The 244,493-nt window shown below is 39.0% G+C and overlaps 9 protein-coding genes and 1 pseudogene across 17 annotated transcripts; 2 read left to right on the forward strand and 8 right to left on the reverse strand.

Annotated features, from left to right (window-relative positions):
• Positions 1–4,443: 4,443 nt before the first annotated feature.
• On the forward strand, positions 4,444–5,305 carry LOC129725155 (uncharacterized). Of its 2 annotated transcripts, XM_055680645.1 has the most exons (4): positions 4,444–4,515; positions 4,585–4,737; positions 4,808–4,962; positions 5,051–5,305. In XM_055680645.1, exons 1-4 carry the CDS (start codon positions 4,452–4,454, stop codon positions 5,168–5,170), a joined length of 492 nt encoding a protein of 163 aa, XP_055536620.1. In that variant the 5' UTR covers positions 4,444–4,451; the 3' UTR covers positions 5,171–5,305. The 2 variants fall into 2 exon arrangements, with proteins under 2 accessions (XP_055536620.1, XP_055536619.1); XM_055680644.1 differs by having other exon boundaries at positions 4,808–5,195.
• Positions 5,306–15,154: 9,849 nt separating this feature from the next.
• Positions 15,155–21,616, reverse strand: LOC129719705 (mucin-2-like; the record flags this gene model as incomplete). Its single annotated transcript, XM_055671101.1, has 5 exons — positions 15,155–15,175; positions 15,224–17,959; positions 18,138–18,808; positions 20,932–21,196; positions 21,563–21,616. Coding segments are annotated over 5 exons (3,747 nt in total), but the record flags the coding sequence as incomplete, so codon positions are not given.
• Positions 21,617–21,662: 46 nt separating this feature from the next.
• On the reverse strand, positions 21,663–25,832 carry LOC129719706 (mucin-2-like; annotated as a pseudogene).
• A 96-nt stretch (positions 25,833–25,928) lies between these two features.
• On the reverse strand, positions 25,929–35,283 carry LOC129719707 (mucin-2-like). The gene is made up of 17 exons (XM_055671102.1): positions 35,211–35,283; positions 34,527–34,814; positions 34,083–34,208; positions 33,835–34,010; positions 33,467–33,518; positions 32,177–32,398; positions 31,973–32,104; positions 30,867–31,124; positions 30,183–30,356; positions 29,568–29,816; positions 28,447–28,764; positions 28,030–28,185; positions 27,680–27,705; positions 27,242–27,563; positions 26,594–26,731; positions 26,390–26,521; positions 25,929–25,981 (listed from the first exon to the last, which is right to left on the reverse strand). The coding sequence occupies exons 1-17, from the start codon at positions 35,281–35,283 to the stop codon at positions 25,929–25,931; spliced, it is 2,895 nt and encodes a 964-aa protein (XP_055527077.1).
• A 676-nt stretch (positions 35,284–35,959) lies between these two features.
• On the reverse strand, positions 35,960–52,777 carry LOC129719708 (mucin-2-like). The gene is made up of 9 exons (XM_055671103.1): positions 52,537–52,777; positions 47,071–47,256; positions 45,628–45,927; positions 43,163–43,534; positions 42,554–42,811; positions 40,185–40,442; positions 37,983–38,240; positions 36,788–37,065; positions 35,960–36,139 (listed from the first exon to the last, which is right to left on the reverse strand). The coding sequence occupies exons 1-9, from the start codon at positions 52,775–52,777 to the stop codon at positions 35,960–35,962; spliced, it is 2,331 nt and encodes a 776-aa protein (XP_055527078.1).
• Positions 52,778–53,151: 374 nt separating this feature from the next.
• On the reverse strand, positions 53,152–54,022 carry LOC129723107 (uncharacterized). The gene is made up of 2 exons (XM_055677078.1): positions 53,794–54,022; positions 53,152–53,735 (listed from the first exon to the last, which is right to left on the reverse strand). Exons 1-2 carry the CDS (start codon positions 54,005–54,007, stop codon positions 53,476–53,478), a joined length of 474 nt encoding a protein of 157 aa, XP_055533053.1. The 5' UTR covers positions 54,008–54,022; the 3' UTR covers positions 53,152–53,475.
• A 269-nt stretch (positions 54,023–54,291) lies between these two features.
• On the forward strand, positions 54,292–54,965 carry LOC129725570 (uncharacterized). The gene is made up of 2 exons (XM_055681563.1): positions 54,292–54,533; positions 54,595–54,965. Exons 1-2 carry the CDS (start codon positions 54,308–54,310, stop codon positions 54,840–54,842), a joined length of 474 nt encoding a protein of 157 aa, XP_055537538.1. The 5' UTR covers positions 54,292–54,307; the 3' UTR covers positions 54,843–54,965.
• A 15,922-nt stretch (positions 54,966–70,887) lies between these two features.
• LOC129724739 (uncharacterized) lies at positions 70,888–73,391 on the reverse strand. Of its 3 annotated transcripts, none has more exons than XM_055679873.1 (4): positions 73,082–73,378; positions 72,750–73,021; positions 71,806–72,687; positions 70,888–71,678 (listed from the first exon to the last, which is right to left on the reverse strand). In XM_055679873.1, exons 1-4 carry the CDS (start codon positions 73,305–73,307, stop codon positions 71,610–71,612), a joined length of 1,449 nt encoding a protein of 482 aa, XP_055535848.1. In that variant the 5' UTR covers positions 73,308–73,378; the 3' UTR covers positions 70,888–71,609. The 3 variants fall into 3 exon arrangements, with proteins under 3 accessions (XP_055535848.1, XP_055535849.1, XP_055535847.1); XM_055679874.1 differs by having other exon boundaries at positions 70,888–71,744; XM_055679872.1 differs by having other exon boundaries at positions 70,888–72,687; positions 73,082–73,391.
• Positions 73,392–84,576: 11,185 nt separating this feature from the next.
• On the reverse strand, positions 84,577–217,559 carry LOC129722951 (probable chitinase 10). Of its 6 annotated transcripts, XM_055676834.1 has the most exons (9): positions 217,395–217,543; positions 216,303–216,563; positions 95,296–95,377; positions 88,756–89,021; positions 87,518–88,690; positions 87,349–87,460; positions 86,318–87,288; positions 86,050–86,251; positions 84,577–85,990 (listed from the first exon to the last, which is right to left on the reverse strand). In XM_055676834.1, exons 2-9 carry the CDS (start codon positions 216,318–216,320, stop codon positions 85,788–85,790), a joined length of 3,027 nt encoding a protein of 1,008 aa, XP_055532809.1. In that variant the 5' UTR covers positions 216,321–216,563; positions 217,395–217,543; the 3' UTR covers positions 84,577–85,787. The 6 variants fall into 6 exon arrangements, with proteins under 6 accessions (XP_055532809.1, XP_055532804.1, XP_055532808.1 ...); XM_055676829.1 differs by having other exon boundaries at positions 86,318–87,460; positions 217,395–217,559; XM_055676833.1 differs by having other exon boundaries at positions 86,318–87,460; positions 216,303–216,498.
• LOC129722953 (uncharacterized) lies at positions 124,172–125,014 on the reverse strand. The gene is made up of 2 exons (XM_055676835.1): positions 124,877–125,014; positions 124,172–124,786 (listed from the first exon to the last, which is right to left on the reverse strand). Exons 1-2 carry the CDS (start codon positions 124,928–124,930, stop codon positions 124,502–124,504), a joined length of 339 nt encoding a protein of 112 aa, XP_055532810.1. The 5' UTR covers positions 124,931–125,014; the 3' UTR covers positions 124,172–124,501.
• Positions 217,560–244,493: the final 26,934 nt, after the last annotated feature.

The raw sequence follows: 244,493 nt of genomic DNA on the forward strand, positions 1-244,493 counted from the left end.
CAAGTATTAATACTCGTGTTGATATTTTGATCGTCAAAATAGAAAATCATTTCCAAATAGTGAGAATTGAAACTGCATCAATTTATACTGTACCGTAAGGTATACATCGCAGGAACAGGCTTTCACTATTGGGATTAATGATCACCGAAACTTCTCTGAATATCATTTCGAGGCCTTTGATATTTTTCCCACAGTTCTGTCATTGAATACACTATAAAAAATCGACACGTTACTGCCAAGTGGATTCCACTTACGTCTGTGTTAATAGATGAAACATTTCATATCTAAGTAGAATACACTTGCGTTTCACTTCACATCACAAAATCAAGTGTCTTAGGAGCCATCCACATAGCACGTGGACAGATTTTTACCGATTTTGACCCCCCCCCCCCCGTGGACAAATGCCCATATATATTCTTTTTTTTTTGTAGGGACCGTGGACATTACACAACCGACACCCCCCCCCCCCCCCCCCCCCAAGCTATCCACGTGGTATGTGGATCAGAAAAAAAAGTGCCGACACTGAGAAAAAATCAATTCGTCTACCCGTGAATAAACATCGATAATCTGCTCTGAGAGGTAAATTCCCTGTAGGCAGAGTAGAGCGAGTAAAAAAAACAACAGCAACAACAACAAACCGGTTATAAAATCATATCGTTTGCATACTTTAGCATCGGGTGTGCTGGAGAAGAATGTTCTGATAGGTCGAAACATGCGTTCAACAAGGTCACACATTTTTCAATAGTACAGTAGTTAGTATCATACAATCACAATTTTCCGCATTTTTTTGTAAGCGCATAGCTAATTTTCTAATCGGTTGCTGTAAGAATGCAGGAAATTCGTTGGAAAATGACTGAGTTTGAAACATTTTCGTGACGTTAGCGAAGTTTACTGTTTTGACGTGGGACCACGTCTTTGTTTTTTATACAGTGCTTTTTCGCTTTCATCAACAGTCGTTTTATCACTACTCGCCAAATTCACGCTCGACTTTCTCACGTTTTTTTTTCGTTTTCATCACACTTTAAAAACAAAACTATAAATCAAGAATAATGAACTTCCAGTTACAGAAAATGTATTCGAAACATCATTTTCACTTGTGCCTTGTGTCCTTGCATGTGTATAGTATTATGAACTCAATTTATTTGATCAATTTTCTGAGGCAACCATGTGTCATATCTGTTACAAATGAATTGTGTCATAATTTTGAGAAAAATGAATCGTGAAATACGTACTTCATTGACTATGAAGCAAAAATTACGTATTATTCGAATAGTTGAGAAAGAAGATCTGTTAACAACTCAAATAGCCCTACAGTTTGGTCTTCATGGAGCGTGGATTTAAAAATTATAAAATCTAGCGGTTCCACAATTGCACATAAACAAGCATTAGACTCTGTTAGCTATGCTAAAGATTAAGCAGTACAAATCATATTGATATTGCATGTATAATAGTCGTGAGAAAGCCCGCGAAAATTCGCAATGGAGAAAAATATCATTAACTAACATTTTCTTGTTTATTCATTCGTATCTTGAACTATTCTATTCCATTCCATTCAACTATAAAAGTGCATCATTTTACTCAAAATTTCATAAATTTCAATTGAATCCAACACAAAAAATTTAATTCGTATCGTTTCGCTAAATTTACGGTAAAATTTTTTTGACCGTGATAAAATCGAAAAAGTTCTGTACTGGAATGCATTCTGTGAAATTGTAAATGAAATTGGTTAATGTTCGGTCAGATTTTAAACGATAATAACAGCATAGCCACATGATGGATAGCAATAGACAATATGTTGTTGGAAAGATAAAATGTTGAGATTTCTATTTTAAATTCCTAAAAATAAAAATTTAAAGAAGAGTAAGAGCCGGCGAATGCTTGTGATTTTTTGTCTATTTACTAAGATTTAATCAGAATTATTTTTACATCTGAACATTGCTAGATGATATTTTTTGACGTAGGACTACGTCTTTGTTTTCTATACTAGAGTACATTTTGTAAAATTGAAAATGAAACTGGCAAACGTTGCGTCAGATTTCAAACGATTATAGCAAGCGAACGACTTAATGCAACTTGGTCAACTATATGTTAATGGATAGATAAAATGTGTGACAATTGTTTGATATAACATTCACAATGTTGCTTAACTGCTTAATGATGAAAATAGGTGAAAAGTGCCAAGTCGAGTTTTCCTATACACTTTCCTCTCTCTTGCCTTGCTTACCGAGCACGGATAACGATAACATGGACGGAATAAATTCCACTGCCTACATATTTTGACTCAGCAAAGTGATTCGTTTCTCATTCTCGAGTCTGCGTCGCTCCGCCTACATTGCAAAAATCTACGCTCAATTCGAAACAAAAGACTGCGTGTAGAAAATTCAACTTTATTCCTGTTAGTCACACGGTAGCGAGTGGGGCCTACAATATAGCTGTTAGAGGTACGCGACATTAGGAAAAAAGAGCGGCTTACGAGTCAACTATCAAGCGTTATTGGTCGATAACGCAAATTAGTTAATCTCAGAACAAGTATAATTTTCGCATCAGGAGAGCACTAATATTCTTTTGTTGCTCATAGTCATGGAAATCACTAGAGTATTGAAGGTGTTTTTTTATATCATTTTTGAATCTGCGTCGCCCCACCTACATTGCAAAAATCTATGCTCAATTCGATACAGAGGACTGCGTGAAGAAAATTCAACTACATTCTTGTTCTTAACACGATAGCAAGTGGAGCCCTTTTTCCTGTTGGAGATACACCATTTATAACAGGCGGGGTGAAATATGTTAAACAAGAGTTAAAATCAATATATATGCATTTGTCCCACGTCACCATTCCATACAACCTCTAGGGCTGTATACCTTGTAGTATTTATTTTTAACTTAACAAATATAACAAATAACACAGTAAACTTGTCAAGCAGAAAACAAAAATGGATCTTTTTAAACTTCAACTGTAATTGTTGATTGCCAAGATTTTTTGCTGGAGTTTGTTGAAAATTTTTATAATTCTTGGTGCTTCTTCAACAACAACGATAAGCTTGTGCCTTGTCATATATATATATGTTGTTTGCACAGAAAAAAACTATACAACTATACAATATCGCCAAGTATAAACGAAATTCTTCCGAGTGTTGTTAAATATATTTCGAAAAAAAAAAATTCAAGGAGATACCGAGAATAAAAATACGTTAGTCACTGAACAAACTGCTGACCTAACAAGCCAGTTGTCGTAGGTTTCGGTTTTATGATTGCGAGGGCCCAGGCCCCGAGTCTTGTGTGAGGGCCCCAAAATTAAACAAAACAATTTTTTTTTAAACATCTCTTTACAAGGTTCCTTGCAGCCTTTCTTTCTCCATAGTCCAACCTATTTTCATTCAGATTTATCTTCGATAAAGACCAATCGCGTTCGAAATCATTAGAATCAAAAAAAAAAATACGCTTTACAACAGAATAAAAACAAACAAATTTTTTATCTTAATTTTTGGAGGCTTTCAAAATGTGAGGGCCCAGCTTCCTCTCATAAATCCAGATCTGAATTTGTGCGTCAACTGCGTTTAATTAACGGAGCCTTTCGAAGAAGCTCATTAAAAACTATTTGAGGTCGGTAAAGGTGCAATCCCGCCTGAATTAGTTACCGATCTTGTGAAAATGAGCTAACAAAGGCATTCGATTTTGAAGGAACTATCAATAATTTTGCTCGAAGAATAAATTTCAGATATGTTGAGTTTATTAAGTGTAATTCTTTTATTCGTACAATTTGAAAACGTTTGTAAAGAAGAAGGAATCTTGAATTTTTTTCCACATCTTTGAATGGTCGCAGAACTAGAAAATGACGTGTTCATAATTTTCTCCAAAAACATAAATTGTAGTGATAGTTCTCCACTGGTATCTTTTACCATTCAAAAAGAAATAAAACTGCAAATATGCTTGTGTAATTTTAACATTATTACTATTAAAATTATTTACTGTTTGTATGGTTTCAAATAAAAAGGCATTTAACACACATGTGTATCATTATTTAATAGCCATCACTGTCAAAGTAAGTTTTTTTTATTCAGTGGACGATCAAAAATTGAAAAAAAAATTCATCAAATGTTTTTCTCACATTCATACCGTAACGGAATTCTTCGTGTTCAAACTTAACCCTAGTAATCTATCTCACGTTCCATTAATGAGCAGTTCGTAGAACTCAAAGTTTAACAAACAAACCAACTAGAATTCCAAACCGTGTTTCATTGCCTGTGTTTACCCTTGCAAAAGGTTAGTGCGAATTGGAGTTACCTCCTCGTTGCCTCAAGAACGTAAACACGTCCGTAAACGTGAACTACGGTCAAACGAATGCTAACCTTGGGCTGAGAAAACGGGACTTAGTATCGGTGTGAACGGCAGTCAGCTGTTTTGGGCTTAAGTTCACGTTGGAATCATTTTACGCCTGGCAGTCATCCGCGATGCAGCTTTTCCTAATACGTCTGACCGTAGCGGTCCTTTTGAGTGTAGCGATTTTCGTTCAATGTAGGTAACACGCTGTTGCGGTGGAAAACATTTTATCGATTTAAGTTAAAGGAGAATTTTGAATTTCAGTTACGGAATCTGCAGCGCTTTTCGATCAAGACAGTGCTCACTTTAAGGCACAGCAAAAATCTTGCAGTGATCTGTGCGGTTTTTGTCCGTCCTGTAATGGGTTCTACTGTGGCGAGGAGTGCATATGCGAGTGCCGCCAGGATGCGAACGATCGTGAGTTATTTTTTCGTCGAGTGAAAGTTGAGATTTAATCCTAAAAGTGGTATGGTTTAATCTCTATCAGATGTTCAATGCATCAGCAAGATTAAGGAAAACAGTGATAAAATGGGCCTGTTGTACGATGTGCTAATTCAGCTGCCGAAGAGTAAGTCTCGCCAGGTACGAAGCGCGTCACCCAGCAAGAAGATAACAATCGACGACGAAGCCACTTTTCGGAAGGTATTGTTCTCAAACTTTGGTCCAGCGCGGCTCATATCATCGCCGGATGGTATCACCACTAAATCCGCTCCCGATGCTCATTTGACAGGTGTTGGAGCTGATCCAGTTACCGATGCATCTCACAAAGACGCCACTCCAGCGCTGGACGGGAAGAGGCAAACGGCGTAACCCGGGAGCGAGACGAATCTCGCTGGAGTTGAACCACTGAGGCTCGGGCCAATGGAGTCGACTAGATAGAATTACAGCAATATTCTCTTGAAGACCTATTACTGTTTAGACTGATTGTACAAGTTATTGTTTTCAAACTGGTTTACAAATGTGTATTTTTCAAGATTCTAAATAGAAGAGAAATCAATATGAAAATCTGTTCCGTTTTATTGAGCACTGTGTTAGTGTGTTTTAACGTCTTTCCAGGTCTATAGAAATTCGTCAGAATAGAAATCCAAACTCAAACTTGTCAGAAATCCGTTGGGAAAATTCGGAAACTGAAGTTAAAATTAACTTCAAAAATATACTTCCATTCCATCAAATAGGTTTCATTCTCTTCGGCTTCTTTTCGGTAGGAATGCTTCGCTTCTCGCATGATTCAATTTTTATTAGACTGTAATTTGATTTCGAAATTATTACTTAATAGATTCCAAAACAACAAATTTTTTGTCGCTTAGTCTAGTAAAACCAACTGCTATGTATATTTTTTATTCTATATTCAAGACTCAGGGTGAAAAACCAAAAAAAAAATGAGAAGTCTTGTGTTGATATTTTTTTTTTTTTGAAAATAAGAATATTTGTTTGACTTTATAGCAGGAATAGGTTGTTCATTCACTAAATCGCTGGTAAACTAGTGTTAATATAGTAATTTAAACTATTATTACTTACCAAATATATAGGTTTGTTCGCAGGTGAGCCCATTATTCTGGAATATTTCTGTTATAGACTACCTTAACATTCATCTTAAGTATGTTTATAATATATTTACACAACATACATGTTTGTAACGAACTTAAATTAGGAATTGATGGAACCTATTACTAGCTTTGAAAAAACACTATTTCATTGCACGGATTTTACTGGATTTTTTCTTTTCCTTCGCGATATACGTCTCCTTCGTGGCCTTACCGACACCGCTTTCGGTGGCTTCGGCCCGTTTCCACGAGGCACACCTTCTTCAGCCCTTCGGCCCGATCTTTGACGCATCGGAATGCGATTTTCGATTCGCTGGTTTGCCATATTGCTAATCCATTGCCGAACGAGTCCTCTGCCCTGCAGAACCGATAGCAAACGGCCCAGTCCTGTCCGGGATGACGGAGGAAGTTGCTTTACTCGCTGCTCCAGAACTATGACGTTTCCGTTTGGTCCATCCATGGTAACCTGGTAGCTTAGCTCTTTGTTTTGGCAATCGGCCAGGTTGTGTATGAAATTGCAATCATTTTGTTCTGTAACAACATTGCTTAAGTTGCTAAAGGGATGCTTATAATCACAGAAATGTATAATTACGGCAAAAAACAACTGCAGGCAGTAGAATCCAAATTACGTGAAGGGTTTTGTGAAGAACTGACATGCTTTGTGGCCTTTTCTGATTACCACCTAGTGGATACTATTTCGATATCAGATTCTACTAGCTCGCAAAAGCTTCATTGGTCATAGAAATGGTCTCATGGGTTGAGACACTGATATCATCGCATTGTTTTGGAAGCTAACAGTTTCCGTTAACTCGGACCGTGTGCGGAACTCTTACCTGAGTAACCAAGAGATGTGATGTAAACATCGAGATCTCTTTGTTTGTCTCATGATGTTGTCTTATTCTTTGAAATTATTCGTGATAGTTAATACAAACATCCTCTTTTGGTTTGTTTAGCTCAATTAAGTTTTGTCAACTTTTGCTGCTTGCATGAGATGCATAAATGGTCGGCGTGCGACCAGACCGAACCAAGCGCCATTTTTTGAAAATTGAGTTTTTAACACCACTGGATGTGAAAATTAATAATCTATGTATTATGAACAAATTAAATCATTTGAACAGTTCATAATAACATTATAACAAAAATTTCCTGCAGTAGCTTGCCGAAAACATACGGGGTGGTAAAACTTTCAACGCAGATTACACGAAATAATGTTTTTGGCGCTTGGTTCGGTCTGGTCGCACGCCTACCAAATATGAGTATTTTTACACAGTTAAAAATCACCTTGATGGAAACTCTTTAAAAATTATTTATGTGAAAACTCGTAGTATTTTCAGGAAACTTCCATCGTGAAACATCTTATTCAGCTAATCTGCTTCAAAATGACGAGAAACATAAATAAATTCCGATTTATATCAAGAAAAATTGAGTTAATCTGACTTAAGAAGTGGTCCATCCTAGCCAGTTTTACACTAGTTAAGTTTTCGTTGATCAATTGGCTGAAGAAGTTTCTTATAGGAGGTTTTTATAGAGCAAAAGAGGGAACAGAGCGGGTGAGATGGACCGTTGCTCATTTTAATATAAAACTATTGTTACTTTAATAAATTGGTTGGTAAATGACTGGACATGTATAACTTGAATTCCTAATGTGGTCTTTCACCTCTTTCCAGCAACTCCTATCCCAACTTACACGGGGTGCCGACCGGAATACGAGTAATCTTAGCCGAGATCGGGTAATCAACCCCCGGTGCCAAAGTTCCGTATGCTAACTGGGAAGAGGGGGGTCGTTCGCGGCTGTGTCACCATGTTAGAGGCGGTGTACAACAGCGTCTGACCCGGAGCCGGAGGCTGAATCATGAAATGCCGTATCCCACCAGCTACACCTAAGAAGGCAGCCCCATCTGGTAAGGTAGCATACCGATACCTCTCCTAACCACGAACAACGAAATTAGAAATACGGGACGAATCTATCGACAAAGACTTGAGCTACGAACACGAAAACAGAAAACGGCAAACGATTGGAACTTGGGTACTTGGAACATTTGATCTCTAAATGAAGGGCAGGGTAGCAGGGAGTCGAAATCGCAGCGATGTTATTTCCGTGTATTGCACGCAGTTATTTCAAGTACCTACTACAGTAACGGCAAAGCAGCGGATCGGGGCTTTGGTTTCGTAGAGCTGGGAGGCCCCTAGATGACCGTATATGTGTGTTGAGGTTTAAGGGCAAATTCTTCGAATGCAGTTCAATCAACACCTACGCACCGACAAACGAAAAATCGGACGACGTCAACGATGAGTTCTTTGAAAAGCCTGAGTCAATTTATGACGAGTATCCAAAACACGACATAAAAGTCGTCATGGGAGATGCAAACCCACAGTTAGGGAGAGAGGAATTCTTCTGTGCGGTCATTGGAAAGCATAGTCGTCACTCGTCAACCAATGAAAACGGCCTAAGGCTGACAAACTATGTCGCGGCCCGAGAAATTGCCATAGGTAGGTACTATTTTCCACGTTTGAATGTTCGGAATTTAGAAGCCTACTCCCAGATCGACCACATACAGTCGGCGCTTTTTGTATGTTACTGGTGTTCAGTCTTTTCGGGAACTAAACATTGGTTGTCGATGGTACTGAAATCTCGCACAGAGAGGACGATGCGTTTCAACATAAAGCGGTGGACGTGGCAGAAGAATACGCCAGAGAGCTGGATCTACGGATCGCAGAACAGCAGGAGAAACGAGTGGAAGACATTAATGGGCTGTGGAGTAGTATTCACAGTGCTGTTAAAATAACTGCAAGAGAGGTGATAGGTCATCACGTGCAAGACAGTGTAACGGCTGGTTTGAAGCTGAGGGCCAAAGATCGATGGAGGAGAAGAACCATGTCAGAAGCCGCAAGCTTACTGCGACTACGCTTCAAAACAGAAAGATAGAGATACAAAGAGGCAAGAGCTGCCGAAAATAGAGTCCACCATCGCATGAAGTGCGAGCACGAGAAACAGGTGCTCGCCAGCGCAAAAGACAATGTTGCTGTAAACGGCGTGCGGAGCTTCTATAGAACAGTCAACAGAGTCCGAATCTTCTCTGTTGTCGATGATGTGTAATGACAAGGACGTAACCTACTTACGAGTAAACCGAGGTTTGCAGCTTGGTGGAGCACTTTTAGGCGTCATTGAGTGGAGTAAGATGAGCAAGACAAAAACAGGATGAGGATTATAAGCGACGAGCAAGCTGTGCAGCCATCAAGGCAGGAGAAGTTAAAAAAAGCGATTAGTGAGCTGAAAAACGTCAAGGCCGCTGGAAAGTATCCCGGTCGAACTTCTAAAAGCGGGAAGAGAGTCAGATCACACTGACGTTCTGGGCGGATGAACAAATGCCGTACGACTAATCTCAAGTAACAATCTAAGTCGTATTGCATTCTTTTAGCGGTTTTCATGACCAATTTCGCAAAACTGCTGTTAAAACTAGAAATACTATCAGAACCTTCTGATAACCGCTGTAAGTTTGCTTTACAGCCAGGTGGCCCACCCTTGCCAAGCTTATTGAAGCAATTATAAGAATGGCAATAAAACTGCTTTAAAACCACATGGAAAGAGTACCGCATACTATAAGCAGCTGGCATTACCTCTTTAAGAGCGCAATAAGTTTGGTTGCATTATTGCGCTCTGCTACTTGCCACAATAAGTCCAATTGTACTTTTCATTGCTTGACAGCAACCGTAATAAGTTGATTTGTTGTGCCGTTCCTGCACACACACACCAGAACATCACGTCACTTTTTTTAATAAGGAAATATCTCGTCGCGGGAGAAATGTTTCACCTGTGTTGGTAATCATCGTGCAATCGATTTCAGTTGGTGGTGATATTGTGAAAAGATAAGAAATAAAAAGGGGTTTTTGGTAGGTTTTGTAGCACTCAAGCATATGCGCATGAAAATTTGTCGTGCATTTTGAGAACATAGGCGCTTAAAATTTATGCGCCATCAAAATAGTACGGGCTTACAAAAATGATCTCATTGTTAGCAAAAATGAATTGGATTGTTTTAGCTCAGGTTTTCAGAAAAAAAATCTAGCCGTGTTCTTCAATACAGAGATAGATCAAAATCAACTTTGGATGTTCAATTTACTTGTTAGTCAGACGACGATTCGATTTTCGTTTCAAGATCATAAAAAGTTTCAAAAGATCAATATGGCGCGGTTGGTAATTAGTTGGTATCAATCGTTACCGCAATAAGCCTAGTTCAATGATATATATGTTGTAAGGTGCGGCAAAGGTTGGATGCCTGTATTATTAGAGAAAAATATGGTAAATCCCTGGGGCCTAGACAACTTTATTTTTATGAAAAATCTGACATCACACCGACGATAATGAGGAATCAACGAGCTTTGATATAAATAGAGAGGTGCACGAAAAATGCAACGATACATATTTAGTTTAATTGAATATTGAATATATTTCGATATATATCAATAGTGTCTTGCCCCTACCTTATTTTTAAGGACGCATAATTTAACGACATAGGAAATTATTTTCAACCGAAACAAGACAAACTGGCGATAAAATTTAAAAAATACTACCGAACAGTACTAAGTTTGCCCTGTTACTTTATTAGATTTTTGGAGTTCTACGTCATCAATGTTCACAAATGCGCTGCAAAATGCTCTAAAGCATTTTACACTCATTTTACGGAGACTGCGACAGAATCCTGCATCACACTAAACCGAATAAGCCGGTTTGGTCTCACCTGTATGTATATCATTGCCTGCATATATTTGTTTACAAGTTTGACAGGTTAGAACTGGGCACTTATTACAATTTTATGAGATATTTTTCATAGCCAACTAGTAGTTTTTTAGATTTTGAACGACCGCAATAAAACTGGTTTCTATGTTATATGACAGTAAGCTGGAGTGGTTTTATGAGGCAATAGATAGTAATAATAAAACCAATAATAAAGCAAAATCGCATTGTCTCTTGCCGGTTTTATTGTAAGTTTTATGAGAGTTTTATTGACAGCTATCAGTGTTCATTACGACTTGCTATTTTTGGCAACGGGTTTAACCGCCATAAAACCGTTGGTAATATTTATTGCTGTAATAAAACCGTTAGAAAACCAAGTAGCTATAGAATTGTTACTTGGGATTGGAAGGTCTAAAATACCCAATCTACTTCGGGTCATAGAATGGATTGCTGCAACTATCAAGGTATTACGTTACTCAACACCGCATGCAAAGTGCTCTTCCGTATTTTGTTCTTCAGATTGAGACGGAATTCTTCGGCGGCGAATACCAGGCTGGTTTCCAACAGGGGCGTTCCACGACGGATGAAATGTTCACCTTGTCACAGATCCTCGATAACTTTAGGGAGTATAACTTAAAAACTCATTAATTGTTTGTAGATTTTATGACGGCATACGACTCAGTGAAAAGAAACGAGCTGTGGCAAATAATGCTAGAAAACGGTTTTCTGACGAAACTATCTGAACTGAGTCAGACGTCAGTCGTGTTTGTAACGTTAGATGGACTAAAACAGGGGAATGCGTTCAACATCACACTTAAAGGTGCAGTACGAAGAGCAAACAGGCAAAGGAACAGTACGATCATCACGAAATCTCAAATGCTCATTGCTTTTGCCGACGACATTGATATCATCGGTATCGACCGTGGGGCCGTGAAGGATCCCTTCAGGTTTTTTAAGATGGATGCGGCTGGATTGGGAACAATATTTAACTCTGCCGAAACAAATTACGTGGTAGTAGGTAGATAACTAGGGAGTTCCGGTGGTGTTGGTGCTGAAGTGGAGTTTGATGGGAAACGATTTGAAATGCTTGATGAATTCGTTTATCTTGGTACACTTGTGACATGTGACCACGACTTGAGCCGCGAAGTGAAACGACGACTTGCGCCTGCGAATATGGCCTTTTACGGACTACGTAACCAGCTAAGGTACCACAGTTTGCAAACTCACACCAGTGTACAGGACGCTGATCCTCCCGGTTGCCCTTTACGGGCATGAAACATGGACGCTGAAGGAAACTGTTCGACGAGTGCTCGGAGTTTTTTGAGTATAAAGTGGCGCGGGCGCATGAATGGTTGTACCAGGTATACAAACATGTCGATATAGTGGCGTTATAAGAGGATAATGAAGCAGGTTTCAGGGGGTAGAAATGTAGTCAGAATATCTGACTAGAGAGCCGCTAAAAGGAAGAGACAGTCGGCTCCGTGGTAAGCCTCGCACTTGATGGATGTGCGCAGTTGAAGTAGATGCAAATGGTGGCGAACCAATCTGTGGCTGATAGCCACTATAATAAAGCAATAAAAAAAGTAGATGCACAATCTGCTGGTGTACATATTTTCCTGGAAGTATTGCTGCTGGATGATATTTATCATTCAACGTACAATGAATGCAAATAATTAGGCCTATATTTAAATAATAAAAATCTGTTATTCAAAATTGGTCATTCGAAAAAGCTTGTCACTGTCAAATTTTTCTTCCTGTGTCTGCTTCTGTTAGGTATTAAAGTCCTCAGTCGAAACCTTCTGTTACAAAGACTGGTTTGTTAGACTGACTGGGAGACTCAACTATAGTAATATTTACTATAGTCGTTTACCACTGAAGTCTATTGGGTAAGTTGAAAAAAAAGCTGGAAATCTCTAATCCGTTCGGCCCTGGAGTAATTTTAATAAATTAACAATGTCAGGCCTGTGTCAAAAGAATTCTAAGAATTTTGAGGTATTATTATATTGGTCGAAACAGTTGGTCGAAACATATTCAAGAAATGATTGAAATGATTTACTCCTCATCAGCGCAGCAATCTGATGTAAAGTGTTCAAAATATGATGAGTGGTGTTCGAGATTTCTTTAGAACCAAATCGTAATATTTGATTCACCATTTAAAAATAACCTACATTTTGGGTTCTCAACATTTTTGTTTCATTAACGTGGTTCTAAGATAGATCCGTTTGCTCATATCCAGATATGAAATAACTGAAGTTTTAGGGCAAAATTATGTTTCATCATTGATTATTTAAAACGCTCTGACTTTTCCAGATAAAATCGAATTCCCTGACACAATGACATGGCATATTTAAGTGATAATTGTTCAACATTTGAATTAACTTTTAATTATATCGTAAAGGAAAAAAGTAGCTTAGTTCTATACTTCTACAGTTTCGATTTGACGGGTTCCAATATTAAATACGGTAGAGCAAAGCTTAACATTTACAGTAGATAAAAAAACAAAAGTCTACATAATCAAAACATGTAATTCGTATAATTTCGTGTGTGCATAAGTAATGACAGGTTCATGACAGATCTACTTCTATAATACGTATGCGATTGGGTCTGAAGGTAGTGGTGACTGGTTCGGTAGTGGCCACTGTGGTTGGTTTTATTCGGCGGTTAATACGTCCTGTACAGCTTTTCGTTCGAGGAGTACCATGCACACGGGATCGTAAGGACGCACGATTTTCTGTACAACGGTCAACCCGATTATCTGGGCGGCTTCGCCTTTTGCGGGTCCATCGTTTTCCATCGACGTTTCGTTTCAGGTTGATTTTTTTCGCGGAGATAATGCTGCTTTTATTCTGGTTGAAATTATAGGTTTGGGTGCTGTTCGGCAGCCCTGGAGTATCTACGGAAGAATGATGCATAAATGTTGACGATTGAAATAAATACGGCACTGGCCCCTATTACAGAAGACGAGACGAGCGGCGAGTTACTCGTCTGACCAATTTTGGTATTGCAGATGGTGTGTCGGCTGGAGACGTCACTCAACTATCACCAGCCAAGTTTCACTCGCGTTTCCCAATACAATATTTCACTCGCCTCGTCAATGACTGCTGGCAAGGCGAGTGGCTCTCCTCGTCTTCTATAATAGGAGCCACTATCGTATTTTTTATATTACTATATACCCGCATGATTTGGACAAGCACTCACTTTTAACTACAGACCGTGTAGTCAATTCTATTTTGGAGCTATCGACTAGTTCCGTTTTTTGAATTACCGCGACCAGCGCTACGAGGGCAGCTAGTCGTGTTAACGTTCTGAGGTTTCGTTCCATCCTGGAACCACAAAAATCAAATCCACGTGTTGGGCTAATGGCACTTCTTATAACGATGATCCGATTGCAGTAGACACGTACTTTTTAAGTTGTTTCGTCAATTTGGGTAGTTATGTTATGATGGCTGGTTGCTGTGAAGCACGCATTGTGTGCTGGTTAGGCATCAATTGGTTTTTTGTTTGGTCTACTAACCTTTCTGTTATTATATGTTGTCAACTGTGATACTAAATATTTTAATAAAAGGTTGTACAGGTACAGCATTTCTCAACTCTCTCAATTGACTTTAGTGGTAAACGATTATAGTGGACTTTACTATAATTAAGTCCTTCAGCTAGTCTAACAAACCAGTCGTCGTTACAGAATGATTCAATTGAGAAATTTAGCACCTACTAGGAACAGGAACAAAAAAAAAGATTTTCCATTCGAAGTTTTTTTTACCAACGGTTTTTGAATAACAGATTTTTATTATTTAAATACAAGCCTTTGCCTATTTCCATTCATTGTACGCTGGATAGTAAATATCATGCAGCAGCATATAACAATGATAACAAAATCGGGAGCTGGTTTCCATAGTTCAGTTCAGTTTAGTTTAGACATCAATTTTCAAAGGGGCGCAGCGTCTGCGGCAAATCCACAGACAGACGTCCAAGCTGAGCTCCAAACATGTGTAAAGTTTTATAGTACTAGCAATATGTACGTAACTAGATAATACTACCAGCCAATGGGGTATACATAGGCTAGGAAGAAGAAGACTTTTGTCTGTATTAGTAGCGAAAAATTGGCAAAAATCATGTGCTTTTGGTTTGTGACGTAGATCTCCAAAATCTAGCAAATGCCATTTGAAATTGTATTCCGCATTGATTATTGGCCCAGGATGGCTTTTTCAGCCGTCAACTGTCATAACTTGTGAAAAATTCTTGAAAAAATGTACCGACCATTGATTTTGGACTTCTACATCATCAGTGTTAAAAAATAAGGGCCCTTTAAACCTGAGTCTCAAACCATCTCCGTACCTTTCTACATTCCATTGGCTACCAGTAACGTCAGTCTCGTACACTTGTTATTGCAGCTATGAGGTCGCAATGCGGCGCTAGTGTACAAGTGATTTAGTATTTAGTAGTATTTCTCTTTGAAAACTTACACGAGATTTTTGATCGATGTTACTCTTGCTTGAACGTCTGTCTGCGGTAAATCTTTATTAGATTAGTTGCCAAAGAAGATTGTATCGAAACATTTTCAAAGCGTAATACCGTACAACTTGAAACGAGGTAATTTTATTGATTTCCTGGAGTAAAAACCCCTTACTGGGTAGAAATAAAAGAAGCAAACATTAAAGTTAGTAGACGTTGTTTTCTCCGTCGTCGAGAAAACATCTTCGGCAGAAAAAGTTGTCGCTTCCGTTGTCGAGGTTGTTACTTCTGCCGTTGATGTGGTCTTATCTGTATTAGACTCTTTCAATTCTGCGGTTGATATAGTTTTCCCAGCAGTAGTCGTCTCTTCTGTTATTGTTGAGCTGATTTCTTCAGTAGATAAAGTAGTCTCTTCAGTAGTTGATATGATTTCTTCGGTAGTGGAAGTTGTCCATGTCGTCCAAATTGTGTCTTTTGTAGTAGATGTGATGTGTTCTGCCTTAGAAGTTATAACATCTGTCGTTGGAGTATTTTCCTCAGCCGTAGAAGTTATTTCTTCTGTCGGTGATGTCGTTGACTCAGTAGTAGAGGTTGTTTCTCCGCTTTTGAGTAGTAGAAACGGTCTTCTGTTGCCTTCAGTCGTTGCAATGGTTTCTTCGGTAGTTAAAGTTGTCTCTTCCATTGTCGACATTGTGTCATCTGTCGTTGAAGTAGTTTCTTCAGTAGTTGAAGTTGTTTCTTCTCTAGTCGATGTGGTTTGTTCTGTACCAGGAGCTATTTCTATAGTTGTTGATGTAGTTTCCGCAATACTAGACGTTATCTGTTTTACTGTTAATGTAGTAACTTCAGTAGGAGAAGTTATCTCTTCGGTCGTTAATGTAGTTTCTTGTGTAGTAGAAGTCTTTTCCGTAGCCGAATATATTTCTTCTATCGTTGATGTGGTTTGTTCTGAAGTAGAGATAGTTCCTTCTTTTGTTGATGTAATATCTTCAGATGTATAGGGCGTCTCTTCTGTTGTTGAAGTTATTTCTTCTGTCGTTGAAGTATTTTCCTCAGCAGTAGAAGTTATCTCTTCTGTCGATAATATGGTTGACTCAGTAGTAGAGGTTGTTTCTTGTCTTCTGAGTAGTAGAAACTGTCTTCTGTTTCCTACTGTCTTTGAATTGGTTTCTTCAGTAGTAAAAGTTGTCTCTTCCATTGTCGACATTGTGTCATCTGTCGTTGGAGTTGTTTCTTCTCTAGTTGATGTGGTTTGTTCTGTACTAGGAGTTGTCTCCTCTATTGTTGATGTAGTTTCTTCAGTAGTACAATTTTTTTCCGCAGTTGAAGATATTTTTTCTATCGTTGATGTGGTTTGTTCTGTAGTAGAAGTTATCTCTTTTGGCGTTAATGTGGGATTCTCGGTAATATATGTCTCTTGGGTTGGTTCTGTCGTTGATGAAGTTTCTCGAGTAGTAGCAGTCTTCTCCGTAGTCGAAGGTATCTCTTCTATCGTTGATGTGGTTATTCCGGTAGAAGTTATTTCGTCTGTTATTGATGTAGTTTTCTCAGTAGTAGATGTCTTTTCTATTATCGAAGTTGACTCTTCTGTCGTTGATGAAGTCTCTTCAGTAGTAGAAGATTTCTTCTCTGTCGTTAATGTAGTTTTCTCAGTAGTGGAAGTTATCTCTTCTATTGTTGTTGTAGTTTCCTCAGTAGGAGGTGTCTCTTCTGTTGATGAAGTTTCTGCAGTAGAAGAAGTGATCTCATCTGTGGTTGATGTAGTTTCCTCAGTAGAAGATGTCTCTTCTGTTGTGCAAGTTGTCCTTTCTGTCGTTGATGAAGTCTCTCCTGTAGTAGGAGTTATTTTCTCTGTCGTTAATGTAGTTTCCTCAGTAGTGGAAGTTCTCTCTTCTATTGTTGACATAGTTTCCTCGGTAGGAGATGTCTCTTCTGTTGTCGAAGTTGTCTTTTCTGTCGTTGATGAAGGTTCCTCAATAGTAGAAGTTACCTCTTCTGTTGTTGATGTAGTCTCCTCAGTAGTAGATGTCTCTTCTGTTGTGCAAGTTGTCCTTTCTGTCGTTGATGAAATCTCTTCGGTAGTAAGAGTTATCTTCTCTGTCGTTAATGTGGTTTCATCAGAAGTAGTCATGTCTGTAGTCGACGATATTTCTTCTATCGTTAATGTGGTTTGTTCTGTAGAAGCATTCATCTCTTCTGTTGTTGATGTAGCTTCCTCAGTAGTAAATGTCGTTTTTTCCGTTGTTGATATAGTTGCTTCAGTACTAGATGGTATCTCTTCCGTCGTTGATGAAGTTTCCTCAGTAGTGGTTGTCTTTTCTGTTGTTGAAGATATTTCTTCTATCGTTGATGTGGTTTCTTCTGTGGTAGTTTTTGTTGTTTCTTCTGCGGTTGATGTAGTTTTCTCTACAGTATAGGTAGTGTTTTCTGTTGTCGAAGTTGTTTTTGCTGTTGATGAAGTTTCTCCAGCAGTAGAAGTTATCTCTTCTGTCGTTAAAGTTGTGTCTTCAGTAGTAAAAGTCTTTTCTGTAGTCGAAGATATTTCTTCTATCGTTGACGAGGTTTGCTTTGTACTAGATGGAAACTCCTCTGTTGTTGATGTAATATCCTCAGCAGTAGGTATCGTCCTTTCTGTTGTTGATGTAGTTTCCTCAGTAGCAGATGTTTCTCCTACGTTTGAGGTTGTCTTTTGCATCGTTGATGTAGTTCCTGCAGTAATAGAAGTTATCTCTTCTATTGTTGATGTAGTTTCCTCAGTAGGAGATGTCTCTTCCGTTGTCGAAGTTGTCTTTTCTGCCGTTGATGAAGTTTTTTCAGTAGTAAAAGTTATTTTTTCTGTTGTTGATGTAGTTTCCTCAGTAGTGGATGTCTCTTCTGTTGCTGAAGTTATCTTTCCGTTGTTGATGTAGTTCTGCAGGAGTAGAAGTCTCTTTTGTTGTTAATGTAGTTTCCTCAATAGTAGAAGTTGTCTCTTTTCTTGTCAGTAGTAGAAAATGTCTTCTTCTGCAATCTGTCGTTGAATTGATTTCTTCAGTAGTTAAAGTTGTATCTTCGGTTATAGCTGAACTTGTTTTAGAATGTGTTTTAACCTCAGTGCTATAAGTTGTTATATCAGTTATTGTTGATTCCTCTGTCGTTGAAATTGTTTCTCCAGTGGTAGAAGTGGTTTCGTTGGTTGTGAATGTTGTTTCTTTTGTAGTTGTTATTATTTCTGGAGTACTAGAATCCGTTTCATCAGTTGTTGTTGAGGTTTCTGTCGTTGATGTGTTATTTTCAGTAGTAGAAGTTGTCTCATCTGTTATAGAAGTTGTTACTTCAGTTGTGGTTGATTCATCTGTCATAGATGTGGTTTGTTCAGCAGTTGAAGTTGTCTCTTTCTGATTTAATGTAGTAGACATTAACTCTTCCGATGTTGTTTGTGCTGTAGTTGATTGCGTCGACTGGCCTGTTTTGGGTAATCCATTTGACGTTACTATGGTTGTTTCTGGAGTTGTTATGTTGAAAATCGTCGCATCAGTCGTTGTAGTGGAAGCAGCAGCGGTAGTTGGTGTTGGAAGATTTTCGAAAAATTTGCGACGTCTTTGTTTACGAGCACATTCAGCTTGCTTTCTGAGTTGTGCACAACGTTCGAAAAATGTTTGTCTTCTTGCGCGGGTATGATTTTTATCTGTCAGATCCGACGTTTGAGGGTCATTTTTAATGGCGATTTCGTATACGCTGGGACTCGCTTTTAGTATTAAACTGCGAATACATGTTGAACCTGCAATATTGTTATACAGTTTGGTAAATTAGAAGTTACGCATTGATCACTTCATGAATGTAATCATTGAAATCGTAAGCTGGTTTCAAAGAGGCTTTCACGTGCCGCTCAATAGAAACAGAAACAGAGAGAAGATAAATCAAAATGAAAATAATATTTTCCAACAGGCTTTTAGGAACAGAACATGCTTTTTCGGTAGTAAAAGACGGGTCGTTTTTCATTAAAATATGAGCCTGTATTAGCAGTACATAAACAATAGAAAGTGACATTTCATTTTTATATTACTAAAGAGTGTATTTCAATTATTTAAAACGTGACATATCCATCGGATTATTCTCTTCTTCCTCTGTAGAAAACGTTGTCTCTACTGTCGTTGTCCCATGATAAGTAAAGGTAGTTGGTTATGTGGTTGAGGTAGCTTGTTCGGTAGTAGATGTTGCTCCCTCTGTTGTAGTTGATGTCGTCGTTTCAGTAGTAGAAGTTGTTGAAGTAGTTCCTACTGTAGTTTAGGTTGTCTCTTCTGTCGTTGAAGAAGCTCCTTCAGAAGAAGACGTTAAAGTTGATCCTGTTGTCGTTGCTGTTGTCGATTCAGTATTAGTAGATGTTGTACTTTCTGTCATAGTTGATCCTGTTGTCGTTTCTGTCGTCGACTCAGTAGACGATGTTGTCTGCTCTGTTGTAGTAGCTGTTGTCGATTCAGTAGTAGATGTTAACGTTGTTGTTGCTGCTGTTGTAGTTGATCCTGTTGTTGTTGCAGTTGTCGATTCAGTAGTAGATGTTGAACCTTCTGTTGTAGTTGATCCTGTTGTCGTTGCAGTCGTCGATTCAGTAGTAGATGTTGTAGATGATCCTGTTGTCGATTCAGTAGTAGAACCTTCTGTTGTAGTTTATCCTGTTGTCGTTGCTGTCGTCGATTCAGTAGTCGATGTTGTAGATGATCCTGTTGTCGATTCAGTAGTAGAACCTTCTGTTGTAGTTGATCCTGTTGTCGTTGCTGTCGTTGATTCAGTAGTAGAACCTTCCGTTGTAGTTGATCCTGTTGTCGTTGCAGTCGTCGATTCAGTAGTAAATGTTGAACCTTCTTCTGTAGTTGATCCTGTTGTCGTTGCAGTCGTCGATTCAGTAGTAGATGTGAACCTTCTGTTGTAGTTGACCCTGTTGTCGTTTCTGTTGTTGATTCAGTTGTCGATGTTGTAGAGGACCCTGTTGTCGATTCAGTAGTAGAACCTTCTGTTGTAGTTGATCCTGTTGTTGTTGCAGTCGTCGATTCAGTAGTCGATGTTGTAGATGATCCTGTTGTCGATTCAGTAGTAGAACCTTCTGTTGTAGTTTATCCTGTTGTCGTTGCTGTCGTCGATTCAGTAGTCGATGTTGTAGATGATCCTGTTGTCGATTCAGTAGTAGAACTTTCTGTTGTAGTTGATCCTGTTGTCGTTGATTCAGTAGTAAAACCTTCCGTTGTAGTTAATCCTGTTGTCGTTGCAGTCGTCGATTCAGTAGTAGATGTTGAACCTTCTGTTGTAGTTGATCCAGTTGTCGTTTCTGTTGTTGATTCAGTTGTCGATGTTGTAGAGGATCCTGTTGTCGATTCAGTAGTAGAACCTTCTGTTGTAATTGATCCTGTTGTCGTTGCTGTTGTCGATTCAGTAGTAGAACCTGCTGTTGTAGTTGATCCTGTTGTCGTTGCAGTCGTCGATTCAGTAGTAGATGTGAACCTTCTGTTGTAGTTGACCCTGTTGTCGTTTCTGTTGTTGATTCAGTTGTCGATGTTGTAGAGGATCCTGTTGTCGATTCAGTAGTAGAACCTTCTGTTGTAGTTGATCCTGTTGTTGTTGCAGTCGTCGATTCAGTAGTCGATGTTGTAGATGATCCTGTTGTCGATTCTGTAGTAGAACCTTCTGTTGTAGCTGCTGTTGTCGATTCAGTAGAAGAACCTTCCGTTGTAGTTGATCCTGTTGTTGTTGCAGTCGTCGATTCAGTAGTCGATGTTGTAGATGATCCTGTTGTCGATTCTGTAGTAGAACCTTCTGTTGTAGCTGCTGTTGTCGATTCAGTAGAAGAACCTTCTGTTGTAGTTGATCCTGTTGTCGTTGCAGTCGTCGATCCAGTAGTAGATGTTGAACCTTCTGTTGTAGTTGATTCTGTTGTCGTTTCTGTTGTTGATTCAGTTGTTGATGTTGTAGAGGATCCTGTTGTCGATTCAGTAGTAGAACCTTCTGTTGTAGTTGATCCTGTTGTCGTTTCTGTTGTTGATTTAGTTGTCGATGTTGTAGAGGATCCTGTTGCCGATTCAGTAGTAGAACCTTCTGTTGTAGTTGATCCTGTTGTCGTTTCTGTTGTTGATTTAGTTGTCGATGTTGTAGAGGATCCTGTTGTCGATTCAGTAGAAGAACCTTCTGTTGTAGTTGATCCTGTAGTCGTTGGTGTCGTCGTTGGCGTCGTCGTTGGTGTCGACGTTGGTGTCGTCGATTCAGTAGTCGATGTTGTGGATGATCCTGTTGTCGATTCTGTAGTAGAACCTTCTGTTGTAGTCGATCCTGTTGTCGCTGCTGTCGTTGATTCAGTAGAAGAACCTTCCGTTGTAGTTGATCCTGTTGTTGTTGCAGTCGTCGATTCAGTAGTGGATGTTGAACCTTCTGTTGTAGTTGATCCTGTTGTCGTTGCAGTCGTCGATTCAGTAGTAGATGTTGTAGATGATACTGTTGTCGATTTAGTAGTAGAACCTTCTGTTGTAGTTTATCCTGTTGTCGTTGCTGTCGCCGATTCAGTAGTCGATGTTGTAGATGATCCTGTTGTCGATTCAGTAGTAGAACCTTCTGTTGTAGTTGATCCTGTTGTCGTTGCTGTCGTTGATTCAGTAGTAGAACCTTCCGTTGTAGTTGATTCTGTTGTCGTTGCAGTCGTCGATTCAGTAGTAAATGTTGAACCTTTTTCTGTAGTTGATCATGTTGTCGTTGCAGTCGTCGATTCAGTAGTAGATGTTGTAGATGATCCTGTTGTCGATTCAGTCGTAGAACCTTCTGTTGTAGTTGATCCTGTAGTCGTTGGTGTCGTCGTTGGTGTCGTCGTTGGTGTCGACGTTGGTGTCGTAGATTCAGTAGTCGATGTTGTAGATGATCCTGTTGTCGATTCTGTAGTAGAACTTTCTGTTGTAGTTGCTCCTGTTGTCGTTGCTGTCGTTGATTCAGTAGAAGAGCCTTCCGTTGTAGTTGATCCTGTTGTTGTTGCAGTCGTCGATTCAATAGTGGATGTTGAACCTTCTGTTGTAGTTGATCCTGTTGTCGTTGCAGTCGTCGATTCAGTAGTAGATGTTGTAGATGATCCTGTTGTCGATTCAGTTCTGTTGTAGTTGATCCAGTTGTCGTTTCTGTTGTTGATTCAGTTGTCGATGTTGTGGAGGATCCTGTTGTCGATTCAGTAGTAGAACCTTCTGTTGTAATTGATCCTGTTGTCGTTGCTGTTGTCGATTCAGTAGTAGAACCTGCTGTTGTAGTTGATCCTGTTGTCGTTGCAGTCGTCGATTCAGTAGTAGATGTAGAACCTTCTGTTGTAGTTGACCCTGTTGTCGTTTCTGTTGTTGATTCAGTTTTCGATGTTGTAGAGGATCCTGTAGTCGATTCAGTAGTAGAACCTTCTGTTGTAGTTGATCCTGTTGTTGTTGCAGTCGTCGATTCAGTAGTGGATGTTGAACCTTCTGTTGTAGTTGATCCTGTTGTCGTTTCTGTTGTTGATTCAGTTGTCGATGTTGTAGAGGATCCTGTTGTCGATTCAGTAGTAGAACCTTCTGTTGTAGTTGATCCTGTAGTCGTTGGTGTCGTCGTTGGTCTCGACGTTGGTGTCGTCGTTGGTGTCGTCGAGTCAGTAGTCGATGTTGTAGATGATCCTGTTGTCGATTCTGTAGTAGAACCTTCTGTTGTAGTCGATCCTGTTGTCGTTGCTGTCGTTGATTCAGTAGAAGAACCTTCCGTTGTAGTTGATCCTGTTGTTGTTGCAGTCGTCGATTCAGTAGTCGATGTTGTAGAGGATCCTGTTGTCGATTTTGTAGTAGAACCTTCTGTTGTAGCTGCTGTTGTCGATTCAGTAGAAGAACCTTCTGTTGTAGTTGATCCTGTTGTCGTCGCAGTCGTCGATTCAGTAGTAGATGTTGAACCTTCTGTTGTAGTTGATTCTGTTGTCGTTTCTGTTGTTGATTCAGTTGTTGATGTTGTAGAGGATCCTGTTGTCGATTCAGTAGTAGAACCTTCTGTTGTAGTTGATCCTGTTGTCGTTTCTGTTGTTGATTTAGTTGTCGATGTTGTAGAGGATCCTGTTGTCGATTCAGTAGTAGAACCTTCTGTTGTAGTTGATCCTGTAGTCGTTGGTGTCGTCGTTGGTGTCCTCGTTGGTGTCGTCGTTGGTGTCCTCGTTGGTGTCGTCGTTGGTGTCGTCGTTGGTGTCGACGTTGGTGTCGTAGATTCAGTAGTCGATGTTGTAGATGATCCTGTTGTCGATTCTGTAGTAGAACTTTCTGTTGTAGTTGCTCCTGTTGTCGTTGCTGTCGTTGATTCAGTAGAAGAACCTTCCGTTGTAGTTGATCCTGTTGTTGTTGCAGTCGTCGATTCAGTAGTGGATGTTGAACCTTCTGTTGTAGTTGATCCTGTTGTCGTTGCAGTCGTCGATTCAGTAGTAGATGTTGTAGATGATCCTGTTGTCGGTTCAGTAGTAGAACCTTCTGTTGTAGTTGATCCTGTTGTCGTTGCTGTCTTTGATTCAGTAGTAGAACCTTCCGTTATAGTTGATTCTGTTGTCGTTGCAGTCGTCGATTCAGTAGTAAATGTTGTACCTTCTTCTGTAGTTGATCCTGTTGTCGTTGCAGTCGTCGATTCAGTAGTAGATGTTGTAGATGATCCTGTTGTCGATTCAGTAGTAGAACCTTCTGTTGTAGTTGATCCTGTAGTCGTTGGTGTCGTCGTTGGTGTCGTCGTTGGTGTCATCGTTGGTGTCGACGTTGGTGTCGTCGATTCAGTAGTCGATGTTGTGGATGATCCTGTTGTCGATTCTGTAGTAGAACCTTCTGTTGTAGTTGATCCTGTTGTCGTTGCTGTCGTTGTTTCAGTAGAAGAACCTTCCGTTGTAGTTGATCCTGTTGTTGTTGCAGTCGTCGATTCAGTAGTGGATGTTGAACCTTCTGTTGTAGTTGATCCTGTTGTCGTTGCAGTCGTCGATTCAGTAGTAGATGTTGTAGATGATACTGTTGTCGATTCAGTAGTAGAACCTTCTGTTGTAGTTTATCCTGTTGTCGTTGCTGTCGTCGATTCAGTAGTCGATGTTGTAGATGATCCTGTTGTCGATTCAGTAGTAGAACCTTCTGTTGTAGTTGATCCTGTTGTCGTTGCTGTCGTTGATTCAGTAGTAGAACCTTCCGTTGTAGTTGATTCTGTTGTCGTTGCAGTCGTCGATTCAGTAGTAAATGTTGAACCTTCTCCTGTAGTTGATCCTGTTGTCGTTGCAGTCGTCGATTCAGTAGTAGATGTTGTAGATGATCCTGTTGTCGATTCAGTAGTAGAACCTTCTGTTGTAGTTGATCCTGTAGTCGTTGGTGTCGTCGTTGGTGTCGTCGTTGGTGTCGTCGTTGGTGTCGACGTTGGTGTCGTAGATTCAGTATTCGATGTTGTAGATGATCCTGTTGTCGATTCTGTAGTAGAACTTTCTGTTGTAGTTGCTCCTGTTGTCGTTGCTGTCGTTGATTCAGTAGAAGAGCCTTCCGTTGTAGTTGATCCTGTTGTCGTTGCAGTCGTCGATTCAGTAGTAGATGTTGTATATGATCCTGTTGTCGATTCAGTTCTGTTGTAGAGGATCCAGTTGTCGTTTCTGTTGTTGATTCAGTAGTCGATGTTGTAGAGGATCCTGTTGTCGATTCAGTAGTAGAACCTTCTGTTGTAATTGATCCTGTTGTCGTTGCTGTTGTCGTTTCAGTAGTAGAACCTGCTGTTGTAGTTGATCCTGTTGTCGTTGCAGTCGTCGATTCAGTAGTAGATGTAAAACCTTCTGTTGTAGTTGACCCTGTTGTCGTTTCTGTTGTTGATTCAGTTGTCGATGTTGTAGAGGATCCTGTTGTCAATTCAGTAGTAGAACCTTCTGTTGTAGTTGATCCTGTTGTTGTTGCAGTCGTCGATTCAGTAGTGGATGTTGAACCTTCTGTTGTAGTTGATCCTGTTGTCGTTTCTGTTGTTGATTCAGTTGTCGATGTTGTGGAGGATCCTGTTGTCGATTCAGTAGTAGAACCTTCTGTTGTAGTTGATCCTGTAGTCGTTGGTGTCGTCGTTGGTCTCGACGATGGTGTCGTCGTTGGTGTCGTCGAGTCAGTAGTCGATGTTGTAGATGATCCTGTTGTCGATTCTGTAGTAGAACCTTCTGTTGTAATCGATCCTGTTGTCGTTGCTGTCGTTGATTCAGTAGAAGAACCTTCCGTTGTAGTTGATCCTGTTGTTGTTGCAGTCGTCGATTCAGTAGTCGATGTTGTAGATGATCCTGTTGTCGATTCTGTAGTAGAACCTTCTGTTGTAGCTGCTGTTGTCGATTCAGTAGAAGAACCTTCTGTTGTAGTTGATCCTGTTTTCGTTGCAGTCGTCGATTCAGTAGTAGATGTTGAACCTTCTGTTGTAGTTGATTCTGTTGTCGTTTCTGTTGTTGATTCATTTGTTGATGTTGTAGAGGATCCTGTTGTCGATTCAGTAGTAGAACCTTCTGTTGTAGTTGATCCTGTTGTCGTTTCTGTTGTTGATTTAGTTGTCGATGTTGTAGAGGATCCTGTTGTCGATTCAGTAGTAGCACCTTCTGTTGTAGTTGATCCTGTAGTCGTTGGTGTCGTCGTTGGTGTCCTTGTTGGTGTCGTCGTTGGTGTCGTCGTTGGTGTCGACGTTGGTGTCGTTGTTTCAGTAGTCGATGTTGTGGATGATCCTGTTGTTGATTCTGTAGTAGAACCTTCTGTTGTAGTCGATCCTGTTGTCGTTGCTGTCGTTGATTCAGTAGAAGAACCTTCCATTGTAGTTGATCCAGTTGTTGTTGCAGTCGTCGATTCAGTAGTCGATGTTGTAGATGATCCTGTTGTCGATTCAGTAGTAGAACCTTCTGTTGTAGTTTATCCTGTTGTCGTTGCTGTCGTCAATTCAGTAGTCGATGTTGTAGATGATCCTGTTGTCGATTCAGTAGTAGAACCTTCTGTTGTAGTTTATCCTGTTGTCGTTGCTGTCGTCGATTCAGTAGTCGATGTTGTAGATGATCCTGTTGTCGATTCAGTAGTAGAACCTTCTGTTGTAGTTGATCCTGTTGTCGTTGCTGTCTTTGATTCAGTAGTAGAACCTTCCGTTGTAGTTGATTCTGTTGTCGTTGCAGTCGTCGATTCAGTAGTAAATGTTGTACCTTCTTCTGTAGTTGATCCTGTTGTCGTTGCAGTCGTCGATTCAGTAGTAGATGTTGTAGATGATCCTGTTGTCGATTCAGTAGTAGAACCTTCTGTTGTAGTTTATCCTGTTGTCGTTGCTGTCGTCGATTCAGTAGTCGATGTTGTAGATGATCCTGTTGTCGATTCAGTAGTAGAACCTTCTGTTGTAGTTGATCTTGTTGTCGTTGCTGTCTTTGATTCAGTAGTAGAACCTTCCGTTGTAGTCGATCCTGTTGTCGTTGCAGTCGTCGATTCAGTAGTAAATGTTGTACCTTCTTCTGTAGTTGATCCTGTTGTCGTTGCAGTCGTCGATTCAGTAGTAGATGTTGTTGATGATCCTGTTGTCGATTCAGTAGTAGAACCTTCTGTTGTAGTTGATCCTGTAGTCGTTGGTGTCGTCGTTGGTGTCGTCGTTGGTGTCGTCGTTGGTGTCATCGTTGGTGTCGACGTTGGTGTCGTCGATTCAGTAGTCGATGTTGTGGATGATCCTGTTGTCGATTCTGTAGTAGAACCTTCTGTTGTAGTCGATCCTGTTGTCGTTGCTGTCGTTGATTCAGTAGAAGAACCTTCCGTTGTAGTTGATCCTGTTGGTGTTGCAGTCGTCGATTCAGTAGTGGATGTTGAACCTTCTGTTGTATTTGATCCTGTTGTCGTTGCAGTCGTCGATTCAGTAGTAGATGTTGTAGATGATACTGTTGTCGATTCAGTAGTAGAACCTTCTGTTGTAGTTTATCCTGTTGTCGTTGCTGTCGTCGATTCAGTAGTCGATGTTGTAGATGATCCTGTTGTCGATTCAGTAGTAGAACCTTCTGTTGTAGTTGATCCTGTTGTCGTTGCTGTCGTTGATTCAGTAGTAGAACCTTCCGTTGTAGTTGATTCTGTTGTCGTTGCAGTCGTCGATTCAGTAGTAAATGTTGAACCTTTTTCTGTAGTTGATCCTGTTGTCGTTGCAGTCGTCGATTCAGTAGTAGATGTTGTAGATGATCCTGTTGTCGATTCAGTAGTAGAACCTTCTGTTGTAGTTGATCCTGTAGTCGTTGGTGTCGTCGTTGGTGTCGTTGTTGGTGTCGTCGTTGGTGTCGTCGTTGGTGTCGCCGTTGGTGTCGTAGATTCAGTAGTCGATGTTGTAGATGATCCTGTTGTCGATTCTGTAGTAAAACTTTCTGTTGTAGTTGCTCCTGTTGTCGTTGCTGTCGTTGATTCAGTAGAAGAGCCTTCCGTTGTAGTTGATCCTGTTGTTGTTGCAGTCGTCGATTCAATAGTGGATGATGAACCTTCTGTTGTAGTTGATCCTGTTGTCGTTGCAGTCGTCGATTCAGTAGTAGATGTTGTAGATGATCCTGTTGTCGATTCAGTTCTGTTGTAGTTGATCCAGTTGTCGTTTCTGTTGTTGATTCAGTTGTCGATGTTGTAGAGGATCCTGTTGTCGATTCAGTAGTAGAACCTACTGTTGTAATTGATCCTGTTGTCGTTGCTGTTGTCGATTCAGTAGTAGAACCTGCTGTTGTAGTTGATCCTGTTGTCGTTGCAGTCGTCGATTCAGTAGTAGATGTAGAACCTTCTGTTGTAGTTGACCCTGTTGTCGTTCCTGTTGTTGATTCAGTTGTCGATGTTGTAGAGGATCCTGTTGTCGATTCAGTAGTAGAACCTTCTGTTGTAGTTGATCCTGTTGTTGGTGCAGTCGTCGATTCAGTAGTGGATGTTGAACCTTCTGTTGTAGTTGATCCTGTTGTCGTTTCTGTTGTTGATTCAGTTGTCGATGTTGTAGAGGATCCTGTTGTCGATTCAGTAGCAGAACCTTCTGTTGTAGTTGATCCTGTAGTCGTTGGTGTCGTCGTTGGTCTCGACGTTGGTGTCGTCGTTGGTGTCGTCGTTGGTGTCGTCGAGTCAGTAGTCGATGTTGTAGATGATCCTGTTGTCGATTCTGTAGTAGAACCTTCTGTTGTAGTCGATCCTGTTGTTGTTGCAGTCGTCGATTCAGTAGTCGATGTTGTAGATGATCCTGTTGTCGCTTCTGTAGTAGAACCTTCTGTTGTAGCTGCTGTTGTCGATTCAGTAGAAGAACCTTCTGTTGTAGTTGATCCTGTTGTCGTCGCAGTCGTCGATTCAGTAGTAGATGTTGAACCTTCTGTTGTAGTTGATTCTGTTGTCGTTTCTGTTGTTGATTCAGTTGTTGATGTTGTAGAGGATCCTGTTGTCGATTCAGTAGTAGAACCTTCTGTTGTAGTTGATCCTGTAGTCGTTGGTGTCGTCGTTGGTGTCGTTGTTGGTGTCGTCGTTGGTGTCGACGTTGGTGTCGTAGATTCAGTAGTCGTTGTTGTAGATGATCCTGTTGTCGATTCTGTAGTAGAACTTTCTGTTGTAGTTGCTCCTGTTGTCGTTGCTGTCGTTGATTCAGTAGAAGAGCCTTCCGTTGTAGTTGATCCTGTTGTTGTTGCAGTCGTCGATTCAATAGTGGATGTTGAACCTTCTGTTGTAGTTGATCCTGTTGTCGTTGCAGTCGTCAATTCAGTAGTAGATGTTGTAGATGATCCTGTTGTCGATTCAGTTCTGTTGTAGTTGATCCAGTTGTCGTTTCAGTTGTTGATTCAGTTGTCGATGTTGTAGAGGATCCTGTTGTCGATTCAGTAGTAGATCCTTCTGTTGTAGTTGATCCTGTTGTTGGTGCAGTCGTCGATTCAGTAGTTGATGTTGAACCTTCTGTTGTAGTTGATCCTCTTGTCGTTTCTGTTGTTGATTCAGTTGTCGATGTTGTAGAGGATCCTGTTGTCGATTCAGTAGTAGAACCTTCTGTTGTAGTTGATCCTGTAGTCGTTGGTGTCGTCGTTGGTCTCGACGTTGGTGTCGTCGTTGGTGTCGTCGAGTCAGTAGTCGATGTTGTAGATGATCCTGTTGTCGATTCTGTAGTAGAACCTTCTGTTGTAGTCGATCCTGTTGTCGTTGCTGTCGTTGATTCAGTAGAAGAACCTTTCGTTGTAGTTGATCCTGTTGTTGTTGCAGTCGTCGATTCAGTAGTCGATGTTGTAGATGATCCTGTTGTCGATTCTGTAGTAGAACCTTCTGTTGTAGCTGCTGTTGTCGATTCAGTAGAAGAACCTTCTGTTGTAGTTGATCCTGTTGTCGTCGCAGTCGTCGATTCAGTAGTAGATGTTGAACCTTCTGTTGTAGTTGATTCTGTTGTCGTTTCTGTTGTTGATTCAGTTGTTGATGTTGTAGAGGATCCTGTTGTCGATTCAGTAGTAGAACCTTCTGTTGTAGTTGATCCTGTTGTCGTTTCTGTTGTTGATTTAGTTGTCGATGTTGTAGAGGATCCTGTTGTCGATTCAGTAGTAGAACGTTTTGTTGTAGTTGATCCTGTAGTCGTTGGTGTCGTCGTTGGTGTCCTCGTTGGTGTCGTCGTTGGTGTCGTCGTTGGTGTCGTCGTTGGTGTCGACGTTGGTGTCGTCGATTCAGTAGTCGATGTTGTGGATGATCCTGTTGTCGATTCTGTAGTAGAACCTTCTGTTGTAGTCGATCCTGTTGTAGTCGATCCTGTTGTCGTTGCTGTCGTTGATTCAGTAGAAGAACCTTCCGTTGTAGTTGATCCTGTTGTTGTTGCAGTCGTCGATTCAGTAGTGGATGTTGTAGATGATCCTGTTGTCGATTCAGTAGTAGAACCTTCTGTTGTAGTTTATCCTGTTGTCGTTGCTGTCGTCGATTCAGTAGTCGATGTTGTAGATGATCCTGTTGTCGATTCAGTAGTAAAACCTTCTGTTGTAGTTGATCCTGTTGTCGTTGCTGTCTTTGATTCAGTAGTAGAACCTTCCGTTGTAGTTGATTCTGTTGTCGTTGCAGTCGTCGATTCAGTAGTAAATGTTGTACCTTCTTCTGTAGTTGATCCTGTTGTCGTTGCAGTCGTCGATTCAGTAGTAGATGTTGTAGATGATCCTGTTGTCGATTCAGTAGTAGAACCTTCTGTTGTAGTTGATCCTGTAGTCGTTGGTGTCGTCGTTGGTGTCGTCGTTGGTGTCGTCGTTGGTGTCGTCGTTGGTGTCGTCGTTGGTGTCGTCGTTGGTGTCATCGTTGGTGTCGACGTTGGTGTCGTCGATTCAGTAGTCGATGTTGTGGATGATCCTGTTGTCGATTCTGTAGTAGAACCTTCTGTTGTAGTTGATCCTGTTGTCGTTGCTGTCGTTGATTCAGTAGAAGAACCTTCCGTTGTAGTTGATCCTGTTGTCGTTGCAGTCGTCGATTCAGTAGTGGATGTTGAACCTTCTGTTGTAGTTGATCCTGTTGTCGTTGCAGTCGTCGATTCAGTAGTAGATGTTGTAGATGATACTGTTGTCGATTCAGTAGTAGAACCTTCTGTTGTTGTTTATCCTGTTGTCGTTGCTGTCGTCGATTCAGTAGTCGATGTTGTAGATGATCCTGTTGTCGATTCAGTAGTAGAACTTTCTGTTGTAGTTGATCCTGTTGTCGTTGCTGTCGTTGATTCAGTAGTAGAACCTTCTGTTGTAGTTGATTCTGTTGTCGTTGCAGTCGTCGATTCAGTAGTAAATGTTGAACCTTCTTCTGTAGTTGATCCTGTTGTCGTTGCAGTCGTCGATTCAGTAGTAGATGTTGTAGATGATCCTGTTGTCGATTCAGTAGTAGAACCTTCTGCTGTAGTTGATCCTGTAGTCGTTGGTGTCGTCGTTGGTGTCGTCGTTGGTGTCGACGTTGGTGTCGCAGATTCAGTAGTCGATGTTGTAGATGATCCTGTTGTCGATTCTGTAGTAGAACTTTCTGTTGTAGTTGCTCCTGTTGTCGTTGCTGTCGTTGACTCAGTAGAAGAGCCTTCCGTTGTAGTTGATCCTGTTGTTGTTGCAGTCGTCGATTCAATAGTGGATGTTGAACCTTCTGTTGTAGTTGATCCTGTTGTCGTTGCAGTCGTCGATTCAGTAGTAGATGTTGTATATGATCCTGTTGTCGATTCAGTTCTGTTGTAGTTGATCCAGTTGTCGTTTCTGTTGTTGATTCAGTTGTCGATGTTGTAGAGGATCCTGTTGTCGATTCAGTAGTAGAACCTTCTGTTGTAATTGATCCTGTTGTCGTTGCTGTAAACGATTCAGTAGTAGAACCTGCTGTTGTAGTTGATCCTGTTGTCGTTTCTGTTGTTGATTTAGTTGTCGATGTTGTAGAGGATCCTGTTGTCGATTCTGTAGTAGAACCTTCTGTTATAGTTGATCCTGTTGTCGTTTCTGTTGTTGATTTAGTTGTCGATGTTGTAGAGGATCCTGTTGTCGATTCAGTAGTAGAACCTTCTGTTGTAGTTGATCCTGTAGTCGTTGGTGTCGTCGTTGGTGTCGACGTTGGTGTCGTCGATGCAGTAGTCGATGTTGTGGATGATCCTGTTGTCGATTCTGTAGTAGAACCTTCTGTTGTAGTCGATCCTGTTGTCGTTGCTGTCGTTGATTCAGTAGAAGAACCTTCCGTTGTAGTTGATCCTGTTGTTGTTGCAGTCGTCGATTCAGTAGTGGATGTTGAACCTTCTGTTGTAGTTGATCCTGTTGTCGTTGCAGTCGTCGATTCAGTAGTAGATGTTGTAGATGATCCTGTTGTCGATTCAGTAGTAGAACCTTCTGTTGTAGTTTATCCTGTTGTCGTTGCTGTCGTCGATTCAGTAGTCGATGTTGTAGATGATCCTGTTGTCGATTCAGTAGTAGAACCTTCTGTTGTAGTTGATCCTGTTGTCGTTGCTGTCTTTGATTCAGTAGTAGAACCTTCCGTTGTAGTTGATTCTGTTGTCGTTGCTGTCGTTGATTCAGTAGTAGAACCTTCCGTTGTAGTTGATTCTGTTGTCGTTGCAGTCGTCGATTCAGTAGTAAATGTTGTACCTTCTTCTGTAGTTGATCCTGTTGTCGTTGCAGTCGTCGATTCAGTAGTAGATGTTGTAGATGATCCTGTTGTCGATTCAGTAGTAGAACCTTCTGTTGTAGTTGATCCTGTAGTCGTTGGTGTCGTCGTTGGTGTCGTCGTTGGTGTCGTCGTTGGTGTCATCGTTGGTGTCGACGTCGGTGTCGTCGATTCAGTAGTCGATGTTGTGGATGATCCAGTTGTCGATTCTGAAGTAGAACCTTCTATTGTAGTCGATCCTGTTGTCGTTGCTGTCGTTGATTCAGTCGAAGAACCTTCCGTTGTAGTTGATCCTGTTGTTGTTGCAGTCGTCGATTCAGTAGTAGATGTTGTATATGATCCTGTTGTCGATTCAGTTCTGTTGTAGTTGATCCAGTTGTCGTTTCTGTTGTTGATTCAGTTGTCGATGTTGTAGAGGATCCTGTTGTCGATTCAGTAGTAGAACCTTCTGTTGTAATTGATCCTGTTGTCGTTGCTGTAAACGATTCAGTAGTAGAACCTGCTGTTGTAGTTGATCCTGTTGTCGTTTCTGTTGTTGATTTAGTTGTCGATGTTGTAGAGGATCCTGTTGTCGATTCTGTAGTAGAACCTTCTGTTATAGTTGATCCTGTTGTCGTTTCTGTTGTTGATTTAGTTGTCGATGTTGTAGAGGATCCTGTTGTCGATTCAGTAGTAGAACCTTCTGTTGTAGTTGATCCTGTAGTCGTTGGTGTCGTCGTTGGTGTCGACGTTGGTGTCGTCGATGCAGTAGTCGATGTTGTGGATGATCCTGTTGTCGATTCTGTAGTAGAACCTTCTGTTGTAGTCGATCCTGTTGTCGTTGCTGTCGTTGATTCAGTAGAAGAACCTTCCGTTGTAGTTGATCCTGTTGTTGTTGCAGTCGTCGATTCAGTAGTGGATGTTGAACCTTCTGTTGTAGTTGATCCTGTTGTCGTTGCAGTCGTCGATTCAGTAGTAGATGTTGTATATGATCCTGTTGTCGATTCAGTTCTGTTGTAGTTGATCCAGTTGTCGTTTCTGTTGTTGATTCAGTTGTCGATGTTGTAGAGGATCCTGTTGTCGATTCAGTAGTAGAACCTTCTGTTGTAATTGATCCTGTTGTCGTTGCTGTAAACGATTCAGTAGTAGAACCTGCTGTTGTAGTTGATCCTGTTGTCGTTTCTGTTGTTGATTTAGTTGTCGATGTTGTAGAGGATCCTGTTGTCGATTCTGTAGTAGAACCTTCTGTTATAGTTGATCCTGTTGTCGTTTCTGTTGTTGATTTAGTTGTCGATGTTGTAGAGGATCCTGTTGTCGATTCAGTAGTAGAACCTTCTGTTGTAGTTGATCCTGTAGTCGTTGGTGTCGTCGTTGGTGTCGACGTTGGTGTCGTCGATGCAGTAGTCGATGTTGTGGATGATCCTGTTGTCGATTCTGTAGTAGAACCTTCTGTTGTAGTCGATCCTGTTGTCGTTGCTGTCGTTGATTCAGTAGAAGAACCTTCCGTTGTAGTTGATCCTGTTGTTGTTGCAGTCGTCGATTCAGTAGTGGATGTTGAACCTTCTGTTGTAGTTGATCCTGTTGTCGTTGCAGTCGTCGATTCAGTAGTAGATGTTGTAGATGATCCTGTTGTCGATTCAGTAGTAGAACCTTCTGTTGTAGTTTATCCTGTTGTCGTTGCTGTCGTCGATTCAGTAGTCGATGTTGTAGATGATCCTGTTGTCGATTCAGTAGTAGAACCTTCTGTTGTAGTTGATCCTGTTGTCGTTGCTGTCTTTGATTCAGTAGTAGAACCTTCCGTTGTAGTTGATTCTGTTGTCGTTGCTGTCGTTGATTCAGTAGTAGAACCTTCCGTTGTAGTTGATTCTGTTGTCGTTGCAGTCGTCGATTCAGTAGTAAATGTTGTACCTTCTTCTGTAGTTGATCCTGTTGTCGTTGCAGTCGTCGATTCAGTAGTAGATGTTGTAGATGATCCTGTTGTCGATTCAGTAGTAGAACCTTCTGTTGTAGTTGATCCTGTAGTCGTTGGTGTCGTCGTTGGTGTCGTCGTTGGTGTAGTCGTTGGTGTCGTCGTTGGTGTCGACGTTGGTGTCGTCGATTCAGTAGTCGATGTTGTGGATGATCCTGTTGTCGATTCAGTAGTAGAACCTTCTGTTGTAGTTTATCCTGTTGTCGTTGCTGTCGTCGATTCAGTAGTCGATGTTGTAGATGATCCTGTTGTCGATTCAGTAGTAGAACCTTCTGTTGTAGTTGATCCTGTTGTCGTTGCTGTCTTTGATTCAGTAGTAGAACCTTCCGTTGTAGTTGATTCTGTTGTCGTTGCAGTCGTCGATTCAGTAGTAAATGTTGTACCTTCTTCTGTAGTTGATCCTGTTGTCGTTGCAGTCGTCGATTCAGTAGTAGATGTTGTAGATGATCCTGTTGTCGATTCAGTAGTAGAACCTTCTGTTGTAGTTGATCCTGTAGTCGTTGGTGTCGTCGTTGGTGTCGTCGTTGGTGTCGTCGTTGGTGTCATCGTTGGTGTCGACGTCGGTGTCGTCGATTCAGTAGTCGATGTTGTGGATGATCCAGTTGTCGATTCTGTAGTAGAACCTTCTATTGTAGTCGATCCTGTTGTCGTCGCTGTCGTCGTTGGTGTCGTCGTTGGTGTAGTCGTTGGTGTCGTCGTTGGTGTCGACGTTGGTGTCGTCGATTCAGTAGTCGATGTTGTGGATGATCCTGTTGTCGATTCTGTAGTAGAACCTTCTGTTGTAGTCGATCCTGTTGTCGTTGCTGTCGTTGATTCAGTCGAAGAACCTTCCGTTGTAGTTGATCCTGTTGTTGTTGCAGTCGTCGATTCAGTAGTGGTTGTTGAACCTTCTGTTGTAGTTTATCCTGTTGTCGTTGCAGTCGTCGATTCAGTAGTAGATGTTGTAGATGATCCTGTTGTCGATTCAGTAGTAGAACCTTCTGTTGTAGTTTATCCTGTTGTCGTTGCTGTCGTCGATTCAGTAGTCGATGTTGTAGATGATCCTGTTGTCGATTCAGTAGTAGAACCTTCTTCTGTAGTTGATCCTGTTGTCGTTGCAGTCGTCGATTCAGTAGTAGATGTTGTTGATGATCCTGTTGTCGATTCAGTAGTAGAACCTTCTGTTGTAGTTGATCCTGTAGTCGTTGGTGTCGTCGTTGGTGTCGTCGTTGGTGTCGTCGTTGGTGTCATCGTTGGTGTCGACGTCGGTGTCGTCGATTCAGTAGTCGATGTTGTGGATGATCCTGTTGTCGATTCTGTAGTAGAACCTTCTGTTGTAGTCGATCCTGTTGTCGTTGCTGTCGTTGATTCAGTAGAAGAACCTTCCGTTGTAGTTGATCCTGTTGGTGTTGCAGTCGTCGATTCAGTAGTGGATGTTGAACCTTCTGTTGTATTTGATCCTGTTGTCGTTGCAGTCGTCGATTCAGTAGTAGATGTTGTAGATGATACTGTTGTCGATTCAGTAGTAGAACCTTCTGTTGTAGTTTATCCTGTTGTCGTTGCTGTCGTCGATTCAGTAGTCGATGTTGTAGATGATCCTGTTGTCGATTCAGTAGTAGTACCTTCTGTTGTAGTTGATCCTGTTGTCGTTGCTGTCGTTGATTCAGTAGTAGAACCTTCCGTTGTAGTTGATTCTGTTGTCGTTGCAGTCGTCGATTCAGTAGTAAATGTTGAACCTTCTTCTGTAGTTGATCCTGTTGTCGTTGCAGTCGTCGATTCAGTAGTAGATGTTGTAGATGATCCTGTTGTCGATTCAGTAGTAGAACCTTCTGTTGTAGTTGATCCTGTAGTCGTTGGTGTCGTCGTTGGTGTCGTTGTTGGTGTCGTCGTTGGTGTCGTCGTTGGTGTCGCCGTTGGTGTCGTAGATTCAGTAGTCGATGTTGTAGATGATCCTGTTGTCGATTCTGTAGTGAACCTTCTGTTGTAATTGCTCCTGTTGTCGTTGCTGTCGTTGATTCAGTAGAAGAGCCTTCCGTTGTAGTTGATCCTGTTGTTGTTGCAGTCGTCGATTCAATAGTGGATGTTGAACCTTCTGTTGTAGTTGATCCTGTTGTCGTTGCAGTCGTCGATTCAGTAGTAGATGTTGTAGATGATCCTGTTGTCGATTCAGTTCTGTTGTAGTTGATCCAGTTGTCGTTTCTGTTGTTGATTCAGTTGTCGATGTTGTAGAGGATCCTGTTGTCGATTCAGTAGTAGAACCTACTGTTGTAATTGATCCTGTTGTCGTTGCTGTTGTCGATTCAGTAGTAGAACCTGCTGTTGTAGTTGATCCTGTTGTCGTTGCAGTCGTCGATTCAGTAGTAGATGTAGAACCTTCTGTTGTAGTTGACCCTGTTGTCGTTTCTGTTGTTGATTCAGTTGTCGATGTTGTCGATTCAGTAGTAGAACCTTCTGTTGTAGTTGATCCTGTTGTTGGTGCAGTCGTCGATTCAGTAGTGGATGTTGAACCTTCTGTTGTAGTTGATCCTGTTGTCGTTTCTGTTGTTGATTCAGTTGTCGATGTTGTAGAGGATCCTGTTGTCGATTCAGTAGCAGAACCTTCTGTTGTAGTTGATCCTGTAGTCGTTGGTGTCGTCGTTGGTCTCGACGTTGGTGTCGTCGTTGGTGTCGTCGAGTCAGTAGTCGATGTTGTAGATGATCCTGTTGTCGATTCTGTAGTAGAACCTTCTGTTGTAGTCGATCCTGTTGTCGTTGCTGTCGTTGATTCAGTAGAAGAACCTTTCGTTGTAGTTGATCCTGTTGTTGTTGCAGTCGTCGATTCAGTAGTCGATGTTGTAGATGATCCTGTTGTCGCTTCTGTAGTAGAACTATCTGTTGTAGCTGCTGTTGTCGATTTAGTAGAAGAACCTTCTGTTGTAGTTGATCCTGTTGTCGTCGCAGTCGTCGATTCAGTAGTAGATGTTGAACCTTCTGTTGTAGTTGATTCTGTTGTCGTTTCTGTTGTTGATTCAGTTGTTGATGTTGTAGAGGATCCTGTTGTCGATTCAGTAGTAGAACCTTCTGTTGTAGTTGATCCTGTAGTCGTTGGTGTCGTCGTTGGTGTCGTTGTTGGTGTCGTCGTTGGTGTCGTCGTTGGTGTCGACGTTGGTGTCGTAGATTCAGTAGTCGTTGTTGTAGATGATCCTGTTGTCGATTCTGTAGTAGAACTTTCTGTTGTAGTTGCTCCTGTTGTCGTTGCTGTCGTTGATTCAGTAGAAGAGCCTTCCGTTGTAGTTGATCCTGTTGTTGTTGCAGTCGTCGATTCAATAGTGGATGTTGAACCTTCTGTTGTAGTTGATCCTGTTGTCGTTGCAGTCGTCGATTCAGTAGTAGATGTTGTAGATGATCCTGTTGTCGATTCAGTTCTGTTGTAGTTGATCCAGTTGTCGTTTCTGTTGTTGATTCAGTTGTCGATGTTGTAGAGGATCCTGTTGTCGATTCAGTAGTAGAACCTTCTGTTGTAGTTGATCCTGTTGTTGGTGCAGTCGTCGATTCAGTAGTGGATGTTGAACCTTCTGTTGTAGTTGATCCTCTTGTCGTTTCTGTTGTTGATTCAGTTGTCGATGTTGTAGAGGATCCTGTTGTCGATTCAGTAGTAGAACCTTCTGTTGTAGTTGATCCTGTAGTCTTTGGTGTCGTCGTTGGTCTCGCCGTTGGTGTCGTCGTTGGTGTCGTCGAGTCAGTAGTCGATGTTGTAGATGATCCTGTTGTCGATTCTGTAGTAGAACCTTCTGTTGTAGTCGATCCTGTTGTCGTTGCTGTCGTTGATTCAGTAGAAGAACCTTTCGTTGTAGTTGATCCTGTTGTTGTTGCAGTCGTCGATTCAGTAGTCGATGTTGTAGATGATCCTGTTGTCGATTCTGTAGTAGAACCTTCTGTTGTAGCTGCTGTTGTCGATTCAGTAGAAGAACCTTCTGTTGTAGTTGATCCTGTTGTCGTCGCAGTCGTCGATTCAGTAGTAGATGTTGAACCTTCTGTTGTAGTTGATTCTGTTGTCGTTTCTGTTGTTGATTCAGTTGTTGATGTTGTGGAGGATCCTGTTGTCGATTCAGTAGTAGAACCTTCTGTTGTAGTTGATCCTGTTGTCGTTTCTGTTGTTGATTTAGTTGTCGATGTTGTAGAGGATCCTGTTGTCGATTCAGTAGTAGAACGTTCTGTTGTAGTTGATCCTGTAGTCGTTGGTGTCGTCGTTGGTGTCCTCGTTGGTGTCGTCGTTGGTGTCGTCGTTGGTGTCGTCGTTGGTGTCGACGTTGGTGTCGTCGATTCAGTAGTCGATGTTGTGGATGATCCTGTTGTCGATTCTGTAGTAGAACCTTCTGTTGTAGTCGATCCTGTTGTCGTTGCTGTCGTTGATTCAGTAGAAGAACCTTCCGTTGTAGTTGATCCTGTTGTTGTTGCAGTCGTCGATTCAGTAGTGGATGTTGAACCTTCTGTTGTAGTTGATCCTGTTGTCGTTGCAGTCGTCGATTCAGTAGTAGATGTTGTAGATGATCCTGTTGTCGATTCAGTAGTAGAACCTTCTGTTGTAGTTTATCCTGTTGTCGTTTCTGTTGTTGATTTAGTTGTCGATGTTGTAGAGGATCCTGTTGTCGATTCAGTAGTAGAACGTTCTGTTGTAGTTGATCCTGTAGTCGTTGGTGTCGTCGTTGGTGTCGTCGTTGGTGTCGACGTTGGTGTCGTCGATTCAGTAGTCGATGTTGTGGATGATCCTGTTGTCGATTCTGTAGTAGAACCTTCTGTTGTAGTCGATCCTGTTGTCGTTGCTGTCGTTGATTCAGTAGAAGAACCTTCCGTTGTAGTTGATCCTGTTGTTGTTGCAGTCGTCGATTCAGTAGTGGATGTTGAACCTTCTGTTGTAGTTGATCCTGTTGTCGTTGCAGTCGTCGATTCAGTAGTAGATGTTGTAGATGATCCTGTTGTCGATTCAGTAGTAGAACCTTCTGTTGTAGTTGATCCTGTTGTCGTTTCTGTTGTTGATTTAGTTGTCGATGTTGTAGAGGATCCTGTTGTCGATTCAGTAGTAGAACGTTCTGTTGTAGTTGATCCTGTAGTCGTTGGTGTCGTCGTTGGTGTCCTCGTTGGTGTCGTCGTTGGTGTCGTCGTTGGTGTCGTCGTTGGTGTCGACGTTGGTGTCGTCGATTCAGTAGTCGATGTTGTGGATGATCCTGTTGTCGATTCAGTAGTAAAACCTTCTGTTGTAGTTGATCCTGTTGTCGTTGCTGTCTTTGATTCAGTAGTAGAACCTTCCGTTGTAGTTGATTCTGTTGTCGTTGCAGTCGTCGATTCAGTAGTAAATGTTGTACCTTCTTCTGTAGTTGATCCTGTTGTCGTTGCAGTCGTCGATTCAGTAGTAGATGTTGTAGATGATCCTGTTGTCGATTCAGTAGTAGAACCTTCTGTTGTAGTTGATCCTGTAGTCGTTGGTGTCGTCGTTGGTGTCGTCGTTGGTTTCGTCGTTGGTGTCGTCGTTGGTGTCATCGTTGGTGTCGACGTCGGTGTCGTCGATTCAGTAGTCGATGTTATGGATGATCCAGTTGTCGATTCTGTAGTAGAACCTTCTGTTGTAGTCGATCCTGTTGTCGTCGCTGTCGTCGTTGGTGTCGTCGTTGGTGTAGTCGTTGGTGTCGTCGTTGGTGTCGACGTTGGTGTCGTCGATTCAGTAGTCGATGTTGTGGATGATCCTGTTGTCGATTCTGTAGTAGAACCTTCTGTTGTAGTCGATCCTGTTGTCGTTGCTGTCGTTGATTCAGTCGAAGAACCTTCCGTTGTAGTTGATCCTGTTGTTGTTGCAGTCGTCGATTCAGTAGTGGTTGTTGAACCTTCTGTTGTAGTTGATCCTGTTGTCGTTGCAGTCGTCGATTCAGTAGTAGATGTTGTAGATGATCCCGTTGTCGATTCAGTAGTAGAACCTTCTTTTGTAGTTTATCCTGTTGTCGTTTCTGTTGTTGATTCAGTTGTCGATGCTGTAGAGGATCCTGTTGTCGATTCAGTAGTAGAACCTTCTGTTGTAATTGATCCTGTTGTCGTTGCTGTTGTCGATTCAGTAGTAGAACCTGCTGTTGTAGTTGATCCTGTTGTCGTTGCAGTCGTCGATTCAGTCGTAGATGTAGAACCTTCTGTTGTAGTTGACCCTGTTGTCGTTTCTGTTGTTGATTCAGTTGTCGATGTTGTAGAGGATCCTTTTGTCGATTCAGTAGTAGAACCTTCTGTTGTAGTTGATCCTGTTGTTGTTGCAGTCGTCGATTCAGTAGTGGATGTTGAACCTTCTGTTGTAGTTGATCCTGTTGTCGTTTCTGTTGTTGATTCAGTTGTCGATGTTGTAGAGGATCCTGTTGTCGATTCAGTAGTAGAACCTTCTGTTGTAGTTGATCCTGTAGTCGTTGGTGTCCTCGTTGGTGTCCTCGTTGGTGTCGTCGTTGGTGTCGTCGTTGGTGTCGACGTTGGTGTCGTCGATTCAGTAGTCGATGTTGTAGATGATCCTGTTGTCGATTCTGTAGTAGAACCTTCTGTTGTAGTCGATCCTGTTGTCGTTGCTGTCGTTGATTCAGTAGAAGAACCTTCCGTTGTAGTTGATCCTGTTGTTGTTGCAGTCGTCGATTCAGTAGTGGATGTTGAACCTTCTGTTGTAGTTGATCCTGTTGTCGTTGCAGTCGTCGATTCAGTAGTAGATGTTGTAGATGATCCTGTTGTCGATTCAGTAGTAGAACCTTCTGTTGTAGCTGCTGTTGTCGATTCAGTAGAAGAACCTTCTTTTGTAGTTGATCCTGTTGTCGTTGCAGTCGTCGATTCAGTAGTAGATGTTGAACCTTCTGTTGTAGTTGATCCTGTTTTCGATTTAGTAGTAGAACCTTCTGTTGTAGTTGACCCTTTAGTCGTTGCTGTCGTTGATTCAGTAGTGGAACCTTCTGTTGTAGTGGATTCTGTAGTCGTTGCTGTCGTTGATTCAGTAGTAGAACCTTCCGTTGTAGTTGATCCTGTTGTCGTTGCAGTCGTCGGTTCAGTAGTAGATGTTGAACCTTCTGTTGTAGTTGATCCTGTTGTCGTTTCTGTTGTTGATGCAGTTGTCGATGTTGTAGAGGATCCTGTTGTCGATTCAGTAGTAGAACCTTCTGTTGTAGTTGATCCTGTTGTCGTTGCTGTCGTCGATTCAGTAGTCGATGTTGTAGATGATCCTGTTGTCGATTCAGTAGTAGAACCTTCTTCTGTAGTTGATCCTGTTGTCGTTGCAGTCGTCGATTCAGTAGTAGATGTTGTTGATGATCCTGTTGTCGATTCAGTAGTAGAACCTTCTGTTGTAGTTGATCCTGTAGTCGTTGGTGTCGTCGTTGGTGTCGTCGTTGGTGTCGTCGTTGGTGTCATCGTTGGTGTCGACGTCGGTGTCGTCGATTCAGTAGTCGATGTTGTGGATGATCCTGTTGTCGATTCTGTAGTAGAACCTTCTGTTGTAGTCGATCCTGTTGTCGTTGCTGTCGTTGATTCAGTAGAAGAACCTTCCGTTGTAGTTGATCCTGTTGGTGTTGCAGTCGTCGATTCAGTAGTGGATGTTGAACCTTCTGTTGTATTTGATCCTGTTGTCGTTGCAGTCGTCGATTCAGTAGTAGATGTTGTAGATGATACTGTTGTCGATTCAGTAGTAGAACCTTCTGTTGTAGTTTATCCTGTTGTCGTTGCTGTCGTCGATTCAGTAGTCGATGTTGTAGATGATCCTGTTGTCGATTCAGTAGTAGAACCTTCTGTTGTAGTTGATCCTGTTGTCGTTGCTGTCGTTGATTCAGTAGTAGAACCTTCCGTTGTAGTTGATTCTGTTGTCGTTGCAGTCGTCGATTCAGTAGTAAATGTTGAACCTTCTTCTGTAGTTGATCCTGTTGTCGTTGCAGTCGTCGATTCAGTAGTAGATGTTGTAGATGATCCTGTTGTCGATTCAGTAGTAGAATCTTCTGTTGTAGTTGATCCTGTAGTCGTTGGTGTCGTCGTTGGTGTCGTTGTTGGTGTCGTCGTTGGTGTCGTCGTTGGTGTCGCCGTTGGTGTCGTAGATTCAGTAGTCGATGTTGTAGATGATCCTGTTGTCGATTCTGTAGTAAAACTTTCTGTTGTAATTGCTCCTGTTGTCGTTGCTGTCGTTGATTCAGTAGAAGAGCCTTCCGTTGTAGTTGATCCTGTTGTTGTTGCAGTCGTCGATTCAATAGTGGATGTTGAACCTTCTGTTGTAGTTGATCCTGTTGTCGTTGCAGTCGTCGATTCAGTAGTAGATGTTGTAGATGATCCTGTTGTCGATTCAGTTCTGTTGTAGTTGATCCAGTTGTCGTTTCTGTTGTTGATTCAGTTGTCGATGTTGTAGAGGATCCTGTTGTCGATTCAGTAGTAGAACCTACTGTTGTAATTGATCCTGTTGTCGTTGCTGTTGTCGATTCAGTAGTAGAACCTGCTGTTGTAGTTGATCCTGTTGTCGTTGCAGTCGTCGATTCAGTAGTAGATGTAGAACCTTCTGTTGTAGTTGACCCTGTTGTCGTTTCTGTTGTTGATTCAGTTGTCGATGTTGTAGAGGATCCTGTTGTCGATTCAGTAGTAGAACCTTCTGTTGTAGTTGATCCTGTTGTTGGTGCAGTCGTCGATTCAGTAGTGGATGTTGAACCTTCTGTTGTAGTTGATCCTGTTGTCGTTTCTGTTGTTGATTCAGTTGTCGATGTTGTAGAGGATCCTGTTGTCGATTCAGTAGCAGAACCTTCTGTTGTAGTTGATCCTGTAGTCGTTGGTGTCGTCGTTGGTCTCGACGTTGGTGTCGTCGTTGGTGTCGTCGAGTCAGTAGTCGATGTTGTAGATGATCCTGTTGTCGATTCTGTAGTAGAACCTTCTGTTGTAGTCGATCCTGTTGTCGTTGCTGTCGTTGATTCAGTAGAAGAACCTTTCGTTGTAGTTGATCCTGTTGTTGTTGCAGTCGTCGATTCAGTAGTCGATGTTGTAGATGATCCTGTTGTCGCTTCTGTAGTAGAACTATCTGTTGTAGCTGCTGTTGTCGATTTAGTAGAAGAACCTTCTGTTGTAGTTGATCCTGTTGTCGTCGCAGTCGTAGATTCAGTAGTAGATGTTGAACCTTCTGTTGTAGTTGATTCTGTTGTCGTTTCTGTTGTTGATTCAGTTGTTGATGTTGTAGAGGATCCTGTTGTCGATTCAGTAGTAGAACCTTCTGTTGTAGTTGATCCTGTAGTCGTTGGTGTCGTCGTTGGTGTCGTTGTTGGTGTCGTCGTTGGTGTCGTCGTTGGTGTCGACGTTGGTGTCGTAGATTCAGTAGTCGTTGTTGTAGATGATCCTGTTGTCGATTCTGTAGTAGAACTTTCTGTTGTAGTTGCTCCTGTTGTCGTTGCTGTCGTTGATTCAGTAGAAGAGCCTTCCGTTGTAGTTGATCCTGTTGTTGTTGCAGTCGTCGATTCAATAGTGGATGTTGAACCTTCTGTTGTAGTTGATCCTGTTGTCGTTGCAGTCGTCGATTCAGTAGTAGATGTTGTAGATGATCCTGTTGTCGATTCAGTTCTGTTGTAGTTGATCCAGTTGTCGTTTCTGTTGTTGATTCAGTTGTCGATGTTGTAGAGGATCCTGTTGTCGATTCAGTAGTAGAACCTTCTGTTGTAGTTGATCCTGTTGTTGGTGCAGTCGTCGATTCAGTAGTGGATGTTGAACCTTCTGTTGTAGTTGATCCTCTTGTCGTTTCTGTTGTTGATTCAGTTGTCGATGTTGTAGAGGATCCTGTTGTCGATTCAGTAGTAGAACCTTCTGTTGTAGTTGATCCTGTAGTCTTTGGTGTCGTCGTTGGTCTCGACGTTGGTGTCGTCCTTGGTGTCGTCGAGTCAGTAGTCGATGTTGTAGATGATCCTGTTGTCGATTCTGTAGTAGAACCTTCTGTTGTAGTCGATCCTGTTGTCGTTGCTGTCGTTGATTCAGTAGAAGAACCTTTCGTTGTAGTTGATCCTGTTGTTGTTGTAGTCGTCGATTCAGTAGTCGATGTTGTAGATGATCCTGTTGTCGATTCTGTAGTAGAACCTTCTGTTGTAGCTGCTGTTGTCGATTCAGTAGAAGAACCTTCTGTTGTAGTTGATCCTGTTGTCGTCGCAGTCGTCGATTCAGTAGTAGATGTTGAACCTTCTGTTGTAGTTGATTCTGTTGTCGTTTCTGTTGTTGATTTAGTTGTTGATGTTGTGGAGGATCCTGTTGTCGATTCAGTAGTAGAACCTTCTGTTGTAGTTGATCCTGTTGTCGTTTCTGTTGTTGATTTAGTTGTCGATGTTGTAGAGGATCCTGTTGTCGATTCAGTAGTAGAACGTTCTGTTGTAGTTGATCCTGTAGTCGTTGGTGTCGTCGTTGGTGTCCTCGTTGGTGTCGTCGTTGGTGTCGTCGTTGGTGTCGTCGTTGGTGTCGACGTTGGTGTCGTCGATTCAGTAGTCGATGTTGTGGATGATCCTGTTGTCGATTCTGTAGTAGAACCTTCTGTTGTAGTCGATCCTGTTGTCGTTGCTGTCGTTGATTCAGTAGAAGAACCTTCCGTTGTAGTTGATCCTGTTGTTGTTGCAGTCGTCGATTCAGTAGTGGATGTTGAACCTTCTGTTGTAGTTGATCCTGTTGTCGTTGCAGTCGTCGATTCAGTAGTAGATGTTGTAGATGATCCTGTTGTCGATTCAGTAGTAGAACCTTCTGTTGTAGTTTATCCTGTTGTCGTTGCTGTTGTTGATTTAGTTGTCGATGTTGTAGAGGATCCTTTTGTCGATTCAGTAGTAGAACGTTCTGTTGTAGTTGATCCTGTAGTCGTTGGTGTCGTCGTTGGTGTCGTCGTTGGTGTCGACGTTGGTGTCGTCGATTCAGTAGTCGATGTTGTGGATGATCCTGTTGTCGATTCTGTAGTAGAACCTTCTGTTGTAGTCGATCCTGTTGTCGTTGCTGTCGTTGATTCAGTAGAAGAACCTTCCGTTGTAGTTGATCCTGTTGTTGTTGCAGTCGTCGATTCAGTAGTGGATGTTGAACCTTCTGTTGTAGTTGATCCTGTTGTCGTTGCAGTCGTTGATTCAGTAGTAGATGTTGTAGATGATCCTGTTGTCGATTCAGTAGTAGAACCTTCTGTTGTAGTTGATCCTGTTGTCGTTTCTGTTGTTGATTTAGTTGTCGATGTTGTAGAGGATCCTGTTGTCGATTCAGTAGTAGAACGTTCTGTTGTAGTTGATCCTGTAGTCGTTGGTGTCGTCGTTGGTGTCCTCGTTGGTGTCGTCGTTGGTGTCGTCGTTGGTGTCGTCGTTGGTGTCGACGTTGGTGTCGTCGATTCAGTAGTCGATGTTGTGGATGATCCTGTTGTCGATTCAGTAGTAAAACCTTCTGTTGTAGTTGATCCTGTTGTCGTTGCTGTCTTTGATTCAGTAGTAGAACCTTCCGTTGTAGTTGATTCTGTTGTCGTTGCAGTCGTCGATTCAGTAGTAAATGTTGTACCTTCTTCTGTAGTTGATCCTGTTGTCGTTGCAGTCGTCGATTCAGTAGTAGATGTTGTAGATGATCCTGTTGTCGATTCAGTAGTAGAACCTTCTGTTGTAGTTGATCCTGTAGTCGTTGGTGTCGTCGTTGGTGTCGTCGTTGGTTTCGTCGTTGGTGTCGTCGTTGGTGTCATCGTTGGTGTCGACGTCGGTGTCGTCGATTCAGTAGTCGATGTTATGGATGATCCAGTTGTCGATTCTGTAGTAGAACCTTCTGTTGTAGTCGATCCTGTTGTCGTCGCTGTCGTCGTTGGTGTCGTCGTTGGTGTAGTCGTTGGTGTCGTCGTTGGTGTCGACGTTGGTGTCGTCGATTCAGTAGTCGATGTTGTGGATGATCCTGTTGTCGATTCTGTAGTAGAACCTTCTGTTGTAGTCGATCCTGTTGTCGTTGCTGTCGTTGATTCAGTCGAAGAACCTTCCGTTGTAGTTGATCCTGTTGTTGTTGCAGTCGTCGATTCAGTAGTGGTTGTTGAACCTTCTGTTGTAGTTGATCCTGTTGTCGTTGCAGTCGTCGATTCAGTAGTAGATGTTGTAGATGATCCTGTTGTCGATTCAGTAGTAGAACCTTCTTTTGTAGTTTATCCTGTTGTCGTTTCTGTTGTTGATTCAGTTGTCGATGCTGTAGAGGATCCTGTTGTCGATTCAGTAGTAGAACCTTCTGTTGTAATTGATCCTGTTGTCGTTGCTGTTGTCGATTCAGTAGTAGAACCTGCTGTTGTAGTTGATCCTGTTGTCGTTGCAGTCGTCGATTCAGTCGTAGATGTAGAACCTTCTGTTGTAGTTGACCCTGTTGTCGTTTCTGTTGTTGATTCAGTTGTCGTTGTTGTAGAGGATCCTTTTGTCGATTCAGTAGTAGAACCTTCTGTTGTAGTTGATCCTGTTGTTGTTGCAGTCGTCGATTCAGTAGTGGATGTTGAACCTTCTGTTGTAGTTGATCCTGTTGTCGTTTCTGTTGTTGATTCAGTTGTCGATGTTGTAGAGGATCCTGTTGTCGATTCAGTAGTAGAACCTTCTGTTGTAGTTGATCCTGTAGTCGTTGGTGTCCTCGTTGGTGTCGTCGTTGGTGTCGTCGTTGGTGTCGACGTTGGTGTCGTCGATTCAGTAGTCGATGTTGTAGATGATCCTGTTGTCGATTCTGTAGTAGAACCTTCTGTTGTAGTCGATCCTGTTGTCGTTGCTGTCGTTGATTCAGTAGAAGAACCTTCCGTTGTAGTTGATCCTGTTGTTGTTGCAGTCGTCGATTCAGTAGTGGATGTTGAACCTTCTGTTGTAGTTGATCCTGTTGTCGTTGCAGTCGTCGATTCAGTAGTAGATGTTGTAGATGATCCTGTTGTCGATTCAGTAGTAGAACCTTCTGTTGTAGCTGCTGTTGTCGATTCAGTAGAAGAACCTTCTTTTGTAGTTGATCCTGTTGTCGTTGCAGTCGTCGATTCAGTAGTAGATGTTGAACCTTCTGTTGTAGTTGATCCTGTTTTCGATTCAGTAGTAGAACCTTCTGTTGTAGTTGACCCTTTAGTCGTTGCTGTCGTTGATTCAGTAGTGGAACCTTCTGTTGTAGTGGATTCTGTAGTCGTTGCTGTCGTTGATTCAGTAGTAGAACCTTCCGTTGTAGTTGATCCTGTTGTCGTTGCAGTCGTCGGTTCAGTAGTAGATGTTGAACCTTCTGTTGTAGTTGATCCTGTTGTCGTTTCTGTTGTTGATGCAGTTGTCGATGTTGTAGAGGATCCTGTTGTCGATTCAGTAGTAGAACCTTCTGTTGTAGTTGATCCTGTTGTCGTTGCAGTCGTCGATTCAGTAGAAGAACCTTCTGTTGTAGTTGATCCGGTAGTCATTGGTGTCGTTGATTGAGTAGTTGATGTTGTAGATGATCCTGTTGTCGATTCAGTAGAAGAACCTTCTGTTGTAGTTGATCCGGTAGTCATTGGTGTCGTTGATTCAGTAGTCGATGTTGTAGATGATCCTGTTGTCGATTCAGTTGTAGAACCTTGTGTTGTAGTTGATCCTGTTGTCGTTGCTGTTGTCGATTCAGTAGTCGATGTTGTAGATGATCCTGTTGTCGCTGCAGTAGTATATGTTGTCTGCTCTGTTGTAGTTGATGGTGTTGGTGTCGTCGACTCAGTAGTAGTTGTAGATGATCCAGTTGTCGGTGGTGCCGTTGGAAGTCGCAATTTTAGAATTCAAAATGGTGGTTGAGGTCGATTTATGACTTCAGTGCATCATTACGATTCCGGAAATATCTGTATTGGGTGGTATAAGGTTTCTTTCAACAGTTTTTCAGAAACCGGAAATCACCATCTTTTTAAAATGTCATTTGGAGATAATATTCGGCCTCTGGGCGTAATTCTGGTTTTGGAAACGCCCATATTGGGTGGTATTCGGTAATATTCGGCTGTTTTCTAGAAACCGGAAGCATCCATCTTAAATTTAAAAATAGCGTCTGGGGTCGATTTTTGGTTCCGGGCATCATCCCGAACATTTAAGACTGTTTTCGGAAAAACTGGTTGAAATATCTGTTTAATGTGTTTGGGAGACTGCCCAAAGATAAGAGTCCTTCCTACCAGAAAAGAGAGGGGTGTAAAACCACCATGAAATTTTTGTTTGCTCCACATGCCAAATTTGGTTCCGTTCACTTGATTAGTTTTTGAGTTGTGCAGAAATTTGTGTTTCGTTTGTATGGGAGCCCTCTTTTCCAGAAGGGAGAGGGGTGTCGAATCACCATGAAATATTTTCTTGCCCTCAAAAACCTCTTCATGTCAAATTTGGTTGCCTTTACTTGATTATTTCTCGAGATGTGCAAAGTTTGTATTTAATTTGTATAGGACCCCTCTCTTATGGAAAAAGGGGGGTCGTCGAACTATTATGGACATATTTGTTACTCCCAAAAACATTCACCTGCCAAGTTTGGTTGTATTTGCTTGAATGATGCTCGATTTGTGTTTTGCCTTTCTTCTAGAAAGGTATAGCAATCACTGCAAAAACCAAAGGTATAAAAGTGCTCCGAAGGGTCGAATCTCGTATATCAATCGACTTAGTTTGACGAGCTGAGCATTTTCTGTATATGTGTGTGTGTGTATAACGCTCTCCCAATCTCACTCGATTTTCTCAGAGATGGCTGGACCGATCTTCATGAAATTAATTGCAAATGAGAGGTTCAGTTGCCCCGTAAGACCCTATCGAATTTCATTGCAATCGGACTGTAACTTCGTCTGTCAAAATGTGAAAACCACGAAATTTCATTATCTCAGAAACTACACAACCGATTTGAACAATATTGATATCAGATGAACGGACTAATTAAGGGTTAACTGATGAATTATATTAATTGAGCACGTGTTTCAAAAGTTGTGAAAAGAAAGTTATATTTGAAATAAAAAAATCGTACTATTAATAATCGAATCTAAAATTATATTTAATCGAATGATATAGAATCGAGTCTAAATATAATCGAGTCTAACCTAAATATGAGTACAGTGATATTCGATTATACCACGATCAAAAAAAAATCCGCGTCATCTCTTTAAAACATATTGATTCCATGTTATTTGCATGTGTATGTGTTCATATGTGTGTGAATGTTATGTTTTAAATGTTCGGTATAGTTTCACTGATCCAGCAAATATTATCAAGGTGTATTTTTTTCTGAAAATTGAAGTGTTCGTGTAAATCTTTTTTGACAAATAATAAGTTGGAATGAGAAAGGCTGGGTCTGGCCGCTAGGTGGATTATTTTGGGTTTATGATTAATGTTTATTTATTTGTTATATATTTTGGTAAATTTTTCAAATAAATTGTTCAATTTTAATTTTTTTAAATTTTATGAATCAATAAAGGAACGTTTAATTTTCGACACCCTCTTCTTTTGTATAGATCCTCAATTTTCCCGCATAGGTTGCAACGCTTTGTCAATTAGACCCCTTTCTTCTCCTCGAGCGTTACGGAATTTGGTGGACGTTTTCTTACGACACTTCAGTTTTGGATGAGTCAAATTTGAAGTAGAAAAAAAATCCTGATTAAAATCGAGTCTAAAATTAAATAGTCCGACCTGTAATACACATTTATTGCTACACACAGATTGCATAGTTACAGGTAGATGTGCTTGTTGCCAAATTTTATATGAACCAAATCAAGTTTAGTTAGGTGTCTTACACAAATTACGTTACGCTAAAAATCTAGATTTAAGACCCCCTCCCCCCATATGTAACGATGGGTAACGTTCGATATGACTCCTCCTCCTTAAAATTTTGTAACGCTGAACAGCCGGACCCACCTCCGAAATTTTCAATTTCTAGCAAACATCACAGTAACGTAACTGTCTCTACTACATACGTAACAATATATAACGCAGACTCAACCCTCCTCCCCTCCCTCCCTTCATGGTTACGTAATTTGGCATGTTTTAAATTTTGGGGGATTTATTGACGAAGTTCTTCGTAAATCATAGCAATTTGATCCATACCGCATTCAGAAAACGAAAACTAGTTCAGTTATTCGTTTGTATATTGCGCACTTCCCACCAAAATGGACTGCACAGTTTGAAAGTGCAACAGCAGGGGAGCTGCGTAGCCGCAAGGTTACAGAGTCCGCTTTGTCAAGCAAATGGTCGTGGGTTCGAATCATTATAGAATCTGGCCATTCGATCTCAAAGCTGGACTTTTAAGTATGGGTTCATTCTTAGGCTCCCCACCACTTACCCTTCCTTCACGGTGAAATCTATAACACCTTTGCGTAACTTCCTCTAACCAAAAAACATTAGTCCCTCTTATTAATAAAACTGGCCAGAAGGACGCACAACGAAACTTCTCCAGGGAATTATAATTGGTGATATTTGGTAAGAAAAACGAGCATCGGTATAGTAGAACAGTAAGCGTGTGAAAGGAAGAGTATCACATTACCCACAAGCACTGATAAACAATAATAATAAGCATGCCACTTCTCAATAGCGGTATTGCTAATGATAGAAGTGCGGGATACAGCAGACACCCGGGCATATCTCACAATAGATCTACGATTCTGGTCGCAGTGAGGAAGTCCATACAGGAAAAAAAGTGCAACAGCAAAAAAATGTGCATCAAAGTGCTCATTAACACTTATGAATTCGTTTTCGCGACGGTACTACACCGTTCCCGGATTTACAAGGAAAAACGTGTAACACGAGTGCAGCTACACCACAAAAACAAATTTACCATCACCCAACATACTTTTTGACAGCTTGAATGAAAGCATGTGCGACAGTGCTGCCAAAATACATTATTATAAAAAAAATATTAAAAATATTGGAAATTTGAAAAAATCTCGTTTGTGGTTGTAGAAATTTATTCATGTACGGACATCTAATAAGTGTTACGCAATACATTCAATAAATTCCACTCTTGATTGAACATTTAAAAAAAAATTGTTAGAGTTTGAATCAATCAGGTTCCGAAGGAAGTATATTAGTGTTGCTCAATCATTTCTGGCAACAACAATGCATAGATTCAAACTGTGGTGAAGAAGTGAGCTGAAAATCCAGTAGTCAAAGCAAATAGCAATACATATGAGATTGGATTTGCCTCAGTTTACGTGGTTTTTGGACACCCTCTTATCACCGCAACACTTTTCTCATAACAAAATCATCTACAGTAAATTAATTTTGGCCGTCAATCTTAATTTTCCGACTATTGTGCAATGCGTAGAATCCAAAAGTTGGATAAATGAGTTCAAGTAGCACTTCTAGGTAGATATCGGAGCGAAACCACGACATATGATCTGAAAGTACGCAAAAATTTTATCGATCATTTTTAATTTGAACAAAATTTTGCACACGAGTCTGACTCAGCAAATTGAGTATATTCGCAAATTAAAATTTGTTTTGAGATTTAAAAGTTATTTTTGAAAAAGGCGTATGTATTTTGGCACTGATTTTGTTCGAAACATTGTAGTTCAGAAATTTGAAATTGTACAAAAAACTGTGTGAGTATGAATTGTAGGGAATGGATGCAGCCTTCTTGAAAAACATTTCTTTATCCTGGACTTTTTAACAAAAATTTTGTTCAAGTTTCGCTTAAGAAGTTCTACTCTTATTTTTGTAAATTGAAATTTAGTGTTTATATAGAATTTTTGCGTAGCCAAAAAATTGTTTTACGGTATGAATTTCATTTGGGTTGTTTAGCTATTCACGGATTGCTGAATTTTATATATCAGCTAGAAGAGTGTAATTTGCTGAACAAAACGTGATTTTTTTTTTAATTTTATATCATTGTCCTTCGATGTTTAAAAGAAGAATAAAAATTGCTCTAAATCGCCACAATGACAGTTGTTACATGGGCGAACTGTCATTGTAGCGATTTCGAGCAGTTTTATTTCGTGATTGAATTGAAATTGAAATTGAAAGTGAAAATTGAAGAACAATGATAGAGAAAATCGCGTTTTGCTTAGAAAATGCAGCTCTTTCAGATGATATGAAAAACTTATATAGCTAAACAACCCAATTGGGCAGCATCCATTCTCTACAAATCATTTTCAGATAAATTTTCTGCACAATCGAAGGTTCTGAACTACAATGCTTTGAATAAGATGAAATGCTTTGAATAAGGTGCCAAAAAACATACGTCCTTTTAGAAAATTTACGTGTGCGTAGTTTCAATTAAATTTAAAATGGTCGATATTCGACTATAGGTCATTTGGCGTGGCTTTGCTCACCTGTTTTAGATATCGCGCTGTTACCCAACACTTGTTCGTCCATAATTATAATAATTAGCACTTTTCAGAATTGAAATAATTTTTTTGCATTGCCATGTTTTATTAGGGTTTTTTAACTTTTAGGCTAAATGGGCTTCAATTTTTTGTCTTTTCGATAGAGAAATATATCAATCACTGTTTCCACAAGCTGATGCCTCGCTTCTACACATATTACGTTAGCACTTTCGCAACATTTTAAACCATCAATCACCATTGTTTATAATCAGTGGAACAGTACAAACCTAGATCACTATTGGCGGCTTCGTCACAGTTGCAAACACACTGGTTGGATTCCGGCGAGTAATTTCCCACACACCCACAGTTGTCACAGATCGAACGACAGGATAAAGTACTGTGTCGTCTCCTGAGTGACGGGCTTTGTTCCAACTTGTAGCCATCGACAAGGATCCGTTCTAAAAAGCAGCTGTAGACGAAGATTGCTGTCAGTATGACTCCGGCCATTCTGGTCTTCCGTTCGGCCATGTTTCCCGTAGGGCACTGACACCGGAGCGTGCTCCAGACGCATCATTTAGTCATACAGGTGCAGTTTTTGCCCATTTTCGGTTCCGCAATTGAGCGGTATTCATATTCCTGGTTAATCACGTAATAATCAGCAGCATGTCGGAGTTTTTTTCGCAGTGTTACCCATTAATTCGATGGAGCAAAAAACGTTGAGCGTTTGGATGAGAAAAAAAAACGAGCACGATAAGCCGAGAAACTTTCAACTAGAAGATTTCGTTTTTAAGTGTTTAACGAATCGTCGCTGTTGGATATTATTCATAGTTTATAATGAAGCAGGATAGTCAGAATTCAGTACCCGAGCGACTCGAAAAGGATTTTTTTATGCTATTATGTTATTTTATTTATTGATTCTAGCAGCCTATGAGAAACAGTAGTACACAGTATCATGGTTTTCTCATGAGTTGAATGAGTTGGGATGAATGCCTTCTAGAAGGCAGCTCTGACTGTAATATGAGACAAACGAATGAAATCACTGACTGCGGATGATGGCGAAGCTTCTACTCTTTTTCAGATTTGTTTTTATCACTAGCTATTTTGATTTTTCGGTAGTAATTTTGAATTTTATTCATCCTAAATTGCGCTGGGTAAGATAATTTAGACGTATCACGATATTTTTTTCCAAAATATTTTGTTTAAAATAGAGGCTGTAATCAACAGTTCTAAGTCGCCGGTGGTATAACAGTTGTGATTGTAGTGCGTCGACGATTATTTCGTCTATTCGGACGAGGCGAGATTGTGGGCCGCGGTCTGCGACGATTGTTGGGTCTTTGCTGTCGACGATTTCGCGCCCGTCCTATAACTTGCCTTCGTACTCTGGAGAGTGCAACGGTCTGGCTCCGTTCCGCATGCTTCACCTCTAATGTATAGTTCAGACCGATCATTCGTTTGGTTTCCAGCACTTCGGCGATACATTCGTCATCTAAAAACGAGAAGTTAAATTAGGCTTTGCACATCACTAATATAAACTGGGCCTCTACCTCCAGCTCCTTCCGGGCAGTTGCAGGTGCACTTATCTTTCTCCTGATTAAATTTGCCTAGGCATTCACAGTGGTCGCAGTAAGATACACAAGTCAGATTTTTCAGCTGATTTTCCATCACCGAATCCAATTCCAATGTATAACTACCGGCGGTGACGTGCAACCAACCGGCCGCCGTGACTGCCACTACGATTAGCGGCAGTAGTTTATTCATAGTCCTTTGCGTACGGTAGCTTTGAATGAACTGCGATCATCACGGTGCGCTATATAACATAGACGGTTGTTCTTTAGACGCATCATCAGCACTAGGTTCATGTTTGCAAACATAGTGTTGCATGCGTGCGTTAGCATTTTTTATAGTTTGACTACTAACTTGACCTCCGTCAAGGATGACCTTTCCAACTGCAAGACACTGTCGAATCAGCGAAATTTTGGTTACTTTACCTAGGTATAAACTGATCGGCTTTGGCTTTAGATGTTCGACATTCTGAACAAAGATTCAAACGGAGACAGGATGAAACTTCTTGTGTCTGCTTTGGGTGCTGCGCTGTTGGTGATAGGTTATACCGATTCGCAAGGAAGTACGCTTCAGGAATCGATACTTAAACAGCTGGATGAAATTGAAACTAATGATCTGCGGAAAAATGAATCCTGCTTGCTGCTTTGTGACTACTGTGGTTGCGATGGTATCTTCGCCGGAGAAGACTGCATTTGTGATTGTGCAGCAGATGATGATAAACGTAAATTTAAATTGGAAAAAAAATCAGTCATAAGTATTAATTCAGACATTTACTTATTTAGATATACAATGCTTGGAAGAGCTGCGATCGACGGGACAACACATAGAGTTGGAGGAGTTCGAAGTCACCACTCGAGAAGCGATTTTGTCACGGTTTAAACGGGACGTAGAGAATGCAACAGGTCAATCCCCGATGGGTTCCAGCTGGAAAAATGTTCGAAAGAATAAACGAAAAAAGTTCATCCGTAGACATCGGGGACGGCGGTTTCTGCAGCCCCAGCATCAAGCTTCCAGTGATAGAGATATGTAATAAATTAGTTGACAATTTTAAAATTATTTAGTACTCACATGCGCTTTAACTTTGTTTGAACGCAAACTTAAATTTGTGTTATTAACATGTCTGTTAGCCGATTACGATTTCTGAAGAAAGAAAACTATTCCACCAACAAGCAAGCATATGTTAATATGTATGCGTTCTTCGAGTGGTCATCCAACTTCTAGTTCCGTTTCACTCTCAAATATCTAGATGAATTTCAATTTACGATTATTACGACTTCTTTCGTACGATTCACAATACCATATGTCTTTTTAATGTCTGTTCTGAGCAAATTCACAAAATACTGCAAGGTATACACTGCCGTGAGATGACATTGTGACGTAGATCCAAGTGATCAGTTTTTCAGTACGGCCCAAAAACGAAAGAATTCTTCGTCACTTTTGTATGGAAATGTGTGCCAACGTCACTTTGTTTTTTTTTTGATTTTATGCAACGTACGAATAAGTAACAACGAAAAGGAAGATACCAAAAGATAGGTCTTCGAATAATGAACAAATTGGCATGAAAAACTCATATTCGAAAAAGTGGCACTTACGTCACTTTGTCATCTCACGGCAGTAACAGCCCTAGGGATTGTATGAAATGGTGACGAGGGACTGAACATTGTAATTAGCGGGATTTTTAAATACAAAGGGTACAGAGTAATCCATTCGTTTCTTCAAAGGCTTGCGTATTTCTATTATTAGCCTTCCCTTAAAATCTTTTTTTTTACTCGGAATATGCGCACCTCGCAAGAAATCTGCATAAAGTAAACCACCGAAAAAAGATTTATAAAAAAACCTTAATTAATCCACCTAGCGGTCAGACTCAGTCTTTCTCATTCAAACTTATTATTAGTAAAAAAAAATTTACGTGAATGCTGAAATCCATATATTCACTCTTTGGGTTTTAAAATATTGATGATGTAATTGAAGTATAAAATATGAAATTTGACGTAATGTTAGTGTTTAGGAAATAGCGAAATGAAAGAAATGACTCCTAATTTCGAACAATTTAATCACGAGCGATACCAGGAACGTTCAAATTGTACGATACCACGTTTAAATCATGTTGAGGCCATATATATTGATCAAAGCAGGTATAGTTTTGAATAGTTGAAATTCTTTTCTTTCCAAAACTTTTGAACCACATATCAAATTGTTATGGAGTTTGATATTTGTAAGTTTGAGAGATGACTCGTTTGTATGACACTAGTTATGTTCAAATAAGTCATGTAATACTTGAGATAATAGACTTTCGTTGTTTTAAGAATTTAATACATAACGGTTACATAACGGGCTTAAGTTCGATTATAATCAAATGAAATGGGACCGTATAGGGCAGCCAAACTTTGAAACCACGTGTTCAATCATAATTCATCAGTTAACCCTTAACTAGCCCGTTCATCTGATATCAATATTGTTAAAATCGGTTGTGAAGTTTCTAAGATAATGAAGTTTCGTGATTTTCACATTTCGATACATTACAGACGAAGTTACAGTTCGATTACAGCAAAATTCAATAGGATGTTATGAGGCAGCTAGACCTTTCATTTGACACTAATTTTGTAGAAATCGGTTCAACCATCTCTGAGAAAAGTGAGTGAGTCCAAGTAGTCTTCGGAATATGTTACTTTTCATAGCTGGATTTCACATTTTTAAACATAACAGGCAAAGTAATAATCCGTTTGCAAAAAAATCAATAGGGTCTTATGGGGCAACTAGACCTTCCTTATGACACTGATTTTATGAAAATCGGTCCAGCCATCTCTGAGAAACATGAGTGAGATTAAATAGTCTCCAGAACACGTTTCTATCCATAACTTCTGAACAACAAGTCTAACCTTCATAAAATTCAAAAGTTAAGGGTTTTTTAGGTAGCTCGTTCATTTCAAATTAATTTTGTTCAAATCGGTTTTCTAGTTTTGAGATATTGATGTTTCGTGATTTTTACATTTTGATACATAACCTCTAAACTATAAATCCGATTACAATAAAATTTGATAGGGTCTTACAGGGCAACTAGACTTTTCATTTGCAATTAATTAATTTTGAAATCGGTTCAGCCATCTCTGAGAAAATCGAGTGAGATTGGGAGAGCGTTACACACACACATACACACACACACACATACACACACACATACACACACACACATACACACACACACATACAGAAAATGCTCAGCTCGTCGAACTGAGTCGAGTGATATACGACATTCGTCCTTTTTGAGCTCTTTTATACCTTTAGTTTTTGCAGTGATTGCTATACCTTTCTAGGAGAAAGGCAAAACCCGAGACGCTCTACGATCAGTATTTAAAATTGTTCTATTTTATGGTTATTCCGGATCCTTCGGAGGGCAGAGGTTTTTTTTGGCTAAGTCTTTCACTCAATAAATACTTTGACATTTTTGGTTCCCAACCCGCGTAAGATTTTTGAATTAACACCGTATCGCTTGAATTTAAAAATCCGTGGAAAAAACGATTTAATTTTAAAATCCACGTGAAAAATTAACAAAAAACCTAAATTTATCCACCTAGCGGTCAGACCCAGCCTTTCTCATTCAATTTTTTATTTGTAAAAATAGATTTACATGAACGCTTCAATCCAATAAATGTATATTCACTCTTTAGGTTTTAAAATATTGATGTTGTAATCACAGACTAACAGACGTAACACTGGAACCTGGCTCCATCGCCACAAAAAACGTTCATTTCAAATTTTCAATCGAATAACAGTCATCGCGCGAAAACGTCGTCTGGGGCGCTGTCATGCAATCTCATACATATTTTGTAGTTCCCCATTTGACACATGCAGTAACGCTGGCGCTGATGTCGAAATACATGACGCAGCGCGAACACAACAGCAGATGGTGCTAGTGTTACTAACGTAAAGTACTGGAATCATCCAAACGATGATTTTATTGAAAATTTGTTCGAAGTGTTATGTCTGTTAGTCTGTGTTGTAATCTTTACATATAAAAATGCAGTCAAGTCTGTCTGTCCGCTGATCCATATAGGCCCGAAAACTACCGAACCGATCGACGTGAAAATTTGTATGTAGGGGTTTTTGGTGCCGATAAAGGTTACTATGATAGTTTGAGACCCCTCCCTCTTCTGGAAGGGAGGGGTCCAATACAAATGAAACATAAATTTCTGCACAACTCAAGAACAAACCAAGCAAATGAAACCGAATTTGGCATGTGGATGTTTTAAGGGGTAACTAATATGTCCATAATAGTTGGATGAAACACAAATTTGTGCACATCTCGAGAACTAATCAACCAAATGGAACAAAATTTGGCAGGTAAATGTTTTTAGTGGTAATACATGTACAAATATGTACATAATGGTTTGAAACCCGACTCCCTCTTCTATAAGGGAGGGATCCCATGAAAATGAAACACAAATTTCACACAGCTCAAGAACCAATCAAAAAAATACAACCAAATTTGGTATGTGAATGTTTTTAGAGGTATCAAATATGTCCATAATGGTTTGACGCCCCTCCCTCTTCTGGAAGTACATGTTTCTTCACAAATTTTTGCACATCTCGCGAACTAATCAACTAAATGGAACCATATTGGCAGGTGAATGTTTTTAGTGGTAACAAATATGTTCCATAATCGACCTCAGACAACATTTTGGATTGTAAGATGGCAACTTCCGGTTTCTGGAAAACAGCCGAAAATGGCCGATTTCCACCCAATATAATAATATCCGGATCTAGAATAATACACAGGAGCTAAAAGCGACCACAGATAGCATTTTAATTTTAAAGATGGCGACTTCCGGTTTCTGAAAACAGCAGAAAATGACCAAATACCACTCAATATGAGTTTTTCTTTAACCAGTATGCCGTTCAAAATCCAGAAATTGTCTCCAAATGCCATTATGAAATCCAAAATGGCGACTTCCGGTGTCAGAAAAACAGCGGCAAATGACCAAATACCACCCAATATGGGTATTTCCGGAACCGTAATGATGCACTGGAGCCACAAATCGACTTCAGACAACATTTTGAATTGTAAGATGGCAACTTCCGGTTTCTGGAAAACAGCCTGAAATGGACGATTCCCATTAAATATGAGTATTTATGGAACCAGAAAGATGCACAGAAGCTAAAAATTGATCACAGACACAATCTTGAATTTTAAGATGGTGACTTTCGGTGTCTGGCAAACATCCGGAAATGACCAAATACCATTCAATATGAATGTTTTCGGAACCATAATTACGCCCAGATGACAGAAATTGATTTCATAAGCAATTTTAAAGTCCAAAATGACGACTTTCGGCTTCTGAAAAACCAGTATCTAATTACCATTTTGAAATCCAATATGGCGACTACCGGTTTGTGAAAAACAGCCTAAAATAAACAAATACTATCCAATATAAGTATCTCTGGAACCAGAATGATGCAAGGAGCTAACAATTGACCTCAGGCACCATTTTGAATTGCTAAATGGCAACTTATAGGCAACAGTCGGAAATGACTGAATAATACTCAATATGGATATTTCCGTAAACGTGATGATGCATAGAAACCAAACATTGACCCTGGACACTATTTTGAATTTGAAGACGACCACTTTTAGTTTCTGGAAAACAACCAAAAATACCTCCTAATATGGGTATTTCCGGTGTCAGATTGATGCCAGAAAGTCTGCTGATAATGACAGAATACCACCCAATATGAATATATATTCAGAATTAAGGCGATGCACAAGGCGTTGAATGTAGGGTAAGACGGGACAAAAATCAAAACTACACAATTTTGTCGATAAAACATGTTAATGTAACAAGAAAAGTTGTTCGTTACTTTCAGAGCTACTAAATGCATAAAAGTCTTATGTTATTCACTAAATCACAAAACTGTCCCAAACGCCAACGCACTCATCCTATACCAGAAACCATTAATCTCTTTGTAAAAGTTGTACATTGTAACGAAAACTGCGGTTTCTATGTTTTACTTACTTTTACATAATTACAAAAGTGACTTATGCGCAATTATAACGATAAAAAAATTTTTTTAGGTATTTTTTTACGTATAATTTTTATTATTTTTTGTATATTTAATTACCAGAGTAACAAACAATTTAAAATTCTTCATGATGCATATTATATTATCTAGTCAAGTTTTGGGTCATCTTTAGACGAATTGGAATAGTTGTTCGAAACGGTAGAAGCAAATACTAATTCTTTTGGGGAGTTATTTTCAACGAGCTCTGCAACTCGCCGTTTTTTAATTCTGGTTGAGCAGCTTTCAAGAAGTTTCTGAGGACGCTCACGAGAAGAAATGTGGTTGTATTCATAATTATTCTCACCGAATCGAGGAAGAGCAAGCGGTGACTCCAACAAAATTTCATGCTCTTTCATAAAATACTTTTTTATTCAATTGCATTACTCCCATTTCGAGTTTAATTTCGGACAATATACAGCAGAAAACTTGTGCAAATTTTCATAAACATGCTCAACTGTGTCTTCTGGTAGAGACAATATTGAAATGAACATGATGTTCTTTTGCTTGCATTGCAGTTAAACCAGTTTTCTTAAAACGCTAACGAAAGTTTGAGTTCGCGTTTTTTTAAGGATTAATACCTTCACCAACTCATCATACCGATTAATCATACACGCAATCGAAACCAAGTCTCTCTATCAATGAAATATATTGCACTTACCTTGATTGTTATTTTCCATTTCATGTTATTGGAATACACGAAGTAATTAAGTTTTACCAACGTTTAGAAAACGCGCGACAATTTAGCACGAAATGTGAAACTTTTGATTGCTCTGGACGCTAACGCTTGCTATGCCTGTATTAGTATTTGTGATGCTTCCCAAAGCTCACCAATACTTGTTCACAACCCAAGAGATATCTGTGAACACTTCTGGGTACTTGGTGCATCCAAATAAAAAGAAAGAAAAACGATTTTTGTCTATGGCTCAACGCACTGTGCGATGTACAGAAGCCAAAAGACGAGGATGTTGTCATTTCGATAAAACCAATCATTTCAAACGATTTGTTATTTGACTTTGATCATATCCTATGGCCGATTCGTCGTGCATTTGCAGACTTCAAACAAACCGCAAGGAATCAATGAACTTGGAACGTTCAAATAGTACGACACCACATTTAAATTATGTTGAGGCCACATATATCGATCAAAGCAGATATAGTTTTAAATAGTCTTTGAATTTCTCTTCTTCCCATAACTTTTGAACCGCATATTAAATTGTTATGAAGTTTGTTATTTGTAAGTTTGAGAGATGACTCGTTCGTATGACACTAGTTATGTTCAAATAAGTCATGTAATCTTTGAGATAATACACTATCGTTGTTTTATTGAAAATTTAATACATAACGGTTGCTTAAGTTCGATTATAATCAAATGAAATGGGAACGTGTAGGGCAGCCAAACTTTGAAACCACGTGTTCAATCATAATTCATCAGTTAACCCTTAGCTAGCCCGCTTATCTGATAATAATAATCAAATCGGTTGTGTAGTTTCTGAGATAATGAAGTTTCGTGATTTTTACAAGTCGGCACATTACAAATGAAGTTACAGTTCGATTACAGTAAAATTCAATAGGGTGTTATGAGGCAGCTAGACCTTTCAATTGACACTAATTTTGTGGAAATCGGGTCAGCCATCTCTGAGAAAAGTGAGTGAGTTCAAGTAGTCTTCGAAATATGTTCCTTTTCAAAGCTAGATTTCACATTTTTAAACATAACAGGCAAAGTAATAATCCGATTGCAAAACAAATCAATAGGGTCTTATGGGGCAACAAGACCTTCCATTTGACACTGATTTTATGAATATCGGTCCAGCCATCTCTGAGAAACATGAGTGAGATTAAGTAGTCTTCAAAACACGTTTCTTGTCATAACTTTTGAATCACAAGTTCAATCTTTATGAAATTCAAAACTTAAGGGTTTTCTATGTAGCCAGTTTTTTTAAGACAGATTTTGTTAAAATCGGTTGTGTAGTTTCTGAGATATTGATGTTTCATGATTTTCACATTTTTAAACATTACCTCTAAATTAAAAATCCGATTACAATGAAATTCAATAGGGTCTTATGGGGCAACAAGACCTTTCATTTGCAATTACTTTCATGAAAATTGGTCCAGCCATCTCTGAGAAAAGTGAGTGAGAATTAAAAATGCACATACACACACACATACACACACACACACATACACACACACACACATACAGAAAATGCTCAGCTCGTCGAGCTGAGTCGTGTGATATATGTCATTCGGCCCTTTGGAACACTTTTATACTTTCGGTTTTGCAAGTGATTGCTATACCCTTCTAGGAGAAAGGCAAAACGCGGAAATGAAAAACGCGTAAAAAAACTGACTGTATATTTAACAACACTCGAAAGAATTCGTTTACACTAGGCGATATTGTGCCTGTAATATTTTTGTTTGTTCAAGTAACTTTTATTTGACACCCCACAAGCGTATTGTTGTTGTTGAATAAGCATCAAGAATTTGTCGTCATGCGTCTAAATCAGAATTAATTCTTTTTTCTTAAAAACCAAAGCCTAACAAAAGCTTTCAAACAATACTTACGTTATCATTATGAATAGTTTTGTATTATTTAACTCTGATTAAATCAAATTCATTATACGATTCTTGCTCTGACAATAAATTCGAAGCCGTTACATAGGCTCATCAATAGGGAAACATTAGAAGATATGTCAAACCAAATTATCAACAAGTTCCAGAAAAATAGTAGCAATCAACAATTACAACGAAGTCGAAGTTTAAAATGATTCATATCTTGCTTGACATTTCATTCGGTAATAATTACATTGACTGTATTACGAAGACCGCTAATATATGTATATCATTTTGATAAGTTAAAAATAAGAAAATATCATCTAACTACGTTGAAATGTAAAGAAAGATTTTGAATAAATCTTAGTAAACGGACAAAAAGTTCTCAAACATCAACATTACTCTGCTATAAATTTGTATTTTCAGGATTTTGCTCTTTCGATATTATACCGGTTACGATTATTTAATGAAAGAAATAAAAATAACTTATTACTTATAATCGTTGCAAAAATTATCAATTCTTTTTGAGTAATTCAAGTTTCTAATGTTTCTAACTAGTTCATGAGATAAACTGTTGATCATCATCAGCAGAGGTGCAGTTTTTCGTTGATTGCACACGAATAGGAATCGTGTACCGCGGCAATGATAGACCAACGGTGCTCTGCTCCACCAGTACTGCATTGCCTTTACCAGCATGTTTTCTTCCAAGACATTAGTTTGTATTAGGTGTTAACAACAGGTTAACAAATTGTTTGAGAAAGTAGGCTATTTCCAACTTTTAGAAAAACCTTTACTTTCGAGACATCAACATCACTTTGGTTTGTTTAAAGTTTTTGTCAATTTAATTGTTTATCTTAAAAATTATTTGAGAAAAATCTGAGATGTCTGATCACTTTCTGGTTTTATATAATTTATTTTTGGTTCCAGATCTCAAATTCAATTTTTTTTCATATTTGTTTATAGAAGTTCAGACTCGTTTCTAAAACTCATCCTCAAAATATGCGCAGTTGATTGGGGTCTAGGCCCACACATTCAAAAAGTTTCATTGGATTCTGAGAGGGTACTGCCAACATCTGGGCGAGTAGGCGCGGAATCTTCATTGTAAGAGGACTTTATGTCGTATCGCATGTAAAGAATTGCCTCCATCGCTTATGATAGAAATTCTATAATATTCCATGCAATTTTGAATGATATTGCACATAATTTTCTAATAAAATCGTGGTTTACGCCAGAAGCAACTAAAATTTAAATGAGAAAATATTTTACGTGACGTGTAATATTCAGTTTTTTTTATTTTTATGTGTGGCGATCAAACCAATCTTTTGGCCCTGAATTTTTTTCTATCATTAATAGGTATTCGGCTCAACAAGTTTCATTACTCTAGGAGTTTTTTCTGAGTCAAGTGCCTATTAATGATAAAAATATTTTTATAGCTGTTTTTGCTGAACAGAAAACTTTACCGGAGAAAATGTACCAATCAAACAAACTGTTCTAGTTTTAAATTTTTTGTTCTTTTTTGACGTGCAGTTACGTCAATTTAAAAACAACGAGAATAGAGTGAAACGGCAGCATGAAAGATTTCAAATGCTTACTTTGTTGAACACTGAACAAATTTTAGTCATTGATATTTCGTTGATTAGAGAACAACATATTCTAGTTTATGAAATGATTTTTTGGAACAGTTTTTTGTATTGTAAAGTGGGTAAAATTCATAGCCAACTTGATTATAATTCGACCCCTCGCGTGCCCGCAATGATGCAATCCAAGCACACCCTAAGCCTGAGGCTAAGTTACACCTTCTGTCCTTGTTCATTTTTTGCATCCTTGTGAAAATTACATACATTGCCTATTTTACTAAAGAGCAGTTCCACGAAAAATGCTCCAGTTTTAATCTTTTTTTGATTGTCATTTTTGATTTGGTTGAAACTTTTCATAGATGTTTCTATACCCGATCAAACGATTAAAACAAACGGGTAACACAAATATATCAGAACTTGTTAAGAATAACAAAGCCTGTAATATTCTTGATATGACAGAATGATAATTTTTGCCTTTCTCCTAGAAAGGTATAGCAATCACTGGGAAAATCAAAGATATAAAAGTGCTCCAGAGGGTCGAATCTCGTATATCAATCGACTTAGTTCGACGAGCTGAGCATTTTCTGTATGTGTGTTTGTGTATGTGTGTGTGTATGTGTGTGTGTGTGTGTGTATGTATGTAACGGTCTCCCAATCTCACTCGATTTTCTCAGAGATGGCTGGACCGATTTTCATGAAAGTAATTGCAAATGAAAGGTCCAGTTGCCCCATAGAACCCTATTGAATTTTATCGTAATCGGATTTTTAGTTTCGAGGTTATGTATCAAAATGTGAAAATCACAAAACTTCAATATTTCAGTAACTACACAACCGATTTGAACAAAATTGGTATCAGAAGAACGGGCTTGTTTTTTGACCCATTTGTAAATTTTCAGTGTTTGAACATGTAGTTCAAATGTTATGCAATGAAACGTGTTTCGAAAGCTGTTTAATCTCTTTCACTTTTCTCAGAGATGGCAAGACCGATTTTCACAAAATTAGTGTTATATGGAAGGTCTAGTTGCCCCATAAGACCCTATTGAGTTTTTTTGTAATTGGTCTTTAACTTTGTTCGTTATGTATAAAAATGTGAAATCAAGCTATGAAAAGAAACATTATCCTGAGACTACTTGAACTCACCCACTTTTATCAGAGATGGCTGGATCGATTTTTACGAAATAAGTTGCAAATGAAAGGTCTAGTTGTCTCATAATACCCTATTAAATATTATTGTAATCGGACTGTAACGTTGTCTTTTATGTAACGAAAAGTTAAAATCACGAAACTTCATTATCTCAGAAACTACACAACCGATTGGAACAAAACAGGTATCAAATGAACATGCTGTCTTCAAAACCATCGATGATTTTAACAAAGAATAAACATGTGGTCCAAAAGTTATAAATATAAATGTTTACCGATGAGTTTATATCATTCACTAGTTCTTGCCTTTCTTCAAGAAAGGTATAACTATCACTGGCAAAACCGAAGGTATAAAAGTGCTCCAAACGGTCGAATGGCATGTATCACTCGACTCAATTCCATGGGCTGAGCATTTGCTGCATGTGTGTGTATGTGCAAATTTTCAGCCTCACTCGATTTTCTCAGATATGACTGGACCGATTTTCAAAAAAAATATTTTCAAATGAAAGGTCTAGTTGCCCCATAAGACCCAATTAAATTATATTGTAATCGGATTTTTAGTTTATATGTTATGTATCAAAATGTGGAAATAACGAAAGCTCATTATCTCAGAAACTACACAACCGATTTTAACAAAATTGGTTCCAAATTAACTAGCTACCAAGAAAACCCCTTAACATTCGAATTTTATGTGGTTTACAAGTTATGGTAAGAAATGTGTTATGGAGACTATTTAGTCTTACTCATATTTCTCAGAGACATTTGAACAAAATTGGTTTTAAATATACGGGCTACCCAAAAAACCCTTAACTTTTGAATTTTATAAAGGTTAGACTTGTTGTTCAGAAGCTTTGGACAGAAGCGTTGGAGACTATTGAATCTCACTCATGTTTCTCAGAGATGGCCAGACCGATTTTCATAAAATCATTGTCATATGGAAGGTACAGTTGCCCCATGATACCCTATTGATTTTTTCTGCAATCGGACATTTACTTTGCCTGTTGTGTTTGAAAATGTGAAATCCAGCTATGAAAAGAAAAAAATATTCCGAAGACTACTCAAACTCACTCACTTTTCTCAGAGAATGTTGAACCGATTTTCACAGAATTAGTGTCAAATGAAAGGTCTAGCTGCCTCATAACACCCTATTGAATTTTACTGTAATTGGACTTTAACTTGGTCTGTAATAAATCAAAATGTGAAAATCACGAAACTTCATTATCTAAGAAACTACACAACCGATTTGAACAATACTGATTTCAGATGAACGGGCTACTTAAGGGTTAACTAACGAATTATTATGATTGTACACGTGATTCAAAAGTTATGAAAAGCAAGTCATATTCGATATAGAAAATAAATCTTACTATAAACAATTGATTCAAAAATTATATTTTAACGAATGATATATCGAGTCTATATATTTATAATCGAGTCCAACCTATATATGAGTACAGTGACGTTCCGATTATACCACGATCAAAAAAAAATTTCGCGTCATATATTTGAAACATATTTATTTTATGTTATTCGCATGTGTTAATGTATATTCATATATGTTTGAAGATTATGTTTTAAATGCTCGGTATGGTTTCACTGCTACCAATGATTTGTTATTTTAGAGTGATAAATAAATCCAGCAAATATTATCAATGAGTATTTTTTTTAAAATGAAGTGTTCGTGTAAATCTATTTTAACAAATAATAAGTACGAATGAGAAAGGCTTTGTCTGACCGCTAGGTGGATTAATTTAGGTTTTTATGTGATAATTTTATGAGTTCACCCGAATTAATTACAATTTTTTTCTCGATAGAAATTGAATAATTATGTCGTTTTCATCCGAGTACAGAAGTTTGTGAAGTACTTAAGTGAAAATAATACACAAAATATGAAAAAAATACATAATTTCGTGAAGTAGATATCTCAGCGGGTAGCAAGTATAAGCAAACCATGATTTTTTCTAAAAATTGTTCATCAAAAAATATTTATTTTCTGAAAATTTGAAAAAAGTGTTTTTGGTGTTTTTGTGATATTTCAGTTTGAATATAACCATAGGTTTCATATAAAAATACAATTGCTATGTATTTATTGCATGAAATACACGGTCCAGCACTTTGATACTCTATCCAACCTATGTGCAGTCTTCAGCAAAGTTTCTCAGTGTAATAAGAACTTCAACTTGACGCTCAGTTTAGTTCGCGATTTGGCCGCAGAGATGGCGCTTCGACACCAACTTTTTATTCGTACACACTAGAGCTCTGCAGTTTTTGACAATGTTTTAGATTAGAAAATTTTATGTAACTTTGTAGAAGAAACAAAATTTCTGTCTCTTAAATTTTTTTGGAAATTTACGAGTTTTTGAAGAATTTGTTTGAGTTTCACGTTTTTTGTAATAGTTTTGTGATTCGGAACATTAAAATCAACAAAGAATATGCATTTTTCTGAATCAGCATACGTTTTCGGTTTAAGTATGCATCGAGTTTTGGTTAGTAAAGCTAGGCTTATTGAGAGAGCGTTCACGTTTCTCGCATACGTCGTTGCTATTGGATTTGGCTACGAAACAAACAAAGTAACATTTGATTCAATAGCAACGGATCTACTCTCAATAAGCCTAGCTACCCGCTGAGATATCTACTTCACAAAATTATGTATTTTTTTCAAATTGTGTGTAATGTTTTCAGTTAAGTACTTCCAAAACTTCAGTACTCGGAAGAAAACGACGTAATTATTCGATTTGTATCGAGAAAAAATTTGTAAGAAATTAATCAGAGTGAACTTATAAAATTATCACATAAAAAAGGTGGAATTCTGACAAATTTGACAAAAACTTATAGATCTCTGAAACTTGAAGAGTTAGAAATTTGTATATTCTGTAAAGTTTCATGGAATTTAGAGATCTACAACTTTGTCGAATACCGCAAAGCTCTAGCGTGCAAGGGAAAGAAGTTGGCTTCGCAACGCCACCTGTGCGGCTAAATTCCGAACCAATTCGAGCATCCAAAATGACGCCCTAACTATACCAAAAAACTTTGTTGAAGATCGGAAACCGATTGGTCAAACCCTAAGAGCGCTATTAATTTCGTTCCGCTAGGTTCCGTTTCTGGCCCAGTGTGCACTGAATTGCAGCTAATTCTGCGACGTAAACAGAGGCAGGATTATCGAGCTTATGGGAGACGGTTAAATTGTTACTGAAGACTGGCTTCGGTAGTGGACCCATCGAGAAGTGATCCGTCAGTGTAGAACATATTGTCGCAGTTGATGTTCCGATATTTATTGGAAAAAATTTTGAGGATCTGCTGCATGCGTAAATGATCCGGGATTCCACGAGTTTCTTCTATCGTGGGTGTATCGAAAAACACAGTAGAATCAGAAGTATTTAATAAGTTGTCACGATTTGGAATATTCGGAGAAGGGTTAATATTTAGTGACATGTGATTGAAATACAATGTCATAAAACGGGTTTGAGGATTGAGTTCGATTAACCTTTCAAAATTTTCAATCACAGGACGGTTCAAGACCTCACATTTGATAAGAATACGAGAAGACAGGCTCCAGAAGCGGTTTTTCAATGGTAGATCTCCAGCTAAGACGATACGCAAACAACGATTCGCTCCAGTTTGATCAAATGTGTGTTTGCTGCGGAGCGGAAGCAGAAACACCCGTATTCAATTACAGACAATATCGTTGTTTGGTAAAGCCTTATAAGGTCTCCTGGGTGGGCTCCCCACCATGGTCCAGTTATTGTAAGAAAATTCACTCTTCGTTGGCTTTTATTCATCAGATACCTAATGTGACAACCCCAGGTGCCTTTAGAGTTGAACCATACACCAAGATACGAACCAAGATACGAACCATACACCAAGATACTTGTGTACCAAAACCTGAGAAATCGTTTTACCCATTAATTGTGGCTGGAGCTGAGCAGCTGCATGCTTCCTAGAAAAAACTACTATCTCAGTCTTCTCCGGAGAGAATTTGATACCTAACTGTTCAAAAATTGTTCAAAATTGGAGAAAATCCTTGTCAGTGAAGTTTGCCCGAAAGAATGTCAATAGAAACGGAATCAAAAGCCCCCTTAAGGTGAAACGGGATTGTGGCCTTTTCCTATACAATTTTGAGGTTAGAGTTCTTTTTACTTCTGTATTTTGATCGTAAAAAAATTGGCTTCAACTAAATAAACAGCACTCAAATTGCTACTTCAGGCATGCAACAGTTGTGAAAACAATTGATCAAAGTTTCATGTACGTAGTCTTCATAATTCAAGAAAAAATTAGATTGCAAAATTCGAGTTGATCGCGACCACGTCCCGTTTCACCCTAATGTCCAAGAACGCAGACGCCATTTGTTCTTTGCGAGCATACGCCAGCTGAATATCTGTTGAAAGCAACGCTAGACAATCATTCGTCCCTTTGGCACGGCGGAATCCAAACTCTGATAGTAGACCATTTGATTCGACCCAGTGGTCTAAGCGACGTAGTATCATTCCGGATACAGGATAGCATTGCAATCGGCCTATAAGAGTTGTGATCAGAAGCTGGTTTACCTGGTTTTTGGATGGCGATCACCTTCACTTGCCTCCAATCCTGCGGTACAATGTTTTGCTCCAGGAACTTATTGAACAAGTTCAACAAGCGCCTCTTGGCATTGCCGGGTAGATTCTTCAACAAGTTGAACTTGATTCTATCTATACCCAGGCGCGTTATTGTTACGGGACAGGAGGGCAACTGAAAATTCTGCAATCGTAAAAGGTGATTCTATCGCGTCGTGGCCCGGAGACGCATCGCGAACAATGTTTTGCTCAGGAACAGAGTCCGGACATACTTTCCTGGCAAAATCAAATATCCACCTACTTGAAGACTTCTCGCTTTCGTTGACCGTTACGCGAATCCGCATTCTTTGGGCTGTGTTCCGAAGAGTGCTAATCGATGTCTCCCTCGACGTCTCGTTCACGAACCGACGCTAATATCCGCGTTTTTTTTGCTTTAGCCAAGCTTTTAAGCTTGGTATCAAACTCTGAATGCCGTATATAGTCGCCAGGTATAATTCATGGAATTTTCGATAGAAAATTTTTTTTATGTAAAATGTCTTAGAAATGTATTAAACGCCAAGATATAGTATTATTCAAGAAAATAAAAATATACATATATAAAAAATCGACTTTGTGGGACTTGTTGAGATGAGTTAGCTCTGTCCTTTTAATTATTCAACCCATGAAAAAAATTTTCGTGAATGTAAACATACCCAAAACTTTGGAATTGTTCATCCATTTATGCCTAAATATTATGAATTGTGTTATATTTAAATAGCAATGAATCTATGCTTGTTACAAAAAGCGCATTTTCAATAAAAACCTTAAATTTTACAAACCTAATTTTAAAATATCTCAAAAACGGATGCATTGTGTAATGTGTCGTTCACAAATTACGTAACGCTAAAAAATGAATTTTAGACTCCCTCTCTCCCTTTGTAACAATAAGTATCGTTCAATATGACTATTTTAATTAAGTCGCATTATATAGTATGGCTACTTAACATATACAAATAATATAATATGATAGAATATCCAATCAACAATCGATGCATTAGGTTATAAAATGCTTGCATGGACCTAGGATATTTATTTTTAATTAAAGGCACAGATTCTCCTGTATATCTATATCTAATTCTATCTAATTCATATCTTAATCTCAATAGGATAAGTAATTTAGTTTCATAACGTTGAAAACTGATGTTTCTTTCGCGTGGTGAGAAGCTAATCGAAAAGACTTATTTTCCTATTTCGTATGGTATTTCGAACATGAACTATTACGCTTATGATATATAGCCGTAGCTGGTTGCCCTATGTATGCCCTATTTTATTCAAAAACTGAGTTCAAAGTTTGTTTACCGATGTTTTTCGATGACACAAACCATCGAGATGCTGTATTCAAATATCTGCCAACTCTTCATAGTTGCAGATAACTAGTTGAAGTATTGAAAATAAATACCTTCTTCATAAAGGTTTTACTAGAAGAAATTATCTACTCAAATCTAATCAATCGATTTCGGCAATCTTGTTAGAACAATGCAAATAAAATATTTCAGAATATGTACATTTATTTTCGCTTATCAAATTTAGCTGCCTATTTGGCAAAAGGCACGACTGGTAGTTGCTCGGTTCTTAATTTGGATTGTTTGCGGTAACGGGGTTTTATCGGATTCCCCCACTCGTCCTGTAATGAAAGATAGTGCATCGGGGGTGGCGGCGTCGTAGGTTCTTTTGGTATTAGTTCGTAGCTTTGTGGGCCACCGTCATAACTTTCGAAGGGCATAATCTGCGCAACTGGTTCAACTCTCAGTCCCGGTTCCGGGGTGACGGGCAGACGGTTCTCGTCTTTCTGCTTCTCTGGTTCACAGCAGGGATGAAAATAGAAGTCTGGCTGCGAATTCGTATCGAAGGCGTTTGGAGCAGTATCTTCTGCTGGTGGTTCTAGTTGATCTCATAGAGGTCGCTTCGTCGGTTGAAATGGCGGTGTGCTGTACAATTCACGTTTCCATTCTTCGAAAAGAATCCGAGACACGAGTTGATTATAAATGGTGCGATTTACCGGGTGCAGCACGGAATCTGAACGATCGAGAACTTTATCGATGGGAAGAGGTGTCAGATTTACTGCACGCATACTGACCTTATGAACTTCTGGGACTGGATGACTGCAATAGCCACCGTGGCTACCATGGTGCCCGGAACTGTAGCCATGATGGTTGCCATGGCCACCACCAGCGCCACAGCAGTACATGCAACACTGACCGTGGCCGCTGGTATGTCCGCTATAAACACCGTGACCACTGTAGTCAGCGCCGTGACTACTACTCTCGTAAACCGGATGAACATCACTGTAACCGTAACTGTGCATGCTCCTGAAGCCTGGTGAACTTGGAGCTAGCTGAGAGTTTGGCGTTGGGGGAGATGCTGGAGGAAAAGGTAAGGATTGAGGAATTTTATTCGGAACGGGTTGAACCGGTGGTGCTTGTGAAGGCAGATGAATATGAATTGGCTGAACGGGAACCTGAGCAGGAACTGTTGGAGCTGGTTCAACTGGCTTAGCAGGAGATGGTGGTGGTTCTGCGTCATCGGTAGCTGCACGGTAACCTCCTCCTGAATGGCTACCACATGATTTACATGATCCCTTTTCTTGGTAACCTCCTCCTGAATGGCTGGAATACGGTATATAAGACTCTTTTCCTTGATATCCCCCTCCGGAGGGCATAGATGGCCCTTGATCATGCGATTGTAGATAGCAGTTGTCACAATGAAATTGATTGTATGGTGCACAACATTCAGCAGGTTTTTCTTCTGGCGGTGGTGGTGGCGGCGGCGGTGGTGCTGGTTCAGGATATGCTGGTTCTGGATATGCCGGCTCTGGTGGTGGTGGCGGAGGTGGCGGTGGCGGTGGAGGTGGTTCGTAAGATGGCTCTGGATGTTCTTCATGGACTTCCTTAGCCGGTGCGTGGCAACATGGGTCGTGATGAAACTGGTTGAAATAGCAACAATCCGGTAATTTTCCTTTCTGAAATTATAAACCCAATTAGTTTCTTTCAATCAACGGTTCTCCGATTACTAATTACTCACAATTTTTAGTTTGATTTTTCGACCTTTTTTGCCTTTTTTGCAGCATTTATGCTTTTTACATTTCTTCTTTTTACAACAGAACATTTTCTTGCCAGAATCGTGGCAATCGTCATGGCAATGATCGCAACAGTCATCATGCTCTTCGTGGCACTCCATACAGCAATGTTTTCTACGCTCTCTGACTCGTTCGCCGACTTCCGGAAGTTCCGGAAACTCACAATCCACATTTGATGCGTCACACATTTCCATCATCCCCAGAGTACAGTTCGTATCTAGGGACACGACGACTATTAGAAAACATCTCGCTAACTATCAAACACTGTTATACTCACAAGCAGGATCGTAATCCACAGATCCGCAAACGCACTGACATACATCCTCTGCCACAAACATCCCCACACATCCGCACTGGCTGCATAATTGTTCGCACAGATTCGCAGGACTTAGAACATTTTGAAAATCGTACGTCGGCTGATAGTAAAGTACATTGGCCGTACCTACTGAAAGGGTGGCCGCGAAGGTGGCCACCACCAGCAGCAACCAATTGCGATCTTTCATCGCAACTTTGCACCACTTGCCGGATTTCGTAACACTTCACTCGCTGGAAACGTATCCGCGTCTTTCCGTGATCTGCACTGATATGCAAAGCGCTATTCGGGTGTAACGTTTTATATCAAAAGAAATAAACTGTCGGACTAAACCCGGAGCACGTTGCCACAGTGCGAAATGTTCACTCGCATGTTTGCACCCTCAGCATCGACTGAAGGTTTTCGGCTCGGCATAGTGCAACCCAGACTTGCAGAATCGTTCGAGCCGCAACGATTTTTGGGGCTATGCTTGTTGTTTGTTGATACTTGTCATTTGCAGTGGCAGCTTTAACAAAACAGTTGCACATTTTTGGGGTCACCGTTTCGTGGTTCTAGGAATTGCCGATATGTGCAGAATGCTGACCGTTTAGGGTACTAGTATGAAACTGCAGTTTCATTCCATTGTGTTTGTCTTTGTATATTTTATTCGGGCATGTGTACTCTACGGAATCTAGAATGGGAACTGGAGTGATGATTAGGTTCCAAAGCTTTTGTCCAACTTCATGCAATTATGGCGAGAAACAAATATCCGGTTAATATTTTGTGCAGTAAAGCAAGATTAAATTCTCTTTGCAGAACAATGTTTTATAATTTGACTAGCTGATACCCGGCCCGCGTTGCTACGCCTCTTAGTATGTGACGCAGTAAAATAACGCATAGATTTACAATTGTTCACATGCACATAGAAAGAACATTGAAAATCAAATCATTATATAATAGAAACTATTATGTATTTTCAATTGTAAATTTTTCGGGAACTCTGGCTTTTTTTTTGGGCCAGGGATAGATTTAGCATTGTCTTAATCTTTAATCAAGCAACACGTGAAAAAGGACTAAGGTGCCGAATGTAAACAAACAGCAATCGTTTTTTTTTTTGATTCAAGATAACACTGGTGCACTCCAAAAGCTCAAACCGAAAGATTATAGCTATTCAACGATTCCTGTGAATTTTGATGTCCCTAGCCATTACCGTTTTTTCAGAGGCTTAGATGAGTTTTCTCGTAAACATAACGTTAAAGCGACGAACGCGGCGAGCAATTTCTATACTACACTCTCACGTAAGTTGAAGCGTTTTGGCAATGGCCAGGAGCACCAAAATTCATAGGAATGGTTGAATAGCTATAATCTTTCATTTTTTTCAGTTTGAGCTTTTAGAATGCACTTTTTTTTATTTTGTCGAATAACGTACTTTGGGAAGTGTTTTTGTTTTTATAAATAAAAAGGGTATCCATTTATTTTGATAACTACCTACACCTGTTAATGTTGGGTGGTGAACAACTATTTCTATCATTATGAAATAAACTTTAAAAGGCCCAGTAATAAAAATGTTGGGGCCTATATTTCAGATTCAGCAAAATTAATAGTATCCGTAAAAGTCATTTAGTTTAATTTGAATGAGGTTATTATCTCGTAATGTTGTTTGAAAGCCACGACGGTGAATTTGACGTGGAACTACATAGGGCTGTTGGTACGATCGCTACCACTGAAAGTCAACGGCCGGCTTCGATCAGCTGTGCCGCAACGTTCTGTGGTGCTGCACAGCGTTTGGAAACTCACATTCAAAACAATTGCAAGGATAAAAAGGTAAACAAATGAAAAGGAATTTATCTGAACTTTACATTCGGCAGACTGAACAGAATATACCACATCGTTTGGGATATGTACAGGAACGTTAATAGATGATGAGGTTTCACAATCGTCGGAACTTGTAAGTTTTCGTTTTTCCGATTTATCTTATTGGTTGCTCCACGGATTTTCATATGTCCATGCCAAGGGATCAACAAGATTTCTCTTCATTTTTTTGCGTTTGCGTTTGCTGCCAACACGGGCGCACAGTTTGACAGGTGCAAACGAGTTGAAAATAGAATAAAGCAAAAACGGTAATTTCGCGATGTTCTACACTTTAAAGGCAAGTTTTAGCCCATTTCGGTCGAGTTTTTGTGGAAATTAGATACGATCTCGATGATCATAAGTGTAAAGAGAAAAGTATACGTAGTTTGAGTGATTACGCGACTCGTACGTGCCGGTATTCGTGGAAAACATTCTAGTGGCTACCGGCGTGAGAATATAAACAAAACCGGAAGAGAAAAAACAGCGGAGTGAAAAAAGCAAGATTAGAACGTTTTAAGGGTTTCACGCTAAAACCAAATGTGCAAATTTATTGAACTAGGTGCTCCGGTGCTGGGTTAGCATTTCGACAATAAACAATTGCAGGTTAGTCGTATAATTTATGATATTTATTGAGGCACTCTCGAAATGCATTAGTATGCAGGAGGAAGCCATCGCTCCTCCCATGCTTGGATTCGGTCCCGATTCACCTTAAGTTGCCACTTTGGATTGAAAATTGTCGTCAGGGGCTGATTTCTGGCATATGTTCATCATACCGGGCAGGGTCTTAGCTAGCAATGGGCGATATTGTATCAGTATCGGAAATATCGATACTTTCAGCACGATATCTCGATTTTTTGGATCGATACACAAGCGTCTGATACTCGACCGTATCGATACTGAAAACCGCGATATTTGTATCGATATTCTTTTATGCATACGGACCAGCTAGCTGACATCGCGCCATGTTACAAGGGCTAACATCTCAATGTGTACACAAGATCACGCCACTTTTCATACGCTATGTTATGCTGTCTGTCAGTGTCAGTGGAGCCCACACATCGTAGAACCGCTGCGATGTTAGCTGCGATAAAGCGAAGCAAATCGGATAGAGATGCCAGCTAGTTGATACGAGCTGGAACCACTAAAATGCTGCCACTGTCAGTATAAATATCGCACAAGTCTATTTGCACTAGCAAAACTTAGATGGAGAAATAGATAGAGAATGTTGTGAGCCAAACGAACTGTCAAAATCTGAGCCAAACGCAGCATAGGGCCAAATTCGAAATTTGTTTTACTTAAGCCACACATTTAAAGCCAAAAAGGAGTGCTCAATAATAACGTGTTCTCGAATACTTTCAAAAATAGGCATAGCTCTACGTTGCATTATTAAGCCACAAAACTTATATTGTTTCTCTGACAATTGATTAAAATATTGTTTGTTTACATTTATACTCAGCTTCATTTGTTTTTATTTGAATTAATACTACTTTCTGCGTTAAAATACATCCACAAACCCCTCAAACGAAATTCAACGTTATCAGAAATGATGTTTGGCTTCGATTTAGTTGGGTTATAACCCAACGAGCGGGAGCCCAACTAAAACGTAGCCCAACTAAACATCGAGCGAAATTTGACTGTATTTTAAAAACAAATATAAGTTTTCTGGTTACACTGTTCAGATCGAATATTGGCAAGCGGAAACTAACTCATGCTTTCCGTCGACACAAGTTAGAGTACAAGTGAAAAATGAAATGGCAATATTCATTAGTTAGAAAAATTCAGCGGTAGACTTCACTATCTTATTTTCGCTGACATATCTAACTTTTTTATGTCATCAACTTCCTCATCATTTAATATGGAAGTGTGTCAATAATTCATACAAATAAGACAGGAGCTTCACAGCCCATTGGGCCAGTGAATACAAATCTTGAAGGTATAAGTTGTTTAATTCATTTGTTTGCCAAAGCTCAGAATTTCTGCATTACCTGTTTGTATTTGTTTGTAAAGTCATTTGATTCATGCTGCTCTAGAGAATGCGGATAGATACCAGAAAAACAACAAAAAGTCGGCACATCAAATTTTCATTGCTGGAAACCACCAAAATTTTGCTAATTTTTGGTGTGCTGTGCTTCCAGCAATCTGTTCAGCAAAATGATATTCGCTAATTATTCAGTAATGCTCGATTGCATAAAAGTGACAGGTCGTTTGCTGCATGTTCAGTAAAACAAAATACAACTTGCTGGTTGTCAGCTATGACAATTTGCTGTTCATTTAGCAAAGCATAAATCAATTTGCTGGTTAACCAGTTAGTTCAAGGGAACCATGTTTCCGTCAGGCACCAGATTCCATCCGCCCATCGGATCATAGGCAAATTACTGTTGAACTAGAGATGTATGATTATCATTTCAACTTTTAAGTTCATCTAGCCCAACAAGGACTTAGCTATGGTCCCATGTTCGCTCTCAGGAGCTTAGCGATGATCCCGTACCAGCCGCACAGTGATTTGGCGCGTTTTACTAATGACAGCTTGACGGAAATTTTTTGACATATCAATTCTTTTGCTGGATTCCAGCAAACATTCATTTACTGTTTTCTGTTCAGCAAATAGTTTTGCTGTATTTTCGCGAATCACTGAATCGATTACTGGTTTTCAGTAAATGTATTATTGTTTCAGTTGAAAACCGAAATAATGACTCGCGACTTTCGATTATTTTAACCTTATACACAATGCCCAACAAAAGCGCTGTATAGCGCATCTTACGCGCAATACAGCGCACTAGATGCACATCCCTGTCACGAACGTCATCCCCATGCATTTTCATTGAAGCCGTTTTTCTCTGGCTCTCTGGCTCGATTGTCCGTCAAAAGGCTGTCAGTGCTTGCGAAACAGCCGAATAAGCTCCGTCCATGCGAGATCAACTGTTGCTGCAAGTGGTGTGTAGGAATGCAAAAAGCGAAGAACGACTGTTTTGTTTTGAACGTTCTATGCATTTTGTGCGGGACACAAATGGTCATGTTCAAACATGTTTCAACACGTTCTGGATAGCCCTAAATTCAATATAGTTAGAAGCACGAAAAAAATCCGTACAGTAACACATGCGGCACAGTGAACGGAGTTTATGATCATATTTTCAACACTAGCGTCATCATCATCGGCGGCGGCTTCAGGAAACAGTTGCCATGACATCGGTCTGACTAGATGCGACACTATGCGCATTGTGCATAAGGTAAAAAAATTGAAAGTCGCGAGTCGATATTTCGATTTTCAACTGGAACAATAACATCAAAAATTCAAAAAAATGAGGCGAACTGACTGAAAACCTCAAAAATACAGACAAAAAAAAATTCAAAAAATGATCTCAGCTATGGTATCGATACTTCTGGTATCGATACTTTTTGACCGATATTTTGGACATCTCGATACTTTGGTTTTTTGGGTATCGATACTGTAGTATCGATACTCTCCGTCGTATCGCCCAATGCTAGTCTTAGCTTCAAAATCGTTTGAAATCTGTCGGTGGTATGTGGATGGCCCCTAACTACAAACCCGCCTAAATTTTGTAGATATGTGGATATAGTATTAGCCACATGCAGCACATAAGTTCTAAAATATTAGTCGAGCTACGCAAGAAATTAACCAGCTAATTGGATTTTCCTTCTATCATCTGTTGGAATCACTTTTTTTTCTACTTTCATCGAATTGATTGTCATTGGATGGTGATAGCATTCCTCTAAAACACATTGCATATTAGGCCAGCAGTAAAATCTAACAGGAAAAAAAATATTCGTGCTCTCAGAGTTCTTCTAATCGGTTTCCGGTCTTTTGTGAGGTTTCTGAATACTAAGTAAACTAATTTTTTCCTACGTCAAGGAGTTGTCGCCATGTTGTTCGGTTCAGGGCTGTGCATCGCCAGTTTCGCCTTTATTTTTTGTCCCGGTAGGGTTGCTGGAAAAAGCAGTTTCAAAGGTCTCTCATCAGGCCATCTCATGCGGTCCGTCTGAAAACACCAAAGGCGTTCAGGTTCTCCGCGAGAAATGTTGTTGTCTCAATTCCTTAGAACGCCGATCTGGTTCTGTATAGCGCAAATTTCGTGTGCCATCACACCTGTTCGATCAATGCTATTGCCAACATGGAAAGAGGCCTTTATTTTAGCCTGGATGCGTCTCTCTTTGGATCTCTTTGATGATGCAAATGTCGGTGGTCATCAGTGACCCCAAATACACGAGCTCGTTGACCACCTCAAGCTCAAAACCGTTTACAGAGACTTGAGGTTGGAAGGCTTAAGCTATTCTTTTTGAAGCCTCTAGTTTTCGACGCATTTACTGCGATCCTATTCGTCTGGCTGCGGTGTAGATTTCTTCAGTTATCGCGAGTCATCCACGAAACCCAGAAAGTGAACCGATCTTGTGGAAATCGTGCCCCTCGTGACGATGCCCGCCCTCCGGGTCACTTGCGCCATGGTGGCCTTGATCAATCGCATTAGTTTATCGCGTGCATAATTTGCCATAGCTGTTTTCTAGTGAGAGCTTGTTAGGTTCGTGATATTTCTGTAAGATCTGTCGGATTGAACCGATGTGATCCGTGATGGCGCGGGCTCCTAAAAAACCCACTTGGTACTACTGCACAATCCTTCTGAAAAAAGGCGATAACTAGATGATAGATGTTAAGCGAGATGCTGCAGTAGTTACGGCAGTCTAACTTGTCGTCCTTTTGTAAATGTGACTTCCTCCATCCACTGGACTTTCAGCTTTTCCTAAATCCTATAAACGGCCCATTGCAGCGGCCTAGCCAGCACTTTTCTACCATACTTGAAGAACTCGCTGGGCAATACGTCTTTCTTGGCGGCTTTGTTGTTCATCAGCATCCCGATCTCGAACTTCAGAGACTGGTGCTCGGTCATCTGCTGCTGGTACTCCTCGGTCAGTTCCTGTTCCGCATCTGTCGCAAACCTATCCCCGCGAGGGAAATCAGTTTTACATCGAAAAATGACATTCAGACTCTTATTACTTAGCAACCGCATGCATAATGGGACACCCGAAAAAGTACTACAAGGTATACAGCCCTAGGGTTGTATGAAATGGTGACGTGGGACTAAACACTGTAATTAGGGATTTTATTTTTTATTTTTTTTCAGCCTCCCCTGGATATCAATTTTTGAAATATATTCAACAACCCTCGAAAGAATACCGTTTATATCTGACGATATTATGCCTGTAGTATTTTTTTGTGCAAACAACATGTATTTGATAAGGCACAAGCATATCGTGCTTGTTGAAGTAGCACCAAGAATTTCTCGTAATGCGTCAAAGTCAGAATTAACTCTATATCCTCGAAAACAAATCCAATAATACTTACATTGTCATAATGAATGGTTTTGTCTTATTTAACTCTGACTAAATCAAATCTATAATAAGAATTTTACTTTCAATATAATATGGAATCCCTAAGAAAGCTTCATAAATTGGCAAACATAAGAAGATATTTCAAACAAAATTATTAACAAGTTCCAGCAAAAAATCGTTGCAACCCACGATTAAATTTTTGTTTTTTGCTTGACAATTTTTTCCATTTGCCTACAACTACATTCACTGTATTACGAAGACAGCTAATATGGTAAAGCTTAGAATAATAATATATCAACTAACAATTTTGAAATGTAAAAAGAGATTTTGAATGAATCTTAGTAAATAAACAAAAAATTCACAAGCATTCGCAGGCTCTTACTCTTATATAAATTTGTATATTTAGAAATTTACTCTTTCGATATTATCCGGTCACGATTATTTAGGGAAAATCGAAATAAAATTAAAAAAATCCGTTGCAAAAATTTACAATTCTTATTGAGTAATTTATGGTAATAATTTTTCGAGATAAACTTTCAACTACCATCAACAGCAGCATTGCAGTTTTTCCTCGATTGCACACGTATAGAAATGTACGAACAAAAGTGTACCACTGCAATACGAACAGTACGGATAGAAGTGCTGAAATGTACGAATAGAAGAGTACCGCTGCAATCATACACGAGAGACCTGCGGTTCTTTACTCCACTGGTACTGTTGCGTACAGCGGCATATTTTCTTTCAAGACATAAGTTTTTATTACGTTCTGAAAGCAAAAATTAAGAAATTGTTCAAGAATGGGGATTGTTTCAAACTTTTTGGAAAACTTTTACCTTCGAGACATCATATTAGTCTAAGCTCATGGAAGCAAAATAAATTGACCTATTGGGACGGGGAGACTCTGTCAATTTTTATTTCGATATTGATACAGAGAATATCACAGGAAACGAATGGTGTCCATTCACGTCGTCTGTGCTAGGAATGGTCGCATGTAATTGGTTCATTATTCGCGTAAATTTGTTATTGAAACTTTTTATTAATTTTACCGCTTAGCAATGAAATTAGAGTGATAACTAGCATATTAAAAAATTGTTGTACATTTTATCTATCCAACAACATGTTGGTTATTGTTATCCATCATGTGGTTATGCTGTTATTAACGTTTGAAATCTGACGCAACATTTGCCGGTTTCATTTCAAATTTTACAGAATGCATCCCAGTATAGTAAACAAAGACGTAGTCCCACGTCAAAAGTTCAATCCTAAGAGATGGCGCTATAGTGATAGTGGTAGTAAAATCGAAATATCCTCGAGCATTTTGCTTAATGAGCGGAAAATTGCTATTAGTTACCCTGTTTTTATATTATTTCTCTAGTACTTATTTTTACTATATGCAATCTGTTTTTATCAGCAAACTTGATTTTTCTATACCCATTGACTAGGAATACCATCCGTCCTGATTTAGCAGGACATGTCCTGATTTTGAGATATGTTTGGAGTGTCCTGATTTATTTTTCATATTTTAGCATTTGTCCTGATTTTTCTGGATGTTGCCGGATGTTCAGAAATGTTGTAGATTGTTCAGTACTTTTACTTTGACTTCGGAACGGAACGGACTCATTTTGAACGATTTTTTTTCTTTGGTTGAATTTTGTCGAAAGAAATTGTCTAGTTCATGCAACCCTCAACTATCTAACTTTTGGGTCCTAAAGCTATCCAGCTTTTTTCGCACCATAATGGCGGTCGATATGATGCGTGTTCGTAATATGCGAACCTCTTTGCTTACGTCAGTTTTCTCTTTTGATAAAATACGTGAAGACTTCACGTATTTTTCTTTATTTCTCTTTTGATAAAATACGTGAAGACTTCAAATTGACATGAGCAGAGTTGTCAAAAGGGCGGATGATTTAATACGAACTTGGCATTTTAGCTTCCGCCATTATGGCGCGTAAAAAGCTGGATATCAGTTTTTATATATCATTTGAACAAACCGCGTTTTCTGAGCAAAACGTGATTTTAATAAAATGTTTATCGTTTTCCTTCGATTTTAAAATGAAGAAAAAAAAGCTGCTTGAAATGTCTTAAATGACATTTCGCAAACGTACGGTATATGGGAGAATTGACATTTAAGGTATTTCGAGCAGTTTGTTATTCTTTAAAAATCGAAGGACAACGATAAACATTTTTTAAAAATCACGTTTTGTTCAGAAAATTGCGCTCTTTCAACTGATATATAAAAATCAAAAAACCGTGTAAAACTTTAGGACCCAATTTTTTTTAGGTATCTACTAACGCCTAATGAATCAAAGTTGCAAAATTATATCGTCCGAGAAATACTTTGAATAAATAAATGAGTGGCATATTTTGAAGTGTAAATCTCGAATTATGTGTTTTATTTAATGATACCTCAAAAAAAGTAAACACCTCATATCAAATTTGTATCGGGAAAAGTTGTCCTGATTTTTAACCCCGAGCAAATGGTAACCCTACCATTGACTCAATGCAGTTGTATAGGAAAGTCAAGTTTTTTAAGGGGGGGGCTAGGGTTTTGAAGGCAGAAAAAAACAGGTTTTTACAGATTTTTTTTGGGCGTACGGGGAAAGTAAATTTATTTCTGATTATTGTACATTGAAGAGTAGTAATTGAACTATATTCTTTAAAATATTGGTTGAAAAATATTGAAAATTGACCGAATGGTAGCAATTCTTCGCAGGCGCCGCAGAAAAAATACTTTTTGCGGTGCACGTCATACCTCAGCACTGGATCATCTGAAATGAAATAACCAAAGTTTTTCCTTTAATTTTATGTCCCTCTAGGTATCTCTGTCGAGTTTTTCCATTTTTTTTTTAATCTTTGAACTTTTTACAAGACTTGAAAGTTAAAACACCGATTTTTGGCCTAAATTCATGACTATTGTTGTTAATAATAAAAAAAAAAATCAAAAACGAAAAAATCTCAAAAGGGTTACCTCATGAATTATGTAAGGAAATACTGTAAAAAATTTGAGAACGATCGGTTGAATAGATTTTGAGATACAGAGTGCACCGACTCAAAAAACATAGATTTGAGAAAAACGCGTTTAAAGTTTTTCGTAGCGAAAAGACCCCGATAAAACTTAGTAAGCTATTTATTTTTTATATTACTCACATAGAATCATCAATGCCGGGACATTCTTGTGTTACTATACTTTCATAATATGCAATAAAAAAAAAATCACTTTTTTTGCACCCTCAAAACCCTACCCCCCCACCCCCCCCCCCCCCCCCTTAATGAAAATAGATTGCATATAGTGTAAGTAAATACTAGGAAGTTAGAATAATATAAAAAAAGGGTAACTAATAGCAGTTTTTCCGCTCATTAGGCAAAATGCTCGTGGAAATTTCGATTTTACTACCACTACCACTACAGCGCCATCTCTTAGCATTGAGCATTTATTCGGGTGTCCTATTGGGATAAACTATATGGCATGTTGAAGATCAATCTGTTCTCTAACTGCTTAGAGTATTTTCATCGTTAGAAATTTTAAGTATAGTTGTTAAACTGTTATCAAAATTTATGTGTCAGGTGATGCCATATGGTATCACCCGCGGGGAATGGGTTAAGGCGCAAATACACATACGGCGTAATGACGCCTTCTCCATGCAAAATGGAAGACGTGATCGCGAAGTTGGTATCGTTATAGAAAACCGGAACTCTGAGAATATTTCTAATATTTTTCCCCTGCTGGGTTTTACTCCTTGCCCTATGTATAATGTTTATATTTCTTATACGTTCCAGTAAAACATAAGCATGGATAGTTGGGCTTCATCTATCCAGCGATAGTTGAAATGTGATTGTGGATCACAAAATGAAGCCCACGACAATATTTTGTACACATATTGATTAAAATTCATTGACCGAAGAGTTGAAAAATAAGACAATAAAATATTCACAAAGGTTAGGTTTGTTTTCTTTTTTTCACACGAAAAAAACATCTTTTGTCATCTCCTCTTTATTTTCACCTTCTTGTCACAAAATAAATACCATCAATAATGCATGGACCCTTTTTAACAACTCTACCAAAATCTGGCACGCTATTACAAAGTGCTAGTGTTTTACTTGTAATAAACGCTTCAAGGCATTAAACTACCGTTCCAAGCATAGTTGTCCCCCTAACCTCATGCACTCTGGGACAATTATGCTTGGAATGGCAGTGAAAGACTTGAAGACGGAGCATTAGAATGAATCCCGATGCATGTATTGTGATATCTTATTATAAAGTGTCATCAAAAACATAAAACACTGAATTTAAATAAATGTTTATTTCGAAAAAATAACGTATTGTTTTGTTAATTGTAAATTACAAACGTTTTCTTCTTCTTCAGACGTTTCATCATCATTTGAGCCGGTTTTTCTTTACATTGGTTACTGCTTAACTTTTCCTCACCGTTTACCCAACGAATTGTTTATTTCGGAAGATTTAATGCAACTACTACCTTCATTTTCTTACCAATAGAAAATGAGCAGTTCATTCAGCTTCGTACTTTTGACAATTGTTAGGGTTTCTTTTTCTCCATTTTGCGATACTTTGTCTCTGATTTTGATCTTAAGTTTTTTTTTCTCTATTTTTAGCACGCTTTTATCGCTTCTCTTCTGATGTTGTTGTTTGTTTTTGCTTTTATATACACTTAATTATCACAGATTTTATACATCTATTCAAAAACACATTTACATAGAGTATACGAATCAGCTTTTTTGAGACATTGCAAATTTCGAAAAAAAAATGTGATGGAGAAAAATTTGGAAGCTGTTTTTAGCGTCTTTGATTTTCTTGTTTGTAGCGAATTTTTTTTTCATGTTCTTGTATTTATATAACTTGATGAATAGCGCTATTCATCTCTTCCTCGGAGAACTTTTACTCATTTTCACTTGTTGCGTGTCCATAATTCTCACGCACAAGACTTAACGATAGGGTAGGAAGTGGTTTCCTTGCTTGTTTTATTTATAAATAGTACTTATTGAACATAGAAAATGTAAAAAAGAATATTAATTAGATTTTCTCTACGAATAGTTTGCATCGCTCTTACTGATCTGGGTGTGCTATTATGTATTTGAATGACAGAAAAGAAACTCCAACTGAATACATAATATTTATGGCAGTGATTCGTAACCCATTCGATCCGTTGGTTTGGGCAATCGAAATTTCCATATTTGTATCTGTTTGGAGGAATCTAATCGTACTGGGTGATATGGAAGTTAGGGTGTCATAGAAGATATTTACAACAGGGAAAAAAATCATTTGGCTTTCCAAAAGAGTTGTGCCACTTTCTAAGAGCGACCAAAATTAGGATTATTTCGTGCACGTTGAGCTTTTGTTTTAATCCCATTACGACAGTGAACTTTCCCTAAGATCGGAACGTTTTCTCCTGGAAGCTAAAACTACAGTGCGATTTGTGATATTTTGATGAGTGGGTTAGCAGTTTCAAAATCATCCTGGGAGAAAATAAAGTACTTATATTTAAGTAGAAGCTTGCGGATTCTGGCAGCCCTCGACATTTTCTGGCCAATCGCACACGTTCTCGTTCGGGTTGAATACTAGATTAGCTGGGCAAGGCATGTGATGCTTGCGTTCTCCTTCGCACATGAAGTAGTGGGTGCAATCGCTCTTATCCGGATGATAACTAATATGGCCATCCTCTTCGGCGCAGACAACTTCGTTCGCTGGAGTAATGCGACAGTTGATTAGATCAACAATCATAAAATCACATAAAAATACTTACGGTCTTTTGTAGTGTAAGCACCTCGTGGCCCAGAAGACTCGTACGGTCCATCATATTCTAGCTGAACTTTGTAATCCTTCAGTTCGGTATTGAGTACATTGAGCAATGGGAATTTACCACTTCCGCAACGTCCCGAGAAGTCGTCCATATCGATAGACCACACCATAATTCCACCGAATCCCATCTCTTTCAGCCAATCCATCTGCGAATGGAGGAAATGCATACACATATTACATTATGTGCCACGAAAAATACTTTAGGCACTAACCTTAGTCTTCAGCGATCGTTCATCATCAAATCCAACCCATTGATCCTTACGATAGGCGAATGGCACTTGTTGTTCCGAATCCCACACCAAAGTGGTATTGTCCACTCCAAGGAAGGCACAGATTTCATAGTAGCTCAGGAAACCAGCTTCATTGGTAAACTTACCTGGCATTCCTCCTCCGGAAGCAGGCGCTCCAATATCGAACTGCGTCTGATTGACTAATGTGAACGAACGGCCATACGTTGGCATACCAATTAGCAGTTTCTCTTTCGGTGCACCCTGTTTGACCCACTCGCGAGCACTGAAGTCCACAGTTAGCTTCTTCTGATAGGCAGATGCTGTATCCAGCGGAAAGAGGGGTGAATTATGCCCAACTTGGCGCTCCCATTGACCGTGGAAATCGTACGTCATCACATTGATGAAGTCGAGATATTTGGAAATTTCTGGAACATCGTAACCGGCCGCTATAGCTTCGAAAGACGCAGGCACAGCAGCAGTGAGCAGCAGTCTCGGTTGACCAGAGGTTTTCGCTTCGCCTTCAAAGGCAATGCGAAGTTCGCGCAGCAGATCTACGTAAGCTTTACGATCATCAGCTCCTCGAGGATATTCCCAGTCTACATCCAGACCATTGAACTGGAACTCACGCAAAAATTCAATCGCTTCATAGACAAATTGATTCATGCGGAAAACGTTGGAAGTTAGCTCTTTGAAGGGTGTTGAACCAAACGCCCAGCCTCCGATGGCAAGCAGAACTTGAAGATCAGGATTTTTCTCGCGGAGTGCGATCACTTCGTCGTACATATCCGGATCATTATCGTTTGCCTCGGTTAGCTTGTGGTCCTTCAGAGTAGCAAATGCATATACGACGTGGGTGCACAGCTTCGGATCAATGTCTTTAGGCTCGAACTTACCAGCTCCCGGTCGCTTCGCTGACCAACTTGTAAGATAACAAAATACTTGACCTGGGCGAGCTGTAGAACAAAAATAGTATGCATCAAAAAGGTTCCACAAATGGTATGGATTGTACTCACTATTTTTCTCGATAGTAGCCAGTCCTTGTTTGATTATCTTTTTCTGTGGTTTCTGGACCTTGCTGAGCAGCTCCGAGACGGGGATTTTAATGGGAGCGGGCTTCTCAACTTCCTGTAAATTATTTCAAACTAACATTCGCAACTCATTACCACAATAGCAGATAATCACCTTCTCCTGAATTGTTGCGGCAACCGTAGACCAGTCGACGTCCTTAGCTTCCTTGCCACGGCTGACTCCCAGCAGTTCCTCACGCATAGCACCGATCAAGGGATACTTGACGTTTCCTCCGCACACAGTTCCACTGAAATCATCCATATCGACTGTCCACACCATCGCACCTGCGTATCCATTTGTCTTCACCCAGCTCATCTTGTTTCGAATCGAACGTTCATCATCGAATCCGACCCATTGGTCACCATCGACCATGTACGGAACCTTCATTTCTTCGTCCCAAACATAGGCAGCTCCGTTCAACAGCATCTCGCAAATTTCGTAGTAAGCCAGGAATCCAGACTCTTTAGTATATTCACCAGCCTTTCCTCCACCACTCGCCGGTGAATTGACCTTGTATCGATCCGTGTTGGCTAATGTGAACGAACGACCGTAGGTTGCCATACCGATGACCAGTTTCTCCTTTGGAGCTCCCATCTTGACCCATAGATTGGCAGCGAAGTCTACCGACAGTTGTTTACGCCATTCAGAATCCGATGAAGGAGCATACAGGGGTGCGTTGTGTCCCGTTTCACGCTCCCATTTTCCGTGGAAATCGTAGGCCATCAGATTGATAAAGTCCAGGTAACTAGCCACGGCTGGGACATCATACCCTCCACGCACATTATCCGGACCAACAGGAACTGCAGCGGTTAAAAGTAGTCTGGTTTGCCGGATTTCCTGGGATTCAGCTTCGAAAGCTTCTCGCAGTTCCTTCAAAAGCAGTACAAAGTTTTTCTTGTCGTCCGAACCCTTCGGGTATTCCCAGTCCATGTCCAGTCCGTCAAATCCTCGCTGGCGCAAGAACGGAATGGCCGAATAGATAAAGGTTTGCCGAGCGTAGCGGGTAGCCGACATTTCCTTGAATTTTTGAGTACCGAATGACCATCCGCCGATGGCTAGCAGAACCTTCAGTTTTGGATTGGCCTTCTTCAATGCCATCATTCGATCGTACAGGCCCGTTTTGCCGTCCTTGGTTTCATCGTTACTCTCAAACGAGCTCAGCTTACCCTTCTTCAACCAACCGAACGCGAAAATGATGTGAGTACACAAATCGGCCGGGATGTCCTCCGGAACAAATTTACCGAGCTTGGTTCGGTACTGAGACCAGTTTGTGTAGTAGCAAACGATCTGTTAAGAGTGGAGATGTCAATTGATAAAAAATGGTTCCAAGGGTTGTAATTCATGCCACATACCTTATATCCATCCTTATCCTGCACTTTTTTAGTGACCAACGAGTTGGAGGCGGCAGTGGCTACGATGGCGGCTCCAGCTCCAGCGGCGAGGGCTGTACCACCGCGTGTTTTGGACCGCACCCGGAAACGGTTTGTAGCCGAGGCTGGGGCCTGATCAGAACGATCCTGAGCGACCTTCTTGATGGCAATTTGATTATCCTCAACCGGTTGTTTGGCTGCCGCGTTTGACGATTTGAGGCTAGTTGGTCGTCGGATTCTTCGTTTTGCTATGGATAGTAAAAGATTACCACTGATGAGTAGCTATTCAAATACTTTTAACAAGTATTACGTAAAATGTAATGTTTAAAAATTCTGACTAAAAGAATATGTACGTAAAAGAAAAAAATTGGATAATGTTTGTGTTATCATCTTTCGAAAAATAATCACCAGAACACATCTCAGTTCCTTTTTGTAATCAATGGCGGTATGTTCAGATTTCGAAAAAGTGTATATTATAATAAACAAATTTTTGAAAAGGTTGTGTCGGAGAAATTTTCCTGTCAGTGTTGGTTAACGTAGCACGTAAAAAAATCCGCGAAAAAGAGCGTAAATTTCGAAATCTGCGTTAAAAAAATACTTCATGTACTAAACGTTTTAAATCATTTCTGCTAAATTCAAAGGAATCAGTAGCAGTATAACTTCTGCATAAGAATCGAAAATCAAGTAAAAATATAAAAAAGTTAGGCCAAATCAGTGAATTTGATTAAGTTAACTCATCTTAAAGTAATTGGATTAAATAACTTATCTTACACGCTAAACTGATAATGGAAAATCAATAAAAACATACCGCGCAAAAAACTACTTTTCTGGGAAATTCACGTAAAAAACCGCGTAAATTTTGAAATCCCCGTAAAAACCGCGCAAATTCCGAAATACGTGTAGAAAAGACCTTAGTGTATACTTAGTTGAAAATTTCTAAGTGCTTCTATGAAATAACGAATTTCAGATATATTTTTACCTTGAAGAACAGAAAATTGAAAGCATTGAAAGGGAATCTCTGGAGAAAATGAAATTACTAAGTTGTGGATAATTATTTTCTCAGGACAATAAACAAATGTTTGCAGGGCGGCGAAAAATTTTCCAGAATTGAATTCCTTGATTTTTCGTGATATTCTCTGATAAAATTCAGCATTCAACAAAAAAAAGTGCAACGAAAATGACGCAACTTCAAAATCCCAGAGAAAAAATATCGGATTGGATATGAAACCAAACAGTAGAGGTCGCGCATTAGCCTTTTATGCTGAAAAAATACGTTTTTGCGCTAATAAGGCCGTTACCAATTTTATTTTCATTTTATGTTACCCCCCCCCCCCCCCCTTCAAAAATCTTGAATATTGGAAGGGGAAGAAAAAAAAGCTCAAACCGTTTTGTTTATTTCATTGGTTTTCCGACAACATAAATGCTTAATTTAGCAACAAACAAGTTAGGTGACAGCGAGAGTGTCGTCGAAAGGCAAGCGAAATAAATAATAATAATAATAAAGTGTTATTTTTCAACAATTATTAGAGTGCAAGTTACAAACGTCATAACTTTCACACAAACTTTGATCAAAGATATTTCTTTTTTTTTTCGTTTCGGTGTTATTAATTTTTTGCCACCCCCTCTGCTAACTCTGATAACCTTGGACATAAAAAGAATTCGAAGTTTGTATCAGCCTAAGTCGGTAGAAAAAAAATTCGCGTTCAAAATTTTCCCTGATTATTTTTCAGTTTTTCCTGATATTCCCTGATTTTTCTGATCGAAAATTGAATTCCCTGATTTTTAAGGTTTTCCAGGTTTTCGCCACAGGCGGTTCTTTTTTACGCTGTCTCGCGATTCTGTTGAATACAAGAAAACTTGCATACAATATATAGCAGCTAACTATTTAAGAGCCAGTTCGCGAGAGCCACAATCGCCTTTCTGAGGGACGTTGTTTTGAATTTCTCCGATTGAGCTAAAATTTGTAGCGTTTGTTTGTCTATTCAAGGTAGAAACTTTTGCAAAATTTCAATTTTTTCATTGAGGTTTAGTGGGGTAAAACAGCTCTTGAAAATAATATGTCCAAAAACGTTCAAATACTTAAAAGTGCAATAACTCCATATAGACTTGACGGATTTTTCTAATAATTTGTGGTATTATTCTTTACTAAGAGTACTTCAAAACGCATGGTCACAATATGTATATGGCAAAGAGGTAACATGACGAAAAAAACTCATTTTTCTTTTGATTATCAATTTTCAGGGTCATTCTACTCTTCTCATCATCACTAAAAAAAATATCTAAATAAGGCGTTTTGTAGAGCAACTCAAGAGCTTCATTGTCATGTATAAGCCAAGTGTGCAAAATGGGGTGAAACGTCCCTAGAAGCTTTTTTTTCAAAAAACCGTCAAAATTACTAAAATCACTATAGTTTCTGCTAGACTTAATAGATTTTATTGAAAATTTGGATTATCACTGTACCTTACCAGAACTACCTACTTTACCAGAAGATATGCAATTTGGGGAAAAAACGTTCCTCGAAGATTTTCTTGAAACCTAGTGAAAAAGCCAAGAAAAAGTTCAATCCTTTTTAGTCAGTTTCCAAATGATGCATCTGGATTTGATATCAAATAAAAGCTTTTTAGTTGTTTTATAAAATGCTAACTTCGGGTTCTGGACTGTTTTCTGTTGAGAAAATAGCACCCTGAAAACCGCCAAGTATTTTCCAAGAAAAATATTTTTTTTTTCGTCTTGTAAATCTATTTGTCACTTTTGTCATCTTGCTCTTAAGTTCGTATTAAACTATAGTGATAATCTAAATTTTCAGTAAATCTATCAAGTCTACCCAGAGTTCTAGCAGTTTTGACGATTTTGACGGCATTTTTCGAGAAAAAAATCTTCAAGGAAGGTTTTACCCCAAGTTGCGTATCTTTTGGTAAAATAGTTCTGGTAAGGTACAGTGATAATCCAAATTTGCAGTGGAATCTATTAAGTCTAGCAGAAACGTATAATGTATTAGGGATTTTCGGCTCATCAGTCAGCAAGCATTGGGAACGAATAGAACAGTTTTTCAGTGACACTAAGAACAATATCTGCAAAAACAGTGACTTTTTTCAATTTAAACATAGACAATAATATGATAACAAAACGTAGAGCTAATGTAAGTAACGAAATTAGTATAACTTGAAGACAAAACCACACCTTAGTACCTACACTATATTACAGACTCCTTGTTAAAGACAAAATAAATTGTCGAAACATTAGAGAAGAAGTAGCGGCACTTTCGTTTTCCCAATGCTTGTTGACTGATGAGCCGAAAATCCCTAATACATTATACAGGGGGTAGACAAAATGATTGAGACAGGCTAAATTTTGTCAATCTTTAAATAGTCAGAACTTCTCGGAAAATGAATAAATTTTGATAAACGAGTTTCATTTTATCGTAAAACTATTCTAGTTTCCAAAAATTACTAGGGAATTCGACTGGACACCGGATATATTCCGGATTTTAGGAGTGTGTGTCGAAATGTCCATTCTTGCGACACTTATAACTTTTTTCTGATATCTTGCTTCTTTTAGGTTTATATGTTTACAATAATCTAGAGTTCATTCCGAGTTCGTTGGTACCCAAAGGTTGAAAATCCGTCGAGAAACCAACGAGATATGAATTAATTAAGTATGTTTTTTGCAGTTTTTCTGCTGTTGGGTACATAGTACACGAAAAAGTTTTTGTTAGAAAAACTTTTTTCTTTAAGAGTTTGCACTGTGGTTTGTTCTGAAGAGTTTTAGGCAACAATTGTCTATCTAAAACCTTCATTTTAAAACAATCTCAAATAACCGATATTTCTAGAATCACTTTTTGTTTTTAAAATTTATCTACTTAACTTTTTAAAATTTATCACTTAACCTCAATGAAAAAATGAAATTTGCAAAACTTCCTACATTGAATAGATAAACAAACGCTGAAAATTTCAGCCCAATCCACAGTGGTTTAAAACGCGAAAAACGTGATCGTCAGCCTTTTGTGTATAAAAATGCCATTTAAATGCTACAGTGTATTCGACAAAGTTTTTGTAGATCTTTAGGGACATCTTTTGATGTGAATATATTTTTGATTATTTCACCTAAAAGTGAGGTAAATTTTTTATTTTTTTATTTACTTATCAAATCAAAACGAAGTCTTCAGCAAAGTTGTAGACAAACTTATGTAGACAAACTTTGCTCAAGACACTTTGGTTCTATCTCTTGAAAATCGACCACATACAGGTAGTTTTATACACAGACATCCTTAAAGTTTCTAAAAATCGAAAAATACCAAATAACTTTTCTGAAGAGATTTTACAGGCCTACTATGTTCTAGACATTTTTTTTGTATTTAAAAAATACATAATAACATACCTTGGGCAAATTTTCAACTTTTTCATAGGGTTTAGAACATTTTAGATAAAAAAAATGCACTTTTTTAAAATAAATTTTTTCGAAAAGCAGCAATTTTGTAATATGCTAGTTATCACTCTAATTTCATTGCTAAGCGGTAAAATTGATAAAAAGTTTCAATGACAAACTTACGCGAACAATTAACCAATAACATGCGAGCATTCCTAGCACAGACGACGTGAATGGACACCATCCGTTCCCTGTGATATTCTCTGTATCAATATCAAAATAAAAATTGACATAGTCTCCCCGTCCCAATAGGTCAATTTATGTTTGCTTCCGTGAGCTTAGACTAGTATGATGTCTCGAAGGTAAAAGTTTTCCGGAAAGTTAGAAACGATCCCCATTCTTGAACAATTTCTAAACCTGCTTTCAGAACGTAATAAAAACTTATGTCTTGAAAGAAAATATGCCGCTAAACGCAACAGTACCAGTGGAGTAAAGTGCCGCAGGACTCTCGTCGTCTATGATTGCAGCGGTACACTTCTATTCGTACTGCAGCGGTATTATTCGTACTACAGCGGTACTAGTCGTATTGCAATGGTACACTTTTGTTCGTACATTTCTATAGGTGTGCAATCGAGGAAAAACTGCAATGTTGCTGCTGATGGTGATTAAAAGTTTATCTCGTTAATATGATAACCATAAATTACTCAACAGGAATTGTAAATTTTTTCAACGGATATTTATTTAATTTTATCTTCGATATTCACTAAATAATCGTGACCGGATGGTATCGGAAGAGTAAATTCCCAAATATACACATTCATAAAAGAGTAAGAGCCTGCGAATGCTTGTGAACTTTTGGTTTATTTACTACAATTCATAATCTCTTTTTACATTTCAAAATTGTTAGATGATATATTATTATTCTAAGCTTTACCATAATAAACGTATATTAGCTGTCTTCGTCATACAGCGAATGCAGTTGTAGGCAAATGAAAAAAATTGTCAAGCAAAAAACAAAAATGGAGTTGTTGATTGTTACGATTTTTTGCTGGAACTTGTTAATAATTTTGTTTAACATATCTTCCTATGTTTGCCAATTAATGAACCTTTGTAAGGGCTCCCATATTATTTTGAAAGTAAGATCCATATTATAGATTTGATTTAATCAGAGCTAAATAAGACAAAACCATTGATTATGATAACGTTAGTATTATTGGATTTGGTTTTTGAGGATATAGAGTTAATTCTGACTTTGACGCATTACGAGAAATTTTCGGTGCTTCTTCAACAAACACGATATGCTTGTGCCTTGTCAAATACATGTTATTTGCACACAAAAAATACTACAGGCATAATATCACGTTATTCTTTCGAGTGTTGTTGAATATATTTCAAAAATTGAATTCCAGGGGAGGCTGAAAATAAAAATACGTACAGTCGCTGAGAAAACTCATTGATTCTGTCTGCAGGCTCTGTATATTTTGTAACAAAAAATCCCATAATTACAGTGTTTAGTCCCACGTCACCATTTCATACAACCCTAGGGCTGTATACCTTGCAGTATTTTTTTATATTTTCAAGTGCACAATTTTTCTAGGCAGAATGCTCACAAATTCAAAGTGCAAATAGTGTGCAGAGTGCAGAATATGCTAGGTATATACTGCATAATAAATCAGATTGGTTTCGTTTTTCGTAAATATTTTTTTTCTTGTGTGAACATCCTTACTGCAACCAGAATCGTTGATTTGTTGTGAGTTTCGTAAAAATGCAAGCATAGATGAAGTTATCTGTATCTCACGATACTTCCAAACAATAAAAAATCGAGATAATCACAACTTGCGCGACACATCCTCTATCCAAGGTTCAACAATATATCAATCTATCAATAAACCAATTAGCTACTTCCGATCTGAAGTTGAGTTTCATAAAAATCAATATTGTGACATAACAGAGAAAAATCATTTATAAGGTTTTACCATCAGCGTTGGTAGGAGTAGCGGAGGGTTCATGAATAACCAAGAACAGGGTAATAAATTGACTTAGTTTATTTATGGTACCTAGCTGGACTGTACAGTCTGTTTCGATAACGATCGTTTAAATGTCACCCAGGCAGGAAGGGGACAGTTGATAGTGTTTGTGAATATTTAGCATACTTACTCTGAGCGCTGTCTGTGGTCTGTGAGAAGATAGCTACAACGACGCATATTACTATCGCTATTCTAAGTATCCGTGGTGTTAACTATAAAGAGATGAAAAAATAGAAGAACCTTAAATTAGAATGGTTTGTTAAGCTACTGTAACGGAGGAAAAACAATCGTTAATTGATAAATTCTAAACCAGAAGGTCGATAAAAGGCCACTAACTAGGTACATTTCGAATTCGCTCTACAAATTTACAATGCAATCGTTTTGGTGGAATGTTTTGTTTGATGATTCCTAATTGGACCATTTTCAATAGCTCTTTTCATTTTTTCGCATTGCAATTGGCGGGTTGAATAATTACGACAAATCGTTGCTGCAGCCAATCTGCCGTCCAATGTTGCCCAATAAATCAGTTTCACGTTCACTCATTTTCCGAAAGTCCCACAGCTCAGTAGTGCCGTACCGTGGCCATCATACACTCTCTTTCTGAGCTTGCCAGAATGCTGTAGGCAAGCTATGTTTCGTACTTGACCCACATTTCGCCAGCTTGTGGACCTGCTGCAGCTCTGCTTGAGACGGGTCGCTAGAATTCGATAAACTGAACGTTCTTAAGTTTGTTGTTTGTTAAATGAAAAGGATTTTTTCGGTTTCGATTTTATTGGTCAAATAAAAATCGAACTTCGCATACCTATTTATCACTTCCTGAATTCTTAATATTCGAAAAGAAAAGCATGTAAAAATATAGGTGCACTGCGACTTAAGCTTTCAGTGTTTTTTTTTTGTTTTGATATTTTAGTGCATCGTAAGCACAAAAGTAAGGCTGGTTACATTAATATGAGCTTTCCGACTGATTAATCAATGCGTAACAAGTAACTACATAACAAGCTGACACTCATTATAATCGGTAGTTTAAATCGAAACCTGTGAATTGCATCGTCCCCCAAGTTGTTATTTTGCTTACTTCAAAGTCATTGTAGAACATTCCATGAGTGCGAAAGGTTATGTAATGTTTTGCAAACTCATCCATTCATGCTGGACGCTACTGCTATAAATTATATGATGTATGTTTATTTGTCAGCAAATTTTTTTTCTGTGCTGCTTCAAACTCTAGTGTCACTTGCAAGGTCCGGTGGCGTTGTGCATGCGATATTGCATTTCCTCCAGCATGCTCGAGGGTTGCCGCTTTTCCTTTTTACGTAAGAACTTCGCTGTTAGAATTTTGCTATCCTCATTTTCTTGTTGTATTGACAAATTGAATCCCAAAGCGTAAATAAATTGTCTTCTAAAATTAACTCAGTCATTGGAAAGAAAAAAAACTCTAATTTGTCCCTATTCTTCATCTGGCATGAAGACCATGAGTCACTGCAACCACGCTAAAGTAAAATTTATTAACATGCACCCCGCTAGTAATCAGCTATAATATGGACAAAGAGTGAACGGATTGCCTCGATATACTTCTAGGTTAGGCACGACTTTATTATTAACATCGGGTCGAAGTGTTGAGCAACCAAGGTCAGTCACATCGGAATCAGGGTAGTTCTCGCTGTTTGCTTCTGGTAAAAGCTGTAAACTATTGTCAATGATCATAATTGAGATTGCTCCGGTTAACAACCGCCGGACAATAAGACTATAACAGTTGGCAGTGATTGGTGTTGTATTCAAGCTAAACAAAACTGCTCCAATTATTATTATAATTGATTGTTGTATTGGAACATTTCTTTTGTAGATTTATACCTGCTATGAGACTAAATAGGTCTCTCCAGGGCACCGGCTTTTGTGCCTTTTTGGTTAGATTGTGAAAATCTCAATTTTTCGCTGCCGGTCTAGTGAAACGACTGTACAAGTCTGTCTTTTTTTGCCGTTAATAAATGAACATGTTATGGGAGGCAAATTGTATCAATAAGAGCGGGGTAATATATCAAATGTTTTTATTCTCTGGTCAACAGGAATTTCAGGCATTGTCCCAAGATTTAACTGTTATTTTTCCAACAAATATTTAGATCAGCAATGTAATATGCAGTCCCCATCTGGACAAGTTTTTGTGCAACCAGGAAGAAGATGTTTCAAATGATTTCATGTTGGACGCGGTTTCACGGTTTATTTCATTCGTCCATTCGTCTTATGACCGTTCGTTTGGTAATGTCAAGAGACAGAAAAAAAAAATGTCAAGAGATTATCTGAATTTTCATTCCTCTTTGATTTGTTCAAAATACATAGTTTTAAGCAACTAAATTAACTATCTGGAAGAAAACCGATTTTTTTAAATTCACCGTTTTGTTTTTAAAACATATTTTTCCTGTGTGTTTTTTTTTCCAATTAAAATTTTTCAATAATATTAAAGTTTGGGCGGTTCACTAAAAGTCATCCCTTGAAAACTTTTCTCTAATTTTTGTCATTATTTAGATACATCGATTCATAACAATAACTTCAGCCCTTTTCAAATATTAGTACAGATAAATTTTCGGAAAAAAAGCAAAGTTGCTTAGGGTAGTAATGCCTACATACCCTCTACAGTCTCATTGAATTTTGAGAGGGTGCTGCTATCATCTGATCGCGTTGGCGCGAAATATTCAGCTTTGAAAAAGAGAAATTGATCATTTAGAGTACATTTCATAGCAGAGGTATTATAATCGTTTCTTCACGCCTAAAGTTGGTCATCATGTCAATAGCTAATTTTGTTGATAGTCAACGATTTTTTTTACCGAGTAACGGAATTGCTCGTTTGTCATTACGTGACATTATTGTATATTGCAAATAGCCCCGGTTACCGTGATGGTAATTCATCTCTCGTTTGTATTTTAATTTCGCGTGGATACCGTGGGCAGGTAGGTACCAAGTATATTTTGTTTTCACTTTTCATTTTGCCGAGTGACGGTCTGTCGGTGGTATTGTCTTCTCGAAGAAGGTGTGGTTAAGTAAGCGATCGTGATCGACGTTGGAGAAAAATATGAATTAATAGGATAAACGGTGAGAAAGCAAATACGGCTGGTACAGTGTGTAAGCGGAGACAATCGGGTGAAAAGGTGTCAAAATCACTTTTCTCTCTCTCACACTTCGCGGCCCGTTATAAGACGTATTATGAGGAGACTATTAAGTGGATCTCTTGTTAAATGACATTACGCAATGTTTAATTTATGGGGCACATTTGCCAGTTTGAATAGATAAACTTGGTTATGCATTCAACTGTCTGTTCCTATTATTTTAATAAACTGACAAGGTATTTATTTAACTAAATTGTATTGTGCCGTGTTAAAAAAAAGGTGTGTAAACAAAACGTGTTTATTTAGTCAGGCTATATTGTAGTATAGTAGCACTACCCTGTATACGTCAATACATTTCTCCAGGATAGACTCCAGTGTGCAGTCATGCGCGATAGAAAATAAATGTTTTTCTACCAAGAGTTCATGCAAATGCTGTAACACTAACGCACATTCCATTACATCAGCCATCGATAAGAACACAAACTCGTCCACAGTTCATAATTCTGCAAAGCATTACCATAACCTTTCGTAACCGTTTCATATGTGACCGGAACCGGAATCGTACCTGTTGCTCGATGGTTTTCGAGACTCCAATGCTCTCTGAAGCAGAAAATTAGAGAAAGTTTTGATAGGATTTAATGCTCTTTAGCAGGTACAGCCAGGATTCAATTCTTTTGCGCTGGAAAACGGACCTACCAGTAGACTTTCTGGAGCTGTGGTGGTGTATCCCCAAGGTCATAGCGTATATCCTTGGAGTCATTCATCCCTGCTAGTGAAAAATTCTCATTCTTTACCGATTGACGTAAATGACAAGCCTTCAAGTTCTGAGTGTGATGATGCGCCCTCTTCCCCTGTTTCATTCTTAGCTTTTGCCCGGATATGCTCCCCTAATCTTTGCCGGTTAATTTCTGCTGCCACGCTCGATAGCACAGAGGAGTCCCTGAACATTTTGGGCAGCAGTTTCCGAACTGCACTATTAGCAATCTATGACCTCCTGTTCGTTCTGAAATCAGATTATTCACGCTTGACTGAATTTGCTTTTCCGATTGGACCAATTTTGGATTAATGCGGTTCTTCTATTTGATACCCATCTATCTCACCTGCTACCCCTTCTCGATGGTGGAGAAAATGCAACACACGAACGCACGCCGGCAGTCGTACCGGTTGAACGATGCGCATGCGTGCGGAATTTCAAGCACTTCCCCCTTTTCGTTACGATCCGTTGCAACCGGGTGGAACTGCGGAATCAATGAGTGGTGAAGAAATTGGTTCTGCAAGATTGCGGGCTCTAGTTGCGACTGCGATTAAATGGAATTCCGCTTGCAGATATATGTGTGCATCCACGGTGCCATCCACATCCAACCGAATTATTAGTGTTCAACCAAGCGTAAACGCAGGGAATTTCCCGGAACTGGAATCGCATACTGGTGCGGAGGTAGCTTCGAACTATTTCCTTCCCCTGGTATAGTCCCTTACAGAGGAGAAAATCTCGAGGACTTCCAATTTGGTCACGCGTGAAAGTGAAGTCGATTTCCTTGATTGAGCACTACCGGAGTTTTACATCCGTGAACTGGTCGGTTTTGTGCCAAACTTTACCGAAAGTGTGCCTCACTATTCAGTTAGTGTTTGCTAATTTGATTATCCTTGTACAAAGGTTTTGTTATTCATCAAATTTTTATTGATATGCTCTTTTTGAAAAAAAAAAAAGATTTGATCGATTATCGGGGGATGAATTCTTTTTATTGGGATTATTCAAAGTTAAAAAAAAGATTTATTTTGGATTGAAAAATTTTCTAATTATGTATTTAGGAAAAAAATAAATTTTATCGAAAGACACAATCAATCTTTTTATAACAGTGTAACTCTTTAAGAATTCTTTGCCAAATTCAAGTAACTATTTTTAGAGTAAAAATTGTTGAGGCGCCCAAGTTCAAATTACTCGAAAAAGTTTTTTACCTATTTCTGTAGATTATCTGCTAATCTTTACGATTACTCATCGGTCAATAATTTCTCCAGACCTTCAAATTATGCCTTACATTCGGTAATCACCTCGAAATATTTTTTTCCCAGCGAGCCATTTTTTGAGTTGTGCAAACAGCCAATAGTCGCTGTGGGCCAGTTCTAAAGAATATGGTGGGTGCGACAGCAGTTCGAAGCCTAACACATACAATTTCGTCACTGTTTTCAGTGGTTTGCTAAACGACGCGTGTTGTCTCTGTAGAACAAAATTTTGATGTCTTCATGACGTCAGCAATCTCCCGCAATTTCACCGTCCGATTTTCCAAGATGATTTCTTGGGAATTCTTGATGTTTTTCGGTGTAACCGCCTCTTCCGGCCTTCCAGAGCGTTCGGCATCATCGGTACTCGTACGGCCGCACTTGAATTCGGTAAACCAACGTTCCACGGTTGCTTTCGTCGGGGCAAAGTCTGGGTAACACTTAACGTTTGGATTAAAAAAAGGATAAAAAATTACCGATTTTTCATGGGTTTACCTTCACACGCACTGACGCAACTACTAATGAAGCATCAATCATAGTAACCCATTAGTTATATTACAAAAGTTCACATCAATCGAGAACGCAATTCTAATTCCTTAACAAAAAAACATGATTCAGCAGAAAAACATTGACAAAGAACGGTACCCTACCAAGTCGAAAAGGTACATCGTGTGGCACTTTGTGATCGCCGGATACGCCCGTTCCGGCATCTACAATATCTTGGCACTATTGGATAACATTCGGAGCACCGAAAGAAAGACCGGTTCCGAACGGCCGACGACCCTGAGCGACAAGAAGCTCCATAGGATGCTGAAGTGTAAGACCGAGGGTTTTTTTTTTTTTAAGGGGGGGATTTGTTAGTAGCTTAAGTATTTATGATAAATATTAGTAAATAATGAGTATGTGTGTCCAACCACAAATGGTGACTTCTCAACACTGTTAGAAATTTGTAATTTTAATTGTTAGGATTTGTTTGCTTTCGCAATTAGGACTTATCACTCATAGGGATTTAAACCTACTTGTCAGAAAGCGGGAAGTAAACTTACAACTAACTTAATTGCTAACTTATTGGCTATAAAGAGAGCTTATCGAAGCAATTGAGGATTGCAACGATTTTTGTCGAAAATTGTTAATAATTTTATTTAACATAGCTTCTAATGGTTCAACACCAGTAAGTCTATGTAATTCGAGTGTACCAAACCAAGGAGGACGCTTCAAAATCATTTTCAGAATTTTATTCTGAGTCCTTTGGAGCGTATTCTTCCTTGTTGAACAGCAACTTGACCAGATCGGTACAGCATTGCTGGTCTAAAAATTTGTTTGTAAATCAAAAGTTTGTTCTTTAAACAAAGTTTAGAATTCCTGTTAATGAGAGGATATAAACATCTCGTATATTTGATGCACTTGGCTTGTATACTCTCAATGTGCTCTTTGAAAATAAGTTTTTTATCATAATTTGTCCCAAGTACTTAACCTTGTCAGACCAACTTAAAACAACCCCATTCATCTTGACAACGTGATTACTGTTTGGCTTGAGAAAAGAAGCCCTAGGCTTATGCGGAAAAATTATCATTTGAGTTTTAGAAGCATTGGGAGAGATTTTCCACTTTTGCAAGTAGGAAGAAAAAATATCTAAACTTTTCTGCAATCGACTGCATATGACACGAAGATTTTTTCCTTTTACGGAAATGCTTGTTTCATCGCAGAACAATGACTTTGTGCATCCTGGAGGCAAATCAGGAAGATCTGAAGTGAATATGTTGTACAGGACTGGACCCAAGACTGAACCTTGAGGTACACCTGCTCTGACAGGAAATCTATCAGATTTTGAATTCTGATAGACAACCTGCAGAGTTCGATCAGTAAGATAATTTTTTAAAATTTTGATTAGGAAAATTGGAAAATTAAAAGTTTGCAATTTCGCAATCAAACCTTTATGCCAAACACTGTCGAATGCTTTTTCTATGTCTAAAAGAGCAGCTCCAGTGGAATAACCTTCAGATTTGTTAGCTCGTATCATATTAGTAACTCTGAGCAATTGATGAGTTGTGGAATGCCCATGGCGAAATCCAAACTGTTTATTTGCAAAAATTGAATTTTCGTTGATGTGTGACATCATTCTGTTAAGAATAATTCTCTCAAACAGTTTACTCATTGAAGAAAGCAAACTGATTGGTCGATAACTTGAAACTTCAGCTGGGTTCTTATCCGGTTTTAAAATTGGAGTAATTTTTGCATTTTTCCATAATTTGAGAAAATATGAAATTTTGAAGCAGCAATTGAAAATTTTCACTAAAAATTCCATTGTGCTCTCAGGGAGATGTTTGATTAGTATATTAAAGATTCCATCGTCAGCAGGTGCTTTCATATTATTGAAATTTTTAATAATTGATTTAATCTCATTCAAGTTAGTTTCAATTATTTCTGCAGGTAAAAAATTCTGGGAAGAAATTAAATCAAATTGACGTGTGACTTCATTTTCAATTGGACTCACAAAATTCAAATTTGAGTTATGAACACTCTCAAACTGCTGAGCAAGTCTTCGAGCCTTTTGTTCATTGGATACAAGAAAACGTTCACCATCTTTTAAAACTGGAATAGGCTTTGAAGGTTTCTTAAGAATCTTCGACAGCTTCCAAAAAGGTTTTGAATATGGTTTCAATTTTTCAACAGCCTCAAAATTTTGATTTCTCAGAAGAGTAAATCTATGTTTAATCTCTTTCTGTAAATCTTTATAAATATATAAAAACAGGGTCACGAGAACGTTGATATTGACGTCTGCGGACATTTTTCAAACGAATTAGAAGTTGAAGGTTTTCGTCAATCATTGGTGAATCAAATTTCACTTGAGCTTTTGGAACAGAATAATTCCTGGCATCAACAATTGCATATTTTAATGCTTCCAAAGCGGAATCAATATTCACTTCGTTTTGCAAATCAAGCTCATTATTGAAATTTCTCTCAATATGAGTTTTGTATCTTTCCCAATTAGCCTTGTTATAATTAAAAACAGAGCTCATAGGGTTTAAAACTGATTCATGTGATAAAGAAAAAGTTATTGGAAGATGGTCAGAATCAAAGTCAGCATGTGTGATCAAATCACTACATACATGACCTTGATCTGTAAGCACCAAATCAATTGTTAAAGGGTTTCTTACAGAAGAAAAGCATGTAGGACTATTCGGAGACAAAATAGAATAGTATCCTGAAGAACAATCATTGAATAAAATTTTGCCATTGGAATTACTTTGAGAATTATTCCATGAACGATGTATAGCGTTAAAATCGCCGATTATAAAAAATTTCGAACGATTTCTGGTGAGTTTTTGTAAATCACCTTTAAAATAATTTTTGTGCTCGCGTGTGCATTGAAATGGTAAATATGCTGCGGCAATGAATAAAATCCCAAGTTCAGTTTGAACTTCAATTCCCAAAGTTTCAATAACTTTCGTCTCAAGATGGGGAAGAGCACGATGTTTGATTCGGCGATGAATAACAATTGCAACTCCACCGCCGGAACCCTGAATCTTATCATATCTATGAACCACGTAATTGGGATCATATTTTAACTTTATGTTAGGTTTCAAAAATGTTTCAGTAATAATTGCAATATGCACATTATTTACTGTTAAAAAATTAAAAAGCTCATTCTCATTGGCCTTCAATAAGCGAGCATTCCAATTTAATATTTTAATTGTTTTATTTAAAATCATTGCTAAATTTTAAATTAGAAACAATTTTAATAGTAAAACTTGTGCCTATTTGAATGGCTTCAAACATTGATTTTGCCTGCAACATGGCGTTCATAAGATCGAACATTGCCTGTTGCAAAAAAGATAGTTTACCTGCCGTAATACTCTCTTTCACAGGACATGTGTCCTTTTTGTGATAAGAGTCTCCACAATTAAGACATTTTTGGTCCATGTTACAGAATTTGAACCATGGCCATAACGTTGGCAAGTACGGCATTGAGTGATATGCTTTTCACCTCCGCCATACTTCCTATAGATTTCCCACTTTACACGCTTAAGACCGAGGGAAAAGTGGCTATATCGCTGCGAGCGCTTGGCCGGGAGCTCGATGCAATTGGCCAAACCGTGAAAAAGTACCTGGCAAACATGGAAATACAAGTCAGGAAGCGGCAGTCTCGTCCACTACTCTGGGAGCTGCATGATTTCCTCGGCAAATTGCAACGTGGTGGTGTTGATGGTCGACGAAACCTATCTCATCTTGGTTGGCAACGACTGGCAGGGCACTTCGCATTTTACTTCCCCCATGAATAAAGTGAGTTCCGAGGTGAAGTTCATTTCACACACCAAGTTCCCCAAGGAGGTGCTGCTGTGGCAGACAATCAGTGAGAAAAGGATGTCAAAGCCGCTCTTTTTTCGTTCCAGACTGGCCGTGAACGGGGTAATTTATAATACGAAGTGCCTGCCGGAAGTTGCGTCGTTCATCATGAAACACCATAAGGGTAAAGACGCGTTGTTTTGGCAGGATCTAGCGTCGGCTTACTTCTCGAAACGATCGTTGAAGGAGATGGAGCGGTCAACCAACGTACCCCAGTTGTGTCTCATCGAGAATTTCAGGGTGAACCTAAGATCTCATTCAACAATTTTGTTGCAAAAACTGAGGAGGGATTGATAAATAGAATGAAGAAAAAATCCAAAAACATGCCTACATGCATGTTTTTGTCCCCCAGGGTGAATATTTCGGTCGTTCGCAAGAGTATAAATTTTTTGCAAGTAATCTCATATTTTCATTGCAAACGTTATCAAGCAATTTTTTGGCTTGCACAGTATTTTTTCATCAAAAAGCAATAATAAATCAAGACACGTTTATGAAGGTAGTGGAAGACCGGCCAAGGTAGTGGACAGACAAGGACTTTTTCCTGTTTGTCTTAATCATTATGTTTTAATCGACAACATTATGATTCCATTTCCTCCAAAACACCACACCGATGAAAAGTATGTGTTTTGGCCAAATGAAATATCATCACATTACGTCAAAAACACAAACGTTTCTGAACAACCACTCGATCCCATTCGTACCCCAAGTACGCAACCCAACGAATCTACCTCAGTGTCGTCCAACCGAAGATTTCTTTGGGATTTTGCGTTTCTTCGGTGCAAAAATTGAATTGAACAGTTGATTGGTAGATTCAAGAGATGCATTCGAAAAGCGGATTTGAAGGTCGTTCTTGCTCCGGCATCAAAAGAAAACTCTCAAATGTTCAATATTTTTTGTTAGTTCATAATGAACTAACAAAAATGAGAAATATAAGAAACAATTTTTTTCTCTAAGTTCATCCACTTTTTTTGACATCAATAGAAAAAATCCTAATTTTTAGTTGTCCCCCTTTATTGGATGGATTTTTATGAAATGCTGAATTATGAAATCTTTCTATCATCTAAGAGATGGCGCGTGACGGTAACACGAATAAATTTTTGTGAGCGTCGTCATCTGACACAAGCCTCGTGACTTTTTGACCGATGTGTTATGATTTCGAAATACCCGTTTTTAAATCGTTTCCCTATGCGTTAACAATATCAAAAATGTGAAAATGACAATTGAACAAATATGACATCTATCTACATTTTTGTACGACCTTTTTGAAAAGTTTGACCAGCAAACTAGAAAATATTACTTTGGATTAACTTGTTAGATTTTCAATCAGCCTATTTCACTGTTTTAGTGAACATTTTAGCACAGATTAACAAACGTAACACTGGAGCCTAGGTCCATCGCCAGAAAAAGCGATCAATCCAAACTTTTCATCTAATAACAGTCATCGCACGGCAACACCGTCTGTGCGCTGTCATGCAATCTCATACATATTTTGTAATTCCCAATTTGACACATGCACTTACTCTAGCGCTGGGGTCGAAATATAGGACGCAATGCGAACACGTCAGCAGATGATGCTAGTGTTACTAACCTAAAGTACTGGCATCATCCGAACGATGATTTTATCGAAAATTTGTTCAAAATGTTATGTCTGTTAGTCTGTGCTTTTAGTTTCGGGTTTTTATACATCTGCATTAATTTTTCTAGTTTTATTCAAACACTTTTTCAAGAGAGCTTACTGGAATGGCAGCAGCTATGCTCACGTATGCTTTTCAAATCACTTTCATTAGGCTCTACCCTGTGAGCAGTGTCCGGATATTATATCTTAGATATGTATTACTTGCAAATGAATTAAGTATGCTTGTTATACGTTAAAAATACATTAAACTGCAGTTGAGAGTTTTGTTGATTGAATACTGTCCACGTAGCAAAAACTAAGTTGCACATTTAAAAAAAAAGAGAGCAAAATCAGTGTCTTATGCTGGTTTTACTTATGGACTTGTTCCACAAAAGGATGAGCATCTGGAGAATGATACACATATCGTAGTTGCACGTCAGTGATTGACCTGAGCTAGTGAAGTTGTACCAAGAATTACATAGAAAATTTTTGGGTTAATATAGTATATATAATGTGCAATAATTGAGTAACTTTCTCTTTATAAGGCTTAATAATGGTGTAGTCAACATTTTTACGGTCATTAACGAAGGTTAAGAAAAGTATGCTAACTCGACATACATTGTTACGAGACCAAGGTTTTCTTTGCATCTCCACGAATGTCACATAAAGGGTGTTAATATGATGAAGTATAATAAGATCAGGATTCGCCGTAGTGATGCGAATTGATATTTCTTAATTTCGCGCACGAAAAAAAGCAAACAGCCAAATCAAACCATAAAACAGAATAGTGTGGCCATAATCCGTGCTCGGGAGTTATACGACCAGGTTCGACGGGTGTCTTCTGATAAATGATGAAACCTGAGGGTCAATCCCAGGTCAAAAATTTTACTTGGCAACGGCTCGGAAGAAACGGCCAACGGCCAAAATAATTTTTTTTGCCGACAAATTCGCACGAAAATTTATTATTTTGCTGCTTTAGACGAAGGTAATTTTAATATTATCCTTTTATATCTATAAAAGCAATAAGTGTCGACCCGTTTAATATTATATACTTTTACCATTATTGATCATTATTTTGTTGACCATACAAAAGGTTTGTAAACCACCAGTTAAAAATCACTGTGATCAAGTAATTCTGGAGCATTCTCAATTCATTGTTAAGCAATAAAACATAAAAAACGTGTGAAAATAAATATATCCGTTACTGTACCTGATTGCAATACCTTTCAATCTGTTACCTTTCTTGTTCGTTTGGCTCGGATTTTGACATGTTCGTTTGGCTCACAACATTCTCTTCGCATATCTCTCCCTCTGAGTATTGCTAATGTAAACAAGTGGCAGACCTAACCTGCCATGAATGTTAACGCCATTTATTGGCAAAAGACGTCATTTGATTGACCCAAAAACTAGCGTTGTAACAAATGTCACCTATGTCACTTTAATCAAGACGATACTGTATGTATTTTTCCACAAAACGTCCACCATCGTAGAACAGTCTTCCTACCGCGTTCATGCTGTCCTTTCTAATAGAGGCAATAACCATTGACTCCCTATCGATAAATCAAGTTGGTTTATCCCAATTCAATAACGCACTGACCTACTGTACGAAATGTCAGACTACTGACTGTGTAGGTACCCTTTGAAGTAATCTTTCTAAATTATTGCTCTGATTCAAAAGATTGTAACATGAAATTTGCACTTTTTTAAGTATTATTCGTTCTGAGGTATACTATCCACCATCCATACGCATGACCTCATCACCACTTATTGAATTTACAGTTTTCGGTTGATCGATGCGATAGGTAATTGCCCCTGTGTTATGCAATCTCATTGCCTTTTCGGAGGTTTCCGATTACAACGTTTTTTTTTTGCTCTTAAACGGAATAAAGTGGCACGCGACCATTTTGGCAATGAATAAGGTTTTTTACTGTGGTTCCTGGCTGAAGAAGATGAGGTGGGGCTTTTTAAGTATGGTGAACTTGCCTGTTTCAGCAGTTTCGCTTGAAGCCGTTAGACTGGGTCAATGATTCACTTGATTCAGTATGGCCAAGGTCGAATGACTTGGACGTTCGGTGAACGTAAGAAGAGTTCGTTGGTTAGGTTTTGTATTATCCGTTAGCTTCATTTTGTGGTTTTAATACAACATGTTGTTCGCTTCCCCTGCTGCACACATTTTCTGTTTAATGAAATACAACATGTCTTTAGTTTTTTTTGTTGTTTTAAGAAAACTAAATAACTCCAGCGTTTACAAGCAGTCATTACAATCCCATCTTACTCCTCTTCAGTCGTAACGCGCCATGTATTGATGTTGCGTGACAGTCCTGCTGTCTGTCGCGTGTCACGCCGTACCCCCGGTTGAGGGGTACTCGTGCCCCTTTACGCATGACCGAGCAGCGGAGTCCCAAGCACGGGACAATTTTCCACCCGATTTCCCCTGATTCACCCGCTGCTCGATGCTGTTAGCCTGGTCGCTGAAAATCAACATATTTTCGCTTGAGTGAACAATTTTTACCCCGGCAATCCGGATGCTAATTGCAGTTTCCTTCCGGAGTGTAGCTACTTCCGATTTAGAGTTTTATTTTCGTTAAGGAGCCCATAATGTGCATGTCACCCTGTTAAAATGGAAACACAATTTTCCGCTCCGTTAACCGATTTACAGTTTGGAAAACAAAAGGCTCGTTTGTTTAGACAGGTGAGGAAGGAAAAAATCGGGTGCTCGATGTGCGCATGCTCCTGAACTTATGATTTGCTGCAACATAAAACTGATAGTTACTTGATTGCTATTAGAGATATTGCAGCATACATTTGAATCAATTTTCTTTGAAAATAATGGTATTGCTTTCGGCGTCCTTCACTTCGCCGTCGGCCACTGAGGTCAAAGGCTTAGTTTGACATTTTCAATTATCATCTCCGGTAGGAGGCATTACTGTATGCTACTCGTATATGCTCCAAAGCTTAACAAGTTATGGCATTGTGTGCAACGAAAAGTCAACGCGATGAGCCTGACAACCTGAATGGGGAATGGTGGTTGCACAGCAGCCTAATGACTGGGCGTTCTTGACATTTTTAGATAGCTGTTTATCAACTTAAGCATTGTTGTGCCATTTGCGATAGTTGCGAAATAATTCAATGTCCTCAAATGGTGCTAATTGACACTTTAGTTTACCCCTTTGTCGTGTTTTTTTCTTCGGATGATATTTGGCTCTGGCTGGGTGATTGCTATTTTCGAGCGAAATAATCAGCTTAATTTTTTCATTGCAACGGACCGACAGAATTGGTGATTTTTAGCAGTAATAAAATATTTAAGAATGACCTGGTTGTAATGAAAGGTTGTGAATTTTTGTAGTAGCGTATCGAACGTCTTCGTCAGTGGTTTTCTTCAGCAGTTTTTCTGCAGCAATCTTATGCAAAAGGGGGTGAAGAAAACCACTGACGAATACGTACGATACCCTATATGATTTCCAAGTGAATCGTGCAATCGGGAAATGCCCGGGACGCTGATGCTTTTTACTTTTCCATCTTTTTTGTGATTCAAAGTATATACTTTGTATATATCATGAACACAAAGTTACTCATTCCAATGTCACTGTATATTTTTTAAATGCTGACCATGTTAATTAGATTTCAATGTTTCTTAGATCTGAACTACACAATTCAGGCTCATCCCCTGAAAAATGTCTACTAATGCAAACCACTACTATCAAATGAGGAGAAAAAAAAAACAATCTTTGAGACTGGTTTACGAAAAGAGGTTTTCAAATTTTCATCATTCGAGAAAATGGTCTTTTAAAGAACGGCCCACTTATGAGCGTGGCGCTGCCTAGGATTTGCTGTCTCATGCTGATGAACTTTTCCTTATGAAGTATTCCGCGCCAACTCGTCCGCAGCTTCTCAGAATCCAATGTAACTTTGCTTACTTAACTTTCCAAAAATTTAAAGACTAACATTTGAAAAGGGCTAAATTTTCGGACTCGATTATCCGGATGGTAAAGGACGAATTTCCGAAAAAAAAATTAAAAAATAACACCGAAAAAATAAAATTCCGGATAATCGAGTCTGACCTGTATCTGAATAATGACAAGAGATATAAAAAAGTTGTCAAGGGGTGACTGTTAGGTAATTGTTTATATTTTTTTGAATAAGTAATGAATAAATTTGAAATTCGTCACTGAAAAAAGAAAAACACAACTATTAGCAGTGATATGAATGTTTTTATAAATCACTTTTTGTTGTTAAAATCATTTTATTTTTAAATGAAAGTTCAGATAACTTTTCAAAGTAATCCCTTGACATTTTTTTTATCTCTCGTCGTTATTTAGATAACTAAAGTTTCTGTTTACTTGGGGGATACGTGACTTGTAAAAACCGCGTAAATTCCGAGATCCGCGTAGAAAAAACTGAAAAATTCTGAAATCCTTATGTGCTAAAGTTTTTTATCATTTCTGCTCAAAACTTTTAAAAAATAATCAAAAGCAGCGTTATTTCTACCCGTGAGATGAAATTCAGGGAGAAAAATTAAATGTCTGGCTACGATTTACAAATGAACACCCTTTAAAATGTTGTGTAAAAATGACTTCTCTAGGAAATCCTGCGTGAATTCCGAAATCCGCGTAAACAAAGCCACGTGAATAAAAATTCCATTTAAAAATCGGCTTTAGTGTAAAAAATAATATTCAAAGTTGCTTAGTTTAGTGTAGGTCTCACTAAGTTTTAGTGAGTCGTGAGAGGGTGCTGTCAACCCCTCAGTCGAATTGGTGCGAAATCTTTCTTCTTTATTAATTAATTTATTTGATTGCTATTTCTAGCTCAACCTTCGTGAAACGTCAAAAATATTCAACATTCTTGAAAATTTATTTAACAATTTTCACGCAGTCAATCTTGGAATACAAAGTACAATAGAGAGAAAATAAAAAAATAGGTGTCATCGTAAATTTGTATCATAACAGTTTCTTGTGTACTACCATCGATTATTTCAATTAAAAATGTGATTCTAGGAGGTGTCTTACATAAATATTTTAGAACCGAAAGGTTTTCTGATTGAAATGGGCGTGTAAAAACGTTGAACTCTAAAAGAGAATCACCAAACGAGGCCGTATTGTAAATGGCTGCTAAGTCTATTACATTTTCCTTTAGAATCATTTTTTGTTATTACCGGGCTTCCCGTTTCTTCTCAAAGAATCACTGGCGTGTAAAAGAATGTTTTTTCACTGTAGAAACAACGTCTCTCACACTGGTGAGCAAATCCACGTGCTCAAGCAGAGCAGCAAATTGTGTGTATCTGAGGAGCTTGCAAATCACACCGGGCTGGAATCTGAAATATCTCTCCTGAGAGATAATGAATTGAGGTGAGCTTTCCCACACGAAAAAACACTGGACACAACAACTACACAACAGAGTTCTCTGCAATGCCTTCACAGTGAATCTTTTTAACATATGTTAAATAAGAGGAACATCTGGGTAGGAAAATAGATTGCGTTTGCTTTGCATCTCGAAACTAAGAAAAAAAAATCCACGCACCATTCCGCATCACATTCTCCGAAGGGAAATTTACGTTGTCTTTGTTGTAGTCTCTCAACAGTGCGCACTGCGATGTGCTTCTGTGTATTGTCACTAGACTGATTTGTCTGTTTCGCTCGGCGGTGATGTAAGCAGCAAACGAGTTGATTTTCTTTGCGAGCGGCAGAGGTATAGCACAAAGCAGAAGAAAGAAGAGTAGAGCAAAATGTTGTTACATTCAGTGCTCATGCTGGAGAAGAAGTGCGCGGTGAATTTTAACTTTGCTCTTTTCACATACATATTAAGGACAAACCTGATTATTACACCTATTATGATTCGTCGATCTTGAAGAATGCTCAAAATTAACTTAAAACAGAATCAGTCAAAGTAAGTTTGTCAGTTTGTAATTTTGTACATTGAATCTGACTAAAAAAAATAAAACAAAAAAATAACTAAATATGACAGATCACCTCATTTTTCTTGGCTATTTTTTAATAATGTAATCGCTTTTTTCTTTCAGTGTTTCAGCGTTTGAAAATAACTCATTCGCAGCGCAGGAACGATTTTTTTGGGCTTTCCGTTTTTAAATAATATAAATTTCAAATAATTGCATCGCAGCAAACTACAACCTAATTCAGCTATATTCGAAAAATTGTGTTTATTATTTTTTTCACAAGTCAGCGTGTTCTTAGGAACTCCAAGCGCAAAAGCTCAAACTTTGTTAGACTTAGTTGTCTTTTTTATATACGCACAAGTATTAATGTAGGGTAGGGAATATATTCTGAGCAGCTTTAGGAACCGCCTGTGTTGGGTGAAATTCAAACAGTAGTATCAATCAATCAATCAATCAATCTGTTCTTTATCGTTTCCTCTGTCAGAACTTGTTTTCAGATTCTAAAATTAGGTTAGCAAACTTTGGTCGGTGTTAAGTCAGACCGGACCAAGTGACATCTTGATCATTACGAGAAAAACGAGTTTGAAGTTTGTTGCTCTGGAAATTTTGAAGTTTTCAATATTTTTGCGCAGTTTTGATGTTATAAGTTGTAGTAACTCTCTAGCTGTATCATGCAATGTGACAATTGAAAAAAAGGAGTGCCGTGAGCTCAAAAAGGACAGGTTTGTAACTGATTAAATGTACTTGGTCCACTCTGATTGAATCAAAGAAGAATCAATAATGAATTGGTCCATTATGACTGAACAATTGAACAAATGATTTTAGTCCATTGATCGTCTAACAGTCAAAAAGTTTTTAATCTACATGGTTAGCTTCTGCGACATTAACAATTATCGAAAATAGTTTGAATAAACTTTAAACTGTGTTTGTTTCAACAAATCAATGGTAGGAGCGGAATGTTTTAATTGAACAAAAATATGATTAATTTAATCAATTAAGTTATTCGTAATCATCCACTTTCTCTGCAACTTAGGCCAAAATTGCCGTAGAATTCATAACGGACTGGATAGTTTCCTCGTGTTTTGGTTCTGGAATTTCTGTCACGTTTAGATGTAGTACTTCAAGGACAGCTTCATGAAAAGTTGGCACAGGTTCTCCATTATTGATTAGAAAATAATATTGAATAGATATTGACAACATGCTTTACACACTTAAATGTCAATCGAGTGAGCTTCCTCTTGTATTAATATCAAAGGTCTTCTCCAAACAATCGGTTGTGTTGTCTTTAGCTTCGTAATATCATAACGGGCATGAATCTAATTAGCTTGCATAAAACAGTAACAAACATACACTTACCACTTATTTCAACCTCCTGAGGATATAATTCATTGGTAAATTCATCAAGTTTTAATTCAGTAGTACTACTGTAACTTGAACTTCTTTCTGAAATTGTGGAATGTTGTGTCACTCACACAAATGACTAACGTTTCTCGTTTACGTGTTCAATCAGAGTGGACCATGTACATTTTTCTCATTTACTGGTAAAGTATACTTTTGTGACTAACGGGCAAAGAAGCATTCCGATAAGTTACCTGATAGTGTTGAAATTCATTTATGTTGACTTCAAACCGATGCTGTAAATTCCGATAATTTCAACTGAGCTGAATGCCACCACGGGTCGGTAATTGGCGATTACTGAAGGCCACGGAAGTGCTCACTGCTAGCAAGCAGTCCCGTACCATCAGCGGGAGCTAGCCTAGGTCGTGGCGAGATTTAGGCACTGGGCCGCTGAATTCTCGCAAAAGCCACACTGGCCGGAAGCAGCTCCGACGGAGCGAGTAGTGCCGCTCCCACCACCCAAATGCACTATACCGGCCATTGGGACTGATGCCAGTAATGTTCCCAATTACGGCAACTGGTCGCATCACTATAGGATAAGAGTCGGATTTCGTTTTCGTACCATGATTTTGGGCTGGCACCTGCGCCGAGCTCCCTTAGTAATGTCGTGTGATAACGGCTTGAAACGGCGAGATTACAACCGGTGCAGGGGTCTCCGTCCCGTAAAACCTGGCAGGCCTTCCAGTACGTTCCGAGTCCATTGCCGGGTGGGAACCCGGCAGGAGTAGGATCAGATGTCTTTTCCTGACTTGCGCCGGTCGGGGGTGTCTTAGTTGCCCATAAGGCGCTATGGCAGCCGCCCCTAGCCATGGCCTCACTGCTCCGGCATAGACTACCTTGGGACCATTTAGGCGACTACTCCATTATGGATAAGGATAGCGGCTGGTAGGGGGACCCAATAAACAAAAATGTTGAACTCAAAAACAAAAGAGACGGGTGCGGAGGGGTTACCAAATCCCTTCGCACGAGGTGGCATCCAGCGGTCTCCGCAGAAGAAGGCGGAGACGGATGCGGCGAAGTCTGGAGGTGGAAAAACGGCGAATCCGTCGGTGTCCACACCAGACATCTCGGTAGACGGTCCCTTGCTAGTCAAGGCCGTCGAAAGGTGTATGGACACGCGGCCAAGAGTGGCGGCGCTGTCTGAACAACTCGATGCCATAATCGAGTTCTTGGCGAACAGGCGAAACATCGCTGGCGACCTGAAGCAGAGCCTCCTCCTGCTTCGGAGCACCATTGATGAAGCCAGAAAGGAGCACGAAGAACTCGTAGCTCGGGTGAAGGCGGCCGAGAAAGCGGCCAGGACCGGGAGGGCGACTGCATCTAAAGAGGTGCAGACAGACGCCCCCTCGTTCGCGTCGGTCTGCTCCACGGGGCAGGTCGCTAAGCGAACGAGGCAGTCCCCGGGGGAAACGGCCCCCGGGAACACCAAGAAACGATTGGTCGTGCTACTCCCACGGGAACACACGCCAACCGGTTCAAGATCCACCGCGGAAAAGGCACAGGTGGAGGCTACGGGCAACCCTTGGACTACCGTAGAGGGTAGGAAGCGTCGGGAAGGTGCGACGCGACATGATGGCGGAGCGGCCAGAGGACCAAAAAAGGTCAAAAAGGCGCGGAGTAGGGGTGATGCCCTCATACTCAAGACGGATGGGTCGAAGTACTCAGAAGTCTTGAAGAAGATGAGGGGGGAAACCCAGCTCAAGGATCTGGGGGCGGATGTGCGGAGTATCCGCCGATCTCGCACTGGCGAGATGATACTTGAGCTCCGGAAGGACGCCAAGAACAAGGGGGCTACCTACAAAACGGTAGCTGAAAAGGTCCTAGGGAAGGAGGTGCAAGTGCGGGCACTCACCTCAGAAGTGACTCTCCAGCTTAAAAACCTGGACGAAATCACTGAGGGGTGCGACATTGCACAAGCCCTAAAAGCGAAGTGCGGGGTGGAGGTGGCTAAGGAGTCAATCCGCCTCCGCAAAGGTCCGGCGGGGACCCAGATAGCTACCTTCCGACTACCGTCGGCGGACGCTAACCTGGCCCTGAAAGAGGGCAAGTTGAAGGTCGGCTGGTCTGTATGTCCTCTGGGCATACTACAGCAACCAGACATTTGCTTCCGGTGCTTTGAGGGCGGACATAAGTCCTGGACCTGCAAGGGGCCCGATAGGAGCCAGCTGTGCAGGCGTTGTGGAGATGCAGGCCATAAAGCAAAGGACTGTGTGGAGTCTCCCAAGTGCATGGTATGTTCCGGGAAACGGGACGCCAAACACTTTATGGGAGGCCCCAGGTGCCCAGCCGGTAAGCCGGTAACCACGGGCGTAAGGGTGACGCAACTGAACCTGAACCATTGCTTCGCGGCTCAGCAGCTGCTACACCAAGCAGCCACTGAGTCGTTGTCGGACATCGCCGTCATATCGTACCCCTACCGCATCCCTCCCGGAAACGGTAATTAGGTTGCGGATAAGTCCAGTTTGGCGGCCATATGTACGACGAGCAAGTTCCCGGTTCAGGAGGTTGTCTCAACCTCAGAAGAAGGGTACGTAGTTGCTAAGGTAAACGGAGTGTTCTACTGCAGTTGCTATGCTCCGCCACGTTGGTCTACCGAAAGGTTCACCCAGATGGTCGACCTCCTATCCATGGAGCTAACGGGCCTAACGCCGTTGGTGGTGGCGGGCGACTTCAACGCTTGGGCTGTTGAGTGGGGAAGTCGCTTCACGAACCAGAGGGGCCAGATCCTGTTGGGGGCTTTTGCAAAGCTCAACCTAGATCTGGCCAACGTTGGGAACAAAAGTACATTTAGCAGAAATGGTGCGGAGTCGATCATCGACGTGACGTTCTCCAGCCCAGGACTGATCAAGAACTGGAGGGTAGACGATGGCTACACTAATAGCGACCACCAGGCGGTCTGTTATAGTGTAGACAACAACGAGAGGCGGCAAGCGACGGGTAGAGCCAACACTCCGACCGTTCGCGGGTGGAAGACATCGCACTTCGATGCCGAGGTATTCGAAGAGGCAATGAGAAGGGAGCGCGAGGGGGGCAGTTGGCTCCGCCCGACTGCTGACCAACTAGTTGCTATGCTATCGCGGGCGTGCGACGCCACCATGCCTAGGACTCGCCAACCTAGGAATGGAAAGCCACCGGTTTACTGGTGGACGGACGCGATAGCCGACCTTCGCAGTGCGTGCCTCCGTGCAAGACGGAGGATGCAGCGTGCGCGAAACGAAGAAGAGAGGACAGAGCGCCGCGCAGCATTCAGTTCGGCAAGATCGATGCTAAAGAGTGCGATAAAGGCCAGCAAGAGGGCCTGCTTCGATAGGCTATGTGCGAGTGCCAATACAAATCCGTGGGGTGACGCCTACAGGATCGTAATGGCCAAGACTAAAGGCGCGCTGGCGCCTGCAGAGCGATCACCAGCGATGCTGGAGCGTATCATCGAGGGACTCTTTCCACGCCACGAGCCAAGTCCTTGGCCTCCGGCAGTCGAGTCTCACGTCCGACGTTCCAGTATCTCAGACATAGACCAGAGATGGTCGGCCAACCTGCCGAGCATCCAATCCGTGAGCGACGACAGCCGCGTCGAGGCAGGGGAGGAGGCAAGGGTTACGAATGAGGAACTCATCGTGATCGCCAAATCCCTAAAGGTGAGCAAGGCACCGGGACCGGATGGTATCCCTAACCTGGCGATCAGGCTGGCGATAAAAACGGCCCCCGGGCTGTTCAGGGCAGTCATGCAGAGGTGCCTGGATGACTGTCTCTTTCCGGACAGGTGGAAGCGGCAGAGACTGGTCTTATTGCCGAAGGCTGGGAAACCGCCAGGGGACCCATCGGCATATAGGCCTATCTGCCTGCTGGACACCGCGGGCAAGGTGCTTGAGAGGATCATCCTCAACAGACTGGTGAGGTACACGGAGGGTGTACACGGTCTGGCAAGTAACCAGTTCGGCTTCCGGAAGGGCAGGTCCACGCTGGACGCAATCTCTTACGTCATCAAGACGGCGGAGGTAGCAATCCAGCGCAAGAGAAGGGGAATACGCTACTGCGCAATCGTCACGCTCGACGTGAAGAATGCGTTCAATAGTGCCAGTTGGGACTCCATAGCGCTCGCGCTCAGGAGCATCCATGTACCGGTGTCGCTGTACAAGATTCTGGAAAATTATTTCCAGAATCGAGTACTTGTTTACGACACGGAGGAGGGTCAGAAGTGCGTCCCAATTACCGCAGGAGTTCCGCAAGGTTCTATCCTGGGCCCGGTGTTGTGGAATGTCATGTATGACGGAGTGTTGAAACTCAAGTTCCCTGTAGGGGTTGTGATCGTCGGCTTTGCAGACGACATAACGCTGGAGGTTTACGGCGAGTCTATCGAGGAGGTCGAGTTGACGGCCGCGCACTGTATACGCAAGGTCGAGGACTGGATGCGCTCCAGGAATCTGGAGCTCGCGCATCATAAGACGGAGGTCACGGTTGTGAACAACCGTAAATCGGAGCAACAGGCGGTGGTCAGAGTCGGAGACTGCACCATCACCTCGAAGCGATCCCTGAAGCTCTTGGGGGTTATGGTGGACGACAAGCTCACGTTCGGGAGTCACGTCGACTATGCCTGTAAGAGGGCCTCATCGGCTATTGCAGCACTATCTCGTATGATGTCCAATAGCTCAGCGGTTTATGGCAGCAAGCGAAGACTTCTTGCCAGCGTGGTTTCGTCCATACTTAGGTATGGTGGGCCAGTGTGGTCCAGAGCGCTAGGTACTAACAGTTACCGTGGTAAACTGGAAAGTACCTACAGGCTCATGTGCCTGAGAGTTGCGAGTGCGTATCGTACGGTGTCATACGATGCAATCTGTGTCTTGTCCGGCATGATGCCTATCAGCATCGCCATCAAGGAGGACAGAGAGTGTTTCGACCAACGTGACACAAGGGGCATACGAGGTACCAGAAGGTCATTCTCGATGCTCCGCTGGCAGCGGGAATGGTCCAACTCCACAAAGGGCAGATGGACGCACCGACTCATACCGGAGATATCCGGCTGGGTCGGGAGACGACATGGTGAAGTGAACTTCCACCTGACACAAATCCTGTCAGGCCATGGTTGTTTCAGGCAATATCTGCACAGGTTCGGACACGCGGTGTCCCCCATGTGTCCCGAGTGCGTGGAGGAGGAGGAGACTGCTGAGCATGTCTTCTTCGTATGCCCCCGTTTCGCAAGAGCTAGGAGCAACATGATGGCTGTGAGCGGGCCTGGCACTACTCCGGACAATCTAGTCCGGAGGATGTGCGACGACCCGGACATCTGGAACGCGGTCTGTGCGGCCGCCTCTCAGATTGTTCTGGAGCTGCAACGTGTGTGGCGGGTCAACCACCAACACGCCAGTGGTAGCTAATTACCAGTCTCCAGGTAGTTAGCTAGGAGGTTATAAGAGTAAAGAGGGTGCATCACGCACAAAAGCCACTCCCCGACGTAATACTTAACCGTCGTTCCGGGAAGACCAGGGCTGGAGACTGGAGGGGTTTTAGTGGGTCGGGACAGGGATCAGTAGGTGTCTGGGCGAGTGTAACTACCCCAGCATCTCTCCCCTAGTCTCATCCCCACACCCTGAGTTCTCTTCTCAGGTGTCTGTTTGCAGATTTCCCCGCCACCTTTAAAAAAAAAAAAAAAAAAAAAAACACTGCTTCTTTCTCCACTCCAAAGTGTCTCCACCAGCTTACAGAGAGACAAACACACTTCCAGCTCACCTGACATCTGATAGAAACAAGAGGGATGAATCACTCCACAGAGAAAACGCAGAAGTACACAACAGTGTCCACTGGAGAGTAGTCCGGAAGGTGAAAAAAAAAAACCTACCGGGCAAAAATGTAGTCCTCGTGTAGCTACACTGCGAAAACTAATTCCACCAGTGTAAACTCGACCGGCACGAGCGGCACGAGCAACGCAGTCTTTTTTTTTTCTTCCAATCTCTTTTTTGGCAGACATGCTCAAGAAACCAACTGTGAAACGCACCGCAGATAGCTCTGCAGTGTAATTATTGTGCGTGATGTCCACACGTGTGAGAAAGTACACCATAGTTCATTGTCTCGCAAGAGAGAGATTTCAGATTTCACCACAGTGCGTTCAGGTAGCTCAGCAGATAAAAATCGTTTATCGCTCTTTGCAAGCATGAGCGTTGATTTGCTCTTTAGTGTGAGTGCAGTTGTTTTCACAGTGCAAGATGTTCTCCTGCACTTTAGAGGTTTTCTGAGGAGAAAAGACAAGCACGCTGTACAGTACACAAACCGAATTTCTAAAATCAAAGTTCGAACAACAAAATTCGAAGTTATAAATTTTCAGAAAATTTGAAACGGTCTACTTCACTTTCTTTTTTTCCGAATAATGAAAAACGAAGGAAGAGAGAATGATCATTGCCTGACAGTGGAATATTTCCTTGTCATGGTTACAATCGCAACAACCGCAATACTCAAAGAGAGAGAGAGATGAGCGGAGAGAATATTGTGATCCAAACGAGCTGTCAAAATCTGAACAAACGAACAAGAAAAATAACATCAGATTGACGGGTATTGCAATCAGGTACAATAAAGAACGTGTTCTTTTTTATACGATTTCCGTTTTCCTGAGAAAGTTTGTAAATTACATTATTCTGTTGTCTCAAAGCCGGAGGTTTATTCAACTTTTTATGGTTAACAAAATAATGATCGATCGTGGTGAAGGTGTGTAAAATCAAACATAAACATAAAATTTAACACCTCCACGGTTTTCGCTATGCGCTTTATTATTCCACTGGATATTCATCGTCACCATCAATTATACGGGTCAAATAAAACAACATTGCGCTTTGAAAAAACATTTGGTGTGTCATATGAATCGCAATTTATTATTTCATGCTTTTTTACCATGTTTTAACAACGTTACCGACAATAATTTTCCAATGAAAAACATTGTCTGTGACTTCTGAATATATGAGAAAATGTCTGGAAAGTTGCTGTTAAGATACATAACAACCCTCATTTTTCATTGTAAAACTGGCAAAAACAATGTTTTTCTTTGTTCTGGACAATGATATTTGATGTGAAATTATAACTTTAACTATGTACAAAAGCATAAATTTTTAAGGTTGGTAACGTTTTTTTTAGTTTCATGCAAATGCGCTGAAAATATCAGCCCTACTACAAAGTAAGATAAATTATGCTATTACTAAATTGACGCAATGCGAGAAATATTTTCCTTTCGCTTGTTTTAATGGTGATACCTTATTTTGAAACAACTTTTGTACAGCTCAGATTTTTGAAGAATGATAATATTTCTTCCATGTATTGCGGGTCTTCCAGTAAATGGTTTCCTGGACTTTCCTATATCGAAAAATGCGCTCGTTTGGCAGACGTCGTATGTGCAGCGAATAAGTATTTCTATATTATAATTTTCTCTATTATAATCTGATAGTTAAAAATGTTATTCTTTTCATTCGTTTTGGTATATATGTATGTATGTATGCAAGTACATGTAGTTTTTATATGTTCATTTTTCGGAGATGACTAATAAATATCTGTAAAATATCTATAACAGTTTTTCTGCATTTTTTATAAATTTTTATTTCCAAAAGATTGTTAGAAGTCACTGATCATAATGAATGGTCTTCAATAGGACTGAATATTCTTATAAATAACAGGTAAAAAATGTACAGAAACTACATTATTCTAACCATACGTCCTGTCGTATAACAGAAAAACCTGCGAATTGATAGGTTAGTTTTGTTAATCAACAAAAAGTATGGCTCACGTTGGTTAGTGTGGAAAAACCCTTGCTACAAACTCACTAACAAAAAAAGTAAGTTGTTAACCTTTGTTTCGAACGTTCTTTCATCAATAATTTGTTTGTAAACAACCAATTGAACATCAAACAAACATTCAGCGATAAAGCCTGAAACAGCAAAACAAACATTCCAATGCGATATCGCAAAGAATACACTGCCGCATGAATGTACGCTCGCTGTGGTAAAGGTCATCCTGATTGAAAATTCTAAAGTTCCGCATAACTTTGTATGATATCAGAAGATGCATCAACAAGTTCAAACTTTCCAAAACTCTCAGACGTCTGCGATATACCTAGGAAAACTATTTTGTTTTACCTTTAGCGGTTTTATAGTCTGTATCTTATTTTTCCTGCATACAACCAAGGGCACATTTTCACAGAAATGCCAAATGGAACAAACAGTCGATGTCCACACGCAAATATGAAGCTACTGCCGGGCCACCACCTTGACGAATATGCAAAACGATTTCCCTGTAGCTAGGTGCGGCAAGCTCACCTCAATGGCAGTGCTAGGTTGCACAATTGCACACCTCAGGGGACAGGTCGCACGCAATTGCATGTTACTGTTTAGCGTATTTTTGGATGTTTTGGTTGTGGTTTTCATACCAACTGCGCTTTTGTTTACTGTTTATTGGCCTTTTTTGCTGACATGGTCCATGAACCAAGTTTTGCTGTTTTATTTATGCTAAAATTCAGAGTAGAATCGATGGAAAGGCATTTCATTGTACTATGGGAACGATGCAAAAGTTCCAACTACACTTGTAAACTCTAGTTTTTAAAAATTACCAAAACCGAAACGCTTCATGAGTTCGATTACCCAGTTAAGTGTGTTGATATATTCCACTTGCTGATTTCACACTTTAAAATAGGTAATTAAAAAAAAATTAACTAGCTCAAATTGCTGCTCGTTACCGCTACCTCTGAGGATCGTCATTGTTGCTAACCACACTCTCCATTCATTTCTCCGCGCTGATTTCATGCGTCGTTTCTTAACTCGCCGCCAATTTCACGATGCGCTGGTTCTCATTTGTGTACCAACTAGGAAGCCTTTTCGGCTTGGAAAACATTTTCCGCTCCATTTACCATTTCCACCCTCACCGAAGACAGCAATAGCAATTTTCCTTTGCCCAACCATCCACTCATCCGCCGGCGGAACGATGCGTGTGAAAACATTGTATGCACGTATGTTTTCCGTTGTATTTTTTGTGGTAAGCACTCTTCACAACGTGAGAGCGATTCATCAATCACATTTCACAGCGATAAGGCAATTTTCCGCTTGAGGGGAAACCAGTGTCGAGGGTTTTCCTTGGTTTCCCCGCTCGGTGCGTGACGATCATGCTCTTGTCCGTTGCTGCACTCCTGTTGAGTGGAAATCACCATTTATACTTCACTGAACGCAATCGATACTCGGTCGGTCGGTCAGGTGTGCTTTTCTCCAGACCTGATACAAGAGTGTTTTGGGCCAGGTGCTAGGGGTGTGAACAGTGTTTAGTCACGCTCTACTGTTCGCTGGTTCGGTCTTCACTGGAGTACTGTTCAACGGTCTGGATCCCTCACTATAACAATGCTATCCATCGTATTGAAAAGATCCAGCGGCGGTTTGTACGTTATGCCCTTCGAACGCTCCCTTGGCGGCAACCTATGCGTAATACTAGGTACGAGGATCGCTGTCAGCTTCTTCAGATCGACACTCTCCAACTACGCCGAGAAACAGCGCGTGCTATGCTAGTATCAGATATGCTGACATCACGAGTTTACTGCCCTGCCATTCTTCGCCAAATCAACCTGAATGCCCCCACTAGAACTCTGCGAAGGATGCCAGCGTTGCTATTGCCCTTTCGTCGAACTAACTACAGCTCTAATAGTGCCATCATCGGTATACAACGCGCTTTCAACAGAGTATCACAAGCCTTCGATTATCATTTATCGTTTAGTGTTATACGCTCGAAATTTTTGTTACTGTTCCGTCGACTTTTATATTAGTAGCCATTAGGACAAGTTATTTCATGTCTGTTGGCAGTAGTAGTAAATAAATAAATAAATAAATAAATAAGGATAGAGATAGAGATTCGTCGGTGTCAATCGAAGGGGCAGGTGTAGCACCGCTAATGTCACCGAGGGGTATAAATAACATTTTCCCCTTTTGCATTTTTGTGTCGTTTGTTTTTATGTGATTTTGAATGTTTATGAATAATATGGATTTTGGTTTTGATTATTGGTTTTTTACTTTGGACTGTTTTTTAACTATCAACCTTTGATGTTTGACTTTTCTTTTTTATATTTATATTAACCTAACACACACCGTTTTGTACTATTGTGCAAATATCGGAGTAAATATCTCAATAGATGGTTTAGGATTTGTTTAAGGTGAAATGGTGTTGAAGCCACAAACGACCGACTTCGAACCACCACTTCGAATTTTCAAAAACACATGACTCGAAAAAAAGTCAATCGTCATGAAAGCGCTATTTTAGCTTAGCTTCACCACAGCAAACATAAATTAATGTTTTCACAGAACGGCCATTTGTGGATTCAGCTCAAGCGTTGATTTCCAATTCAAATTTAATTTAAGAATAAAACAGGTGAGAAATCTATAATATTCACGATAGCTTCGAAGAACGACAGCTCTGATTTATGACAAAATATAACGCCCACACTGATGATTTACAGGGAACTGCCTTTTGGGCGAAGCTTAAGTGTCGATTATCAATCAAATCTAATTTAGGAATGAACGCGGATGAAAAATCGCAAAAATTTATATTAACTCCGGAGAACAACAGTTGTTCGTGATTTATGAACCAGTATTACGTCAAGATTGACGTTTGTCTTTCAAATTCAACAACTACCAGTAAATGACTAGCATTAGCGCGAACAGTAGGTTTTATTTTACCGGTAAGATCCGATAGTATCAATATTTTTAATTCCGCTAACAGTTTCAAAGCAAAGCCGCTTTGAAAAAAAAATGCTCGTGTGTCTAGGCCGACCAGGTTCAACAGTCTATGCAAATTAGTATAATTAGGTATGGTGATTCGCTGTTCGTTTTCGCCGTGGAGTGGAATAAGATTCGATTTCCTTTGTTTTAATATCTTTTCCTCATTCTATACATTTTGAAAAAAAATAGATTTGGTTCCCACCTGTTGCCTATTTTTAATATTTTGTACGTTGAAACATTCACTAGGACCTACGGATTGTGTCAATGATTTATACATTTTTCTCCGCTTGAACGTCATCTGGCTTGTAGGGCTGCTTCGAATTGTCCACTCTGGGTTCATTCTGCTTTCCACCAACCAATGCGTTGTCGAAATAGTCCGAGGCCTCCTTGGGACTAGTCATCGTCCAGTCCGTAACGTACTTTCTGATCACGTAATCAATCAAATAGCTCAGATAATGAATCAACCGTACCACAGCGGGGTCTGTGGATCCTGTCTGCTGTTCAGCGCCGTCTGCAGCTGGCATGGGCGCACCCAACGGGCGTTCTACGAAGACCTGAAGTATAGACAGTGAACAACAGAAACATTTACATTCTAGGTGTGGAATGGCCAATCACTGGACCGACGCAGTTTCTTCTAATCGTACCACGGTGATCATAGTCGCGATCAGTGCCAGCCGAGTGATTACGTTCGTTCCCATTATTCTAAGCACTGCAATGGCGGCAATTCACCTAATACTACACACTATTCAGTCTGTTTTTTGTTTCGTCAAGAACGTTTCGCGATCGCTTGGAATCTGAATTATTTATAGCTTCAGCAAATCTCGTGCGACGTGGGACAAGGTCTTGTGCAGCTGAGCAAACACGTCAGCTGGGGTAAGCATGATGGCTGCCGTGGCTGCTACTTCTACAGCTAATCTGTGCTTTGATCAATGGTTAGGCTGCGTGTTACTGAAAGAAAAATAGCAGCATCAACCGCATCGACTTGAATGTTATAAAATGGAATGGAAAATGGACCACTTATTGAACAATAAAAAAAATCCATTTATTAATTTGAACGTGGTGACCGTGCCGCAACATCTTTACGAGATTAGCCTCGATATGTTAATCAAAAAGATGCTCAAGCGAGCAGACGATCTTGGAGTGTGATACTGAAAACGAATCAATTTAACTGGCGTTCCTTTGTGCGTTTTCTGTGGCTATAACTATGAAATTAAATATCACTGCAACGCACGTGGCATTGTGATCCAAATACTTCTTCTCTTCATGACAAGCGCCAATAAATTGCAAAACAGCGTACGAAGTATTTAGTTCAACAACAGCCAAATGGACATTGATGTTATATATGTATTTTATCTGCAGTTTATTGCCCCTGTTCAGTTTTACTTTGTATGATCCTAATTTATGGGGCTTGTTTCATGTTGTCTGTTCATTCGTGTCCACGGTGGGGTGAAAAGGTTAAGCTGTGTAATGATTAACATTTATGCTAGACTTGCTAGTACACTGGGGTCTTTTTTACGCGGTTGGTTGTACCGCGTTGAAAAAACCCGCGTATAAAAAACCGCGTAATTTGAAAAAATCGCGTAAAAAAACTCCATTCAAGTAAGAGATCCGATTAAATATATTAACACATAAGTAAATATAAACTTGAAAATGATATAAAAATGGTAACAAAACACACAAAATAAGTTTATGATGCTTCCAAAATGAAAATTCATTGAAGAACAAGACAATAACTTTTTCATAATGATTTTGCCGAATTTTTAAGCTTTCGTTCCTTAATCGGAAGTTAATCGCAGCGACCCTGACTCGTATTGTTATACAATTATTAATGTATTTTGTTCCTTTTCCCGAATCAAGGGAAATTGCCTATTATTTGATAATAACGGCAAATATATTAAAATATGTATTACACTAAAGTCGCTTTTTACGCGGGGGATACGTGCCGCGTAAAAAAAAACCGCGTTAATTTCGGAATCCACGTAAAAAAAACCAGCGTTCATTTTGCATTCCGAGTGAAGGAAAACCGAAATCCGCGCAAAAAATACCGCGTAAATTCTGAAATCCGCGTAAAAAACCGCGTAATTGCGGAATCCGCGTAAAAACCGCGTAAATTCCGGAATCCGCGTGAAAAAGCCGCGTAGAAAACCGCGTAAAAAACGACCTTAGTGTCTTTAGATTGATAACACAGAAAGCCTTTTTGTGATGAACCATACGATTGATTTTTTACTTCATTAGATTTACTTATACTAAGCTCATTTGATACCGCATAAAAATAATCCTTCAAATCGCGTAAAAATAATCCGCGTTATTGTAAAAAAATAGCGTGAAAAAGCCGCGTATAAGAAAACCGCATAAAAATAACCCGCCTAAAAAACCCCAATGTATACTAGAGCTGGAAGAATCGTTTGGAGGCAGTGATCGGAGGTTTTTTTTTAATAGGGGGGGAATGTTTGTAATGATTTATTTATGTACAATATCGCACGCTTAGCCTTGGGGCTAATAGCGGTCTCGATCAACTAGATTAGTTGAGAGAATTCGTTATCGATATTGTTTTTTGGCACATTTTGCATGTGTAGGATAAGTACAACGATACACCGTGCCCCAGTGCTGAGTCGAGAAAATTTCCAACTCGAAAAGATCCTCGACTCGATCGGGAATCGAACCCGATATCACAACCGTGTGGGAGAGCTAGCCGACCGACATCGCTAACCACAGAGCCACGGGGACCACCTTATTTATGTACTAATATCTATTCAGAATTAGTATTGTGTGTTCTGCCACAAATGGTGACATTTCAACACTATTATATATATATATATATATATATATATATATATATATATATATATATATATATATATATATATATATATATATATATATATATATATATATATATATATATATATATATATATATATATATATATATATATATATATATATATATATATATATATATGTATTTGTACGCTTTTTTATATTATTGAATGTTATTAGCTTTCGCAGTTAAGATAATGTAATTGTAGGAAAATTATTAAACCTACTTGTCAAGAAAAAAAAAGAAAAAAACAAAACTTAAAATAAACTTAAAACAATCTTAATTGACTATACAGTGAGCTAATCGTTGCAATTGAGGATTGCAACGATTTTTGTCGGAATTTGTTGATAATTTGGCTTGACATATTTTCTAATTTTTCTACATTAGTGAGCCTATGTAGTTCGTTCGTGCTAAACCAGCGATGACGCTTCAAAATCATTTTCAAAAGTTTATTCTGAATCCTTTGAAGTGTCTTCTTCCTGGTTGTACAACAACTTGTCCAGATGGGAACTGCATATAACATTGCTGGCCTAAAAATTTGTTTGTAAATTAACAGTTTATTCTTGATACGAAGTCTAGAATTCCTGTTGATAAGAGGATATAAACATTTGATAGACTTATTGCACTTTGACTGGATATTTTCAATGTGCTCCTTGAAAGTAAGATTCTTATCATAAATTAGCCCTAAGTATTTAACTTGATCAGACCAATTTAAGACCACACCGTTCATCTTAATAACGTGATTATGGGTGGGTTTGAGAAATGAAACTCTTGGCTTATGAGGAAAAATAATTAACTGTGTTTCAGAAGCATTTCTTTTGCGGAAATGCTTGTATCGTCACAAAACAGAGATTTCTCACAACCTGGTGGTAAATCAGGAAGATCAGAAGTAAAAATGTTATATAAGATTGGGCCCAAGATACTCCCCTGAGGCACACCAGCTCTAACAGGTAATCTATTAGATTTACCATTTAGATAACCTGAAGAGTGCGGTCAGTTAAATCACTTTGTATCATTTTTGTAAGGTAAAGCGGAAAACCGAAATTTGACATTTTAGCTATTAAACCTCTATGCCAAACACTGTCGAATGCCTTTTGTATATCTAGTAGAGCTGCTCCAGTCGAATAGCCTTCAGATTTATTAGTTCGAATCATATTTGTTACTCTAAGTAACTGATGAGTAGTGGAATGACCATGGCGAAAACCAAACTGCTCATTTGCAAAAATTGAGTACTCATTAATATGTGTTATCATTCTATTGAGAATTATTCTTTCAAAAAGTTTGCTAATAGAGGAAAGTAAACTAATTGGTCGATAACTTGATGCCTCAGCTGGATTCTTTTCGGGTTTTAAAATTGGAGTGACTTTGGCATTTTTCCATTTCGTAGGAAAATGTGCTAGTGCAAAGCATCTGTTAAAAATTTTTACCAAGAAATTTAAAGAGTTTTCGGGAAGTCTTTTAATAAGGATATAGAAAATCCCATCATCTCCTGGTGCTTTCATGTTTTTGAATTTTTTGAGAATAGTTCGCACCTCATTCAAGTTTGTTTCCAATACCTCTTCAGAAAGAAATTCTTGGGTGGTGATCTGATAATACTTTTGATTTACTTCATTTTCAATAGGACTTACTACGTTCAAATTGAAGTTATGAACGCTCTCAAACTGCTGAGCAAGTTTTTGAGATTATTGTTCATTCGTTAGAAAAATGCAATCACCATCTTTAAGGACTGGAATGGGCTTCGAAGGATCTTAAGAACTTTCGAACGTTTCCAGAAAGGTTTAGAATAAGGTTTTAGTTGTTCAACTTCTCTCATGAAATTCTCATTTCGCAAGAGAGTGAATCTATGTTTAATTTCCTTTTGTAATTCTTGAAAAATAATTTTCAAAGCAGGATCACGAGATCTTTGGTATTGACGTCTCCGTATGTTCTTCAAACGTATAAGAAGTTGAAGTTCACTGTCAATAATTGGTGCATTAAATTTCACTCGAGCCTTAGGAACAGATAAATTCCGGGCGTTGAGTATTAAGGTGCTAAAATTATCTAATGCTCTGTCAATGTCAGCACTATTTTGTAAAATAATATCATCATTCAAATTTTCTTCGATCGTAGAACGATATCTATCCCAATTAGTCTTGTGATAATTTAACACAGATCTAGTGGGATTTAAAATAGTTTCATGGGAAATAGAAAATGTTATGGGAAGATGATCAGAATCAAAGTCAGCATGAGTTAATAAATCACTGCATGAATGACTTTGATTTGTCAGTACCAAATCAATTGTAAAAAATTGTAATAAAATCCAGCCGAGCAATTATTAAATAATATTTTTCCATTGGAATTGCTTTGAGCATTATTCCAAGATCGATGTTTCGCATTAAAATCACCGATGATTAAAAATTTAGATTTATTTCTTGTGAGTTTTTGCAAATCTCCCTTGAAATTATTTTTTCGCTCACCAGTGCATTGAAAAGGCAAATACACTGCGGCTATAAATAAAATGCCAATACTTGTTTCAATTTCAATTCCCAAACTCTCGATAACTTTGGTTTCAAGATGGGGTAAAACACGATGTTTTATTCGACGGTGGATAACTATTGCAACTCCACCACCGGCAACATCAATTCTATCAAACCTATGAACCATGTAATTTGGGTTCTTTTTTAGTTTAATATTTGGCTTTAAAAGCGTTTCAGTCACAACTGCAATATGCACATCGTGGACTGTTAAAAAATTGAAAAATTCATCCTCTTTCGCTTTTAAAGAGCGAGCATTCCAATTTAGAAAATTTACAGCATTATTTAAAATCATTGCTTAATTTCAATTTCATAACAATATTAGTTGTAAATTTTATACCTTCTTGAACAGCCTCGTACATCGAGTTACAGTTCAACAAAACGGACATTAGCTGCAGCATGGATTGTTGTAGGTATTCAATCTTTTCGGGAGTTGGACTACCTAAATCAATACTGGCTGACTTTTCAGCACCAAACACGAATGGTTTGTTACTGTTTGAATTTGAAATATTACCTGTAAGGACACTGGCATATGAACAGCCTGGTGTTGCCTGAACAGGATTTTTTGTCTGAAATTTGTTAGCTGAATTTAAATTATTACCTACAGACACACCTGCTAATGAAAGTGCTGGTGATGCCTGAGCAGTATTGAAAGTCTTTTGTATACCCACATTGACAACAGGTTGCTTAGAACTCCTACGTTGTCTGTAAGCAATAATTTTTGACCTTACAGGACAATTAAAGAAATTAGATTTGTGATTTCCCCCACAATTTACACATTTGAAACTATTAGTGGTCTCTTTCATGGGGCAGATATCTTTCGTGTGACCAGTGTCACCACAAATCATACATTTTGCTGCCATATGGCAGTTTCGAGTTCTATGACCATAGGCTTGACAATTCCGACATTGAGTAAGATGATGGATTTCTCCATGTCTCTTGAAATTTTCCCACTTTATTCGCACGTTAAATAAAACACGTGCTTTTTCCAAACATTTCCAATTATTTACTTTAGTACGATCAAACTGTACTAAGTAATTTTCCTGGTGTATTCCAGTTTGATTAATTTTGGCATTTGCCTTTCGTTTCATCAAAATTACTTGGTTGGGAGCAAAACCAAGTGATTCTGACAAACATTCTTTAATTTCCTCAATAGTTTGGTCATTTGAAAGACCTTTCAACACAGCCTTAAACGGTCTCTCGTTTTTGGCATCAAAAGAATAAAATTAATACATCTTTTCAGTCAAATACTTAAAAAGATGTTTATGGCCATCAAGAGATTCGGCCAAAATACGAAATTCGCCTTGGCGGCCAATTTGAAAATTAACTTTCACATCCGACAGAAACGATGAAAGCTCTTATCGAAATGCTTTAAAATTTGCTACATATACCACAATAGGTGGAACTTTAACCTTCTTCATAACGGCTTTATGCTCAGTATGAGAAGTTTGAATTTCTTGATCCCAACGGAAGAAAGAATATCATACCTGTTAGTCGAAATTTCAGTGTTACTTGGGGGAGATGCCTCACGTTTCCTTGAATCCGCATCAAAGCGAGCTTTTTTATTTTTTCCAGGCATAACTGGAAAACTTCACTACACTTTCACTTCACTATAGAATTTAATTAGAAATATCTCAAACCAAATTTACTCACTAAACACTCGTTAACGTTAAAAACAAATTTATTACTTTGCGTTTCAACAGGTAGTCTATCAAGAAGATTGCCTGTTGAAAGCGAAAAACAAAATTTCAATATCTCTCGGTAGTCTAAGACTTAGCCTCGAGCTGTTGGTAAAATGCGACCGTACTGTAGGACAGTTTAAGTCGATCTGAATGATCGGAGGTAAAAACAATGCTTTACACGGTCTGTGCATCATAAACTGATGAGAAAGTGGTTTTGTTTTTATATTGATTAATTCGCTATGTAAGGTCGAAACTGTTTTCTATTAATTGTTAACGTTAATCGTTAATACCCATTTTATTTGTATTGAAGTACTAATTTTGGTATGTTTTCATTTATGATGTGCATCTTAATCTACTTTCATTCGTACACGCAAAATTTGTCCTTATTACTTTGAAAACAATAACGCAAAATTGCTCTTTAGGTAACAAATCTGTTACTTAAAAAGCAATAAAGTTCTTCTCCAGTCAAGTAACAAGACATACTGCAATATTCTTCGCACATGTTACGGAAGTACGACTATCTTATAACGGTCGTTTCAATCGCAAGCAAAATTTCCACTGGTGAAAAATGCTCCCTTTCCAACTCCAGTCTAGAAACAACACATACCGTTGCATATTGGGCCGTCCACATTCCACGTGGACAGCTTTAAGGGAGGGGGGGGAGCAGTGTCAGTGTCCACGGTCCATACAAAAGTGTTAGAATTTATATCGGCAGTAGTCAACGGAGGGGAAGGGGGAGGGGTCTGAATTGTTGAAAATCTGTTCACGTGGAATGTGGATGGCTCTTATATTGCACATGTAACTAGTTTCTTCTATCTCCAATTCATCCAGTTTGCGTGTGTTAGTTTGTTCGTCGTACGCATACGGAATAGAGAAAAAATATGACAAGAGCTGCCAAGCAGCATTTCTCCCCGTCATACAGTATGCAAACGTTGATGATTTCAAAGACTTCATATGCGTCTTGAAATCACATCACGATCTGTAAACTGCGTTAGAGAAAAACACAAACATTGACTTTCTTGCAAGCTATCTAAAACACTCACTCATCGCTTCATGGAAACTCATTTGGTCCTGTTTGAAGATTCAAAACTCGTGGCTATCTAGAACAACATTTGCAAGTCCGACAACTCTGGTCACATATTTGCCAAGAGGATGGCAGCTCTATCTAAACTCTACATGTTTGACAGTAGGCAACATATCGGTGTTTTATTTAAAAATAATGCCCCGAGGCAGGCGCCCAGCAAAAGTTCCATATACTTATCACTTTAGTCTAAATGACTCTTCACTCATTCAACATAGAAAGAAATAGCATGTTGCTATCCCCCTAATATTTCCATTTCAAGTAAACACTGGGGAACGAAATAGTGTTGTTTCTAATTAAACATTTAAGGTTGACGGGTGAGATTCTGCTTATTTGTGAATGAAGGGGCAGAAATGAACCTGATCGTTGCTTCAATACAAATGCTAAAGTCACGATACACATACATTACGGTTCTTGGTTGTATGTTCTCCTACAGAAACACAAACAAGCGTGTAGCCGTCATATATTTTGTTACTTTACGGTTATTACCTTTTGTGTTTAATGCGAGGTCAGAAGACACAAAAAGTAACAAAATGTTACTCAAAAGAAACAAAATCTTCCCTGTTTATGTTGGGCGTACAAATTTCATATTGACGCTTTCAACTTTTGCACAGTGTTACGGGAGCTCAAAATCGTGAGCCTTTTCGTTTACTATTGTTTTATTGAAATACTTTGTTCAGATGAAATTTAGTATATACAAAGCCGCAGAAAATGACAAAAAAATTTGGCGCTAACTGCTCAGTCCTGCACTTCAGAGAAATAGTGTTTTCAGCAAAGTTGCAGATAATATTGTCCCGCAAAAGTTTGCCGAGAACAATTTTTTTCTCATTCTTCTTGTGTTGGAGATATAACGTTTCATACTAGACTTGTCCTTAGTACTATTTTTTTTCTATATCTAAAATATGGAGGTGGCAGTAAAAAGGGTCATTTCAAATTTCGAAAACCGGCCATGTACATTTCGTTCATTGACCCAAAAAAATTATAATTAAAAATATTGCAAAATCACAGCTCAATCGAACATGATGCCTCGAAGCGCTCAATGTGGTGATTTTTCGACCCTCGAAAATTGGGACTGGAATAAAATTGGAATAAGCGAAACTTTTTTCTCAATGCCAAATGTCTCAAAAATACATGAAACGTCGAGATCTGATGTTATCTAGAAAAAAAGTTTTTGGCCGAAAATCAACCTTCTGAGACTTAGCCGTTTTCTGGGCAGCCGAGTTAATATGGAATATTCTAAAACTGGCTACTGTTCATTTCACGACTCGTTGCAAACCAGATGTAAATTATTTTAATGTTAATTAGGTATCTCAAACTTAGTTTTCATTATAGTGGTTCATTTATTTTTTACTAGGGTGGTTCCAAAAACAATTAAAATGAAATCTATTGTTTTTGAAAAGGAAAAAGCAATCATAGCAGGGAACCTATGTCATTAACATTGCCTTACTCACGCAATGACTAGCATCATTTTTGAATGTGAAATTTGGGAAAAGAGTTTTGGGAAAGAGTAAAAAATGGGAAAAGTGTTTAGTACAAAATATAACAGTGAGTGTAACGAGGGGTTAAGAGGTTAGGTTTCTCTTTTCCTTTGAAAATCATAAAATTTCATTGTTCTCGTAGTTGCCATCACTCTTACTGAAACTAGTTGGTCCATCTTTGTGGTACATCAAGTCAAATAGGGGCCATCCACATACCACGTGGACAGCTTTGGGGTGGGAGGGGGGTGTTTGGCTAATGTCCACGGTCCATACAATTTTTTTAGAATTTTTATGGGCAGTTGTCCACGGAGGGGAGGGGTCCACGGACTGAATAAGCCGATGAACCCGTCAATTCACCCGTTTCAGTCGTTATATAAACAAATAAAAAGGAAATTTTTTCCTACTAAACCACTTTAAATCAAATTTTAAATGTATTTGGAACCACTAATGAATCACCCTCATAAAATTCAAGTTTGAGACATTTAATAAACATTGAAATAATTTGATTTTCGGATAAGTTTTTTTTTTCGAAATAACACTAGATCTCGACGTTTTGAACATTTTAAAGATATCTGGCATCGAAAAAAATTCAATTTTCCCAATTTAATGTACTCCCCTTGGTAGATTTTCGAGGGTCGAAAAATCACAACTTTGAGGCACCCCTAAATCATATCCGATTGAGCTGAAATTTTGCACAGATAATTTTTGGGCCAATAACCGAAATGTACAGTAAAGTCTTTTTTTACACAAGGGATGCGTTTCAAATTTGGGATCGCGTAAAAAAAGACTTTTTTGAGTTGCAAATATAACGAAGAAAACCGTTTTAAAATGTTTGAAACTCGTTTGAATATGATAGTGGTCAATCTAGAGACCAAAATTCAATATTTTAATTTTTCAGTATTTACACCAAAAATTGTGATTTTTTTTTTTTGAAAATTGATATATGTTACCTAGTTATCTGAAACAGAAAACGTGATTGAAATGAGGTCGATATCTTGTACCGTTTTTGAGTAATTAAGAAAGGCAAATCGCGTAAAAAAACCGTATAAAAATAGGACCTCAGGGGTCATCCACAAATTACGCAAGGGTTTAGGAGGAGAGGGGGGGGGGTATCCAAATTTCTTACGATTGCTTACGAAGGGGGAGAGGGGGAATCAAGAAAGTCTTACGTAAGATTGAAAAATTAAAGAAAAAACTGAAAAAATTTTACAAAACTAAAATAAATAAAATTAGTTGAAATATTTATCGCTGCGATCTTAACAGTTGAACCTTGGGAAAGCAGTGAATCCGCCGTCGCTGGGTGATTGCGCACTTCACTTAATTTCTACTTAATTTCGAATTTTGTTTACTTTAATATAGTATTAACTATAATAACTTGTTTTGTTTTATCCTCTACGAATGTGCTATGTGTGAAAAAAAAAACGTTTACCTTCGAAAATATTTTTTTTTCCCTAAAAGGACAATCTTACGTAAGATTCGTGGGGGGGGGGGGAGAAGAGTAATGCAAAATGGTACTTAGCCTTATTATGGGGGGAGGGCGGGGGTTTCGAAAATTTCGAAAAAAGTCCTTAGATAATTAATGGATGACGCCTTACTGTACATGATTAGCTTTCGAAATTTTACATGACCCTTTTCGTTGCAACCCTAATGCAAATGGTACGCACCTACAGAAGGATGAAAAGTTGTATTCGAACCTATTGAACACCCTGTAAGTAAGACGGTATGCCGAAAGTACCCTACTATGAACAACCAGAAATAAATTTGCTTCGGAAAAAATCAGTATCGACCCCAGCGAACGAAACTCGATACTTGAAACGTCAGAACTCTCTCAAACCGCCACGATTGCGGTTTTTAGCCACAGAACTAAGAAAACTAAACTTAGCAGTCACCCATGAGGGCGATGGAAGAAGATGGGTGAACGCGAGTTTCGAGTATTTTCCAGCTACTAGTAATGATAATGGCTTGAGGTTAGTGAGCTTTACCGCTGCTAGAAGTATGGCAATCTGTAGCCAGTGATTGAAATGAGACTTGAGTTGTACAACTCATGAATTGTACACATTGCGAAAAACCTTGAATCCTCTCAATCATTGCTGAAATGCTGGTATGGTAGACTAGTTTTTAGAGAAAACAGATACATGTTTTGACTAAATCAACTCTTAGAAGCGAGTCGATCATCAGCCAAATGAGGTGAGCTCGTATCCTTAAAGTTACAGAGTCCACTTTGACATGCTATTGATCATGAATTCGAACTTTAGTAGAAATATGATCGTTCGATGTCAGAGGGTCTTTTAAGCATGGTTTTATTTTAGGCTCATTCTCTTTCCCCTACTTGACCTTCACCTCGCCCTATATTTCAGAAAAAAGTCACACACTTTTGAATAAATGTCTCTCCAGGTAGTTATAATTTGCGAGGCTTGGTAGAGTCTATATATAGGCCCTTAGAGAAGGTAAAAAAGTATGAAAGTCTGTTACTGACCACCGTGACAATAGTAACCTTTTTTCCGTTATAGTCGTTAGAGATGCAGAGGTAATCTCGTTCCCTGTCAACGATTGCAACACTTTCTTCTTTCCTTCCCTAGCCGACCGTAAGGACTCAACCGATGCCGTTATCGATTTTTACAAAGCGGAAGCTACTGAATTGTTGTACATTAAAGATATAAAAGATACAATCACAATAAGAAATATGTCGTAAAAGGAAGCAAAGAGAGTGCACCAAAACCGATACTAATTTACTCGCATACTGACAACGATGTCAACGCATCTTAGGCTTGGTTTATATGTATTCAAATATCGCTAAAGTGACTTTTTTCCATCGCTGTCTGTAAACTATAGTTTGCAAAAAAAGACATCTAAAAACACATATGGCTGCAACACCCTAATGGCAAAGTCAACTCTAGTCTCTGATCGACCGGATTATGGCTGAAGTTTGGCGTTTCTCAGATGACATTGATGTGTGGTCCTTCCAACGTCAACTCAGATCATCATGGACTTCAGACAGAGGTTGTCGGTTTTTTTAGTTTACTCATCACTGCGACCAGAGATTAGATCTATTGAGATATTGCCCAGGTGTTTTCTGTACTTCGCAACTCATATTATTGGCAGTATTACTATTGAAGTAAGTGATACGCTTATCATTCATATTCGTGCTTGTGTGTAAATTTTACCCTTCCGTTGCAAACCTACTGCTCTACTGTACCGCCTTACTACAATTCCATGGAGAGAAATTTCATACGTTACTCACACTAGTTTTATTATAATAGGGACTTATCTTTGTTAGAAGGAGAGTCAACAGGGCTACTGTAGAATTCAGATTGAAGGAAGGGTACGTGGTAGAGATCATTCAGCACACAAAATTTTCTCCTGTTTCCTGTTCCATAGGCTTAGGTCGTTGCAGTAAACTTTTGTTGAAAAGTACCAGTGTGACTTTCAGGAAGAGCGATCTTTAACGGGCCAACCTTGCATTTAATCGCTGACCAGTTCAGAGAAGTAAACTTGCATATTCATCATCTGTTTGTGGACTTCAAGTCTGTGCTCCAAGACAGTATACTAGTTATGGCAGACTATGCTTGAGCCCAGTTTCCTAATAGAACTGATTAAACTAATTCGTGCCACCTTTGACGGCTTCTTATCGTGCGTCTGGATTGCAGGTGTAATTCCGAACCCATTGGTGACTTCGGACGGTATTAAGCAAGCTGAAGGGCTCTTGAACCTGTTGTTTATCATTGCCAGGGAAACTGAGGATGAATTGCGATAATCTATCTTGAAGGCTCATAGATTCCAAAATAGCGTACGATTCAGTTAAGCAAAAGTAAGTCTGTTGGATTGATACTCAGCCAGGATAATGTCGAACAGAAACCAGTTCTAGTAATATTATTTTAATAGTGATCGATATTCCTATTGTAATTTAAATAATTTAGTTACATATACATTAGGTTTCATACCAGCAGTTAAAAATGAACTTAGACGAAGACGACACCAATTTTTTCTTTCATTTAGTATGCAGACCTCAAAAAGGTAACATACTCAAACTACATGTCTCACTTCGGACCAATCGGTCAGCGCTAATTTAGCCTCACCGTATAGATGGCATTGCCTCGAGGACACATTATTTGGGACACCCCCTATGCCAGCTTACTTTCGCGCAACGGTATCTAACGTAAAAATCGAAGGTAAACACGCGCAGCACAAAGTGCAGTTCGGTCGATCGTCGTATCGTGCCGTCGAAAAACGCACGCCTGCCTTCGGGGGCTTGCACATTGAGCGTGCCGTAAATGGAAGATTCCATTTGGCACCTTTATTTACCAACGAAGCAGATTTCACAAAAAATAAACCCTGCAGCGGAGTACTAACCGAAAACAGCTCGCGCTTCAGTCAATTAAATAAATATTATCGTTAATGCGTAGCTGGCCACATGACAGTGCCGCTTATTGAACTGTAAAAAGGGAACGTTTGATGATTTTTTTACCATTAATAGATGCTGCCCCGTAGTTCATATGTGGTATATTTTTTGAGAGATTCATATTTCATGTGCCAGCACTTATCAAAAGTACAATCAGAATGAAGGTCTTCGAAGGGTTGACTCTGGAGCACCTCTGTTGCATTTTGTCGTGAAGTTAGCCAAGCAAAAGTTGTTTAAGCTGCTCTTCTGCGAAATGTAGACTGCAGGTGCCACCTGGGCCAATGTGTTATCGAAACAAAACCTTTAAGTTAAACAGTTCTCCAAACTGGTGGAGTAATAACATTGAGCTGAACGTTGATAGAACTATACGTAGCAAAGCGAAATTCTAAACTGTGAACATAAAACTGTTTGGTAACCTGAGGAATTTTTACCTTCCGGGGAAATTCAATACCAATAAACCAATACTTAAGGATTCGCCACGGGTAATCTTTGCCATCATTATTATTTGATGTATGATCGTTCATAAATGAATGCATTATGTGAAAAATTAAACGTCAATTCATTTTAACCGATAATCTGTTCAAATGAACAATAGCTTTCAGACATCATCGCTGTAGACCTCAAATACACGAGTATCCACAGGCTCCGATAAATAAGAATTTCCTCAATCTTTCGATCACGACCAGAAACTGGATTACCTTGGCGCAAAGATTAGCATATGCTGCGGATAGAAATATATAAAAGAAGAAACAAAACCGGCCCCACCCCCTGCGGGCTGACGGCTGACATGAGGTACAACCTGATGCAATATTTTGCGCAAAAGGCAGTAATGCATACACCTTAATTGGACGATTCGAATGAATGAATTAAGAAGGTTTGGAATAATTAGTCAAAGAGGCACATGTTGTCTGCTAAACAAAACTTACTATGATTTATGTTCGTTTTGGAAGGGTTGTTTAAGTACATTTGTATGAGAAATCCTCCATAAAACTTTAAAAGGGCGTAACTCAAAAATTAGTCAAATTTTTCAAATTTGACCCAGAAGTGCAGGACAGTAACACAAACCAACTAGCATTAACAGTTTTGATGGCGTATTTTATTTTATAATAACGGTATTTGGAACACCGTGGCTTCATAATATATACGAACAATGACAATATAGCCTGCTAAAATGATTGTCAGTTTACACCCGTTTGCTCCGCGAAGGCCATCTATTTTTTTTTTTTGGTATTTGAGCACACTTTGTCTATTAAGCGATAAATGCATGAATGGCTAATTGTTTAGATTTCCGGTCACGATGTTCGGGTACACAAAATATTAGGACGTTCGGAAAACGCAAACTGATTGTTCACATGAAATAAGGAACGGGTCTGCTGACAGGCAATATATTAAAACTCATTGATCCCAGCGGAATCCAAACGATTCGTTAATACATTCAACACTTTCGATTCCATTCGACAGCATGCAATTTAGTCTTGGTTGGATGTAACCCACTTGATACGATCACTGAAAGTTGTCAACTCAAGAAGCCCGACAAAAGAAATTCGTCTTACTGCAGGCATTTTATATAATACCGAATGATTGATTACACCATCATGTTGTACTTTTTTGACAGCTGTAAATAGCGTGAAGATTAAACAAGCCGATCTCATCGAGAGACGCGTGTTTGCGACATGGCACAGCCCTGCTGCGCCAGCTGAACGGACGCGCCCTTTTTCCGGCACGGTTTTGACAAATTGGCTAGTATGAAATGGACGAGAAATCAAACAAACCGCGGGAACCGGAATGCGTGAAGAAAAGCCGAGCCCTCTGCCGGAATCAGGTACCATGTCCGTGAAATCGGCTTTCCTTAATCAGTGTCATCGTACCGAAGCACGTAACGAATTTCGAAAACGCACTAGTTTGAGTGCGTAACGGATGTCAGTTGGTTGAATGATCTAAAACCGGATTCGTGCAGGATACTGATCGTATAACTATTGTTACCCTGTATATTTATGGTAAAGCTAATAAAAACTAGCGAAATGATTATTGACGCTGTTATTTGGAAGTTAATTAGTATGAGTGTCAAGTAGACAAGTTTGGTTAAAGTTAGTGTTCAGGAAGGGCTTTCAGCCAAATTTCACAGTAGGACGAATGTTCGACTACAATTTTAAACCAAAAGTGGAATGAAACAAAGTTATTATTTCTTTAGTACAATTGTAATTTATGTGTTCATATGTTTAAAATTGTGTTATGTTTCTACGTGACTTTTTCTACTAACTTTTTTTTTGATATAAAACAACTCTTCACAATTTTGTTAATTTGACAAATGCACAGTTTAGACAAAATAAAATACAGTCTTTGCTTGAGCAAAGAATTGATCAAACATAAATTGATTAGGTCGGTGCTAGTCGGCCTACTAGGTGTTGGTTTTTCCCTGTTGACCTAGGTATTTCCGTCACTAGCCATTCACAATCAATAAATTGCGGATCTCTTTTTTTTGCATTTTAATTACTAGGTGTCTGCCAAGTAAATGGAATATGGTTCCCGCTTTGTGGTTCGGTTTGTTTTTCAGGATGTGTGACCATCAATTAACTCAATGTTCTCTCAAAGCCGGATTTATATCAGTATTCTGTAACTATATACAACTGCCCAGCACGACAACAGGAAATGTTCTTTGAGAGCTTCCTCGAGCATTCACACACTCGTGCCTTTGTTATGACATTTAACAATCGAAGTATTCGATAAACATGGTGTACAAATTTCAATAACTCACGATTAGGTCTAAATTCTTGTTGTTTTCAATTATGTTTACCTGAAATGAGAAAATAAAAAAAGCAGTTAATATGACTTCGATCACAACTTTTACTATAACAATCGATAAAATTTCATTTAATTTATTTAATTGACGTTAATGTATGCTTTCAAAAGAAAAAAGAGAGAGAGAGAGTACAGGGTGTCACCGTGAAAGTGATACAAACATTTGAGTACCTTTTTTCCAACCCGGTGCATCCTAACAACTCCCATATAAACTAAACGTACCCCGTGATTGTTGGCTCTCTAATTCTCGTCACATCTGATGTATACTTGTATAGTTTTTGAAATGGGCGTAATGCCCACATGGGAATTATATTCTTTTACTATGAAGTTTTAATCGTGATGGTTCACGGTAGTTAATACAATTCTTGGTATCAACTGTTAAAATGGGAGAGGTGGTTAGAAAAGGGAAGACATCCGATATAAATCTCCCGAATTTAAAAAATACATACACTAAAAAAAGATCACCGCCGTGTACCACGCGGCGAGAATAGAAAATGTATTTTGTTGATGATTCCATAGCCGATAACAATGCAAAATATTGTTAGTGACCCCTAAACGTTAAGGAAAAGTGTTCGCAAATGTGCTGTAAAGATACTTAATAACCTCTCTTTTTCATTTTTTTTAAAATAGTAAAAACAATTTTTTTATTATTCTTGTTAATGATATTTATGTAAATTTGATGTATTTATAAGAAGAAACACGGTTGAATTTTGGTATAACTATATACAATAGGGGTGGGGAATCGTTATATGGAAAAAACGAAACTTGATAGCACAAAGCCAGAACCAAGTTTTTTTTGGTTCCATTTGAGGCCCCAAACAATCCTAAATTTATGGGAAGTCGATTGGTTTTATCTCCGCTTGGCGCATTGCATTTCAAATTTGCATGGGAATTTGTATGGGAAAACCTACTTTTTTGCATTTCCCTCTCTAGAGAGCTCAGAAAGGCCTAAACCATACGTTTCACAACTTCAAAATGTAGGTTCTTCGATGCTTAACAACTTTGCGAAAGACACTAAAAAGCTAGGATGTTCCTAAAAAATGATATAGCCGTTCAAAGTTGAGTATGTCGAATCAAATGCTGAAAATCATTTTTTTTGCCAACACTGCCAATGCACCGAAGATAGGCAGATTTCCTTCTGAAGTAATCTCTGAAACACGTTGTAGATCCTACCTACGCTCAGAAAATTGACCCAAATTTGTTTGCTTGATTGAGCTGAGTTTATAAACTCTATACGACAGGTTACTTCTGATGGGAATCCTGCTGATGTACACTGAAATAATCTCACCTATTCATATTATATGAGTGTTATAATTTTGCACTATTAGAATTTCCAATCAAAACGATGTGATCGGAGAAGTATCATGCATTCTCCATAGGATCGTCTGATTGACTACAATTACTACCAAGCTTTTAAAATAGATAAGAAAATCCTTTAAGAACTAAAGAACAAATAATTCATTAAACTCATTGGAAATGCCATAATTTATATCTTGGCATATAATAACAATTTCATCAGAAAATCTCACGCATTTCTTGTTATTATCCTATAGAAATAACTTCACTAAAGGGACTGTTTCTTTCATATGATATGTACATGAAAACAAATCGGTGTTTTTTTTTTTTATAAAGGATACAAGAATTTATTATAAAAAATAATATTTATTTTAAGAAATTGGTACTTGATTGTTGACTGTTAAACGGCAATCCTATAAATTAAAGCAAAAATGAATTACGTCGGTCAGTGGCAGTCACAACTTTCGGGAGATTTCCCTACCGACTTACCGGTTCAACGTTGGCCACTTGATCCGAGTTCCAATGGTCTATTCGTTGTTTGCCCTACGATTATATAAGTGCCAATTTCTTCGGTGTGATCTATAGTTGTGAATATCTATGTAAGTTTAAACTCAAATGAAGTAAAGACAACTAACTTACCCATTGGAGATGAGAAAATATCCTTCCAATCGCTCAATAAGAAACCGTCTTTTCGTGGTGTAGCCATTTTGAATAACAATCTGGATTATTCGATACCAAATCCAAACGTCAAAACAAAACTTTACAAGTTAAACTGACAAAAAGTCACGGCGACATGCGTTTTTCAATGGATTTATCAATAAGATTTATATGTTGGTTTCGATACATGACGGTTTTATATACCTACTTTATGAAATGTATTCCGCAATGTTGCCTGTAAATTTAAATTTTTACGGCACATGTTAGACGTGAATGAATTTCAAATAAAATGGATGTGAAAATCCGATAATTATTATTCCATTGTGCGATTCGTTAAAATTATTGTATCACATTTAATTTACAAATGGATTTCCAATGGAATCTTATAAAATTAAGAGATCCTTTGGTACGTTAAATTCATTGGACAAATTTAATAGAGAATATATGTCGACTTGTTTCAGTGTACCGGACATTGGTAGTGTTGGCAGAAAACAAGATTTTCAACATTTAATTTGATGTACTCAACTTTGAACGGCTATAGCATTTTCTTAGGACATCCTAGCTCTTTAGTGTCTTCGACAAAGTTGTAAGGCATCTTGAATACTGTACTTCTACATAGTGTAGTGCATTTATAATGCATTGCTGAGCTCTACCGAAAGGGAAATGCAAAAAAATGAGTTTTCCCAAACAAATTTCCATACAAATTTGAAATGCAATGCGCCAAGCGGAGCCAAGCCAATCGACCTCCGATAAGTGTAGGATTGTTTGGGGCCCCAAATGGAACCAAAAAAACTGGTTCTGAAAAATCGATCAGTTTTCCCCACCCTAATATGCAACAACATAAATTTTTAAGATTTTTCGAAGGTTTTCTTCGGACGAGTTTTTTATTAGATAGTAATTTGGTCATTCACAACTCATTGAACAATCTTTGAATATCTGAAACTTTTTAGAAATGTGCACAGGGATTCCATCTGGTATCTTCGACTCAATGACCAAAAAGTATACTCATTTCAGTGTTATTCTGTATGTAGAATTGTGATTACCGACATTTATAACACGCACACTACATATACCGATGTACGTAACAGACATGCAATGATCATAATTTCTCTCTTTCTCTCCCGTTCTCTATTTTTAAGAATTTATATTCTTTATTGAATTATTGTACCACCTGGTTACAATTGACATTACGCCCAAAACAAATGTTGAGCGAGGTGTACTTTTGACGTCCACGTCTAGTGTTACATGTACATGGCTTTAAATTGTTTTTTTTTTAACTGAGTTAACCTGAGTTAACGGAGTTAAAGTTAATCACTAGGAATCACTCCGTAAAACATGAATTTGTATTGTGCCGTGTCAAATAAATGTTGTGTGAACAAAAAAAAATCACTAGGAATCATTATAAACACTTTTTAAGTACTTATTGAAGCTTTTGCGGCATTGGGCAGTGGGCACTAGTGGGTTAAATAACATGAGGCACAAAAGTGATCCGTAATTGTGTGAGATCCATAATTGAGGGGGGAGTGTATGTAACCTTTGCTTTAAAATCATTAGCGTTTGCATATTTCTTCTCAACTCCGTATGCGCACAACGGACAAACTAATACAAATACACCGGAAAAATTGAAGATGGAAGAAAGTAATATGTGCCAGATATGCGACAGTATGTGTTGTTTCTTGAATGAAGAAGGAAAGCGAGAATTTGTCGTTAATGATTTGGAAAGAAACAAGTGAAAATTTCGCGTGTGGTTGTAACGACCATTTTAAGTAGTCCCACTCTCATGACATGTGCTGTTGATGTTGATTGAGGGGAGAAGAATTTTATCGCTTTCTAAGTAACAAATTTGTTACCAAAGGGAGAATTTTTCGTTATGCTTTTGAAGTAACAATGAAAAATTTTGCGTGTAAAAATGATTGATTTTTTTATACTTTGCTGTCATATAAAGTATACGAAGAAATCTCAATTCTGGAGAGATCCATTTAAATTGCTGTCCCAAAGATGGTGAGTTTAATTTGAACAAAACCATCATATCAAGAAGACTGGCAACTTTGAACTAATCCCATACAAATGACAAGCGTCAAATCAACCAGGCACTCCTTGAAGGTGGAAGCATGTTACAAAAGTGGTTGTAATTACATCGCTACGAAAACATTGTGTGCATGTGTATTAAAATGTAAGTGATTTTTACAGTTGCATGATAGATATAGGACATCTTTATGTTATCATTATGCTTATTTGAGATATCGGATTTTCAAACCCGTACCCGTTGGGTTCAATATTTTTTGACAGTGTCGGATTTATGTTCGAATCATAGCAATCTCAAATGATGATTTTTCGCTGCATATGTAGGGAAACTGTTTCATTATTCAGCCCATATATTCATCTCATACACATGAAAACACAATTGAAAACAGGAAAAAACGCATACTTTCTAACTCAACCAGTCAAAGCTCTAAAGCACTCGAAAACTCATTTATTTCAATCACCTATCTCAGAAAACAAAATCCGCGCTTTGCTCTAAACGGCTACAATGGGACTCGTTCAGCAGCCAACCAAAGTTTTTTAAAGAACCACTTTTTATTTTAATCACTAAATAAAACACTCACTAACTAAAAATACTTTAATCTTTGAAATGATCGCCTCAAATTTCCAAAAACAAGCTTGAAATAGTAAAAACATATGAGATGAATTTCTACAAATCCTAAATTTTAACTATATGTATTTTCATCTGCATTGAATAAAATCAAAAGTTGCCAAATCAGTTTTTTGTTTATACGAAAAAATCATACCGTAAACTGGAGTGGCTTTGATCACTTTTTTATTGTATCTCAAATATTTTCAGAATATACTGAAAACAATATTCTTTGATATTTTTAAAATAAGTACTAGTATGCATTGAATAAGATTCAGTCACTACTTCAAAAGTTTAGCAACAATTTTGCTGTTTTTAAATATACCTAGAAGATGGTCTAAAATCATCAAAAACTAGCTCGTGGACTAGTTTTTGATGATTTTAGACCACCTTCTCTGACTTATGAAATTGTCCAAATTTGCATGTTACTTTACGTCTTGGGTTTTTGTTAAGAAGAAATATACAATACGCTGTGGAGAATATTGGGACTCAACATTGCCTTCGAAGAAAAACTTGCAAAAATAAAAATAAAATGTATTGTTATAATATTTGTTCATTTAAAGAACTAATCTGGGAACAAAATAAACAAACTTTACGTATTGCAACTTGTTGTTTTGAATCTGCCTAAACCGATTGTTTGTATGCAACAAAAATCGTCAAAAATACACTTTATTTTCAATTAATATTTTAGCATGAAAAACACTCTTCAAATAGCAGGAAATGCATGAATAGTAGCAATGAAGATTACGACAAATCCCAAGCACTACGAGCGCTTTTTACCACATTTTCAAAAAAAAAAGGTACAGTGATCAAAGTCACCCCGGTGATCAAAGTCACCCCAGTTTACGGTAGTGAAAATATTGAATTATTCCGAATTATATTGACATAAATCGACAGTGCTGCAGTGGTTACCTAGGTTACCAATTTTGCACGTAAACAACTACAGCGGATCTCTAGGTAACCTAATACGACGGGCTGCGGCGACGTTCATTCATGATAATGTGATTCATTCATGATTAACAGTGTGATGGGTGCGTCGTGGCTGTGGCTGACGGCCACCTTAATAAAGCAATAAAAAATCTTTTCAACATTCATTCAAACTCATCAAACTATCTAACTCATTCAATACCTGATGGTTACGACACTACCTAATATTCCAACACACAAGTCACAATAAACCACAAAAAACGGATTCACTCGTGTTTTTCACATATCTTTTTTTAATTCAAGTACATTTTGATATTTTTTCCTTGGAAACCTCAACAAATTTGCAATTTGAGTGCAATTTTGAGTAAGACTGCAGCAGAAAAATCCAAACGAGACGAGTTGCTCGTCGAGGCTTCAGTAAAAGGACCCAATGTTTCATAAAGATACAGCTATTTTTGTTTGCCAGTCGAAAAGTGGAGGGCGCGGAGTGATAGTTTTGCATAAACTACTTGTTTCCCCTTTACTTCAATGAAAACTGTATCAAAAAAGGTCAAAGTCTGAATGAGATATAGTTTTTTTTATGAAGGAAACCATTCTCAGTACGATTAGTGGTAAAATAATATCAATCTGAAACGCCCTCATCAGCGTAACTTTGAACTGAATGTAAATGTCATAGCATAAATTTATTGGTATTAACCTAAACAACAACTTTGCCGAAGATAGAATGACTAAAAACTAATCATGATGCCCACATTTACAAAGCTCGCATTTTCGTAACGCGACACCATTTGCAGGAGACTGTTTTGCGTAACGCGACACCATTGACACATCGAAATGTTTTTGGGAACATTTCGCTAAAAATTCAGTGTTTTCTATGTTGTAATATGTCATTTTGTTGGATTTTATCTCTGAAACAAATATCTAGAAGAAACCAGGGTTCAAGAACTTACAGCAGAGCATCGCATATGCCACCGAAGGTTGAAAAAGCGAAATTCAGCGATGGTGTCGCGTTAAAAAATGTATCGGATTGCAGTGCATGATCCAACTATCTAAATTGCTAAACCAACCCGTCATAAGAAAGTACATTTAGTTGGCATTATTTACGACCTGTTTAATCATATGCTCTTTAAGCTAATTTCTAATATCCAGCCTCCAGTTCCTCATGGTGTTGCGTTACGCTGGAATGTGTCATTAGAAGATTCCATTACTAGGGTAACGGAGGTATTACAGTGGTGATACACTTGCCGTATGCATGAAACATGAATGACGCTATGTTGTAATAACAATAATAATAATGTTGTAATAACATCAATAAAATATTACACAAAAAGTTTGTATACTCTTACAACTGAAAAAGTTAAAGTAGTAAAATCCCGATCTTTTCTTTTCAGATTGCGAAAACTCCACGACAGAAGGATGTCCTCTTCAAATCCACTATTTCTACTCTACAAAGATCGATGGTGATCTGAAATATGATTGGCCCAAAATACACACATGATTAAGGGTATAGAGGTGAGCCAAAATATGTTTTGTGGGACTTGGTGGTCCAAATTATGTTTTTAGCACTGCGTAGAATTTTCGATCCTTCTATTGCGTTGTGGAACATAATACATCAAAACAAATTTTCAGCTCTTTACAATGGTATGATAGAACAGATAGAACAGAACAGTTTATTGTAGAAAAACCTTGTTTTTTGTTTCAATAAATTTTGCAACCGCCAAACCACCCCTGTTACACAATAACTTTGCTTGTCATTCGATTCGTGCTCTATGTGATAAAAGTTACAAAACCAAAGCCCAAAATTTATTTAATTAAATATTTAATACTTATTTAATTGAAAAGAGAGTCAAAAGATAGCAGAAAAACACAATCTGGAACACTGTTGTTACGTTTTTGTTACGTGCTGGTGTTAAAAAGACTTGATTTGCAAAAAAAAAAACGCATACTGAACTGATGAATTATATAAATGTTCTTATATTTTTTTTTTTTTTTAAAGGTGGCGGGGAAATCTGCAAACAGACACCTGAGAAGAGAACTCAGGGTGTGGGGATGAGACTAGGGGAGAGATGCTGGGGTAGTTACACTCGCCCAGACACCTACTGATCCCTGTCCCGACCCACTAAAACCCCTCCAGTCTCCAGCCCTGGTCTTCCCGGAACGACGGTTAAGTATTACGTCGGGGAGTGGCCTTTGTGCGTGATGCACCCTCTTTACTCTTATAACCTCCTAGCTAACTACCTGGAGACTGGTAATTAGCTACCACTGGCGTGTTGCGAAACGGGGGCATACGAAGAAGACATGCTCAGCAGTCTCCTCCTCCTCCACGCACTCGGGACACATGGGGGACACCGCGTGTCCGAACCTGTGCAGATATTGCCTGAAACAACCATGGCCTGACAGGATTTGTGTCAGGTGGAAGTTCACTTCACCATGTCGTCTCCCGACCCAGCCGGATATCTCCGGTATGAGTCGGTGCGTCCATCTGCCCTTTGTGGAGTTGGACCATTCCCGCTGCCAGCGGAGCATCGAGAATGACCTTCTGGTACCTCGTATGCCCCTTGTGTCACGTTGGTCGAAACACTCTCTGTCCTCCTTGATGGCGATGCTGATAGGCATCATGCCGGACAAGACACAGATTGCATCGTATGACACCGTACGATACGCACTCGCAACTCTCAGGCACATGAGCCTGTAGGTACTTTCCAGTTTACCACGGTAACTGTTAGTACCTAGCGCTCTGGACCACACTGGCCCACCATACCTAAGTATGGACGAAACCACGCTGGCAAGAAGTCTTCGCTTGCTGCCATAAACCGCTGAGCTATTGGACATCATACGAGATAGTGCTGCAATAGCCGATGAGGCCCTCTTACAGGCATAGTCGACGTGACTCCCGAACGTGAGCTTGTCGTCCACCATAACCCCCAAGAGCTTCAGGGATCGCTTCGAGGTGATGGTGCAGTCTCCGACTCTGACCACCGCCTGTTGCTCCGATTTACGGTTGTTCACAACCGTGACCTCCGTCTTATGATGCGCGAGCTCCAGTTTCCTGGAGCGCATCCAGTCCTCGACCTTGCGTATACAGTGCGCGGCCGTCAACTCGACCTCCTCGATAGACTCGCCGTAAACCTCCAGCGTTATGTCGTCTGCAAAGCCGACGATCACAACCCCTACAGGGAACTTGAGTTTCAACACTCCGTCATACATGACATTCCACAACACCGGGCCCAGGATAGAACCTTGCGGAACTCCTGCGGTAATTGGGACGCACTTCTGACCCTCCTCCGTGTCGTAAACAAGTACTCGATTCTGGAAATAATTTTCCAGAATCTTGTACAGCGACACCGGTACATGGATGCTCCTGAGCGCGAGCGCTATGGAGTCCCAACTGGCACTATTGAACGCATTCTTCACGACGAGCGTGACGATTGCGCAGTAGCGTATTCCCCTTCTCTTGCGCTGGATTGCTACCTCCGCCGTCTTGATGACGGAAGAGATTGCGTCCAGCGTGGACCTGCCCTTCCGGAAGCCGAACTGGTTACTTGCCAGACCGTGAACACCCTCCGTGTACAACACCAGTCTGTTGAGGATGATCCTCTCAAGCACCTTGCCCGCGGTGTCCAGCAGGCAGATAGGCCTATATGCCGATGGGTCCCCTGGCGGTTTCCCAGCCTTCGGCAATAAGACCAGTCTCTGCCGCTTCCACCTGTCCGGAAAGAGACAGTCATCCAGGCACCTCTGCATGACTGCCCTGAACAGCCAGGGGGCCGTTTTTATCGCCAGCCTGATCGCCAGGTTAGGGATACCATCCGGTCCCGGTGCCTTGCTCACCTTTAGGGATTTGGCGATCACGATGAGTTCCTCATTCGTAACCCTTGCCTCCTCCCCTGCCTCGACACGGCTGTCGTCGCTCACGGATTGGATGCTCGGCAGGTTGGCCGACCATCTCTGGTCTATGTCTGAGATACTGGAACGTCGGACGTGAGACTCGACTGCCGGAGGCCAAGGACTTGGCTCGTGGCGTGGAAAGAGTCCCTCGATGATACGCTCCAGCATCGCTGGTGATCGCTCTGCAGGCGCCAGCGCGCCTTTAGTCTTGGCCATTACGATCCTGTAGGCGTCACCCCACGGATTTGTATTGGCACTCGCACATAGCCTATCGAAGCAGGCCCTCTTGCTGGCCTTTATCGCACTCTTTAGCATCGATCTTGCCGAACTGAATGCTGCGCGGCGCTCTGTCCTCTCTTCTTCGTTTCGCGCACGCTGCATCCTCCGTCTTGCACGGAGGCACGCACTGCGAAGGTCGGCTATCGCGTCCGTCCACCAGTAAACCGGTGGCTTTCCATTCCTAGGTTGGCGAGTCCTAGGCATGGTGGCGTCGCACGCCCGCGATAGCATAGCAACTAGTTGGTCAGCAGTCGGGCGGAGCCAACTGCCCCCCTCGCGCTCCCTTCTCATTGCCTCTTCGAATACCTCGACATCAAAGTGCGATGTCTCCACCCGCGAACGGTCGGAGTGTTGGCTCTACCCGTCGCTTGCCGCCTCTCGTTGTTGTCTACACTATAACAGACCGCCTGGTGGTCGCTATTAGTGTAGCCATCGTCTACCCTCCAGTTCTTGATCAGTCCTGGGCTGGAGAACGTCACGTCGATGATCGACTCCGCACCATTTCTGCTAAATGTACTTTTGTTCCCAACGTTGGCCAGATCTAGGTTGAGCTTTGCAAAAGCCCCCAACAGGATCTGGCCCCTCTGGTTCGTGAAGCGACTTCCCCACTCAACAGCCCAAGCGTTGAAGTCGCCCGCCACCACCAACGGCGTTAGGCCCGTTAGCTCCATGGATAGGAGGTCGACCATCTGGGTGAACCTTTCGGTAGACCAACGTGGCGGAGCATAGCAACTGCAGTAGAACACTCCGTTTACCATAGCAACTACGTACCCTTCTTCTGAGGTTGAGACAACCTCCTGAACCGGGAACTTGCTCGTCGTACATATGGCCGCCAAACTGGACTTATCCGCAACCAAATTACCGTTTCCGGGAGGGATGCGGTAGGGATCCGATATGACGGCGATGTCCGACAACGACTCAGTGGCTGCTTGGTGTAGCAGCTGCTGAGCCGCGAAGCAATTGTTCAGGTTCAGTTGCGTCACCCTTACGCCCGTGGTTTCGCAGCCGGCGTTTCAATAAATTTTGCAACCGCCAAACCACCCCTGTTACACAATAACTTTGCTTGTCATTCGATTCGTGCTCTATGTGATAAAAGTTACAAAACCAAAGCCCAAAATTTATTTAATTAAATATTTAATACTTATTTAATTGAAAAGAGAGTCAAAAGATAGCAGAAAAACACAATCTGGAACACTGTTGTTACGTTTTTGTTACGTGCTGGTGTTAAAAAGACTTGATTTGCAGAAAAAAACGCATACTGAACTGATGAATTATATAAATGTTCTTATATGATAAATATCATTTGTACAGATGCCCTTTCATTAAACCAAATGCATTGTTTCATGAAATTTGTATGAATTATTTGTAAACATATAATCACACCACTAAAAACGAAAGTTACAGCATAACACAATAATACGTAAGTAAGGCTCAAAGTAAAAGTACATTGATATTCAATAACTTGTTAACAGTTTTCTCCCACAAAACTTTCTCGTTAATTCACGTGACTAAGTCAATTCCTCGATCGGATAATATATTTTTATTTTCTGTTTCATCCACCTTCGAACGGGCAGCATGATTTATGCCCATTCCGTACCGCCGTGTAACACGGTTGTGACTATGCGTAAAATGCATTTCACGTAGCCGCTGTTTGGTGAAAATAAACGAAAAGAAAACAATGAGATACTCCCACTGCGCGTTCAATCTTCCTCGAAATCGTTTAGTCGCTGATTGGTGGATAATCCGCTGCGCAACCACCGGCAGCCGGCTGTTGCTTCGCGGAAAGCTTCGCTAACTACCGATAAACATTGGCCACCGTAAAGCAGGGCGTTGGCAAAACGAAAACAAAAACACAACCATATCTACCGGACCGTGAAAGGTGACCTACTTCCGACCGGATCGGGAACGGAGAAAAATGCAGTTTTAACGAAAACCAAACAATGAGTTACTTTACAATATACTAGAGTGGATTTGTGTCTGCGTGTTGCTTGATTATTCTTTGTTTATTTTTCATCTTAGTTGATTTACCGGATACAAACATACTCTGCAGAAAGAAACGAGCCAGCAGCGCAGGTAAACTTCGCTGTTTTCACTTTCGATTTGCTCGTAGGTATGCTTTCTTTCTTTAGTGGCGGTTGCGTTCAAAACCGAAACTGATTTGTTTATTACTCAGCTTCCCTTGGAAGGTACGAGTGCTTCATTCAGTGACGATGAATGAATCGATCAAATCTGTGCAAGGTAGTTTTCTACCGCGCGCTAGTAAAATTTATCGACTTTCCCAATCAAAGCGTGCATTTGTGGGAGGAAATTGAACAGCGTAAGTAATGCCGGCCGCCGAGGAAAAGTTGGAAAGTTCTCTTGTTCATGCAAGTTGGTAGTCAATGCAGATGCTTATCATGCAGTAGATTAGTGTTCACTAATGAGATAATTTAGTTTCATTCGTTTCGGTCGTTTCATTCGCAACAGAAATGGCGGTGGAAGTTGTAGTCGAATATTAGTTTATTGCTGCAAACCGATAGCGATTTACATACGGACCGGTCCGAATGGCGTAGGCCCTGGGGGGCTTCAAATGCAAATATGATCGAAGCTTTCCGCTATAAATGCCAATGTTGTTTAGCAAGCGGTCGTTTCAAGTCATCTTATACTAACATCTTCATGGATTTTTGATATAAGGTCAAAGCTGTCGGTGAAGAGTGTTTGTTTTGGCAATCGAGTGGTTTTCCGAGTTGCTTGTACGAAAATAGCCTCTGTGCTCGGGGCACCTGTTTATGTGACAACATGTTCCGTTCGTATTTTTGTTCGTGAATTATTAGTATAAGCATCTAGCACCGAATTCAATTTTTAGATTGGTACCTACTTAATTATTCAAAACCCACCGGTTGCCCTTGCTGTCACTAACTGCGTAACCTTTAAACTGTAGTGTGTCATATCCGTTAACCCAAGACATCACCCACTCAAAATCCGAACCACGCCTTGGGCCGATAAACGAGATGATATGAGTGCGATTATTTCCATAATAACTGCCTCTAACGAGTTGAAGCAATCATTCGTCGTATGAAGCCGATCTCCAGGGTCAAATTTCCGTCGTTTTGAAGAGTTTTGGCTATGAAAATGTTGTCTCTGGGTAGTTTATTTCAGTATCTTTTCTTTGTTGCGACTACGAGCTTCATAAAATATATCTCTTTCGCGAGCATAGGCGTTGGCTTATATTTGTGTAATGCAAAAAAAAGCTCGGTGCTTAATATACATTGCGCAATCCTAAAGCCCAACTTTCGGAGCTCAGAACAATGGCGCGTTTGGCCTTTTCGAAGGAAAAATATTCAAAAGATTAGCTGAAGAAGCGGAAACGCTGGGGGCCCTCAGCTATTGTTTGCCACCTAGAAAGTTTCTTTCGAATGACTCAAACTGTGCCACTAATTATGAATAAATTGTTAAATATGCGCTAAGTTCATCATAATAAAAACACAGCTGGTATTCTTTTCAGACAGCGTTCAGTTTTTCATTAACATTCCACTTGCTGGAGAAATGAAGCTATCAAATAGAATTAGATCGTTTAGTAACCACTTCATCACCGAAACTAAAATTCAACTAGTGTAGGGCGATTTCAGCTTCAGCTAGCGGTTCTTGTGTAGTATAAATAGATAATGAACCAGGTAGTTTAATTGATATTAATCACCATTAAGAAAGAAATTGCACGCGAAGTCCCGAGTTGTCAATATGACACATCTTCCATGAGCATGAGCACGAAACCGAGGGTTTACGCTTTTAGTTCAACTGCATCAAAAGCCGGTAATTGCGCCAATTCAAAGTCATAATCGCGTGTGGGTGTTATTTGTATGTTCAACGGATTTCCTTGAAACAGAAGATAAACCTTTTTAATCTCTTCATGTTGTTGTGGCGGCCCAGCGTCCCTCGATTGCCGTTGCTTTTCTTCTCTCACCGATTTCTTCAGGCGACGAACCCACTGATGCTTATTCAAGGACATCAAAATTATCTATCAACACTCACGTAGACGCGAACGTACCTGCACTGGCCCTCATTCTAGTCACCTGTCGAACACACCCTGATTTGCCACGGTTAGTGGCGGTGAAACAGGAAATCAAGCCGAACAATGTAATTACCACTACAGGCAGCCACACTCGATCATACCATTGCTGCTGGACGATGTCATTCGAGCAGGAACTATATGTTTATAGTTGAAACATGATCGCCTGATTAATGGGAAAGGAATTTACGGTTGTTTCGGATGTGTCCAGCAGTTTTCCCTGTGAAACCAGGTTTTGATCGATATGATTTTTAGCGACAGATTGTTCCGATCATTCGATATTATCCGCTGCTAGTATTATTTGATAGTAAAATATCGTTAGAGCCATAATGTGTTGGGTGTATTATCAAGTTTTAAGAATTTTATTTGGAAAATGAGACTATATTTTAAATTTTAAAAAAATATATGGATAAATTTTTCAGTGTAAAAGTTTCTTTTGATTTCCTTATTTGATTATAGTCTAGTATCTATTTTACTAAAGTAAGAATTAGTAGAGCAATTCTACAAAAAATGTCGGTTTGTTCGATCGGTGTGACGTCTTCGGCAAAGTTGTAGATAATAATGTTGTCTTTCCGAAAAAATTTACACTCTGAATTTTTTTAAGTTAAAAGATAAATTAAAATCTTCTTAACAAATCCGCTAATTTTCTTAACAATATTTTTTTTCCCTGAAAACTTTAGCAAGATAAATTTTGCAGCGCCACCAGGTGGAGTTCTGAACTAAAACTTATTGTCATTCTCTTGATTGTGAAATGGTGTGTTTATTTGAAATGATGACATCGGCAAAGCGAGACTTAGTAAATTTGCAATAGTGGAGAAAAACGTAGCGTAGAATGATCAGTTTTGATCATACTAGTTTTATATTGATAACACTGATCGACAAAAGCAAAATATGCTGCCCTTAAGCTCAAAATAGTTTGCCTAGAAAGATTACGGCTTTTTAACCTTTCCTGTAAATTTAAGTGCCTCTAGCCATTGTCAAAACGCGTCAACTTACGTCAAAGTGGCGCAAAGTACTTGCTCACCGGGTTTGTCGCTTCAACGTTATGATACGAGAAAATATTGGTGGCTAGGGGCACCAACATTACCAGGAATGTTTAAAATGCTATAATATTCCATTTTTCCCCAGTTTGTGCCACACCTGTTTTGACCGCTGTAATTGTGAAAAAGCATGATTACACCGTGTCCAATATATTCTCATACATTTTTTTATATCATTGTTGTGATAAATTGGTAGCACATATGCACAAATATGTACTGGTGTAATTTCGTACCATGTTCAAACAGACTATTCAAGATGCAGTTTGTTCCCTTTCATTAAGTGTCCATTGTTTATCGACGATGAAACAATTTCGTGCCGAAGTGATAAAAAGGTTTTTGGAAGGTGAGCGCCCAGGCCATATTTTCAAAAGCTTGAAAAACCTGGGAGTAAAGCGTGATTATGTCTATCGGACCATAAGAAGGTACCGTGACACTTCCTCACTGGATGACCGGAAGAGATCCGGTCGGCCACGTTTAGCTAGGACTAAGCGAGTGGTGAGAGATCGTAAGAGAACGAATTCGACGAAAATCGCACCGCTCTGTACGTAAAATGGCCGCTGATCTTAATGTGTCCAAATCAACCATACACAACGTGCTGAAACAAGACCTGAGATGCTAAGCTTTCAAGAAACGGAGTATCAGCAGCTTCGAAGACAAAAAGGTACGAAAGAACTACTCTCCTACTATCGCGGCACGCCGGAAAAGAATCCATTTTTTTGGATGAAAAATTATTTGTTCTGCAACAGTCTCACAATGTCCAAAATGACAGATTGTGGGCCTACTCTTCTCAGAATATCCCGGATAGTGAAAGAAACGTGCCTCGGTTCCAAAGTGCCGCTTCAATGATAGTTTGGGGAGGTATTTGCAAGCGAGGGAAGCTACCGCTTGTTTTCATTGAGAAAGGCGTTAATATTAATGCTATTTATTACAAAACGGAAATTTTGGAGAAAGTTGTAAAGCCAAGCGTAGATAGAATGTACGGAGAAGATCATTATGTGTTTCAACAGGACGGAGCACCCTCTCACACAGCGAATCAGGTTCAGAACTGGTGTCAGGAAAATTTGACCGACTTTTTGGCCAAAAATGAATGACCTCCCAGTTCACCAGATCTGAATCCCTTGGATTACTTCGTATGGTCATACAAGTTGTCGAAGATAAACGAGCACAGGATACCCACATTGGCTCGATTCAAAACCGTAATCCTTCGTATATGGGACGAAATGCCCATGGAAGTTGTTCGTGCCGCCTGCGACGGTTTGTTGAGAAATGTTTGAAACTCGTCAAAAGAGTTAAAGGTGGAGTTATTCCAAAGCAGTTGTTGTAATTTATTAATAATATAGTACCTTTCAAATCGAACAATAATTAATAAAATCGGAACAGCTGTTGTAAAATAAATGTAGTTTCAATTTGTATGAGAATATATTGGACACGGTGTAATTACTCAAATTCCAAAATTTTCTATTTAAACTTCTAACTTTACTCGACAAAATGTTTACAAGCTCTAGCGAAAAGGTATGTTATTTCAAAGGAACTATATTTTAAAGGAACTGAGAGAAGTAGTTCACCACACAGTGCTTAGGTAAATCGTAAACAATTTTTTATATATGTTAATTTTTTTAAAGGGGGAAAATGTAGTATGTCTCCAAGCGGCACCCCAAGATTACGCTATAATGTAGCGGCCAAATGACTACACCGCTGCTACTCGTTAGCGTAGGTGGCAGCTCTACCGAACTGGTGTTCCTAAAAAAAACTGGAGATATCCAGGAAAAACTGGAGGGTTGGCAACGCTGATACCGAACCTATGAGCCAACGATTAACGAACAAGAACAAGAAGAATCGGTAAAAGTAACAGAAATGAACACGGACACGAGCAAAGATAAACAATTAGAAACTAGATGCTTGGAACGATATTCGGTGAACTAAAAAGTACTGCCCTGCATGCTCGATTGCTACCAAGACTAGAAACGAAGATCGCAGTAATCCAGAAGATTCGGTAGCCAAATTGTGAAGAAAGGAAATTCCGTGCATTAGATCCTGTTGCACACACTTTGCTCAAATATTACATTTACTACAGTAGTGGTGGCAAGGCAGCAGAACTTTGCGTCGAAACCTGTGTTTGGGAACCAGAAAAAAAAAGAATCATCCGGTGACGGCCCGTAGATGACCGTGTATGCGTATTGATTATCAAGAAAAAATCTTAAAATACAGCCTAATCAACACTGAAGCACTGAAGCCCGCAGACTGGTTAGAAGGTCTCATATCCCCCCGATCTACGAAAAAGACCACCGCCTGGACTGCGGGAATTGTCAAGGCATAACTCTCAGTGTACAAAATTTTCTTCCGCATCTTTGTCCACAGATTGAGACCGTTGATGGAAACTTTTGTCGACGAATGCCAGGTAACTCGGGTAACTTAAAATCCTTTGTTATGTTTTGTAAGAACAATAAGTGTTGTGTCCTGTTTCGCGTCGAGTTCCGTGAGTGTTATCGGGGTTCTTACGTTATATAGCACAAACCAATGAATATTGTGATATGGAGGTTTCAGTAGTCTGGAAATTAAGCTAGAATGCTGGAGAAACGATAAGCTAAGGCTATATTTAGCACTCTCTCGTTTAGGATACGGAATCACACCTGGAAACAACGAAATGGTGACGCTTGCTCTCAGATCGATCATGTTCTGATCAATGGTCAACACTTTTCGGTTGATACTGATATCAGGTCTTTTCGGGGACCGAATATAGACTCTGACCACTATCTTGTCGTGCCCATAGAAGATCCGCGCACGATTGCCAAAAGTACATCGACATCTTGCACAGAGAGGACGGTACGTTCCGTTTGAGACCGTTGGCGAATACCAAGCAGGTTTTACAGCGGAACACTCCACGACAAATCCAATCTTCCCTCTTCGATACCCAAGCAACCAGAAGTTCTAATTTCACTTAACAAACGAACTTAGAAGTTCACATAAGGTTCGGATTTGGTTCCGCGGAACTTTTTTGCTGAACAACAAGACACATTACTCACAAACCGAATTTCATTCTAAATAAAGTACCGTCAACACCTGAAAGCAACTTAAAAGTTCACGAGAAGCTGCTTGTTCCCCTTTATTGGAACCTTAAAGTTCACACGTGAACTTCAAAACCCCAGGAAATCAAAGTTCGGTTAACATTTTATCCGTACTTCTAATCAACACGAGAGTTCAGTAGAAGCTGCTTACTACTCTTCGTTGAAACCTTAAAGTTCACATAAAGTTCACACGTGAACTTCGAAACCTTTAGAATTCAAGTTCGGTTAGCAATTTATCTGTACTTCTAATCAGCACGAAGGTTCAGGAGAAACTGCTTGCTCCTCTTCATTGGAACCTTGAAGTTCACACAAAGTTCACACGTGAACCTTAAAGCCGCTTGAAATTACAGTTCGGTTAGCATTTCATCCGTACCTTTAATCAGCACGAAAGTTCAGGAGAAGTCTATGTCGTACTTCATTTCCACTTCAAAGTTCATGTTAGGTTCTGACTCGTGCTTTACTCTACTTTGGCGAAAGTGAAGTTTGCTTCAGGATTAGTGATAAAAAATGAGTTTTTCAAAAACAATAAAAAATGTGATCTATTTTATTATCATCGGAATTTTATTATCTAAATCAATGGCAAAAAGAAAACAAAGCTATGATTCCAATTGGTAATATTAGGGTGCTTAGAGGTTTCTCTATCTAAACACTTTCTTTTGTTACCTTACAGGAAATCAGTTATGAATTCAGATACCCATGAATGTGCAGGTCAAAAGAAAAAATAAACCGAATGTAAGCTGTGAAATCCCGTTAGACATTTGCCGTGCGTGATGCTTTCATCCCTAGCAATTTGCCCGAATCTTGGGTGTTTTGTATGTAGGCCACAGCATGATGTTGCCGGTTTTGGAGGTCCGAATCCATTTCTCGGACACCACCGAGAGTTCCCTGTGTTCCAAGGCGTTGGTCGTTTCGACTGCGGCACACAGCATATCTATTGACCGAAAAAGTTTTTATTGATTTTGAACATTTATCATATTTTGTAAACACTGCTTACCAGAATAAAATTTCAGTAAACGGAAGGAAAATATTGCGTACACAACCTTTTTCAATTACATTACCAACGAACTGCAACAAACTTAACTGCAGACTTAAGTTCACATTGTGCTCTGCGTGTACTTTTTCTGAACTTGAAAGTTCAGAAAAAGTTCCGCGTTAGCCTTTTCTGAACTTCCTAGTTCGAATGAGGTTCCGCCTGTACTTTATCAGAACTTTCAAGCTGAAAGAGAGACCCGGTATGTTCCTAGCTATGAACGTGTAGGTAATGAAGAGAAATCAGCACCTCGAGTAAAATCGATGCTGATCTCATATAGCGGGAACGGAGCAGTGGAATGAATCTAGGCTTTAAAGAGGGAGGACTCGAGTTCGAAGCTCTTCTGATTTAAATTTCTTCAGTAAATGATTATCATGGGATTGGTGAAGCAACACGAATGATGAGTGAGGGAATTGAAAAATTGCAAATTGATTTTTATTTTTCAAGTATTTTTAAGTTTTCTTTTCAAGCTGAATAGAGCTCTGTTCAGCGACCTAACCGAACTTAATGTGAACTTCCTAGTTCGGTTTAGAAGCTGCTTTGCATGCTACTCAATTTAATTTTCAATTTCAATTTATTAATTTACCTAGTAGCGTAAAGGCGAACCTTTTTAATTTGCTACCTGCGCGTTACTTAGTTTTTCACAACAATTAACTTAACTAACAATAACCTTAACTAGTAACATAAATTTCAGTTCCAATATTCGAGACAGTCCCGTTTAAAAACTGTTTCAGAAGTTGAGCGTTTAACAGCAGGAGGTATCGAGTTATAATTAATCACACCTCTAACAAACAGTGAATTGGAATAGCAAGTCGAGGTGTTAAGAGGAATTATCAGGTTCTGCACGCGACACCCTTGGGATGGCAACAGCTTTTCAAAGAGTACCGATGGGGATTGCTTGGTGATAGGTTTGCGCAAGAACATGCATGAGCGGTGCGCGTAAAAGTTAACCAGCGGACAGCCGATCAGATTTCTCTGCAACTGACTTACGTGGGCGTAACGGTTCAATCCATAAACAAAGCGTACACAAGAATTCAGCGTGACTCGTAGCTTATCCATGGAGCCTGCACTTGGTTTTACGTGAAGTAGCTCGCCAAACATGAAATGAGGTAACATCAACGCTTTGAACAGTTTCAGGCGTGTGGCGGTGGGAGCAGAGGAAGTAGAACCGTATAGCGATCGTAGGCTTGCGTAAATTTTACCGCATTGCTGGTTTATCAGCTTGTCCCATTTCAAATCGGTCTGGAAAATGAAACCGAGATTTTTGGCACTCTCCGTCCACTCAATAGCTTGTCCATCCATAGTAACAGGTGGTAAAGGATTGGTTTGGGCTGTGTTGCTTCTACGGCGACCCTTCAATAACATTGCTTTGCTCTTCGATTGGTTGACGAAAAGCTGATTCCGTTGAGACCATTCCATAATTCTTGCGAAATCTTCATTCATCATCATAATAAGTTCACGGGAACAGGGACCAAGCTGACGAATATACAGTTGAACGTCATCTGCATACATTTGTATTGAGCAATACCTGAGTACGGAAGGCAAATCGTTAACATAACAACAGAAGAGCAGAGGTCCAAGCACCGAACCTTGAGGAACTCCAGAGGTTGAGTAGCCCACTTCGGACTGCTGATCCCCGCAGAAAACAGTTTGTGATCGTTCCATCAAATATGACTCGATTAGGTTAACAGCGGAAACGGCAAAGTTAAATTGAGTTTCTAGCTTCGAGCAAAGTCTTCGATGAGGGAAAGTGTCGAAGGCTTTAGAAAAGTCCAGCAGCAACAATATGGCCGTACCCTTTTTGTCAAGTGTCTTTGCCAAATCATCGTAGACACGAACCGCTGCTGTTTGAATGCTTTGCCCTTTACGAAAACCTGCCTGATACTCTGATAGCAGGTTATTTTCCGTGATAAAGGATGACATCTGTTGCTTCAACAGTTTCTCAAATGCCTTCGACAGGGCACATAAGATGCTAATTGGCCGTAGGTTTGATAAAGCATTAAGGTGGGGTTTTTGCGCAGTGGAAAAATCTTAGTATGCTTCCAGCATGAAGGAAAACAGGATGTGTCAATGATGCGGTTGAACAGATGTGTAATATGCTGGACGACCAACGGCAGAATTATTTTCACGAATTCAATCGGCAAACCATCCAGACCGGTTGCGTTTGATGTAATACTACATATTGCGTTCACTACCTCCCAGGACTTCACTGGACGGAAAAAAAAAAGCTATAGGGTAAGTCTGGTAACGATCTTCTACGCTCACTGTTGTTGTCGTTTTGAATGTAGCTCGACAAAAACGTGCGATTTACATCATCAGGATTAAACTCACACACAGTTGATGGTTTATTTCTACTCACTCCAATACTCTTAAGCCGTTTCCAAAGAACATCAGACGGGGTCCAGTTGTCCAAAAGCTGATTCAAATAATTCGATTTTGACGCCACTACCATCGTATTAGCGCGATTTCTCAGGACAGCAAATCGTTGACGCGCTTCAACCTTGGTTTCTCTCGGTGCTCTGATCCAGTCTGTACACGCCAGATCACGTTCCAGCATAGCCTTCCGAATTTCGCTACTGTACCATAAGTTAGACGATTTGTTTGCCCTGCATGTGCGAAGCGGAATGCAATCTTCGTGAATCTGCTTTAAATGAGAGTTGAAGAAATTAACCAGGTCGTTTCGATCCTGAATCGCGTAGAAAGCATTCCAAGGAACAGAAAGGATAGCGTTTTGTAGTGTATAGGGAATCAAATTGACGTAATCTCAATACATGTCGATCCTTCGAACAGGTGTCGCATCAAAGTCCAGAGAGCCAAAGATGAGGTCGTGGTTCGATAACCTGGTTGAAACGCAGAACTCTATCACAACAACTAGTAATAAAAAGATCTAGCTGTGAGCAACCATCTCTATGAAAAAACGTTGGTTCTTCACCGATAGAGGACATGGCAAAGCTTTCTAGCATGGACTGGAATTGCGCCTGTCTCCTACTTGGCTGGGTCAAATCGACGTTGAAGTCCCCAATAAGCAGAATAGTTTCGTACCTAGCAGCAAAATCAGCTAATTTTTCGCCAAGAAAGCAAGACACATCATTCTCCGGGGGATTATACACAGCCACGAGCAGCACCTTTTCATCGCCTAGTCGAAACTCAACTGCCAGACATTGTGTGCTGAAGACCGTAGTACAGGGCAGGTGTTGCTTGTAATAAATTATAATTCCACCTCCACGACGATAGCCGCGATCATTACGAATAAAGTTAAAACCTGGGATGGCGATGCCACGATCACTATTTCCTTGCCGAAAGCCAAGATTTGGAAAAGCAGGCAACCGAGATTTTGGAATCGCATAAAAGTTCCTCGACTTCGTCAAATTTAGTTGACTTTCTTGCACATAAACTTTGGGCGTTCTCATGACATACATTAAATTTGCCGATAGGGAGAGCGGCGTTCAACACCGCGCCAGGAATGTTTGTCGAGGTGTGATTTTGCGTTAATGGCATCATATGAAAAAGGATTATTCAACAAATGCGAACTTGAAAGTACGGTTAGTTACTTAAAAATTGAGCTGTATAGAATTCTATTCATGATCGTTAGATTGGCTGATTAGTCTATGAATTCTACTTTTATCCGAACTTTTGATTGCTTGGGTAGATCTTAAATAGGTTTGGGGCATACAACCTGCAGACTTACAATCTGTTTGTAGATTTTAAAGCGGCGTACGACTCAGTCAAGCTGATTCGAATGACGCTCGTGGGATCAACATCATGCGTACGAGTAGTGAGCTTACTTGACGTTGGATGGACTAAAGCATGGGAACGCGCTTTCAAACCTTCTACCCAATATTGCCTTGCCAACAAATTGTATTTCAAAATCTCACATGCTTCTCAGCTTCGCGGATGACTTCGTTATAATCGGAATAAATCGTAGAGCTGTGGAAGAGTCTTTCAGAACTTTTGGGAGAGAAACGGTGTGGTTGTGGCTCACCATCAGCTCTGCCAAAAAAAAGTGAAGAATGTGGGAGTGCTGGTATTGTGGGTGCTGAGATGGAGCTAGATATAAAAATCTTCGGAGTAGTTGCTTAATTCATATAGGGTAGCGAACGGCTTCCACGATAGTTTTCTTCGGCAGGTTTTTTGCAGCATTCTTATGAGGAAACCTGCCGAAGAAAACCACTGCCGAAGCCGTTCGCTATCCTTTTTTTGTACCCTCGTAACATTTGCCAACGATGTGAGGGTCCAATACATAGAACCAGAAAAAGGCTCATTTGGGAGCGTGTTTTATTGGAATCCTTCGAAATGCAATATGATGTAGCAACAGATTCACAAAACCTTCAAACTGGTCTTGGAATGTATTTTCCAAATTGAAACAAGAACAAGTTGTATCCTATTTTTACCATGCAATATAGAGGGGTTTTGTCTACATCGCTACTATTTGTTCTTAGAACATAAAAATTCATTCCTATGATACTCAGTTAAAAATGGATGTCCCTTCATGCTTAGACTAATAAAATAAAAAATTCAATATTTGAAAATTTTGCCTCTGTTTCATAAAATAAATCTAATAATATTTTAAGTTATCTGACAAAATTCGGTGTTTGTAGAACGAAAAGTGAAAAATGAATGTTGGAAAATTTTATTATATACACATTTTCTCTTTATTTTCAGATGAATGTACTAGTTTTCTATAACTTTAGGAAAGATATCGCATAGATCTAAACTTTTCATGATTACTTTTAATTTTTTTAATTGAAGAAAATTTTTATTACACTGTAGGTACCATGCAACGGGATGAAATTGATCAAGTTTTATAACAATTTCCAATTAACTAGCTTCGTGTACATTTTTCCCGAAATAGTATAATTTTAAAACAAGTACTGGTATGTGCTCCAGTGAACCTCTATGGCTATTGGTGAAATTTCTATCGTCTACTTCATGAAATAAATTCGATAATTCTATAAGGTACTATGAGGTAAATTGGGGTGAAATTGATCACCATTGAAATCCATACATTCTTTTGGCAATGTGCTTTTTTTCGATATGCTAAAGATAAATGATGATTTCTGTACTGAAAAATATCATTTACAGCTAGTTTGGAAACGAAAATAACGAAATTTCAGGTTAAAATTTGTTTATTTTGGTTCACGAGCTGCTTGTTGCTAAATTTGCTCTTATTTGATCGTCGTTAGACCGATTTCAATTCTAGATAAACTTTTTAAAAGGTTCTATCTGCTTTCATCGTTTTTTCCGGAGCGTATTTTTAAGGGTTAACTTTGACAGGTATGTGAATCATGCAAAAGTTGCGTTCCAGGTTGCATATTCAATTTTGGGGTGTTAATTCCATTCAATTGGCCGCGTGCCGATAACTCGTTCCACAAGTACAATTTTGATATATGATGTACGACAAACTTGCAGTCCATGAGTAATGCTACAAATTTGTCGAAGAAAGCAGTACTCTTACTCTTGCGCCTAAAGTGTGAGAGCCAAAATTCAGTAGGATATTCAGCCAATATTCGCGGTGAATATAAAAATATTCACCGCGAATATTGGCTGAATATTGCACTGAATATGGGCTATCACACTTCAGGTATAAGAGTAACAGCATTGCACTATTCGACAAACTTGTAGTACTACTTAGAAACTACAAGTTTGTCATACATTGGTTCTCAAAATTGTACTTGTGGAGCGAGCTATCGGCACGCGGCGAAAAAGCACCTTAAAATTGAATATGCAACCTTGCATTTAAAAACACGTTAACATTACCTAGTGTTATAAGAGCAATATCTTTTGATTAGTATTTTTTATCACGAATTTTCAGGTGATCAATTTCACCCCACTGATCAATTTCACCCCATTCCACGGTATATACATTTTTCTAGAACTGGATAAACTATCAAGCCAACTCACTATAACCGATTTCGGAAGACAAAACAAATTATCTCTCCAAGGGAAACCTCTTCATGTGTTGTTTCTTTGTGTAAGTGGATAAACGGCAGAGAAAAACTTCGCACGTATGTCGATTGTCGGTTCAATGATTTTATTAATTTTCTCAGTGGCAATTTACTCCTCGTGGAAGTTTTAAATGGTGAAAAAATCATGAACTTCAACTTGATACTATCCCTTCGCGAGTCAGTTCAATTGGATAACAGCAATATTGGAAAAATATTATAAGTTTATGTACCACGTTGAACTAACAGTTTGCAACATGTTTCATGTTGGTGTTTTCCCGTTTTGGCATACAGCATAATTGAATGGTCTGTCTGTTGGTGTGTACCTATGTCTATGAAAGTGGTCACTAGCGAATATGATCACTGTAGCATCCCGAATTGCATAATACCGCATAAATTGCACTGCGTTCGAGTCGCTATAGGATTTCAAACGATTTTCGTGAATAAATCTCCTTATCTGCGTCGGGATTTGGTTGACTGCGACTTCGCAAAGCCATTGATGCTTGGTCGCTGATGTTTTTGCGCTGTGTAGTGGCAAAAAAAAAGTAAACATCATCACCGCCAATGAACAACACGTTTCTTCACGAGATTTGCTTTGTTGTTACCGTCCTCCGTTTGCATATCTACCCCCGGGTATGGTCGCAGCCGTCAACAGATTGAGCTTACATAAGTTGGCTATGCGAGGTCGTGAATGCTCAATGCACAAGGGAACATTACCAACGCTGCAAACTCGTTTACCACCGATAAGGCTTGTGAATTTTCGGCTTTTTGATTTGGCCGGTACAATTGGTCCCATACACGTGGGTTGGTGGGTTGAACTTAGCTGGCAGAGCACGAGCATCATTTTGTTAAAAGATGCGTGCCATTTTGAAAGTTTTATCCAAACCTGGCTTTACGACTAGTCCAAACTATGTTTCTTGGTTGGTTTATGTAACGTGCATAAAGCTTACCTGAAATGGGAAAAGTAAATGCATGCATTAGAAATAAGTACTTAGACAAGACAGACTTTATAATAGTTCAACATTCATCAAGCTCAACAAACAAGTCTTGTTCCGGTACGATCAAATTACTGCGACAAGTTCCTTTGTATTTTTCTTTTTTTCATTGAATACCACCGCTAATTAAAAGCTATGGCCTCCTAATGAACTACGGAGGTTTCCATGCAGGTTAATATTTATTTATTCGAGCACCCGATTGGAGCGAACGTCACGTCATTTTTTTCAACCACCGGAGCAGTCGACTACGAGAAGTAACAAACGATGTGAAAACATACCGGAAAAAGACGGCAAAACATTGGCGTACCACAAGAGGGGTAAATATTATTTATGTAAATTATTATTGTTGACCAGAGTGCAACAACATATACGCACGGGTGAAGAAGTGGTAAAAATTGGTCCATAATTGTATTACGCTGCCACTCTGCCACTGCCCGGCTCGAGAGAGGGTGTTACGACGCGGTGATGATGGCATGCGTAATTGTCACACCAGGGACGGACAATCCGCCTCGTTGTGTCCTGTTCAGCAGTCGGTGTGTGGCTTAGTTTTGATATTGGTGTCAGCATTTTGGTCGAAAATTCGCAAAAAATATTTTACAATTGCTTTCGTAATTTCCTAATTTCGCCGATGGTCATCGATTGCGGACGAGAATGCATCGGGGTGTGATGGAAACCGAACGGTTGAAATGTGAAATGAAAGATTTTTTTTTGCTGTGAAGTGTTCCCCCCCATGTTGTTGAAGAAATACCTTGTCACATGCAGTCAAACAATAATTAGGGAGAATAAGTTTTCTATCAGACAATTTTGCATATCAATCTACGAATCAAAACATTCAGAATGTATGTTTTCTGAATTCGAGACGAGGCTTGTGAAGTGATTTATTTTAATAGAAGACCTTTACTGGACCTTCAAATATATATCAACAATAATAAAACGATGGAACTATTTTAGTTAGAAAATGTATAAGCTTCAGAAAGCCGATTTTTTCAATTTTGTGAATCCTGAAGACGAGTCAGAACAATCTGAAGTGAATATTTACAGAACTAAAGTTCTTGTGGAAAGTACCGAATTTTTAGTTTACAGAAAAATGATTTGAACTCGAGCTCGTCAGTGGTAATTCACTTCAATTCAAGAGTAATTTGGTTTTTAATTTTTATCATTTAATCATCATGTTCTGTACAATATTCGGCCTTCCGTTCGGCCTTCCGTTCGGCCTTCCGTTCGGCCGAATATTCGGCTGAACAGACGGCCGAATATTCAACGAAACATGATGATGAGATGTGAATAATAAAAACCAAATTATTCTTGATTAAAAGTGAATCACCCATGACGAGCTCAAGTTTAAACCTTTATTCTGTAAACTGAAAATTCGGTACTTTCCACAAGAAAACTTTTTCCCAGCCCTATTTTTCGGTGCAACGCTGTACAGAAGTAATCGATCGTATTTTAAATTCTTCTTTCTCGAGGTATTTAGAGAATTCGGTAGGTATTAGAAAATTAAAGGTGAAAAATTTTAAAATCAAACTTTTATGCTTCAACTGTATTTAATTTCCAGCGTACTAGTAACTTTTTGGGTCATTAGTTGCACCACTTGTTGCGTCTTCATAGTGATACATAAGTGAACTATGTTGCTATTTTGAAACATTTACAAAAACACCTGATGATACGAGCATTCATTTTGCATGAAAAAAAATGTAATCAAATCCAAACAGGGAACATAAAACTTCAAACCAGCCTATCGGCTTACCGCCTACAATCGCATACGAACCGCATCATCTGTTATGGCATCGATCTGTTGCGATCGATTTACGTCTCACGTGGGTAATTTTTGTCATTCTTGGCTGCACATTCCTCAATCGAATGGCAAGTCGGAAACAAGCCGGCAAATGCGAAACATCGTTCGGTGCCCGCAAACGCAATGCACACGAGCACACTCAATTTTGCTTATTCAAATCTACAGACCCACAAATGAAATTGTATCGGGGGGCATGCAGCGGACAGGGGGTCCGGACAACGACAACAACAATAAGCAGTAGAAAGAATCAAACAAAAAAGTCTGTGCACGAAAGCACGATCCATGGCGGAGGCATTTGATTACGCAAAGTGGTTAACGTACACGAAAAAAAGCCAGATGAATTATAACTTTATACACTTATATGCTGCATTTTCATTGCTCAGTCGCCAACTCGGCTGCTACGGTCGTCGTTGTATGTATGTGCCACCAGTACACCTACACACACACACAAACAATTTTCTGCAAACCACTCCGTAAAGTATGCACGGATGGTTGTTGAAAACCTTTCACGAAAAAGAGCTAATAATTATGGTTATTATTATTGCTGTTATTTGCCGCTGTCTCCCCTTGTGCTGAGACCTCGCTGAGCTCTGCTGCATGTATGTACGGGTCTCCTCATTCGCACGTAGTTTTGTTTCATGTAAATAATTGCAATGCCTCCGATTGTGTTGCCTCCAACTTGCAATTTTGTTTCATTCGATTGGCAGATATATGTATGTGAGGTTTCGGATTTGCATTTGCAAGTAGCAGCCAGCCGGCGAACGCTGCTATCAATATTCCATCAACTTTCGTCAGATCATATACATATCATATGCTGCTTGGCTATTTTGTATGGTGGCGCAGAGTGGCTTCTGTTGGATAACCTACGTAGATAGGTACGTAGGTACTTCTCAAGAAGCCGGATTCCTTTGGCTGCTTCGCTACACCTCTGTGACATTTAGAAGTGATTTATTGCTGCGCTGATCGCAATTCGGAGGAACGAAAAATTCTCCTTCTAAGCGCAAGCGGACAGCTGCGGTTGTACAATCTGTTGCAAATAATTTACCGGATTGGTAGGTAGGTTTTGCAATGCGTTGAAGTCGATTTTTATGCAGATTTTTTTCTTTTTTTTACCGTTGCAGGTGCAAATTGATGCAATGATGCAAGTGCATTTTATACACGACTGCTCTTAATGATGAACAATCGCAATGCCAGTATTTACTCTGCTTACAGGTTATTTATATTTGAACAGTCGTCGTAGCAAACGTTACTGTCATAACGGAGAAGTCTCTGTGGTCGGTAAACTTATTGCAACTTCTAGCTCATGGTGTAATGTATATAAAATTTTAACGTGTCACTCAGAAGGTTCAAGGAGGCAATGTGCCAAAATGCAGATTGAAATTTTTTCTCCGTTTTAAATTGTTTTAATTTTTTAGTCATGAAAAACAACCTAGCTGTAGATCTATTTGAAGTGAAGTTTTGGGTACAAAAATCCTCCGATTAGTGTGTCGAATAATTACCGTTATTGTGTTATAATGTATAGTACAGGAAGAAAATATCTGGTACATTCAGATGAAATTGATTTACTTGATTTTTTCTATGAAATTAGTACTTATGTATATATAAGTTACTAAAAAATAAATTTATTAAATAGCCAAAAAGTTGATAATAATAATACTAGATTATATTTTGTAGACCCTGCGGATTTTGTATGATCAATTTTCTTTCTTCTAGTTTGTTCAAAATTAACTACAATAAATAGATTTTAGGTGAAAAAACATCAGGAAATTATTGGAGTTGAGTTTTGACTGCTAAACGATTGGTTGAAAAATTTAAAGAATGAACATGCTTTTTAAAATAGCGAACTGTTCAATATTGATCAGAAATTTCAATGAATCTGTGAGTGTTGCCGGAAAACCATGAATAGGTAACTCAATCAAACTCAATTTCATCTCGAAAACGTTAGGTAGTTACTAAGAGCTTTACGGTTTGCGATAACTATCAGAATCATATTATACCATTAAAATATGCTTATTCGAAAAATAGTTGAAACTGAAAAAATGCACTAGAACTTACTGTTAAACCAAACTTGTCCTACATTTCTCCATCCTGAACAGTTACTATGAGTTTTGGAATAATTTCAAGTTTCATTAAAAAAGTACAAGGGAAAATTGATTTTTTTAGTTTTTCTTTGGTGCTTACGTATAGTTTATAGTTTAGTAGTTAGTAGTTTATCCATAGTTTATATATTTAATAGTTAATAGTAATTGATAATAATCATTTCACTTCATTGTAATAACAACTCGTCCCCTTAGTCTAGTCTAGTCTAGTCTACTCTACTCTACACTAACACAGCCAGTACTTGAAAGGACCCTGGAAAATGATATCCACCATTTTTGAAAAAATGATTTCCATACATTTTTCTTGTCAACGGCCAGGCCTACTGTGTAGCGCAATATAATACAATGTAATCTAAGAACGGGGACAATCCGTACCAACCGTTCCGTATGTAAGAAGTCATATAATTCGTTGGGAGTGACATAGCTAAGAAAGTACACTCCTTTGTTGACCAATCTCCTGGGATGGAACATAGGTATTTCCTCCTTATGTTCGGGTTTCAAAACCAAGGATGTAGCTCCTTAACTCGCTCCAACTGTTACGATTGGAACTTGAGTACTAACTCTAGTCCTAGCATTTTTGCTTATGGTTATCGCGCCATTACTCGCTCTCTGAAAGAAATATGGATTAGTAAATAGAAAAAAAAACAATAAAAAAAAAACACACCTAAGATACAAACAAAGTTTGTTCGATTAATTATAAGCAAAAATGATTAAAAGTAATGCTGTTTTAAACGTATTACTTTAAGAAAATAAATAACATTAACGTTTTTACATTCATTTAGACTCTGCATGTCTGCTGTATAAAGAGTTTTGCTCCAAATATAACATTAGTGAATACTCGCTTGCTCTAGAACAGCGGTTCTCAACCTGGGGTACGCGTACTCCTAGGGGTACGCGAGAGCCTTCAGGGGGTACGCGGTATCAGAACGTAATTAAGTAATTTTGAAGGTGCGTTTTGACCCGCTTCGAATAAATACAGAAATCGTTCAGATAATTTGAATATTAATTTGATCAAGTAATTTTACGTTGGCTGTTGAATGCTATGACTTTTGTCCTGAAGAAAAGCACTTTACAGGTACGTAGTGTTGTTATTAGTTGGTATAATGTCTTATGAAAGACATGGTCATAGTGATTATTTTTGTTGAACTCATGTTATTAAAAACATCTCTAAAACCAGAATAAACGTGCTTTTTTCCCTAATGCGGTTGTATTACTGATGAAAAACAACTTCAAACACAATATAATAACACAAGTATTCAATTGCGCTAGTAGTACACTTATATGACTACTTTCGTTGTAATTTATTTTCTAACATGTTTTGTGTGTTACTTGGGTAAGGTAGCATGTCGAAAAACTAAAATACTACGAACAATCAAGAATTGAATACGAACCAGAACAATCGGCAACGACCTAGACGACGAAACAAGGACGACAATTGGAAGCTCGGTTCATGGTTCATGGCTCCGGGTGGAAACCGGATTCTGCTGGATCAGTTAGAAGCCCGCCACTTCGACATCGTTGCGCTCCAGAAACTTTGCCGGAAGGGAGAGAAAGTGCGGAGGATTTGTGGCCGCAGGGTAAAGTACTACCAGAGCGGCGGCAGGATGCGGAGTCGTGTGATCGAGTGGCAGGCAATCAGCGACAGGTTGTGTTTGTTGAGAATAAAAGGCCAGCTCTACAACTACAGTATCCTCAATGTGTACTGCTCTCAGGAAGGAAGACTAGATGCGAAGAAAGAAGCGTTTTGCGCACAGCTGGCAGTCCGAAGTACCTTCTTTCCCTGAAAGGATATCCACAAAACCACCTGAAGATCCCCTGACAAACGTACAGCAATCCAAATTGGCCATGATCTCATCGAAGGCCAGTTCTTCTCAGAAATTACAAACGTACGCATCAATCGCGGTGCATATATTGGCTCGGACCACCTACTTAGTTGGGGTATCTTTGCGCTCAAAACTGTCGACCGTATACCACGCGCGACCTAACGTCAAGCACCTCCGGAACTTCCAGGTTGCGGAGTAATACGTGCAACAGCTTGAAGAGGTTTGGCGCATCCCCTCTCGAGGACGGCTTATGCAGCATTCGCACAGCTGTCGGGGAGACCGCAACACTAGAATTGGAAGCACCGAGTGGCAGAAACGATGACTGAGAAGAACCGGACCTGGGCGATATTCCTGGGCAGGTCAACCAGCGCCAGTAAGAGGATCGAGAAAATGAGGAGCTAAGGCAGCTGTATCGCAAGCCGATATGTGCAACGACGCGGATGAGAACCTTCTCACGGAAGCCAGCGAGGTGATCGACAAGTGGAAGGAGTACTTCGATGGACACCTGAATGGCGATACAGTAAACAGAAGTGGAGCAGGAACTGACCTAGGAAAACCAGCATCAGATGACCAAGTACCAACCTCCGATGTTTATGAAGTTCCTTGTAAGATCGGGAAGCTGAAGAACAAAAAAACCGCAGGCAAAGACGGACTGCCGACTGAGCTCTTTGGGCATGGGAGAGATGCGCTAGCTAGAGCGCTGCAATAGGTCATTGGCAGGATTTGGGAGGAGGAAAATTGCCAGACTATTGGATGGAGGGAGTCATCTGTCCCGTTTAGAAGAAGCGCGACAAGCTAGAGGGCCGCAACTATCGTGGTATCTCGCTTATCAATGCCGGTTACAAAATACTTTCACAGATCTTGTTCTGTCTTCTATCCCGTTCAACCAGGAGGTTTATGGGCCAGTATCAATCGGGCCTAATGGGAGCCCGTGCCACCACAGACTGAATCATCTGATGAGACGCCGTGGGAACTAACTAATCATGGCCCAAAACCAAGCAACATGCCGACAACTTCTCGATACAGCACGAGCCACCACGCCACCCACAATTGGTAAGCTAAGTAAGTGATGATGGCGATTCAACTACTAAAATCCCTCAAAAGTGATACTTTAAAATTAAACATTTAATAATATTTGTAATCAACAATGCTTTCTCTACATAGCAATTTTCAATAGCTTCTCAAAAATGAGTCGTGTTTCACAAAATCAAATCAATAGGTGAAATACAAACATAAATATATCAATTCGTTGCACACTTCTAGCAGTTTTTTAAAACTTGAAGTGTTGTAAGTTACCCTTAGAAGTCCTTGTTAAGCAAAATTTTTACACAATATTCTTGATGCAGCAAAAAACAAATTGGCGTCGTACACAAATTACGTAACGCACGAAGCGGGGGAAGAGGGGTTGAGTCTTCGTTACTAATTGTTACATAGGGGGGAGGGGGAGTAGATTAGACAGTAAACTAAGGTCGCTTTTTACGCGTTTTTTTACGCGGGTTTCTTTTTACGCAGATTCCGGAATTTACGCGGTTTTTTACGCGGCATGTATCCCCCGCGTAAAAAGCGACTTTAGTGTAGTACACAGTAACTGTGATGTTTGCTCAAAATTGAAAATTCAGAGGGCGGTTGTTCAGCGTTGCATAATTTTACGGGGGGAGTCACGTCGTCATGAGCGTTTTTTATTGCTACATAGGGAGGGGGGGGGGGTGGAGGTAAAGGAGGTCTGAAATCTAGATTTTTAGTGTTACGTAATTTGTGTACAACACCTCAAGGGTTAAGTAGTTTGCATCTGTTTCGCAGAGGATTTTCATCAGTAGTATAGCGCCTGAATTGATGTCATTTGTGTTGACTTTTTCGTTCAATGTTTATTCAAAGGTTAGGAAAATGTTGAACGGTATTTTAGGTTTTCGTGAGTCAGCTAGTAAATCAGAGTTTTTTCGTTCTAGTTAGTTAAATTGTCGATATTGAGCAAAATTCAGAAGTTTGCAGTCCGTTTTTTTTTTCACCGTTAGCTAAGCCGTTCCTTACCCTACTTTATATATTCGAAAAAAAAAACTAGTTAATCAGAGTATTCATTCCGTCATTGAAATTGATCAAAATTCAGAAGTTTAAGACCTGTTTTTTTCGACTGGTAAAAGCAACAATCCCTGAATTTGTTGTTTACCCTACTAGCAGATGCGTTCAAATCGGTCTTGCTGTAGACAATTGAGAATTTTTTCTTGAAAAATCAAAATATATTTGGGACAAAGGTTTACAACTTCAGTACAGCGCTGGCGCTATGGACCTATTGACTCGAATGGTCTCTTCACAGCTGATCTTCGAACATGTGCCGACTAGCTTATCTAGAAGTGCGAGAACTTAAAAAGAACACGCTCTCAAAGTTTTAATTATAGGCCAATTATATAGAAACAGAACTTCATGAAGAACGAGCCATAAAGTTTTTGTTGGCAGCAATAAAACATTGAGAAACGACAGACAAAGGCCTGAAAAATGCTTTTCTAGAATGCTTTGAAATACTGAAGAACAATAGAAAGAGAATTTTACTGACAAAGTGTTTCTTTGATAACATACTAAAGATGTAATTGAAACACGAGTAATTACCACCGATGAAGGTTCGTGTACTCTGATGTCTCGTTAGTAAAAGTTTTTTTCTGAGCACTGCTGATTCCTGTCACGCCTGAAATTCGCCGTAAGCGCTTGTCTGGGTGATTGCCAAAAGCTTCTTCGATCAGATGAGATTTTTGTTTTGATAAAATAACACATTCTGTACAACATTCCGGGTGAAATTGAGATTTTTTCGAGCTGCGATCGACACATTTTCGAGGAAATACAGAATCTTCATTCTAACAAAACAAATGTTCGCTTTAGTTCGTTGGTAACAAACTGAGATGACCAATGAGTTCCCCATTTCATATATGAAAAATATGAGAAATAAACTTATGAAAGCAAAAATATAGAACTGGCACTTATGAAAAAACCGGCTGTGAAGGATTCTCGTTTGAAATTCAGCAAAATAATAGAAATAGAACTTACAAAAGAACATGCTGTAAAGGTTTCTTGTTTTCAAAACAAAAACAAAAATAGGAAATAGAACTTAAAAAGAACATACTGTAAAGGTTTGTTTTCAAATTCAGAAAAATAATAGAATAGAACTCAAAAAGAACATGCCGTAAAGGTTTCTTGTTTTAAAATTCATAAAAATAATAGAAATAGAACTTAAAAAGAACATACTGTAAAGGTTTGTTTTTAAATTAAGAAAAATCATAGAAATAGAACTTAAAAAGAACATGCCGTAAAGGTTTCTTGTTTTTAAATTCATAAGAATAATAGAAATAGAACTTAAAAAGAACATGCTATAGAGGTTTCTCGTGCTAAAGTTCAGAAAAATAATAGAATGAGAACTTAAAAAGAACATGCTGTAGAAGTTTTGAACTTTTCAAAACTATTTTACTGTGGCAAAAGTCGTTATTTCTTCTCTTAAATACATTGTTAACTAGTTAATAGGTAGTGATCGCAGTTTTTTAGCGATGTTCATCAATATATTTTACACTCCGAGCTGAGTTGCTGCTTTCGACTCATGCACTCTGATGTCTCGTCAGAAAAACCAACTGCTTTTCATATACACTTCCGATTGAGATTTATTATTACGCATCTTAACTCATTCTTGACACCCAAAAACAAAAGTGGTGTTCACGTAGCGCTCGTAAAGAAATACTGCACCGTGAACAGTGTTTTTCCTATTACACGTCGATGCAATTAATTACTTTAACGGGTGGCGAATTACTTCTAACTCTTTGTCGCTCATGAAGTTTTTCATGATTTAAAGATGACCGAAATCGGACGCAAAATTTTTTCGCTCGCATGTTATATCGGAAGAAAAATTGTTTTATTTAGTTGTGCATGTTCGTTATAGATGTAATCGCGGAGTGAGTTTATTTTCTAAATTTAAAATTGTTTTTTCTTGGAAAAGTTCGCGGATGGTTGTGCGAGGCCGTGATCAAGATTGGCCAGCTGGTTCCTGCTTTGAAATCATCACATTGTTTGGTGATTTTCGGTTATTTTACACCTAAAGAATTGTTAAACATATATACAGGTGTTCTATTGAAATGTGCTGAGTGCGAAAAGTGTGAAGTTCTACAAAAAAAAAGTGAATTTAATTGTGAAAATTGAATATTATTGCGTTGCTTTTTAGATTCACCAAAGTGTATTGTTTTTTTTTTGTTTTTTTTTTTCTATCGCTGTCTTGGCGACGGTTTGAAAGTGTGGAGTGTGTGGTGTTGTTACATACAATAAGGAGAGTGTTTTTCGAGCAGCTGCTCCACATAGTTTTATAGTGATTGAATGCTCATTAGGGATTTATTCATTGGCATAGTGCAAATTATATTTGGCTTGTATCTAGTTAAACTTGAAGTGAAAATTTGCCAATAAGATCAAAACCATGCATCGCCGTTTACAGTGTTTATGTGCTATCTCTTTTCAACGAATGAAATGTTGTATGGATTAAACGAGTGTATGAAGGCATACATGCATGTTGCCACTGTACTTCTATTTAAAGAAAAGTCCAAAAACGATGAAAACAACTGGAAAATGCAGAGATGAAAGCTAAGTATACGTTTTGTCTTGTCTGTATTTTAAAGAGATATTTTGATGCCTTTTTCTAGTTTTACTTTATGTGAGAAAACAAATACAGAGAGATTTTGATTTCATCGTTGAAATTGTGTGCGCGGTATTTTTTTCCGCAGGGTTTCAGTAACAAGTTTTATTCTTGTCCAAAAGTGTTAGTGTGGTTTGTGGAGTTTGGAGTATGTGTTTTTCAGGAATCATATGCTTTGATTTTTTGATTGTTCTAGCTTTTTTTTTTTGACCAGTTGTTTTACATAAAATGTTATATTTATGACTAGTTCGGCACTTTGTCAACAAATTTAAAAATATATTCTGGCTAATATGTATATTTGCATTTTTTAAATTGTTGAGGCTTTGGATGCATGGAACATTGCCAATTTTCATATTTATTAGGCGTATTAGGCGTACATCGTTAAGAGATAATCGACGTAAACGTCGAGTTCCTGCGCGTATGTGTCGGCCGGGGGGATTAAAGCGGTTGTTCGTAACGCTTCGGTGTAAACGCGTATTCAGCCCGGGCGAGTTTTGCTGATATATGGACTTCCGGCGTGTGGTGATTTCGCGAAGTGAACCCAGATATTTCATCATATCTTTCTCATCTTCATCAACGTTAAGTCGGAGACTGCTCGCGCGTTGCATCTAAATTATTACATCGGAAATCGAAGTAGATTTCGTTCAGTCGATAAATATCATTTCAACCCCCGCGTCGGTACCTTCCATGAGGTCGTATTATCTACAGATGGATCAACAACGCGCAATAGTTTTAGGTATAAAGAGCATCACCTTACGAGGAGTTATACGGTAATTTTAAGTTGTCTCGGTTTAGTCAAAAATCCTGTATCCTCGCGTACGTTTTATTGTTGCGGTGTTACATTGTCAAACTAAATAAGCTCGAATCACATTATGAATATCGTGGCGGATGTAATAAACTTGTAGACGCGGCACTTGTTCTGAAGAACCCGACATTAGCGCATCGTTTACCAAAACGAACCCTGCTGTATACCTTCCCCTTTATCCAACATCCCAGTGATTTCTCGTGGAAGTGCAGAGGTGTTCTCGGCTTCCAATAAAGCGAGTATCACGTCAACATATTCCTATACAAACTCCTTCTTTGACCTGCATTCGGATGCGGCCGGCGCTGGTATTGCCTAATATAAAGATTTAGGTCACCTGTTTTTACACATTGAGAATGCATGTTGGTCCCAAACATCATCTGTTGGTTCTTTGTGTAATTACAGCTGATCTGGCAATAACGGAGTAGCAACCGCGGGCGGTCAATCATGCTCATGCTCATGCTCATGAAGTTTTTCATGATTTAAAATACTTTACGCGCTAATTTGGTCAAAATACTTTGTAGCCTAATTGAAGTTAGTATAAAATATTGCAATGATGCTCCAGAGCACCATTCAAGACACACAAAAAAATTAAAACAATATAGTTTTGGAACAAAAAATCAAGTTTGATGATTTATTTGACGGAACTTGGGAAGACAATTTTTCTTGATCAGGTGCAATATTCCTTTTTGCATATGTACTTCGTACACCTAAAGTGCGTGAATCGATCACGATGAGTACATTGGAAACATCTCTGTGTGTAGATCAGTGATGCCACATATACAGATTTATCTGTATTTATACAGATTTTTTGCATAATTTTCATACAGATGCCTGTATATACAGATTACAGATTCCCTGGAAATTATACAGAATTAAACAGATGTTTTGGTTTCCATGAGGTCGTGAATTAAACTTCTTGATATAGTTGAAAAACGAAAATGAACTCGAAAGCTGTTGAGTGTGTTGGAGGTTTTATTATATTAATAAGTTAAACGTAAGCGTGTGCATAAATGAGACACCGGATATATGTTAAACATACTGTATTGCACTTTTTCTATAGAGGGATATGTCTAGTACATATGCAGATTTTCATACAGATTTTTTGAAATTTCACCAAGGTGACAGGATTTTCTGAGCATCGAAATACAGATGAAAATGTGGCATCACTGGTGTAGATGCACGTTGTAGTTTTTTTCGTCTGTGTACCCAATGGAACTCTAAGGCACCATAAAAAAAAGAATAGAACAAGCAATAAAATTTTTTTATTCATTGCTCTAAGTAAACAATAGATCTACGTATTATGAAACAAATTATTAAATGTTGTTAAACGGTCGCCAAAGACGCCAACTCATTTTGTAGAAAATACTGCTGTTGTTTTACCAGCAAGTTTTCTTTTTCAAGGCATCAGATTTATTGGAATGCTCGCTCATTGAAGGCCAATGAGAATGAGCTTTTTAATTTTGCAACAGTAAATAATGTGCATATTGCAAATATTACTGAAACATTTTTGAAACCTAACATAAAATTAAAATATAATCCTTATTACGTGGTTCATAGATATGATAGGATTCAGGGTTCCGGCGGTGGAGTTGCAATTGTTAATCATCGCCGAATGCTCTTCCCCATCTTGAGACGAAAGTTATTGAAACTTTGGGAATTGAAGTTCAAACTGAACTTGGGATTTTATTTATTGCCGCAGCATATTTACCATTTCGATGCACACGCGAGCTCAAAAATTACTTTAAAGGAGATTTGCAAAAACTCACCAGAAATCGTTCGAAATTTTTTAAAATCGGCGATTTTCACGTTAAACATCGGTCATGGAATAATTCTCAAAGTAATTCCAATGGCAAAATATTATTCAATGATTGTTCTTCAGGATACTATTCTATTTTGTCTCCGAATAGTCCTACATGCTTTTCTTCTGTAAAAAAAACCATCAACAATTGATTTGGTGCTAACAGATCAAAGTCATGTATGTAGTGATTTGATCACACATGCTGACTTTGATTCTGACCATCTTCCAATAACTTTTTCTTTATCACATGAATCAGTTTTAAACGCTATGAGCTCTGTTTTTAATTATAACAAGGCTAATTGGGAAAGATACAAAACTCATATTGAGAATAATTTCAATAATGAGCTTGATTTGCAAAACGAAGTGAATATTGATTCTGCTTTGGAAGCATTGAAATGTGCATTTTTTGATGCCAGGAATTATTCTGTTCCAAAGGCTCAAGTGAAATTGGATTCACCAATAATTGACGAAAATCTTCAACTTCTAATTCGTTTGTAAAATGTCCGCAGACGTCAATATCAACGTTCTCGTGACCCTGTTTTTGAAACTATTTATAAAGATTTACAGAAAGAGATTAAACATAGATTTACTCTTCTGAGAAATCAAAATTTTGAGACTAAAGTTGAAAAATTGAAACCATATTCAAAACTCTTTTGGAAGCTGTCGAAGATTCTTAAGAAACCTTCAAAGCCTATTCCAGTTTTAAAAGATGGTGAACGTTTTCTTGTATCCAATGAACAAAAGGCTCAAAGACTTGCTCAGCAGTTTGAGAGTGTTCATAACTCAAATTTGAATTTTGTGAGTCCAATTGAAAATGAAGTCACACGTCAATTTGATTTAACTTCTTCCCAGAATTTTTTACCTGCAGAAATAATTGAAACTAACTTGAATGAGATTAAAACAATTATTAAAAATTTCAATAATATGAAAGCACCTGGTGACGATGGAATCTTTAATATACTAATCAAACGTGTCCCTGAGAGCACAATGGAATTTTAGTGGAAATTTTCAATTGCTGCTTCAAAATTGCATATTTTCCCAAATTATGGAAAAATGCAAAAAATACTCCAATTTTAAAGCCGGATAAAAATCCAGCTGAAGTTTCAAGTTATCGACCAATCAGTTTGCTTTCTTCAATGAGTGAACTGTTTGAGAGAATTATTCTTAACAGAATAATCAACGAAAATTTAATTTTTGCAAATGAACAGTTTGGATTTCGCCATGGGCGTTCCACTGCTCATCAATTGCTCAGAGTTACTAATATGATACGAGCTAACAAATCTGAAGGTTATTCCACTGGAGCTGCTCTTTTAGACATAGAAAAAGCATTCGACAGTGGTTGGCATAAAGGTTTGATTACGAAATTGCAAACATTTAATTTTCCAATTTTCCTAATCAAAATTTTGAAAAATTATCTTACTGGTCGAACTCTGCAGGTTGTCTATCAGAATTCAAAATCTGATAGATTTCCTGTCAGAACAGGTGTGCCTCAAGGTTCTGTCTTGGGCCCATTCCTGTACAACATATTCACTTCAGATCTTCCTAATTTGCCTCCAGGATGCACAAAGACATTGTTCTGCGATGACACAAGCATTTCCGTAAAAGGAGAAAGCCTTCGTGTCATATGCAGTCGATTGCAGAAAAGTTTAGATGTTTTTTCTTCCTACTTGCAAAAGTGGAAAATCTCTCCGAATGCTTCTAAAACTCAAATGATAATTTTTCCTCGTAAGACTAGGGCCTATTTCCTCAAGCCAAACAATAATCACGTTGTCAAGATGAATGGGGTTATTTTAAGTTGGTCTGAAAAGGTTAAGTACTTGGGACTAATTTACGATAAAAAACTTATTTTCAATGAGCACATTGAGAGTATACAAGCCAAGTGCATCAAATATACGAGATGTTCATTAACAGGAATTCTAAACTTTGTTTAAAGAACAAACTTTTGATTTACAAATTTTTAGACCAGCAATGCTTTATGCTGTACCGATCTGGTCAAGTTGCTGTTCAACAAGGAAGAAAACGCTCCAAAGGATTCAGAAAAAAATTCTGAAAATGATTTTAAAGCGTCCTTCTTGGTTTGGTACACTCGAATTACATAGACTTACTGGTGTTGAACCATTAGAAGCTATGTCAAATAAAATTATTAACAATTTTCGACAAAAATCGTTGCAATCCTCAATTGCTACGATAAGCTCTCTTTATAGCCAATAAGTTAGCATTTAAGTTAGTTGTAAGTTTACTCTACTTTCTTGACAAGTAGGTTTAAATCCCTACGAATGATAAGTACTAATTGCGAAAGCAAACAAATCCTAACAATTAAAATTACAAATTACTAACAGTGTTGAGAAGTCACCATTTGTGATTGGACACACATACTCATTGATTACTAATATTTATCATAAATACTTAAGATACTAACAAATCCCCCTCTTAAAAAAAGGCATCAGATTTTATTAGGTCCTAACAGCAGTTTGAAAAATAGTTCAAGAAAGAGGGCTGTTTTAAACTTTTCGAAAAAGCTTTACTTTCGAGACATCAATTTTGTCTTAGTTCATGGAAGTTAACATTAATCGACCTGTTGGAACGGGGAGACTCCGTCGATTTTTTTTTCTGATACTGATATAGAGAATGTCATAGTAATTGATTGGTGTCTATTTATGTCGTCTCTGATAGGCACGCTGGCATGTGATTGGTTCATTGTTCGCGTAAATTTGTTCTTGAAAGTTTTTATCACTTTTTAGCGCTGAGCGATGAGATAATTATAACAACTAGCGCATTACAAAATTCTCCAACATTTTATCTATTCAACAAAAATTGGTTATTGTTATACATCATGTGTAGGGACTGTGGTAAATAGCTTTTCCTACACAACCAATAAGATGGAATAGTACTGCTGCTTTTTTACAACAAGATTATGTCAGCCTGGGTTGAATTGTTTTCGGACGGTTCGGTTACTAGATCCTCTTCGAGCATAGATTTTGGCGATTGGGGACCTGCATGATAGAATTCCAGAGTGTGCAGAATCGATGTTGCAAGATGTACCTAATTAGTTCAAGTAGCAAGCAGTTTTGCATTTTTAAAATTCGCGACAGTAAGATTGACGGTTAATTGAGTTTTACGGTTGCCAAATAAATATTTATCGATTTCGGGAAACTCGGTAGATGCGGAATGCAGCGTGATTCAGAATTAATTGAATAATACGGGCCTGTCGACACCAAAATATGATTGAGGACAATGTGACACAGTAGTCCATACTGCAAAGAAATCATGAATCGTACACAGTGAACAAAAATTTACATTTATTTAAATGCACATAAATGTAGCATTAAAAACCATGTAATGTTCAATATGGCATTATATTCACATGCAATGTAAATGAATATATTGTTTATTTGCATGCATATTTATATTCAAAGCTTTAAGTTTATATCACTTAACATACAAGTTTACATGGTTTAAAACGATGTTTTATTGTGTATTCCTAACGGTGTGAAATTGTATATGTTTTTCACTTTATGTGCTAGAAACCGTTATGTGCTTTCATTTGTATTAGTTGTAAATTTCATTTTTTGTTACTGTGTACGGTTAAATTCCTGTATATTAAATTAAATGAAACAGTTTCTCTATTGCTTTTCAAAAAAAGCACTTTATTTGGCGTTTTCTAAAGAAAAGGTTGCCATGAAATTACCGCGAATTTCAAACTTTTTTGCCGCGAATTACCAATGTCTCTAATCATGTGGTAATGCTATTAATATCGTTTGAAATCTGGAATAACATTTACCAATGTAATATCCAATTTTACAGAATATAACCCCGCATAGAAAACAAAGAAGTAGTTCCACATCGGAAACAAACTTCACTTGTAAAATGTTTTAGATCATTTCTGCTAAATACTTTCGAAAAAGACTCCAGAGCAGTGTTTTTTTCGCGCGTGAATCAAAATGAAAATCAGGAAAAATCAGATCAAATCAGTAAGGATTCGGTAATTTGGTTAGAAAAACCATCGGACACTCTAAAGAAACGGTTTGAAAATAAAACACCATTTAAAACTTACCGCGTACAACTGGAAGACTCGCGTGAAAAAAAAATTCGTTAGTTCCAAAATCTGCGCAAAACTAGCCGAATTAAAAGCGACTTTATTTTACACGATGGATTACCAACTAATTTAGTAGAAAGTTTGATATATGAATGCATATGAAAAAAATGAGAAAGCAAGTTGCTTTGAATCTAAATAAGATTGAAGATTTGAAAAAAAAAAACGTTTATATTTCATGTTGGTTGGTTGGCATATTGACTGTTAAAAATACACTGGGGTCGCTTTTTACGCGGTTGGTTGTACCGCATATAAAAGATTAGATAAGATATATTCATACTAAACTTATTTGATACCGCGTGAAAACAATCTTCCGAATCGAGCAAAAATAATCCGCGTTATTGTAAAAATATCACGTTCAACAAAACGCATAAAAACAACCCGCGTAAAAAGCGACCCCAGTGTAATATGTAAAATTATCATTTTCACTGCACATAGAAAAATAATTCAAAAAAAAGTTTGTATACAATTGTCAATTTCTTCGTGTCAATTTTCTTCAGATCGCAAGTTCAAAACCATTATATTTCTCTTATTGGTTTGAAAAAAAAAAAAAAAAGCCAAAAAGCGAAAACATTTCTTCGCGTTACTTAGTGCTAAGCTGCGTAATCTGTTTTTGTAAAATCCAATCAAAGTTTCAGTGATTAATTTTGTCATCTGTTCAAAGCATTTCTTATTGCTGCCCTAGACATAGTTACGTCAATGTGTATACAGTATTGATTATATGTGCTCATAATTTGATTCATAGGTTTGTTAGTTGCATACATTGTTCGTTGAGGAGCCACTTGAAACAAACTTCTAGTTCTAAGTATGCGTGAAGGTACATAAAAGTTCAAGCTCTCTAGTAAGTTTCCTGATTTCACACGATGAGAGATTATGTCGTTGATAAAAGAGAGCTTAGCGATTTCTCTTCGTTTTACAAGCGTTTCAATGTTAATTAGCATGCACCGTGATTCATATGATGGGAGTATCAAAGAACTCCAACCTAGCTTCCTGAGTGCATACAACAAAAACTGTTTTTGAACTGATTCTATTCTTGCTACATGTGTGGGTAGATATGGGCTCCGAACTACACTACAATATTCGAGAACAGATCTTACATACGTTACATAGAGTGTCTTAATGGTATAGGGGTCTTTAAAATTGTAGCTAAACCATTTGATGAATCCTAACATGCTGAGGGCTTTATTGATCATTGTATTATAGTGTTCCACAAATGTAAGTTTTGAGTCAAGTATTACGCCTAGGCCTTTCCTTAAACTTGTAACTCCTTTGAATCAACTGATTTCCTAAAGTGAAACTGAAATCATGATTGGTGTGTTTTTTCGAGTAGGATATAATGTTGCATTTTTTCATATCAAGATCCACTAGACTTTTGGCATAGCAATTGAAGAAAACGTTAATTTCATCCTGAAAATGTTGCAGATCTACGTTGTTACGTATCTCCATGTACAATTTCATGTCGTCTGCATAGATGAGTACTTTGGCACGTTTCAGTACAAGATTTACATCGTCGACGAACATAATAAAAAATAATGGACCCAAGTGAGAACCCTGTGGAACACCAGAAGTGACTTTAATTGCTGTCGAGGTTTTATTTTTAAGACAAACAAACTGCGTTCTATTCGTCAAGTACGATTCGATTCATGCTAGCAGTGTGGCTCTCAATCCCATACGTTTAAGCTTAAAAAGTAGCAGCGGAATATCAACTCTATCGAACGCCTTACTAAAGTCAGTGTATAGAGTTCCTATCCATCGCCTCTAAAGAAAACTTCACAAATTCCAATAGGTTTGTAGAGGTAGATCTACTTTTGAAAAACCCATGTTGGTTATTGGGAATACTATTTTTGACTTGACTGAACATTTTTTGATTTTCGATTGCCTCAAACATCTTGGGGATGGACGAGATGATTGCAATACCTCGATAGTTTTTGATATCTGACCGCTTACCAGACTTAAATATAGGGATCAGAAATGATTCTAAGATTAAGATTATGATTTCCAATCGATGATTACTGGATCAAGGATTGTTTTGCCCTTATCGTCCCACAATTGCTTGAAAGACATACTTATTCGATGCTATCAACTTTCAAATCCACCCATATAACCCGTTGATATTCTCGATGTTTAATACACTCAAACATCTGAGAAATATAGCACGGTGACGTCACGCATATGAGTTTGACAGATACTGGTAACTTTGTTTACCCTTGAGCGATGCAGTTTAGTTCTCATTTATAGCAGGTCATTCCAAATGTAACCAAAATCTCCTTCAAATGTTATGCGTGAGGTGCCATTTTAAATTTTTTTTTGGTGAGAGGTCTATTGGCGTCCTGACCTTTAAGCGTTTGTGATCACTGTACGTATTTATTCTTTTCACAACGATGTACCACGAGCTTTGGAAGATTTAGTATAGCTAGTACCTCAATGTAAAACATTTGCATTTATTCTCGCAGTCAGAAATATCAGAGTGAAACAATCTGTTCTCAAGAATGGACACGTTCTTAAAAAATAAAATTTCTGAGTACCTCTTCCAAGCGGCGGATGTTAAAAATGTCAACAAACAGGTTTCACAAGGTGGTGCTACACAGTACTGTTCAAAGAATCATGACTTAAGCGGTAAATTTATATTTCATTCATGAAATGGTATTTGTTAATTTGGATAACAGGAAACGGCAACCTTTGAAGAAAAACGAAACAGCCAAACAACTGTACAAACTGCCAGCAAATTTGCGAATAGTTGACTCATATAGTTTCTATAGCAACTTCAAGTTAAGCGAAAAGCATGTAGAGAGTTCGAAGCGACATTTGTACACTCATACTTGAATTAATAAAAATGGAAAGAAATAATTTAAAAAAGTTGAAATTACTTTATAAAATATAAAATGTAAGTAAAAAATCAGGTATCACATGCCTGAAAAAAACCAACATGCCTAAATAATTCTCACGTAAAAGCATATCATCATTCGCCATTCCAATCCACAGATTAACGGCCGTTTTGCACCGTTTTAATACATAATTAGCGACGCTAACAGTTACGCTAATCGACTCGAAAATTCGCAAATTGTGAAATCGCAAACCCCGTTTTCAAAGCTAGCGTTTTTAATTAATGAACTAGCAATTTAGCTTAGTTTATAATGTTTCGTTACCTTGCAATGGCTGAAAAATATGATTATGTGTAGTCAGTCTTGCACAGATCAAACCCGAAGAAACTTTAAAACAATGCGTTGTTTTTTCCTCTTGCTTTGAAGCGTGTTATATGTGGTAAGCACCATTTTCTGAGAAGATCAACAGGAAGCTACCCAAAAGAAACCGGCACTACCACATCTTTAATCACAGGGCAGCCAAAATGTCAATTTTTATGAGTCATATCGAAAGCCACGTATCATAAAGCTCAAATGTGATTTGCATTTATCAGCAGCCAGCAAACAAAGGAAAAACACCATTCGAAACAGTCATTAAAATAACAAGAAAAAAGCATTCCGCCACTGGAAACGGCATCGAAAAAATTAAAGGACCCAACGAGCGGTGCATCCGGATTATCATATTGCATAACGCCGACTAAGACGGTATTGGAAGCCGAAGTTCGATGGACTTTTATCGAGTGAGGTTTGTGCCGGGGGGGTGGTAAAATAAAATTTGAATACAATTGCTGTTTTTTTTCGAGTGCAATAAAATAGCAATAATCATGCTGGCAGAAGTGCAGCACAAAATATTCCATTCCCAACCGTTGGGGTTTGGTCGAGAGTCGATCACTACATTTGCAATTCAAGCTCTACTCTCCTTCAACAGACGGTGCAAGCTTCTAATATTCTTTTTTTTTTTCGCGTTATTAGGATGACGCTCTAATTCTACGAAAAAAATTGAATTAATGTGGCGGCTTCAGACATTCTCAATTTTTGCACATTTTGGCCTATTGTTTTGTGAAGTTGAAGGACTTCTCGTCCAGTAGTGGTGTGTCCAAGCAAGCTGTAAATACCTAGCCAATTCCCTCAGGCCACACTGGCGGAATACTAATTCAAATGTCTTACGCTTTCGAACCCACCTTCGTCTATGTTTTCTTCAGCTTTGCAGAGACGCTTTGCAAATGCTCATTCATTACTTCGAGAAAATCCCACATAACCATTGTTAGAAAGGATTCATATAAGTAGGATCATTAGAATTGCCATGAAATCTTCTAATTACACCTATCTGGTATCATTTACACGAATGAAGTGCTGTCAACTTAATTTTAACATAAATTGTTCAAATTTATTTTATTACGTTTAAACAATGGATACCGCGGTGACGGTATTCATTCCAAATTGCAACAAAGGACAGCACGAACGGCACTGTTCGACTCGAGGTGAAGCATAATTAATGCTCAACTGTAAGCGGCCACTGCTTTTCACTTTCAATTTCAAGACCCAAACCGTTATGTTGTCCGCTAATTGCTTACGGTGCCAAGCCGTCCGGGTCCTGGCAGCACAGCACTGCAATTATACATCATCCGGCTGCCGGGTGTACAGGGTCGAATCTGCTAGCGACTCCACCCAGACATCCATCACCCTAGGAGGTAACAGTAAGGTAGCCGTCAATGTTAAACGAAAGCGAGTCTCTGGCGTGACCTCTTAAAAGTTCGCGATATTCGGCACCGTCTTCCCAGGAGTCAGAAAGGTTATCGCGGGGTGCATTCGAAACCGTTCGTGACCAGATTCGCTTTCATCGCATTCACCCCACCAGCTGACCTTGTGTACCGAAGTAACCCCAGAACGTGCTTCCCGTGAGATAAGCGAAAGGTAGACTGGGCAACTGCGAGCTTCCAACTTCCATGAACCTGCTGTCGAAAAGGAAATGCAAAAGTACACGTCAGCCGAGGTGCAAAGTGCTACCGACCGCCTGCACCTGAGTCTGCCGAACAGGTTCAGGCATTTATTTCCAAAACCTGCGCTGAACCCAGAGCTGGTGTCGTTGAAAGAGAAAGTGAAAGAGGTGTAGGCTTGTGTGTATGTGTGCATACAATATCTATGCATATGACCACGTCCGTAGGCCAACCGGTCGGCAGTTCAGTTTCAGCGCAGATCGGGTTTTCGATTGCAGGGGGCTGCTCCGAAATAGAAGCAAAAATACGTAGAAGTGTGGTGCGTTTAACGTCGGGGTTTCGTCAACAGAATATCAATTAAACCGCTGTCTCAGTTCGAAGCTGATCATACGATAAAAATGCTAGCGGGAAACTGTAAAACTGTGAACAATTCAATCGATTTCCTAAATGGGTGTGACGGTCGTTATTATTTAGCACTATCAATTCAGTAGATAATGAAGGTATCTTAATTCTCCTTCACCAAATGGGATGTTGTCAGAATTCAATCGCTAAAATCCTATCAGCTCTATCTGATTTTCATTTGTTTCGGTTCATGAAACATGGCTTGTTAGAGTAACACTTCAAAGAATGGTACAATGTAGTGGACAACTGTAGACAATACCTCAAGTAGTTCCAGTCTAATAATTTTCTCATAATAAATCACTCAACATCGTTATTATAATAACAGATTCTTATGAAAATACGTTGTAGTAAAAATGTTTTTAAAATGTTTTAAAATGTTGCCAAACGGAGAGTAAAGAGCGGTCATCTCGGAAATCTCGAACCAAATTCCAGATTGCACCCATCGGAGATTTTTGAAGTAGAATACTTCTCTCAGGAAGTTCGGCTACATAGGGATGTGAAATGAAAATCTAAAACCGAAAAAAGTGAAAAATATGTCCAATTTCAAATGCTAATAAATCGGTTAGAATTCGATGGATTTCCTTCGTTCTTGCAGCAATAGATTGCAAAATCTTCTAAGATTCTTCCCAAAATAAGATAATTGTAATTTTATTATTCACACTATTGTACTATTGAAAATAGTCAAGCCTTGTCAAAACGAAAAATTCGACCTCTGATTGGTCGTTATATGCTTGCTTCCCAAGCACGGTCGACAGGATCATATACCTTGCAATTGAAAACATGCTATTTGGCCTATATAAGAGCCTGTTTCAGCCGGAGCCGCTCATAATAGTTCTAGACAGCGACAACAGCAGTCGTCCTTCCTTAGCAGCAGCACAAGCCCTGTGGTTGGTCACCACGTCTCAGGAGCAGCGCGGTTTTTCTCAGCGTGTGTCGCCAGACAGCCATTATTCCCCCCGTGTTGGGGCAGCATGATGATTGCCATCAGGAAATCCAATTTCGGAAATCAAAATGCCTTTTTTAAGGCAAATAAACAAGTCATTGAAAGTTAATAATTTTTGTCAACGCAAGCAAGCATTCTGTGTTGCATCCTAGCAGTTCAAATTTGTCGCACCCGTCTAATTTACTGAATGTGAAATAGCTTCCACAGTACATGTTGTCCGTGTATCTTAATTCCCCCAATGTTAGGGCAGCTTAAAGGTTGTAATTAGCAACCGATTTTGAACCGCAACATGTTTTTTCAAGGCAAATAAAAAAATAATTGAAGGTTAATAATTTTCTGGCATCAACACAAGCAGACATTCTGTGCGGGATGCAATCAAATTCTGTTGTAGTTGTCTAATTTTCACTTTCACTTTATTTAGTAAACCCCCCACTGTAGGGGCAGCGCAAAGGCTGCGATCAGCATAACCGACATTGAATAATTAACTGCCCTGTTAGTACGCATTAACAAAAGCAGTTAGTTCGACTATGCAGATCTAATATGAAGTCGATTCAATCAATCAGCATAAACAGAATTTCGTCGTCTCCCAGCTGCCAAGTTGCAACATGATGCAACACGCAACAGCGAGCAAACGAAATCGCTTGATGTTACAAACCGCAATAAGATGATCGCTCTGAGCCGGAATGAAGTCACACATATTTTTCTAGTTATATCATTCCACCACGTACGTATAATAATTCATTCCTATTTTCATCCCTATATAAGAGCCTGTTTTAGTCGAAGCCGCTCATAATAGTTCTGAACAGTGACGACAGCAGTCCTCCCTTAGCAGCAGCGGGAGCGAGCAGTGGGTACCATCGATAGCAGATAGCGGCCACAACTGTGGCATGGCTGCGGATAAGCGTAGCAGTTTCAGCGGCTCTCACCATCGATAGCAGCAGGGCCAGCAGAAGCAGGTACAGCGGGTACCAATGGCGGCCACAACTGTGGCATGGCTACGGATAGCGTTGCAGTTGCTCAACAGTTGGGCCAGCGTATAGCGGCCACAACTGTGGCATGGCTATGCATAGCGTAGCTGTTGCAGCGGGTATATCAGCATCGATAGTAGCAGGGTCAGCTGATGCAGCGACACTCCCTTCACTAAAATGCTGTTCCAGCGTGGTAGCGGGAAGCATCAGCAGCAGGCTTGCATGAAGTGAATACATCACACGAAAAGCGGCGCGAACCGATTCGCTCGGCCGTAGGTTTATGCACAGCTCTACTGATGGCTGTACATTAACCTACAGCCGAGCGAAACGGTTCGCGTCGCTTTTCGCGTCTATTATGGCAGAGACCTAATGGAAAAGTTGTATCATTTTGTTCAGAAGAATATTATTGTCGGTAATATTACAGAGATGCGATTGTGTAATTCCGATTTTGAATTGAACAGTTGTTCTTTTGAGAACAAATAACACACTTATTTGAAGAGTTAATAGCTTTTGGTACCAATAGCAGTATAGTGACAGCCTCAGCGGTAGATGCAGATGCAGCCGGTACTTCCCTGAGGCCGATGTGAAGGTAAATGGGCAGCACGGCGAAACAGTTCGGGTAATGCTTAGACGCGCGTCATTTCTCGTTCTTGATATTCCCCACATGAAACGACGCGCTTTCGTATGATAGCGGTGGTATGAGCGGTAGATGCATTTGCCAACACTTCCTCCAGTAAAGCCGTGTCTAGTTTTCAATGTGAAAACACCTTTCTCATTGTGTTGACCGTGCGCCTTAGTTCTCACTATCGAGGTAACACAGAGATGTGAGATAAACACTACATCCTATGATAAATTGAACAATTGTCCTTATAAGGACAACAAATGAATTAATGAAGATTTAATTTTGAATTAGAATACTTCTCTCAGGAAGTTCGGCTACATAGGGATGTGAAATGAAAATCTAAAACTGAAAAAAAGTGAGAAAAATTTCAAATTCTAATAAATCGGTTAGTTTTCGATGGATTTCCTTCGTTTTTGCAGCAATTGATTAGAAAATCTTCTAAGATTCCTGCCAAATGCATGAAATTGCAATTTTATCATTCGAGCTATTGTACTATTGAAAACTCTTAAGCCTTGTCAAAACACAAAATTCGACCTCTGATTGGTCGTTATACCGCGCTTTCCCAAGCACGGTCGGCAGAGTTATGGACCTAGTAAATTGGGAATGCATCATTTGGCCTATATAAGAGCTTCATCAGGTAATAAACAAACATTTCATCGGATATTAAATTGAACAACTGAAATTTGAAGAACACAAATGATTATTTGAAGAGTTAATATTTTCTCGTTTGGCGCTATCATCCAAAGTTAATTATCTTCATCTACATGCATACTCTGATTATTATTACGTGTTTGCGTCGCTTAGTGTTTGGCTACGGTCATGCAGAACGCAAATAACGGCGCGATGCGATTCGGCAAGACGAAATCTGTTGAAATGTATAGCTCTACTTCGCCTTAAAAAGAGCTGTACATTTCACCACGGTAAGGCGAATCGCATCGCGCCGGCATTCGCGTTCTGCATAACCGTAGCCTTTGTTCCGTTCCCGTTTAATGATGTCGTATTAAATGTGCATATTACAATTCGGCAGCACCTCAACTTCTCATTTGCACAAAATTTAAAAATATTTAATGAACTTCATTCAAAATATCAGACAAAAAGAAATTACAATACTGCCAATGAACGGTCAACGTTTATTTACTAGAAAAAATGACTGACACGCAAGCAGCCGGGTTATCTTTCTTGTAAAAGTATTCTACTTCAACCTTGCGGTCGTGGCTTTGCATACAACCTTCTTGTGATTTTTTAAACTAATAGTAGAGTCTCGATTTTGGTTAAGCACTAGTCGATCCTTGTTATGTTGGCTACTTTAGAAAGCTATTTACTACTCTAGAAAGTAGTTAGTTTCGTACAAAAAATAAAACTTTATCATGCGACGTCTCAAATCACTAAAGTTTAACAAATAAATCAATGGAAATCCAATAAATAAAAACAAATCTGAAAATAACATCCATACTATCAATGCCGTTTGTTTTGTCGAATTTGTTTAGAAATGTTGAACAAGAGTAAACTCGAATTGAGTGATATGTGTAAGATATTTCAATCGTATACTTTAGTTTTATTTATTGTTCATCCAACTGCATGCTACAAGTGCTAACGAAAATTTCTGTTCAACATGTGTGATAAATCTGCATTTAAAGCTAAAAAATTTGGTCAACGATGTTTTCTGAATTTGGCTCAGAGGTGCAGAGGAACACCGTGCTTAGTGTTCAGTGGAAATATTGCATAAATTAAGCAGTTAAGGCAGAACTCATGATTAATTTATAAGCTTTTGCTTTCTTTAGTTCATGACACATTTAACAATTCAATGAATATTCGATGCTCATGCAATTCAATTGTCGTTGATACTTGAGTAATATAACATAGTCATCTCAAGAAATCGGTTGGCGATTATTGAGCGTTGCGCTTCGTCAATCAAGCGAGATTGGAATAAAAATTACGCGGCTAAATCAATAAATCATGAACGCAGCAACGATCAATTTTTCGTGTGCAGGAAAAGTTTGATTCTAGCAGACCACATTCATCAAATAAAACTATCACTATTTTATTTCTGGTTACGACAGTTTTAATAGAAGAAAAATTGGAACGAATTGGAAAATGCTATTCCCCTTTCGTTCAAGCGTTCAATTACTATTTGTCTGATAACTCTATATACTTTCTAATAAAGCTTCAAGGTGACCTACAATTGAAAAGATGTAGAATAAGTCCATTTGAACAGTGTCGGCCAAACCGAACCAAGCGTCGAAACATTAGTAATCGGCGCTCAAAGCATAGTCACTCCGTATGATTTCTGCACAAAGAGTATTTTTGTTATAACATCATTATGAACTGTTCAAATAATTTTGTTATTTGAGGCGAATCAGCCAAAAACTGAAAGCCTCTCTAATAACGAAAAAAAGTTATTTCATGAAAGATAGATTAGTAACCTTCACATCCACATCACCTCAATTAAAAAAATGATGGTTCGGTCTGGCCACACAAAAATTCTGGAAGGCAATCTTCACGACTGCTCTGCTTATGAGACTAGGAGTCATGGATGAGAATCGTGCAATGAAACTCCATCGGATCCGAAACCTTCCACTGTAAAGGATTTGGAATTGGAAACGATCACTAAATTATTTTCAACATTGAGAATGCATACATTTTAAAGACAATGAAAATTTTGGCATTTGTCCTAATTTTCTAAAAATAATCAATTTTGTAACGATTTTACGATTTTGGGACACAATGCTCACTGCGAACGAATTTTCTCTTTTGTTGAATCTCAGTGAAGTGACGAGAGAAATCTTCTAGGTGTTGAAATCGTTAAACTTCTAGTACCTAACAGTGAAGCGACGAGACAGTCCCGTGTTTAAACAAAATGTCCGCGAAAAATGTCGCACACCTTTGAAATGGCCTGCGGTTTCAACATAATTAAACCACCCGATGTCAGACAACCATTCTACTAATTCATCTGCCTCTTCACATCTATAACAATTAAATCAAAGAAGAGTAAAAATAAAAGGCAACGCATTGGTACTAACATAACGCTGTCGAAACTTGAACTTCTATTTTTTAGACACAGACTTTGCGACCAACTATTAGTACACAGAACAATTGTGGGGCTAATGCTCCGATTTTATCATGACAGTCTCACCCAGGGTGGGTTTTGAAGCTATGACAACTGGTTTGTTTGGCTAGTATCATACCTTGTGACAAGCTAGGAAGTCTCAGGCTTAGATCAAATTTGTGCCGAAAAAAAGGGTGTCCTGACTTCTATCTCCGACCAGATGGTATCCATATCTCTTACACATATATCAAATGAGGGAAGCAAAAAATAGATCACGTTGTTTGCATCTCGAAGCAGAAAAAAATATATCCAGCCGCCCCACACTGTTTCCAAAGTGGCAAAAACGTGATCGAAATAAGTTTGACCCGAAAAACTTGATTTTAGAGCCACAGTGTCTTCAGCAAAGTTGTTCCATTAATTATTCTCCATGTTATAGAAGTTACAGTTTTGTGATCAATCCACTCAACAGTGAAAAGCGAATTTTACTGTTTTCATTTATGCATATAAAAATTCATCGTGTTCGGCAAAGTTATAACAAATTTCATAAGAAACAACTTTTTCGAAGACACCATACTTCTATCTGCCTATTTAAATGGACTTATGTGGAGTTTTCTACAGATTGCCACTAAAAATCAGTTTTTTTTAATATAGTTTTTAGTAGTGATTTTCTACAATTTTTCAATGTTCTATAACATTGTTTCCTATAATAAAATAAACAATTTCTTCGAAGGAGTTGTATTTTTATCTAACATATTTTATAGTTATTGACGATTTTTACTTAAATAATGCACTAATTCACACTAATTACTTTTTACTTAGAAAAAATTGATTTTGGAGCCATAGTGTCTTCAGCAAAGTAGTTTTGCTAATTATTCTGCATTCTATGAAAGCTAGAATTTTGTGATTAATCCACCCAAAAGAGAGAAACGAATTTTATTTTTTTTTTCATTTTTGCATATAAAAATCCACTTTGCTGAGTAAAGTTTAAACACATTTTATAAGAAACAACTTTGTCGAAGACACCATATTTCTATCTGCCAATTTAAATGAACTATTGTGAAGTTTTTTTTTAGAATGCACATTGTTTCATTTTGCCGTTTTCATGCGATTAAATAAATAGCGTTCCATATTTGATTGTAGCCATAATGCATGTTCGGAGAAGTTTCAAAATATTCAAAAATACATCTTTCGATGTGAAAAGATGAGTGATCAATCCACGTATAAGTGAGATAGAAAATTTACTTTTTCATCAGATTGAGATAGACGTATAGTGTCTTCGGCAAATTTTAGGTGATCTTAAAACAAGAAACTTTGCCGAAGACATCATGTTTCCTATCTCTTACATATTACGAGCAACATAGAGTTTTCTATGAAGAGGTACTGAAAATGACAATTTTCATTATAACTTTTTTTTCAGATTTTTTTCGATTTTTCAATCCTTCTACAAAGTTATCAGCCATCTAAAAATGCATGTTTATGCTGAACACTGTTATTTTTTATTTCCTATCATAAAAAAGTCATTCGACATATTCCAATATGTTTGGGGATAATTTCACTTCAACCATCTTTAAATTATGCAGTTTTACGCAAGTGATAGTTCCATGCGATGAAATAACTATCTTTAGACTTTCAATTGAAGGTAGAAACTTTTGTATGTAAGAGTATTGTAGGAGTTAAAAAATAACTATTTTCAGCATAAACATACACTTTTATATGGCTGATAACTTTGTAGAAGGATTGAAAATTCGGAAAAATCTGAGAAAAAAGTTATAACGAAAATGGTCATTTTCAGAACCTCTTCATAGAAAACTTTATGTTGCTCGTAATATGTAAGAGATAGAAACATGATGTTTTCGGCAAAGTTTCTTGTTTTAAGATCACCTAAAATTTTGCCGAAGACACTATACGTCTATCTCAATCTGATGAAAAAGTAAATTTTCTATTTAACTTTTAGATGGATCGATCACTCATCTTCCTACTTCGAAAGATGCATTTTTGAATATCTTGAAACTTCTCCGAACATATATTATGGCTATAATCAACATTTGGAACGCTATTCAATTAATCGCACGAAAACGGCAAAATAAAACACTGTGGAATGCCTCTTAAAATCTTTTTTTATATAACTTTTTATAGCGATTTTCTAAAAATTTTCAATGTTCTACAATGTTTTTCAGTATAATAAAACACATGAGTTTATCGAAGAAAGGTTATTGCTATTTCTTTCAATTATTTAGTTATTGAAGATTTCTATTAAAATAGTGCACCAATTTACTTACAGATATAAACACAGCAGACAGCGAGAGACAAACGCAAATCTGGATTGAATGATGTTTTAATTATACTTTAACATAGAAATGGTTCAGTCTGCAGATATTTGCAGATTTCGAAGATATCTGTTAGTAAATTAATGCATTGTTTAATAAAAATCGTCAATAACCAAAGAAATATGTGAGATAAAAATAAACTTTCTTCGCAAAAATTGTTTGTTTTGTTATAGCAAACAACATTGTAGAACATTGAAAAATTATAAAAAATAACTACTAAAGATTATATTAAAAAAACTGATTTCTAGTGGCAATCTGTAGAAAGTTCCACATAAATCCATTTAAATTAGCCGATAGAAGTATGGTGTCTTTGACAAAGCTGTTTCTTATTAAATGTGCTACAACTTTGCCGAAGAAGATGAATTTTTACGTGCAAAAATGAAAAAAGTAAAATTCGCTTTTCACTGTTAAGTGGTATAATCACAAAACTACTTCTATAACATGGAGAATAATTAATGGAACAACTTTACTAAAGCCACTGTGGCTCTAAAATCAAGTTATTCAGGTCAAAATAATTTCGATCCCGTTTTTGCAGCTTTGGAAACAGTGTGCGCCTGTCACGTATATTTGCTCTTCGAATGCTTTCGAATTTATCTCAGCTGTGCGAGCCGCAGTGTAATTCTGTTCATTCTCACTAGAGATCAGCTGTGGTGTAAGCAGCAAGTGTATTAATTTTTCTGCGATCCTTGGATATCCCAGGATCCCCAGTTCGAGGGGCCTACTAAATCTAGGCCAGGCATGGAATACAAAGTGTAAACGTTTTTCCCGCTCGTCACCTTCTTTTTACCGGAGCTTGAATTTATTTCACAATCCCCACGAAAATATCTGTTCCGGGCCCCCTAAGTCCCAAATTCGGCGCTGGCTTTATGCTTTTCTTAGCATTTGGACAGTTAATGTTAGCATATCAATTTGTTTTTATTATTTATGTTGAAATTTTGTTGGTCGTCCATGATAACTGTATTTTAATTGTGATTGGTTTGGCATTTTGTAAAAAAAAACTAGAACTTTTGATTCATATGCATATTGGAATTTCATTACAGTTTTTATGATGCTCGGTATCTTGGCTAGGTTACTTTCATAGTGGGTTATTTACCAGATATTTCTACCGCGCTATTTTGATTGTGATGAGTATAAGCATTTTATTAGCCGTTTCATGGCAGCCTTGTAGTGCTTAGAGACTTTGTCTGCGTTATTTTCAATTCACCAGTTTCTCAAGCGCATAATCCATCATATCACGAGAACAACAGAGCGTTAAATATTTTGTTTTTGTACAATTGCAAATTATCGGGCTTCGAATATTGTATTCGGTTTAGCTTGCGTTTCACAAACCAAGTTTCATAAATTTGTGAACGCGTTGTTTCTGTGATATGAATGACTAGCGATTATCATGTGCGGTAGCTGAAATTCATTAACTATCTCGATTATCTTGTATACAGACACTGCGGTTATGACATGGTTTCCACTATAGAGCAGTTTCTCAAAAAAAGTTTTATTAGTTTTTTAAAATTTTTGATTTGGCTGAAACTTTGCATAGACTTTTCTATAGGCAAAAGATGCCATTTTATACTATTGGTTTAATTTTTTGGAACGCGACTCATTTTTGAGAAGTTATTAAAAAATACTATTTCGGGAAGGTATTGATTCTATATATTACAAATATTTTTAGGGCCAAAACGGGCCATCGCTGTGAAGTTTTCGAGAAAAGTTTTTTCTTTCCAAAAAAATATACATTTAAAAATTTTTTTTTTTTGAAAAACAGTTGAAAAAAATATTTTAAATTAATTATCTAAAAGAGTTTATTTTTTAAAAATCTATTTTTTCTCTAAAAACTGCACCAATGGAGAAATCAAGAGAAGAAAGTTATGATATTTGGAAAAACATTTCTTTGTCTTTTTTCACACGTTACATTTTTTATGAAAGGCCAAAATTATTATCTACAACTTTGCTGAAGACACTATGCCAATCATTCAAATCGTTTTGACAGTAAAAATATTTTCAATTCCCCATAGAGCTCTATTGGAAATTTAAAATATTTCTTCAGCCAAAACGGTTTGAATGATTGGCATAGTATCTTCGGCAAAGTTGTAGATAACAATTTTGTCCTTCCAAAAAAAAATATGCCCTTCGAAAAATAAATTTAAAAAATTTATTTTTTCAAAAACCATACCTTTTGTTTCTTGATTTATCCATGATGGGACCGATTGCATTGCTTAGGAAATCTTCATATAGTTTAGCACTTTTTATGAAAAAATCAGGTTTTCAAAAAGAGAGCTCTATTAGTTAATTAATTTTTAATTTTTCTTTGAATTTTTTTTAAATCAATATTTTTTTCAGAGTGTATATATTTTTGGAGAGACAAAATTACTATCTACAATTTTGACGAGACGTCACACCGGTCAAACAAACTGTTTTGGCCTCAGAAATATTTGTAATCATCAATGCCTTTCCAAAATAGTATTTTTCAATAGCTTCTCAAGAATAAGTCGTCTTCCAAAAAAGTAAACCAATAGAACAAAATGGCATCTTTTGCCTATAGAAATGACTATGCAGGGTTTCAGCCAAAAATGGTCGATTAAATTGGTTGCCCGTTTTTTTTTGTGGAATTGTTCTATACTGCCCATAATTCAAAAATTGGCTAATATGCCATTTTTACCAAAATAGAGAAAACAGTTTCTCGTGATGGTACACACCCTAAACAAGGTCCCTACGGAAGCCGATTGTCAAAAAATGCATTTGGGAAGGCAGCAAACGTGAAACAATTTTGGCTAATATCCCAAATAATTGAGAATTTGGCTACTATCCAATATCCAATATGAACCTGTGGCATGTTCACGAACCAGTGTATTATTACTGAAATGTGTTTCTTCTAACTTTCGAAAGTGTGTTGTAGCTTGGTGGTTACTGGCGACAGGTGAATGATCGTAAGGCCCTTGCATCAAATTTGACTTTTTCACGCAGAATATTTGATGCTACAAGATTTTTTTTGTTTTACTGCGAAACCCAATGATCAAAACGTGTGACTGTTTCCTTCTGTCATAAATCTTTACATTTAAAAAAATGATATTTAGCTCTTTGATTAGGAGTAATATAAATAAAGAGAAGATTCAGATTTCATTTCGGATTTGATGAGAAAAAATTGGAAAGTGGATTGTGAGATTGCCATGAATAATAATATTTTCGTTATATTGTTATATTGTTGCACGTAACAACTGTCTCGTCGTCCTTTTCATCCTCATTTGTGCTTCCGTGTTGTTTTAATAAATTTAAAACCATTTTCATCACCAACGAGTACGAAATAATCCACATCGTATGGATATTAGCCAAATTGCACACCGTTTTGTCAACTGACCTTTCGTTTATAATTGAAAAAACGGCTACTGTGTTGAAAATACTTGGCGGATGGAATTTTTCTACAGATTTCTCTGTTTTCAACGGCAAGGTTCCAGCATATATGAACGGTGATATACTCAATAAAAAAGTTGTCATGAACAGTCAAAATATGTTGTACTGACCAAAAACTTTCAAATGCGTTTTTCTCGATTTGATGCCTATGGCATATTAGCGTATTTTTGAATTATGGGCAGTATATTGTATCACGGTGTTCGGATGTCCAGAGACCGTAAAGTACCCAATTCGTGTACGAACTCATCTTATAAAGATCGCACCACCAACCAATGCCTGGTTTAGGTCGGATTTGGGTATGAAAGCCCGAAACCCGATTATAAAATCTATGAAATCTCGAGTTCGGGTTTCATGAAAATAAAATTTTCGGGTTCGGGTCGGGTTCGGGTTTGAACGAAAAAAAAAAGTTTCGAATTCGGGTCGGGCTCGGGTGTCGACCGAAAAAAAAAATTCGGGTTCGGGTCGGATACGGGTTTGAAAAACATCAAACCCAACCATCTCTAATGGCCAGTAGAAAAATAAAACTGTTGGCATTATCTTGAAAGCTTCTTGTGCAATGTTGGCTGATTATGATCAATTGCGGGCAACACAGGGGGCAATCAAGTTTGTTATTTCAATCGGGTAAAATTTTATTGAGAAATTTCGCTAGTTGATAGCTGTTGTTGAGAAAAACGTCCTATAGTTGTGGAATTTTCTAATAGTTATTCAAATATAGTAATGAGATGGAGCATGGATTTCAAAGCGAGTTGAAATAGAGTTGTTCCTTTTTCATGCTTCAATTCTCAAGATTACACTGGTCAACACAGGTGCACTCCAAAAACTCAAACCGGAAGAAAATGAAAGATTATAGCTGTTCAACAATTCCTGCGAATTTTGGTGTCCCTAGCCATTACCGTCTTTTCAGAGACTTAAATGAGTTTTCGACAAACCCGGCGAGTGATTACTATGTGAACTTTCACGTAACTTGACGCGTTTTAGTGATGGGGCTACCCGATCAGAAGGACAAAATAAAAATGTTACAGAAGCTGTTAGTTTGTTTTTAGAAAGTCGTTCTAGATTTTGTTTTCAATTTGATCCCATTAGGTGTTAAAATAACATAAATTATAACAAAAGCGATTCTACTAATATTAAACCCATATTGAACTTTGTTACTAATGTATCAGCATTCTAACAAAACAAGAACAAGATAAATATAGAACTGTATAATAACAACCATAGTTAGAAACAACAGCTTTTGATAGAGACGAAAAAATTGTGAGACTTGTTTCAGAACAACTTCAATTCAGGATTTATTATTACAACTCATTCAGATCCAATTTTATTATCAAAAGCATACAAAACTGTAGCAGAATATGTTATTTCTATCTCATGTTGATAAAATTTTTTAATTTTCCAGTTATGCTTTTCTGATCGGGTAGGGGCTGGCTGAATAGCTTTAATTTTTTTTTTCTTTTTGAGCTTTTAGAATGCACTTTTTTCTCATTTTGTCAACCAGTGTTATGAACCTTTAGTTCTGAAACAACTGTCCCAGCCGTACGTTGTTCCACAAGTATATTCAAAAGAGCAAGACGTACGGAAATCCAACGACAAAAGGCTAGACAATAATCATTCACACACCAAAGAATAGTATAAAATATGGATGAAAAAGATTTTTTGTGTGTGTTCTTTTCCACCCATTGAAAAATGTATATTAGCAAATCGGTTAACCGCCATGGTCAGCCAATCCACCCCATAAAGCAAACAATATCACCAATCAGACTGACAGAATAGCCAGCCATCAAGTCAGGTTTTCTGTTCGCACGAGCAAATGAACGAACGAAGCGGACCGTAGGTACCTACCTACCGATCAACGAAATGTCACCGCTCGAGTGCGGAACATCGTCATCATTTATAATATTTACGATGCAATAATATCGATCCAGTCGAGTCCGGTGGTATGACGACAGACCCCGACAGACCAGACTTCGAGAGTTTCAGAAGAAATCGCACGTTTTACGCACATTTGGTTAGCTGCGCGTTGTTCTGTGGTCCGCTCGAGACTTGGGGCCCGAGTTGCTGCCATCGCCATCGGGGCAGCGAAGTTGCGGCGCGCGCTTGTTTCAATGCCATCGAGTCGTTTAGATATCTTGCTGGCTATGGATCGCTGTTTTCTTTGTAAGTATTGTGTAAAATCACCAATCCATACAGATATATGTGTATAAGCTAAGGTAATTTGCGGCAGCCCAGCTGCTGCCCGTTGTGAACTGCTTTTTGAGGTAGACGGCAATGGTAGCGGCGACAGTGACGGCAACAGTGGCTTTCAGGCGGAAGGGTACCAACGGCGGTTATTTTTTACCAGCTCTACGATGTCTTTACAATTAGCTGGGTTAAGTTGGTAACTCTTGTGCACGGCCGGTCAGCACTAACGTCTGTTCACGGTGGGGTTTGGCCCGTGTAGCAGCTTCGAGAGGGCATTCGGTTTCTGGCGAACGCCAGGGTGGGAGAAGGTGGTTGGGGTGGTGGTAGAGGGGAAAGCGACAAAAGCGAGAGCGCTCGGATTGAAAAATTGAAAGTGAATGGTGGAACGAGTCGCGATTGGTATTGGGTTGTGCAGGAAATATCACAGTAAGAGCGCGAACTGGCGAGTAAAGTTGAATGGAATATCATTGCCAAGCCGTTGCCAGGCGTTTAAGCGATTAGTTGATGTTTGGAGGCATTTCAAATTTTGGGAGGCAATTTGTGCTCCAGTTGGTTGGCAGAAACCGCTTCAGGGTTTTTTACGAAAGAATGATTTAAGTTGCTATTGTTTTCTATGTGTCATGTATTTAAAACATGAGAAAATCGAAATAGATAGTGAAAGGTTCTAAAGCTTCAAATGTACGAACAATTACTTAGCTCAGTTAGTTAAAAGTTTGTAACATATTTTCTCTTGGCGAGCCCCGCAAAAAAACTCACAATACTGAACATGTGTCGCCCGTTTACGTACGAATTTCGACTGACATAATTCCGCCGAATGAAATGCTTTAAGAATACAAATCGCTTGGCCAGAACCTGTCTCACATGCTGACTGTCCGCATGTTTTCTATCCTCAAACGCATGCTGAAGAATGTAAATTTGGCTGCCATAAAAGAAAAAAGAAACACATCGAAAGAAACTGTATCGCTAGAACGACCGATCCAAAGGAGCAAGGGACCCGTACTTTGCGCAGAAAATTTCGATTTGTGTCGCGTCCCAGTGCGCCGCTCAAGGTAACACCACCGACACCGTTCGTTCGTTAATTGAGCATATACCGCTTCTCTGATTGATATGTACACTTGGCAGTACCTACCATGGATTATGTAAATGAAATCGGCACCGTATCGTCTCGATAATGGCCGCAAAATGGACGGGACCCGGTCGCGGCTATGCAACGTGTTGTAAAACATTCGTGGAACGCGGCCCCCTGAAAAACTGTGTGTTTATCGGGGTTTCATTCCGTTTCAATCGAAAGGGTAACCTAATAATGGTAAGTTGATGGAACGGTGGCATACAGTGTAGCAGTTCTTTTTTTATGACGATTCGCATGATTATCACACAGAATTAAACTGGGTTTTGACGCTATTCATCTTGTTGGAAAAGGGGAATGTCGTTCTAAGTTTTGAATACATCTGATTATTTCGATAGTTTCTCGGTAACACAATCAACAATATCTAAAAATATTAAGAGACTTTAATTATTTAATTAAAAGAGTCCTAATTGACCCAACTTTGTATTTTATTTTATTTTTAATTTTTGTACACAGTTCCATCTACCTATTTCGTTTTATCTTAATCGAAATAAAAATAACTTATACATGACTCCAAAGCTACAAAAACGTTTCCAAAGCTGCATGAAACATACTTTACGAACTAATTTCATGTTTTGTCATATGACGTACATTTTAAGTTCAGTAAAGCGGACAATGTATGCAGTTCGCGAGGATGTGAAAATGGACGGGGTTCCTTTTCGCATCCTCGCGAACCGCCCGCTTTACTAAACTTGCATGAAACATGGTCGATATTATCTTGACCCAAAAAGGATTATAGGGCTGTAGCTTCTTCAGCAAAGTTGTTCTAATAATATAATTATTTATTTTCTATTTTCTAGAAGTTCAATTTTATGATTAATCTGCCGAAAAGTGAGAAACGAATCTTACTTTTGTTATTTTTGCTTATAAAAACCTACTTTGTTCAGCAAAGTTGTAGCACAATTTATGAGCACCAACTTTGTCGAAGACACTATATTTTTATTTGTATTTTCAAATAAACTTTTGTGAAGTTTTCTATAGAATTCTCCATTCCATGTTTTTTTTTTCAATATAACTTCCCATAGTGATTCTCTAAAATTTATTAATGTTGCAAGCCAAAATGAGCCGAAATGAGTTTATTTTCAACTCTTATATTTTTTTAGTTGTTGAAGATTTTTATAAAAAAAAATACTAATTCACCAACAGATCGTCATACAGAGAGACGGATTCGTATGTCTGAAATGTATGACGTTCGTCTTACTTCAATAAAGGAATGGTTTTGGCTCCGTAGAACATTAATTTGTATTGTGCCGTGTCAAATAAATGTTGTGTGAACAAAAAAAAAAAGGATAGGTTTTGTTTTTATAGAAATCTTGAAAAACTAAAGAAATTTAGGAGATAATATAGATTTTTTTCGGTGATATTATCTGGATTGTTCTTAAAAACAATATTTTTTTTTCCTCATCTATCTTAAAAACAATATTGTATAACATAAAAAAAAACGAAAATCACTATAGAACGATATATTGGAAAAAAAAACTTTTTAAATGGCATTCTATAAAAAAAATATCGAAAGACCATTTAAATAGGCAGATTCTCGAGTTGAGTACATAAAACTTTATCGACCTTTTCTGATTTGAATGAAATTTTTCAGACTCAAAAGTGATTTTCAAAAAGAGCGCAAGCATTTGTTTTATTCGAAACATTGTAGTTCAGAAACCTTTGGACGAAGAGAAATACTGTCTGAGGATGAATTATAGGGTACTGATGATGCGTTGTAAAAAATAGGTACATCGTATTTTTTTCATAGTGAAACAATTCAAATAAACACTAAATATTATTTAAAAAATAAGTTTCATGTTTCTTGATTTTTTTTTAAGAAACTTGAAGTTGTAATAAAAATAAGTACAGGATGAAGAAATGAAAGGCAAATTGACTGGTCGAAAAAAGCGAAAAAAGTTGCCCTAGAGCTCAAAATAGTTGCCCTAAAAGATTGTAGGTATGCAGAAGTACGTCAAAATGCCACACAGTGCTTGCCAGGCTCGCCGCTTCTAAATTGGCTTATGGGAAAACTCATTCAAGTGTTTAAAAAGTAATCTTTGCTAGGAGCACCAAAATTCACAGGAATAGTTAAAAAGCTATAATCTTTTTTTTTTGACAATACAGTGACGTGTCGATTTTATCACGGTTTGTTATTTATCCATCTTTAAATTACCATGCAGAACATTTCGGTTTTTTCACGTTTTCAAGATATGTGAAAAATTCCTTAAACCAGTAATGAATTCACCTAGCGGTAAGATCTAGAATTCGTTATACGAAATTTATTATTCGCTGAAACAAACACTCTTAGAAAAAAGTTTAAATGGTTGTGTATAAGACACGGCCGCAAGGTTAACGTAGAATTACGACAGCCTGTTAATGTATTTCTTGCAATAGTCTGGTAAACTGTCTTTTTTTTATGATTAGTAACCCTGTTGTTTTCAAGTTGTCAAGTTGTTTTCTGGAAATCGGAAGTCACCATCATGGATTTCAAAATGACAGCTGGACTCGATTTTCGGTCCCTGGGTATCATTCTGGTTCTGGATATATCGATAATGATTTCTCTGCATTTTAGTGAATGCGTTGCTAATTATCCAATCGATTTGTGCAAGAATAAAGGAAACAAGTTGAAAATTGACAAAGTTATTAGCATTTTAAATTGGATAATTTTCGTTGTGCTCTCAATGTTTGCACCCCTATTCCAGAATGTTGTCTTAAGACGTAGTTCTACGTCAAAAAATACAGCTTGATGATTACCACTGGATTAGTTTTTCATCCTAAACAATAATTTCTTGATAGCCCTACCCCACTTTGAACATGACTAGAAATTGTATACTGAGAAGAATTAGAGAAGAGGTGGAAAACTAATTTTACTTATCCTGTCTTGCCCTAACAATAACTAAACGGTCAACGGTTCCGCCTAGTGATTTTTATTTCACGAGAGCTATGGCAAATAATTCTGATAAAATTACTTTGATCTCATCAACAGTATAATTTTGGTGAGATCTTTAAAGACAACCTTGAACGATTTGGCATCGTAGATAAGAAATAGTTGAAGAGATAGTTTATAAGACATGACCGCAAGGGAGGGGTGCAATTACGACAGCCTGTCTATAATAATAGCTGCCACACAAAAGTATTACTCTTTTATTCCGATTTCAGCAAATAAGATACAAACGAAGCTGTTTTCAAAAGATGACGAATCATTTACTTATGATGTATATAAAATATACGGTGAAACTAGTTCTGTAAAGTATCTATGTCATAAAAAATATGTTCCTAAGATAATAAAACTCGAAAATAAATATTTGATCCTTATATATATTTATATCACTTAGAACATTTAACTCTTTCCTCAAGAACCGTTCGCCCAATCGTTTTCTTGTCAAAAAATGAATTGAGAACCATGGACAAATTAAGAAAAACGTGTATTTTCCTAAATAATTATAATTTTTCGAGCTTAAATTAGAAATAACTCGAAAATTAATGGCTTTAGAATGTTTACTACCAAGAGCTTTTTGATTCAAAATGAGTCTCTGCATCTTTTAAAATCATCAGAATACAAATATTTTGAAAAATGTTTGAATTAAAATTTTCATAAAAAAATTAATCTACCATAAAAAAATTATTTTTCATTTCTCCATCCTGGACTTTTTTTTTAAAAGTTGCGTATTAACGTCTAGTTTCTTTGAAAAAAAAAATAATTCAACTTTTTTTTTTTTAATTGAAATTTAATGTTTATTTTCAATTTTTTTTGGTCAAAAAAAAATTTTTTTTTTTGTACAGTGAATATTTTTTTTATGGTGCATTTTTTATTCCCTACAACTGATTCTCAGACAGTTTTTCTATACAACCAACGGTTTCTGGGCTACAATGCTTCGAATAAAACCTATGCCAAAAGGCGTACGCCCTTTTAGAATGTAACTCATGGGTGTAAAAAATCTCTCCATCTGTGAAAAATGCTCAGTTTGCTATGCCAAATACGTGTGCAAAGTTTCATTCAAATCAAAAATGGTCGATATTCGACCATAGGTCATTTCGCGCGATCTTGCTCTTATGGCAACGTACTTTTTGCAACAGGTTTGGGATAGAGATACTCAGAGAGAGAGATAAGCGATGAAAAAATCGCTAATTTGGCAACTGGGTTTCACATGTCAGAGGTGCCAAATCTCTTCTCGAAGCGCTATGTTGACTAACTCTATCATTCGACTCGTAAAACTGATGGTGACGGTAAGAGTCTTGGGGCATAATAAAGTGCATCACGAAAACCGTGAAGGTGTTAAATTTAATGTTTATGTTTAATTTTATATACTTTCACCATAATTGATCATAATTTTGTTGACCATACGAAAGGTTTGTGAACCACCGGTTAAAAATCACTGTGATAAAGCAATTTTGGAGCATTCTCAATTCATTGTTTAGTAATAAAACATGTACAACGTGTGAAATTAAATATATCCTTTATAGTATCTGCTTGCAATACCTTTCAATGTGTTACCTTTCGTGTTCGTTTGGCTCGGATTTTGACATGTTCGTTTGGCTCACAACATTCTCTTAGCATATCTCTCCCTCTGAGTATTGCTAGTTTGGGAATACGATCGATATGTTCCTATGTTGACTTTGTTGAAAGAAAGTTGAGTAGAAATTAAAGTTTTCTGCATATGAGCAGGTGCATAGATGATTTTCGATTCGATTGCTATAAAAATGAAGGTAATCGATGTAAAACTGACTGAGTTTTAAAATTTGAAAGTGAACAATTTAGTGACACTGTCGATGTTTTCAGTTTTTTAAATTGTGTTTCTATATGTTGCCGTAAGACGTAATTCTACGTCAAAAATTTGACGGCTGACAGATTTTGATTACTAACACCCTCAATTGTGTGTTAGCAAAGTACGACAGCTTTTCGCTAGAGGAAGTACCAGCCAGTGTACCTACCACTGATTGCACTGTTGCAGTACTGCCGCACCTGCTACATCGCACAAAGGCAGCTCTTTTCCAAAAGGAGTAATGCCGTTGCACCTACCGCTGGTACCAGCTGCTACTTATTTAGGACTGTACTAGCTCATTCATTACTAAAGTGATAAGTTTGAGCATAAGCAGGTTCTTATATAGCCCAAATAGTGCATTTCTGGCCATCTAGGTATAACATTCTGTCGACCGTGTTAAGAAAGGCAAGCATTAAGCGACCAATCAGCGGTCTTGAATGGCATTTCAACAAGGTTTGGCAATTTCAACAGTGCAATAATTCGAATAATCAAACTATTTTTTTGTATTTCCAATCGATTAATAAATGAAAGAAGGAAATCGGTTGCAAATTGACTGAGTTTGAAACATTTGAAAGTGGACCCTCGATGTTTTCGTTTTTTTAATTTGTACTCCTATATACATTGCCGTAAGACGTAATTCTACGTCAAAAACTGTGCATCTTTTCAGTCAAATACTGAATAAGACGGCTGTACGCTTTCATTGAATTGGTTAGTAAGCAGTGTTCATTTATACGGCCAATTTGATAGATAACTTTAATGTCCAATACGAACATTTAAAGTTTTTTTTTGACGTAGGACTACGTCTTCGTTTTCTATGCTAGATTACATTTAGTAAAATTAAAAATGAAATCGGCAAATATTTCGTGAGTTTTCAAACGATTATAGCAAGCGAACCACTTAATGCATCTTAGTCATTTAAGTGTTGGTGGATAGATAAAATATGTGACAATTGTTTGATATAATGTTTAACATTGATGCTTAACTGCTTAATGGCGAAAATAGGTGAAAAGTTCCAAGGTCGAGCTTTCTCATATACTTTCCTCCCTATTGCCTCGCTTCCTGAATAAAGCAAAACCTTGGTGCTATATTCCGTATCGGAATTCGACCTTTTGTTTTATTATACACAGACTTCGCAGCCTTCTGTTAAGTGTACAGGACAATTGCAGGGCGGAGAGCTAATTTATTATGTGCGGCCAAGCAAAATATTCGATGCTACCGGTGGTGCGATCATCAGCGTTCTGTAGCATACATTTCTATTTGAAAATTATGGAATCAGTTCTTTTCAGAAGAATGAAATCAGAATTATGAATGCTTGAAGATAAGAGTTATGAGAATTTTCGTAACTACTACTAGTGTGAAATTTTCATGTATTTCTCCGGTTCAATTGTTCCTTTGTACCCAGTCGAACACCGTTATCGGTCTAATATCGATGACGCAGACTGGTTAATCTAGAACCAGGGTAATATCCGCATCAGAAAAGCACAAATTTTCTTTTGATGCTCATGACAATAACTCAGTAGTATTGAAAGTGTTTTGTTTCGTTTTTCTTTCTCGAATCTGCGACGCTCCGCCTTCATTGCAAAAATCTACGCTCAACTCGATACAAAATACTACATATAGAAAATTCAGCTTCATTCTTGTTCTTAACACGATAGCAAGTGGAGCTCATACACGATGTGTAACAGGCGTAGTGAAATATGTAAAACAAGAGTTTAAATCAATATTTATATTTGTCTCACGTCACCATTTCATACAACCCCTAGGGCTGTATAGCTTGTAGTATTTTTGAAAACATTGAATTTAAAAGAAATAGTTGTCACAATAGGTAAAGCTTTCTTTCTTTTATTCACAGTTTTATTTGGCGCTATTCGATTATCAATAACTTACCTTTCGCGGATAAGAAACTCTGGTACAGTATCAAACACATTTTCACTACAAACGCTAGAAGTGTCGGAGAGAGAAATCTTTCTTTCTTGCTTGGCGATGCGTGGTATCTTCTCTGCCCTGTCATTTCAGGCAATACGAAACAAAACGCAAAATGATATAAAATTTAAAATAGGTAGTCATGAACGAACATTCAGGTAGCCTTTAAAATATGCACTTTCACATAACGAAAATATTGAAACTAAAGACTAATCTAAAAGCAATCGAAAACGCAAACGACCTACTGGACAGCTCAAGCCACACTTGCTTTTTGAGTTTCATCACCCACAATTACAAAGACTTGAAAGAAAATGTGTGATTCAAAACAATCATTAATTCCTATGAATTTTGGTGCTCCTATCCAAATCGGAAGTGCGTCTTCAGAGATATAAATAAAGATTCCCGTAAGCAAACGTTTTGAAACACATCCGAGCTTGCTAGGGGCACTAAAATTCACAGGAACAGTTAAAAAGTTATAATCTTTAATATTTTTCCAGCTTGTGCTCTAGGGCAAAATCACAAGAAGGTTGTATGCAAAGCCACGACCGCAAGGTTGAAGTAGAATACTTTTACAAGAAAGATAACCCGGCTGCTTGCGTGTCAGTCATTTTTTCTAGTAAATAAACGTTGACCGTTCATTGGCAGTATTGTAATTTCTTTTTGTCTGATATTTTGAATGAAGTTCATTGAATATTTTTAAATTTTGTGCAAATGAGAAGTTGAGGTGCTGCCGAATTGTAATATGCACATTTAATACGACATCATTAAACGGGAACGGAACAAAGGCTACGGTTATGCAGAACGCGAATGCCGGCGCGATGCGATTCGCCTTACCGTGGTGAAATGTACAGCTCTTTTTAAGGCGAAGTAGAGCTATACATTTCAACAGATTTCGTCTTGCCGAATCGCATCGCGCCGTTATTTGCGTTCTGCATGACCGTAGCCAAACACTAAGCGACGCAAACACGTAATAATAATCAGAGTATGCATGTAGATGAAGATAATTAACTTTGGATTATAGCGCCAAACGAGAAAATATGATCTCTTCAAATAATCATTTGTGTTCTTCAAATTTCAGTTGTTCAATTTAATATCCGATGAAATGTTTGTTTATTATCTGATGAAGCTCTTATATAGGCCAAATGATGCATTCCCAATTTACTAGGTCCATAACTCTGCCGACCGTGCTTGGGAAAGCGCGGTATAACGACCAATCAGAGGTCGAATTTTGTGTTTTGACAAGGCTTAAGAGTTTTCAATAGTACAATAGTTCGAATGATAAAATTGCAATTTCATGCATTTGGCAGGAATCTTAGAAGATTTTCTAATCAATTGCTGCAAAAACGAAGGAAATCCATCGAAAACTAACCGATTTATTAGAATTTGAAATTTTTCTCACTTTTTTCAGTTTTAGATTTTCATTTCACATCCCTATGTAGCCGAACTTCCTGAGAGAAGTATTCTAATTCAAAATTAAATCTTCATTAGTTCATTTGTTGTCCTTATAAGGACAATTGTTCAATTTATCATAGGATGTAGTGTTTATCTTACATATCTGTGTTACCTCGATAGTGAGAACTAAGGCGCACGGTCAACACAATGAGAAAGGTGTTTTCACATTGAAAACTTGACACGGCTTTACTGGAGGAAGTGTTGGCAAATGCATCTACCGCTCATACCACCGCTATCATACGAAAGCGCGTCGTTTCATGTGGGGAATATCAAGAACGAGAAATGACGCGCGTCTAAGCATTACCCGAACTGTTTCGCCGTGCTGCTCCCATTTACCTTTACATCGGCCTCAGGGAAGTACCGGCTGCATCTGCATCTACCGCTGAGGCTGTCACTATACTGCTATTGGTACCAAAAGCTATTAACTCTTCAAATAAGTGTGTTATTTGTTCTCAAAAGAACAACTGTTCAATTCAAAATCGGAGTTACGCAATCGCATCTCTGTAATATTACCGACAATAATATTCTTCTGAACAAAATGATACAACTTTTCCATTAGGTCTCTGCCATAATAGACGCGAAAAGCGACGCGAACCGTTTCGCTCGGCTGTAGGTTAATGTACAGCCATCAGTAGAGCTGTGCATAAACCTACGGCCGAGCGAATCGGTTCGCGCCGCTTTTCGCGTGATGTATTCACTTCATGCAAGCCTGCTGCTGATGCTTCCCGCTACCACGCTGAAACAGCATTTTAGTGAAGGGAGTGTCGCTGCATCAGCTGACCCTGCTACTATCGATGCTGATATACCCGCTGCAACAGCTACGCTATGCATAGCCATGCCACAGTTGTGGCCGCTATACGCTGGCCCAACTGTTGAGCAACTGCAACGCTATCCGTAGCCATGCCACAGTTGTGGCCGCCATTGGTACCCGCTGTACCTGCTTCTGCTGGCCCTGCTGCTATCGATGGTGAGATCCGCTGAAACTGCTACGCTTATCCGCAGCCATGCCACAGTTGTGGCTGCTATCTGCTATCGATGGTACCCACTGCTCGCTCCCGCTGCTGCTAAGGGAGGACTGCTGTCGTCACTGTTCAGAACTATTATGAGCGGCTTCGACTAAAACAGGCTCTTATATAGGGATGAAAATAGGAATGAATTATTTTACGTACGTAATACGAATGATATAACTTGAAAAATATGTGTGACTTCATTCCGGCTCAGAGTTATCATTTGATAAGCTCCACCTCTTTTTTCAGTTTCTAAAGTTTTTCCTCAGTTTCGTAGCACGGATGCACAAAAATGATTTCTTGTCGAGCCGGACCGATAGCACTCTTATTGAAGCAACAAAATAACATGTTTTGTGTCGTGTTGTGCAGCTTGGTTGAAGAAAATGTTCCCGTCCCCGTGTCGCATGTAAGCAGATTATTGCGTTCAGTAGACAGTAGATAGTGTATCCAGCGAATAAACACCGATGGTGCTCTCACACACGCAACGGTTTTAACCCGTATCTTATTGCGGTTTGTAACATCAAGCGATTTCGTTTGCTCGCTGTTGCGTGTTGCATCATGTTGCAACTTGGCAGCTGGGAGACGACGAAATTCTGTTTATGCTGATTGATTGAATCGACTTCATATTAGATCTGCATAGTCGAACTAACTGCTTTTGTTAATGCGTACTAACAGGGCAGTTAATTATTCAATGTCGGTTATGCTGATCGCAGCCTTTGCGCTGCCCCTACAGTGGGGGGTTTACTAAATAAAGTGAAAGTGAAAGTGCTTGTGTTGATGCCAGAAAATTATTAACCTTCAATTATTTTTTTATTTGCCTTGAAAAAACATGTTGCGGTTCAAAATCGGTTGCTAATTACAACCTTTAAGCTGCCCTAACATTGGGGGAATTAAGATACACGGACAACATGTACTGTGGAAGCTATTTCACATTCAGTAAATTAGACGGGTGCGACAAATTTGAACTGCTAGGATGCAACACAGAATGCTTGCTTGCGGTGACAAAAATTATTAACTTTCAATGACTTGTTTATTTGCCTTAAAAAAGGCATTTTGATTTCCGAAATTGGATTTCCTGATGGCAATCATCATGCTGCCCCAACACGGGGGGAATAATGGCTGTCTGGCGACACACGCTGAGAAAAACCGCGCTGCTCCTGAGACGTGGTGACCAACCACAGGGCTTGTGCTGCTGCTAAGGAAGGACGACTGCTGTTGTCGCTGTCTAGAACTATTATGAGCGGCTCCGGCTGAAACAGGCTCTTATATAGGCCAAATAGCATGTTTTCAATTGCAAGGTATATGATCCTGTCGACCGTGCTTGGGAAGCAAGCATATAACGACCAATCAGAGGTCGAATTTTTCGTTTTGACAAGGCTTGACTATTTTCAATAGTACAATAGTGTGAATAATAAAATTACAATTATCTTATTTTGGGAAGAATCTTAGAAGATTTTGCAATCTATTGCTGCAAGAACGAAGGAAATCCATCGAATTCTAACCGATTTATTAGCATTTGAAATTGGACATATTTTTCACTTTTTTCGGTTTTAGATTTTCATTTCACATCCCTATGTAGCCGAACTTCCTGAGAGAAGTATTCTACTTCAAAATCTGTGTTGACCAGCGTAATGTAAAAGTTATTTCCGTTCTTTGATCTATTTTACAAGTCAGACTATTTTCATGGTACTTAGGCTTTTATGTCACATTTTTACCATTAACATAGCATGGGATCAGATTACGTTTATCTGTCTAGTTTTCAGAAACAATAATTCAAAGCGAATCCAACGTGTATCTATCAAAATATATAGTTTTTTCTTATCATAGAATTTGTATTGCCCAAAATTATTCTTAACATTATTCTTAACATTATTCTTAACATTCAAGCACAGGCAAAATGAAGCGGTGAAGTCTCAGAAGTAAGCTGTTGCGATCATGATACAAACCAGGTCTTTGCATTCCACAAAAAATTCCAACTTTAGTGCAAATGTTTTGCACAAGAAGTGTTTCTACATGAAATTTAGATGTTGTAGAAGCATTCAATTGAAAAATATACTGTATTTTTCGAATATTTGCTTTCGTTTTTACTGATAGCATGATAGCAATCGTAAGGAAGAAAAGCAAAGTAAAGCCTTGGTGCTACATGCCGATTCGGAATTTGACCTTCTGTTTTTTTTTTATACACAGACTTCGCAGCCGACTGTTGAGTGTACAGGACAATGACGGGGCTAGCGCTACGATCCTACTGACACTAACAGTCTCTCCCAGACCGAGACTCGAACCTGCGACGACTGGCTTGTTAGGCAAGCATCGTACGTTGAGACCATCTGCTCGAAAATGGATCATTTTTTTTATTTTTTAACTTTTCGTTAAATACTGGAGCAATCTCGCATATAGAAAGTTGTTCCGCTCATGGTAGGTTTTTGGATGGCAAGTCTCAGCAAACTATACATTTGAACAAAGAATTCGACTATTTTTTGTATTAATATAAAACCAATGTTTATTTTCCAATTTTCTAAACTTCAATTAAAATAACTTCAAAATGAATGCATTAAGGATGTTGCTCATTGTAAGCTTTGCGATTTGAAATGACTATCTCAACCGTTTACACACAAAAAAGTGTTTTGGAAACATTTAAAAATTGGTTTGAAAATCAAAATTTAAAATAATATTGGTTAAAAGTTCATAAATTTATAGTAAATGTCAAATTGTGATAAAAAGTTTTAGGTCCTGACAGTCAATTTATTGTTATTAACATCTAGGTATGTCTATGCAGAGAAATTATTATAAGAAATGATTATTTCGATGCAAAGTCAAAATTTTGTGTCCAAGTGTTGCTCTTAGCTGCTGCTTAGTTCTTCACTGTGCTTTGCTTGTTATTTAATTTAATTTCTTAGTTACTGTACTTTACGATCATAATGCAAAAGGTAGTAAATTCAATACTTTTTTTTTCGTTGTCCTTTCTCAGTTTCTGGGTATCGTTCAATTCTTTGAGAAAACTAAAACTCATTAGGTTTCTGTTTGAATGTCGTAACTACTTGCAAAGTCCTCCAAAAATTGGTATTTACTAGTTTTTTACACTGTTGATGTGGTTACAAACAGCATAAATTTAAATTAAAAAAAAAATAGAAGAAACGGACTGAACAGTAAAGCGTTGTTTTTGATTGCATCTGAATACGATTCGCCCTTGATGGTATCCTAAAGTATCACATTACTATAACTATCTCAACTATCACGAATTATGATTCTGTCCCCGATCCCCAAAAATTACTTATATGATACTGAATCGATTTGTATCAGGCCTGCAATTTTATTTATAGATAATTATCTGCAGACAACCCACCGAGTATGGTGGATAAAAATAACCAAGTACTCGTGATGGCAAAGTTGTTAAACAGATTCACGTTTTTGTTGCTATGCTGAACTTTAGAAAAGAAACTTGAAAGTGGTCACTTCGAACCGTCCTTGGCAGAACAAGTCCACCTAGCTAACTTACCATTTTGAAGCTCCTCATTCACTATCGTCTGTCGTTTGGCGCGGGACGAAAGACAGTGTCCTTCACGTATGTGTATGTGTGCTTCGGGTCCTTTATTCCTTGGTATTCACTCAAAGTTGATTCGGTCCGTTCACGAATCGCGTCGCACCCTCAATCAACTAAACAACCACTAAATCAATCCAAAAAGTTGCTTCCTCTGCCGATTGGTTTTGGAGCGCAAATTATGAAATGATGAAGAAAGAAAAAAAAACTACACTGCTGCTGCGAGAAGAAAATAATACGATTTAGCTTCCTGGAAAAACCGCACACAAAAACCACACACGCACGCACTTCCACCGAACCGGAAGCTAAAGTTTTTTTTCCTTTCTTGTACGAATCAAGCTGCTCACAGATCGACCGAACAAACAACTGAACTGAAGAAATGTGGCTGCTCTCCAATGCAGAGAAATGCTGCCTGGGTTGGGCAACGAAACACGATAGATGATGTCGGGTTAGTTTGCTGTGTGTTGGGAAATTGGCGGGCAGAAATGTGAAAACTGCTCCGGCACCCTGCTGCTAAATGGCTTGAATGGATCATAAAAAGAAAGACTTTAAATTACAATGATTTGGCAGGGAGGCGGTAGTCGTGCGAGTTTTTTAAATATTCTGTTATTCATTAGCTAAGTTAGTATAAATCATTCTTCATATTTACGAGAGCAGATAGAGTAAAAAAAACAGAGATGCCAACAGATGTGGAAGTCTTGATTAGTGCAGAGGTAGATACCTGGCTGTTTCGCAAGCGCAGGAAAGTAAGGAAAAATTACTGAGTTGTGGCGAAAAGTTATGAGGAGAAAAGAGAAATCGCGTTCGTCGCTTATTTTTCCAATGCAGTCACTTGTGTGCACACGGCCCTAATTCATTCACTGCAATCCAATTCGAGAAAATAAAAAACACTGACAGATGATGAATTTGTCATTCGTGATGCAACTAAATAATGGTGATCAATTATTTTTTCACAACACCGTGATACAATTTGGACACTGGATTGGTATTTCTAGCACTTGAACAAGCATCCATAGCCACTATGATTCTTTAAACCAAAAAACAACCAACATTCGGTGCTGTCGCACTGATGCCTGTTGATCTCGCTTCCTTGGGACTGCAGAAGAATCCTCGGATACAACACGGTTGATTACACAGAAAATAAGAAAAAAACCGATCACGGACGAGAGCGAGCGCAGAAAGCGATATTGACACAAACTATGCGAACTAGGGACTAAATCGAAAAGTGTGTTTCATAAACATCGATACCCACCAGGCCAACCGAGTTTGAGCTGGGGAAACCGTCAGACAGCATCAAGTGCCACAGGCCAACATCGTTCGCGACATGGATCGTGTGCATGTTTGTGTGTTGGTAAAAGTAAGTGAGAAAGAGCGAACCAATCGACTTCGGCACGCTGCTTTTAATTTGGGAGTGGGTGGGAGAGACTCGGCAGCTCTAAGTTGCACCGTTCGAAAAAGTTGGCATGACTTAGGCCTAGGTGTTTGCTGCAAATGTTCGATGGAGTTAGCGCCTTGGTTCGGGCAAGTGAATGGAGGCGCCTAGCCAGTTTGGCTGCCAGACTCACTGGCCAACGACTATTTCGCAGTGTGCAAACTTAGTGTTCGGGTTCTACTCCTACTCCGAATCGAAGTGATCGTACTGTGAGAATTCGGCAGCTATGGTGGTAGTATTTTGCGAACTAAGATAACGCACAGTGAACTAATACGCTGCACAAGATTGGTCATAAAAATATATTACGCATCGAATACTAACTTTAAAATGAAAATCACATCCAGACTAGATTGAAGTCATTACAAATTACTGCCGCTAGATTTGGTCCAACAATAACTCCATTATTATAAATCACATAGGCTAAATATTTACCATTCTACCATCTTCTTGAAAACTTAGTAAACTCTTCAGCGCCCTGATGAATTTCGATGTTTGTTTTTTTGAGTACTATAAACTCCAATTTACGCACGATATTTCATCATCAAATTCAAACTACTAAAACCTGTATTAAAAAAAATAGGATTGCACTGTTAAACACAAGTTTTGCTCTAGAGTTGAAACTGAAAAAAAAGAAAGAGAACAGTTTCCTATTTCGGTGAATTTTGGCTACCCCATCAAAGATAACTTTTTCAGAGACTTTAATGAGTATCCCATTTGCAAACGTGGAAGGGATGAACTTGAAGAGCAATTACTGTGCGGTCTTTTGATGCAGTTCTGCATTTACTAAGGACCCCAAAGTTCGCTAAATTGGTTAAAAGCCTATGGTCTTTTTAGAGCAACTTTTTTTTTGCTTTCGTTGGCCAATGTTATTCTAATAAAAACTGTCGATCCTGTGGTATCTTTCAACTGAAACTGAGTCGTCCACATTCCACATGGACAACCTAGAGTGTACGTAAACGTTCACGCTTGTCCATAGGAAAGGAGAAGGGAGAATCATAATGTCCACGTGGACAAGGTATTTTTTCCAAAAGTTGAAAATTTACAAAAACAGAGATGCCAACAGATGTGGAAGTCTTGATTGGTGTGGAAGTACCTGGCTGTTTCGCAAGCGTAGGAAAATAAGAAAAAATAACTGAGTTGTGGCGAAAAGTTATGAGGAGATATGGTCTTTTTAGAGCAACCTTTTTTTTGCTTTTGTTGGCCAATATTATTCTAATAAAAAATAAGAACCTTTCAGGAATTTCAGGTAAAATTAGATATTTTTTTTTTGTTTTTTCTCGTTAGCATAGGTACTTTTAATTTCTTTAAGGTAATTTGACATCATTTTCAATAAATTTTGTTTTAATTTTTCTAAGCACTTTCAACTAAGTCGTTTTCTAAATTTACAATAAGTTTTGTCTTCAATCTCATCTTTATGGACCACTTTTAGCTAAATTTGGAATTAACTTAAACAACAACACGAATCTCATAAAAATGTCGAATGTTACAGCTAAGCGATCATAGGCAGCCATTAGCTTGAATTTTAATTGTTTTGTTATTAGTGATTTTCTCTCATAAGAATCACTTTACTAATTTCAAACCAATTCAAGTTATTTACTTTTTTTCTGGATTCAAGGAGCTTTCTCAAGCATTGTTATATAATTCGGAATTAGCTAGTTTGTTTCATCGGTTTTACTTCAGTACCTTAGAAGTATTTTTCACCCCATATTGGCTAAATCTTGATCATATATTATTTTGACCTTTTCTGTCTAATTATGTCTGATTAAAGCGTTTTAAACCATTTCCGTTATTAGCTTTTCACAGCCTTCATAGATGTTTTTCAACCACTTTGAACTTAATTAGGAATTATTACTTTTTTGTTCTTTCAAGCCTTCCGGAGTGTTTTCAGATGTTTCAGGTTACATTTACGAGAGTTTTTATTCGTTTTGAATCAACCCGAAAAAAGACTTCTCTTATTCCTCGGCAACTGCATGTACAATTGACACAAACTGGCCTGCGTATTGTAGATCAATCTGTACTCTAACAGTATTGACTAGTTTCATCGTTCGAAATATCAAGCAAAATACGGCATCACCTGCTGGGAATGGGTTAAGTTTGACTTAGTTTTGTGAGTTTGATTTTTTCTGGTCTATAGTTGCTTTATATACCATTCGATACTAATTTAAGATAATCTCCCAGATGGTCTCGAGGTAAGATGTTGGCCTAACAAGCCAGTCATCGCGGGTTCGAGTCTCGGTCTGGGAGAGACTGTTAAGCCTGTATCAGACTAACCGTTCCGTTCCTTTTCGACCAATCAGAGCACAGCGGTCGACCGTCGCTTGTTGTTGTTGCAAAAAATAGAATCTTTTCTATGTTTGCCGCCGACCGTTCCCAACGGTTGCCGGCTGCTGTCATTGACATGGCAAAGGCAAACGTGCCTCTTCACACCTACACAAAGTCACATATAGAGACTTATCGGATAAAAATGTGTGCTTCTCTTGTTGGCACACACGTCAGCCAGTCAAAACATTAATAGCACCGGCAACGCTGCTTGGCGATGTCAAATTTCGACAAACGGGAAGGAAAAAAAGAAGTTTTGTTTTGATCGTGCGCTAGGAACTTGTTTTTATTAAATCTGTGTTTCGTTTGTAAGAAATAGTTCCAGTGTAAGTGAAAAAAACTTGACCGTTCGTGCCTCTCCGGTGGAATATAGTCATACGGTCAGACTCCGCTTTTTTTGCTGCTGCGATTGCGCGTTTTTGTCGTGTTTGCGTAGTGTTTGTTTGGTGATGCTGAATCAGCAGGAATCACGTAAGAAAACCAGCGAACAAATTGGACACTAAATCCAGTCGTCCTCTGGAAGCTACCGACGATGCTCGAGGATGAATCCGGGTTCGGAGCACGGCATCGGCGCTGGTATCGACTGCATGGTCATCTCCTTCGCTATTGGACCTATCCTGATGATGAAAAATACAAGCCTCCAATCGGAAGTATTGATTTGCTGAAGTGCTCAGAAAGTAACTATTGCACCGAGATTGGTATGCTTACGATTGAACAAATTATTATTAGAATTCCGACGTCCACCACCGCCGGATGATGTTGAATCGCTGGTGCTAGCAAAGCAAGGCAATACTGCTATTCAGCGGTTGGTTTGTGTGAATATATGGCTTTCACCGGATACTAATATGTCGTTCTATATTTTTACAGGTATTTGCTGTCTGCTGATTGTGAGTAGTATTAAGATGAGTATCTTAGTTAGTTATTAGTTAAAATTATGAGTTCGATGAGCAGGTGAAGATTATCGTTTTTTTTTTTTAATTTTTCTGTGATGAAGTAAGTAAGTGAATTGAAATAAAACTTGAACCTAATCTTACATTTATCTTTTACTGACTATGATTGAGAATTGCAACGATTTTTTCGGAACTTATTCGACATATTTTATAATGTTTACACATTAGTAAGCGTATGTACAGGGGTCAAAATAAGTAGTATAGGCAAGTGCCGGTAGGCATGACAAACCTGCTAATTTTTGGATGAATTTGATAATTGGTTACCTGATAAAAATGCTTATTTGCATCATTGGCATAGATGAAAAAACCATTTCTAAAGTGAATGTTTCATCAAGATCGGGAATCGGTAAAGAGCTCATTGAGAAATGGCTATTTCTCATCCGAAAATCCCCAGAGGAACCTTTATCAGGGGACATTTACATTTCTGCATAAAAATATAGCGTGAGACAACTCCATCTTCAGGATTTTCCATCGTAATCTTTTATATCAGGTATATTTTTTAATATAACCTGGATGCCCCGAAGGAACTCGTAGTTGGAGAATTTACATATCTGCAATAAAATATAGCATGCGACTCGTCTATCTTCAGGATTTCTCTTCAGGAATCATCCAAAAGACATATTTCTGAACACAGGCGGCATTGGCCACTACCGGAACAATCCAAATGCCCCGGAGGAACCCTGAATGGAGAAATTACATTTCTGCATCAAATATAGCGTGCGACACCTATCTTCAGGATTTTTCATCTGGAATATTCCTAGAGACATATTTTTGAGCATATGCTTCAATGTCGTTTAACGCACACCTGTCCCAAGGTGCAGAAGGCTTGCGAAAAACATAAAATAAGTACAAGTCGGACTCGATTATCCGGAGTTTTAAAAAACATTTCGCTCCGGATAATCGAGCCATTTTTTTTTTAATTTGTAATATCTTTCATCTAGAACAGTGAGTTCTCTATTATAAAATTGTAAACAATACATGTGCCGACGAAAAGAATTAAAAATTATCTTTAGACTGTTTGTTCGGCGTTTGTTATACATATACACTATCCGTCATAAGTTTGGAATCGTTTTACTGAGTATTGCAACACCCAGTTTGAATATTGCAACACCCCGAAAAGTTTAGCATCACTTGATATGGGCAGATTAATTCAACTCTACCTCTTGATTCTGGAAACCTAGAGAGTTGGAATCTTCAGTAAAGTTGCTCAGGGGGTCAAGGACTTGTGATTTGAGGAGAGTATAGTTCGGAATTCAGCCACAACGCAGCGCTAGTGTGCATGAAGTTTTAAGTGTTGAACGCTATTTAGCTCGCGCGATAAGTTGAAGTTTGAATACGAAGAGCCACATGTACCCTAGCGCCGCATAGTGAGGTGATTCAGTACTAAATTGTCTACTATGTAGAAGCCTTGAGCATCCTGAACAAGTTTGCTGAACACCGCAACCCTCTAGCAGGTCGGAATCGTGAGATTATTTGAATTTAAACTACGACAAATTGTGTGCCCACTAGCGCCACGTAGCGGTAAAATTTCACACTGAATTTACCACCATACAGTAGCCTTTGACCTTCTGAACAAGTTTGCTGAAAACCGCAACTTTCTAGGTAGTCAAAAACACGATATATCCGCCTATTCCAGGTGATGCTAAACTTTTCGGGGCGTTGCAATATTCAAACTGGGTGTTGCAATACTCAGTAAAGCGATTCCAACCTTATGACGGGTAGTGTATATGTATAACAAACGCCGAACAAACAGCCTAAAGATAATTTTTAATTCTTTTCGTCGGCACATGTATTGTTTACAATTTTATAATAGAGAACTCACTGTTCTAGATGAAAGATATTACAAATTAAAAAAAAAATGGCTCGATTATCCGGAGCGAAATGTTTTTTAAAACTCCGGATAATCGAGTCCGACTTGTACTTATTTTATGTTTTTCGCAAACCTTCTGCACGATGGGACAGGTGTGCGTTAAACGACATGGAAGCATATGTTCAAAAATATGTCTCTAGGAATATTCCAGATGAAAAATCCTGAAGATAGGTGTCGCACGCTATATTTGATGCAGAAATGTAATTTCTCCATTCAGGGTTCCTCCGGGGCATTTGGATTGTTCCGGTAGTGGCCAATGCCGTCTGTGTTCAGAAATATGTCTTTTGGATGATTCCTGAAGAGAAATCCTGAAGATAGACGTGTCGCATGCTATATTTTATTGCAGATATGGTAATTCTCCAACTACGAGTTCCTTCGGGGCATCCAGGTTATATTAAAAAATATAATTGATATGAAAGATTCCTGATGGAAAATCCTGAAGATGGAGTTGTCTCACGCTATATTTTTATGCAGAAATGTAAATGTCCCCTGATAAAGGTTCCTCTGGGGATTTTCGGATGAGAAATAGCCATTTCTCAATGAGCTCTTTACCGATTCCCGATCTTGATGAAACATTCACTTTAGGAATGGTTTTTTCATCTATGCCAATGATGCAAATAAGCATTTTTATCAGGTAACCAATTATCAAATTCATTCAAAAATTAGCAGGTTTGTCATGCCTACCGGCACTTGCCTATACTACTTATTTTGACCCCTGTACATACGCTTACTAATGTGTAAACATTATAAAATATGTCGAATAAGTTCCGAAAAAATCGTTGCAATTCTCAATCATAGTCAGTAAAAGATAAATGTAAGATTAGGTTCAAGTTTTATTTCAATTCACTTACTTACTTCATCACAAAAAAATTAAAAAAAAAACGCTAATCTTCACCTGCTCATCGAACTCATAACTTTAACTAATAACTAACTAAGATACTCATCTTAATACTACTCACAATCAGCAGACAGCAAATACCTGTAAAAATATAGAACGACATATTAGTATCCGGTGAAAGCCATATATTCACACAAACCTACCGCTGAATAGCAGTATTGCCTTGCTTTGCTAGCACCAGCGATTCAACATCATCCGGTGGTGGTGGACGTCGGAATTCTAATAATATTTTGTTCAATCGTAAGCATACCAATCTGGGTGCAATAGTTACTTTCTGAGCACATCAGCAAATCAATACTTCCGATTGGAGGCTTGTATTTTTCATCATCAGGATAGGTCCAATAGCGAAGGAGATGACCATGCAGTCGATATCAGCGCCGATGCCGTGCTCCGAACCCGGATTCATCCTCGAACATCGTCGGTAGCTTCCAGAGGACGACTGGATTTTGTGTCCAATTTGTTCGCTGGTTTTCCTACGTGATTCCTGCTGATTCAGCATCACCAAACAAACACTACGCGAACACGACAAAAACGCGCAATCGCAGCAGCAAAAAAAGCGAAGTCTGACCGTATGACTATATTCCACCGGAGAGGCACGAACGGTCAAGTTTTTTGAAGTAGAATACTTCTCTCAGGAAGTTCGGCTACATAGGGATGTGAAATGAAAATCTAAAACTGAAAAAAGTGAGAAATATGTCCAATTTCAAATGCTAATAAATCGGTTAGTTTTCGATGGATTTCCTTCGTTTTTGCAGCAATCGATTAGAAAATCTTCTAAGATTCCTACCAAATGCATGAAATTGCAATTTTATCATTCGAACTATTGTACTATTGAAAATTCTTAAGCCTTGTCAAAACACAAAATTCGACCTCTGATTGGTCGTTATACCGCGCTTTCCCAAGCACGGTCGGCAGAGTTACGGTCCTAGTAAATTGGGAATGCATCATTTGGCCTATATAAGAGCTTCATCAGATAATAAACAGACATTTCATCGGATATTAAATCGAACAACTGAAATTTGAAGAACACAAATGAATATTTGAAGAGTTAATATTTTCTCGTTTTGCGCTATAATCCAAAGTTAATTATCTTCATCTACATACTTACTCTGACTATTATTACGTGTTTGCGTCGCTTAGTGTTTGGCTACGGTCATGCAGAACGCAAACAACGGCGCGATGCGATTCGGCAAGACGAAATGTGTTGAAATGTATAGCTCTACTTCGCCTTAGAAAGAGCTGTACATTTCACCACGGTAAGGCGAATCGCATCGCGCCGGCATTCGCGTTCTGCACAACCGTAGCCTTTTTTCCGTTCCTGTTTAATGATGTCGTATTAAATGTGCATATTACAATTCGGCAGCACTTCAACTTCTCATTTGCACAAAATTTAAAAATATTCAATGAACTTCATTCAAAATATCAAACAAAAAGAAATTACAATACTGCCAATGAACGGTCAACGTTTATTTACTAGAAAAAATGACTGACACGCAAGCAGCCGGGTTATCTTTCTTGTAAAAGTATTCTACTTCAACCTTGCGGTCGTGGCTTTGCATACAACCTTCCTGTGATTTTTCACTTACACTGGAACTATTTCTTACAAACGAAACACAGATTTAATAAAAACAAGTTCCTAGCGCACGATCAAAACAAAACTTCTTTTTTTCCTTCCCGTTTGTCGAAATTTGACATCGCCAAGCAGCGTTGCCGGTGCTATTAATGTTTTGACTGGCTGTCGTGTGCAGGGGCCTATAAACGTCAACATTTTGCCTAACCAATCATAAATTCATCACGGCGGTAATATTTCATTTCAAATGCTTACAAAACTTATCTTATTCAATGAAAGTGCACATTGTCCTGGAAACAAATGTTGAGCTTTTGTTTTTTTTTTTCATCTAAAACGACATTTACTCGAGAGTAAGTCTACCGACAAAATGGGACGTTTACTCTATTTCACTTGTTTTAGGGCAAACCAACCAAAAAGTGGGTACCAGAAACGCTGGTACCAGAATCAATGAGTGATAGATGGATAATGTATGGAGTTTGACAGCCACAAGAGCCCCCTGGTCGTGTGTGCCAGAAAGAGAAGCACACATTTTTATTCGATAAGTCTCTATATGTGACTTTGTGTAGGTGTGAAGAGGCACGTTTGCCTTTGCCATGTCAATGACAGCAGCCGGCAACCGTTGGGAACGGTCGGCGGCAAAAATAGAAAAGATTCTATTTTTTGCAACAACAACAAGCGACGGTCGACCGCTGTGCTCTGATTGGTCGAAAAGGAACGGAACGGTAACGGTCAACCGCTACGACGGTTAGTCTGATACAGGCTTTAGTGTCAGTAGGATCGTAGCGCTAGCCCCGTCATTGTCCTGTATACTAAACAGTTGTCTGTGAAGTCTGTGTATAAATAAACAGAAGATCAAGTTCCGAATCGGAATGTAGCACCAAGGCTTTGCTTTACTAATGTAAGATAATCTTTTTCACTGTTTTCTTGTTTTGCTCCCTCGAATGGTTGTTAATTAAATTTGAAATTAATTTGTTTTGTGTGGATTTAGAAAAAACTCGGGACGCTCTATACATACCACCAGTATTTAAAATTATCCTCTTTAATGGTCATTCCGGAAGGCGGAGGTTTTTTGACTAAGTCCCATTCTCAATAAGGCTAGGGGAGGATACTGGCAACAAGGCCGATTGTTTGTGCGCGTTTTTATCTCCACGTAATTTCTTCATTATAAGTGTGTTTTGTGCGAAAATAAATGGTGAAATCAACTAAAATTACTAGTGTTGGTGTTCCAAATAACAGAACTATCGGAATATGCAGCCTTAGGAGGATTTCGTGCGTGATAAGTGATATTATTTATTCAGTTTTCGTTTCTATTCGAGTTGTTTGCGTTGGCATACTATATGCTCAACTGCATTTTTTTTTGACATGTAGGCGGCGTTGTATTTTTTTGCTTTGATCATCGATGTGTAGAGGTAGAATAATACAGATCTGTTTCGTATGTATTTTTGGTTGAAGGTAGAGGAAAAGTAAACTAATTATTTACTAAAATGCTTGTAAATAAACAGAATGCGTCACTTAGCAATTATTTTTAGAGTTTCGGGTTTATGTTTCGAAGAACATTGGACTTTGTTCGCGTAGGTCTTATTTGACAATGTTCAACTAAGAGGTGAAGCCCCTTTAGGTTGGCTCACTAAAGATTGATTTGCTACCAATGAAAGTTACGTCAAACCGGTGGATAAAAATAAGCGTATAACTAAATTATTAAGAGTCTAAACTCTACGTATTCATTCACCCACAACCACAAAACATAAAACAGTAAAATTGCTATATAAATTCTAAAAATTCAACTGATAAAACACAAATTAAACTTAACAGTCGGTAAATCACGATAGCTTCAGCTCTTCGTAGCTCCCAAAATTTATACCTATTATATAATCAATTATCGACCCGCAACATCTAACAGATGTATCCCAGGGTCTCCCTTTCCTACTAAATTTTTTTATCTCACGTAACATTCATGAGGGCACGTAGAGTTCTCTGCGGTTCTCTATGCTAAGTCCCATTCTCAATAAGGCTGCATCCATAAATTATGTAACGCAAAAACCTCACTTTTTGGACCCCGCCGATTTGAATTCTGCGAATTCCCAGATCATTTGGCGCGATTTTACTCTAGAGTTGTTTTTGTTTCCCTTTAACTGTGAATGATTTTATCTCGCTCTTTCGGCTTTTTGCTGATATTGTTCGGCAGCTTCTCTCGATGCCTGGTTTAAAACATTCAATAAGTGTTTGACTGAATGTTTATTCGGCTGCAGAAACTGTATCATAGATCATTGTAAGATTACATCACATAAGAAAAGAAAAGAAGAGATTTAACAGTTGAGAAAAGTTTATTTACATGGACATAAACAATTTTCGGATCGGATTTTTTCAGTAAAGTGTTTTTTCACTGTCCGGAGGTTCTTCTCGATAAATCGAAAAAAAATGTAACGCCTTGTAAACACCTTGTTAGCCATTTTGATCTCGAGCTTGAGCTTGAACGACCGCATATTTCGTAGTTGCTTTTCCGTGATGGATCTGAACTACTGAAGTTGATAGTAAATTTGGCATTGATTTAACTTTTTCAATGTACAACAATTCAGTATTTCTCACTTTGTATAGATCGATAACAACACCAGCTACGTGCTAACGGTCGGTTAGGGAAGGAAAAAAAGAAGTGTTACAATCGTTATTGCCAGAGACCGAGTTTACCTCTGCATCCCTAACGACTGTTAGGGGAAGGAAGGATACTTTTGTCACCATGGTAAGAGATAGATTTTTGTACTTTTCACCCTCCCAGCTGGTCTTGAGGTACGTCGTCGTATATTTGAGTCCCGGCTCAAGAGAGACTGTTAGTGTCAATAGATCGTAACTCTATTCCCGCAATTGTCCTGTACAGACATTAGAACGATTGGCTGCCAAGTCTGTGTATTACATGCAGAAGGTCCAGTTTCGAATCGGAATGTAGCACCAAGGCTTTGCTTTCACCCTTCTCTTTATGCTTTTGACTCATTTGCTCTTCTATACAGAGCCCCGTTAGTTTTTTTGCCAAATATTCGCAATTTTAATTGCCTGAAGGGGTGCGTTCAACTGTGTTTTTTGTGTCTATTTTAATTTAGCGTGAAGGAAAAGTAAAAGTGGTGGAAAGATATCGCTTATCAAAGCAGTCGCTGTAACCTTGAGGCTAGAGCTCCCCTTTGTTAACAAGGCACCCTGAACTACCAACAAAGTTAGGTTATTTTTCAGCGAGTGAGATCATGTTGATCGGCGTGGCACAATTCCATGGAGACTGTATTTTGGTTGTGATAAATTTGGAATTCTATTCTATGGATGCTTGATATTTTTCTTGTTTTTATATCCAAGAAGGGTTGGGGAGTGTCGGTACTAATCAGCATGCAGGGGTCATTGGAGATGCACATCGAACAGCTTATCACAAACAGTAAATTCGATGTACAGCTCCGATCGACTCTAATCAGTATCAAGGTGGCAACCGGTGGTGGTCAATTAAGGTCAAGCTCAAGCTCATAAATTTTTGTATGCTAAAATGTGTTCAGTTAGTTTGTTTCTTGAAGCGTTTTAATGCCTTTTGAGTTAAGCCAGGTGCATTTGTTTTTTTTTCTTTTCTAACTAGTGGAAAAAATAATATCTTCCAAGCTTCAACAGGAGCCTTCAGTTATATTGAGTTATTTTTTAATCTTTTTTATTTTTTTTTTTCGAACGGTTCACAACTAGATTGGAAAACGATTTTTATTTTGGCCATTTCCGTATTTTAAAGGCTTTTTAGGAATTTGGAATTTTGAGTTAAAGGAAAACTACTTGATTTTGACAGCTTGACAAGGAAAGCAATGATTTTCAATTGAAAAAGGAGATTAACAGCGTCACTGTCACTTGACGATTGTCAATTGGGTCTTTAGGTTTTACACGGTTTTCTAATTTTTACATATCAGCTGAAAGAGTGCAATTTTATGAGCAAAACGTGATTTTTAAAAAATGTTTATCGTTTTCCTTCGATTTTTTGAATGAAGAATAAAAAACTGCTCGAAATACCCTAAATGACAGTTCTCCCATATACCGTACAGGGGCGAAATGTCATTTAAGACATTTTTTCCAAGAGATTTTGTTCTTCATTTGAAAATCTAAGGAAAACGATAAACGTTTTTCAAAAATCACGTTTTATTCAGAAAACGCGGCTTTTTCAAATGATATATAAAAACTGGTATAGCTCTTGGACCCAATTCAAAAAGATAATTAATTGATTTTAATTGTCATTTTTGATTTGGCTGAAGCTTTACAAAGACGTTTCTATGGGCAAAAGATTCTGGTTTGTGCTATTGGTTTAATTTTTTGGAACACGAGTCATTTTTGAGAAGCTATTTATAAATGCTATTTTGGGATGGTAATCTTTAATGATAACAAATATTTTCAGAGCCAAAACGGTTTGTTTGATCGGTGTGACGTCTTCGGCAAAGTTGTAAATAATAATTTAGTTTTTCCGAAAAATGCTTGCTTTGCTTTTAAGGCGACAGACCGATTATCGATCCAGTGCCGAATCCAGAATACGTCGCCATGTCCCTCAATCTTGGGCTGCTATCCTTCAATCGCCCCTAACACCTATTTCGCGTGCATCCTCGTCGACAGCACACATTCAACGAGTGAGGGGTCTACCCCGAAGTTGACGACCTCTATCGGGATTCCTGCTAAATATAACCTTCGCTTGACGCTCATCCGGCATTCTCGCCACATGCCCAGCCCACTGAAGCCTGCCGTGTTTTATCCGCTTGACTATATCCGCCGATTTGTATGCCTACTCGACTACTTCAAATGTTTCCCTATCTAGCACCACCGCAGCACCAACCTGCGACGGACTACCACGCACTCTGCCAGCCACCATGTATTTCGTTTTGGCAGAGTTTATGACAAGCCCTAATCTCGCAGCTTCCCTCCTGAGAGGTCCGAAGGCCTCTTCCACAGCTCTACGGTTGATACCAATGATGTCGATATCGTCCGCAAAATCGAGAAGCATGTGCGACCTCGTAATGATGGTGCCGCTTCTCTGCACACCAGCCCTCCGTATAGCACCTTCCAATGCGATGTTGAACAATAAGTTCGACAGCCCGTCACCCTGCTTCAAACCATCTAACGTCACGAACGAGTCCGATACCTCACCGGCTATCCTGACGCTTGATGTAGAACCTTCAAGGATAGCACGTATCAGCCTAATCAGCTTTGTTGGGAAGCCATGTTCGATCATAATCCGCCAGAACTCATTTCTCTTAACTGAATCGTACGCTGCCCTGAAGTCTATGAACAGATGGTGCGTCCGCAAGTTGAATTCTCGAAATTTATCAAGGATTTGTCGCAAGGTAAACATTTGGTCCGTCGTGGAGCGTCCCCCTCGAAAACCGCATTGGTACTCGCCAACAAAGGTCTCCTGCAACGGCCTCAGTCTGTGGAACAGGATGCGGGAGAGAATTTTGTACACGGTATTGAGAAGAGTTATGCCCCGATAAATGCTACAGTCCAGGCGATGACCTTTTTTGTAGATCGGGCATATGAGACCCTCCAACCAGTCCGAGGGCGATTCTTCATCAGACCACACTCTCAGCATGATCCGATGGATGGCACGATACAGCTGTTCGCTCCCGACTTTGAAGAGTTCGGCGGGAATGCCGTCCTTCCCGGCTGCCTTGCAGTTTCTCAGCTCTTTCACTGTTTTCTTCACCTCTTCCATGGATGGTGGATCCACAGCTTGACCATCATTCTTAATAGTCATCCTGCTCCTTTCGACTCCACTGTTTCCCTCACCGTTCAACAGCACACTGAAGTGTTCCTTCCAACGCCTGGCCACCTCTGTTTTATCGGTTATCAGGTTCAACTCCCTATCGTTTCACATGACAGGGGCCGAAAAATATACACTAAAAAAGTTATTTTGAAAAAAATCCACGTGAACAAATTTTAAACGATTTTAAACCCCCCTCCTAATGGCGACCTAATAGCGATGACCAACAAATCTTAACAATTCAAATTACAAATTTCTAACAGTATTGAGAAGTCACCATTTGTGATTGGCCACACAAACTCATTATTTACTAACATCAATCATAAATACCTAAGCTACTAACAAACCCCTCTTAATGGTTCTGGACCTGACAGAATAGCTCCATTTTTTCTCAAAAACTTGGCAGAAGAACTATCTACACCTTTACTACACCTCTTTAATATGTCTCTGAAGAATGGAATTTTTCCAGAACTCTGGAAAACCTCATTTTTAATGTCAATTTTCAAATCTGGCGCTAAATCTGACATTCGTAATGATCGTGTAATTGGCATTATTTCATGCATTCCAAAATTATTTGAATCAATAATTAATGAAAAAATCTTTCAGCACGTAAAAAACCAAATTACGACTCAACAACACGGCTTTTATAAAGGCCGATCAACTACCACGAATCTTTTGGAATTCATAACTTTCACTTTGACTGTAATGGACAACGGCAACCACGTAGAAGCTCTTTATACGGACTTTAGCAAGACATTTGACAGAATCGACATACCTTTATTGCTCTTCAAGCTCGAAAAATACGGAATGGAAACAAAAGTTTTGGAATGGCTGCAGTCATACTTAACAAAACAAACAAAAATAAACCGCTTTCAAAATTCCTTTTCAAACCCAATAGAAGTAACTTCCGGGGTTCCTCAAGGTTCTCTCCTGGGCCCTTTTCTTTTTATATTATACGTTAATTTTATATTATACAATAATAAACAAAGCAAATAGTATGCTGGGCTTTATGAAACGCTTCGGCCATAATTTTCAAGACCCATATACAATCAAACTATTATATATAATACTGTAGCATTGTATATAGTCCCTATATTGTAACACATGAAGAACGCATTGAATCTATCCAAAAACAATTGAGCAGAACCATTTCAAATCGCATAGAAATATGCGGAAATTTAATGGACCATTTTTGATTTGAATGAAACTTTGCACACGTATTTGGCTTAGCAAACTGAGCATTTTCCACAGGTGGAGAGATTTTTTACACCCATGAGTTACATCCTAAAAGGGCGTATGCCTTTTGGCATAGGTTTTATTCGAAGCATTGTAGCCCAGAAACCGTTGGTTGTATAGAAAAACTGTCTGAGAATGAGTTGTAGCGAATCAAAAATGCATCATAAAAAAATATCCACTGTACAAAAAAAAATTTTTGACCAAAAAAATTTTAAATAAACATTGAATTTCAATTTAAAAAAACGAGTTGAATTTTTTTTTTTGAAGAAACTTGGCGTCAATACGCAACTTTAAAAAAAAAGTCCAGGATGGAGGAATGAAAAATAATTTTTTTATGGTAGATTAATTTTTTTATGAAAATTCTAATTCAAACATTTTTCAAAATATTTGTATTCTGATGATTTTGAAAGATGCTGAGAGTCATTTTGAATCAAAAAGCTCTTGGTAGTAAACATTCTAAAGGCATCGGTTTTCGAGTTATTTCTAATTTAAGCCCGAAAAATTAGAATTATTTAGGAAAATACACGTTCTTCTTAATTTGTCCATGGTTCTCCAGCAAAAACCATACGTTCATTGGAATGCTTGATCAAAAAAATACAATTCATTCTTTGACAACAAAACGATTGGGCGAACGGTTCTCAAGAAAAGAGTTAAATGTTCTAAGTGATATAAATATATCCCTCTAGTGCCCAAATTAATTTCTAGACCGGCTTTGGTAAAATCACTAAGAATAATTATAAACCCTTTTTTAAGTATTTATTGAAGCTTTTCAGCACTTCGACTGAAGCCCGCCAAATGGCGGCATTGGGCACTAGAGGGATATATAAGAATCAAATATTGATTTTCGAGTTTTATTATCTTAGGAACATATTTTTTCATGACATAGATACTTTACAGAACTAGTTTCACCTTATATTTTTTATTCATCATAAGTAAATGATTCGTCATCTTTTGAAAACAGCTTCGTTTGTATCTTATTTTCTGAAATCGGAACAAAAGAGTAATACTTCTGTGTGGCAGCTATTATTATAGATTTTTTGAAAATATTGCTCCATTCTGTTATTCCTTTTTCATATTTTTCATATGATACCCAACTAAATGACATTTTTGATGAACTTTTATTATTTTTTTGATTCTTTTGCGCTTCGTAAGCTGAATTGGACAGCATTTCCCTTGCCATCATATGAAGCACGCTGCATGCTTATAGACATACAAGCACTTAAAGAACGCCGCGAACTATCAATGCTTTACTTTATCAATGACATTATTTCGCAACGCGTGCAATCTTATAAATTATTTTCGCAACTAAATTTTTATGCACCCAGTCGTCAATTAAGAAATCGTAAAATATTTTCGGAAAACACTCACAAAACTAACTACTCATAAAATGGCCCAATAAATCGCATGATGCGTCACTATAATCAGCACTGCGAAAATATCCACATCACTATGGGCAGAAATCAAATCAAAAAACGACTACTAAACTACTGGAAATAATGTATAGAATATGAGAAAACATTATGTTATTAAAACTGTAAATAAATATTAAACGGGACACATACACTTATGGTTCTTACAATGTAAAAATTACCTTTTTTACCGACCGGTTTCGGGTAAGCTGTTACCCATCTACGGGGCGGAGACATCGCCCCGTAGATGGGTAACAGCTTACCCGAAACCGGTCGGTAAAAAAGGTAATTTTTACATTGTAAGAACCATAAGTGTTTGTGTCCCGTTTAATATTCGTTCGCGAGTTCTTACGTTGCACTAAAATTTAAAATTTAAAGTTGAAACTGTAGTCCATATTTGCTTGACGAAATAAATAAATAAATAAATAAATAAAAAAGCAGACGTTCATAAACAGATAACGATGGCATGACAAAAAAAATATTTTTTAAAAAATTCCAACTTTGTTTTTCAATTTTTCATAATCAGACTGTTTTCATTGTTTAAGTAAGTCGTGTACTAAAAACATAAATCTATAGCACACAGCGAAATCAAAAATGGTCGATTAAATTGGTTGTCTGTTTTTTATGGAAAAAAGGAAAAAGGAAGAAAATCGTGACGGTATGAAACGAAGGACGCCAAACTTGTTTTACAACTCCGAAATATTGATAGAAACCTGCATGACGTATTTATTGGACATTACCGTATCAACTGAATCTTGTGGTGTAAGAAAACTCTAAGAAAGCTATCATCAAATGACATGATGCGGTGATAATTTCAAATGACACAATGAAGAAGAGGAAAGCGTCAGAGTCTCCGTCGGTTGAAATAGTTATTAGTTTAATTTGAAATGATGGAGAGAAAATAGACATTAAAAACTATTTGAAAGCGAAAATGTTCATCGTGGTTCAATTACAGTAGCCGAAAAGAATCAAATGAAAATGAAACTGTTGGAATCGTAACGGCACGAAATATTTGAATTTGAGCTTCGAATATTTTCTATTCAGCCTCTAATTTTATTTTGCTAGAAATCATTTTAGAGTGGATTGTGGAGTTCAATGTGTGATTTTTTCTGACGTTGAGAAATGTTTTTAATAACTTACAACTTTCAAATTATATTTCTTTCGATTTCTTCTGGGCTAGATTCTGGCGTTTGCAAGTTTTTGGGTTTATTTGCTTGTTTGAAGAGAAGTTATCTTTTTTTTTACAACATCTAATATGATACCAACTTTTCAGCCCTTTGAATTTTTTTCTTTCGTTTTTAGTCTCTTCCAACTTCGGAAGCATTTGCGATTTGACGATTTTTCTGTCCACGTGGAATGTGGACAATCCCTTGGTCTTTATGCGTTTGAAGTCGTCTCAGACAACGCACACTCGAATCCAAACTTCGGAATTTGAAAGTTAAAAAATAAATTACTTTACAACTTTGATTTCAATTGATCAATTGAAAATTTGCATTTTATTCTGGTTTTCAACTTTTACTAAACAACCAATCAAAGGAATGTTTCAAAAAAATAAAATTTATTAGCACCGTAATTGTTATGCTCTCTCCAGTAATTTCTATATCAGTATACTTTCCAGAAAAGTATTATAACTGGTAACTAATTACCTTCGGTATGAGATTTTCAATTAGTTGGTTTTCTTGAAAGCCCGAATCGAGCTTACAGATAAGTTTCTTATCGCTAGAGCATCGCTCTGAACATCACGCCACTCAGCGTTTGAGATTGTTTCACATCACCCCTAGAGAAGAGTGAAGGTGTCAGACTTCGGCTTTGCGTGCGGTTAAACCGCGTTTAATTATTTCGGTCCTCGAACCTTCTCGTTGGCTGCCGGAGTGCGAACTGCACAATCAAACCAAGTATAAGTAATGTGAAACGGTGCACCACTACACCAATACTATCTACGGTAACCTGTTCGAGAGTACTGCGATCGTGAATTGAATATGCTAACAATTGTTGCTGCACTAAAAGTATCGAACTTCCACCGCCATTGTCTTTGTGTAGGTACCAAACACGATCGAAACTATAATTGCAGTATTCTGGAGGAGTCTTGAATGTAACGTTGCAGAATCAATCAATTTGAGTTGAATAATATTACCAAAACATCAATTAATCTATGAACAAACCAATATAGCACAGTTCAAGCTAAATATAAACGTTTTTTTTTAAATCCTACTTCACTGTTTTTTTTTGCTTTTGCTAGTACCGGACACACATGGACCCAATACTCTAAGTGGTATTACAACATCCCAAAAATGGCGAGCAGGTTAGTGCAGAACAAGCCCCGTCAATACAATCGCCGTGTTCCGTCCAGTATCGCAGAAACCGGCGCAAAAAGCCGCGCTTAACAGAGAAATAGTAAATGCACTAGAAAAACGACGGGTTGGGTTCGTTACTGTAGACTTGTAGCAACCACTAAGCGCTAGCACTTAGACATTTTGCTTCGTTGTTGTTTTTCCGATTGGAAGATAATTTTATTTAGCTAAAGTAGTTTATTGAATGATTACTAGAATTGTATATAATTATACTTTGCTATGCATAGTAAAAAAAGGTATATAAAACAATAATTTTGGGGTCAAAAAACGTTTATAAAGGCAAATCTAATTAATCGCTATTCGAGCGCCCCATGAAAGAAACCCAAATAAAATCGCCGCTCTTACTCTTCTCACTTGAGATTTTTAGTCTAGTACATTACCTTTTGGCTTGATGCCAAAGCGACTGTAAAACTACTTCTTGGCAGCTGGCCACCAAAATGGTGTTAAGCGGGAGGCTTCCAGTATCATGTACATAGTTTGAAGCAAATACGCATAAATTACAATAAAACTCGTGCTAATGCTCACTACGCCGCCGCTACTAAACTACGATTGTAAGTTGTTGAAAGACTATTCACGGAGAGTAACATAGTCCAGCTTCGCTGCACACTACATGCTGTGCTAAGTGGGTAGGTTAGGTTATAGTCAGTCAGCTACCCACGTTTTACATCTAGCTCTGGCGCCCCCAAACAAGACGCGACCGGCTTTTTTCTCTTCATTCTTTAGCGCTTTTCGACTTGCTGTGCTCTTACGCATTTGAATGTTATTAGATAATGTTTCGGTTTCACAAAACTGCACGCTGGTGCTAGACTCACTTATACGAACCAGACAGGCGAATGGTTTTCCGCACAAAAACAGTGTAATTATTTTCCACAGACGACGAACCTCATCATCTTCTGTGGTCATAAAATAAGAGCAGAAGTGATGCTTAGAGTGAGGTACCGGTCAGTTGATGATTCTTGCAATGAGATGTTTTATTTACTCGTCAAAAACGCACTCGATACGAATAGGTATCGTATTGTGAGCATAATTGCTGCAATTTTTATCACTTAAAAATAGGGTAAAAGGTGGCTTTGGTAGATCGCACTTGTATGTAACTCAAATATTCAAGTTTATATTCACACGAGAGAAGTACTTGAATAGTAGGCCTTGGCAAGCAAAATGTATGTAAATCATTTTTATATGAAAAATATAGTATATTTTTTTCCAGGATTAGACTAGACACGAGAGAAGTACTCAAATAAAAACATTGAATATGCACTTTAACTCATGTTATTGTTTTTTACAACCTATATTTATTTGATGTATGGAACCATGCGTCAAAATGACTCACGACTTTTAAATTATTAAAAATGATTTTTTTTTTTTAAATACTTATGAATTACGGTGTTAACACATCGATGAATAACGAATTTAGGTTTTAATAACGCTGAAAGCGAGGAATCAAATTGGCGCAGACTATTTTTCCAAGAGAAACATACACAAAAAAAAATTCGTCGAAAAAATCATAACCCTTTTTCAAACAAAACACCCTAAATTAAAACAATTCATTGAATAATGGCCAACAGGTCATTTGAAACAACTTCAAATCCTAAAACTACAAGTACCAATCTGTAGATTTTTCTCAATAAATAAAATTTATACTTTTTAGGAAAGTTTTTTATTCCCAGCAGATTCGTTCTAGACATCGTTTGAAAATGTGTGCTAAAGATACAAGCAGCGCCGGATTTAGGTGCTGGGGGGCTCGGGGCAGATATTTTCGTGGGGCTCTCTCTTTTCTTAAAAAAATAGAAGTAACAACATTTTAAATTGTGAAATGACTTAACGCTTCACGGAGGTGACGAACAAAGGAGGCGGGGAAATTTGCAAACAAACACCTGAGAAGAGAACTCAGGGTGTGGGGATGAGACTAGGGGAGAGATGCTGGGGTAGTTATACTCCCCCAGGCACCTACTGGTCCTTGTCCCGACCCACTAAAACCCCTCCAGTCTCCAGCCCTGGTCTTCCCGTAACGACGGTTAAGTATTACGTCGGGAAGTGGCTTTTGTGCGTGATGCACCCTCTTTACTCTTATAACCTCCTAACTAACTACCTGCAGACTGGTAATTAGCTACCACTGGCGTGTTGGTGGTTGACCCGCCACACACGTTGCAGCTCCAGGGCGATCTGAGAGGCGGCCGCACAGACCGCGTTCCAGATGTCCGGATCGTCGCACATTCTCCGGACTAGATTGTCCGGAGTAGTGCCAGGCCCGCTCACAGCCATCATGTCGCTCCTCGCTCTTACGAAACGGGGGCATACGAAGAAGACATGCTCAGCAGTCTTCTCCTCCTCCACGCACTCGGGACACATGGGGGACCCCGCGTGTCCGAACCTGTGCAAATATTGCCTGAAATAACCATGGCCTGACAGGATTTGTGTCAGGTGGAAGTTCACTTCACCATGTCGTCTCCCGACCCAGCCGGATATCTCCGGTATGAGTCGGTGCGTCCATCTGCCCTTTGTGGAGTTGAACCATTCCCGTTGCCAGCGGAGCATCGAGAATAGAAGGTCATTCTAGGTACCTCGTGTGTCACTTGTGTCACGTTGGTCGAAACACTCTCTGTCCTCCTTGATGGTGATGCTGATAGGTATCATGCCGGACAAGACACAGATTGCATCGTTTGACACCGTACGATACGCACTCGTCCGTCCGATACGTCCGTCCACCAGTAATCCGGTGGCTTCCCATTCCTAGGTTGGCGAGTCCTAGGCATGGTGGCGTCGCACTTCCGCGATAGCATAGCAACTAGTTGGTCAGCAGTCGGGCGGAGCCAACTGCCCCCCTCGCGCTCCCTTCTCATTGCCTTCGAACGGTCGGAGTGTTGGCTCTACCCGTCGCTTGCCGCCTCTCGTTGTTGTCTACACTATAACAGACCGGCTGGTGGTCGCTATAAGTGTTGCCATCGTCTACCCTCCGTTTTTTGATCAGTCCTGGGCTGGAGAACGTCATGTCGATGATCGATTCCGCACAATTTCTGCTAAATGTACTTTTGTTCCCAACGTTGGCCAAATCTAGGTTGAGCTTTGTCAAAGCCTCCAACAGGATCTGGCCCCTCTGGTTCGTGAAGTGACTTTCCCACTCAACAGCCCAAGCGTTGAAGTCGCCCGCCCCCACCAACGGCGTTAGGCCCGTTAGCTCCATGGATAGGAGGTCGACCATCTGGGTGAACCTTTCGGTAGACCATCGTGGCGGAGCATAGCAACTGCAGTAGAACACTCCGTTCACCTTAGCAACTACGTACCCTCCTTCTGAGATTGAGACAACCTCCTGAACCGGGAACTTGCTCGTCGTACATATGGCCGCCATACTGGACTCATCCGCAACCCAGTTACCGTTTCCGGGAGGGATGCGGTAGGGGTACGATATGATGGCGATGTCCGACAACGACTCAGTGGCTGCTTGGTGTAGCAGCTGCTGAGCCGCGAAGCAATTGTTCAGGTTCAGTTGCGTCACCCTTACGCCCGTGGTTTCGCAGTCGGCTTACCGGCAGGGCACCTGGGGCCTCCCATAAAGTGTTTGGCGTCCCGTTTCCCGGAACATACCATGCACTTGGGAGACTCCCCACAGTCCTTTGCTTCATGGCCTACACCTCCACATCGCCTGCACAGCTGGCTCCTATCGGGCCCCTTGCAGGTCCAGGACTTATGTCCGCCCTCGAAGCACCGGAAGCAAATGTCTGGTTGCTGTAGTATGCCCAGAGGACATACAGACTAGCCGACCTTCAACTTGCCCTCTTTCAGGGCCAGGTTAGCGTCCGCCGACGGTAGTCGGGATGTAGCTATCTGGGTCCCCGCCAGACCTTTGCGGAGGCGGATTGACTCCTTAGCCACCTTCACCCCGCACTTCGCTTTTAGGGCTTGTGCAATGTCGCACCCCTCAGTGATTTCGTCCAGGTTTTTAAGCTGGAGAGTCACATCTGAGGTGAGTGCCCGCACTTGCACCTCCTTCCCTAGGACCTTTTCAGCTACCGTTTTGTAGGTAGCCCCCTTGTTTTTGGCGTCCTTCCGGAGCTTAAGTATCATCTCGCCAGAGCGAGATCGGCGGATACTCCGCACATCCGCCCCCAGATCCTTGAGCTGGGTTTCCCCCCTCATCTTCTTCAAGACTTCTGAGTACTTCGACCCATCCGTCTTGAGTATGAGGGCATCACCCCTACTCCGCGCCTTCTTGACCTTTTTTGGTCCTCTGGCCGCTCCGCCATCTTGGCGCGTCGCAACTTCCCGACGCTTCCTACCCTCTACGGTAGTCCAAGGGTTGCCCGTAGCCACCACCTGTGCCTTTTCCGCGGTGGACCTTGATTCGGTTGGCGTTTTCTCCCGTGGGAATAGCACGACCAATCGTTTCTTGGTGTTCCCGGGGGGCGTTTCCCCCAGGGACTGCCTCGTTCGCTTAGCGATCTGCCCTGTGGAGCAGACCGACGCGAACGAGGGGGCGTCTGTCTGCCCCTCTTTAGATGAAGTCACCCTCCCGGTCCTGGCTGCTTTCTCGGCCGCCTTCACCCGAGCTACGAGTTCTTCGTGCTCCTTTCTGGCTTCATCAATGGTGCTCCGAAGCAGAAGGAGGCTCTGCTTCAGGTCGCCAGCGATGTTTCGCCTGTTCGCCGTGAACTCGATTATGGCATCGAGTTGTTCAGACAGCGCCGCCACTCTTGGCTGCGTGTCCATACACCTTTCACCGGCTTTGACTAGCAAGGGACCGTCTACCGAAATGTCTGGTGTGGACACCGACGGATTCGCCGTTTTTCCACCTCCAGACTTCGCCGCATCCGTCTCCACCTTCTTCTGCGGAGACCGCTGGATGCCACCTCGTGCGAAGGGATTTGGTAACCCCTCCGCACCCGTCTCTTTTTGTTTTTATGAGCTCATTGTAGTTTAGTGGGTCCCACTTCCAGCCGCTATCCTTGTTCATGGTGAAGTAGTCGCCTATGTGGTCCCATGGTGGTCTATGCCGAAGCAGTGAGGTCATGGCTAGGGTAAGCAGTCATAGCGCCTTATGGGCAACTATGACTCCACCGACCGGCGCAAGTCAGGAACAACCATCTAATCCTACTCCTGCCTGATTCCCACCAGGCAATAGACTCGGAACGTACAGGAAGGCCTGCCAGGTTTTATGGGACGGAGACCCCTGCACCGGGTACCACCTCGCCATTTCAAGCCGTTGTCACACGACTTTACAAAGGGAGCTCGATGCAGGTGCCAGCCCGACAAGACCCGAAGGACCATTATGGCTAAAAGGTCTCTAATAAAAATAAACAAACAAACAAACAAGCCCGAGGACGCGGTACCATTACGAAATCCAGCTGATATCCGTTGACTACGCTGCCAGTTGTTATAATCGGGACCTTACTAGCATCAGTCCCGATGGGCGGGTTAGTGCTTTTGGGTGATGGGAGCGGCTCTATTCGCTCCGTCAGAGGTGCTTCCTGGTGCTTGTGGCTTTTGCGAGTAGTCGCCTGTCCCTGGTCTGACGCTCACCACCCCTAGGCGACCTGCCGCTGCTGGTCCGGGACTGTTCGGTACTGTTAGTGGTCACACCTGTATTGTGCGCCCTCGACGATCGATACACGTCGACCCGTGGTGGCATGCAGCTCTGCCGATGGCCCAAGTCTAGGGGGGGGCTCGTGTCGAACGGCCCGGGGCATTTGCCCACTTTGCCCCTCCCAAATCCGGGCCTGGATACAAGTAAGATACGAGTATTAAAGAGTTAAAAAAAAATCAAACGACTTATCGTAGCTTTGAATTCTGTGTTTATTTGCATTTATATTTTGAAAAAATACTATCAAATTTTGCTCGTTAGGCTGCGTTTTAGTTGGGATACCTAAGTCAGACGTCGAGGGGTTCGAAAATATTTTTTCGAATGCAGAAAGCAGAATTTATTCGAATTAGAAAATTTCATGAAAAAAAAATTACGATTCTCAGCGCAGTTTTCGGCGAACAAATCTGAGCTTAAAATTTTCGGTCCTAGACGAGTTAAAAGTCAAAATTCTTCGTGAATTACCAGTAGTTTTGGAATAGAATTTTCAGGCTCACGGTGGACCGGAAAATAATGTTCGAAATCATATTTATATCCAGAATGGTGACTTTCGAATTCGTAGGATGGCTTTCTGTAAAATAACATTCACTTTTCTTCCACGAAGTTAGCTCGGATACGACTACGAAAAAATGGTTGGTTGGTTTCCTGGTGAAACATCTCTCAGGATTTCACCTGCGTCACAATGTTACGCCAACGTCCTCGGTCCAGAGCAGCTTGTCTCCAGTTTCTTGAGAGTCATACACTTCCAAGATCCTGCTCCACTTGGTACCTAGCTCGTTGTGCACTTCTACGTCTAGTACCGGCCGGATTCAAGACGAACACCATTTTTACAGGATTGTTGTTCGGCATTCTTACAGCATGTCCCGCCCATTGTACCCTTCCAGCTTTCGCGATTTTCTGGATACTGGGTTCGCCGTAGAGTTGCGCCAGCTCGTGGTTCATCCTGCGCCTTCATACGCCATCCTCACATATTCCGCCGGAGATAGTCCTAAGCACACGTCGTTCGAAAACGGCCAGTGCTTGCAAGTCCTCCTCAAGCATTGTCCATGGTGCTTATTACGGGAGTCACTTCACGGTGAAATCAGAGTGAAGTGAACAAAATCCTATTACGGGACTCACGTAAGTGAGAAAAACGTCGCAAAGTGACATCTGCCGCGGAATCTGAGTTATTATGAGTGTCATATCAGTGAAGTGAGAACGGAAAAAGCGACGTTTCGCGTGGAATTATTTCACGACCATTTGGAGCGGTGAAATGATTCTACGAAGATGCCATAAGTCTTAAAGTTGATTGATTTGTGATCTAATGGTAAATATTGGATTTAATCTTGAGTAATGGAACAAATCAGAATTTGATCCGTGCCTTAAAGCGGTCAAATTTTCATTTTTTTTGCCCGATGAAAAAAATGCAAACTAGTTCAGGAAATTGTCGATAACGAAAAAAACACTTTTTTTTATGCCGAATGTCTTAGAAATGCAGAACATGTCAAGATCTGGTGTTATCCAAAAAAAAGGGAAAACCGACTTTCTGGGACTTACAGATTTGAGCTGGGAAACAATTTTATTTCACTTGTCCTGTTCTCAATTTCACTTCACTGTCAATCTCACTCCACGGAGGTGATTTTGTCACCTCACTTGAGGTGGAATCGGGAATAGGTCTAAAAAAGTGAAGTGAGCGTGAGAGTGAAATATATTTCACCGTGAAGTGACTCCCGTAATAAGCACCCATGTCTCGTGCCCGTAGAGGACTACTGGTCTTACAAGCGTCTTGTACACATGGTGCACTTGGTACGGGGGCGAAGTTTACCATACCTCAAAGTCTTGTGGAGTCCGTAGTAGGCACGACTTTCAGCTACAATACGTCGCCGGATTTCTCTGCTGCAGTTGTTGAACGTCGTAACTTGCATAGAAATTTTCATTGAAGATATTCCTTTTTCTTCCCGGTGTTATTATTTATTTTTTTGAAAATCTAATCGAATAAAAGATCATTAGGTTCAGTTGCTTACACTCCTTTTTTGCAACAAACGAATTAACATTTGACTTGATATGACCAGCGCTGGTGCAACGGCCTTTTATTTCAAGCTGCTCTACGCCGATTTTATTTGGGGTACTGATTGCATTACATATAATTATGTTTATTATATACAGACACTTTTACGATACTTTAATTAAGCCAACCACCACTTAGTGGATCGGAAAACTGCAGTTGAGAGCACATCTGGCGACCCCCGGGTCCATAAAGGTTACTGCTCCATTTTCTGCAAGCTTATTTCGAAATGCACTACGAAGGGAGCACAAATCATCGCGGCATGGCCAATCGAGGTTAATTCGTTATCAAACCGCGACTTGCATGCCGATAAACGGGGGGACTCTCATTGCCAGCAGCGGCAGCGGCAACAACACTACCTATATTCCACTGACCATGCAGAAAAACCATCCATCTTGTCAAAGTGGCAGCAGAGTGCTATAAACCTACATTTCACCTCTCGCAGGTTAGCCTCGAAAGAAACCAGATTTCCTCTAAGCCGACAGCTTTGCACCCTTCTCGCTTGGACCGGTCAGTCTAGAGCAAGCGTGTGGCAGTTTGTGGAAAACTGTGCTGACATTTCGAAAGCACCTGCCAGCGAATGATTTTCTCCCCGCTGAGTCTCCACACGCCTCGAGTCATTCTCAAACTCCAACACTTCTTTCCATCTGTCGGTGGTCGCGGTGGTCAGTCGCATAAGGCTCCTTCAACAGCCGGATCATCATCATTACCATGCCGATGCCATTATCACACATGATTAGCCATAA

This window comes from Wyeomyia smithii, chromosome 2 (assembly GCF_029784165.1).
Source record: "Wyeomyia smithii strain HCP4-BCI-WySm-NY-G18 chromosome 2, ASM2978416v1, whole genome shotgun sequence".
NCBI lineage: Eukaryota > Metazoa > Arthropoda > Insecta > Diptera > Culicidae > Wyeomyia > Wyeomyia smithii.

Bases quoted from the DNA above. Each gene is read 5' to 3' on its own strand.
- LOC129724739 (XM_055679872.1), bottom strand. From the start codon at position 73,307: ATGAAAGATCGCAATTGGTTGCTGCTGGTGGTGGCCACCTTCGCGGCC. The intron at 73,022-73,081 runs GTGAGTATAACA...TCGTGTCCCTAG, and splicing joins TGTGGATTACGATCCTGCTT to ATACGAACTGTACTCTGGGG. The intron at 72,688-72,749 runs GTGAGTAATTAG...TTATAATTTCAG, and splicing joins GAAAAATCAAACTAAAAATT to AAAGGAAAATTACCGGATTG.
- LOC129722953 (XM_055676835.1), bottom strand. From the start codon at position 124,930: ATGGGAACGAACGTAATCACTCGGCTGGCACTGATCGCGACTATGATC. The intron at 124,787-124,876 runs GTACGATTAGAA...TCTATACTTCAG, and splicing joins TCGCGACTATGATCACCGTG to GTCTTCGTAGAACGCCCGTT.
- LOC129725570 (XM_055681563.1), top strand. From the start codon at position 54,308: ATGAAACTTCTTGTGTCTGCTTTGGGTGCTGCGCTGTTGGTGATAGGT. The intron at 54,534-54,594 runs GTAAATTTAAAT...TTACTTATTTAG, and splicing joins TGCAGCAGATGATGATAAAC to ATATACAATGCTTGGAAGAG.
- LOC129719707 (XM_055671102.1), bottom strand. From the start codon at position 35,283: ATGACACCAACGACGACACCAACGACGACACCAACGACGACACCAACG. The intron at 30,357-30,866 runs GTTCTACTACTG...GTTCTACTACAG, and splicing joins AGGATCAACTACAGCAGAAG to AATCGACAACAGGATCATCC. The intron at 29,817-30,182 runs GTTCTACTACTG...CAACAACAACAG, and splicing joins AGGATCAACTACAACAGAAG to GATCAACTACAACGGAAGGT.
- LOC129722951 (XM_055676829.1), bottom strand. The intron at 89,022-95,295 runs GTAAGTATGCTA...TACTATCCATAG, and splicing joins GACCACAGACAGCGCTCAGA to CAAAACGAAGAATCCGACGA. The intron at 87,461-87,517 runs GTGATTATCTGC...AATAATTTACAG, and splicing joins CCGCAACAATTCAGGAGAAG to GAAGTTGAGAAGCCCGCTCC.
- LOC129725155 (XM_055680644.1), top strand. From the start codon at position 4,452: ATGCAGCTTTTCCTAATACGTCTGACCGTAGCGGTCCTTTTGAGTGTA. The intron at 4,516-4,584 runs GTAGGTAACACG...TTTGAATTTCAG, and splicing joins TGTAGCGATTTTCGTTCAAT to TTACGGAATCTGCAGCGCTT. The intron at 4,738-4,807 runs GTGAGTTATTTT...AATCTCTATCAG, and splicing joins CCGCCAGGATGCGAACGATC to ATGTTCAATGCATCAGCAAG.
- LOC129719708 (XM_055671103.1), bottom strand. From the start codon at position 52,777: ATGGCCGAACGGAAGACCAGAATGGCCGGAGTCATACTGACAGCAATC. The intron at 43,535-45,627 runs GTTCTACTACTG...CAACGACAACAG, and splicing joins AGGATCAACTACAACAGAAG to GATCAACTACAACAGAAGGT. The intron at 40,443-42,553 runs GTTCTACATCTA...CAACGACTACAG, and splicing joins AGGGTCAACTACAACAGAAG to GATCAACTACAACAGAAGGT.
- LOC129723107 (XM_055677078.1), bottom strand. From the start codon at position 54,007: ATGAATAAACTACTGCCGCTAATCGTAGTGGCAGTCACGGCGGCCGGT. The intron at 53,736-53,793 runs GTAGAGGCCCAG...TCTCGTTTTTAG, and splicing joins CTGCCCGGAAGGAGCTGGAG to ATGACGAATGTATCGCCGAA.